A 269,265-nucleotide genomic window follows, 5' to 3' on the forward strand; every position below is an offset into this window, starting at 1 on the left:
GGAGAAACCATGACCTGAGAAAATTTTGAAACAGCGCTAGAAATATGACATACTTACACCAGTCCTGGCATCTTGGTTCAAAGCTGTTTAACTGTGAATGGCACTGTTATCTGTTTTGCTTTGATTTTCTCTCCTTCTCTTACAGCTTGTATACATTCCAGTGACAGGCAAGCTCCTATTTACACAGCCATTTCAACAATAATAGCTAGAAAGTACAGGTGTTTTAGGACTGATCATGTGAGCAAGCACTGCAGCAGTTCCAGTATTTTCCTGTATTTCACCCATGGATGGCTAGTGATGAGGTGACAGCCACGGAACAGCTTTCTGTTCTGTTATTCAGCTTCCCATTCCAATGACTTGCCAAAAGGAAGATTTGATGAATTCTGACCAGGCCTATTTGAATTTATGTCAGCTACAAACTGATATATGGAAAAGCAATGGAAACCCCCAGAAATGATAGCTCCCACTCATGGTTTTCCAAGTTATACATATGGAACTACTGTCATGTGCAACATTTGGCTTTCAACATGCACTGGGAATTGTCAGAAAAACAATATTTTTCTTTGCTTGATACAAGCTGGCTCCTGTGTGAGACTGCAGGTGCAGGCTAATGGGTAGGTTTATCTCATAACTTCATATTCTTTCAATATGTTCCTCAATATATTTTTGCTTTGATTACATCTGAAAGGAGACATAACAGGTAATTTATTTTTCCATACCTCCAACACTGCCCCATTCTGAAGAGAATCAGTCAGGAAACATACGTGGCTTTTGCACTCCTTCAATATGTGTTTTATTCTAGCAAAATCTTTATTCCTTACAACTACAAAGCTTGAGTGGTTTATATTGCCTAAGAACATTCATATTTCACCTTGAAATTGAAAAATCCCAGCATGAAAATATTAAGTACATAAATTACCTTACATTTTTAAGTTGAAGGAATGTTTCCTCAGCATGTTCAGAACTAAAACATGGAAAACATTTTAGGGAGTTATCAAAAATCTGAAAGTGATTTACGTTGAAGTTAGTGGGCTTAGAATACAGTGGCCTGGCCTGGCCTGGCCTGGCAACAAGTAGGAGACCATGGGAGCAGAGACATGGGGGGAGAATCTTCTCTATAAATTGCTGGAAATGTTTTGATTTTATCATGGGGTTTCTGGTGATTCCTAGAGAGACGTGATACCATGTCTGGTGGGTTTCCCCTAGAAATGATTACAGGTTTTTTTTTCTCCTGCTGCAGCTCAGAACAGCAGTAGGAAAGAGGAGTAAGCAGCCCTAGCTTAGAAGGGTGCAACTGTTCTGATATGCCTACAACTTTATATAAACCTGTTGACAGTCCCCAGCATCAGAGAAGCGCGGCTCAAATCAACAAGAGCCAGGGCCTTTTCCATTGCTGCCCCTAGCTGGTGGAATGAGCTGCCGGAAGAGATCAGGGCCCTGCGAGAGCTTTCACAGTTCCGCAGGGCCTGCAAAACGGCACTCTTCCATCATGCATTTTTATAATGATAACATCTGCAGCAGCGGGATTGGCCCATAGAAACATCACCGATGGTCTACCTCAGCATGGCCAATGGCTGGGGCTGATGGGAGCTGTAGGCAAAAAAACATCTGGAGAGCTACCGTTGGCCACCCCTGGTCTACCTCTTTATGTTGTTACGATCCTAGGAGCTCTTAGAATGGCTAACCACCATTCAGATCGTTGTTTGAAACCTTGATACCAGTATAAGTAAATGTTTTTAGAAACTGTCTTTATGTTTTGTGTTTTTATTGTTGTTTTATTTGGTCACACAATGTAACTGTGTGACCTCAAATTTGTGAGCCGCCCTGAGCCTGCCTCGGCGGGGAGGACAGGATATAAATTAAAAAAAAAATAACATAAATATAACATTTACCACAGATATACCACTGAAAACAGTATGGTGAGCATTCCTTGCTTGGGCCATAGGCTAACTATGAGCCTCCATGTCCCCAACAGAAGCTACTAGAAACTTCTAGGAGTGTAAAAATGTTCAACATTTGTCTATCATTATGGCTAATACAGTTACACCTAATGTAGGGATTGTTCACCACAAGAGGTTTTCTTGAGCATTCTTCTGGTAAGTATAATATACATATTGACAATATCCCATTAAGGAAAGCAGCACTAATTGATACAATATTTCTAGCAATCTAAATTTTCTAGTCCAATATTGCTACATCATTCTAGTCCAATATTGCTATCTTTTTCATTGGGGAAACCAGTTATTTATATGTTAATTTCAAAATGATATGACAGACAACCAAGTGTCTGTAGCTTGGAAGTTTTTGAAGATTAAGCTAACCTTTATTCAGTTTAAGGATTTTTTAAAGAGCTGTACACTATAATTCTCTGGTAGCCAGGGAGAGCATTCTTCTAAGAGTTCCCATTTACAGCTCCCTGTACATTTTTTCCTCCCCCCCCCCCATAGCAGCTTTCTCCATTTCTGCAAGATGTTTGTTCTCAGACACAACTAAAGTCCTAGTAAGACTTCTTTTTTGAAATGCACTTTTGTTTTAAGAATATTACATCGTTCCCCCTAAAATAGAGCATACATCATTGCGTTGGTGGAAAAGGGAGAAAAAAGCAACATTTCCAAAAATGTTAAGAGGAAAGGAATTTTGAGAACAGTTTGTCAGTCAGATTCATCATGGAGCTGTTCAATAATGCCAATGATGATAATTAAGATAGTGATACTGTTGGAGAGGCAGAGATCTGCAGAATGTAAATCCTCTGCCCATTCAACCAGATGGTTCCTCTTTATGGGAACTACTATTATTCAGGACAAGCCTATGTGTGTTTATTCAGAAGCCATAGTCAATAACAGTTACTCCCAAGTAACTGTACATAGAATTGCAGTTTGAATATTTAAGCCTATGCTAATCTCATTAAGCAGTATTAACTTCGTACTTAATACTAAGCAATAACAAGCAGTGAGATGGATCAAATGATTTGTAGTCATTAAGACTGATGTCTTCAGAATGCATAGTAGGGGCAAAATCTGCCTTGGAAAATTCCTGGAGATTTGGGAGTAGCAGGAGCCGTCTGGGAAGAGAAAATGGTCCTGGAACAAACCAAAGTGGACAGTGCCACTCATCCCTTGCTTTCTGCTTCAAGCTGATAGCCATGTGAAAGGCAGTGGGTGAGCTGACACCAGTTACTATTGCTGATGCTGAGCCAAGTGACCTCTGAGGCACTGGCCTTATTGCTGGGGCTTGCCAATGCCTCTATGTCAGCGCCCCCCTGGGAAATGGCCTGTCTGCTCCTGTGAGGGTAAGACCTGGGGAGGGGAGAGAGCTCAATGCAGATGTAATGCTATAGACCAGAGGTGACCAACGGTAGCTCTCCAGATGTTTTTGCCTACAACTCCCATCAGCCCCAGCCATCACCCATGCTGGCTGGGGCTGATGGGAGTTGTAGGCAAAAAACATCTGGAGAGCTACCATTGGCCACCCCTGCTATAGAATCTGTCCACCAGAGTTGCCATTTCCTCCAGGGGAACTAATCTCTGTCATCTGGAAATCAGTTGTAATGCCAGGTTAACTCTATGCCCTATCTTAAGGGCGGTAACCTTAACTAAACCCTATGGAAGAAAAAGACACTTATTTATTTATGTCAACTTTTGGTTTGTCTTATAAGTTACATTGAATGTGTTGTGCAGCTACCTATACTTAAGAGAACATTAAGATAACAAAAAGAAGCACTTTTCTCATAATTTAGATGTCCAATTCCAGGGAAACCTTGCCTAATTTAGCAGGGAAGAAAAGGAGTGTGGGTGTGGCTCAGTGAGCAGAAAGCATCTCCAATTAAAGGATCCATGTTGGAAAAGACCTTTCTCAGGCTGAGATCTACTGAGCTAGATGTCTTAATGGGCTGATTTGGGACTGTAAACTGGCTGTACTTTGTTCATAGAAGTGTGGTCTCAATAATCTTCCAGGCTACTTCCAACAACTGAGAAGAGGTTCTAGAGTTAAAATCTGGTAAACCATGGCTCTAATTAAGCCCTTGATGCTATCCAGCTAATCTTCATATAGACAATACAGATGGAAAAGACATTGCATTGTCCAGGCTATGATTCACTTCCAGGATAATAGAGGATTGTTTCTTACAGGACACTGCCTCATGCTTTGCCTAGCATACTATTAATAAATTCCACAAAACTGTGTTCTCTTCATGGCATTTGTGCAGCTCTTTACAGACTAGTTAATATCATGACGAGCAACATTTCTTTTTCCATGTTTTCTAGCCCAAACGTCTATAAATGAACAAGGTTGTCTTGTATACATTTTTCCAACCACTTCCAAAGGAACATAACTCATTGGTCTGTTTTAAGTCAGTGTCGTTAATAATCATGGATTAAAGAATTTAACAGTGTTGATTCTGGAGAGGACTGCAGCAGAATCGGATTGCAGAATGCCTCATTCTCATTTTAGCCAGTGGAAAGATCTTTTATTTCTGGCCAGATCATTTGCAATGTGCATATCTGATTCAGCAGTTGTGCCAGGAACCATATGGCAGTGTATTTCAGGAGATGCAATCCACCTTGTGGGTGGGAGGGTTAAACAAGATGATCGGATCTCTCTCAGGTTTCACAGTCATTAGTACAGCCTTGCCAAGGAAACTTTCCCGATACAAAGCATTTCTTCCCATTCATCGTTCCCTTTCTGCTCTGTTACAGCTGTAGAACATCCATTTCCTCAAATCAGTCTTATCAGCTCATGCCTCTTCCAGTACAGTGGCAAAGGAGGTGTTGAAAACACTTAGAGTACATTACATATTTGATGGATCAGTCCATAGGGTAGAATGGCGGTTAACTGGATTGTTCCTGATTCAATAGTTTGCCACCCTCACTGCTTCTGGGCTTTCAACAACACTTAAGAAAGATTAGGAGAATACAGAACTTCCACAGAACCCAGGAAATCTCATCCAGCCGCTCACCAAACAGACTCCCTCTGCTGCTAACCTCCATTCACTGACTATGCCAGTCCTGGGCTAAACCAACTATCTCCTGGGGGTTACAAATACATGTGTTCAGAAGTATACATTTTAAAGTCCTATGTGAAAGGAAACAAAGGGCTTACTGGGGAGGTGTAGTTTACCTGAGCTACAGTCTGTTATGTGTCCATGTGCCAACAACTGCCTGAGTTCCAACATCTTATTAGACGAAAGGTTCATCCATTCCAGTGGCATGATATATGTATAAACACACATTATAGTTTTAGCCGCTTCCTTCAGTCCGCAAACTACTTTTTAATCCCCACAGGTCACTCATATCACTTCACTGAATCACAGTTTGATTCAGACAATATAAATGGTATATGGACATGGTTTTCCACAACCTGATCAGGTGCACTGTGTTCATAAGACCTTGCTGCAAGAGCATGGGAGAATGGGGAGAACCAACTGTGCCCAAAAACTCTGTAACATATGCATGACTCCATTTCCATCATTATATGGAAGCCTATGAGCAAATATGAACACTAAGCATTGTGTAGCAACAGCAGATTGCAGGAATGTTAGTGCAGCACTGTGTTGTTCTCAGAGCAAACTAGTGATTCTCTAATAAGCTGCTGTGATTCTCTAAGAAGAGTGGTGGAGAGATTGAACTTCAACTCAGGCCCTCTCCCAGTCTGTTGCCTCTACCAAGAACTTCCTCGGTGGTCGTAGGCAAGCCAGACTCTCAGCCTCAGTCCCCTTCCCATCTGTAATAGGGAAATGGCACTGACCTACCTTACAGGAGTGTTGTGAGGATTATTAAGAAGACATCTGAAGTGCTATGAATGCTTGAATATCTGGAGTAAATGTTGGGTATGATTATTATTCTCTGGGATGAGGAAAGTATCTTTTCTTGTTCAGAATTTGTATGGTAACAGAGTTCCCATACATGAGCTCCAAAGGAAGCTATGCAACATGTTTTGACAAACTTGTCTTTCAAAGGCAGGGGGCCTAGGACACAGGGAACCTGGCAACAAAGTTACGGACAGTGGCTGGCGAGTGTATTTTACAGCCTACAGTTGTAAAAAAAAAAAAAACCTCTCAATTTATTATAAGCAATAAATATGTTGGCCAGTGTTATGCCAATGTAATTATACAAATTTTAGAAATTTAAGACTCCCAGTGAATTGTTATGACCTGTGGATTATGAGTAAAATCCAGACAGATTCTGTTTCTGATTTGGACTTGCTGATAAAAAATGAAGTAATAAAAAGAATTCAAATGAGTCACAACTTGGAGAAAGAGAAAATGAATTAGATAGGGCGCTTTTTCCCCCCCAAGAAAGGAGAATTCTAATTCATTACAAATGCTCTATCTCTCCCACATAAAAGGTTAAAATGTTCAATTATATTTTCAGCGTGATTGAAGATCTGTGCTTATGCAGATGCAATGTCTTATGAGATCACAGAATGTGATTATTCCGCTTTGAGTTTCTGCAGCCACTTCTAGTCAGCATTCTACTTCCCTGGTTCAGTTGCCATTCTGCCCCCCCCCCACTGTCTGATAACCCCCAAGCAGGGGGAGAAGCCTCAAACCAGGGGATCCCCACTCCCAGTGAGGTATTGGCAACTATTCACAGGGCATCCTCTGCTTCTTTTTTATCTTTGGGCTGAAGGCATTATCATTGCAGCAGACAATGAGTGATCTAATTAATCCTAGAGTGCAGAAACATCTGTTGAGTAATTTGCAGCTGCAGCAAATTCAGATTCTGGAGTTGTATCTTTGATTCAGTGGGAGTTATTGTGAGCCGCCCTGAGTCCTCTTGCGGAAAGGCCGGGATATAAGTCGAACGTAATAAATAAATAAATGTAAGAAAATTTTCCACTTGTACACCTCCTTCACTTAGGGCCTTTACAAGTAGAATCTCAAGGTGGTTTTAAACAGGCATTTTCTAAAATATCCTCATTTTATGGTGCTGCCAGTAGGTGACCATTCACTTTGACAGTTTATAAAGGTGGTCCAGTTTGTGATGGCATGAACTCGGGTGATTACCCAGATTTCCAGAAAGTTGTTAACATGTAGAAGATCTTCACTGAGAAATCATAAATGGTAGCTGTTACCAAAATTCTGTGTCATGACTTTTTATTTCTAAAAGATTCACCATAGTACATTTGGTTTTAATAGGTTGCCTATGATTTCAGCTAGTGGTTTGAGGTATATCAAAGTTTTGGTGTGCAAAATGGTGTGTGCAACTTTTGTAGATTCTGTCTTCACAGATTCTACTAAACTATTTTTGGATAGATAACATGGTGTAGAAGAAACATGTTCCATCCATTCCATTAGTAGTTAGGAACTCTTCGCTGGTGACTGAATTCATAGGGTTTGCTTGGCACAATGATATGCTGGAGTCTGTGGATGCGTAATAAGTTATAGGCTCTTGGATTTTATAACATCAAACCCCTTGTGCTTCTCTCTGGCCACTGCAGAAACTTTCCTCCACTGTGGTGTTCTCTTCCTTTTCCTCTAGCACTTCTGTGTGTGTAAAAGCTCCATGAAAAGCATTGGTCTTGCACACAGACAGAAATGTGAGGGGAATAGGATCCAAATCAATATCTCTGTGGTAGTATCTTTTTTTCAGTTTAGCAAATAGCCTCAACAAGTATTTATGAACTATTAGAATGGATAGCCTTAAATGTATTGCTGGAATTTCTTTATATTAAACTTGATGACTAATTACTGTAGTCTCCGCATACACAAATTAGTCAGGTTCCAGTGCAAAAAGAGAACCCATATGCAAGTAAGCATTTAGGCATGAATTAATTATACCTTTGGACAAATCTTTAGGGCAGCAGTTAAATAATGAGCTATGGATCAGATTATAGCCTTTTCTTTGTTAGATAGCAAGTATAATAAATGGTAATCGCATACACAAATTAACCTATCCAACAATCCATTGTTTCCCAAGGGGTACAACTGGAGCAGTCCATTTGGAAGAGGTGTGAGGATATGCCATATAATACTAGATTGTTCCAATCACTTCAATTCAGCATTAGCTTTGGAATGCAGAGTGAGAAGAACCACTTGTGTGCAGCTCCATCCTCTTCCGAGCTTGCGATGGGCCAAACTGTTGCTGAAGGGGTGGCTGACACCAGACCTGGCTGGTGAGCCAACATCTCATTTGCCAGCACTCCCGCACTGAGCCCCAATTGGTTTTCCCCAGCCTTGTGCTTCCTTTGAAGAGGGGGGAGGCTGGCAAATGCCGCCACCTGCTTCAGAAGAGGTATGAGGATATGCCATATAATACTAGATAGTTTCAATCACTCCAATTCAGCGTTAGCTTTGGATTGCAGAGTGAGAAGAACCACTTGTGTGTTTGCAAAACAGGTGTACAGGATCATGCTGGATGATTACCTTCTGTCCCACAATTCTCCAGAGCTTATGTAGGATACTAGTTTGTGTCATTTCATACAGGATGACAGGTAGAGTGCCTCCTTGTATTTTGTTAATAGGCTACAGGATGACAAACAAGATCATTCTGAAGTCCTGAAAACAGTCCTTATCCAATGGACTTGGCCACTGGCCCTGAGTTACTGGGAAGGGATTCTGGCTGCTTGATAACATATGTAGTATCTTACACTGAACTGAAAACTGCACTTTTGTTACCTGTGTATATCCTAAGAGCTGCTGCAGGTTTCAATAGGATGCTTCATCCTACTTTTGCTAGTCTTTTTCTGTACCAGTGGGGGATTGCCCTCTTGACAACTTACCATGGTATTTTTCTTCATAGTAATAATAGCCATGATTGGATCCAGTTATGACCTTCATACATGATAGTCATCTATTTCAACCTGACTGGTCTTAACTAGTAGACGGTGAGCTCTGAAATCACAATGTTTCTATGATATGCTCACTTCCTTCCTTTACTGTGATAAACCTTCTGTGATTGAACCTTTATTCTTGTGGTGGTAGCATTCATCATTAGTAAACCTACCATCTGTAGTTTGAGTATGGCATTCTTCTGGATTGGTTGACTGGTATGGGTACTTCAATGACTCTGATCCCACCTGGATGACCATTTTCAGATGACCATTATAGGGTTGGCAGAAACATTTTTGTCTCTTGTTGATTGTTCCATGGAGTTCCAGAGGGTTCAGTTCTCTCCCCCATGGCTGTTTAACTTCTACAGAAAGCCACTGGAGAATCTGACAAAGGGAGAGTAGACTCTCAAAAATTCACACCTTAAAAAATTTGTTGCTCACTCAAATCTAGCTCTTCCATTTGGAGAAGTCATTCAGCATTATGGAAAATGTCATCATTATGAAAATGATGCACAGCTCTGTCTCTTTTCCTGTGTGAATCAGGTGAAGGATAGGGGCCCCAAACCATTGGCAGGAGGCAGTAAAGTGATAGATGAAGATCAATAAACTTGAATCTCCATTTGATAAGAATGAAGTACTTTTGGCTGGTGATAGTGCTGAACATAGTTACAGTGTACCAGTGGATGGAGTTATACCTTTCTGAAGGAACAGGTTTGCAGCTTTGGATTGCACTGCTGTTAGTCTCAGATCTGCAGTTGAATGCCAAGATTTCAGCTGTAATACATTGCATTCTTAACCAGCTTTAGCTGGTTTACCAGCTGTAGCCCTTCTTCAGAAAGTGAGATTGCCACATTGATCCATGCAATTGTCACCTCCAGAACAGGTTACTGTAATGTGTTCTCAGAGGCAAGCAATGGCAAATCACCTCTCTTTATCTCTTGCCTTGAAAACCCTATGGTGTCACCTTAAGTCATAAGAACATAAGTACCTGATGTATCAGACCAGTGGTTTTTACTTTTAAAGTCCTGCACAAAGTCCAGAGTGTTTGAAGCACAGACTAGTGGACATTAAATTCATGCCGCTTCATCTTTCCATGTCTTCTGAATGAGGCAACAAACCACAAAGAATAGAGTCTTTTCAAAAGTGATCTCTCAGTTCTGGAATATATCTATCCCCATTTCCTTTTCTTGCTCTCTTCCCACAGTATGCCATTATTTGCAGTATGTCCTTTGAATATGTGTGTGCGTGTGTAAGAGAGAGATGTGCACTGAAGCTGGAAAGTACGTGTGCTACCAAGTTGACATAAAATAATGGCCAAGGACATTGAGATGATTGTGTATAACATGTTCTCCCGTTATGCAAGGTAGAAAAAGCCAAAATCATCATGACTGAAAAGAGCTTTCCTCCCAAAGTAATTCATAAGTATTGCTCCCAGTCAAGCCAAACCCTACCTACTTAAGTCCTTAAACAATAATTGCACTTTTTGCTCTAACAACTGTAACAAATACTGACTATTTATATTTAGTTGAGAAATACAGAGTGGTTGCTTCTTTTTTGTTTCTAGATACTAGGGAAAGAATCATTTAAAAATTTCCAAAATTCTCATCAACTGATGCAGTTTTTTATGTTGCTTGATCACCTCCTACACTATGAAATATTTTCCCATACAAAGCAAAAGGAATTGTCACTCATGTTGATTAGGGTTACAAAGAATTTAGGTGGCACTGGCAGAAAGGGCATTTAGAAAGGGCTATCTGAACAGAGGTCTCTTTCTGGTAAATAGTCATGTTTATCAATACAATGATGATTATTTATAACTACGTGTTGCTGGCACCTCTTTTGAATTATATAGAAAAGCTTTTGCTGAATGTGCATGTAAGGAATTGGGATTCTGGAGTAAGAGATCACTTTCTATATTATAATGGAGAATTTGCATTGTAACACAATCAACATTATGCTTTTTAAAATATATCAGATTGCTCAGGGGATTACCTGAGGGGGGACGGGGGGGGTGAACACTGACAACACAAAACTTTGTAATCAGGCATTTCTCACCATAAAACTGGGAGTTCAGATCTGGGGGGGTGAGAATTGCAGAAAAAGTTAATTTGGAAAATGCGGGGTAACAGGTCACTAAATTTGGATCTACTTTGGGGGAGGCAAAAAGTTATGTGGAAAGTTTTACAAACTATGATTACTTAAGAACGTCGATGTAGAGGTTTGCGCTTGTGCAGAAATGGTTTGAGGCACCTTAAAGTAGAGAAAAGCAAGATATATAAATGAACTCTTCTTCTGTATTGTACTACCAAAAAGACAGTTCAAGGTTAAAGTTGAAATCATGATAATTGAGGGTGAGAGGCAAAATAGTATTAACAAGTCTTTAACTCCCTTAGTGCCAGTGTGTGTGTTTAAACATGGATCAGTCCCAGCCATGCAGAAAGAGGAAGGTGAAGGATCCGGAAAAAAAGAAATGTAGATTAGGGACCTAAATCTATTTAGTCCCTCTCCTGTACCCTCAGCCACAGTCATTCCCTGCATTAAAATCCCAGCTGGGAGGAAAATTCCATGGTTAGAAAAATTTCGATACTCCCTCCCTGCACTGTCTGGGGCAGTGATGCTCTATATTCTTGGTGCTTGGGGGGAGGCAAAGTGGAAGGGCTTCTAGACCCACTTGTGAACCTTCTGATGGCACTTGGAGTTTGTTTGTTTTTTGCCGCTGTGTGACACAGAGTGTTGGGGTGGATGGGCCATTGGCTTGATCCAACATGGATTCTCTTATGTTCTTATGTCCCTTCTAAATTTAAAACTACACCCCTTCTCTCTTTCTGTGTGACTTGATTGGGACAGCTCCATGTTTCCACACAGAGGAAACTGTCTCGATCACATCCGTGTGTGACAAGTGCTGTCAAGTCACAGTCAATGTATGACAATCCCAGCAAGGGATTTCAAGCCAAGTGAGATTTAGAGGTGGTTTGCAATGCCTTTCTCTGCAGAGTCTTCTTTGGTGACCTCCAGTCCAAGTACTGACTCTGTTTAGCTTCTGAAATCTGATGAGATTGGGCACTAACCATGGTGCCTCCCCTCCCCTATTGCATCTAGTTAAGCTTTTATCACTCAGAGCTCCAGCCATTTCCTTTGAAGCAGATGTAAGACAGTGCATTGTTTGAAATTATCATCTCTAGGTGTGTGTAAAAAAATATCAACTTGTTTTAGAAAAAAAAAAATTGCTGCTGAAAAGAGTTCTTGTGACCAGAATGCAAGCTCCTTTGTTGAGGTTGCTGCAACCTATGTTTTGCCGAGAAGAACTGAGACAAAAGCTCACTTCATAAGAGATGAATGGGAAATGCTACACACTCTCTGAAAAAGGTGATAAAACTTGGGAACTACTGAAGTCAGTCCAGTACGTTTTCTCACCTAGGTGTTATTTCAGCCAGTGTACACAGACTTCCAGCAGCAAGACCCGTAATTCCTCACCATCGCATCAGAAATGCCAGTGCCTTTACTCTCCTGTTGCTGGCCAGACTGACTGAGGGATGTGGTGGTTCAAAGCTTAGTTTAGAGTACATAGGGCATGCAGTCATTCCAGTTCCTTCTTCAAATCTTCTTCCCTGTGTGAGCTTCATGAAGGCAGCCCAGAACTCATGCTGGGATCAGGCATCAATACATGTCCTCTTGTTGATTTGTAGTGGTCCAAATATTATTTGGGGGAACTATCTTCCACAGTTTCTGAATCTACATTCATGCTAGTAGCACCCCAATTTGAAGAAGTTAGCACAAAAAATGGGCTTTGGCTCAGGAAACAACATAGGTCCACATGCAGGGTAGAGACTCCTAAATATGAGGGTGCATTTGGCCAAGTCCTGCTCACAACCTGAGTTCAATCCAACGGAAGCTGAGTTCAGGTAGCTGGCTCAAGGTTCACTCAGCCTTCCATCCTTCCGAGGTAGGTAAAGTGGGGGATAAAATGTAGATGAGGGGGGTAAAGTGTAGATGACTGGGGAAGGCAATTGCAAACCACCCTGTAAAAAGTCTGCCAAGAAATGTCATGATGTGATGTCACCCCATGGGTCAGTAACAACTTGGTGCTTGCACAGGGGACTACCTTTACCTTTAGCTCTTTTCTTTTTTGAGATTTGGTAGCCCAAAGCTTATTTTGGGGTTCAGAGTAAGTATCCTCAGTTTTAGATGTTGGATTTGTGAAAAAGGAACTGGGAATCAATTTCAGCTTGGTTTAGAAGTGGCTCAGGTCCTCAGTCTTAGTACTCTCTCCCAATAATATTCTGGGAAAGGCTGCAGGTTTGTTGTTGGGCTATGAGTTGATAGGCTTGTGTGTTTGTTTATGTACTGGACTGTACCATCACCTTTCTGTAAATATGCTCCAGTTGATATATCACCAAAAATTATATTAGAACTAAATTAAAAGATGGCAGCTCTGCACTGGGATCCTTTGTTTATTTTCTTTCTTGCTTACTTATTTGCATGTATGTTGGTTTATATTTTCTTCATTTGCACCCCACCTTTCTTCCCACTGGAGACTCAGAGCTGCTTACATCATTCTCCTCTTCTCCACAAGGCATGTGAGATGAGTGCATTTTTTAAAAAAAACAATGAGAAGAATAAGATTAAAAGAAGCAGAAAATGAAGTCAGATACTGCCTTTCTTTGTTTCATATTTCATTCTGTCTTCTTTCCTTCCAGAGAGAAAAAGCTCTAGTGTGTGCTCACAGACTGCAGGGTGATACATTAACTGCTTGTGTAGTGGGGACAAAAAAGGTTAAAATTAACCCTGCTTGTCTACTTAGTATGGGATAGTTTCTTCCCCTGGGGCTGCTGAGCTTGACATCTCCAAGTTCCCACTATTAATAGCCCAGAGTAGCACAATCTCATCAGAGTTTGAAAGCTCAGCATGATTGGTACTTGGGTTGGAGACCACCAAGGAAGACTGGGGCTGCTATGAAGAGGAAGGGAAAGGCAAACCATCTCTGCTCATCTCTTACCTTGAAAACTCCATGAGGCAGAACTTCCAGGGTTTGCCATGAGCTGGTTACAACTCAATGACACTCTATACTGTTTTATACTAGAAGCTGAATAATTCCACCTCAGTGTCACTTTTCTGTTGTTTGAATTCTGACAATTTCTATAAATTAAGCACAGGCTTCTTTATCTTCCTTCAGTAGGTAATGCTGGTAGTGTCTCTTGTTCAGTAGGCTCTAGAATGTGACCACAGTCCTACACTAAATAATTCCATCACATAATACTTGCTGTAATCAATCCAAGATATTTTCTTTTATCAACAGGAACAGTATCAGTCCTTTGTATATGCTGCAGAAACTTGGTTTACAGCTGAACAATACAGTTAAAATGACCACAGAAATATGTGTGTTACAAGCCCCAGTAACAGATCCAAGAAGTATCAGTAGAACTGCTGTTATTAAAGCTAATCTGTGGCGTGGTGGGGGAGGAGTCATTTTAGGACATCCTGTTTGCTCCATTCCATCTGGAATTCTTTCCTTCACTCTAGGAAATGAACAAGAAATGTTAGTAGTAGGGGTGTGTCCTCCACTAAAGCAACACATTCTTTGAAACACTGCTCCAAGAATCTGGAAGCAGTCAAATCACCACCATATTCAGCCAGAGCCTGAAAAACAGAATCGCACAGGAGAGCATATCACTTTGGTTGTACACGTTTTTGCTTCTCATCACCCCACACTTGTGTGAAATTCCTTACTGCCTTATATGAAGCATTCACACTTCCCTGAAGTGCTACTGAGATGTTCCAGGGTTGTGATGCTTTCTCATATATATATATATATATATATATATATATATATATATATATATATATATATATATATATATATATATATATATGCATTAACCAGCTTTGAGAGTTACTCAGAGAATATCCTATTTCTCAAATACCTATCTGGGCTGAAAAAACATAAATAGAAGTGGTGTGCAAGCTGGAGTCATTATCCCAGTTGTCAGTGGCAGAATATTCCCTTCATCCCATTCAGTCATCATTCTGCTAGGGTTTAGGATCAAAGGCTACAAAAAAGCACAATCAGTCAGTCAGTTTGTATTAATCACAGGTGGGCAGGTTGGTCTGAAGCAATAGAACAAAGTTGCAGTCCAGTAGCACCTTTAAGACCAACAAAGTTTAATTGAGAATATAAGCTTACATTCTTAATAAAATTTTGTTAGTCTTAAAGGTGCTGCTGGACTCCAACTTTGTATTAATAACAGTAACCACAAAAAAATCCAAAGACAGCCATTTTGTAAATAAAAGATAATTTCTGTGAAAAATCCCCAAACAGGAAGTGTTAACAGTGAAAGATAAATCTATAAACAATATAAGTGGCTAGACAATATAAAACAATAGAACAGTCCAAAACGGTCAATGTATGAACAATATAAGCAGTGACGGTTTACTGGCTGATTGTCTCATTTTGATATCTTCTTCAGAACTGTTTTTCTAGGTCGTGTATGACCTTGTTAATTGTTTTTGTCAAGCATTGTACAAGGAATTACAGTGCATAAAACTCAAATAGTATGTTTCCAAAACACCACAGATTCAGATTAGAATATGAAGTCTTGACCTATTCAGATAGTTTCACTGTTAATACTTTAAGTTTTGGGCTTTTTCACAGAAGTTATCTTTTGTTTACAAACTATTTTTGGATTTTTTGGTAGTAACTTATTAATACAAATGGCTTTCTGCCTTTTTGTAACCCTCGGTACTGTGAACCTCTTCTTTCCCAAATTTTGTTGTTTGCCTCTGGAAGTGATTACATTTGTGCTATAAGGTAAAATAGCAGCCTGTTTCCCATAAGGCTTCTTATTACTTCTAATATTTGACAGAGAAAAATAGATATACTTGCTTTACATTGCACAAACAAAGGGATGTTGATATGGCAGGGAACAAGCCAAACCGCAAGTGAACAGTTCCTTGGGCTCCAATCACATGCCCTGCAAGAGAACATTTGAAATATTTGAACACTGGAAAGATGGATTTAGGGTTGCCAGTCTCCAGTTGGGTTCAAACAAAGGGAACTCAGCATGAGATAAGGCACAAAAGAAATCCACTAAGCAATCACTATCACTAAATTCACATATAGCAGTTCCTATTTCATTTCATACTTTCTACCAAGAAATGTATTAAAGTCAATGGGGAGGCAACCAATTGCAATTGCAAATCAAACTCAGTCTATATACACAACTATGCTCATACTACAAAAACCTGAGTACAAAAGTAAATGCATTTCCAGTTGCCCTCTATGAATTTTGTTCATAAATAGAAAGTCCTCTATATTCTCAAAATATGAGATAGAGGGATACTTGACAAATTCCTTCAGCCACAATACACACATTCTAGATAATTTCCAAAGGCATTTCAATGAATCTTCTTCAGTCTGTTGGCTGTATCCAATTGGAACCCAGTTTCAAAGACATTAAATTCAAACACGGAGTTAGAATCATAGAATTACAGAGTTGGAAGGGACCTCCAGGGTCATAGCATAAAGATGAATCAAGGATTCTCAAACTCCTGACTCCAAAAGGTTTGGTATTTAAAGGCACAGTATACAAAACCAATGCGGGAAGCAGGTGGGGGATGTTTGCTGGGCATTCCATTATACTATATGGAGATCAATTCCCATAGAGTATAATGGAGAACTGATTTGTGGGTATCTGGTGCTTGCAGGGGGGCTGTTTTTTGAGATAGAGGCACCATAATTTCAGCATAGTATCTGATGCTTCTCCTCAAAACACTCCCCAAGTTTCAAAAAGATTGGACTAGGGAGTCCAATTCTATAAGCCCCCAAAGAAGATATCCCTATCCTTCATTATTTCCAATGGAGGGAAGGCATTTAAAGGGTGTGTGGTCCCTTTAAATGTGATTGCCAGAACTCCCTTCAGAGTTCAATCATGCTTGTCATACCCTTTCTTCTGGCTTCACTCCCAAAGTCCCCAGATATTTCTTGAGTCAGACCTGGCAACTCTAGATGGATTCCTCTAGCAGGGGTGTCAAACTCATTTGTTATGAGCTGGTTTGGTGTAGTGGTTAAGTGTGCGGACTCTTATCTGGGAAAACTGGATTTGATTCCCCACTCCTCCACTTGTACCTGCTAGCATGGCCTTGGGTCAGCCATACCTCTGGCAGAGGTTGTCCTTGAAAGGGCAGCTGCTGTGAGAGCCCTCTCCAGCCCCACCCACCTCACAGGGTGACTGTTGTGGGGGAGGAAGGTAAAGGAGATTGTGAGCCGCTCTGAGACTCTTCGGAGTGGAGGGTGGGATATAAATCCAATATCTTCTTCTTCTTTTATTTATTTATTTATTTATTTATTTATTTATTTATTTATTTATTTATTTATTTATATTTTGACTTATATCCCACCCTTCCCACTGAAGCGGCTCAGGGTGGCTTCTTATGATCTGACATAAATGAGACCTTGTTGGGCTGAGCCATATCAGGCCAGGCTATGTGGGTACCTAATTTAGAAGAAGATGAAGAAGAAGATATTGGATTTATATCCTGCCCTCCACTCCGAAGAGTCTCAGAGCGGCTCACAATCTCCTTTACCTTCCTCCCCCACAACAGACACCCTGTGAGGTGGGTGGGGCTGGAAAGGGCTCTCACAGCAGCTGCCCTTTCAAGGACAACCTCTGCCAGAGCTCTGGCTGACCCAAGGCCATGCTAGCAGATGCAAGTGTGTGGACTCATCTGGTTCTCCCAGATGAGTCCACACACTTAACCACTACACCAAACTGGCTCTCCTAATTTAAAATTAGGTAAGAGATTTAAACAGTATAAAGGACACAAAGAAACACAAGGGTTTTTTTTTAAAAAAAAAAACTTAAAACATCCTTAAAACATTAGTGGCCTTAAAGGTGCTTTCTTTGTATCTCTTCCATGGGATCCAGGGACAAAGGACAAGGAAGCTCTGACTCTTTCCTTGCTTCCCCAAGGGGCCAGGAGGGAGAGGAGCCTCAGCCAATAGAAGGAAGAGCGGCTTGGCTTAGTAGCTCTGCTGTACAATTGAGAGACCCTGGCAAAGCAAGCTCTCCCTCTCCACCTTCCTCCCCAAGGAAGGAGCCTCAGCCAATGGAGAAGATAGAAGAAGATAAAAGAAGGCTTTGCTTTGTAGCTCCTGTGCAGTTGAGCAAGTCTGGCAAACAAAGTTGTGATGCAGAAGGAAGCAAGAAAGAGGGAGAAGGAAGCAGATGACAGCCACTTGCTTGGGGGCCTGATACGAGTCATCTGAGGGCCTGATTTGGACCCCGGGCTGCATGTTTGACACCCCTGCTCTACAGTTCAGAAAATGCATTTCACTATTTAGATGGCCTAAGAGGAACATTTTTAATGTCACCCTAACATCCACTTCTAAGACATCAACATTTTTAGAACAGATGCAGGTCCCAAGTGAGATGTGCTTGCTCTGGGTAACTCTTCGATGTTGGAAAGGCCCTCTGATCTTCTATAAATGTGGAAGGAATGTGGGAGGAAACAGCAAATTTGTGTCAGGGGAAGGGGTTCAAGTGTAGAGTGTCTGCTTGGTATGCAGAAGGTCCCACATTCAGTCCCTCACAACTCCAGTTAAAAGAATCAAGTAGTAGATAATAAGACTTTCCAAAGTGCTGAAGAGCCACTGGCAGCCAGACTAGATGCTGCTGATAAATAAAAAGGGGTAAAGTGTGGCATGAGAGAATAGAGGGAATAAAAAGACATTTAAGAGCAAAACATGCTTTTGAGATGATTTCCCTATACATGTTCAATGGATACTGCTCCTTCTGATCCAAGTAAGGCCTAATTTATCTATGAAGCTGGCAAGGCAAAAGTACTTGCCCATGTGACTTTGTATTGTATTTACATGGGAACCTTCCTGTACTTCACTAGCATGCCTGCACAGCATCCACTGGGCTGCAGATCTTGGGTGTGCTAACTAAAGTCCATGTAGCTGCTTTTCATGGGTACAACTAAGTCTGACAGGGGAGCACTTCGCCCAATCAATATTACTTTTAAATCAGACTTCAACTTAAATTGTTTCTAGATCTTCAAGAATAAATTCTGTTAGGCTGTGGCTATGGCTGCAGTCATTCTGTTTTATGTTGTACTGCTGCACCATCTGTGTACCTGGCACTTCAACAACATCAGCAAAAACAGAAATCCAGACATGTCCCAAGGAGCCTACAGTATGACATTTGAGAACTGAAAGATGGGAGTAACCAGAGAGGGACATGAGCCAATGCAGTTACATAGACTTGTGGTTGAGGACCAAAACCAGAGGGATGAATTGAGCTTCTCTTCCAAGCAGGAGGCTTAGGAGGACAGCTTTAAGCAGAGAAATGCAGACAATCCCTATTTTGCTAGCAGCTTTCTCTCTAGCTAGGATGTTTTCAAAGTTTTCTGCAAGGCATCAAAGGGTGGGTCTTCAAATGGAAGCCAAGCATAAAAATGGCATTGATTTTATTTTATGTAAAGTGATTCCAAGTGCAGAGAAGTCAAGTGAAGCCAGCTAAGTAAGTCAATGTTGACATGTTAAAAAAAAAAAAGGCAACTCCAGTTTGAAGGTCAGACAGGAATGAATGGCCTGAAAGATGTTTTGTGACTGAAATGAATGTCGCATTCCTCAATCTGAAGAACAGGGAAAGGAAAGGAGGAGGCCTCAATAAGCTCTCCACGTCACCCCTTTCATGGGGCTGCTGTAGTCACCCTTCCTTTGGCTCAGGCTTTCTGCTGTGTTCCAGTAGACACCAAGCACCTGGGAACACTCTGCCGAAAGGCCTTGATTCTTTGACAGCTTTGGATGATGGCCTATATAAGCGAGGAGGGAAGAAAGGGGGGCATTGTCTTCCTCTCAGCTACAGTGCTGCTTTTCAGATCACCTCCAGAAGCTAAAATTTATTACAGTTATGGAATCTTTTTTTTCTGGACAGTAAATGTAAAAAGTTTCTTTTTAAAAAAAACACAACATGTTTGGGGATTTTCAGCATTCACTGCTACAGAATAAATTGATTGCATGTTTGGCGGTTCGGATAGATTGTTTCCCAGATATGAACAGTTTGTCTCTTGTGTATAACTGTAGGCCATCACAATACAAAATTTATCCAGATAGAAAGGTATAGTCAAATATCCTTCATCCCTGCTAATGCCCTGGTTGCCACTGTTCCCTTCTTACAAGCAGCAGGAGAATTCAGAAATCATTGGCAGTGATGGATATTGGATAGTTTAGTAAGAAAGTCAGGATCTTCTCAAATGACAGAAAACTTTGAATTTTTCCCCTAAGTGCTACATTTGCACTAGTCATGATCCAGCACTAGTAACACTTTGAATTGAATTCTGTGACTTGCTTTTGTGGAACCTGCTTCTTGCACTGGAGGTAGAGGCCTCCATGAGTAGAATGGAAACATAAGCTCAAAACCCACCATCTTCACAGTCAATGACTAAGCAGGAAATGTGCATTCATGATGATGATGATATTGGATTTATATCCCACCCTCCACTCCAAACCTCAGAATCTCAGAGTGGCTCAAAATCTCCTTTATCTTCCTTCCCCACAACAGACACCCTGTGAGGTGGGTGGGGCTGAGAGAGCTCTCACAGCAGCTGCCCTTTCAAGGACAACCTCTGCCAGAGCTATGGCTGACCCAAAGCCATTCCAGCTGGTGCAAGTGGAGGAGTGGGGACTCAAACCCGGTTCTCCCAGACAAGAGTCCACACACTTAACTACTACACCAAACTGTCTCCCTTCAGAGGCTGGAGGAACTTTAATGAGATGCATATAAAAACTGGAAAGAAGAAAAAGCAGCTTATAAAATTCCAGGATAGTCCTGGGACAAGTAATGCACTATCATGTACCTATGGCTGATGCTTGGACCGATGTGTGTACTAAGGGTATTACTCTTTTCCATATATATCACCAACCCAGGCAAGAGCTTTTGGATGCCCATCATAACCAAGAATGGCCCTCCTCCTGCGATGATCCTTCTTGTGATAAAGAAAGTAGTGGAGGGTGTAACATTGTATTAAAGTACAACCTGTTCAAAAGCAAGATACCTCCTCTAAGTAAATCTCCGTGAGAATACCTACTGTGCATGCAAAACACCCAACCCCAAATCAAGGAAAGGTTTCACACATGGAGTGGGAGAAATTTAACAAGGCAAAGTGCATAAGAGGATGTAACAGTGCCCCCATTCCCCCTCCTGTTTCCCCCCCCAAAAGTCAACTGTTTGTTAAAAAGAAGAAGAAGAAAACCTCCCAGGATCACTATTACACACATCTGCAAAACTGTTGTCAGTTCCAGGTTCCCAGTCTGGTCTTGGACCAAATTGGCTGGAGCTTTCCTAGCAAGGGGCTTAGCCTTGCCAAACCAACTGAGGTGACCTCACATTCATGGGATTTCATAGAGCAAGAAATGGCACATGTATTCATTTTCAATAACTGCTTAAATGACATTGTGGAGGGAATATTTTAGGATGTTGGTTGTAAATTGAACTTGGTTGAATAAATTGGGACAAGAATTAAAGATGTTAAAATGAAGCACAGATACATTCCACAATATCCACCACAAGGAATATTTTGGACAGGAGATTTCCTCATCAGTAGGTCTCAATTGTATCTTCCTTGTCAGACACTCTTTAAGATTTTGGACTTCATCAGAAAAGAAGCATTAAAACTTAGGAACAAACACTTTCTAAAAAATATGACTTTAAAGTGAAGTGGCTGGAAGAGGAAGTGATATGTAATAGGAAACTGATTTTTAAATAAACTTTAAAATAAAATGAGACAATCACTACAAAATTATGAAGGTCTACTCTTCTTTAGGTCCGTAATATACCCTCATGCCCCCACCCAATCTATTACATGCAAGGTTAAAACCTAAGATTCGGAATAATTGCAAAGACCAAGAAAATCCCAGCTGAGCTCTCATTAGCCAACACAGAACTTCAACTCTGAATTGAACTAGGAGGTATTTGAAGAAACTAAGGCCACCACAAAACTGAGAAAGCACCTGCCTAGCATCCAAGAAAAGTGTGGAAATATAAAATAAGGAAGGGCAAATACTGTAACTGACATTAAAAACGTATAACTTTGAAACCAGGATTGTTAAATGTTGCATCCAGTGGATCTATTTTTCATCGAATGGTGTGTGAAACAGTAGCAATTGAAGTGCTGCAAAGAAAAATTGTAGGTGTTTTCAGCTAATCTGGAGAGATAAACAATTCCCAAAGAAAATAAGCTATTTTTGTAGCACAATCCGGGGGGGGGGGGAGTCTTTTGGGAGCAGATGAGCCACTATGTGGGCGCAGGAAGGGTTTGTGCCGATGTATGACACAGTGGAGTGTGGATGGGAGTTACAGTGGATGTACCACAGTGGAGGGGAGTTACGTGGGCGGGGGCCCGCCCAAGCGCTGCTCTGCCCAAGGGCAGCAACGCCTGAGGGCTGTGCCCGAGCATGGGCGGAAGTGAGGCTGAGCGTGGCATTCAGGCGGAGTTGGGGGTGCGGCAAGGCTTAGGCAGCGTCCTGAGCAGTTTGGGCCATGATGCGCACCCCCGAGAGGTGCAACGTTGCGCCTGCAAAAACAGCGGCGTGTCCCATAGGCACTCATTGAAACCACAAACAAAGGTCAACTCCGCCGCTGCGGAAGCTCTCAAACCCTTTAGGGAGCGGCGTGATTGCCTCACCAATCCCCTCGTGCCTCAACCTGGTGATTCCTCTTCCCAATTGCGGTCCCCTCCTTTCTAGAAATACTTCTGCTCTGCCTCGCACAACTCAGTTGTTAGGGAGAAGAGCGCGTGGCGGGAAGTTCTGCTGGCAAGCTCCAGCCATAGGGACTTAGAGTGAGGGATAGGCAGGGACGTTGATGACAGGTTTTGCACTGCACCGTAGCTTTGACAGTATCTTTGATGCACAGGGGAGAGCGAGGAGAGCGCAGGGGCTAACTGCTCTTGTTTCCAGGTCTCCACAGGTTCTGGGCTCGCGGAGGCTCTGCATGTGAGGACTGTCGCTCATGGCTGGGTAGGTTTCACTGTGCACCCCCACTATCCTCCCCCTCCCCTCGCTCTTAGCTGCTTGGTGCGCGAGTGTCCCTGGCATGTGAACCAGGCAGGAGCCTCTGGCAGGGGGCATTTGCTGAGTCCGCTCCCCTGTGCTGCTGCCTGCCCCCTTCCCTTGGTCTGCTCTCTGCCACATTCCCAACCCCTGGAAGGCCACGGGGGGGAGGGGATGTGTGGCAGCTGCCCTGATGCAGGGAGGTGGGACAGAGACTGCCCCTTTAAGAGAGAGCCTGGCTGAAACGCAGACTGCTCTTCCAGCTGTCGCCCCTGCATGTGCTCTTGATCTTTGTCTCTGTTTTGCAGGTGGGACTCCAACACAGAGGCTTTCACATATGTTGCTCCACTGTCCCCCCCCCCCCACTCCCTCAGCTGCTTCTGCCTGCTGCTCGGAATGGAGCCCTGCCCACGGCGAGACTGCCCAGCACGCACCAGGGAAACTGTTGCACTCTGTTCCGAAAAAATAAAGTCTGAGCTGTGCTCTCTGTTGTCTCTCCTGCTTGGCATCTGCTGCATGTTCCCAGAGCAACCCTCCCCCCTTTTTCAGTTGCCTCTCCGAGGGAATGCCTGAGAGGGTGAACAGACTTGGTTCTTGCGGGGGGGGGATGGACTATGAGCCGCCACACTACCCCCCATGTGGCTGGACAGGGGGGGGCTGCCGTCCCTCAGCCTGCCCTGGCTGACGGCCTACCCGACCGCACAGGGCTGTTGTGCGCTATGCACTTTGGGGGGGGGGGGTGCTGCTGAAGTGGATGCATGCACAGCAGCTCGCACTCTGAGTTCTGTGGCCCCCGGGTGGTGGTGGTGGTGGTGTCTTTGGAGTGGTGGTGGTATCTTTGGCCGCTCCCAGACACACATTCCAGCCGCTATCTAGGACAGCGAACTCCTTCACTTGGGACTTCCTCCTTGTCCGCGCATGCCTCTGCCCACCTGCCTGCCATTGGCAGAGTCTCTGACAGCGGGAGGGAGTGGGGGGATTGATGGCCTCTCAGGCGCAGACTTTCTGCCCCCTTGCCCGGTCACATGCAACGGGCTTGCCAATCCCATGCTCCCGCACGAGCCTGTGCCTCCCCCACCCCTGCCTCGGCAGCGGGCCAATGGCGTGCGCCTGGGCAGAATCAGCATGGCAACGGGTTCTCTCTCACTCGTCGAGCCGCTCTTCCCCCTCCAAGTGTGGCGTAACATCTCCCCTTTGGAAGCCAACTGTGGCCACCAATGCTAGCTCTGCACTCAAGCACAGCTACATGGCGGTTCTCTGGATTGGGCTGTTGATGACATCCCGGGACTGCTGTTATACATAGCTACAAATCTGTCTACTTTACAATAATAATAATAATAATAATAATAATATAATAATAATAATAATAATAATAATAATAATAATAATAATAATAATAATAATAATAATAATAATAATAATAGATTTTATTTATATCCCGCCCTCTCCGCCTAGGCGGCTCAGGGCAGCTAACAACATTTCACACAATTAACATAAATAGATAAAACTTTAAATTTAACAATTAAAAAGAAATTAAACATAAAAACCAGTTAATTAAGTTAAAATACATAATTCAAATTACATTAAATATATCTGGCAGCAATAAAATTGTTTGGCGCTGGTTCTGCCAGTTTAGATAGTTCCGTGATCGTATTATAGATGGCGGTTCTTTATTCTTAGCAACTCAGCAGTCGATATCGGCATAGGCTTGTCTGAAAAGGGCGGTCTTGCAGGCCCTGCGGAACTGGTCAAGGTTCCGCAGGGCCCGCACTTCCTCCGGAAGTTGGTTCCACAGTGCCGGAGCCACGGCTGAAAAGGCAGATTAGTTAGGGTTACCAATCCCCTGGTTTGGAAGCCCTCCCCCTGCTTCGAGGTCATCAGAAAGCAGGGAGGGGGAAGGGAAATGTCTGCTGGGAACTCTATTATTCCCTATGGAGACTTATTCCCATAGGAAATAATGGAGAATAGATCCATGGGTATCTGGGGCTCGGGGGGGGGCTGTTTTTTGAGGTAGAGGCACCAAATGTTCAGTATAGTATTCAGTGCCTCTCCCCAAAATACCCACTAAGTTTCAAAAAGATTGGACCCAGGGGGTCCAATTCTATGAGCCCCCCAAAAGGTGCCCCTATCCATTATTTCCTGTGGAAGGAGGCATTTAAAAAGGTGTGCAGTCCTTTTAAATGTGATGGCCAGAACTCCCTTTGGAGTTCAATTATGCTTGTTACACCCTTGCTCCTGGCTCCACCCCAATGTCTTCTGGCTCCACCCCCAAAATCCCCAGAGATTTCTTTAATTGGACTTGGCAACCCTTTAGTTGTGAGAATTGCAGAGTTGAGTATCTTGTTTTATTTTGCAGTTTCCTGGGTGCACAATGTTATGAAGTTGGTAGCACAAGTGTTCCAGATACCTCTGTTTGTTCATCATTAGTTAACTCTGTGGCCTGATAATATCCTCCTCCTCTTATTCAGTTGCAACAAGAATGACAATGTCCAGAGTTGATGTAGCTGAAGGCTTATCTTCATCAAGGGAAATGTATGTCAGTTTAACATCACTGTATAAAAGTATATCAGTTTAATGTCAATTTAATCATAATGGCTTCTCTGAAAGAATCTAGGGAATTCTACTTAGAAGAGATGATAATAATTATCAGTTAGAGATTTCCAAAACCTCCTGCATCACCCCTTCACTGAACTACAACTTGTTGGCAAAAGGAGCAGCTGCAAAAACCAATTTATGGGTTGCATCCAGACTAAATCAGTACTTACCACTCATTTCCCCTTTCTGTTGCAGGCCCACCCCCTCCCGTCAACTGATTCCTCAGGGTCCCGTGTCCTTCAAGAGCAGCATTTTGTTCAGATCAGTGGGCTATAGTAGGAGGGAAGAAGCTAAAAAATTCCATTTTGCTGATGGAAAATTTAGTCTGGTTCCATCCCTACATCTAGAGTGTAGACATTCTCTTCAGTGAGGCCAGACCATGCAGTTCTGTTCCACTTGCTCACCTAATCTCTTTAGTATGTCTCTGACTAAGTCTTATATGACCTTTATGTACCCAAGTACATATCCAGGTATTTGAATCAGACATTCAACATTTTCCTTCCTTTGCTCATAATGAAATTCCTGAAAGTTTTAACTAATGACTTCAGTGGAAAACAGAGGTAGACCAGTCCTGAATGCTCTTCTAAACTCCCTCATGGTAATATTTCAGCAGCCTGGTTATTTTTACTCCCCTTTCCTCATCTCCAGATTAGCATCCGCATTACACAGATGACCTGCTGTTGTTTGTCTCTTAACATAATAGGAAGAATCATAGACACAAATTATAGATAATCCTTTTTCATATGCTAACTGGATGCAGAAAAGCGTATTAGGTCCATAGAACTTTTAACTAAGTCCCAATATGGTTTTTGTAGATTTCTATTGCTGACACCAAAACAGGTTATCACAAATTTGCAATGCAGAACCAGGTGGGGGCAGAGTTTGCTGTTGTCACTCAGCCTGTCCCAGTCATGGGTGGTTCCAGATTTTAGGGAGCCTTGGGTAAACAGTAACTAGGGCCCCCCTCTCTTGCTCTGACCTCTGCCAGGAACCCCACTCATGCTTTCCTTCTAGCTCATCCCTTGCCAGGGTGTCCTTTTCTTCTCTTACCTGTTCACTGATAGTATGTTGCTTCTCCAGTGGTGCTGGGTGGTATGGGCAGATAGGGACATCACCACAGTGCCCACTAGAAATGCCACCATTGTATGCCCTTGCAGGTCCTTCTCTGGCAGAATGTGGGTGAGGGGCTCTGTGGTTGTGGGCCCCGGCAGCTGCCCTACCTCAGGGTATGCTGACATCAGGCCTGGGTCCAGTCTTCTTAACCCCTGGCTTCTCGTATTGATGGAGCTCAGGGACTGACCTTTCTCTGCTGGAGACCCTGGTTAGCTGCTGCCAGTCAGAACAGGTAATACCAAGTTAAAGGGATCAGTGGTCTAGCTCAGTATTAAGCACCTTCATATATCCATATCATTATGTACTAACAGCAACTGCAGTCCTGTCTTCAAATACATAACCTGAGGACTGGCACCATGGAGAAAGAAGATAGATTTTCCTGCAAACTTGGGGGATCCCTTTGTTTGCAGACAAAAAGGGGGAAAAATTTTAAATGGAGGTGGGGGTTAAATCCTGGTTCTTCCTAAGCTTGGCTAAAGTTGCTGCTGGTGTAATGACATAACCTCTACTAAGCTTGAAAGAATGAATTTGTTTCCCTACAGTTGGGCAATTGGCAGCCTTGCCTGAACACTGGACCTTCCATTTAGAACAGTTTTGAAGTATGCTGTGATTATCAGATGCTGACACAAGTCGAATTTGTTCTAATATCTCTGCCAGTCCAGTTGCTAACTACGGCAGTTGCCATTGTGCTGTTTTTCCTTTGAGCAGTTCATGTACATTTGCTTCAAATAGGGCAGAAGGGGGGGGGGGGGAAACCTCAGCTCTAATGTTTCAAACATTCTTTCAGCTATTTATCCTGAGTTCTGTGCAACTCTTTCAGAGTTAAGCACCCTGGCAGACTGTTGAAAGTGGGGATTGCTTAATTCCTCATAAAGAAGAGGTGTTGTTGTTTAAATAAAGTGGCTACTGTAATAGATTTGCTGATATGTTAAGAGCATTACGGGATCTAGAGTTAGCTTTGGGAAACAAACCTTGTAAAACACAGGGAACTGCAGAAATGCTGAAAACATCAAAAAGTGATGCAACCTTTATAGAGAAACAGAAACAAGATTGTGTGATTAAAATGTTCACTGAAGGCACACTGAACTGAATTAAAATGTTTTGTAATGTAGATAATTTCTGTATGTGCCCCAAATATCCTTTCTGTGGGCGTGATTATTCACTTTTAATTAATTTTCACTTTGGAGTTTATTAGAAGAAATCAGGCATACCTTTACAATTTTTGTGCCAGGGCATAAGTAGACTTGCTGGGGAGGGAATGCTAGCCATTTCCTACCCTACCTTCCAGCAGTTGTTCCCATTTTTCCTGGACCCCAAACCATTCCCTCCTCTCCCTATTTAATCCCTCTTGTCTTTTGCTCTATTTGCTTTCTCTGGGCCCCTCCATTAGTGCTTTTCCCTTTAGGCTAGACAACCCCAGAATGCTATCTGTGATCTCACAAGGGCAATGAACCCTTATAGTCTATTATAAAAATCTCGTTTATACATGGCCAATTTTGCAGATTTTTATTCTGTGTTCTTTGTGCCATATTCAGAATTAAATATAACAAGTGGGGACCCACAAAAAACAGGGAAATTCCCTCACTTTCCCCTAATTCCTCCTCTAGCTTCTTACAACCCCCAGCCAATTTTCTCCACTACTCTCACCACTTTCTTTTTGCACCCTCCTTCTTTTCCCCTCTTACCCCAACACTTGTTCCCACCTTTCCCTTGGTCTCCTGCTGCTTCCTCTTTCCTCTGTCCCCACTCTTTGCCACCTCTTCCTCCTCTTCCTTCTCGCCACTAGGAGGAAAAAAGACAGTGACCACAGGGCAGATTTGCTAACCTTTAGGTATGGCTGGAGTTCTCCCAGAATTACAACTAGTCTCCAGACAGGATCGTTCTGTTCCTAGGGTTGCCAGCCTACAGGTGGGGCCTGGAGAACTTCTGCTTTTACAACTGATCTCCAGCTGGCAGAGATAATGGCTGCTTTGGAGGGTGAAATTGTACCATGCTGAGGCTCCTCCCTTCCCCAAACCCCACCCTCACCTGGATCCACCCCCAAAGTCTTTAGGTATTTTCCATCACAGACCTGGCAACCCTGTCCATCCCCCTGGAGAAAATGGCTTTGGAAGGTGGACTGACTGGCATTATACCTGCTGAAGTCCCTCCCCTCCCCAAACCCCGCCTTCCTCAGACTCCACCCCCAAGATCTGCAGGTATTTCCCAACCCAGAGCAGGCAGTTCTACCAGTGGAGGTAGCACTGAGTGCCCTGTTTGGCCTGGGAAGGAGCCTGCAGGTTCCCTCCCAGTCCAAATATGGTCAACATTCAGTGCCTTTGCCAGTTATTGCCTTCTCTGCCCCCATTGATTTGGCGGGCTGCTAAGTGATGGATTAGCTGAAGACTCCCTCCCAGTCCCCATATATCTGGTGCTCAGTGCCAACCCCTTCCCTCAGCTACCTTCTTTCCCTCCCAGCAGCATTCCTACCCCTGTCAGTGCATCTTGGGGGTTGTTAGGAAACTCGCAAGATGTTGGCTGATCTTGTGACATGCTGTAGCAATCTTATTTTTTTCTTTCTGTTTTCGAATTTGTAAATCCCTGTCCTTTTTTTTTCTTCTTTGTTTAGATTCTTCTGTAAACCAGATTTGTAAAAAAACAAAAACAAAACCCAAAACATTCTCTTTAGCTGTACATGGCCCTGTGCTTCTGATCTTCTTTGTCTGCATGTTTGGGCTATGTTCAGAATTAGATCTAAGAAATGGGGAACCTGCAAGGACTTGTGGAATCACTTCATTTCCCTCATACCCCCTCTCCCATACTATTTCTCTCTTTTCCTGCCATATCATCTCTCCTTTGCCTGCCTCTGTGTCTCCTTCCCATACACCAACCAACCAACCATTCTTTTATCTCCCCCATCTTTATTTTTATTTATTTTATTTATATCCCACCTTTGGGGACCCAAAGCAGTTTACACAGTTTTCCTCTTTTCCATTTTATCCTCACAACAGCCCTGTAAGGTAGATTAGGGGGAGAGAGAGAGAATGAATGAATGAATGAATGAATGAATGAATGAATGAATGTGACTGTCCAAGGTCACCCACAACCAGAGAGGATTTGAAGCTGTGCCTACAGCTTTTGATCTAAGGGATGCCAGTTAAATTCCCATGATGTAGGAATAGAAACACTGACATAAGGGCCCATTGTTGTTTTCATAATCCCTAGTACACAAAGTCTGCCTACTAAACTGAAATGCAGGCTGCCTCCCACTGGCTGAATATTGGGGTTGCCTCAGGAAAGCTTCATGCCCAATATATTTGGCAGAGGTCTGACCAGATGAGTTTTATATGATGGATTGTTACAGGAATTTAGTTCAAAATTCTACATAGTGGCCAATCTATACATGCAGCCACTAACTATTCAACATTTTTGCCGTGTAAGTCATAAACACAAAATCAGCCCTTATGCAGCTCAAGGAACTATTTTTAAAATTATAAGATTTCCACAAACTTTCTTCTCTAAAAATACACATAAAATATGCATTGATTCCTGTGTCAAGACAGGAATTTAGTCCTATAGGATAGATTCTTCAGCTTGAGACTTAGGAGGCAGCCTGAGAACAGACAAGGACAGTGGATCAGGCTCCTTGTATATACCAGGTTCAGCCAATCCAAGCCTTCATATGGGTTGCCACCTACTGGAGCTGATGTCAGTCATTCTATTTCCTTTTGTGCCAGAAAAAGACTCTGACATCTCAGCATTAGGTTTGCCAGTCCCCAAGTCCTGGTGGGGCTCCCCCAGTTTTGCAGGTTCTTCCCCATCGCCAGCCTGCTGGCTGGTGGGGGGAAGTCCCACCCCAACAGCCACAATGAACCTTTCCAGCTTGGAAGGCTTAAAAGAAATTTGGAAGCTTGCAAATTTGGAAGATGTGTGTGCCTTTAAATCTCTGTAGTAGGAGCAAGGCTGAATGAGGGCAGGGTGAACTGGCAGAGCCACATGGTTGTTCCCAGTGAGTCTGTGAAGCTGTGAGAGAAGAAGAAAAGCCAGCACAATCCCTCAGTTTGTTTTACATTCCTTTCAGAAGTCATCTGCATAGTAAAGAGTAAATAGAACCTTTTGTTTCCTGTGTTAGTCTGGAGAAATTGGTGGAAAACAGCAGATGGTTACATTCAGCAACTGCTGTGAGTAGATTACCCCAGTGAGATCACAAAAGTGTGTGCTTGTAAACTGGATTTATTTTGGCTGCTTGGAGTGTGTGTGGGTGTGTTCACTTTCATTTAGTGGAAGTGCAGCCAACTGCTGAGGGATGAGGAAATGAAGACTGTATTCAGAGGAACTGCACTGATATATTTTTATTTATTTTAGAGAATGGGAACATTTCCTGGCTCCACCTTAAAATCCCCAGGTATTTTCTGAGTTGGACCTGGCAACCCTACTCAGCAAACACTCTTCCAAAGCAAGAGTCCAGGATTTCAGCTTCAAGCCCTGACAGACAGTGTTAATACCTGACAAAATCCACCTGTTACAACCACAACTGCAGTTGAAACAGCACATTATTCTTGTTGCTGCTGTCCACATTTGGAGTGAATGTAATTTTACATCCCACTGAAAATTTTGCCACTAGATTGCAAGTAAACCATTCTATACTTCTTTAAAAATGTCCATTGTGTAGTCTGTGTGCCACAGACATCATTTGCATAGAATAGGATACCGTACACTCAGTTTGGTTTCTAAGAATGTGGGAGCATTGTGGCCGAGTAGCTTAGGACAGATTTCTATTCACTTAGGACCTCTGTAAGTTATCATGATGGCAGGTGACAGGTTGTTGATAAGGAGTGGGCTGTATGTTAGCTAACTATCACTCTCAAGATTTAACAAACCAACACAGTCTGGTGAGTGCAATATCCTCTCCAATGCCAGAATGTAACATGAACAAGCCCTCAGCAGGCTGCTGCTTCCCCACTTCTCAGTTTCCATATGTCAACAAACCACAGTGAATCTTGGCTGTACAGCCATTTGTATAAACCAGCGTGCTATAATGGGAAGGGCGGTCTCAGTATAAGGGTGGGATCCATTCCTGGGCTACCACAGCTCAGTGATTTTAAGTGAAGAACGCTTCAGTTTCCTGTTCCCTACCTGCAGGCTGTCTGACTGATACATTCTTGGCAGGCGTTGTGCACATCTATTCTTGAAGACTAAAATTCCATAAAGCAAAGTATCAGGCTTATGCATATGTCTCACCCATCTCTAGAAGATCAAATTCAGAGCAAGGCATGTGCGCAGCCTCAAATGAGGTACTCTCCTTTAGTCTCAGGAGTATAACACTAATCTGGAAGAAAGGGCAACCAGTAAGCAAGTGCTGCTCTCCTGTTATTCCACTTCCCTGCTAAGTACAGATTCTAATCTTTTCCCAAGATTTTGGCAACAGTTATTATTAGATGGCTAAGTATACAGAGATCCTCCAAAATGGGATCTTTATGTGAAGACTGAAAAACTACTATGGAGTATGTATTTTATATGGCAATATAAAAAATAATAAAAAGTTTATTATGTAGAATATAATTTTATAACCCGTGGAAGATTTCCCCCACTGGATTTCCAACAGAGAAGAAAACCATATTATAAATAATCAAACTGTTTAATGGATTATATAGTCAGAGATCTATAGACTTCGTTAACCTGAGAGATAGAATACAGTGCAATTATCTTGGTTTCCAAGACAGCATGAGCATCCAGGACTGTGTGGTTAGCGACCTGTTATTATTCCCATATCTGTATTCATACTTGGAAGAGAGAACAGAGTGGTGATTGGTTGGAACAGTGGGAAAGCAATTTTATACTTACAGTTAAATTAGCTTTGTTGGGAAAAAACTTTGAACAGGGAAAAAGGCCTTAGGATTGCTCTCTGATTTTTTTTTATTTTTGTACCCTGATTTTCTTTTTAGAAAGCTTAGAACAGTTTTACATGGGTTCTAGTGCTAAACTAAAATGTGTGTGTGTTTTTCACAAACACTTTTGCCCTGTGAGAAACATGCCCTCTTTTAAAAGATTTCACAAGGAGTCCTCATTACTGAGGAAACCAGGCTGTTTCTGTCTCTTTTGACAGTGCCACACAGTTGCCACAGTGATGAGGACATTCCTTTCTCTTGGCAGCACATATCAATTTAAAGTGAGGTCTGATTGGATATAGCACTCCATGATGTTATCACATTCCTAATTGGTTGGAGAAAGCCCAGGGAAAGAATGGCATTGAAACAGCAGAGAAGACAATAAACTGTGAACAGCTGTGCAAATTTTTCCCCTAAAGATTTGGGGAAGAATTTTGCACTTCAAAAACCTGTACCCCTAAATAAATGACATTTCATTGTGGGCCTCCTTGATCATTCACTGGCCTTGACTCTTGTCTTATGGTGTGCCCCTTTACAGTGGCCATGATAGAAAAACTCAAGACTTGTAAGACAGTTAAGAAAAAAGAAGGCTGTATATTTTGCTGGGGGGAGAACAGAAGAATTAATTAGACAATGATGCCAGTATTTCTGATCCTATATATACTATACTTTTAAGAAAGCATAACAATCAATTTAGGCAATTCAAAAATTGAAGCAGGTAATCAAAATTAATTATCCCCCCCCCCCTCTTGAGATGATTATGGGTAGCATTTCCAGTAGAAAGTAAACATGACTGAATCTGATGACTGATACATTTGTTAAACTGAAGCAATGGAGTGGGTTTGTCTGGGCTTACATAAAAATGAAGTGCCCATGAGCGTAAGTTCTTTTCGCATAGTTGGTAAATAAAATAAGAAACTATTCCAGAGAAAGGAACAAATGGTGTATTAGCTGGCTGTAAAATGGAATGTGTTCGTCATGGATTAGTTCATTAGACTTTTCAGAAAGTTACTTTATATTCTACTTCACTAAAGGTCAGTTGTGTGCACACTTCCCTAAAAGTAAGCCTCAGTGAAAATAATAGGATTTGTTTATAAGTATATGTGTATAGACTTGATATAGACAGTGATTAATTGGCTGAAAATTAAACAGATGATGACTGGAGCAAGAATCCATTCTCAGTTTGCAGGTCTAACTAGTAACTCCCCATCAATTTATACATTGGGAAACTAAGTACACAAACAGCATAAAGAGATGGTCTGGTAATTTTCCAGCCTGGGTCTCTCAGATTCTAGCCCAGCGAGGGTTGCTAACCTCTAGGAGGGCCTGGAGATCTCCAGGAATTACAACTGATTTCCAAACCCCAGAGATTCATTCTCTGGAGAAAATGACTGCTTTAGAGGGTGGACTGTTTGGTGTCTTGCTGAAGTCCCTCTCTAGCTTCCACACCCAAATCACCAAGAATTTCCCAAGATGGAGTTGACAACCCTACAATACACTGGCTGTGTAGATCTATTTACATTATATTACATTTACATTATGTTTATATTCTTTGTTATATACTAAAGGCAGACACACCCACAATGGTATGTCTAAAAAAGATCCAAGTAGTTTTTTGCTTCTGGAACTCTCTAGCTCCTGGTCATCACAAATACTGTTTTATTGCTAAAGTTCACACTGATTTGTAATCAAATAAGAGAAACCCACTGGTGCCTTCTGTCTGTCTGCTAGTTCATGAGCTGTAAAACTGGGGTCGGAAGACTCAGCAGTGTTCTTACAACATGTAAGAGGTAATCTATCAAACCAGAATCTTGAATTATCATCCAGGGAATTTTCTGGGAAATAGCTCCCCCAGGCTTCTACACAGACATTGCATCGGCTTATTGAGAACAACATCAATGCAAAACAATTCCCTCTAGACAGCAAAGATACTTTTTCAGAATCTTGGCTGCAGTTCTTCTATTTAAAAGTTTGCTTTAGCTGATTTTCTTCAGGCTACCAGACTGTCAGCTCTTACAGAAATCTAATATAAAGCTGAAAAACAAAGAATGCAATCTGGATCTGTTTAAAACTTATATCTGGTGTAAACTTGCAAAGGAAAGTTCTGTTCTTGTGAGGCATTTTTATCTCCATGGTTAATCAAAGGCTGTGTGATGGTTTATTATGCTGTAGACTGTATAAGATGATGCCATGAAAGGCTACAGAGTGGGACAAACAGCCTTTATTTAACACTTTGTACAGGTAGTGACCTCTAAATGGAGCTGCTGCTCTGCATTTCAGTGCTCTGCTAGTGTTCCCTAAAAGTGTTTCCCTACAATTCGCATTCTTGAACTTTCTGGAAAGATCTGTGTGCAGGAAAAGCAGTTGCAGAAAATTGGCAAATTCAAACTACACTCGGTCCCCAATAGAGTTAATGGCAACAGGTGGATAGCGTTTCACAGTTCAGATTGAGTACCTTACCCAATTAATCTTGTAGTTCAGTTTTTTGGAAACCATACAGTGCATTGTGGTCTGCAGTAACTAGCAGTGTACTCTGTTTTACTCATTTCTCTAAAGAGATTTCCAGTAATCAAGGAATCAGGCCATGTACCATAGGGCATACAAATCAGATGAGAAAGTGTATGTTCAGTGCAGGTTTCTGAAGGCAGTAATAGACTTGGTGAAAGTCAATAAACAGAAGCTCAGTGCAGACAAGACTGAAGTCTGCTGGTGGCTGATTTAGTATGACTATTCTGGGAATGAGGTGAGAAGTCAGCTAGTTCTCCTCAGGACCAAACTTCCTCTTAGGAACAGAAACACACTTTAGGGAGGTGTTATTAGATCCAAATCTCTGGGTAGATGCTAGGGTGACATCTGTAGCATATGTCACCTGTACACAGTTACAGGTGGTGTACCAGCCATGGCCTTTCTTTGAAAAGTGAGATCTGGCCACAGTTACACACATGCTTTGATCAAGTACATGTGCTTGATATGGGACTGCCTTTACAGACCATCCAGAAACTTCAGTTAGTATAAATAATTAGTGGCTACATTGCCAGTGGGTGTTAGAGTTCCCAGACCCACTGGTGGAGGGGAAGTCCCCCACCAACAGGCCCCGACCCCCAGCTACCAACCAGCTGTCTGATCAGCTAGGCAGCAAGGTGACTGGAGAAAGATAGAAGAAAGAGAAACCCACTGGTGCCTTCTGGTGCCCACTCGTGACTTCTGGCTGGCATTGTACAGGAAGTAACATCAAACCAGTGATATCCAGATTGCACTCTGGTATTTGAGCAATTGAGCAAATCATAGAGTTTTTGTCCAAATATCAGAGTGCCACCTGGATGTTGCTGGTATGATGGTGATGCTTCCTGTGCAATGCTGGTGAGAAGGCCTGGGCCTTTCTCTTTTTCCAGGTAGTTCTTCCCATCCTTCACCAGTTCACAGGAGGGACCTAGGGAGTATAGATTGTAGGGAACACATAGTATCAGAGAAACACTGGCTCCCAGTTCATTTCTGAATACAGTTCAAAGTGCTGGTCTTTACCTTAAAAACCCTAAATTAGAGATTTCCAGTCTTTCTGAGTCGGTAAGCAGGGATAGGCATGAACTGGAAAAATGCATTCATACTGATTCTTAATTTATGGCACACTCAGTTTGTGAACCATGAACCATCGCAAACTTGTAAGAGCTAAATGACTTTGTGATCCAGTAGAACCCCCCAGGTGTGCCAGAGACACCAACTTGTATGGGGATCTCCAGCTGACTCTCCTCTACCTGTTCTCCAAGCTTGGTGAGGACTGGATTTATGGGGTCCAAGTTATGGCTTCCCAAAGAAGCTGCCCCCATTCTTCATTGTTTCCAATGGAGGGGAAAATGCACAAAACTCCCCAAGGACAATAGAAGCCCAGCAGAACAGAATCAAAAGTCCCAGAGAATCTCTGCAGTAAAAACTGAAGGTGGGTGGCATTTTTGCAAGCCCAGGAAAACCAGTGCAATATGCCCAGCAGAACTAGTGCCACTGTGGCAGCATAAACCCAACAGGACTAAGATCAAAATGGAGAATCCCAGAAGAACCAGTGCAATGTACTGGTGCCCAGTAGAACCCAGTGCCAATGTGCAAATACCAGCTCAATCACAATCCAAGCAGGGGGGGGGGCATTTTGCAAGCCCAGCAGAACCAGTACAGTGTACGGAGTGCCCAGAAGTACCAGTGCAATCACAGAATGTCCAGTCTGGAAATGTGTCCATTCACAAACTGGCATGAACCTCCATAAACTTCTTGAAAGTTTGTGGAGAATTCATACTGGTTGACCTCTCATGAACTTCAGTTCATGAATAACAAATCAGCCAAAATTATTCACAAAGTTTAGTTTGTAAATCGGTTCATGCCCATCCCTACCTGTGAGCATAGAATCATAGAGTTGAAAGGGACCTCCAGAGTCATCTAGTCCAACCCCTTGCACAATGTAGGAAACTCACAAATATCTCCCCCTAAATTCATAGGATCTTCATTGCTGTCAGATGGCCTTCTAGCCTCTGTTTAAAAACCTCCAAGGAAGGAGAGCCCACCTGTTCCACTGAAAAACCACTCTAATGGTCAGGAAGTTCTTCCTAATGTTGAACTTTATTTGATTTAATTTCAACCCATTGATTCTGGTCCTACCTTCCGGGGCCAAAGAAAACAATTCCACATCATTCTCTAGATGACAGCCCTTCAAGTACTTGAAGATGGTGATCATATCACCTCTCAGCCGCCTCCTTTCCAGGCTAAATATCCCCAGTTCCTTCAACCTTTCTTCATAGGACTCAGTCTCCAGACCACTCACCATCTTTGTTGCCCTCCTCTGGACCCATTCCAGCTTGTCTATTTCCTTCTTAAAATGTGGTGCCCAAAACTGAACACAATACTCCAGGTGAGGTCTTACCAGAGCAGAGTAAAGCAATGCCATCACTTCACATGATCTGGACACTATACTTCTATTGATACAGTCCAAAATTGCATTTGCCTTTTTAGCCACCAAATCACACTGTTGACTCATGCTCAGCATATGAGCCAATAAGACCCCTAGATCCTTTTTGCACATACTACTGCTGAGACAAGTCTCCCCCATTCTGTAACCGTGCATTGGATTTTTCCTACCTAAATGCAGAACTTTACATTTATCCCTGTTAAAATTCATTTTATTGGCTTTAGCTCAGTTTTCCAGCCTGTCAAGGTCATCCTGTATCCTGTTTCTGTCTTCTACTGTATTTGCAACCCCTCCCAATTTAGTATCATCAGCAAATTTAATAAGCATTCCCTCTATTCCTTCATCCAAATCATTTATAAAGATGTTGAATAAAACAGGTTCCAGGACAGATCCTTGAAACACTTCTCTTGTCACTCCTCTCCAAGAGGATGAGGAACCATTCACAAGCACTCTTTGGGTGTGATCTGTCAACCAGTTACAGATCCACCTAATGGTAACATGATCCAAACCATATTTTACCAACTTGTCAACAAGGATAGTATGCGGAACCTTATCAAAAGCCTCACTGAAATCAAGATAAACGATGTCTACAGCATTCCCCTGATCCAGCAAGGTAGTCAGTTTTCTCAAAAAAAGAAATCAGGTTATTCTGACATGACTTGTCCTTGAGAAACCCATGCTGGCTCTTAGTAATCACAGCAATCCTTTGTAAATGTTCCAGGACCGACTGTTTGATGATTTGTTCTAAAACTTTTCCAGGTATAGACGTCAAGCTGATGGGTCGGTAGTTACCCGGATTGTCTTTTTTCCCCTTCTTGAAGATGGGGACAACATTCGCCTGCCTCCAATCTTCCGGCATCTCTCCTGTTCTCCAAGAATTCTCAAAAATAAACTTTTGGAATTTTGAGAACAAGGAGTGGAAACTACAACAAAATGGTTGCTACAAAGGCCATCCCAAAATGACAGTTATATGGTGCTGGGACCAGTCACAAAATTTTGGGAGCGTCTAAGCTAAGTTTCTGCTTATGATAAAGGTAGATCTTTCCATGTTTCCTGCAGACACACAAAAAAATCATTCTGAAATACCTCCTGATCAAATGAAGAAAGCCAGAATTGATTCCTCCCTTCAGGGAAGACATGCTTTGTCAAATTATTCCTAAATAGGCATCAGGAAACCCACAGCTAAGTGTGATGGCACACAAGGGCACCATGACCTAAATGTCCTAGTACTGGCATTCTCCCAAATAAGCCTGCTCATCAGTTCAGAGCCTGGTTCAGTGCTTAAAGAGGGCATCAAATAGCAAGGGTCAGATGAATCAATCCAAGGCTCAACTCATGAGTAGCTTAGAAGAGTTGAACAAGGTATGTTTGCTGACAAGCATGTTCTCCCCCTGATGCCAAATGTAACATTTTTTCTGATCCTCTGATACCAATTCTTTTCCTGCTTGTAGTTGTTGCAGTTATCACTGCTTTGATTTTTGCAGTGGCTTTTCACAGTTCATTTATGTTATTGATTTTGTTATGCTGGATGTAAAGAGAGAGTTTGTTTGCTGCACAGATATATGGGGAAATCTCTCAAGTGCAATCATCACACATTTTTAATCTACATACAGGTATCGTTAATTCTTACCTGGAAATGCTTTCTGTGTGGAACTTTTGATGATATATGACCCTAAGTGTTAACTGTATTATTTGCATTTTTCTTGGCTGTTCAATCAAGTGGCATTTATTTTATTAAGCAGTAGGTACTTATACATTTACACACTTTTGTACCTTAACTCTTTTTTTAAAAAAAAAGCATGTTATGTGAATGCATGGGGTTAAGTGGCATAGTTGCATTCTGTTGCAACCTCCACACATTCTGAAGTTGTACATAGAGCCCCGCATGAGTACAGGTGGACATGCATAACTTTTCTCCCTACAAGTGGTGAGTCTGCTTAAACTGTATATCTGTGTAAGGTTCTAAGCACATATTGTACTGAACACATGCTATTTAGGGGCTCAGGTGGTGGATATGACTCTGCTCAATCCAGGGCATGTTCACTGATCATATGAAGAGGTCTCTTAAGGAATGACTAGAAACACTTCAAGGGCCAAAGTAGAAATATGTCAGCTGCTAGTCCCCATGGAGATTGGGGAAGACCATGGAGAACATGGTGCAGACAAGGAGGGGCTTCTGCCTCCCCCACATCATTTCCCTATCCTGAAATGGTTGTATTATTTACTCTATTGTGTGACTGTATGGGTGACCCATGGAGCTTTTAGAAGAAATTCTCCACAGGGACAGGCAGCTGATGTAAGACTGCCAGTCCCCATGGAGAACACATGACAACCATCACAACTTAGTTCAGCCCTAAGACTGAATTCAAAACCTGCTGTTTATAGTAGATTCAGGCATTTTCCTTGTGAATCAGCATTTGCACCAGGAAATATTTTGTAGAATTGTCTGTTGAGCATTGCACACTTCTGCTAGCTCTTTACAGCCTGAATGGCCCCCAAAATGGTCTGCTTGTTGTGATCCCATGCAAACATACTTTCAGTTCCTAGGCTGTCTATGCAACTTCAAATTAGACAAAGAAGCTATTGTACTCTGCTGCATCAGAGCTGTCTCTCTCTTGGTAAATATTTGGGAAGTCCCTAAATGCTTCACTTGGAGACATTTACTAACATTCTCCTTTTTCCAGACTATTTTATTAATTGCATACATGGCCAATATAATTTGTGTATTTTATTACCAAATAATGGACTATAACTATGCCTATAATGCATATAATTGTAGAACATCTATCGCAACAGAAGTTCTTTTTTGAATCTGTTCGCCCTGCGACGTAGCATTTTAAGTATATATCAATTAGAGCGACTGAAAAGATGGGAGTTTCCATTAACTGTCTGGAAAAGATGTTAATATGCCCATATATACTTCAATCCTGTGTGGAACCATCAGATTACTAGTTTTTGAAATAACCTGAAATTTAGCACAATGCTATTATTATTACTACCATAATATTTTCCAACTGCAAGATACTTCTGTGATATTTTTGTTTCATTTTGATCACCATTCAGACTTACCTTGCAAGCAATCTAAAGTTTTATATACTTTAAATTTTAACTTTTTTTCTTTCTTTTTTAAATTTTTATTCAACGCCACAGAAAGGCAAACATAAAATAAAATTGTATACATACAAAATAGTCAAAAAAATCATTCTTAAATATATGTGTACATATATCCTCAGAAACCGATAGACAAATTATAACCAGATATTTCAAATTAAAACCAAAAGGCCTGCCCAAAGCTAACCATATTTACAATAGTAACAGAAATTTATAACTCTCACATTTCAAGAGCGAATTTACATAGCAAGGATCGTTGTCTAACTTTTCAATTATCGGAAACCATTTTGCAATAAACTTTTCATGGGCCATGTAGGGATCTATAGAATTACGGTAAGACCTGATGCTATTTTTTTCCATGGCCATATGGTCCCAAATTTTGGAAAACCATTGATCAACACTTAAATAATTAAGGCTTTTCTGTGTGGTAGCTATGACAGATTTCGCTGCTGTCAGCAGAGTTACCAACAATAAGCGATGCCTAGATGGAATTTTCGAGCCTAACCAGTTATACAATAATATGAAATCTGGAGTATATGGAATGCGCACACCCGTAATTTCTGACACCTTTTGGATAATACATTTCCAGAAGCTTACAACTTTCTCACATTCCCACCAACAATGGAAAAAAGAAGCTTTCTGGCCACACCCTCTCCAACACAAAGGGGAACAGTCTGGTACAATACGTGCTAAACGTATAGGAGTATAATACCACCTTAAAAGTATTTTATAATTTAACTGCAGAGTATTAAGCGAATTGGTGTTAAAAGCTTCTGATGATCATGTAGTATCCCAATGGTCCGCATCAAGAATCATATCACAATCTCTATGCCAACGTACAACATAGGAAGGTGGCTGTCTAAAATGATCATGATACAATTTAGAGATAGTATGTTTACTGTTTTGGTTAAAATTCATCACCAATCTTTCAAGTCAGTTTTAGGACGTAATTTAGCTGCTAACAACATTGGGGAATTTAAAAGATGTGTTAGCTGAATGTACTCAAACCAAGGAGGAAGGCAATTCAGTTTCTTTCCCAGTTCAACCATCAAATTTTAACTTTGAAGATACAGTGTGGTGGTGTCATGTCAGACTAGAAGATCCTGTGAATTTAGGGGGAGGTGTTTGTGAGTTTCCTGCATTGTGCACGGGGTTGGACTAGATGACCCTGGAGGTCCCTTACAACTCTATGATTCTAGAATCTGGGAGACTCAGGGTTGAATCCCCAGTTTGCCATGGAGCCTTTCTGGGTCACCCTAGAACAGTCACTGTCCATCATCCTGATCTACCTCACAGAGTTGTTCTCATGAGGAGAATGATACTGTAAGCTGTTTTGGGTCTCCAAATTTTCTTTTGTTCGGCAATGAAAATTCTACAGCAAGAGGAGTCCAGGAATTGAACAGCTGGGAAGGTGATCAGGTGGTCTTGCCTGTCATGAGAGGGTCTAGCACTAAAGCAGCTGGCCTTCCTTACTCTACTTTAAATGTGTTCACTCAGACTACCAACAGGCTATCTGGAGAAAAGCATGGTTGCTTTTTTAGATTAACATTAAAATCTGTGTCAAATACCTTTGGTCTTCTTTTCAAAAAGCCTTAGTGGGCAGTGAAGCATCATTTATGGCTGACCATTTCTGTTGCTTGTACATATGCTGGGGCTGACCACAGAAATCACTTCTGTTCTTACAGAATGTCTTCAAAGGCTGCTATGGTATTAAGAGAAGGGCTTATTAAGTAAAGCATTGGTGAAGATTGATAGAAATTATTGCTTTCGTTTAGAATACAGCTGCCTGATAGCCTTCTTATTAGCTTTTAAATTCTAGTCTAAGCTGATCCACACATGTCTCACTCAGTGCAATCTTAAACAGATATACATTCTTTTATACCCATTGACTTCAGTGAATTTAGAAAGGTGTAACTCAGTTTAGTATTGCACAGCTGATCACTTGATGAAATGCTTGTATTGAAAAACAATAGACTGGATCTAAACCAAAGACTTCCTACTGTGAGCAGAAGAACACCTTCCGCAAACAGCATCTGACCTCATAATATGACCTTCTTTGTTGTGTTTGAGATAATGACAAGTAGAAATCTGTTTGTGGCATGTGATCTGTGATCTCTGTTTCCCACATACAGGTTATTACCATATGAATACAAATTACACTTTGCCCTATTTTAGGCCAGGATATAGTACAATTTTTAAAGAAATGTATACAAAGGAATTTAAACATACTAGGAAGTTAATGTTATTTATTTTAGAAGGACTTACTACTGAGGAGAGTTATATTTAGGATTAGTTTGTAAGAATTTTAAAGCAAGTGCTTTGTCACCACTGGATTGTCGATCAGGGCTTAATAAATGTCATGTCCATCTAGGTATTTAGCAACTGGCAGCTTGTGCAATAATACTAAATCTTTTTGTTGGATGCTTACAGAGGCCAACGGCCTCCAGGAAATGTAGTATCTATGTCTGTATGTCAGCAAGTCAAAGCAATCAGGGCCTTGCCAAGATTGCTGCTGGTTTTCCCAGCTGCTTTGTTGTCTAGAAGAATTAAGACCCTGGAAATGCAATGAAATAAAATGTAGTTTTTAAAAACAGGCCTTAAAATACCGAAATACTGCCTTAATTGCCCAAGAATACAAGAAAAATCTGAGAAAATCTGAGACACTAAGAAAATGAGAAAATTATACAAACCAATGGATGAAGAGGAAGGAACGCCTTGCTGTCTCTGGCTTAAACTAAGAGTTTTACACCAAGTTCGGCCTATATTGGGCAGGTTTCTGATAATTTAAATCAGTAATGCTTACATGTCTCTGACCACCCATTCAGTTCTGAAATGTTAATCCTTAATCGTCTTCATTGCTTTAGCATACGTTTTGTGGCCAATTCACATGTTAAAGTTCCTTTGTATATATACTGGTCTAAAATAGGGCAAAGTGTAATTACAGCCTTATGTTCTCATCTCCCCTTTAGAAGAGGCCTTTCTAAAGGAGATCCATCTGGAAACGACGTCTCTTTCATATCCTCCCTGAATATAATATAGTTCACAACTCTGTCCAAATTGCATGGACAGTTTCCACCACAATACCAGTTGCCATGAGGAGTGTGCAGTTCTGGTGGTCTATGGACTGCAGAAGAACTATGTAAGACACACAACATTACAGCAGAGGCAGAGAGATCCAGAGGGCGAAAATCTGGGCAGCTGGTTGCTTTTGAGGACTGGCTTTCAAGTTGCTGAGTTCTAGAGATTTGGGAAATCTGGGACAATTAGGGATGCCAACTTTGGGTTGGGAAATAGCTGAAGTTTTTGGGGGGTGGAGCCTGGAGAAGGCAGGGTTTGGGGAGGGGAGAGACCTCAGCATAGGGTTGTCAAGTCCCTCAGGGCCTCTGGCGGGGGAGTTACCTCACACACGCTTTGCGTGCATGGCACAATGACATCATCTGAGAGTGATGTCATTGCGTTGGTGATGTCGCGCGACAGCCACTCTAGGCGTTTCTGAGGGAACTCTATGGTTTTCCCGAATGCTCTAGCCATTTGGGAGGAAAAAACTCTATGGTACCTATTGTATCATAGAGTTTTCCCTCCCAAATGGCTAGAGCATCTGGGAAAACCAGAGTTTTCCTGGAAACACTTAGAGTGGCCACCATGTGATGCTGCCAGTGCAATGATGTCACTTCTGGGTAACATCATCATGCTGGTGACATCAGGGGACGTTCTCCCCGCCAGCCCAATGTGGGCCAGCAGGTTGGGAACCTCCCAGGCGGGAGATTCCCTGCCTGGACCGGGGACTTGGCAGCCCTACCTCAGCACGGTATAATGCCATAAAGTCCTTCCTCCAAAGTAGCCATTTTCTCACAGGGAAGAGATCTTGGCCATCTGGAGATCAAGTGTAATATCAGGATATATACAGGTGCCGCCTGGAGGTTGCAGCCATAGGTGCAATGATGCTGCAAGGAATAATGGTATACTTCATCTCATTCAGGAGCAAGACCCAAGCACCATTTCTTTGGGTCTAGTACAAACCTGTAAAATGCCTTCCAGTCCCATATGTACAGTCTCTGTCATTTCTATTTTCCCCTCTGAAATATCATAAACATACTCTTTCATTGTCATGGGCTTGCAGCTTAGGCCAGGTCTCCTAGACCTTCCAGGTTTTGTGAAGTCCTTCCATCTTCAGTCCTTGCCAGGAAGTAATTGCAATCAGAAGTCACACAATAGAGGAAGAATTCCTAACTCAGAGAGTGTCCAAGACAGAAACATTCAGGAGGTAAATGCATTGCTTTTTTCTTTAAGTGCTAGTACACATATTTAAGGCTGCTCTAATTTCCACCAGTTCCCCCATCCAGCTTTGGGAGAATCCTCCTCTAGATGCTGCTGCTCAGTACTGGTGAATACTGTCAAAAAAACCCCACCCTGGATAAATGATAACAACTGTGCAATATACAGTGATGTGTGGGTATAAACTTAAGGTTGGCTTGAGCCTTCAATGGGTTGGAGAGAGAGTAAGGTCAGGCACAGGGACAAAATTTGCCTCCACACTGGTACATTCAGTTCTCCTACTTCAAGAAAATCTGGGCTATCTTGCAAACTTTTGTTTTTTAAAAATTGAACTCTTAACTAGAAACAACATCAATAATCCCAATAATATTTCATGCCAGTTTGACACAGTAAGTATAAATCAGCCTTCAGATAAAGATTATGTAGGCACAGAACAATCATTTGTTGTTGGATCATAACTTAAGGAGTGCCTTCCTCCACATAAGCATGGAATTTTCATAGCCTCTCTCTTTGTTTGCCATTCTTGTACTCCTGAGCTCTTTTTGGCAGCACTGATGAAACGTCTGCTGGATTAGGGATTGAAAGGAAGGGAACAGGCTGCATTTAGGGAACAACCTTTCCCCAGATGTCCTTTCGTCACAGGAACTGCAATAGGGAGAATCACAGCAACACTGTCAGAATATGCAGACTAAAGTGTCTTTGTGACCTTAGCAAGCAACAGATAATTTCTTCCCACATTTCACATTACCTGCATGTTTAGAATACCATCACAAACTGACATGTAGCTACTAGTTTAACTGTTGCCTAGCAGTCAAGGAACCCTTACCTTGAAGGCTCTGGGCCAAAAAGCAACGGTTGTCATGTGTCTAAACCCCAGAGAGGTAATACACTCCAAACATAACAGGATTAGAAAATCATCATAGGCCTAACTTCTGTTTGGATGGCTTGGATGCACTAATTGAAATAGGCCTGACAAGGCCTGACAAGATTGAGGTACTGTTGGTTAAAGGATTATCAGGCCATGGAAGTAGCACTCTACCTCTTCCGGAGCTGTATTTACCCTGAAAGAGTAGCTGCATAGCTTGAAGGAATTTAAGGCCCAGTGTTATTGGGAGTCCAAGGGACATCCATAGATCATACTGCTCTTGTTAAGAAGAGGTGACCTGGCTACAGTTATCTTTGTATTAAGTTCTTTGAAAACTTTGAAAACTGTTCAGAAATTTCAGTTGATGCAGAATGCAGTGCCCAGATTAATTAGTATTAATGGATAATTAGCTTAACTTTCCAATATTAAAAAGTCTTCACTAGGTTCCAGTTAATTTCTGAGCTTAACTCAAAGTTATGGCTTTAAACTCCCAAACAGTCCTTGGCGTGGGTATCTAGCTGTCTGCTTTCTACCCCATGTGACAGTGCCTGTCAGTTAAAATCTACGTCTGAGGCGCTTGTGCACCTCAGTAAAGGTAGTATCACCTATCTCTGGTGATACTACTAGAAAACTTCCTCCCTGGCCATGTTTGCGTAGTGCAATTTCTGAAAATATTTACATGCCACAAACTCCATCCTGTTTTCTTGTGTTTTTCAGCTGCTTTTACAAATGTTTTTTTCTTACTGCTTGCTAGTTTTCTTTACTTGTATGGTTGGTGTTTTTCTTTGTTTTGTTTTGGGGTTTTATACATTTTGTAAGTCACCTTGAGAACTTAACGTCAAAAGACAGGATATAAACTCCCTAAATAAATGCTAAATCATTCTGTAGCCTTAGGGAAACTAACTTTTATTTTATTGGTATGTAACTACAGACCCAAGAGGCTTCACTAGCAGAAAATAAAGTTTTGCTTGATTCTTCCTCCTCAGAGCAGCCCCTGTGCCCCATGGAGTTTTTCTGTGAGGATTCCCAATCTTAGGCACCAGAATTTTGTGAGTCACAAGGAGTTTCTGGATGTAAATGGGAAAGATCCACATCCAGAAATATTTTCCATAGTTCATAGGATCGGTGTTCCCTCTAAGCTGAGTTAGCATGAGCCAACTCCCAAATTTTTAGTCTCCAGCTCACTCATTTTTGTCTTAGCTCAGGAAGGATGACCCCAGAGCACAATAATTTATGCAGTAGCTCACAGCTTTAATGCCAGTAGCTCACAAAGTAGAATTTTTGCTCACAAGACTCTGCAGCTTAGAGGGAACATTGCATAGTATCCAACCTGATAATAATGTCAATAACAGAAATATTCACAAGGAGATAGATCAAGATGGGTAGCTGTGTTAGTCTGTCTGTAGCACTAGAAAAGAGCAAGAGTCCAGTAGCACCTTAAAGACTAACAAAAATTGTCGTAAGGTATCAGCTTTCGTGAGTCGCTGCTCGCTTCTTCAGTCTTTAAGGTGCTACTGGACTCTTGCTCTTTTCTGCTGCTAGCAATACTCACAGGCTGATTCCGCACTCACCTTGGTCCAGGGCAGGCTTCCGTTTCTGCACGGAGCAAGCTGGAAATTTCGCACCAGTTGCTCCGCACCGCCATTTTGCACGGGGCAAACCCATGATTTGCTGTGCCGCAGTGTAAACCTGAAAAAAACAGATTTACACTGTGGTGCAGCAAATCGTGGGGTTGCCCCATGCAAAATGGTGGCACGGAGGAACTGGTGCGAAATCACCAGCTTGCTCCGCGCAGAAACGGAAGCCTGACCCAGACCAAGGTGAGTGTGGAATCAGCCACAGTATCTGCAGACTCTCCTCCAATATAAAGTTGCCTGTCAGCTGAAACCTTGATCATCCAGTTATGCCTGCCTTTATGAAGTTAGGTGGGTAGTTGTGGGTCATGGTGGTCGTGCCGTGTTTACAGAATTCTCTCTGAAGAAAGTTTGCTTGGCACTATCTTACCTTTTAAGAAGTGATCAGACTCTGCTTTGTTTAACCAAATCTTTTGAGGACTGCTTTATCTTGGACACTTGATACTTGACTCCAGTATCTTTTATATGTAAACTCTATCCATTTATTGCTGATTTATTTATTGTCTTTTCTGTAATTTAAACTGGAATAAACCATATATGGGTGAATAGGCTCAAAATGCATGTGATATTTCACAACAAAAAGCCAGAACGAGTGTCTAATATAATCAGATTTCAACCATAGGCTACCAAATGGATACATATGGGGTAAACATGACCAACACTTTCCTTTACAGAATATGACAAGTTTTTTCAGCTTGCTACTTCTACATCTGGGACTACTTTCAGTAATGACAATAACTGTTTCCCTGTGTTCTGCCAGTATTTGCAAACACAGTCTTTGGTGTGTTTTCTTCACGTTATGCATTTTAACGGTTGTATCATTTTTGCACCTGGAGTGATGTTTATGTTTTGTGTTCCTGCTGTGCTGAAGGTCTTGATCTGCACTGATGTCTCTTCCTCTTGCCTTCTTTTTTCCTCCTGGTTTGAAACGTAAACAAAATGCAATGTGACTCATGTCAGAAGCTGTTCTAGCTGCTTTCCTAGAATTTGCTCTATGACTACAGGGAAACTTTGCCCATTTTATAAGAAAGTGTATATGCTTTATCATAAGCAGACAGCAGACACACAAAAATATTATCTAACATTGACAGATTAATGTGTGGTATTAAAAATGTCATGGACAGTTGGGGAAACAATGGTCTGGAATAGCAATCTGGGAATGAGATAATGTTTTAACGAATTATGAATTAGCTAGAGAGAAATTGGCAAAATAATTAGGACTGCATTTTCAAATGCATTGTCCTTCTGTCCTAATTCTAGAAACAGTTTAAAAGCCTGAGATCTAAAATTTTGCATATGTTGAAAATATGTCCTTCCTCTTTACTATTAGACATAAGATTGGGTTCATCATGTGGCCAAACAGATGTCCAGAAAACTTCATTTGCTGCTGCATTCAGCAACTGGCACTGAGTGATACACAACCTCGAAACCTGATTCAGGTCCCAGTCAACCACCATGGTTTCGGGTTGGGCATTTCACCAGTTGAAAAGGATTTGGTCAATTGCCAGCTCAAATACTGCCTGGTAGCATTCACATATTTTGGAACAATAAAGATACTTTAATCATCAAGAGCAATGCTAGAATACTCTCATGTTTACCTCATGTGTTGCTCACCAGTTGCAAACAGCGGACTGTTAGTTGATCTGTTCAGGAGGCTGCTTCAGTTATTCCTTCCTTTTAGTCCAGGACAGCTCTTTTCCTGCACTGAGTTCTCACACTGCCTAATGGAGTTCAACTCTACCCACCCCAGCCTGTGCCACTGATCCGCTTAGCAGGCAATTGTTTAAATAGACAGTTAACTGAGCCACGATATTTTAAACAAACCTGAGTCCATTTGTCAGCACATCCAGGAGACTGATCACATCACACTGAACATTACTGATATATCTTTGCTACTAATCAAGAAGAATCAGGCACAGGGGGTATATGTGCAGACATAGCACATGTGTGTTAGTTTTGATCTCTGTTTATTGAACAGCTTGCATAAAAGGGGTGGGACTGACAGATGCAATGAGCTGGGCAACAAGGCACCATCCTGTTCTCCTATCATAGGTGAGTTTTACTCGAGAAAGGATTATCTGAACCAGCTATATTGCTTTGCTGAAAGAGCAATTCATGGAACTGGACCTTACATTTGGATATGCAATCTTACTTTTAGGATTTATATTTGAAAATTTTGTTCAGATTTTTGGTTTGTGGTGGTTGTTTGACAAAAAAGATGCTCTGTTTATTTTGAAAATGTGCAGTTTCCTGTGTTACAGCCCAAAGTGTAACTTTACAACTCTTTTTTCCCTCCTAGGAGCTGGCAATATAGATATATATATTTTGCTCGCCGGAAACTGATGCAGAACTCTGGCCTCTGAAAACCCTAGTGCACTGATCCACAGCTCCAACCTCCCCACAAAGTCTTAATGTAAGTGTATCCACATGGAAATCCAATTTTTCTGCCTACAAGTAATTAAGCTTGAACATAACTGATTATTAACACAGGCACTTTCAAAACAATCAAGGCTCCAGCGCTCGGTAAGTTACTTGACAGGTTGCCACATGCTTAGTACTTAAATTTCAAGCAAAAATAAAACCTAAAACTGCCCAACAGAATGATTTGCAGAAAATGTCACTATGTTTATGCTGTGCACTAAAGAAAATACCTCACAAAACCAAACCCTATTTTGGAATGGGCAAAGGGGTGGTAATTTTTACGTATCATTTAGAAACATTTATACATTTCCCTTTGTTTGTTCCAAGATTTCTGATGATGAAGCTTCAGAGCTTCTGTCACAGTATTCAGGTAGAAAGCAATTATTTGTAATGAAACAGAATTATTCTCACATCCACTTTATCTTAGTAAAACCAGTGCTTGTTGGCGGGATAGGGGTGGGCAGTGTAATGTGTCATTACTGTTATCGTGTTGGTGATATACAGAACAGAAAAATTGTATCACTGTTGGTGTTTATAGTATCTCTGTATAACCAGTATTGTGACTCTATAATGGAAATACTTCTGATGAGTAGACATTAGCTCATTGTATCCACAGTCATCCTAAGTCTATGACTATTGTCTGTTCTCAAGTGTGACTTTTGGAAGAAAAATCCATTTGCTTAGCAGGACATTTCCTGCATTCTAGTTTTATGGGTGGATAATTTTTAAACAGAGTTCTTATGTTCAGCAAATAGATTCTTTGGATTCTTGTTATAAGATTATCATATAAAAATGTTCATCATTATTGATGTGAAAAGTAATGGCTTGCAATGTTTTTCTGACAGCTTATGAAGAACTGTTCTAGATGGATACATGGCGTTTTAAATCTGCTAAGCGCTTAACAAGGGCTATATAAATGATTAGTGTAATCCTTATTCTGCATATAGGGACTTGGAGACTTTATTCAAGTTGACAAGCTTGAAGCAAGTTAATGGAAGGAACAGAACTGGGTCCTGATTTGTGGGCTCTTCCTTTGAGCAAATTGGTGGTTTCCCTTTCTGCAAGAGGTTACAGCAGATCAGAATAAACCAGAATGCCGTGACAGTCAAACTTTTGCAAATACTTTACTACAGCAACTCTGTACATACCCACTAACTTGTAACAGATGAAAAAAAAACTGGGATACTTTTCTACTGGAAACATCCTCGCCAAGTAGGGTTGTCAGTCAAGGGCTAACAACCCTTGGGAGCTTCCGGGGGGCAAGGGTTGGTGTCATGTGACACTGCAATATTACTTCCAGTCACATAAGTGGAAGTGATGTCATGTGATGACATGACACTGTGACAATCCCCTACATTTTTATGGTAAAATTGTAGAAATATCAGGGATTGCTACACCATTGTGGTGACATGTGACATCCCTTCCAGTTATGCAGCTAAAAGTCATATCGTGAAATTGCCATGACTTCATTCCCTCCCCCTTGAATATTTCTCCTGCTTTATAGGGAAGCATTGGGCTGTAGTGTCAGGGAGGCAGGTCTCCCACTATAAAGGGAGACCTGGTCTTCTACCACCAAAGGTTACAGCCTTTGAAGCCTTTGCCTGTGCTGTACATTGCATTAAAGTACTTTGTTAGCCTGTTCTATAAAGACTTTGGAAACAGAAGCAGTGTGTGCTAGGCAACTGAAGGGTATTTTATCCAATGGACAAGCTGAGGCCCCATAAGAAACTTTGAGATAAGAATAAACAGTGAGGGAATTCTCCACACACACCACCACCAACCTTCCCTCTTGGAGATATCAGGAAGTTCTTAGGGCCTTGAGCAGGATAAATCTCCTAATCTCTCTCCAGGTTTTTTCCTTTCATTTAAATGGCTCTCCACTTCTTTTGGAGGGAAATAACCATATGCAGTTCATCAGGCATTTTGTGGGGGTACTTTACAATTTAGAAACTGATTTTTTTCTAGGATGTCCCCTCAGTATGCAGGAACCATGAAGCTTGGGTCTTCTTTGTCTGTTGCAGAGGCAATCTTCCTATGTGGATCATCTTCCTCTCACAGTGGGCATATTTTGGCATCTGTCTTGCAGGAGCAGAAGTGTGTAATACCAGAGGATGGTGCTCCACCAGTGGAGGACCATGTCTGCAGTGGATGAAGAGAAGGACAAACAGAAAGAATACATAGGATCAAAGCCTGGGTATCCAGTGGTTGGGCCCCTTTTCACAACTTACTACCATGAAGTTTGCTATTAGAGAGAACAAACTAGCAATGGGGACAGGGAGGTAAATGATTTGGAAATTCACCCATCAATCCAAATTATGTCATCCAAGATTCTAAAAGCTCTCAAAGGCCTGAACAGTTCCATTTTCACATCTCCCATACAACATTCCATGCTTTCTAGGCGCTCTCAGTCCTTGTCAGGAAGGATTATTTGGTTTTATTTATTTTGGCCCTATTTTTCTGCATACTTAGTATATAGGAATCCCAGTTATGAGAAGACAACAGTTACTGGGAAAGACAATAATGCTAGGGAAAGTTGAAGGCAGCAGGAAAGAGAGGAAGACTCAGCATGAGGTGGAGTGATTCAATTAGGGTTGCCAGGTCTTACCTCACTGCCAGCAGGGGGATCCTGGAGCTGCTCTGGGATGTCATTGCATTGCTGAAGTTGTGCACAATGCTCTAGGTCATGGGTGGCCAACGGTAGCTCTCCAGATGTTTTTTTGCATACAACTCCCATCAGCCCCAGCCAGCATGGCCAATGGCTGGGGCTGATGGGAGTTGTAGGCAAAAACATCTGGAGAGCTACCATTGGCCATCCCTGCTCTAGGTTTTGGGCAAAACCTTTATGGCTCTTGGCTGCAAAACCATAGAGTTTGCCCAAAAACCAGAGCTTCATCATGCTATGGTGGCAAAACAGTTATGTCACTTCTGAGTGACATCATCACATTAGGGACATTGTGCAGTGACATCCCAGTTTGAGGGTGGGGTTTCCCCCACTGGCCAGCTGGCTGGTGGCAGATTGGAGCTCCAAAGACAGGAAGATCTCCTGGCCAGGCCAGGGGTCTGGCAATCCTAGCTTCAATAAAGGAAGCCATGGCCCTCAGTTTGCAAGACCTGAGCGAGGCTGTTAATGGTAGGACATTTTGGAGGACAGTAATTCACAGGGCCTCCATAAGTTGGAAGTGACTTGACAGCATAACACACACACACCTTGTTTATGGTTTGGCCCTTTAGTGATGGGAATGGGAAACTCACTTTACTCTAAGATACAGGATTGGATCCAGTGTAAAAGCTTGTAGCAATCCTCTTCACTCACAACCTGCTACTTCTCCCAGAAATCCTCCCTGAAGGAGCTTCTTCTACATGTGGTTTGTGCTAGTAGAGGAGGGAGAAAGAAGGTAATTCCCTTCTCCCCTCACTGCAGTCTCCCATACTTGTGGCGCATTTTGCTCAAGATTGCCCCTGCATTCTTCAAAACAGTTTGTGGGACAAGTAGCAAGTTGCTGGAAGAAACGAAAATAAGCAGGCCTTGAATTCAGCAGCTCCTGAACCTTTCTGACACCCCACTCCTCTTCGCCACTACCTTGCCCATGGAATAGTAGGTGCAGCTGCATAACAATCCCTGGATTAGGAGAGCGGGCAGCTAGCCAGTCACCAGGAGCTCTGTCACACCTCCAGCAGCCCTCATTAACCCCAGGAGAATCCTGTGCCACCCTTTCTCCACTTATGTGATGTGGGGCAGTGGGTGGCTTGCTGGTCTTTTGACTGGGGGTGGTGATGGCCAAGGAATGTCCCAGGTGAGTGAGGCCTGCTTGGGCTGGCTGGATCTCTCTTTTCTTGCTTGGGGTTGCTTTTGGCTGATGAAGGGCAGCATGTGCTAATAAGTTATGATAATGAGTTCCACCACCTATTTTTCTACAAAATGACTCCTGAAAATAGGGAAAGATCTGGTCCGCCATCTCCTTCCATGGCCTTTTCTTCTGGAGGCAACACACTGTGAGAATAAAAATAATGAAGTCATGTTGATTGCTGCCTGATTTGTTTCATGTTTACTCAGAACTATGCATAGGATTGCAGCACAGCCCCCAACAGTTCTGTTGCAGCTCAATGTTTAGAACCTCACCCCAGGGGAAAGAATTGCATTCCAGTTGCCCCAATTTTCAAGAGAAAGCACCACTTAGTTTATTTATTTTCCCTATGCATTCCAATAGCAGCTTAATATATATACTACAAAATATGCACCTGTATCCCTCTGTGGGTGTATGGGGTATGTGTGAGATTCATGTTTGATGTTGTGTTGGTTGTTGTGATGCCAGAAGCTGAAAACCGTGGATCACAGAAATTAACTGTACATATTCTTATTGAGAGAACCACAAGAAGCTGGCATAAAACGTATCTTCTTCAATGGATTTGCTGATATTTTCAGGCTGTGACTTTTCCTACTGGCAGCCTTAGCATTAAATAAGATGTCTTTGCTATTGGCTAGTTCCTGTGCTCCAAGTGTACAGCAGGGCAGGAGGCTGTGGTCATTCAGTGTCATGAGATAGATAGGCATCCTAAAGTTTCTTGGGGGGATTTCACTGTGCAAGAGCTACATGTGATGCTGGAGTTCGGTGAATTGAGCTTGAGGTGTTGTGTATTTTTTAATAATCTTCAGGGGCATGGGGGATCCATTCTGATAAGGCTTGCACCATAAGGGAATTTTAAGACTACTCCTCACACAGTGATTTCATAGTCTCAGATGGCCCAGGGATATGCCAAGAATGCTGCAGTTCCTCAGTGCAATGAGGGGAAGCACACTGCATGTTTCCAAAGATCGATCGCTCTATCTTTCTATCTATCATCTATCAATCAATCTATCTATCATCTGTCTTCTTCATCATCATCAATCTATCATCTGTCATTTGCCATCTATAATTTATTATGTATTTATCATCTATCAATCTTCCTTCCTTCCTTCCTTCCTTCCTTCCTTCCTTCCTTCCTTCCTTCCTTCCTTCCTTCCTTCCTTCCTTCCTTCCTTCCTTCCTTCCTTCCTTCCTTCCTTCCTCACATTACAGCCAATTTACGGGGGCCCTCGTTGGATTTTCAAGTCAAGAAATGTTCAGAGGTGGTTTGCCATTGCCTCCCTCTTCTTACCAACAGTGTTTCCTCTAAGTTGAGTTAGTGTGAGCTAGCTCACATATTTTTAGCCACTGGCTCACACATTTTTGTCTTAGATCAGGAAGGCTGGCCCCAGAACAAACTAATTTATGCAGCAGCCAAATCACTCACAACTTTAATGCCAGTAGCTCACAAAGTAGAATTTTTGCTCCCAAGCCTCCACAGCTTAGAGGGAGCATTGCTTACCAATGCTGGACTTCCTTGGTGGTCTCCCACCAGGGCTAACCTTGCTTATATTCCAAGATCTGTTGAGATCCGGCTAGCCTGGACTGTCCATTATTCTAGTATTATTTGTGCTCAAGTATTCTATGCTATGGAAGCTCTGACTGATCCTGAACTGGCCACTTATCCCTCAATGTTCCTTAGCTGTACACCAGTGTTTTCCAGTGGATTTAAATGTGATATACGTTTTTCATTTGCCTTGTGGTTTTATTATCTGCTGTATGCAGTTTTAGAACCTGCCTGTGGCACAGTTGAGTCTAGATTGTATTGGCTCCTCCATTGTCCATTGGCTCCTCCACACTGCTAGGTCAGCTTATTTCACCCATAGCCACATCCAAGTCTGTAAAATGTAGGCGAGTGTGTTGCAGCCTTTGGAAACACACAAGATCCTATCTCTCTTTCATCCTTGGATAACTGTTGCAGACTTACAATTGTATGCTCTCTTATTTTGGAGTCAGTCCCACTGAACTCAAATTACTCCCTCTGAAAGAAAGGAAGGCACAGGTACACAACCAGACATTGTTTCTTCGGACAAAAACTAGGGAGCTAGGACTGTCCTTGGTAAGTAAGGATAGTTGGAGCATGTATACGAAGACTAGCCTGGTGCACAAAATTAGATCATATTGTAGACAGTGGTTTACTCCACATTCAAAGCTTAACCTTATATGCCTCAAAATCTTATATAATTCTGTGAGCTTCCAAACTTAATGGCAGTTGTCAAAGACATTTGTATCCAATAGGAACTCTGGTTTTTACAACACTGTAATTGTCTCCACCAAAAACAGGAGGCCCTCTTTTGGATTTCCTGCAACTAAATCCTACCCACTTTCATTTCACTCCCAAATGGTATCATTGCAGGTTTCATTAAATGCCAAAAGGAATGCATTATTATAGGTTAAAAAAATTGTCATTTTGTTAGGGAAAAAAATTATCTTATAAAACCTTAGACACAGAGAACAGTGTCCATTGGCAGTTTTAAAAGCCAGGTTTTTTTCTAAGCATGTGCAAATAATAGTAAAATGTAAGGATTTGGATTTTCTGTTAAAGTAACAAAGTATTTTAAGAATTCACTTACAGCAGTCTCAGTGTGAGAGAAATTTTTCCTTCTATACTTCATAAACACTTTCCCAAACCACGATTCGCAAACAATATGGTGTTCCCATAGAACCAGTACATGAGACCCAATAGCAGATTTTATAAACAACTGATAAACTTTATTGTACTGCAGCTCTTCTCACAGGACAGCAGACTTATTCTATTAATAGGAAATCAAGAACAGTTAGCAAACAAATTCACAGTACACTTCCAGTTAACTCCAGTACATAATTTCTAGTTAGGATAAAGTCTTATACAGGCAATTAAAAGACTTTCCAGTTTCAGTAGTTAGCAATTTCAGTAGTTACTTACTATATCTTAATTAATATACTTCTTATGTAGCCATATACCTGCTATCTCTAAATTCTCCAAAAGCTGTAAAAATGTTCGATATCTGTTAAAGATCTTTAGCCCAGTTTTGTGGCTGACTTGCCCAGGGACACCATTTTGGTTCTCTGACTCAAGCCACGAGCTGGTGAGAAAATTCTAAACGTTATATAGTTTTCTAGCCTAAGAATCTAAATTCTTAATCCCTAATAAAATATTTTCCCATATTCTGCTACCAGCAGGACACACACAGATGGTGCTGGCTCGTGCCCATGGACCCTCTTATCTATATTTCCATCAACTCCAACTCAGCAAAAACCTATCCTGAAGTAACTTCTCTTCTACTGACCTAATTTTCTGTTTCAGCAGGTAAAATCTAGGAGCTTCTAAGCATTAGTACTTCTAAATGTTCTAAACAATTGTGAAATAAGTGAACCAATTTTAATTTTTTCCTGCAACACTCAGTTGTTCCAGTCTTTCTTGGATCTCATTCCTTTACTTGAGTGTAAAAATGGCCCAACTTTACCATCACCAAGTGGCTATATAGGGTAACCTAAGGAAGAAAATAATACACTGGGAAAAAAACCCTGATAATGAGAAAATTCCAAAAAAATGTCCCCAAGAAAGAGAGCTCTGTGTAATCAATGCCTTCATTTAAACCACAAAGTGCAGAACAAATGTATTAGGGCAACCTTAAAGTAGGGATGCTGTGAATTTCTCAACAATGCTGTTTGGCTGACAAACTTACCTGGTTCCACACTCATAAGCAGACTGTGAATTGATCAGAAGTATGTTCAGATGATATTAAACAAATCAAATTGCTGCCAAATAAGTCTGAAGCTGCCTGTTGGTCAATCACAGCTAAGCAGGGGCTTAACACCCCACTCCCTCAGCAAAATAACTACCCAGTGAAGTTGCAAAAGGGATATTTCCCCTCCTGTCCAAGGTGGGCAGGGACAGAAACAATTTATTTTAATGTCTGCATTACGAAAGAGAGGCGACAGAGAGCTCATTTCCCCCCCCCCCTTTCCTTCAAACTGGGCCAGGACATATGCAGTGCTGTGCTTTCAATCTGTGTTTTGCAAAAAGGACAGAAGAGAGAGCTTCTTTCTCTTTCCCCACAATCAGGGCTGCCAACTCTTGTCTGTGAACCAGTGGGATTGTGGGGGTGGGGGTGGGGGAGATAGAAGTGGTATAGTATCATGTGATGCCACAATGTCATTTCTGGCTGAAAAATCAGAAGCGATGTCACCATGTCATGCAATATTCTAGAAATGCCCCAATTAACCATAGTAGGCAATCATGCTATAGCACCAGGAGTATACAAGCCCCAGCAAGATTATGTTCTTTACATATCAAGACATGTGGACAATGCAGCAGGGTCACATCACCATGGCCTGATATCTACAGAGCCATGCATCTATCCATATCTATTCTCAGACTGTTTACAGGAACCCTGTGTCGGGACTGTGGACTTGACATACACCCATATGACATACACTCTACTAAGCAGCTGAGGCTTCACGGATAAAGCACCTGTGAGGGTAACTAAGGGGAAAGTCCCTGTGCTTGGGGAAGAGTATAACTCAAAGTATAAACCCTAGACATAATCCATCCCAACCCCCACAAGCACTCCAAAAGTAGGTAGAATAACTTCCTCCTTCTTTGGAATATGGAAAGATCAGATAGCCAGTCAGAGGTCTGACAATGAGGGATAGGCTTATTATGTAGAGAAGAGGGCAGAGAAATTCTGGGATAGTGGCAAGACAAGCAGGTGGGAATCCAGCATTGGATGCCAGATACTGCACGAGCAGTCAGCATCTTGTTCTGTAAGCCCCAAAGTGCAGCTGAGCCTGTAGTCATGTTGTGTTTGACCATGCCTAAGAGCCTGCTGGACATCAAAAGGGGACTTTGAAAAAATTGCAACCTTGCAGTGACCGTCTAGACAGGCACTAGCAGCAAGTGTTGCCCCTGTCCTAGATGTGAACAGCAGTCTTATTCTTCCTGGGCCTTTCACATTTTGGGAAGGTGCCATAGACTTAGAAGTGACACGTTCAAATCTGCAGCACTTAAGAGCAGTTTTCAGAATGTACTGAGACAAATTCTCCCAGACCTTCCTTTATTTGGGGAACTGTCACAGAATGACAAATAGAATGAAAGAAGAAGGGGTTGGTCTAGGAGGCCTGAGAAATGATGCCTAAGTATGCATTACCTTTAATGAACAAAGTTCACAGTGTACAGCAAAAGGTCACCAGGCATTCAGGCATTCTTGGCTTTCTCACCGTGTTGGAAGGAATGTACCAAACTTGCTGCTTGGTATTTCAAGGTCATTCCTTTCCAAAGTCATATGAAAATATATACAGGGAGGAGATTAGAGAAGGCAGAAAACATAATAGATGCTTATTGCCAGCATGGCTTTATTACTGTGATCAATCAAACAATCACAAAATTCAGCATGACATTATCAGGCAAGATAGATAGCTGTCTTTCATCAGGAGAGCATTCATTTGTTTTATTTGCATGGCACTTTTAGTGAGCTTTACAGACTGTGTCCTATTCATTCCCTCTCCCAACCCTTAAAAAGCTCAGGTCTCAGAGCACTAAGACCTTAAACTGTGTGGCTGACATCACAAGAATGGAGGCAGTGTGTGCCAGTCACATAAATGGAATCTCCTTCTGGACCCAAAAGCTCTCCAAATCACTGCTGTGGTAACTGCTGCCTTACTCTACTGACACTGTGCAGGAAGGTTGTGAATATTTATTTATTTATTTATTACTTTGCATTTATATCCCGCCCTCTCCGCAAGTGGACTCAGGGCGGCTTACAGTATCATAAAAACAATCAATTCCATAAAACATATAAAACCATAATACATTTATCAGTTTAAAACTATTACGCTATCTCAATCCAGTCTGGCGGTATTGGGTTCTGACTATGACCACCAGCTTCTGTAGGACGTCCGGTGGCCACCCATTTTCAGTCAACCAGAAAAGCCTGTCTAAACAGTTCGGTCTTGCAGGCCCTGCGGAACGTCGACAAATCCCGCAGGGCCCTTATAGCTTCTGGGAGGGTGTTCCAGAGTTCTGGTGCTGCCACCGAGAAGGCCCTAGATCTTGCTGCGCATAGCCTGGCTTCTTTTGGGCCAGGGGCAGACAGCAGATTTTTTGTCCCTGATCGCAGTGCTCTCTGGGGGATATATGGGGAAAGACGGTCCCGTAGATAGGCAGGTCCCTGACCATATTAGCTTGTGTTGAGTAGCACAAGTTACACAAGGTAAAAGATTGTCAGAATTTTTCTACCACAAACTGCAGGCATAATATGTGTGGGGGAATATTAATGAAGCTGGCTACCAGGCCCAAGAAATCCATTCATGGGACTTTGACTCAACGGCCATCATGTTTTTAATAGCCTTTGAATTGACCATTAGGGTGCCTCACACATTACAAAATTCTTAGATTCTGGCAAAGTAGATTGTTATATATGAAAGCTTATAAAGTATGGTGGGTTTTTTAAAATGTGTTTAGGATGATTAGAGTCTTTATATTTTGTTTGTTTGTCTGTCTGTCTGTTTGCTGCCTTAGATGTAGGACGAGTGGCGACCCTAGTGACATTATTGTTTCCTTTGGTAGAAAATAATGTTAATCGTATGTGTAGCTTTGTTATATGTGATGATTGCACATGATGTTTTGTAGTGGGTAATGTGTAAACTTCCTCTGGGGAGCCTGAAATCTGTTGGCTTGCTCTGTGCCAGAAATGCACCTGTTCTGGCCTGTGTGCTTCAGCCGTTTAGGTGAACTGTATGGATCAGTGGTGCCATCTAGTGGTCAGTACTCATTTCAGTTGTGAATTTTAGCAAATTAAAATACTCAAACTGTAGTTGGATTAGATTTTTCTTTTTTTAAAAAAACAGTCTTGGTCTGCACATGTTTTTGTCAGTAACCTTCAAAGTTTAAACAAATGCTCTTGTCTCTCCAGCTATGTGTTTCTACCTACATTTATAAATTGGCAGGATATGTAATTAGACAGGTATTCTTTTCCCAGCATAAATTCTGAAACTGCAAGGTATCTTTTACAAATAAAATTAGCTGTGGTCTATTTAGAATTTTTCTATGACATATGGTGTCAATCAGGTGGCCAGAAGACTGTAAATCCTTGTTATATGTGCCTGTAAAATAGCATGGCTTCTGAAACCTTGGGCTTCAATGCCATTAATTAAGAAAACCTTTTTATCACATCTCTTTCTCTTTTTTCGCTTGATTTAGCAGGAGCTTCCCTTCCAAGGAGTTTTCTTGGTCACTGGAACGTGCAAGTAATTCAATCCTATTTGCTCAAGTTACAGCTTTGCGGACTGTGGGCTCCAGTCATCCATTAGAAAGGGCTGAAATAAGAGTCACTCAGTGGCTTAGAGGATGATAACAGGTTGTGTGTCCAGCACACAAGGTAGAACACTGATGTGGTTTCTCTCTGGATGCCCTGGCCACAAATTCAGTGTTAGTGGTTTAGTCAAATATAGACTTTCCTCTGTTGCTTTTCATTGCCAAGGACTTAGTAATGGTGGCAGCTTGTGCAGTTGTTTTTGCAGAGTGTGGAGAGCCAAATATCCTTAAACATGAACATAGGAAGTAGCCCTATACTGAGTCAGACCACTGGTTTATCTCAGTTAGAACTGTCTAGCCTGACAGTAGAAAGCTTTAATATTGGATTATTTTTAAGGGAGATGCCTGGGACTGAACCTAGGCCCTTTGACATGCAAAGCAAATGCTCTGTCACTGAGCCACAGTGCCTTCTCATCCTGGACTAGTCGAGGGATGGCAGTTGCTAGCTTTGCCCTGTTCAAACACATGGCTGTTCAAGTGGCCAGCACTGGCTAGTTCAGCAACATGAACAGGACCAGTGCTAGCAAGTCGATGGGGTAGGCCACTGTCTAGAATGGCATCTGGCCATAGGGCACCCTGCAGGGTAGGAGCACTCACACCTGCCACCTCTGCTCTGGGCTGCGCTGCTTTTTCCAGCTGCACTCCTAATTTCCACCTCCCCGCCTGCCTGCCTGGCTGCTAGGAGCAGAGGTGGCAGCACCTGGCGGGTGGGGTCAGGATGGAAGTGGCAGCAATCGGGCATGCAAAGGGAGCAAGGAGTCTTTCCTCTGGGCAAGTTGACGGCCATGTCCAGAGCTGCCCACTGCCCGCTCCTGTCCCTCCCCCCTCCCCGCTTGCCACATGGATCTATCTTACAGGGTTGCTATCCTCCAGATGGGGCCTGGAGATCTCCCATTACAGCTGATCTCCAGCTGGCAGAGATCAGCTCCCCTGGAGAAAACAGCTGCTTTGAAGGACTGTACCATGCTGAGGCTTCTCACCTTCCTAAACCCCACCCTTTCCTGGATCCATCCCCAAAGTCTCCACATATTTTCCAACACAGTCCTAGACAGGACAGTAGAGTCAGGGAAGTGTCTTCCATTAGCAGAAATTATCTTGAAGCTCCAATGCCATGTTTTTATAGTCAGCAGTCATATTTTCCCTGTAGTGTTAGAAGAATCATGTGGGGATGTGGCTATGGCTTTGATGCAGCTCAGAGTTGGTTATCTGCACCTGTTTTTCTTGATGGAGATTGTGTGATGAAGCTGTCACAGACTGACTATCTGGAACATGAACACTCCAAAAGTTCTGCAGCAGGATTGTGGTTAATCTGCCAGACATACTGGAGCCTTCCCCGAAACAGACACAATGCCAGTGAAAGGGGGAGGGGCTCATTATATAACAGTCATATAAAAGTAAACTGGCTCTCCATTAAGATAGATCCAAGTGGGTAGCCGTGTTAGTCTGATCTGAAGCAATAGAACCAAGCTAGGGTCCAATGGCACCTTTAAGACCAACAAAGTTTTATTCAGAGTATAAGCTTCCATGTGTGTGCGTGCACACAAAAGCTCAAACCCTGAATAAAATTTTGTTGGTTTGAAAGATGCAATTGAAAATCTAACTTGGTTCTCCATTGGCAATGGTTCATTATAAGCAGCTGCATTAGACCCGTGATGAAAGAGCTGATAGTGTTATAACAAAAAGCTGGGTCTTAATTCATCTGCAGTGTCCTGCCCAGTGAAGGTTCCATAGTTAAGTCTCCATTGAACAAAAAGTGATATTTTTTTCAACATCTGCAGTATTTGCTCTGAGAACAATAGATTCTTTGCAAGTTCTCCTCAAGCCAAACCTTTGACATTGTATTTGTCTAACCTGTATGGCTAGGCTTTAAAGGTTTTAGTCTCCTGGCCCAATAAATGCCATTTGTCTGAAATGTTCTCCTCCCAAACAAATGTTTTTCAGGATATTATATTCTCTGGAGCTTTTGTGTTGTTGAAGAGAACTTTCAAAGGCACGTCTTTTCTACAGGAGTGACTATTTTCCACTTGGTTTGTGGTTTCATTTCAAAGTTTTTTGGAATCCAGAGGGTCTTATTTGTCTGGAAGGTTATTAACAACAGTAAAAACAAAATCTGAGAAAGGAACAAAAGGGAAAAAAAGAAGGGTTCACAAAAGGTACATCACATCAGGCTAATGGAACACACCTGTCAAATACTTGTTTTGATAAAAGGAAAACAATACATCCAATCTGTTTGGATTTTACTAAAATATTCAACCACCATGTAAGAAATCATCCTTCATTATTCAAAATGGAAGTGATGGGTTTCAAAACAGAGCCTGCATTTAGACATCATGAAGTTGCCTCGATTGGACTAATTTTGGTCACTATTTTCTAATGATATCTAATGGCTCTCCAGGGTCTCAGGATCACCTACTATGATCATTTTAGCAGTAGATGCTGGAGACTGAACATTGGAACTTCTGCATGCAACCCAGATGATCTATCGCTTGTATTTAGCATAACATCCAAATGGCTATCTTTGCCTAGTAGGAAAGCCACAAATCAGGTTTCTTAAGTACCACTGCATCCTAGTTTATGAATCTGAATGTGTCAATAGTCATTACCAGGGCTTTTTTTGAGCAGAAACATACAGGAACACAGTTCAGGCTGGCTTGGGGTCAGGGGGTGTGGCCTAATACGCATATAAGTTCATGCTGGGCTTTCTCTACAAAAAGCCCCATGTGAAACATTGATGATGTCAGAGGGTGTGGCCTAATATGCAGATTAGTTCTTGCTGGGCTTTTTCTACCAAAAAAGCCTTGGTCATTACAAATGGAGTCATCTCAGTGTTTAATTCCAGTTTGTTCAGCAGCACTCTCCCCAACATTGCATAATTGCTTTTGCAGAGCAACCAAAACACTGGGTCACACGCTCACTTGAAGCTACTTTGTTAGTTGCCACAATGACAACTTCACTGTCTACAGAAAGGAGTGGGATAAAGAACCCTTTCTGCAAACAGTGAAAGTCAATACAGGAAGATGTGAGGAAAGATGAGGTGGAGGAGAATGAAGGATTTATGCTCCATAACTAAAATCACCCACTACACTTTCAGTTAGAATAGGTTCAGAGAGCCCATTACCTGAGAGTTTTCTCTGCTTTCAAAACCTGAATTGTGCATTTTTCCTCTTGAATGTTTCCTTTAATTGAAAGGTCATTCAGTATACATATGGGGAGGGGACTGGTATAATAGTAGTATCCTTCCTCCCTGGTATGTAGAGTTGGATATATTTAAACGGTAGGTTTGCTCCCCACATTCCACAGAGAAGCAAAAATGCTTCTTCGAAGTGTCCCTCTTGCAGCCCTTTAGTGGAATGTCTCACTACTCTTTAGTGCTCACAGGTCCCAGGGTCATGCTTTAAGGTTGTTGTTCAGTTGCACAGTCAAGTCCAGCTCTTTGCAACCCCTTGGATCAAGTCACGCCAGGTCCTCCTGTCTTCCACCACATGCTTTAAGGACACTAGGACAATTCCACCAGATCTGCTTCCTCATCTGTGAAGTACATTCATAGCCTCTCAAATGAACCTGGCTTATTGACTAAGTGATCTATTAAATACATAGCACTTTACAGAGCAATATGAGCAAAACATCTGTTGCCTCATTGTGCCCTATAGTGCCCCACAGATAGGCACATTTAGTCCTGAGTTGTGTTGTATTCCTTAGCTTGCTTTAGGGTTGCCAGGTCCAATTCAAGAAATATCTGGGAATTTTGGGGGTGGAGCCAGGAGACATTGGGGGTGGAGTCAGGAGCAAGGTTGTGACAAGCATAATTGAACTCCAAAGGGAGTTCTGGCCATCACATTTAAAGGGACAGCACACCTTTTAAATGCCTTCAGTCCATTGGAAATAATGAAGGATAGGGGCACCCCTCTTTTGGGGCTCATAGAATTGGACCCCCATTCCAATCCTTTTGAAACTTAGAGGGTGTTTTGAGAAGTGGCAGCGGATACTATGCTGCAAATTCGGTGCCTCTACCTCAAAAAAGCCCCCCCCCCAGAGCCCCAGATACCCACAGCTCAATTCTCCATTATATCCTAAGGGAGTCGGTTTCCATAGGAAATAATGGAGTGCCCAGCAGACATTTCCCTTCTCCCTCCCCACTTCTAATGACTCTGAAGTGGGGGGGAGGGTCCCCAGACCAGGGGATCCCCTGCCCGCACCTGGATATTGGCAACCCTAGCCTGTTCCCTGTTGTTGTTTTTTGCCTTCTGGTACCTCAAAAAGAAGTCTCAGTTCCACCCTTTTTGACATAGCCTTTTTAGTGTATTAAGTAGCACTTCTAAGATCTAAATTTTGCAGTTTTACTTAGATATGCAACTTTTTCTTGGCTCTTTGTGCTTCTGCCTTGGTTCACCTCTGCTGTGTGCTGTGAAAAGAGCACTGGAGAGTTTTGTAAAATACCAGATGGACACGTTTGCTTTGTTTTTGTGGAGCTCAACTGCTCAGTGTCCTACATGAAACAAGCTTCATGCCAACAAGCTATCCTATGAAATTCAAGCTTAGCTTTTGGACTACTGTGGTTATTGAAATATCAGACTCCTTTCAAGGAGTTCAGCACAAAGAAAAATTAAAAACTATTGAACAGTGCCAAATTTTCTTGTACCTGGGTAAAACCCACAATATTATAGTGTATATAGCCAACGATACAACATCCTGAATCATTTTGGTTAAAATATAATATGGCCTAAGATATGGCTTATCCTAGCCATGTTCTTTGGCAAACTAAGGCTGCATTGGTTGAACCACTCAAAAATATATTAAAACCATCTGTGTCTGGTTACATTTCAACTTTATTTTCAATTACAAAATAATAATAGTGCTTGAGAAGAAAACTCAGTTAGTTTTTGCATCTACCAGAGGAATTCTGCAGCCCCATTAGTTCCTCATCAGGATGGCAGGAGAATTTCCAAACAAAAGTAATCTCAAAGATTTATAGGCTTGGTGGTAGTGTTGACACTTGGCTGACAGAGGCTCTTAGAAGGCCAAGGAGAAACAGACTGTGCTTCAGGTATGAATCAGGCTGGCTGCTGGTGGCAACTGTGCTTTGTATTGCAATGAATGATGGGAGCAGACGTTTTTCTTGACTTTCCCACTTACGAATAAATTTGAAGTCCTTTTGAAGTGTGATCGGCTGCTTGTGAGAATAAATTAAAACTGTAAGGAAATGGGACCTCTGTGTGTGTGTGCGTTTGACTTTGGCTTTCTCTGGGATCTAAGAATTAGCCAGCCCTACTTTAAATGTCAGTGCTTGACCTATTGTATGGATTCCTCATTCATAAAAGTTGATGTTAGAACAGAAAACAAAACTTTGGTGGTTTCCAAATAAATTAGATTTTAATAGATTTCAACAGGACAGATTTGACACACAGTTTTGTAAAATGCAAGTAATAGATGGGCACAATGTTTATATTCCACATCGTCTCACATGAATTAAGATTTTTAAAAATGTCATTCATGTGTATAAATTTTTGTTATGGTTAGAACACCATAGTACACTGCATGCTTCACTCTTGGTCACTTTGCAGCAGTGTTTTGTAGTCTTTATGCCTCATAGACTTGTTCATTGTCAGGTATGTTTTGCTTATGTAGTGTCTTGGTAAGAGATTACAAGAGATGGTTTGGTATACTTGAACATAGGGATTGAGAGAGCTGTCCTAAGCATCTGATTGAATGGGCTTAATTCTAGAAAAGTGTTTATTTAGGATTGCACTGATTGAAATATTGTGTCAGCCCATTGCCCCATCAAATCTAGTTGACTACTCTGATTGGCAGAGGTCTTTCCAAATTCCATTACTTAAGATCCTGGACATGTCTGGGTGTGACCCTGAAAAATATATTGCAATGATGCAGTTATTTAGTACAAAAGTATTAAAGTATTACGAGAATAATGATCGTTGGGAATTCTCAATGTTAATTGATGCACTTTTGACAATAGTTAAGACATTGGGTTGTATCCTGTCTAAAACTTCCATCTATGGAATTGTGACTTCCCCACCCATCCCCTCCCACTGCAACCTCAAATTGCCCCCCCCAGTTGCCACTCTTGGGGAATAACAGACTCTCAAGGGCAGCATGGGGGGGGAGGTGAAAGACTGATGCAGGATGGGAGAATCTGCAAAACTCCTCTCCTTTAGTGTGAATGGATTTTTTTGACAAAAGTAGGCTTGAAACTCAACACCAAAAAAACTAAAATCATGGCATCTGGCCTCATCACACCTTGGCAAATAAAAGGGGAAGACATGGAAGTATTGACAGACTTCACATTTCTAGGGTCCAAGATCACTGCAGATGGTGACTGTAGCCATGAAATTAAAAGACATTTGCTCCTTGGAAGGACAGCTATGGCGAACCTAGGCAGTAGAATAAAAAGTAGAGACATCACCCTACCAACAAAAGCCCGTATAGTCAAAACGATGGTATTCCCAGTAGTAATGTATGGCTGTGAGAGCTGGACCATAAGAAAGGCTGAGCACAGAAAAATAGATGCTTTTGAGCTGTGGTGCTGGAGAAGAATCCTGAGATTCCCTTGGACTGCAAGAAGATCAAATCAGTCAGTCCTAAGGGAAATCAATCCTGACTGTTCCCTGGAAGGTCAGATGCTGAAGCTAAAGCTCAAATACTTTGGCCACCAAATGAGAAGGAAACACTCACCGGAGAAGACCCTGATGCTGGGAAAGACAGAAGGAAAAAGAAGAAGGGGATGGCAAAAGATGAGATGGCTGGACAGCGTTACTGATGTAACTAACATGAATTTGAGCAGACTTTGGCGGATGGTGGAAGACAGGAGGGCCCGGCGTGACTTTGTCCAGGGGTCACAAAGAGTCAGACTTGATTGTGTGACGGAACAACGACACATTGTACTCCAAGTAAAACCTGCAATAGATTTATCCAAACCATTATGTATTTCAGTACAGCTACCAGAATTTTTAAAGCAGGATTTTAAAGCGCCAAATGAGCCTCCTTCCACATTTTAAGATATAGAAGAAAGCTCCTCCAACATATTTCGAGTGGTAATGGTGCCATCCTAAGCAGAGTCATACCATTCCAAGCCCATTGACTTAAGCCATTTTAGAAGGATGGTTTAGGACAGCACTGCAAACTATTTCCCCCCATCCGATCAGGATGAAATTTTAAAAAATTGCAGGACACATCCAAATGAGATATTGATATTTCCCTTGTACAGCAGGCCTAGAGGTATAAAATTCCTAGGTCATTTTTCCATTCAGGATGTATGGCTGCCTGAGGAAAGGGGTCTTCATTTAACCTCTTACACTTTAATAGGCCTCTATTAAAAGAACAGGACATTTTCCTCCATGCTGGTTGGCAACCATATGACACAGTGTAACACAAACTGTTTTGGTCTGACATTATGTTTGTTGGCCCCATATCTGGTATGTCATTCACCTTTGCTGTCCTGTTCTTATCTCTCGCCACTCCAGGGAAACAGAAATGAAAGAATAGCAAGGAGAAACTGAAGGGCAGAGTATATCCACAGCCATGGTACCACCATGAGGGGAAAATAAGTGGCTTATTCATACCTAAACACTGAAGGAAACTTCATTTGGTTCTTATCATGTGGCAGATGGAGGCAAGCCAACATTTCTCACCTTCAGTACAGGGATGGTGATAATATTGATCTATCTTATAGAAGTATTGTGAGAGAATATATGTGACCCTTGAAGTCCTTTCCAGCTCTACGCTTCTATGTGCTTTGAAGTCTCTATTGCACCATAGAAATGCCTGTTATTTATTACCCTGCTTTTTTCCCCAAATGGAGGCCCAAAGTGGTATATAGCACCTTTTCTCTTCTTTCATTTTATCTTCACAACAACCCTGTGAGGTAAATTAGGCTGAAAGAGAGAGAGTGACTGATCCAAAGTCAGCTGTTCACCCAAGATATGACTTCTAACAATTGTTCCACACTGGTAGCATCATCATAATCATATGTAAAATTTCTGCCCTCATGCATTTCTCCCAGGAAAGAAAAAGAGAATTTTCTCCTACAAATTACTGCAGATTTTTCCCCAATTTGGGTGGGTCCAGGCACTTCATTTCCATTATTGATTTGACAGACATTCTTCCAGTTTTGGAGTGAGTACATGCACAAGACCGAATTCTTGCTTTGCAATGGAAAAAAAAATCCACTTTCCAATAAAAATGGTATAAAATGGTTGGAGACTTTTTCAAGACAAATATTGTAAAGACATTTTTCATGGCTTGAATATTTCCCCTTGGACTGGGATTTGGCATTTCTAACAAGCTGTAAAATTAATACAAAGCAAAGAAAACAAGAGATCCCATTGCCCTTTTCCACTCTTGGACAGGATCATCAAAGTACAGTGCACTGAAATACTGTACATGGCACACATTCAGGAGCTAGATGCAAACGTCAAAATTGCTTTGCTTTTCTGAAGGAAGACCAGCCATAAAGCGGCATGAAAGCGAGGACTAAGAAAACACAGTGGGTGCTGCATCAAAGCAAGCAAAAAGCAGGCCAATCCCATGTTTTGCTAGTTTTAGAAAGAAGTGGGTAAGAAAGTATTTTGTGGCAGGATATCAGCCCATAAAACTGTGGGATCATAACAGACAATCACACACAAGAATAATATTAAATGGCTTTTATCTAGCAGCGTACTTAAGCATTTCAGGACTTCTTGATATATGCTGGATTTAGGAATGGAGTCCTATGGATCAAATATGGGTTGTGGTGTTTTCCTAGTGAAAGTTCTTGTATATTGAGGAAGAAACAATGAACAACAGCAACATTTGCTCTTCTGTTTGGGAATTGGTTCCTAAATACAGAATCTGTCATATATCTGAATATGGGGGAGAGAAGCAAATCTAAATGGAGAAAGGGGTCTCTGATAGCTAAAATTTGAGGACCAGTGGTATCGATTATGGTTGGCACTGATGTGGCTGCTGTAGTCCTCTGTGTTGGCAGGCAGGAAAACACCATCCTGTTATGCCATAAGACATATGGCATTGTGCTCATGTACTCATTCCTGGGATAGCTGAATGTGCTCAAGTATTCTCCATCCCGCACCTCATTGCTATATCCATCTATTACTCAGTAGCTTTATTTCATGTTTATTGCTGATGAATGTTGTTGGTACATTGGGACATGGTATTGCATTAATACAGTGCCTGGAATCAATGCATGGCACTGGCATTGTGTCAAAAGCTGTGATGCTGAGCCACTAAAATAGCCCTTTTCCTTGATGCTGATTTTACAGCAAGACTTTTTAGTACTGTGCTGTTTGTGAACTTCCTAAATCCATTTTAATTGCTAGGAGTAGCAGAAACACGAGGTAAGGAAATGAATTGTTCTAGGTGTGGAATATTATTCCTAAATGAAGAGAACTGTCCAGGGAGAAATACCACAATTAATGGGCTATTGTTGCACATGCAAAAGTCCATCCATGGTCCTATGTATAGGGTGGATAACAGAATGAATGGAGGCTGAACTGATATCTCAGTCTACTTACACATTCCTGACATAAATTAAACTGGTTCCACCCCAGCTGCAACACCCAAGCATTACATACATTTTCATATGAGTGCATTCAGCCTACAGTTTTCACTTGGCATTAGTGACTTTAACTGAACCCATAACTGGAAGCATCGGAGATGCAGCAGCTATAAAATTTATTACATGGCTATAAGTTCAGTCTTTATATGCTCATTCTCAAGGATGCTCTGTTAATCTCTGTTGGGCAGGGGAAATTATAACAGGCACTGTAAGTGCTGTGAGCAGTGCCAGCAGGAGAGACCAGGAGCTGTTGCTACTAAGTTGTAGAGTGTGTTGAGTGCCAATGTTTGTTTATTTGTGTATTTCATTCCATTTCTAGCCACCCTCCTCTGTCAGCAGGCTTAGGGTGGGTTACAGAAAGGAAGTCTGCTCTGAATAAAACAACATAAAATGGAAGTTAAAAGGTGGGCAGAGGAATCCTGAGCCATGCCAACACTATGGTGCCTGGCTATGGCACAGCAGCAGTGTTGGGGGATAGTTACATGGTGGCCAAAGAGGAGAAAAGGTTCCCCAACTTTTTTTTTTATCACTGCTGTCACAGCATCCATTGTGATTCCTCTGGACTGAAGTGATCCATTCCAACATTGTTGCCAGGCAGGAGCAGGGTGATAAAGAGAGCAGGTAGGACCAATGGGAGTCCCAAGTGGAAGAATCTCAGTGTCTGGGGGCCTGCTGATTGCCCCCATGGCTGCTGGGTTTGGGAGGCAGTGATGCCATGTCCGCTGTGGTGTGGTACCACCATGGTAGGCCCAGGGGAGGTATGGGGGTCAGGGACTTGGAGCCTTGTTTACCTGTTCATGCCCAGCTTCTCCCTGGGATCCTGGCAGAGGACCAGCTGAATCTATGTGGACCAAAAAGTGGGAAAGCTCAGCCACAAAGTGTAGACTTTGTTTTCCCCATGGTGAATTCCCTTCAGGTGCTTGCCCTGTGGTGCTAGGTGCCCTGTCTGTGTTGTGGCCACTACTGTGGTGCATCTACTCTCACACAAAATCTGCATGGCAGAGAACTGTCAAACAGCTTTCCATGACATGTACCCTATCTATGGAATTCTGGGGCATCTTTCTGAAACCATTTGTTGGGAGGGGCTGTGATTGGGTCCTGAGAGGAGGTGCAGCCAGAATTGGGGAGTAGTGTGCTGGTTGGATGCACAATTAGTCTGTACCCTGAGTTGCTTGGGGTCCTGTGGGCAAGGCTGCAAGTGTGTGTGGAGGAGTAGATGTGGAGTTAGAAAGTCTGTCAAGGGGCTACAACAACATTTTTGCTGGCACAACTTTACACCAGCTCAAGGGGGTGTTACCATGCTGAAAATGCTTTGGAGGCTACCTAACTGGTGACAAACCCAGGAATGTCTACAGCTATGCCTGTGGTGAGTTTCATACCTTTCTTCCACTGGTATGCCACTGTAGTCTTCTATTCCAGCATAAACTGCCCTTACTCTGGTGTAACTGATACTTTCATTGGTGCTGGGGGTCAGTCAGTTCCCTATACCGACCTGACCTCAGGATTTCTCTGTGAAGGTAGTGGCATATTTGAAATGATTGCCCAGATAAACCTTACTCCATTAAGCTGAAAATGCTTCTGTTGAAATGGTCAATTTTCCTTTCACATATCAAGATATTTCACTGGAATCATTCACATACTAGAAACATTGGCTCAGGAGTTAATCACCATCTTGCTGTTAGCTGTAGCTTTTGACAGGTAGCCTTAGTCAGCACTTCACAAAAACTGGAACAATCTGATTCAAACCAGACTAATTTATTTCCTGAGTAAAAAACACTGTAAATGTAAAACAGAATAGAAAAAGCATAAGGGAAACTTTGTGTTGAAGTTCCTCAAAAGTCTGCAAAGTATACCATGAGTTCTGGCTTACATGTTTCAATATCAGTATATCTAATTCTCAACATAGCCTTTTGTGTGGAGACTTAAATCCAGAGCTTAGATACATGAATAGACAAGACAGATCTTGCTACAAACCTGAGAAAAGCCTCAAGTTTGCAGAAAAATTTGAAATCTAAAAAGAAAAACAAAACAGCAACAAGACAAACATGGAGGATTAACTGCTTCCAAACTAATAGAACTTGCACCTATACCTTTAAGAAATTGATGCCTTCAGAAATTTCAGTAGCCATTGTGGTGGTTGCTAGGCAATTACAGTAATATTGCCAGCCTTCAAACCTTGCTTTCTCTCAGCAAAAATTGGAGGGAGGCTTTGTTCCAGGGCTATTTTGGCCTTCTAGTTCACTCACTCCCCTCTGTCTTAGCCGTCATTGGGCTATATGCAGTTTGCACAACCCAGGTGAAGCTATGGCTGTACTTCATGCCCATACAACTTGCTTGGGTTCAGCAGCAGCTTCCATATAACTTGTGCAACATGGCTGGGCCTGGCAGTGGGCACCACAAAATTTATCTGAGTAATTTGCTACTGCATGACTTTTACAATTTGTCCAAACTTTTCCCAAGCAGAGGTTGCCAGGGGAGAGGAAGGAGGGAGAGCCCAAGAGTCAGTGTCATATAATGTAGTAGTGAGAGTCTCAGGTTAGGAGCAGAGAGACCCAAGTTCAAATCCCCTCTCTGCAATGGAAGCATGCTGGGTGACCTTGGACCAGTCACTCCCTCAAACTAATTTAACTCACAGGGTTGTTGTGAGGATAAAATGAAGGAGAGGGAAATAATTTTAGCTGCTTTTGGTCCCTACTGAGGAGAAAGATGGAGTATAAATGAAGTAAATAAAAAGTAATTAAAGCTAAGATTTAAGGGGCAGATAAATGAAAGGTTGCTTGGTGAGTGTGAAGGAGAGAAGGAAGCAGGAAACGGAGAGAGGATATTGGGACTGCCAGGAGAATAGAAAGAGGAAATAGTATGAGGAAAAGGATACAGGGGAAATGAAGTAATTCTTGCAAGTCTTATTTTTACCTTTTATGAGTGAATTAATTCCAGTTTCCTTTCTTCCCTAGTTTTGTTTGCAGCAGTTTAGTAGCGATTTATGCAAACTGAAGAGAAACCAGAGTATGCTGAGTTTAGTAGCAGATTTTAAAGAATGTTTCAAATGGCTTCTGAGGGGAGGGAACAGTAGGGAAGACTGGGGAACCCTGCATGGACTTCACAAGGTCCTTGTCCTGGATCCACCATCTAATTTTAAATCTCTTGAACTGAGCAGGAATGTCAGTGTATAGGCCCCTAGTTTTTAAATAAATGGATTCAAAGTTAAACACAACTTAAAGCAGAAGATTTGCTTCAAACCATTAACTCTTCAGGTAGCAGCAATTCCTGCCACTTTTAATCCTTGTTGCTTAAGTACAAAGGCAGGTTTTGAAAAGCCTGTACACTATTATGCTAGATCTTAAGTTGAATCGCACGTTGTCTGGCAGGATATTATGGAAGGGTGTATAATGGAATTCAGAAGGCATTTAAACTTTAAATGAGCTCACTCACCAAGTCGTGCTGGGTGGTGGCACAGCTCTGAGTTATGCTGCCACCCTAAGAGTGCTGCTTTAAGAGTGAGTATATTACATGTGTTTTGGGAATGCTCATTGGTCATGTCATTTTGGAAACAAATTTCTGGCATCAATTAAGGAAATTATCAGTTATGAGTTACCTTTGGAATTTAAGTTTTCTGTTGGAGTATTTGAAAAATCATGTTCACTGATGTTGTAGAAGTAGGTTCAATCCTGATTACTGCAGCTAGAATGCATATTGAGAAGTTGTGGAAAACTAAAACTCCTGTAATCATTATGGAATAATGTGAAGAATATATGGATGATGGCAAGAAAAAGGAAATGGATAAACTTCAGTCTGATAGATTTGTGAGAAACTGGGTATTGTTCATTGATGGATGGAAAACAAATTTTTCCGATTCTGTCCAACCCAATCTATATATTTTTTTCTTTTATGACATGATAAAAAACAGTGGAATAATAACTGTGTATTATGCTAAGCTACTTCAAGAAAGAGCAGGAGGCATAAAAGTTTTAACTTGAAATTAAAGATACCAACAAGGCTTAGTGTGTCCTTCCATGGTGGCAAGCCTGTTCCTGATGGAAATCTGGAATCTACTGACTGAGGAATGCTGTTTTCAAATGTCAGGCTGAAACCTTCCTTGCCAAAATGCTTCAAGGACGCATGTCAACAGCACCATCCTTAGCAACCATACATTTTTAGGGTCTGTTGAAGTCAATAGGCTGAGAAGGGGTTAAGTCTGCTTAGAATTGCTCTGCAGGTTGTCATTGTGAGTAGCAGGCTAAGGTGCTTATTCATTAGCAGGTTCACTGGTCTTAGCATTGTCTGTCCATGGGAAAGCAACGGTCAGGTGAATGAGAATTTTGGTTCCTTATAATTAGTCCTTAATAGAATCCCATTGAAAATGTAGTGAAGCTTGTATAAACTTGTCCTGAAATATATGCCAGGACCATTAGATGGTGTACAACCAAACATCTTTAAACATTTCTACCCCTGATTTAAAAGTATAAATAGAACCTTTCCCACATTCATTTTAGAGCCAGTGACTGGGGACTAGAAATTAAAATCTGTTGCCCAAAGAAATTGCTATACCAGTTTTGGGCAAGATAACCTGCTGTAACAGCACTTCAGAATTTCCATTTTCACAGAACACCTGAAATGGATGTTTGCTGAAAAGAAACATTAATTTACCAGAAGAGTGCTTTCATTTTGGCTGATTTGTACCATGGACAACCTCATTTGACATATTTATTCTTGCTACACTGGTTCTTTCTTTCTTTCTTTCTTTCTTTCTTTCTTTCTTTCTTTCTTTCTTTCTTTCTTTCTTTCTTTCTTTCTTTCTTTCTTTCTTTCTTTCTTTCTTTCTTTCTTTCTTTCTTTCTTTCTTTCTTTCTTTCTTTCTCTCTTTCTCTCTTTCTTTCTTTCTCTCTTTCTCTCTTTCTCTCTTTCTTTCTTTCTTTCTTTCTTTCTTTCTTTCTTTCTTTCTTTCTTTCTTTCTTTGCAGGATATGGCTGTGCTGCTAGCACCAACTTGGCTATTGGTGATGGTTATAACCATTTACATTGGTCTACTAAGATCAACTCAAGCTGGTGCTTATTATGGGATCAAGCAGATGCCTCCCCAAGTCCCACAGTACCAAGCCCTTGGCCAACAAGGACAACAAGTACCTCACATGCCAGTGGGCAAAGATGGCATTCCACTGCAGCGCATGGGCAAGGAGGTACCACCACCCATGCCATATGGGAAAGAATATGTCCCTCAGTTTTTGAAAGAAATCCCACCACTACCTATGCTTGGCAAGGAGAGGATTTCAAAGAAACAGAAAGGTAATATTGGCAAGTGGTGCATCCTTCCTTCCCCCTCTCTCCTACTCCAGTACACATAAATCCTCCTAAAATATTTTACTAAAAACTAGATGAGCGTTGAATTGATTTCTTTTTTAAAAATGTGGACTTTGTTTTTTTATATATATATCAGACTGATAAAAGATCACATTTCTTTCTAACTGTGAGAAACTGTTTTCTCTTCCCTTCAGGACACTCTCTCCCTTTCAGATCCTTAATGGAAATTTTGTACTTCATAAATGTATTTGAATTTAATTAGCCAATCCATGGACTGGTTAATCAATTATTTTATATAGATCTACTTGAAAGACATACTGTAAAAACAAGAGGCTAATACTTTTTAATCACCAGATTTTATAAAGCCAAGACCAGTGATTGTCAAGATTAATGTAATAGATCCTAATGTAAAGAGTTCATATATCTTTACTAGGGAAGAATGCTTGATTTGATAGACAACAAATCAATAGAGAACTACATAGTTAAGTTCAAGCCATGCTCATCTACTGAGAACAACTTCATAGTGAACTGGAAATTCTATTCCTGAAAAATCTTAACATTTATTCATAGCTTGTTTTTCAAAAGCCAAGATGTTAAAAGTTTGTATAGAACCAGCATTTTGCACTATTGTTCTCAGAACAAAATAATGTCTCCAACCAGCCTCCCTATGTGTAATTTCTATGGGAGGCTGTCTGACTTTACCCATCCTGCTTTCATATCTGTTTGTAGGGAAGATGCGCAATAATAGCTCTCCCAGTGCCTTTACCACAAGTTGCTGGGCCATCTATGCAGTTTAGAGAAGGGAGTACAAATCCTTTTTATGACCTGTTCAACAGTGCCTTAAATTTGGGTGACTTTTTATAGATTTTGAAATACTTATAAACATACAGTGCAGGTCCACTCAGAGTCCTACTCAAGTCTACTCAATGGTGCTCACTCCCAGGATTACACTGTTAGATACATGAATTTTAAAGGAGACATTCTCCATATTAAGAATATGTTATAAAAATGTCATTAAACCTGTAGGAAACTGCAGTTTGTGATATGCAAAGTGAAATGAAGCTATTAAAATAGTTTGGCAGTGTTTTGGAATTATGTTGTTATTTAGCAACTCCAGTTGGCATTTTCTGCACTTCCAGCAAACCCAGTCAATATCTTGATCAATCTATTCTACTTGCAAGCACCTAAGTGATTTCAATGACATATCACACATTTCTCTCTCTTTCTCTCCTTCCTTTTTGAAACAGAAATCCCAATGGTTGGTTTGAGAGGTGAGCGTGGTCCTCCTGGGGAGCCTGGACCAAGAGGGCCTACTGGACCTCCAGGGATACCAGGACATGGCGTGCCAGGAGCCAAAGGAAAACCAGGTCCACAAGGATATCCAGGGATTGGAAAATCAGGAATGCCTGGAATGCCAGGAAAGCCAGGACCAATGGGGCCTTCTGGATCAAGAGGCGAGATGGGACCAAAAGGAGAGATTGGATCTATGGGTATTCCAGGACCCCAAGGTCCACCAGGACCCCATGGACTACCTGGAATAGGAAAACCAGGTGATCGGGGTTTGCCAGGGCAACCAGGACCAAAGGGTGAGCCCGGAATGAAAGGACAGCCTGGAATACAAGGTCCCGCTGGTCCAAAAGGAGATAAAGGCATTGGGATTCCAGGTCTGCCTGGGTTAAAAGGTCCACCCGGTTTGCCCGGTCCTCCAGGTCCTGTTGGACTTCCAGGAATAGGTAAGCCAGGATTGACTGGTTTTCCAGGCCCACAGGGACCTGCAGGAAAACCAGGGCTTCCAGGGAAGCCAGGACCTCAAGGGTTAACTGGACCCCCTGGAATTCAAGGTCCTCCTGGCCTTCCAGGTGCAGGAAAGCCAGGCCAAGATGGAATCCCTGGTCAACCAGGGTTTCCTGGTGGGAAAGGTGAGCAAGGTTTACCAGGTTTACCAGGACCTCCTGGAATACCTGGGGTTGGGAAACCAGGTTTCCCTGGACCTAAAGGTGACCGTGGCATGGGTGGTGTTCCAGGGCCACTTGGACCTAAGGGTGAAAAGGGGCACATGGGGCCACCTGGTATGGGTGGGCCACCAGGAGAACCGGGCCAACCAGGGTTGCCAGGCCTTATGGGTCCTCCAGGTGCTATGGGGTTCCCAGGCCCTAAAGGAGAATCTGGAGTTCTTGGACCTCCAGGGCCACTTGGTCCAAAAGGTGAACTTGGCTTACAGGGTTTCCCAGGGAAACCTGGCTTCCCTGGGGAAGTGGGACCTCCAGGTCTAAGAGGTTTACCAGGCCCAATGGGACCAAAAGGAGAAGCTGGTCACAAAGGCTTGCCTGGTCTGCCTGGTGCTCAGGGACCTATGGGGCCCAAAGGAGAACCTGGAATCCCAGGAGCTCAAGGACATAAAGGCCCTTCTGGAATCCCAGGCATAGCGGGACCAAGTGGCCCAATTGGACCTCCTGGACTTCCTGGGCCTAAAGGGGAACGAGGCATGCAAGGTCCCCCAGGCTTTCCAGGAATGGGGAAGCCTGGTATTGCAGGGGTACAGGGGCCACCTGGAAAACCTGGAATGATTGGTTTACCTGGCCAGCCTGGCCTCCAGGGACCTCCAGGACCTCCTGGTCCCCCTGGTCCCCCAGTAATAGTCCAACCCACACCACCAGCAATTGGACAATATTTGCCTGAGATGGGTCCAGGCATCGATGGAGTAAAGACTCCACATGGCTACATGGGGAAGAAAGGCAAAAATGGTGGTGCAGCTTATGAGATGCCAGCATTCACAGCTGAGCTCACCACTCCTTTCCCACGAGTTGGGGTGCCTGTGATGTTTGACAAGCTCCTCTATAATGGCAGGCAGAATTATAATCCACAGACTGGCATCTTCACCTGTGAAATCCCTGGGATTTACTACTTCGCCTACCACATTCACTGTAAAGGAGGGAATGTCTGGGTGGCTTTGTTCAAAAACAATGATCCATTGATGTACACCTACGATGAATACAAGAAAGGCTTCCTGGACCAAGCTTCAGGGAGTGCCGTCGTTCAGCTGATGCAGGGTGACAGAGTGTATATCCAGATGCCATCTGAACAAGCAGCAGGACTCTATGCTGGGCAATACGTCCATTCATCTTTTTCAGGATATTTGTTGTATCCCATGTAAACCAAACATTCAGTCAAAATGTTTCTTTCTCCCCCTCATGCTTCAAATCTATACCATTGAGAGATGCATTTAATGACTGTTTGGGACCATCGTGTACAATAAGTAAAATAAAATTACAGTTTTAAAAGTTATGTACAGCTTGTGATAAAAAGAAAAGGTGGTGATAAATCCAATGGGAAGCTGTTTACTGTATATAGAATGTTTTTGTATTTGCCTGCTCCGTTTCATTAAGGGTAACACCAGTAACACCATGTTAAGGTTCATGGCAGGTACTTATCTGTTCCCTCTACTGTTTGCTTTCCAGACAGATTTTTTAAAAGAAGCAAGAGAAGGTGCTACAGTACTGTTTTTCTAGAAATAATTTAAAAATGCAGACTTAGAAGTATCAACTATCTTGCAAGATAAAACAAATTTCTCCTTGCCAAAAGTCATTTTCTTTTCATGCAACATGTTGATAAAGAAGAACAGTAGAATAGTACTACAGTCGAAGGAGAACTCCCCCAAAGCTTTTTCCAACAAGCATTAGCTTGTCTTCCTAGCTTCTGGAATTTTTTTAAGTAGCCAGGTAGATGTATGGCAGCATAGAAAATCAACAATTTTTTTGATATCTTTATGCCAAAGTAATCTACAGTGCAATCCTAAATAGTGTTATACTGTTACACTGGACATAGTATAATGCAGTTTTGGATTGCACATTAAATCAGTTCTGTGAACGTAGTTAATAAATGTAGTCTAATTTGAAAGATGGTTGCTGTTGCCTCATAGATGGTCAGCCGATCTCTAGAAACAGTTACTGGGAACATTGATAAGAAATAACATTTGGATCAAATTATGGCCCAAACAAACATTAAATTGTGGACATGTTATAGCCACAGTTGTTTTAATTTATAGATTCCATTGATTTACTGGAGAGATACATGAATGGTAAGCTGCCACTGAGGTCAGTGGGGTACAAAAGTGCTTTACTTTGTCTGCATCATGTGCTGTCTCCGTGAGCGCCATTACTAGAAAGCTTGGACATCATTCTTCCGCCTCTTGAAAGAAATCATTTTCTGCTGGATTTAGAAGAAAGCACCAGTGGTTATTTGATATGCTCAAAACCAAAGCTGCTTATTCATCTAGTATCTTCTGTGTCCACATATAAAATGAATAAGATGGCTAATCTGTAATGGTGCATTTGCTTAATTTTTGTCTGCGTTGCCATGAAAATTAGCTGCATAAATCAACCTCATGCAGAGGGCTGATTTATCTATTAGGCACAGTAAGCACCTTGCCTAGGGCACACAATACTTTCTGGGGCCCATGAAAACGTTTTGATTTCTTTTAAAATCAGAAGAAGAAGAAAAATGAACTTTTAGGATCAAAGATCATTTTCTCGCACATTCAAAAAAAATGAAATGTTGAGGGCTCACAGAAATCCATTAAATTTTACCTTAAACAGAAAAAGATGAATAATTTAAAGTTATTATAATATTATAAGTTATTATAAAATTATAATAATTTTTATTATTATGGTGAGAGGGGCCCATGAAAGCAAATGTCTAGGGCCACGAATGTCATAAATCAGCCCTGCTCATACATAGCCTAAACCTATGCGTGCTTACTGAGAAGTCAGTCCCACTGAGTTCCATGAGACTTATTCCCAGGCAGGTGTGCATAGCAGTGTAGACTTATAGTGCAGTCCTGAGGTATGCCTTTCGAATCCATTGGATTTAGAATGGTGTAACTGTTTAGGATTGCACTGCTAGTGTAGCAACTGACTTCGAACACTTAGTATTTAAGTTTCATTCCTAGTTACATTTTTCTATGAGCATGTGTGGACTACAGATTATTCTATATGTGACAATTATGAAATACTACAGCCAAAATCCAACACGGTCAACTGTGTTTAAACCCATTGCTCTTAATCAGCAAGGATGCACACACCACAGTTGTGGCTGTGAAAACACAACTGTGTCCAACCAGTGACAACCTTGCAAATCAGCAATTTGGGAGAAAGCAGAGGAATTAAATTTACTTCTGTTTCCTCTTGCTAAATGGCTGATTGGCACTATCATCAGTGCTGTTACTATGGCTGTATGGCTATCCCAAAATAACAGGGAATGCTACTGGTAGTTTCTTAGGGCATCAGAATTCAAGAAGTACAGGGTTAAAGAGGAAGCCCTTAACAGGGAATGCAGGGCTCACTCCAAATCTTGCAAAAACAATGTGTGGAACAGGAATATTTCACTCTCATTATTTTCTCAAGGGCAATCCCTTCTTACGGAACACAGAGAAAGAATTATCATTGGAGAATCAATGGAGAAGGCAATATACCCACCTTCAATGCCCTCTCCTCATAAAATAAGATTAAACAGTGTTCAAGATAGCAGTGAGCTGGAGCCAGTCCTGAACATACACAGTACTTGTTTGCACAAAAGTTTTACAAGTAGTAATACCTGCACAAAATCCTGCTTCTATGTGTGTTTTCCGCCTAGTTAGACTGCAGTCAGCTGAATCAAGGGGTCGAAGCACATCCCACTGTTTGTTGGATTGTAGCCTATCTCCAACAATGGTGCTAATGACACAGGGGAAAAGGACTTACAAAGATTATTTTGAAATGAAAGTATGCTGCACATCACACTTTTTTTTTCTTAGTTTAAATACTGTTACAAGATCCAACACATTCTAAGTGTGGCTCCCATATTTAACTGAAACAAAGTCTCTTCAATGCAGCCTCAATATGGACTGAAACTTGCATTTCTTTTATTTAAATACAGAATTTAATGCAGTATAACATCTGCAGAAGACTGCAATGCCTGAGATATGGTGCTAGAAATCAAATATTTTATAGAGCATTGGGAGCAATGGGCCATTTTTATGAACCAGGGCTACCTTGGATCAGTTGCTAGGATATATATGACAGAGATGAAAAAAAATAGCAAATAATTTTGTATTTAATTTTTTGTACTGATTTTAAAAGAACTTATTAAATGTTTTTTTAAAATGTTTAAGCATATTTATTTTTTGTCATTTTATGAAAAACATCATCTGGGTAACCAAGGGTGTTTCATACAATTTCCTTCCACATTAGAAGAATGCCTCTGGTCAACCATTGGTAAAACTGCTATGATGTCACAGAATGGTCAGGGGTATTTTAACCCTTGATTAAGGGAAAGGTTTGGACATTGAATGTGACCATCACTACTTTGAAAGAAAACTGAAAAGAGTCTTGTGGCACCTTAAAGAATAAGGTTTATTGCAGAATGTGTTTTTTGTGGGCTAAAACCCTCTTTACCAAATGCAGTGATATCTAACAAGATAGGATTAAATCCACAAAAGCATGTGCTTTAATAACACTTAATTTTAAAATTGCAAGAAGGCTGTTTTTGCTGCAACAGAATAACATGGCTATCTCAGCTTCATTTGCTGTGAAAGAAGTAGTAGATTGAGCTGGGTGTGGTGCGGGAGACCAGAAGACTGTTACTCTGGGTTAAGAAAGTGCTCATACTAAACCTTCCCAGTGGTTCAAGTGAAATGATGCCACTTGGGCCCATTTCTTTGTCCACCATACTTTCTCACACAGTGGTCAACCAGTTACTCTGGAACGCCAACAACAAAGCATAGAGGCCAAGACTTTTCACTGATGTTGCTTCCCAGCACTGCTGTTCAGAAGTTTCTGGCCTCTGAATGCGGAGGCTCCATTCAGTCACCATGACTAAGTAGCCACTGCCTAGTAGACCAGTTTTCCATTAATCTCTCTGCCTGTGGCCATCTCTATATCATTTGGCAGCAAATTCCATATTTTAATCACTCATTGTGTAAAGAAGTATTTCCTTTCTGTCCATCTGTCCATCCTGAAGTCCACAGAGCATGTCTGATTCTTCTACATCCTGTTTGCACACAGAAAGTTCCACAGTGATGATGACTCATTCTCCACGGCAGCACTGGGTAGATGGAATTCAATCTTTGTTGCTTTGACTTTGAAACCATGAATAGAGCTTTTGTCAAACTCACCTTGACAAAGGGGGAAACTGTATATGTGTCATAGTTAACATCAATTACTATGTAAATGTCATTGACATCAATTGGCAACTCTTAAAATTTTGGGAGCACCTGTGGAAAATGTGCCAGAAGGCTCCTTACACAGCAGCATGTTTATTTGCTTTATTTATACACCACCTTTTCCTCACAGAGGGAGCCCAAAAAAGCTTACATCACTCTCCTCTCTTTCAATTGATTCTCACAACAACCCAGTAAAGTAGAATAGGTCGAGAGAGTTGCTGGCCCAAAACCACCCTGCAAGCTTCCAAGGCAGAGTGCAGATTCAAATCTGGGTATCCCTGATCTTACTCCAGTGCTCAAACTACTATACCATTAAAGGAGCTTTACCAGTAAATGACAGATTTTATTTATTACTTGAAACCCTGATTTTCTCCCGAGTGGGGACCCAAAGCAATTTACAGTGTCCGCTTCTCTTCCTGTTTATCCTTGCAATAACCCTGTGATATAGGCTAGGTGTGTAACTTGCCCAAAGTCACCCAGCAAGCCTCCACAGCAGAGGGGGGATTTCTGAATCCCAATCTGGCACTCTGTCCCCTACACTACACCAGTTCTCTGTATATAAACAGACAGAAGGATTTTAGCAGCAATGAATTTCCATTTTTTTTTAAAGATTGAGGAATATTGGTTATTTTTTTAAATTTTATTGCAAAAAAAAATCACACCTTCCTAGCTGCTTTCAATTATATTTCACTTTGGAGTGATAAAACAAGTTTACTTCTTAAATTGCAAAATTTAAAGGTATAGATTTATCAGCTGTCCAGCTAGCCTGATCCTGTGCCTTTAAGAGCAGCTGGTCATATATAAATTTAGTAAGGATACACAGTCACTTTGATCAATGAGAACAAAAGGTTTTTGCCAGCTAAGTGTACGTGTCAGACTGCTATTAAAAGCAAGGAAGCAAGGCCAGAAAAACTGAAGGCAACCCCTCAACTGGGGGTGGGGGGGAGAGAGATTTTAGCTAGACTTGCTTTTTTTAAACACGGCTACTTAGCTTTAATTTATTAAGGGGCAGATCCACCCTGTTAATTAGATCAATGTATCATTGTGAAGATTTTTTCAGTACCTTTTTAGTTTTAGCAACTCTTATCACCCCCACCAACCCCTCCTTGATCTCACTTTTATGTTATCATTAGTACAACAGAGAAATCCTCCCAGCAGCCTGGATGGACTTGGCAAGCATTTATAACCCTTACACAGAATTTTCCAGGCAAACTGCACCTTTTGTGGCGGAAAAGAGCAAAAATCCACTAGTACTTTAAAGAATAACAAAATTTGTGGCAGCATACGCTCACTTTTTCAGATACTTGGTAACTGAAGAAGTGAACAGTGACTCATTAAATACCCTGACACAAATTTTGCTAATCTTTAAGGTGATACTGGACTCTTGCTCTTTTCTACTGCATCTTTTGTATTAATGATTGCCATTTACAGATTATGACATGGCAGGTGTTGATTTTTAAAGACGACTAATGCTAGCAGTTGATCCAGGCAAACTGATAATAGTGAAATAATGTATATTTCCTTTTAGCTCCCATGTAACAGATAGCTTAAATTTTCACACTATTATTGATTGGCTTGTAGGTTTCATTCCAGTCTGGCTTTTTTTAAAAAAATAAAGAAAACAAAAAGGTGCTTGCACTTGGTTTTTGGGTTACTTTTGGGATGAATACTCACATGTGCTGGCCCTACATGTGATGCTAAGCAGCCTGTCCCCCATTTCAAATTAGCCACCGCCCATGAAGGTACTAATGTGCTTGGAGAGCAGGTAGCTGAGTGGGGCTGGCATTCCTTCTAAACACAAACATCATTTGCACTGTTCTCTTTTTCCCCTTTCACCTAAAGGCTGCCCACTTTCCCTTCTTTCGAGAAGAATAAAGGTGCATTTGATTCTAGCATCACCTTCTCTATTCCAGTCTGCAGGGCACTGTATATGCAAGGATGCAGATAAGAGGCCTGAACAATTCTGGAGAACTTGAAAGTTTGCATACACTTTTGTCTTCTTATGACTGGACCCAGTAAAAGGTATTACATGGCTTTTGTTTATGGATCTTTAACACTGTGTTGCCAAAACACATTAGCAGCTATGGGCAAGAGGGAAATGTCCTAAAAAGAGAGAAGGTGAAATGTCCTAGAAATCCTTGAATTTTGTATATACAGCAGCCTAAGACTGGGCAGCTGTCCCGTAGTAAGCCATTACTGGAAGGGCTGGAAAACAGCGTTTGCTCATAGAAGCTATTTTCCTACCAATCCCATCCATCGGACTGAGATATTCTGCATGTGCAGCTACAGTGGGATTCAAAAGCGGGATCAGAAGCAAGATAGTTGGCACTGAAACAATGAAACTTAGGTATTCAGCCAATCATAGATCCATCCCACCGTCTGAAACTAGCTCAAGATTAGGTGAAAGAAGTAAACCCTAACACAGTTATCCTCAGAACTCTTTCATAGAAGTAATCTCACTGAACAGACATGAGTTGGAATCAGGTAGACCTGCTTAGGATTGCACTGCAAATACAGTTTACTCTAGACACTCATTCAGGGGTAATACAGTTTACTGTTTGGTGTCCATTCAGGGATAATGTGAAAAGTTCTCCAAATGTTCTGAAGACTGAAGAGTACAGTTTATAATCTTAGTGCTCTCAAAACTATTTTTTTTCTTTCGCAAATCAACATCTTCATAGCTACCTGGAGGCTGTCTCACATGATGCAAAATGGCAGTAATGGCAATTAAAGCCAACATTTCTTTGATACCGCAACCAGTATTGCATCATGGGCCATCTAAACTACACTAGAGCACAACTGCATGTGCATGATGTTATCAAGATGGCAACAAACAGACCATTTTACATGTTTATTATAAAAAAAATAAGTCTTTATAATTTTAAACAAACATTAATAATCGGCCCTCAAATTTGGGTCCACAGACAACAAACACAAAATTGAAGTGCCACAGTTATTTACATTTATCAAGATACATTTTCCCATAAATTTACATAAAGTGTACACACACATACACTGAGCATGTTAAGCATTGAGACATCTATTGCATTAAGACATCTATTGCTCCACCCCCAGGCTTCTGCTTTCATCAGATCAAGCTATCACTTCCTCACCAGTTGCTGCGTGGCCACATTTTGACCCATGGCTCCCTCCAATTTCCCTCACTTCTACTTGATCACTAAAAAACAAGAAGATGTGAGGGAAAATGGAAGGAACCATGGATCAAAATGTGGCTGCGCAGCAACTGGCGGAGAATTGAATGCTTGATCCGACAAGCCTGGGGGCAGAGCAACAGTGGAGTTGGTCATAGTTATCATCACATGTTTTCCCCTCTCTCCAGACTAGGGCATTTTAGGTTGCAATCATGTTTGCTTGATATGCACAAATGCAATGTTAGTTCAATTCCCAATTCTGCAAATGATTCAAGACTGAAAATCTGAAATACAGGGTTTTTTCACATATTCCAGGATTCTTCTAAATTATCAAACCAATTTTGAAAACAAAAATGGCACAGATAAATCCATCTCTTAAAGCCCAAACTTAAAAACCTATGAAGGCAAATGTTACTTATTGACTTCAGTGAGAGATGGATAAGAAATAAAACCAGTTTTCATGCAATACCCCCTGGATTACACCAGGGGTTGGTGCTGCAGTTCATGAATCCTAGGAAGCACCACACTGAAACAGCGCAAAATGGGAAATTGAAGGAATCCTTTTGAAATGTTTTTGCATCTGGAGGAATGAGAAAACCTAGCAGAGTCATACTGGTTATTACTCCTGAGACTATTTGCATAATTATGGGACCCACACAGCTACCGCAGTACTGATATTAAAAGTAGAATTCAAGAGTGGCTCGGAATAGAAAACAATAACTTTGCAGTACAAGACAACTGACGGATAAGACTTGGAAATTAAATCAAGGCAGTCATCTATGAATTGACATGTCAACAATCTTTCTAAAATCAGTGCTGTATTTTAATGTAAATTTGGCTTATAATTGTATGTGCAAAGTATGAAATACAAACATTCTCACTGTTTATAGTTGTATATCAACAGTTTTGATAAAATGGGGGTCCTTTCCCTTCAGATTTCTCATTTCTGCTTTGCCCATAATCTTTCTTCTGGCTGGCAGGCATACACAAAGAGAAAAAGCAGAAGAAACAAAAGTAGATCCTTTAGGAAATCTAGATAACAAACATGGAAACAAAAAGGATTCTAAACAATAAATATGAAAAAATAACTAACAACCTTCATACAATCACATAGATCAAGGTGTGTGTGTATTCTTAGTGTTTTTGTGATTTTATATATATATAATTACAAAAACACTAAGAATACACATCAATATACAAGAACTGGAATTATACCCAAAGAGGCTGAAAGAGTTAGAAGAATTTATGGCACAACTTGGGTGGATTCCCCCCCCACTCCTTTCTCAGGATTGATGAGGCAAATTTACAATGATGCAACTATTTTTTAATCTTTATTAGATTAGATACCATTCTTGTATTAAAAACTGGGGTTTTCACCTGTGAATAAATGGGATGATCATTTGAATAAAAAGCTACCAAATCTGATTCAAGACAAGCTTTGAGCCCAGGACATTTGTGATATATAGTTCTTGTATATAGATGCATATTTGATTCTTATTTTTTTGTAATTTGATTATATTTATTATTATGGTTGTGCATTGGTTATGGCTGTGCATTGATTAATTTTATGAAGATTGTCCTTCTTAATCATTTGCTTTTTTTTCTTTTTGGGAGCACCTACCTTGTGTACCCCAATAGGTGCAATCACCATTTTGCATGAACGGGCAATATGGGTATATTTAAGTTTCCATATATGCGAAAGCAACAAAACTGGGTTTCTGGTACTACACACTAAAGCTGAAAAATAAGATGGCAATGGCATGTATTAAGGGGATCACAGTGCTCTATCTCTCAGTAGGTAATGTGTGAGTGCCAAAAATGTAGTACATGAAATGGGCTAAAACCTGTTAAGAAACTTTAAAGTATTTCATTAAAAGTGTTATATTTAATTGGAAAACTGTGATTAAAACTGAAAATAAAATTGATCCAGGAGCATCTTCCTCTGAAAGAATCACTAAGTTATTTAACTTATCCACCCTGAGGACAACTGAATGTTATAAGTGTGTACTGCAAAAGAAGTTGCATGTCTAAAGGAAGTGTTCTTAGAATGTCCATGGTACAAATTAATGGGTCAGTTCTGAGATGACTTTTAATATTTAAATAAATTCAACAAGTAAGTCTACACATGTAAGAATTCCATAATCACCTAGCTTCTCTGGATATGATTCTGTAAGGATTCTTTTTTAAACTGATGTACTCCTGAAAAAAGTTCCAGAGCCAAACAGTGATAGGGACTCCGCTTTTTAATGGCTCTGCTTCTATGCAGCACTTGGCATGCAGAAATTAAACAGGTTAAAATATGACCATAATTTTATTTTCATGAATGGAAAAAATTCACCTGCTAAATTTGGGTACATATTGTGGGTCTCAAAGGAAGGAAGTGGAAGCATGGCCTTGGCTTGTAAGTATGCCTTCTGCTTTCACTGCATCCACCTCTGCCATGGGGACAATCCTCTGCTGCAAGCTTCCATTCATGCAAGACCAGCATCTTTCAATGAGCTGAAAAGCAACATGTGCTAGGGGGAAGGCTGTGCAGTGGAGGACCACCTCCGTCATGGAGGAAGAAGGGCATAAACAGAAGCAAGGCTTAGAATCCAAGCCATGAGATACAGCACCCACTTGGATTGTCACATCCCCCACCCTCGCTGTGGCCTGTGAAACAGGCAGAAATCAGCAAGTGAAGTTTCCCCATCACTGCCATAAATCAGGGCCTCTCAGTGCCAGAAAAGCCTTTTGATTTCTGCCTGCTATCTGTTAAAACCTAAGAAGCCCTGCCATAAAGTAAACTGGCAACCAGAACCTTCCTAACACTTTCTTGAGAAATATTAATTATTCAGACACAGGGTGTCCTTTTTTTGTAATATGGTTTTACTGTCCCTTGACAATCAGCATCCAGAAACCATATGCAATGCCATAATGCTCTTGCAACTGCTTGTGCTGAGGAAAACCTGGTAAACAAAGACGGAGAAAAAAGAAAGAATAGCAGCATTTAAGGAAAGATTTGGAGCAAAGCTTTGGTGAGGATTTTGTGGTCAGGCTGGTTATTTTGGCACAATTAAGGCATCATCATTAGTTTATACACTCAGGAATATGATTTTAAAGATGACCTGAATTTCAGAGCTTTCCACTGATAGAAACAGCATAACCATGAAACATTGTAATATGGGTCAATATGTTTGAATTGTTATCACCTCTTGACTTCTGTGTAATGCTCTCACATGCACCTATCCAATTAAATACTTGTATTCACATATTCCTGGGGGTATATCCTATCAACTCCACTCAACAATGGTATCCCAACAATGCAAAAGCTTGCTTCTGATGCATGATGCTTTTCTGCCACCAGAAGAGTCTCTCTAGCATTGGCGGAAGGCTCTATTGGCCCAGAGTGGAATGGTTGGACACAACCCCTAATATGCAGACAGCATTGGAAAATATACTGCAGTTTTGCTGATCCACACAGCAGACAGACATGAATGAAAATCACATGACCTTCTGTAATACATATGGTGTGACACTGAATTGCGTCTTTTGCTCCTGGAACACTCTAAAAATTGAAGTTTGCCAATCCTCAATGCTGTAATTGCAGCTGTTTAGTTGCTTGACCTAAGACATGAACCAGATGGGACTCAGAGCAACAAAGAGAATCGCTTGTACACCACTGAAGAAGGGTGGGCCAAATTTGTTAGTTTTTCCTTGCTTTGAATCTGTTAAAATCAATGTATTAGACTATAAGGTGAAAGATCCATTTGGGGAAATCTTACAGTATCATCTTTATTAATTTTAGATCCCGATTAAAGGATCTAAAGCAGATATTGGGTAGCAACTATGAAGACAAACCATGTCAATGGTTCAACATTTAAAGAACACCTCAGCTTTTAGGACTCCTTTCCCTGACATGAATCTCAGCCTTGTGTCTAGACATTATTACAGCACAGAATTTGGGGGTGGAGTGCTTTCTTTTTAGGTACAAAGATGTATCAGATGATTATAGGTTCTCATGTTATGAACTACTAGCTGCTTGCAAGGAGCATCCTAGGTACTAGGTATCGCAGATATTGCGAACTAAAAGTGACAGGGGCCTCCAGATTATGCTTTCAGCAACTACTGCAGCCTCTTGGAGACATCTGCATTAACACACTCATGCAGAAACACAGCCATGCTTCCTACTGGGTAACCAGTCACTCTTTTGACCTAACTTACCTCAAAGGGCTATTGTGAAGATAAAATGGAGGAGAGAACCATGTACACCACCTTGAGTTAAGTGGCAGGATAAAAATGAACTGACTAATTACATGGACCTGAACCAAAATGGAGAGAAATGTATCAGGTTCAGAGCCATTATAAAGTGTTTTCAGACCATGATATCCTGATAACTCAATTGCTTTGTGGTTCCACTAATTAAAAGGAGATTTCTTTCTGTAATATAAATGTCTAATCATAGAAGATTCAGATTAACAGCATCTGGCCACAAATGTTATTCCTACATTAGCTTTAAAGCTAATTAAACATTAAAGCTAATGTTGTGAGTACATCCACTTTGTGAGTACATCCACTTTTTCTCCCTAATGGAACCTCAGGTAACTTACACTATCTTTGTTCCTGTCTCCATTTTACCATCACCACCATCACCCTGTGAAGTAGGTTAGGTTCAAAGAAACTGACTAGTTCAAGGTCATCTGGTGAACTTCAGTGGCAAAGTAGAGATTTGAATTTGGGTCTCCCAGATGATAGTCTATCTACTTCACCACTCCTGGCTTCATCCATGAATGTGCTGTCTTCTTGGAGAACTGTGTGTGTTTAGCCTTCTTCTAAACAGCATGTATGATATCCTGTCTTACAAGACTCTTTGCTTAGAGGCCCCACATGCTTTACTTTCTCTAACCCTTCTCTCTTCTAGCCATGAACAGTGGAATAGTCAGTTTTCTTAACCCACACATGTCAGTTAACCATTCTAGTTCTTGCCATTCAAATATCAATCATCAAGGCAGGGACATTCTGCTGCGTTTGTTACATCTGGGAGACATGCATAGCATGGTTTCCATATGTTTCTTCTTAAATATCTTGAGAGCTATAAACATTTTAAAAAAATAAATCTATCCAAATGAAAAAAAATCTTGGCAAAAATAGCAATTGTTTTTCCATTCTTATTCTTCTGTTAAGTTGATCACAATGTTGTGGTCTATGAGTTCCTTCAAAAGCCTTTGTTCAGCAGCAATGTCATGGTATCCATTCTGCATGAAATAAAAATCATACAGACTTTAGTGATTAAGGAAAAGAGCAAATGGGGGGGGGGGGTCCCTACTGCTGGAAAATCCTGATAAAATTAGGTGTCCTCAATCCCACTGAAAAGCATCAATTTATATTTCTCAGGCTACTTCACAGCATTTTAAAGATGCATTTGCCACAAAATTGCCTGCCACTGTGTTTCTGATATCTGAGAACGACAGAAGGCAACTGAGGACAATCCATTCAATCAGTGGTATATCTGCAGTACCAGATAGGAGTAACCTGTCATAATGATTTGTGTAGAAGTGCAGCAGGATCGCATTGTTTCTCAGTTCATCTTTCAGTTGCAAACTATATTTTGTGCTCTAATAGGCCACAAGGGCAACTAAATCCATTATGTGGGGAATGATTCAGCAAGTCTGTTTGTATGTAGCAGGAGTGTTTGTTTTCCTAAAGATCAAGGTCAGTACAGTGATATAAGAATATATATGCCCAAAAGGGTTACAGATACGAACAATGAATCAAGAAATCCCAGTGTGAATTCTGTTTCTGTCATGAGTTCACAGTCTCTTAGCCTCTAAGTCTCAGTCCCTAAACTGGCAACAGGAGGAGAATACTGACCTACCTTACAGAATTATTAATAATAATAAAGATTACAAGATGACAATGAATGCAAAGTGCTTTGAGCACTCCAAAACTCTATATAAATGCTTATTCAGTTTTTCCAAATGACAAAAAGGTGGAGCCCAGCTGCACAGGGTCACCCTTCATATTTTTCTCAAACTGTGCCAGTGGTGCCTGGTTGGTAGCAGTGCTGAAATGGAGGATATCTTAGCATTTAGAATACTGCAAAAATTCTGTTTGAAATACTGTTTGTTGAAAGCTATTTCATTCTGGGTTAGACATGTTACATGCACATTCCATAGATTTACGTGTACAATTAAAACGTCATATACTGTAATGAATAAACTGGCCTGAAGAACACAATGAATCAATTTGTCAAAAGTCAAAATAATGCAGCTGAAGTGAAAAGTGATGTAAGATTCCTAGATCAGGAACATACCATCCACTTATCTCAATGGCCCTCCCTTCTCACTAGTTTTCCAGAAAAAGACATTTTCACCTAGCCATTGGGTTGAATCCAGTGGATTTTTTCCCCTAGTCCTTTATTAATGGGTAGATAAGTAGCTGACATATTTAGGGATAAATATCTCAAAGGAAATTAAGGCTTTAATGGAATTCAACTATGATGAGTTATTAAAGGAAGTTCAAGCATTACTAGCTAAATGAAACAGAATCAACCTTAGCATGAAAGAATCATGTGTTATTCTTCCTAAATTTTTATATTTATTCCAGGTTATTCTAATAGAAATATCAGAAAAAACTTTGAATAAATGGCAATCAATTTATTTAGAATAATGCTAGGCCTAGGATAAAATTTTCAACACTGTGTAGACCCAGCAAGAAGGGGTTTCAAATACCCAATCTGAGAATCTACTATTATGCAGCTAATCTTGCCCAAACAGTTAAAATGTTTACAATAAATCCGGTAGAAGCTTGGATCAGTATCAAACAAGAATATGTTATATCTGGCCTGATAAATTGGCAAATAAAGATTAGAAATCTTTAATCTCAACAATGTTGGCGATAGCTCACATGACGATTGCTAAAAATTGGAAACCCCCACATACCCCATGATTGAAATGTGGTATGATAAATTATGGGACCAGTATGTAATGGAGAAGACAATGGATAACCCTTTCTTCAATGATGATATTGATTTGGCTATAGATTATGATTTCCTTTGGGCGCCAATTTTGGAATTCTTTGGGAAAATTTCTTTTTTGTCTAATAGAATGAATTATAGGCTATTTCACAATTCTTAATACCTAGCATATTATGTACTGTTTTTGTAAATTGTTTGTTATATGCATCCAATGGTCTAAATTGAATTTGTTAGATTTATATTTTTATTATTTATTTTTCCTATGCTCCTTTTGTATTGGATTAGATTTAATAAAATAAAATTTATTTTTAAAAAAAGAAAGAAAATTTCCACTGATGTAATGCTTGCTGATTATTCCTTCTGGCTGCAGATCTCCAACTCCCCCATGTTGTCCCATGTCTGTCAGGAGAAATATTTTGGGAGACATTTAAAACTGCAATGGGAGAACTTCTGCTCCACTGATGGAAATCCTTTTAATCAGTGGAGATTTTCTACAGGGCCCAAGCCATTACCCAGAAAAGAAAGTAGGATTACTACCTGAATCATCAGAGACATGGTGTCATTGCCATAATAGTGTAAGACGCTGTTTCGGTCACTGAAGTTGTACTTGAAGCCTGCCAGATGGACATCATTACATATATGTAATGCAAAGGTAATGGCGATCAACCCTGTTGTGGGATGCTTTGGTTTCTAAAAAAACCAACCAGAAGTACAAGTCTTATAAAAAAAGCGTTTGATTTGCAAATACTTCCAAACAAATGAAATTATTTCTCTTATGGAAAAAAAATGTGTCAAGCTGATATAAGATCAAACGGTATATTTAAAAACTCACAAACTTGGCTATATAAACACAACTAAATGCATTTGAAATTCCAATTAAACTACCATTGTGAAAAAAGGGAACATATAGTCACTCAGTTATCACTTTTACACATAACAGGATAATCTACACACATCAACAGCATTCATAATTAGAGTAATTCTCACTGGGTGGGTTGGGAACCTCATTGGTAGAAAACTGAACTCTTGGTCTGGGGAAATAATTATTCCAAAGAGAAATAGTAAAAGAAAGGTACTTTCCAGATAAAATGTGCAAGGCAGAGATGGGCCCAAACACTTAGTATGTTTCAGCTGTGCCTTATAAGAGCACCTAGGAAGCTCTCCTATATGGCTTTCCATATACTTCACATTGCGCGTGGAAGATGCCATCAAGTTGCAGTTGACCTGTGGTGATCCCATAGGGTTTTTAAGGCAAGAGATAAACAAAGGTGGTTTGCCATTGTCTGGCTCTGCTTAGCAACCCAGCATTTCTTTGCTGATCTTCCACCCAAGTGCTAACTAGGGTTGAACCTGATTAACTTCAGAGACCTGTTGAGATAAGGCTAGCCTGGATCACACAGGTCAGAGTATATCTCAAATTAGTATAACTATTAATAAAAATATCTAAATGGTGTTAACAGCAAGACACAGGAAATAGAATATATGAGACTGATCACTGGTTTATCAAGGTCAGTATTGACAAGTAGCTCTTCAGGATCTCAGGCGAAGTAAAACAAAACTCCAATGGCACCTTAAAGATTTCCCTGTTCCTCCACCCCAGTCAGTATTTCATAGACTTATTGCTGGAGAATGCCCTCACTAGCCTCCTGGCAGCTTCCTGTTGATGCCGGTATAGGATGGCCTAAGGCAACTCTGCAATCTTCCCTCTGATCCCACTGAGGCACCCTTCCCATCTCATCAGGCAGACTCAGCCACAGATCTTTCAAGTTTTCATACTGACATCTGTCATATTTAAAAAAAAATGATGTAAATCTATCATTCAATATTATCATATACTGAACTACTAAGCTACACATTTAATTACAAAGAAACTTTAATCAGTTATATTTCAATATTTTACCACAAAAAGTTTGACTACAAGGATGTTATAATAATTATAAAAAAACCCTTTCCAGTTGTTTTCAAATTCATCTTTTGGTTTTTGGTTAATATGTCAATTTTGCCATAACTGCATATTCTTTCATCTTATCAATCCAGTTCTCCAGAGTTGGGCAACACATGGTTTTCCACTTAGCTGTATTACTCTTGCTGCAGTTAACATACATCTGAGTAGTTCATGCATTGTTTTATCCACATTCTTTGATAGAATTTCTAATAGTATTGACTCTGATGACAAAAATTTGATTTTTAATTTTTTTTTAATTTCTGTATATATTTCCATCCAGTATTTTTAATTGTTTTTTGCAGGATCACCACATATGGTAAAAGGTATATTTAATTTAGAAGGGAAAGGGTGGTTACTCTAGCCCTTGAAACAGGCTGTGGTGTGCCCACTTCTAAAGAAGCATGCCCTGGACCCAGGAGATCGCAATAACTATTGACCAGTCTCAAATGTTCCATTCTTCAGCAAGGTGATTGAAAGGGTGGTGGCTAGACAAGTTCAGACTTTCCCAAATGAGGCTAACTACTTGCATCCTTTCCAATTTGATTTTAGACCTGGTTATGAAACAGACTTGGTACCAAAGAAGTGTGACTCTGTTGGTCCTCTTGGACCTCGCAGTGGCTTTTTACACCATCAATCATGGTGTCTCTTAGGGACTGCCTTTCTGGGCTAGGATTGTTAATAATAATAGTTTTGATTATACTGTGAATGCCTAGTGTAGAACCAGCCTTCAACAAGTTGTTAATTAAATTCCTGGGAAATTTGGAAAGTCTGAGCAATTCTCTCAAGTTTTCACTTCTGTAGAAACTCCAAATGCCCTTGATGTATGACTTGCTTTCCTAAGGAATCAGAAGAACTCTTTGTTCCAGGTATCTTGCTGTGTAATAAAAAAATATCCACAACCCTGCAGAAACTTGCTAACAAGAAGAAAAAAAACCTTTGCCAGGCTAGCAATATCAACAAGGTCAAATTCAAATATGTGATACTTCAATCCACTGTAGGTTTTGGCAGAGATTTCCAGGGAAGTCAGCTGTTTTTAAATGGGAATAACTGTGAAATGTCACTTTTTAAAAATAAAGTTTCAGAAAAGAAAAGGGAGCTGTAATTGGCCATCCCATCTCCTCATAGCACCAAAATAAAATACTCTAATTGATTTCCACATCTAAAACTGCTAGATGGAAACCTGACAAAAACAAACAGGTTTTTAACTATCAAATACTACTTTAAGTGTACATGTATCAGTGGAGTTAAAATGTCACATACTGGGAATTCTTTTAACACACATAAACTAGGGGTGGTCTGTGGTATGCTTTTGCTTAAACATACAGTTCCATGTAGGCAAACATCACCATATCCTTCACACAGCCAGTTTCTGTCTGGTCTTCAAAAGGCAAGATTTTTCAAGTTATTAGTAGTTGTGGGTTCTTTCAAAAGGTTCCTTGTAAAGAAACTACAAGCATTATCCTTTCCCTTCTCCCTTCAACACAGCAGCCAAAACTGAAGAACACAAGCTGGAGACCCAAAACATTCTTTTCCCCCTCTTTTCTCTTTTTTTGAGCTTCAGTTGTGCCCAGGTGTCATGATCCTGGGCCTAGTGAGTTACTGGGAAAAGCCTACATTTCCCAGGATCCTCTCTGTCCCTCTGATTGGGTGGCAAGGTTTTGGAGGGAAACTACCCCAGAGAGGGGTGGGGTCTGGGAGAAGAGAATAAAAGGGCCAAGCCCAGACTGGGTGTGTTTTTCCCTGGAGAAGCTGCAGGCAGAGAGATGCTCTGTCTAGAGAGGTTGCAGACAGAGAAGAAGAGCTCTCTGGAAGAGGCAGCAGGAAAAGATCCCTTACCCAAGAGGGTGAGTGTTGGTTATTAGAGTAGGAACTGTATAGTTAAACGCGTCAGGGCTTTTGTTTGTTTGCACCAACCTTTACTGTTTTCATATTCACTTTAGCACTAATTCTTTGTCACCCACTTACTGTTTTAGAGCACTAACGATAAACTTATTTTTGTTGTTATACTGCCTGGGTTCTCACATCTCCTTGGTCACAGTTAAGAGATATTTATTAATAAGGAAGACAAGGGTGGTTGGGTGCTCTGGGCCCTCCATACCGACCTTTACCAGAGTGGTGGCAACCAACAGAAGGCCCTGCTAGGCCCCTGCTGTGTGACACCAGGCAAGGCAAATCTTCAAAGAGCAGTCACTCTTCCTTCTCACATTTGGGAAATCTGCTCCCCAGGGAAGGTTGCCAGTCCTTCCAGAACTGCAGGGTGGGGTGGGCAGAGACAGTTCTAGCAGTGGTGTGTAACTAGGGTTGCCAAGTTCAATTCAAGAAATATCTGGGGACTTTGGGGGTGGAGCCAGGGGACTTTGGGGGTGGAGCCAGGAGACACTGGGGGCAGAGCCAGGAACAAGGGTGTGACAAGCATAATTGAACTCCAAGAGAGTTCTGGCCATCACATTTAAAGGGACAGCACACCTTTTTAAATGTCTTCCTTCCATTGGAAATAATGAAGGATAGGGGCACCTTCTTTTGGGGCTCATAGAATTGGACCCCCTGGTCCAATCGTTTTGAAACTTGGGGGGTACTTTGGGGAGAGGAACTAGATACTATATTGAAAATTTGGTGCCTCTACCTCAAAAAACAGCTCCCCCAGAGCCCCCGAAACCTCCAGAACAATTCCCCATTATACCCTATGAGAATCGATCACATAGGGAATAATGAAGACGTTTCCCTTCCCCCCCCCTTTCTGGCGAGTCTGAAGCAGCGGATCGGCCTCTCTACTCACCAGTTGCTGCCGGCTTCTTCACAGAAACACAGACGCACCATCCTAAATTGAAGTCTTTCAAGTCAAGCCTCCGGAGGTGCAAAGGCACATGGTCCTTTGCGGCGGGGCTCCCTCTCCCCCCCCCTGCCAGCCAGCTGATTGGGGTGGGAAGCAGCCTGGAAAAACTGAAGAAAGGCTGCTGCGATCGAGGCTGGGTGGGAAGGGAAGGGCAAGGGGAAGCTGCTGGGATCAGGGCTGGGTGGGAAGGGCCGCCATTCCCCCCCGCTTTCCAGATTTTTTGCAAGTGGGGGGAGAAGGCTCCAAATCGGGGGTCCCCCGGGTAGGTGGGGGATTTGGGAAGCCTATGTATAACTGCACAGGGCTGCTGGTAGTCTGTCCTCTAATCTAAAACTTTAACTAACTCGTGCAAAAGGGAATTAAGGGCACAATTGCTCTCTCTCTCTTTGAATGGTTCCATGCATTCTGGCATGTTCCTGTGATAGGGAGTTTGAAAGAAAATATTCAAAATGGCCTTTCCAGCTAAAAATGAGCAATGATATATAATTTAACAAACAAGAGTCATCTCATGTTCCATTCTGTAAGATATCTATGCAAAAGGCTTCTGCTAAGGAGAACATACAGTTAATCCTTCCATGCAAAGGCAACAGATCAACCAGTCACAATTATTGATGCACTTATGCTCACTGTTGTTTCCTTCAGTTTTTTGTGTCTTTAGTTTTAATTCACTGTTCGCTTCTTGTATGTTCTGCTTGATGAAATGTTATAGCAGAATTTTTAAAAATAAATAAACTTAATTGTTCAGCTGAAAGTTAAGCAAACCACTGAAAAATGCTCATACATTTGCTTGGGTGGACAACTATCTTAGACAAGCTTTAGTGCTTTTGTTTCTTGTTGGCTTTAGCAGTTAATCTCAACAAATGCACACTGTTATAGTGGGCAACAGCTTTAAAATGTGAGTGCAGCAGCATAAATTAAAGTTTCAGAGGCCTAGATAACAATCTGTGGTTTTAAAGATAGGGACTGAAGAATCTCTTTCTAGAATCAATCCAATCTAAAATGAAGACAGCCTTTGTGGTTAAAAGTTGATTATTTCAGACTGCTGTTGTGCTGGGGGGGAAAAAGTAGTCCCCTGTGCAAGCACCAGATGTTTCCAAGTCTGGGGTGATGTCGCATCACAACGTTTCTATGGCAGACTTTTTTACGGGGCGGTTTGCCATTGCTTTCCCCAGTTATCTGCACTCCCCCCCCCCCCAGTAAGCTGGGTACTCATTTTACCAACCTCGGATGGATGAAAGGCTGAGTCAACCTTGAGCCAGCTACATGAACCCAGCTTCCAACAGGATTGAACTCAGGTTGTGAGTAGAGAGCTTGGACTGCAGTACTGCAGCTTTACCACTCTGCACCACAGGGCTCTACAGAATGACTAATATTGGTATAGGCAGGCAGGCAGGCAGGCAGGCAAGAAGACATATACTAAGCTGCTAACTTTTGTGATCTTGTATTCAAAATGACAAGATTGTTTGAACAGCCAACTCATATTTGTACTTATGGAATCAGTGTACTATTCTCCTAACAGACCCACTGTGCATTTGTTGATTCTTATACAGGAGAGGCTCTCTTAGAAATGTCAAAAATTGTACATGTAGCAAAACAACAGAGAGAATAAAGTTGTAATTTTACACCCTGGGTGTTTTCCTTAAATCATCCTTTCACTTTAATAGGGAATTGTTGCAATTTTCAGTGCAGTAAATCTGTAAGAGGCATGTCTTTGTGAATGATTATCTTGGGAGTTACTTGTTAAGACCAATGGAAAAGAGTACTTACTTCCGGTTTTGCAAACTTTGTGGGCAAATGAAGCCATTCATGTGCTGCTCTTCTGGTAATGGCTGGATCAAGTATTCTGATCTGGTTTGCTCTGTATATCATTCTCATTGCTGGTTTCTTCCAAAAGGCATTTGTTCTCTGTTGAGTACACAGCTTTCCATTAGAATTACGAAGCTGCAATATCTTTAGGACCTACTGCTAAGTAATACAGCTGGGAGGTAAAGTCTTTCTCTCTGTTTGTCTGTCTCTCTCATACACAGAGACACACACATCCATCTATCCACTCATTGGAAGAGACTTTGCAAAGGAAAAAGCTCACAAAATAAATTGCACTGACTCAAAGTGCTTATTCTGTACTCATCTTTCATTGGGACCAGCACAGCAATAAGACTGAATTGAAACACATTCTGATGATTTTTCTCTAATGAAAATTAATCCAATTATCAATTTATTAAATGTGAAAAAGCAACAATTAATGCTTTTTAAAGGTCATGTTACAGGAAAGTAGCAGAACAAAGCTGTCTATAAAGGCAAGACAATGCCTAGAAAGAGGTGAAAACACCTCAGAACTCCACAGAAACATAAGGACTATTTTATATGCACATACCTAGAGGAAAGCTCCTTAAATCAAAATATAAATGCCTCAGAGTCAACCAAAGAAATCTTTTATTACTGTGACACAATTACAATGATCTAGCACATCTGAGGTAACTTCATCATCTATTTATCTGTGGGGGCATTATCAGAGGGCTACAATCTTGGCTGATATTGAGATAACCAAGCTGAACTATCAAGCCTGACTACTGTTACCTGACTTTTGTTTCTGTTTGCTCATTTATTTGGTTCAAAGCAGGAAGAAATCATTATGGTGAATTACTAATCAACCTATTTGTTCAGCTGATGCACACAACCCAACTTCCGCTCTTGAACGGAACATGAGAGGGCCAAATGGGTAGAGCAAGCATAACATGCCCCACTGGCTGAAGGTGTCAAGTACTCAGTGTCAAGTACTGGGATGTGGCTGGCTGAAAGTATCAGTGGCTGCTGCATCCTGTTGTAGTAGTTCATTCTCCAGCTCCTGCATCCCAACACCAGGATCAAGGCAGCCAGTGGCAGTGCCAACAGCAGGATCACTTTCCTACCCAAACAAAATGTGGAGGATGCCTTGGTGATTGCTGATACAGAATGGATTGCTATAAACTATATGGCATTCATTCCTTTGCCCAGGCTGGAATGGCAGGGCAAGGGAGATTGGCATGTTAAAACACAGGACTGCATGCCACTTGCAGTCTGCTCTGGATAACAAAGGGAAGAATTTTGATTCCTACCAGCTTCAAGTGGGCACAAGAGAATGTGTGCACGACAAGTGCTCCAGGAATTAAAGATAACATTTCACTGCAAACAGCATCTGAGGTTCAAAACACTCTGAGCAGGGATATGGGAGAACAAGAATGTATTATAACTGTGAGTGTATGCACAAGTGCATAAAGGAGCCAGATTCAGAAGAGAATAGCGTCATTTGAGACAGTGGGCATACAATGAAGATTTTGCTCCAATACTATTTGTATAGACAAGTTCTTTTCTTGCAGTAATGTCCAAGGAGGAGGGGGAAGAACAAGAGTCCAGAAGCACCTTAAAGACTTACAAAATTTGTGGCAGGGCATGAGCTTTTGTGAGCCACTGCTCACTTTTTCAGATATTTGAAGTGAGCAGTTACAAAAAATTCATACCCTGCCACAAATTTTGTTGCTCTTGCTCTTTTCTACTGCTACAGACAGACTAACACAGCTACCCAACCAGGGCTTTTTTGTAGAAAAGCCCAGCAGGAACTCATTTGTATATTATGCCACACCCCCTGAAGTCACATTGTTTCACACAGGGCTTTTTTACAAGAAAAAGTCCAGCAGGAACTCATTTGCCTATTAGTCCACATCCCCTGATGCCAAGCCAGCCAGAACTGCGTTCTTGTGTGTTCCTGCTGTAAAAAAAAGCCCTGTACCCAACTGATACTGAGACAACCAAGTTGACCTGATTTGATCTATGTCCAAGAGAGAAACTGGAGATCAACATACTGCAGAGGCTTTGATGGACTAAAAGCATCAATTCTACTACCCTGTGACATTCACAGTTTCTATTTTCTCCAAGCCTTCCAAGCCCTGCTATAAAATCATCCGGAACATGGATGTGAAAAAGGTACAGGTACATGTGCGCTCTCTTGATAGAGCTACACAAATTCACATACAAAATCACTTTCTTGAATGATACCTTCCATTACGTCATCTATTGAATCACAAAAACCAAATCACGTTCATTGCATATCAGACATTGTAACCAGGGTAACAGCTGGCAAAACTATTACAGGACAGTTCTGGCATGCCAAAGAGAAGGATGGCAAAATAGCTGACGGTACTATGGTTCTTATTGTCCATCACAGTTACCCACTATTATAAACTGCAGTTGTATTGCAAGAAAGAGAGAAGGTTGTCTGCCCAAATAAAAGGAACTGTGGGAATGGTATCTCATGTCAGTGCTAAAAACATTGGATGATGATATTTTCCTTACAAATGATGCTTAAAATAAAAACTCCATGCTAAGAAATCCGACTGGCTTCTGTAATTAGGCGAATGTGCATGGTTGTTTGGGACTATTCACTCCACTGCTAGTCATGAGGAGAGGAAAAGCAATGTAAGACAGCTTGCACAGTGGAATAACATGCTGAACTATATCCTTTGCTTTTCTTTCATTAAGAATCACTCCCCACACAGTTTTCTCACTATCTCTACCAATGCATATGACTAACATAGACTTGAAGGTTAGGTTCCCATCTCATTTGTTACATTTCATATCTCTAAATAATGCCAAGAAGTTGGTGTACAGTACTGTAGGTGACCATGGTAAGCAGAAGCAAGACAAATGAAACTGACTTACAATTAAACGCTGGCCACTTAACAGGTCCCAAAGCCATTTTAAGTCATGAGGCTTGAAGACAACTAGAACTGCGGTTGTGTTAGGATCATAGTCTACTGGATCTGAAAAAACAGACTCAGGATAAAAAAGCCGGAACGTTGTCCTTCTTCCAACATCATCTTCATAGCCGATAACAGGGCCATTATTCATTCTGGTGGGACAAAGATGTATGTTTTTAAAGAAGCTGGTTATAATAACGATAAATCTCATTGTGCTGCAGTACAACTTGATTTAACGAACTACAGCACATGCCTCTACAGGAAATTACAGGCATAAAACTAAACTGCATCAGAATTTGAACTTCAGTTGTTGATTTAAATAATGTTTACATAGTTACATAGTTACTTCCCATTCAACAAAGCACAAGTAGTAAGATTTAATTTTGATTCCACCCTCCACTTTATTAAAGGAAGGATGGCGCATATACAAGGGACTTCTGAAGAAGACAAAGCAATCATTCATTTTATATTGCATGAAAAGACACAAAAAATGAAGGACTTTCAATCTGATACTATCACTTAAATAAACAGGCCCCATATAAGAATGTATGCTTCACTCTCTTCCTACTCCTTAGCTTCCCTCAACAAGAACAGAATAGGGATTAAAGCACTGCAAGACTTGTTGAACTGAAGTTACTGCTTGGGAGATCATGATGAACAGATTATTTCATTCATTTTCATTTCATTTTATTTAGTTTATATCCCGCCCTTCCCACCAAAGCGACTCAGGGCGGCTCACAACACAAAAGTTCTAACATAGGATTAAGTTTTAAAATACATCAATTTACAACATTTAAACAATAAAACAGTTAAAACAGTAAAACAAAGCCATTTACCAAAGTACCATACTACAACCTTCAATTTGAAATTTTCAAGTACCGATCAGTTGTATGCCAACCGGAAGAGGACTGTCTTACAGGCCCTGCGGAACTGCCCAAGGTCCCGCAGGGCCCTCACCTCTTCCGGTAGCTGGTTCCACCAGCAAGGGGCTGTGATTGAAAAGGCCCTATCTCTGGTCGACTTAAGTCGGGTCTCCTTTGGCCCGGGGATTGCAAGCAGGTTTTGAGAACTCGATCTCAGCACTCTCTGGGGAACATGTGGGGAGAGACGGTCCCTAAGGTAGGCAAGTCCTAGGCCATATAGGGCTTCAAAGGTAATAACCAGCACCTTGTACCGAACTCGGTATATTATTGGCAGCCAGTACACTCCCCGGAGCCCCGGCTGGATGTGCTCCCATCTAGGAAGCCCTAATAGCAGCCGGGCAGCGGCATTCTGCACTAGCTGCAAATTCCGGGTTCGGCACAGGGGCAGCCCCATGTAGAGGGCATTACAGTAGTCCAACCTCGAGGTGACCGTTTCACGGATCACCGTTGCCAGATCGTCATGCTCCAGGAAAGGGGCCAACTGCCTCGCCCGCCTAAGATGAAAGAATGCGGACTTGGCAGTGGCTGCTATTTGAGCCTCCATTGTCAAGGAAGGCTCCAATAGTACCCCCAAGCTCCTGACCTTGTGCGCCGTTGTCAGTGGCGCACCGTCAAAGGCTGGTAAGGGGATTTCCCTTCCCGGGCCACGACGACCCAGGCAAAGGACCTCTGACTTGGCTGGGTTTAGCTTCAATCCACTCAGTCTGAGCCATTTAGCCACGGCTTGCAACGCCGGGTCCAAGTTTTCTGGGACACAGGCAGGCTGGCCGTCCATAAGTAGATAGAGCTGGGTGTCATCAGCATACTGATGGCAACCCAACCCATACCTTCGGGCAATCTGGGCAAGGGGGCGCATATAGATGTTGAACAACATCGGGGAGAGCACCGCCCCCTGAGGCACCCCACAATCAAGCGTGTGTCTCTGGGACAGTTCACCCCCAATTGCCACCCTTTGTCCCCAACCTTCAAGGAAAGAGGAAAGCCATTGTAAGGCCAGCCCCTGAATCCCCACGTTGGCAAGACAGCAAGTCAGCAACCGATGGTCGACCGTATCGAATGCTGCCGATAGGTCTAACAACATCAGTACCGCCGAGCCGCCTCGATCCAGATGCCGCTGAAGATCATCCACCAGGGCAACCAGCACTGTCTCTGTCCCATGACCTGGGGGAAAGCCGGACTGATGGGGGTCAAGAACAGAAGCATCCTCCAGGAAACTCTGTAGCTGCAACGCCACTGCCCTCTTAATGAGTTTACCCAAAAAGGGCAAATTCGAGACCGGCCGGTAGTGTGCCAATTCGGCTGGATCTAATGTTGATTTTTTCAAGAGAGGGAGAACAATCACCTCTTTGAGATACATAAAGAATAAATTAAATGGAGATGGGCAGAGTACTGAGGTACTGGTTGTGGAACAGAGATACTTGGAGAGCAGCCATGACTGCCAATTCAGCCCAATTAACACACAAACACCTCAAGTCCTACCATGACCAACTGAAAAGGATTGAGTTTTGACTTATTGCAGGTTGAACTGTGAACAAAAAGAATCATCTTGACTGTATGACCTCAGAGAGGCTGTGAATAAGGAGAAATGGAAAGGAGTGGCAAAGAAAACATGTCTCCCTTACAACTGGTAGCCTAGTTGTAATGGAAATAGGAGAAAGTTCATGTGAACGGTCAGAGAAAGAATGCTGACAATAATAGAAACAAATTGTTTCCTGCAGAAAACGGCTACTTAAAACTAGGTGAACCTGAAAAAATACAATTATTGCATCTGTGGTAAGCCACCCTGAACAACAATAAAGGGTATACAAGTCTGGAGGGCCAAGTCAGTTAACTTACTTTTCCTCAACGATCATTTCAGATGCCTTGTAACAAGGATTCTTTTCATAAGAAGCCATGTTGGATCAGGCCAATGGCCCATCTAGTCCAACACTCTGTGTCACACAGTGGCAAAACCCAGGTGCCATCAGGAGGTCCACCAGTGGGGCCAGAACTCAACCCATTTTTGTCCCCCCCCCCCCCCAAGCATCAAGAATACAGAACATCAAAGAATGAACTGAATGATGAAGGCAAGATCTTGTCTCACTAACCTTTTAGGGGTGACATGATAGAGGTTTACAAAATTATCTTTACAAGGTAAAATCTCACATATTAAATAAAGCTACAAAAGAAACGGGCAACAGTAGCAGCTTCCTGTAGTCTGATGGGCTTCTAACTTCTGTTTCTCACTAACTTCTGATAATCAACTATACAAATTATTTAGATATTGAAGACCTATGTTTGGTCTTTCTAATATATTGTATTGAATTGATGTTTAAGATGTGAGGTTTATTGCCTTGTAAAGATAAAGAAAAGGATTTGAGCGTGGAACACAGTATTGTAACAAAATCGATATGGTATAGCAACTTTGATAGCATGTATAATGGCAAAGTGATATTATATCGTGTTCTACTTTTTTCTAACATTACAGTTAGAATTTTTCTGTACACGATGCCCTGCATTTAATGGTTACAATATATTATTAAGTTCATAGACTCAGCATTGCTGTCAGACGGCCATGTAGCCTAATCCTAATGCTTAGCTGAAAGCTCTTAATTTCAACCTGTTGGTTCTGGCTTGCCCTTTTGGGCAACAGAAAACAACTCCAAACAATCCTCTATATGACAGCCCTTCAAGTAATTGAAGATGGTGTGATGGACAGCAGGCCTATGAATGACTAGAGGCTGTGCATATGAATGACAGCTAATGGAACTCACTCTGATTGGAGGACAGCTTCTAACTGTCAAAAGAGGGTGGCAGTTGGACAGTTGGAGAAAGCAGTTTACAGAGCAGGAGTTGAAGAGTGACTGAAGAAGAGAAGGGTGGTCTTTGAGATGCTCTCTAATCACGCAGGTGTCAAACGTATGACCTGTGTGCCAGATCAGGCCCCCGGAGGGCTCCTATCAGGCTATGAGCAACTCACTGTCATTTGCTTACTTCTTCCTCCCTTGCTTCCTTCTGCATCACAGTTTACTTTGCAAGGTTTGCTTAATTAAGCTACAGAGCAAAGCCTCTAGTTTCTCCATTGGTTAACCAGCACATGAAGCAACTTATGTACAAAACCTCACAATGCCCAGCCATTCCATGTTTTCCTCTGGATCTTAGGCTCAAAGCATTGACCATGAGTTTTCTGTAATGAATGTCAATAAATCAAAAGTAGGTTTGCAACTTACAGATAAACACCTGAACAACATGTTCAAGATTGCTAAAGCACAGAAATTGTCTACAGATGTTAATGCAATAATTCAGAGCAAGAGGTTTTAGTTATCAGAGACTGTTAAATAACCAAAATATTGCAAGAGAGCTAAAGTTTTAAGCGTTTCATTTAAAGTTTTTAAAAAATCTTTAATTGTGCATGCCTGTGTCTTTTATAAAGTTTATATCTCTGCTGCCTGGCATTACATTTTATGACATGTACCCAACAATATCTCATTCATGTCAGATCCAGCTCTCATAACAAATGAGTTTGACACTCCTGCTCTAGGGTAAAGAGACACAAAGCAGAGTCTGACTCAGTGGTTTTGAATACTGGAGTCTCTAGTGGGAGGCTGTTCCCAAGAGTGAAGAACAGTCTCTGTATTTGTAAACACAAAGAATCACATCTTGAGAAGGAAAATACTTTCCTGTATTAAGCTTAGTGTCCAAAGGGGGAAAAGACTGGAAGTCTGGAAGATGAGGCTTTGGCAAATGGTTTTGAGGTGGAAGTGAAAGCTCCCAAAAGGTGCTAAGATAGCAGTGATCTTGGAAGGGACCTCCAGGGTCTAGTCTAACCCCCTACACAATGCAGGAAATTCACAGATACCTCCCAAACACATACATCACCAGTTACTCCTGATCCATTCCCAGAAAAAAAAAAAACACTGATGCAGCCCTTCCTGCCCTCCCTCTCATGATCTGCCTAAGTTCACAGAATCAGCATTGCTGTCAGATGGCCATCTAGCCTCTGTTTGAAAATCTCCCAAAAAGAAATGCCACCACCTCCTGCGGAAGCCTGTTGCACTGAGGTACTGCTCTAACAGAAATTTCTTCCTATTGTTTAGCTAAAAACTATTTTGATTTCATTTCAACCCACTGGTTTCAACTCAACTTTCTGAGGCAACAGAAAACAACTCCATACCATCCTTTAACAGTTCCGGATCTACATGTTTTTTGAGGGGGGGCAAAATTAAAAAAATGGTGCCCCCTTATGGGCCCATAGAATAGAATGGACTCCATACCCAATTTGGCGCCCCCCCCGGTGGTGCCCGGGGCAAGCACCCCCCTCTGCCCTCCCCCCAATCTGGCCCTGCCTCTATATGACATCACTTCAAGTACTTGAAGATGGTTATCATATCAGTCATCTCCTCTCCAGACTGTACCCAGCTCCTTCAACGTTTCCTCATAGGACTTGGTCTCCAGTCCTCTCACCATCTTTAATGCTCTCCTCTGTACATGTTCCACCTTGTCTATATCCTTCTTAAATCATGGTGCCCAAAACTGAACACAGTGCTCTAGGTGAGGTCTGACCAGAGCAGAGTAAAATTATATCATTACTTTGCGTGACCTGGACACTATACTTCTGTTGATAAAGGTCAAAATTGTATTTGCCTTTTTAGCTACCACATCACACTGCTGACTCATGTTCAGTGTATGGCCCACTAAAATCCCTAGATCATTTTAACATATACTACTGCCAAGACAAGTCTCCCCCATCCTATAATTATGCATTGATGCAGAAGAACTTTACATTTATCCCTGATTAAAATTCATTTTATTTGTTTTAGTCCAGTTTCCCAGCCTGTCAAGGTCATGCTGTAGCCTGACTCTGTCTTCCACTGTATTTGCTACTCTTCCCAATTTGCTACCATTTGCAAATTTAATAAGTGTTCCCTCTATTCCTTCATCCAGATCATTTATGAAGATGTTAAATGAAACAGGTCCCAGGACAGATCCTTGAGGCATTCCACTTGTCACTTGTCTCCAAGAGGATGAGGAACCATTCACAAGCACTCTGAGAGCCAGTTTGGTGTACTGGTTAATTGCACAGACTCTTATCTGGGAGAACCAGGTTTGATTCCCCACTCCTCCACTTGCACCTGCTGGAATGGCCTTGGGTCAGCCATAGCTCTTGTAGGAGTTGTCCTTGAAAGGGCAGCTGCTGTAAGAGTTCTCTCAGTCCCACTTACCTCACAGGATGTCTGTTGTGGAGGGGGGAAGGTAAAGGAGATTGTGACTGCTCTGAAACTCAGAATATAGGGCAGGATATAAATCCAATTTCTTCTTCTCTTTGGGTGCGATCTGTCCACCAACTGCAGATCCACCTAACAGTGTGGGATCCAAGCCATATTTTACCAACTTGTCAACAAGAAGATTATGTGGAACCTTATCAAAAGCCTTACTGAAATCAAGATAAACTATGTCTACTGCATCTGCCTGATCCAGCAAGGTGATTTTTTGAGTAACTTTTTAAGAGACGATGTAATCCACAGTTTACTCCTGCACTACTTCCTGCATTTCACTTTCTGCCTTGCCTACCCTACTGTGAACTTGCAGGCAGCATATGCTGCGGCTAGGTTCAACTCTGACAGTCTGCTATGGTTGGGAGCTCAGCTCTGGGCACCCCCTCCTCTCCCCTGAGTTTTATGTCCCCAGTTCTCACACCAATGATATCACACCAACAGCTCTTTACACTGCTGTTGGCTGTGCTGTTCAGCTTTTCCCACTTTTCCACAAGTGCACCATAGCCCTGTTTTCCCCTTTTGCTTCCTCCTCCTTTCACAGACAGCAGCCCAAAATATGCTGCAGCAGTGAGGGATATCCTGCAGATGGTTGCTGGCCACTTTTTCCCCATTTCCAAACACTACCTGAGTAACTGGGCATATTAAAAAATCAATATAATACATTTTCATTGAAAGAGAAGCTGGTCACACTCTTTAATGCCAGCACCCAGGTCATCTCCCCAATAGAAAGCCAACCTCAACTATTCGAACTTTTCATGTAAAAAGGATGGCTTGTGGCGGTAACTGAGTGGCGGAGAAACAAAGAGTAGCAAGTTTCAAGATTTGTCTATTTAGTCCGGTCAACAAAATTACATTGTCATGGAAGCATATTTGCAGAGCTAGTGTAGGATTAAGTCTTCATTCAACTTTGCAGAGCCATGAAGTTGCTTACTTTTGGCAGCTTTCTTTATCTCATCCTCAGTTCTACCCACTTCTTTATCAATAACAGAAAGGTAATAATACCAGCATACATTAGGAGTTCCACTTACCAGAACCTTGTTATGAAATAAGAAATTGTTTACCTGATTACCACATCATAGGAATCAATTGTCCCTCCTAGACTCTTGTTTCGAAGAACACCTCCATTGCCAACAACCACACATTTTTTGCAAGGGGGACTGCTGAAACAAGGAGATAAGAATTTATTGAAGTTTTGAGTGTGGGAGCATGTTACCTTGGGAAATAAAGTAAATCTACAAATAGCATTGCTAGGATGAATGTATAAAAAACAGAGAGGCTGACAAGAGATGAAAGAGGTAAAATTTTACAGACAGAAACAACAACCAGTCTGTTGTTGGAGATAAAGACTGCTGGATACAGGCTGCATTTTTTAAGAAATTAAGTGTAAGTTTCTTTATCAGGGGTTCACTTGGGAGCCAGACTACACATTACACAAAGCCCTGCTGTGCAGGTATTTTGCTTCCATTTGCAGTTTCTGAATCTGTTTTTCAAGCTTTCAAAAAACAATAATCAGTTTAGCTGAAAAGTTCCATATATCTCGAAATTGGAGTCTCGTGTGTAAGGTTAAAAAACTGTTCTAGAACTGGCTTCAAACAATGTTTCAGTTTAGGGGCTGTGGACACACAGTTAAGAACGAAGTTATAAACTAACCCTGTGGCCCCTCATACTTTGGGCACTCCAAAATATTTGCATTTGCGCAGTGTTCCTCTCAGACAATATAGTGAGCCTTAATTTAGCTAGTCCAGACAGAATCTCTTTAATCCTTGCAGGAGGCTGTTTGTCAGCCATTTTGTCTCTCCTTTCTGAATGGACAGTAGCTATTTAATAAAATCATGCCTTCTATATAAATATATATATTCAGGATTAGATATCTCTTCCTGTGAACAACTTGTGATAAAATATCCACTTCTCCATGGCCCAATTCCACACTTGCGGGAGCCAAGTATAAACATCATAGCCACAAACTATAATTCTTTTGTGTTAGTGTTGATTGATATTTGATGTGATTTTAACATTTGTTGTTAATTGCATTAGACATCTTAGTTGAAATATTATTAAATATCTTAATAAGCAGAACAAAACAGAACCATTTGTGGACAAACACTGATGAATGGGGAGAAAGCAAACCACCACAGTCAATTAATTTAGTCAATTTATGGTTTACCCTAAGAGCCGTGTAGTAGGTGGCTTGCCCTAAAGAGCATGTGGCCATAGTAGAGCATTTGCTTTGCATAATGAAGGTCTTAGCCTTAAGATTATAGAATGACCAAATAGCCTGACTTCCTATTTGGAAACTAAGCAACTAAACAAAACTAGAAGTTAGGCTTTTAAAATACAAGAATTGCAGTTGGAAGGATGATTCAAGTGGGTAGCCGTGTTAGTCTGAAGCACAGAACAAACATAAAGTCCAGTGGCATCTTTAAGACAGAGTTTTATTCAAGGTATAAGCTTTTATACGCATGCATACTGAAGAAATCTGCATGAACGTGAAGGCTTATACCTTGAATAAAACTTTGCTGTTCTTAAGGGTGCCACTGAACTCGAACTTTGTTCAGTTGGAAGCATGATATCTATTAAGTATCAGATCTTCCTTGTACTGAATCCAAGTGTGACCTAGGTGTTAATTTGGTTTTGTCAACTTGCCAAACACTAAAAAGTCCTTCAGCTAGTTTATTGTAGGTTCAGCCATAATGAACAAAATGCATCTTCCCTCCAGTGGAAAAAGCCTGCTTCTGCAACCTTCCCAAACTGGCTGTGAAAGTAGCCATGAACTTTATCAGTGAGTCTGGATGAAAACATGGATAAGGTCAGCAGCCAAGGCTATGGCATGTCTCTAGTAAAGCCTGAGATCAGTGATGCAGAGGGTAATTAATTAAGTGCAAAATATTGGGCACATGATCCCCTAGAGTAAAATAAAGTAAAAGGGAAAACAAACATGGTAAAATTATCCCCATGCTTCTGTTCCTACCCTGAGATTAGGAGAAAAGTACAACTGGTATTGTTATAGGTATCTGGGACGGGATTCTTCAAGGTGGCCTATAAACAAAATAAATAAATTTCCTTGTTCCACGGGAACAGATCTGGGGCCAATCCCCTTCCAGTTACCTATGGAAACTGCTTCTGAGCCTATAGGGCCTAACTTTAAAGATGGTAGGCTGGTAGACTTAAGAGGGCAAAGTGCTAGAAACAGAACTGAACAGATTTTATTATTATACCTCTAGTCCCTTTGGAGGGAACTTTTTACATTTTTGCGATTCCGTCTGGTATTATGTATTATATGTACATTATCTTTAATATGTTATCTCTTACACTTATATTCAGAGAATACCTCAGTGTCCTTGTGCAGATTAACCCTTGCCTCTCTTGATATGTTAATTAATAAATCAGTCCTGATTCTATCCAAGGTCTAAACATTCCCTTACATGTTCTTAACCTTCCTCAACCCCTGCAGTGAGATCCCTTTCTCTTGTTCCTCAGCATGTATGCTGAGGTCCATTACATTCCTCCTACAACCTAGCAGCTCTCCAAAGACACCTATTGATGGGGCAAGACAAGCCTCTGAGGTTCTTTAGCGTTTCAGATTTCTGTAACCCAGTTTTATTATAAACAAAGGAATAATTCAGAGCTTACTACTCTTTTCAGAAACAGACAAATGAATAATGTTCAGTATGTTCAAATAATTTCTGTGTAAATTTCACTTGATGTTTCACTAGCCAACATAAATATACAAGATGTAACATGCATATTTGTGGTTGAAGCACAGTGTTCTTATGTTGTATTGTTGAGAAACACATTATTTGTCTGGGTACATTGTAAGTTGCAAAAAGTGTACAAGAGCAACTACTATATGGCAGCTTCTCAAAGCAAATAGTAATAGCTGGAATGCAGCATGTAACCTATCAGGGCCACAAACTACACAACGAAGATACACAACCTTCTTCATATCCATTATCTAGCAACAGTAAAACAATGCTGCACTGACTTTTGCTGTGCACAGCCCCTTTGCTTCACTCCAGAGCAGTTTTTCTCCCTGCTCCGCCAATGGAATCTGGATATACAGTATGTCACAGAAGTGAGTACACCCCCTCACATTTTGTAAATATTTAAGTATATATTTTCATGTGACAACACTGAAGAAATGACACTTGCCTACAATGTAAAGTAGTGAGTCTACAGCTTGTATAACAGTGTAAAGGTTATTACACAACAAAAAACAATGTCTAAACTGCTGGCAACAAAAGTGAGTACACTGCTAAGTGATAATGTCCAAATGGGGCCCAAGTAGCTGTTTTCCCTCCCTGGTGTCATGTGACTCGTTAGTGGTACAAGGTATCAGGTGTGAAGGGGGGGGAGCAGGTTATCACTCTCACTTCCTCATACTGGTCACTGGAAGTTCCACATGGCACCTCATGGCAATGAACTCTCTGAGGAACTGAAAAAAACAAATTGTTGCTCTACATAAAGATGGCCTAGGCTATAAGAAGACTGCCAAGACCCCGAAACTGAGCTGCAGCATGGTGGCCAAGACCATACAGAGGTTTAACAGGACAGGTTCCACTCAGAACAGGCCTTGCCATGGTCGACCAAAAAAGTTGAGTACCTGTGCTCAGTGTCATATCCAGAGGTTGGCTTTGGGAAATAAGACATATGAGTACTGCCAGCATTGGTGCAGAGGTTGAAGGGGTGGGGGGTCAGCCTGTCAGTGCTCAGACCATACGCCGCATGCTGCATCAAATTGGTCTGCAGGGCTGTCCTCCCAGAAGGAAGCCTCTTCTAAAGATGATGCACAAGAAAGTCTGCAAACAGTTTGCTGCAGACAAGCAGACTAAGGACATGGATTTCTGGAACCATGTCCCGTGGTCCGATGAGACTAAGATAAACTTATTTGGTTCAGATGGTGTCAAGCGTGTGTGGCGGCAACCAGGTGAGGAGTACAAAGACAAGTGTGTCTTGCCTAGAGTCAAGCATGGTGGTGGGAATGTCATGATCTGGGGCTGCATGAGTGCTGCCAGCACTGGGGAGCTACAGTTCATTGAGGGAACCATGAATGCCAACATGTGACATACTGAAGCAGAGCATGATCCCCTCCCTTTGGAGACTGGGCCGCAGGGCAGTATTCCAACATGATAACGACCCCAAACACACCTCCAAAATGACCACTGCTTTGCTGAAGAAGCTGAGGGTGAGGGTGATGGACTGGCTCAACCTTATTGAGCATCTGTGGGGCATCCTGAAATGGAAGGTGGAGGTGCGCAAGGTCTCTAACATCCACCAGCTACGTGAAAGTCGTCATGGAGGAGTGGAAGACAACTGCAGTGGCAACCTGTGAAGCTCTGGTGAACTCTATGCCCAAGAGGGTTAAGGCAGTGCTGGAAAATAATGGTGGCCACACAAAATATCGACAATTTGGGCCCCATTTGGATATTATCACTTAGGGGTGTACTCACTTTTGTTGCCAGCAGTTTAGATATTAATGGCTGCATGTTGCGTAATTTAGAAGAGGACAGCACATTTACACAGTTATACAAGATGTAGACTCACTACTTTACATTGTAGGCAAGTGTAATTTCTTCAGTGTTGTCACATGAAAAGATATACTTAAATATTTACAAAATGTAAGGGGGTGTACTCCTATGACATACTGTAAATTTTCCTCTGAAGTTGAATTGTGACACAAGTTAACCTTGTTCATATTATAAATTGAGACCATTTTTCACAGTAAAGTCACACAGATGCATAAATAGCTGAAACCCTCAATTTAAGGATAACGTAACAGGTTTTGTTAAAAACAAATCATTTCTTCTGCATAAAACTAACTAGTGAAGTCAGCATCAATTTGCACGTGCAATTCTGTTATCATAAACTGCATTTTATTAAAGCACTAATCCCAGCTAAAACAGTGAAAGTTGCATGAACCCCAAAGCTGCATGCCAATTCATAAAATAATAAGACAAACTGCCTCACCCATCATCTTCAAACAGCTCACAGTTCTGCAGTCTTGAAAGTGCCAATTGAAAATACCTTTCTGTAAAATACATTTAAAACCTTTAAAAAATGTTAAAATCAACCCTTTGTTCATAAAAGTCAATAAAACTTCCAAACTATAGTGACTTAAGAAGAGGTTGAAAGAAATTCAGAACCCAGGATTTTCCCTTCCTTTTCCACAATTAACAGGAAAGGCCATTTACACTCATACGGCATAGAAACAAACCCTTACTAATGTATGGTCTGGCAATAATCATTTGAACACCAGGAAAAATGCAAGGTTATAAAGCCTCACATGATTTCATATTAACTGAATTGTTAAGAAGGACTGAGAAGCAAGATGTGATTTTGTACACACCCAAGTCTGCTGATACTCTTCTCCAATGTATTTCTGAAACATATGCTCCAGGTGGCCTCCGTGGAGCCAGGTAGAGTACCAGATCAGGTTCAAATGAACACATGAACATATGAAGCTGCCTTATACTGAATCAGACCCTTGGTCCATCAAAGTCAGTATTGTCTACTCAGACTGGCAGCAGCTCTCTGGGTCTCAAGCTGAGATTTTTCACACCTATTTGCCTGGACTATTTTTTGGAGATGCCAGGGATTGAACCTGGGACCTTCTGTTTACCAAGCAGATGCTCTACCTGAGCCACCATCCCTCCCCAAAGGTGTTCAAGGTGTTGGTTTTAACCTTTAAAGCCCTACATGGACTGGGACCAACATATCTATGGGACTGTCTCTACTGGTATGTCACCCAAAGAGCCTTGTGCTCTACAGATAGCAATCATATGTCTAGTCTCAACTCAAGCCAGTGCCTTCCTGCCCTTGGCCCCAGCCTGGTGGAACACCCTCCCAAGTGCCCTGTGGGATCTGCTGTAGTTCTGAATGGCCTGCAAAACTGAAATGTTCCGCCGGGTCTATGACTGAGGCTATGACGGTTATATCTGGACTGGCCACCCCTGCCTTCCCTTGGCCACCTACTCTGTCTTTAATACCAGCTTATCATCTGCTGTCACACACAAGGGACAGTTGTCTCTTGGACAAGTGGTATCAACTTTGCTCTGACTGCCATCTGCTCAATATGAATTATATGATGAAAATTTTAATAGCTATTTTATAATAATTATAATAATCACTATTTTTATTGTTTTTACCATTGTTGTTACCCACCCTAAGCCCTGCTGTACAGGGGATGGTGGGTTATAAACAAAATAAATAAATAAATATGTTTAGGGTGAATTCTGCATTACTCTCCCTGTAGACATGCCAGGCTATTAGCCACAGGGTACAAATGGAACTCTGTCTGAGTTAGTATGCTCTGTATTATTGGTGCTTGGGGGGAGGCAACAGTGGGAAGACTTCTGGCCCTACTAGTGGACCTCTTGATGGCACCTCTGGGGTTTTTTTGTGTGACAGAGTGTTGGACTGGATAGACCATTGGCCTGATCCAACATGACTGTGGCTAATGTCTCTTATGTTCTCATGTTCACGCCTTCCATTATAACAGGAGGACTTCCGGCATCATCTCTTGCTGCCCACCAGCACCTTGGGCACCAGCAGATAGAAATGGAAGGGGAGAATGAATGTGCACTGGGTTGGGTTGCCAGACTCCATGGTGGAGGCTGGGGTTCCCCACCACCAGGCCCCACTGTCTTGTCACCAATCAGTGGGCTTGTGGGGAGGAACTTACCTGGAAAAAGAATAAGGCCCAGTCAATGAAGCAGCAATATGTCTACATCACTTTCAACTTTACCTGAAAGTGAAGTAATCACATTGGTGAGATCAGAGCGACACTCTAGTATTTGGGGTGAGATCAGAGCGACACTCTAGTATATGGTAGAAGCCAAATTTATCATAGAGTTGTTGCTCAAATACCAGGGCATTGCTCCAACATCACTGCATGATGATATTACTTCCAGGTCACATCACTGCAACACTGGCTGGACCTCCCTCCTGCTAAGTTTCCCTATCCCCCACCAGTTGCTAGGAGGAGTGCTTAAAACTGAAAGTGACACAGTGGATGCTTTAGCAGACAGTTTTTGATAAATGCTAGACTGTCCCCATGTCAGTTTTAGTTTAAATTAGAAGTGATGAAAGCAAGCCAACAATTCCTCCTGGGGGCTTGGCCTGGCTACCCTACCTTCCCACAAGATTTTAAGGGGTGGAATGTCTTTTTTTGCCTCAGGCTTTTTATGACTTCCTTTTATATTGTTTTATTATTTTATTTTACTCTTTTACTTTGTGAGCTGTCTCTAACAACTGTCAGGAAGTAACATACATTTTCTAAATTAATCAATTAATTAACCAGCAAATTCATTACGCATATGTCGGGAAGGGCACAATCAGCTGACAAACTAAAGTTCATCATGCATTTTGGATTACTATAATTTATTTATATGGCAGAGTTACACACAGGACATGTATAATAATATAAAATACATAACCAAGTTAATACAATGGGTATACAGACAGATTGAACAATCCCACTATCTAAATTTTTCATCTACTCAATCGCAGTTGGGGAAAGTTCAAAGAGCTCTGTCACATGGTGCTCACATTCTTGTCACAGATGAAAAATAGTTTGGCAGGCTGCATCACAATTGCATTCAGGTCCTGCTGTTTTGCCCCAAACTGTTCGCATTCTCTCCGTCATCTTCCATACTTTATGTGGCAAAAATTCTGTGGGCCTCTTGTTGGTATTTATAGATTATGGATACTGGGTGGAACTGAATGCACCCACGTTTGTGATCATTCATTCCTTAGATCAAAAATTTTTGATTGCAGGATTTGTGCAAATCTTATTGCGAGGTGTCAGGACTTTAGTGTGGATAGGTCCATATCAGCAATGTCTTTGTGAACAGGTAGCTCTTCATTTTTGATGATCTTTCTGTATTTACAAAGCATTTTTTCTTTGGAGATACGGGGAAACAATGTGGCACAATGTAAGTCAGAGTGGATTTAATACATCTGCTGATTGTTCTCGCTGTTGTATTGAGTTGAGAATGAAGTTTGTAGACATGGGGGCTGTTGAGCCACACTGAAGCACCATATTCTGCAGTACTATACACCAACCCTAAAGCTGGGCATCTCTAAGTGTTGTAGCCGACACAACCCAAGGTGTACCACATAATTTTTGGAGGATGTTTTGTGTGTGTATTTTTGCTGATACATTGGTAAGATGGTGTTTATAGCTAAAGGTCCTGTCCAGGATAATGCAAAGGTACTTAAGTGTATGATTGTTTGTAACTCAGTTGCCATTAAGGTAGACATTCAGTTCACAGTTGGCAAGATTGTTATTGAGATGAAACAGGAACATTCCATGGAATTAGCTGCTATTTATCAGCAGTAGTCAGCCAAAATTTTGAGGTCCCTAGTCCAGGGGTGTCGAACATTTATTATGGGGGCCAGATTTGACATAAATAAGACTTTGTCGAGCTGGGCCATGTGTGTCATAAGATGTAATGTCAGGTATCGGACGTATAAACTGTATAAAGGGGGCACAGACAAACAATTTTTTTTTAACTTAAAACATTAGCACTCTTGCAATATTTTGTTTTACAGTCTGATGTCATCTCTTGCTATGAATTATTGCATCAAAAACTGCAGACGATGTCTGTGCTGTACATAAGAACATAAGAGAAGCCATGTTGGATCAGGCCAACGGCCCATCCAGTCCAACACTCTGTGTCACACAGTGGCAAAAAATTTTATATACACACATACACTGTGGCTAATAGCCACTGATGGACCTGTGCTCCATATTTTTATCTAAACCCGTCTTGAATATGTTGTTCAAGTGTGCACATCTATAAGTTGCAAACCTACTTTTGATTTATTGACATTCATCACAAAGATCTCATAGTCAATGCTTTGAGCCTCAGACATAGAGGAAAACATGAAGCATCTGGGCATTGTGAGCTTTTGTACATAAGTTGCTTCATGTGCTGGTCAAGAGTATGTGAAGGCGCCATGGCACAGACTGAGGGCTATGTGCTTGTCTGCTAAATTATAGTCTTCTCCAGAAAAATAACTACAACTCCTATGTGGCAGTACAAGAACAGAGACAGCCGTGGGAAGTCTAAACTCAATCAAAGGAAAATTTGAAAGAAAAATCAATGGAAATTTCTTGGGTAAACCTGGGCTAGACACACATACGCTCACCTAATGCTAGCTTGTCGTTATTTCTCTTATAAACAGTTCACATACTTTCCTATTGAGAAAGATTGGAGGGCATGAATACAATGAAAAAGATGAGGGGAACCGAGCTGCACCCATAACAAGCCCAACAGATCTCCCCCACCCCCCCGCCCTGTAACAAGGCAAAAAGCTTATGCCTTCACCTCACTAGTCTTAAAAGTGCTCTTTGTATTTCTCCCGATGGTGAGAACTGGGCAAAAGAAGCTCTTTCTCTTTCCTTCCTTCCCCCAGGGCACAAGGAAAGGGAGGAGCCTCAGCCAGGAAGGGAGGCTGGGCTCAGTAGCTCTGCAGGGTGATTGAGTCTGGCAAACTTAATAATTCAGCAGAGCTATAGAGCTCTTTCATTGGCTGAGGTTCCTCCTCTTTCCTCCTCCCTTTGGGAAAAGGGAGAGGAAGAGGGAAGGAGCCAAGAAAGGCTGCTTTGCTGGCAGGCTGATAGCTGGGGAGAAACACAAAATGGCGACCAAACACAGCAGGCAAGGGAGAATGAAGCAGACAACAGCCAGTTGTTGGAGGGCCTGATTGGAGCTCTCCGCGGGCCGGCCGCATGTTTGACACCCCTTCCCTAGTCAGTATTTCTTCAGCCCTTTCAATTGATTTGTGCCTTACTGCAATTGTCATGTCATCAGCATAGGCAAACTTCCTGGATATCATTTCCAGAACATCAGAGATGTATAGACTGAAAAGAACTGGAGGGAGAACTGAGCCCTGGGGTATACTGTAATGCAGTTTCTTCTGCTTGCTAATTGACTGACCAATATTTACTTGAAAAGTTCCATAGCTCAGCATGTTATTTATGAGTGAAACAATGTTCTGTAGGGGAAAACTTGTAAAAACCTGTATAACAAGCAATCTCTCCTGACTGTGTCATATGTGATAGTCATATCAACAAAAACTGCTGTTGTCTTAAGACACTTCTGATACCCTGCCCCAATGAAAGTTGTTAGCTGAGAACCTGGTCACAACAATGATAAGCTCCAAATTCTGCTTGCTTTATAGCTGCCTTATCAGAGCTGCTGGAAAGAACAGTTAGAGTTTCATTTCCAAAGAAAAGACACACAACTGGGGGGGGGGGGGGAATTGAGCACAGGTATTTTAAACACTTTACTGCCTTTTTGTGTGTGTGTGTGTGTGTGCGCCTTAGATTGCTTATGTCATTCACTGCCGTGCCAAACATATTTAAGTATCTGGCCCTAGCCTATAAGGTTGGTTCTAACAAGAAACATCTTGCTGTGAACATGTATCTCTTCAATGAACTGCTTTTTAGATTCAAATCAAAGGGGATGAGTTGATGAGAGCTGCACAGAACCTGACACATTGTACATAACAATTACTAACCTGCTTTCTTTACTCCATAAGGTAGTTCAATCCTGTGACTTCCATGGAACTCTGACACTTCCAGAAAATTTTCAGCACACAGAAAGGGATACAGTTTATTTACACTTTCAAAAAAAAAAAGAGGAAAATAAAGTTAGTAATTATTTTTACCAAACATCGATATGACATACGTAGACAGGTATATCAGTTGGTTAACTATCACAGGGATTTAACAGACATCAGCAAGCATTGGTTTCACTGTACAGAAAGTAAAAAACAGGAATAGCCCATAGAGAAGAACAAAACTTAAACTAGCAGTGTTGTAAGTTAAAATGAATACTGCTGTGCTAATTCACAAAATGAAACCTTTCCATGATGCCTAAGAACTAAACCTGCCAAACTTATTCAAATAAAAAAAAATTGAAATTGAATAATTAGAATATGTAAGGAATTTTCAACACATAAAATGTTTCTCTCTACACTGACCATAAAATTTCTGTCCTACTTGGCCTGAAAAACCCCTTCTTGCTAAGACCCTCTTGACTTCAAAGAAGGGAATGTTCTCAAAAAGATAAGTTATAAGGCTCCTTGTGCACTCTCAGAACAACTTTTTGGTTATCAAGAGAAACGCAATCTTTATTTCATCATGATACTAAACAAGGCAAAGCTTCCCTTGGCCCCTCTTCATGAGGTCAGCTTCTCATTCAAAATAAGGACCTGCCCATGCTCAATTTCCAGCGCAGGGATCTGTGACCACTGTGGACAGGCCCGGCCCAACCCCTTCTTGCGCCCTAGGCAGGGCAGCACAGCTACGCCCCCACCCCTGAGGGAGCTGACTGCGGCAAGGAGAGCTTGGGGGCGGGAGGGAGCTGGCGGCAGGGCAAGCTTTGGCTGCAGCAGCAGGGCGAGCTTCTGGGGGTGGGCAGGAGCGTGGCTGGTGGTGTCAACAGGGCGGGGAGGGAGGCAAATTAGGCGGTTGTCTTGGGCAGGGGGGGAAGCCCAATTCAGCGACCCCTCCCAGCACCCTAGGCAACCGCCTAATTTGCCTAGTGGGGGAGCTGGCCCTGATTGTGGATAACTGTACTGGTTTGCTAAATAAGCATCCTCATTTGCTATTCAAAGACCACAGCTAGTGGTGTGTCCAAACCCCCCCCCCCTTGTATTTTTCAGATTTGGGAATACCAAACCCATAAAATATCAGTATATATTGATATTCCCAAATTCAGGGAAAATCAGTATTGCTGAAATTATTTGGCATCATACCCTCTTTTCTCCCTGAGTCACACTGTGGCGGTGGCTGCAGCATGCCTTAGTGAGGGAAAGGAATGTATGCGGTGGCCATAGCATGCTTCAGCAAGGGAAGGAAAGGTATGTCTCTTTAAATACCTTCCTTTTCCCTTGCTGAAGCATGCTGCCGCTGCAGAGTGACTCAAGGTAAGAGGATATTTATGTAACCTAAGCACTGGAAGGAAGGGCAAGTGCAAGGCTTAAGGCCTCCTTTCTTAAACCCCCCCTCCCACTCACACACCTTGACTTAAGCAAAGTACCGGTAACTATTTATTATAAGAGTAAACACAGAAGTGCTGCCTTCTTGATGAAGCTGACCCAGTCGCAGTCCCTCAGAAGCAGCAGGCCTCCAGTGGGAAGGAAAGTCCTCAGGGTCTCTCTTCTCACCATCTACATTCTCTTCTTCAACATTTACCATGACTGGAGGGTGATTAGTATCAGCATTTACATTTTCAGTGGCTGTTGAATTCTGCAGTACTGCTTGTGGCAAAAAGGGCTCAGCTTCTGGATTTAGAGGGCAGGGCACACTTGAGTTGCATCACATGGGGGCATCCTGTCCAGCAGATCTACTTGCTTAGGCCACATCTCATCCCCCAAGGCAGGTCTCTGTAACCCATCATCCTCCAATTCAGAAGTATCACCGTTCTCTCCAAACTGTAAATGCTGAGCAGGCAGGTTTCCCTGTTTTCTCAGTTTCCTGCTAGTGTTCACGGTCCTTTCAGCCTGAAGCTGGACTCTAGATAGTTCTGCTTCAGGTATACCTTGCAGCTGTCCAACTAGAAGCAAGTGATTTCTGTAAAGGGTTTTCACAGGCCCATCGCTATCTTCAGGCTTCACCCTATAGACTGGCAAAGTTCCCAACTTATCGACTACAACATATGGCAGTGCCTTCCATCTATCACCCAATTTGTGCTTTCCCGGGAGACCTAGGTTTCTGATCAGTACTCGGTCCCCTTGTAGAAGTTCATGTGCCCGCACTCGGGCATCATAGCAATGTTTGTTGCGATCAGTGCTTTTCCGGGCAGCTGCTGTGGCTAGCGATAGGCTTCCTGCAATTGTTGCTTCATCCTTTCCACATTTATTATTTTTATTTATTTATTACTTGGATAAGCTTGAGCATAGCGTGTAAAATGATCTGTCACAACCAGAATATTTCCATAATTCTGCCTATCAGATTCTACAGATAAAAAGTCAATGCACTCCAATTCTATTGGGCCAGAGGTGCTAGTGGTCTCTAGAGAAGCTGCCTTAATGGGCAGGGTTTTCCGTTGAACACAGCGTGCACAGGTCTGGCACTTCTTGGCTACATCTGTTGCCATCTGAGGCCGATAGAACCTGTCCCTAAGTAGCTCTAGTGTCCTTTCAATTCCCAAATGTCCTAAATCATCATGTAAAGCATGCACTGCAGTCCATCGATACTGTCTGGGCAAAATCAGTTGCTTGCGCTGCCCTCTTACTGGTTCAGATATGACTTGATATAATACCCCATTAATGATCTTTAACTTCTTTCTCTCCACAAGAGGGTGGCCCCAGCTGACAGGGTCACATTGTTTGGTAGATTCTGTTCATTCCTTTTCATAAGAAAGAAAATGTCTCCAATATCAGGATCTTTCTGCTGAGCCTCACTCCAATCTGCAGCATTTAAATGTGGTGACTGTTGTAGTGCAACGTAGTTCACAGACACAGAAGGTATAGTTTCAGGTGGCAAACCCAGATTCTAGGGCTTCTGTTGATTTCAGTCCATCTTCTCCACACAAAGTTTTTACGCCTTCAGCAGGAATTACTACCAGCCTGTCATCTTGCTGCCGTCAGGATAAGGCATCTGCATCCCTGTTAGCCTTTCCAACTCGATAGTGAATACTGAAGTCATAGTTGGACAGGGCAGCCACCTATCTGTGACCAGTAGCATCTAACTTGGCAGTTGTGAGCACATAGGTAACTGGGTTATTGTCAGTCCAGACCTGAAATTTAGCCCCATATAAGTAGTCTCGGAATTTCTCAGTGATAGAGCAAGAAAGTCCAGTTTGTGTATATGGTATCTGGTCTCACTATGGGTGAGTCCTCTGCTTGCAAAAGCAACCGGCTGTTTCTTCCTATCAGTCCCTTGATATAATACTGCACCCAGTCCATTTGTGCTGACATCTGTATGCAGAATGAATGGTTTACTGGGGTCTGCATATGCTAAGACTGGGGCTTCTGTCAGACATTTGATAATCTGTTTAAATGCCCTCTCACAATGTTCATCCCATCATTCCCCAAAAGGTTATAAAGGGTCGTGATAAAATTCCTCTATGGTCCCTTTCATGAACCTCTTTTTCTTGCCACTTCGAGGGGTCATCTTAGTTGACTGGTAACCTCAAGTTAAATCATTTAGGGGTTTCATAATAGCAGAGTAGTCATGGACAAACTGCCTATAATAACCAGTAAACCCTAAAAATGTCTTCAGATCTTTATAATGCCAAGGACGTGGCCATTGAGTGAGCACACTTATTTTTTCTGGATCTGTACTAACCCCCTCCTGTGACACTATATGCCCTACATATTGACAGATGTCCTAAAAAAACAACATTGCTCAAGTGACAACTTAAGTCCATAGGCTTCCAATTGGTCCAACACCTTTAAAAGCCGTTCGTCATGTTCTTCAAGTGTTTTCCCAAACACTGTGAGATCATCTAAATAAACCAATACTTGCAACAGATTCATGTCCCCCACAGCTTTTTCCAAGAGCTGCTGAAAGTTGGCAGGGGCCCCAGAGATGTCTTGAGGCATCCGTTCAAATTGATAAAACCCCAGTGGACATATGAAAGCTGTCTTTTCCTTGTCTTCCTCTGCAAGTGGAATCTGATAGTATCCACTCTGAAGGTCAAGTACTGAAAACCACTGACTTCCAATTAGACAGGACAAAGCATCTTGCACACAAGGCATAGTGTTCTGGTCAGGTTTTGTGGACTTATTTAGTGTCTGATAATCAACACACATTCTTATTTTCCCATTCTTTTTCCTTACTACCACTATAGGTGAGGCATAGCTGGGCTCTTTGGCAGAGTTTCTGTCTCAGACATTCCTTCCATGCTTCAGAAATGGGTGAATCCCCAAAATCAATTACAGCTGGGTCTAATTTTAACTCAGGATGTCTAGGTCTTCCTGTTTCCACAGAAACAGCCTCAAACAGGTCTGCCCACGGGGGGCGTGGCGTCGACGCGAATAGCGGCAGACGCGTGAGACTCAAGCTCCCGACCCAATCTTCCCACTCTCCTTCACCGACACAGGTTTCCACATCTTGTTCTTCACTGGATTGTGGGAAAATCGTCCCACAAAAGGAGTAAGTCAGTTTCAGCTAGCGCTCGGCTTCTTAAATCCTTTTTGGACTCGAGTTTACAGCCAGATCGCTCCCTGTCAGTGTCATGCGAAACGCTAAATATGGCGGAAGGCGCTGTCAGTATACCTCCCTCATCTGATCTCCTCACCACAAAAGAGTTTCATGACACCCTGACCTCTTTTCAATCGAAAATGCTTGAAAACATTGCTGCCATTCTTAAACCAATCACGGACCAAATCAGCGCTATGCAAATCACTTTGCAAAAAGTTACAGCTACAGCTAACTCGGCACTAGAAACAGGCCTTGCAAATCAAGATGGCATCCTCCATCTTCAAGCCCATGAATGATGGGCCACTGACAAAAATTTTGTCGTTAGATAATAAAGCGCAGGAAAGGCATGTCAAACTGTGCGGCTTTGATGAACACGAGGAGGGTGCTTCGGACCTTGCCAGCTTCATAGCGTCTTGGCTATCCACTGCACTTCAATTAGAGGACGGAATCGCTCCACATAAGAACATAAGAGAAGCCATGTTAGATCAGGCCAATGGCCCATCCAGTCCAACACTCTGTGTCACACAGTGGCAAAAATTTATATATATATAAACACACACACACTCACACACTGTGGCTAATAGCCACTGATGGACCTCTGCTCCATATTTTTATCTAAACCCCTCTTGAAGGTGGCTATGCTTGTGGCCGCCACCACCTCCTGTGGCAGTGAATTCCACATGTTAATCACCCTTCGGGTGAAGAAGTACTTCCTTTTATCCGTTTTAATCTATCTGCTCAGCAATTTCATCAAATGCCCATGAGTTCTTGTATTGTGAGAAAGGGAGAAAAGTACTTCTTTCTCTACTTTCTCCATCCCATGCATTATCTTGTAAACCTCTATCATGTCACCCCGCAGTCGACGTTTCTCCAAGCTAAAGTGTCCCAAGCGTTTCAACCTTTCTTCATAGGGAAAGTGTTCCAGCCCTTTAATCATTCTAGTTGCCCTTTACTGGACTTTCTCCAATGCTATAATATCCTTTTTGAGGTGCGGCGACCAGAACTGCACACAGTACTCCAAATGAGACCGCACCATCGATTTATACAGGGGCATTATGATACTGGCTGATTTGTTTTCAATTCCCTTCCTAATAATTCCCAGCATGGCATTGGCCTTTTTTATTGCAAACGCAAACTGTCTTGACATTTTCAGTGAGTTATCTACCACGACCCCAAGATCTCTCTCTTGGACAGTCTCTGTCAGTTCACACCCCATCAACTTGTATTTGTAGCTGGGATTCTTGGCCCCAATGTGCATTACTTTGCACTTGGCCACATTGAACCGCATCTGCCACGTTGACGCCCACTCACCCAGCCTCAACAGATCCCTTTGGAGTTCCTCACAATCCTCTCTGGTTCTCACCACCCTGAACAATTTAGTTTCATCCGCAAACTTGTCCACTTCACTGCTCACTCCCAACTCTAAATCATTTATGAACAAGTTAAAGAGCATGGGACCCAGTACCGAGCCCTGCGGCACCCCACTGCTTACCATCCTCCACTGCAAAGACTGCCCATTTATACTCACTCTCTGCTTCCTATTACTCAACCAGTTTTTGATCCACAAGAGGACCTGTCCTTTTACTCCATGACTCTCAAGCTTTCTAAGGAGCCTTTGATGAGGAACTTTATCAAAAGCTTTCTGGAAGTCAAGGTAAACAACATCTATCGGGTCTCCTTTCTCCACATGTTTGTTCACCCCCTCAAAGAAATGTAGCAGGTTAGTGAGGCAAGATCTTCCCTTACAGAACCCATGCTGAGTCTTCCTCAATAACCCGTGTTCATCAATGTGCCTACTCATTCTGTCCTTGATAATGGTTTCTACCAACTTTTCCGGTATTGAAGTCAGACTGACTGGCCTGTAATTTCCCGAATCTCTTCTGGAACCCTTTTTAAAGATGGGGGTGACATTTGCTACCTTCCAGTCCTCAGGAACGGAGGCAGATTTCAATGAAAGTTTACAGATTTTTGTTAGACGATCCACAAGTTCAACTTTGAGTTCCTTCAGAACTCTCGGATGTATGCCATCCAGACCTGGTGAGTTATTAGTTTTTAATTTGTCTATCAGTTGTAGGACCTTCTCTTTTGTCACCTCAATCTGACTCAGGTCTTTCAACACCCCTTCCAAAATTAGTGGTTCTGGGGCGGGCAAAAAGTTCTCATCTTCGACAGTGAGGACGGAGGCAAAAAATTCATTCAACTTCTCAGCTTCTCCACACATCATCCGTGCTTACCGGCTGGGTTCATCATTCTCCCCCCGCTCCCGTGACTCCCATGATGTCATTATAGAGCTGGCTGAAATTCGCGTCAAAAAGAAGTTCTTGGATACTGCTTGAAATTTAAATGGTCTACCATTTAAAGATAAACGAATTCTTTCCTTTCCAGACTTATCTGCAGAAACCTTATAGAACAGGCACTTTCTTAAACCAATAGCTCAAAAACTATTGCAGCAAACATCCGCTATAGATGGTCACCATCTGGCAGACTTGTCGTCCACCATTAAGGGAAGAGTTGCACTATTGAAGACCCTGATGCCGGCCTATACTTACTACAATCACTCAACCTGGTAATCCCGATGAAGTTGGATCGTAAGTCACAGAAACGGAAGTTGGCCTTCACGTCGCCGCTTAAAGATTGTAAAATCTCAGCCCGTACTCCCGAATTAGCTCGTGATCCAGATCCTTTGCAGCTTCAACAACCTGAAAACTCTTCCTAAACCTGTGTCGTGTTATCATCTTTGTCTTTAAAAATGTATTATGTTTTTATATTATCTGAGGGAGGGTAGGCGGGAGAAGGTGGAACGGGGGTTTTAAGTCTTCAGCTCCTGGTAATGACGGGGGTGTACAGTGGTAGGGTACACGTCTGGGTAGTTCTTTGGGACCCATGGTTTTCCCCCGTATGCTTGTTATTGGTTATACTGTTTGGTCCATCTGGGGAAGGGTTTGTCCCCACACTTGGGCTTTTGTCAACTACACATTGCCCTACCTTGCCCACATGGGGGACAAGGAGGGGGGGAGAGGGGAGGGAGGGGGTTGTATTCATGGGTTCATTTTTTCTTTTCACTCCATTAGACGCACCTGTTACCTTTTGAGTTGCTATCTCAGCATGCCACCTGTTGTTCAATTAGTGACATTGCATGACTGTTTGTATGCTTTTATCATGTTTTTATGTCTTTCTCCTAGTTCCTTACCGTATGATATGGTATTGTTACGATTTTGCCACTCCAAAGGAGTTTTGTACATGTCCTCAAGTCTTCTGATTAAAACTCCTAGGCTTGGAGACTTTTTACCCATGTGTTCACTATCTTCTTCCCAGAAAGGTTTGTTAGGATGGCATAAGCCATCGCACCAACCTGATTCCACTCTTGAGGCTTACGTATTTCAAGTGGTTCGTTATATCATTGCTGAACGTTTGTTTTTCCTTATCACCTTGTATTTGCCTATATACTCATCACCCCATATTATTGCCATGGGTTTTTGCATTGTAGTCTCCTACCACGGATCCCACTCCTTAACTCCTTTGCACTTCTTTCTCGTTTTTTATCCCCAGCACAGGGTTATTCTTATCAACCCTACATTCCAGTTTAATGGCTCCAGACCTAAAAATCCTCTCTTTGAACTGTCGGGGACTTAATAGCAAAATCAAATCTAGACGCATTTACTCAAGCCTGAAACAGCGGTCCTTAGATATCGTCATTTTCAAGAGACACACCTATGGAATGACACCAACCTCCTGTTTCACTCTGCATACTTTCCTACAACCTACACTGTTTCGAGTTCTTCCCATGCTAGGGGGGGTCACTATTTTGCTTTCGCACTCTATTCAGTTATCCTGTCAGGCTTTGGAAAGGGATGATCGAGGCAGATACCTTTTTGTTAAGGGTAAGCTCAACGACAAAATTATCAGCTTGGCGGCTATCTATGCCCCCAATTTGGGGCAACTAGACTTCATTCGTGAGACTATGTCCAAACTTAAAATTTTTCAAGAATGTCCCCTAATTATTGGAGCAGACTTCAATTAACTCATGGACACTCGCCTGGACAAAAAATCAAATCGCTCGCTCCTTCGCTCTCCTTCCAACTCCTCTCCCTCGCCTTCAGGCCTGCAAAAAACAATGTTAGATATGGAGCTTACAGATTCCTGGAGGTTTCTTCACCAAAATAAGCGAGACTTTACTTATTTTTCCTCACAGCATCAAACCCACACACGCATTGACTATATCTTCATTTCCAACTCTCTTTGTATAAGAACATAAGAGAAGCCATGTTGGATCCGGCCAATGGCCCATCCAGTCCAACACTCTGTGTCACACAGTGGCCAAAAAAAATTAATCACCCTTTGGGTGAAGAAGTACTTCCTTTTATCCGTTTTAACCTGTCTGCTCAGCAATTTCATCGAATGCCCACGAGTTCTTGTATTGTGAGAAAGGGAGAAAAGTACTTCTTTCTCTACTTTCTCCATCCCATGCATTATCTTGTAAACCTCTATCATGTCACCCTGCAGTCGACGTTTCTCCAAGCTAAAGAGTCCCAAGCATTTCAACCTTTCTTCATAGGGAAAGTGTTCCAGCCCTTTAATCATTCTAGTTGCCCTTTTCTGGACTTTCTCCAATGCTATAATATCCTTTTTGAGGTGCGGCGACCAGAACTGCACACAGTACTCCAAATGAGACCGCACCATCGATTTATACAGGGGCATTATGATACTGGCTGATTTGTTTTCAATTCCCTTCCTAATAATTCCCAGCATGGCATTGGCCTTTTTTATTGCAAACGCACACTGTCTTGACATTTTCAGTGAGTTATCTACCACGACCCTAAAATCTCTCTCTTGGTCAGTCTCTGCCAGTTCACATCCCATCAACTTGTATTTGTAGCTGGGATTCTTGGCCCCAATGTGCATTACTTTGCACTTGGCCACATTGAACCGCATCTGCCACGTTGACGCCCACTCACCCAGCCTCAACAGATCCCTTTGGAGTTCCTCACAATCCTCTCTGGTTCTCACCACCCTGAACAATTTAGTTTCATCCGCAAACTTGTCCACTTCACTGCTCACTCCCAACTCTAAATCATTTATGAACAAGTTAAAGAGCATGGGACCCAGTATCGAGCCCTGTGGCACCCCACTGCTTACCGTCCTCAACTGCGAAGACTGCCCATTTATACTCACTCTCTGCTTCCTATTACTCAACTAGTTTTTGATCCACAAGAGGACCTGTCCTTTTACTCCATGACTCGAGCTTTCTAAGGAGCCTTTGATGAGGAACTTTATCAAAAGCTTTCTGGAAGTCAAGGTAAACAACATCTATCGGGTCTCCTTTGTCCACATGTTTGTTCCCCCCCTCAAAGAAATGTAACAGGTTAGTGAGGCAAGATTTTCCCTTACAGAACCCATGCTGAGTCTTCCTCAATAACTTGTGTTCATCAATGTGCCTACTCATTCTGTCCTTGATAATGGTTACTACCAACTTTTCCGGTATTGACTGGCCTGTAATTTCCCGGATCTCCTCTGGAACCCTTTTTAAAGATGGGGGTGACATTTGCTACTTCCAGTCCTCAGGAACGGAGGCAGATTTCAATGAAAGATTACAGATTTTTGTTAGAAGATCCACAAGTTCAACTTTGAGTTCTTTCAGAACTCTCGGATGTATGCCATCCGGACCTGGTGAGTTATTAGTTTTTAATTTGTCTATCAGTTGTAGGACCTTCTCTTTTGTCACTTCAATCTGACTCAGGTCTTTCAACACCCCTTACAAAATTAGTGGTTCTGGGGCGAACAAAAAGTTCTCATCTTCCAAAGTGAAGATGGAGGCAAAAAATGCATTCAGCTTCTCAGCCATTTCCCTGTCCTCCTTCAGTAATCCTTTTACCCCATGGTCATCCAAGGGCCCCACTGCCTCTCTGGCTGGTTTCCTGCTTCTAATATATTTGAAGAAATTTTTATTGTTGGTCTTTATGTACCACAACCTGTGTTTGCTTTTACTAATCTCACTTGGACTGGTTTTCCACCGCTTAAAGGAGTCCTTCTTACCTTGTACAGCTTCCATTACTTTGTTCGTTAACCATGCAGGCCTTTTCTTATGCCTGTTTGTGCCTTTCCTAACTTGTGGTATCTATTTTTTGTCTGAGCTTCTAGGATTATAGTTTTAAATAATCTCCAAGCTTCCCCAAGGGTTTTGACCATATTTACCTTTCCTTTCAGTTTCCTCCTCACATGCCTCCTCATCTCAGAGAATTTACCCCTTTTAAAGTTAAACGTGGTATGGCGTCTTTTTGGGCAACTCCCTATTTATACAAACGGTAAAATCAATAACATCATGGAAACTGCTCCCAAGTGGCGCAATCACTTTTACATATTTTACCAAGTCTTGGGCATTACTTAGGACCAAATCCAGGATCGCCCCACCCCTGGTAGGTTCTGAGACCATCTGCTCCACAACACAGTCATTAAGAGCATCAAGAAACTCAATCTCTTTCTCTCGACCAGAACACATATTGACCCAATCAATCTGCAGGTAGTTAAAATCACCTATTACGAAACAGTTTTTACGATTAGCCGCTATCTTTAAGGCTTCCATCATATTATAATCGTCCTCTCTCTTTTGATTTGGTGGGCGATAACAAACTCCCATAGTTAAATTTTCTTTTGGGCCCTCTATTTCAACCCAAAGCATTTCTAAAAGGGAATCTAATTCTCTGACCTCAGTCTTACTGGACTGTATATCCTCTCTGACATACAGAGCCACCCCACCTCCAACCCTTCCCTCCCTATCCTTCCGATATAACTTAAATCAAGGAATCACCGTGTCCCACTGATTCTCCTCATTCCACCAAGTTTCTGAAATTCCCACAATGTCTATGTTTTCTCCCAACACTAAACATTCCAATTCACCAATTTTACTTAGAACACTTCTAGCATTTGCATACAAACATCTATAATTTCCCAGGCGATCTAGGCCCGCCACCTTCCTCCTGCCGCCTCGAGACTCTGGCAGACAGTCCATACTGTTTGTCACCATCACAGTGGACAACTCTGATCCGTTACCCGGTAGAAAAATAGCAGCCAACCCTTCATCTTTTTGAAACGAGTCCTCCCAAACCAGAGACATTTCATCTCCTGTCGGCTTTCCCCAAAGATTTAGTTTAAAAACTGCTCTGCCACCTTTTTGATTTTAAGCGCCAGCAGCCTGGTTCCATCCGGGGACAAGTGGAGACCGTCTCTTTTGTACAGCTCCTGCTTGTTCCAGAAAGCATCCCAGTGCCTAACAAACTTAAACCCTTCCTCCTTACACCATCGTCTCATCCACACATTGAGACTTCTAATTTGTGCCTGTCTCTCCTGCCCTGCACGTGGAACAGGTAGCACTTCTGAGAAGGCTTCCTTGGAGGTCCTGGCCTTAAGTCTCCCGCCTAGCAGCCTAAATTTTTCCTCCAAGACCTCACGACTGCATTTCCCCACATCGTTGGTGCCAACATGCACCAAGACGGGCTCCTCCCCAGCACTGTCTATCAGCCTATCTACTACACGCGTAATGTCCGCTACCTTCGCACCAGGCAGGCAAGTCACTATACGGTCAGTACGCGGTTTCACCACCCAGCTGTCTACTTGCCTAAGGATCGAATCAGCAACTACCAACCCCCCTCCCCCTGCCCAGGGATGGTTCCTTGGCGCGAAAGGATTCCCGCTCACCAACCGAAGAAGAGGTCCCTTCTGATGGCGCATTCCCCTTATCCTCAGCATGGTACCCTGTTTCCTCTCGACCCTCACGGTCTCTGGCAGCAACGGGGCTGCTACGTTCAGAGCGTGGCTCATCTAATACTCCCCCGAGAGTCATCTCTGCTTCTTCAGGGCAGTCACCTCGGCCTCAAGGGTACGAACTCGTTCCCTGAGGACCAGGAGCTCCTTGCATCGAGCACACACCCAAGACTTCTGTCCTTTGGGGAGATAGTCGTACGTGTGACACTCAGTGCAAAACACTGGAAAGCCCCCACCCCCCTGCTGGCATTCTATCTTCATGATATATATATATATATATATATATATATATATATATATATATATATATATTAAAATATACAGTCCTCTTTAAATGCTGTTTGTTTAAGTGGCTCCCCTTCTGGAAGGTCAACTTACCTTATTGGGAGAACAAGAAAATCAGGGATCTGGGTTCCTGGTCCTTAGGGAGCCCCTAGGCGAAGAGCCACAGGCCAAGAGCCCTTTAGCTCTCGCCCTTCAGCTTGCACCAAAGGCTCGCGCCTTTGGCAAGGCGCAGCTTGAAATGCAAAGCGGGTGGAGCAGTCAGCACTCCTAAGCAATCAGTAGCAATCACTCTCAATCACTTTCACCTTTAGCCCACTCAACCAAACAAACAGCAGTTCCCCAGCTATCACAACTCAGAATTTTAGGAAGCCCCACAAACCTCAGAATGAAGTCTTTCAAAACTCAGAAATTCTCAGCAACTTCTCCAGCTGTCTCAGCTATCAGAGCTGCTCTGCTCTGTTCTGCTCCTCTCAGACCTCTGCAATGCTCTTGTAGATGCATCTATTAAGCCAAAACTTTGGTCCGATCATGCACCAGTTCTTTGCTCTTTAAAAACAATTGAGCAATATGACCGTAATTTCTCATGGAGATTTGATAACCACTTACTGCTAAACAAAGATTTTTTAAAACAAATTGAACATGAAATAGATTTTTTTAGGCATAACCTTTCTGATGACATTCCTCCTCAAACGGTTTGGGATACGTGCAAAGCTGTTTTGAGGGGCAAAATCATTGTATTGGCCGTCACCCTCAAGAAGCAAAACCAGCACCTTATAAACATCTTGACCGCGAAAATCAAAGATCTAGAGCTCCAACATAAACGCACATGTAACAAAAATTTTTTTATCACCAGCTGCAAGAGGAAAGAAAAAAACTAGAAGCTCTGGAAACACAAAAAATCAAGCGCAGCCTACTATTTACTAAACAGGCATATTGCTATAGAAGTTCCAAATTTCATAGGCTCTTGGCATGGAAGGCTAAACAGCAAGCCACGAACCTAAATGTGAAAGGTCTTAGACATTGCAAAGGCAATCTATGCACTTCTTCAAAATCTATTTTAGATGTTTTTAGTCAATTTTACTCTTCTCTATACCAATCCAAAAAAGACAGGTTGCTTACCTGTAACTGTAGATCTTCGAGTGGTCATCTGTCCATTCACACTCATGGGATAGTGCGCCTGCGCCGATCCCCGAATCGGTACCTGAAAAGCCCGGGATTTTTCCGCACTCGGCGCCAATGGGCATGCGCAGGCGTCCCAGTGCGCATGCTCACCAGCGCCGGCGCAGGGATCCCGCCAGTTCCTTCCTGACCGCTGGAAGCTCCTACTGGAGGGAGACCGTCAGCAGTGGGGAAGGAGGGCGGGTAGTGTGAATGCACAGATGACCACTCGAAGATCTACAGTTACAGGTAAGCAATCTGTCTATCTTCTTCGTGGTCTCTGTGCTTCACACTCATGGGAGATTAGCAAGCAAAGCATACCTGGAGGCGGGAAGACGGTCAACCTGAAGAAACAGCTTGCAGCACCGCAGTTCCCAACCGAGTCCTCTGTTGAGCATGCACGTCCAGCGCGTAATGCTTCATGAAGGCATGCGGAGAAGACCAGGTAGCCGCCTTGCAGACATCGGAAAGGAACACACCCTTCAGGAATGCCACCGACGTGGCCATCGCCCTTGTGGAGTGTCCACGAACAGGTCCAGGTAAAGGCTTCTTTGCCAACAAATAACAAAGTTTAATCATCTCAGTAAGCCACTTCGAAAGTCTCTGAGATGAAATCTTGGACCCTAACTTGGGGGCAGAGTATGAGACAAAAAGCTGCTTGTTTTTACGAAAACCCCGTGAACGATTTAAATAAAATAACAGCGCACGCTTAACGTCCAGCGCATGCAATCTACATTCCTCATCCGAGGAAGGGCTAGGATAAAACGTAGGTAACCAAACTTCTAAATTAAGGTGGAACTGAGAAACCACCTTGGGAAGAAAAGTGATGTCCGGAGCTAGGGAAACTCCAGCTTCTCAAAAAGCAAGGTAGGGATAGTCACAATGCATCGCCGTGAGCTCCCCCACACGGCGCGCTGAAGTGATGGCAACTAAAAATGCGGTCTTCCATGACAACAGTTGTAGGGAGCACGTTGCCATGGGCTCAAAGGGACGACGAGTTAACTTGTCCAGAACCAGAGTCAAGTCCCATAACTGCGGAGGGGCCCTAGAAGGAGGGTGCAGCTGGAACAACCCTTTCATGAACCTTTTAGAATGAGGGTGGGCAAAAACGGAGTACCCCTCCACTGAATTGTGGAAAGCAGAGATAGCTGCCAGGCTGACCTTGATGGAGGAGAATACCAGCCCCTCATCCACCAAAGCCAATAAAAATTCAAAAATTGCAGAGAGCCCGACACTGTCAGGCGGTACAGGAGAGTCAGCCACAAAACCACTAAACTTCTTCCACTTCCTCTCATACGAGGTGCGGGTGGAAGGCTTTCTGCTGCTCAAGAGGACTTGCTGGACCCTGGTAGAAAAACCTAGTGGTCGATGAACCAAGCCGTCAGCTTCAGGTGTGGCACGTTGTGGTGGAGCACGTGGCCGCCCTGAGCCGACAACAGGTCCGGTTCCGCCGGAAACTGGTAAAAGACCCCCCTCGACAGTTGGAGCAGGATCGAGAACCAGCTCTGCCGGGGCCACCAAGGAGTCACCAGGATGCAACGTGGTCTCTCCTGCACTAGCTTGTGGACCACCCTCGTCAGCAGAGGTAAAGGTGGAAATATGTAAAGGAACCAGCCCCCCCCACGGAAGTAGGAGTCCGTCTCCCAACGAGGCTGGATCCGCCCCTCCCCTGGCACAGAACAAAGGACACTTCTTGTTCTCGGCTGTCGCGAAAACATCCAGTTGCGGGTACCCCCAGAGTTGGAACACAGGCTCTAGGAAACGCCATTGCATTTCCCATTCGTGTGGAGAGGCTCCGCCCCTGCTTAGAGAGTCCGCCTGTGGGTTGAGGACCCCAGGCAGATGCGTCGCCTTCACAAAAATGTCTAACTGGAGGCACTCCATCCAAAGATCCATCGCCAGCGAACATTGCCGGCGAGACACTGTCCCCCCCCCCCGCCTGTTGATATAACACAGGGCAGTGGTATTGTCCATGAGCAGTGCCACAGTCCTCCCTGCTACTAGTGGACGGAAGGAACGAAGGGCAAAGTGAACCGCCAGCAGTTCTAGGTAATTTATATGGCACCGACTCAGCCTCGGCGGCCACTGACCGCCTACACAGAGATCTTCCAGGTGGGCCCCCCACCCCCACAGGGAAGCATCGGTGGTGATAGTCACAGTAGGGGTAGGAAGATGGAAGGGAGCCCCTTGGCAGATGTTGCTCTCCGATTCCCACCATTGCAGTGATTGAAGAGCTGCAGGCGGGATGGTGAACCTCTTTCGAGGTGAGTCTATGAGAGGACAAAAATGGCGCAAGAACCATAGTTGAAGGCCCCTCATCCGAAGTCTTGCGAAACGCAGCACGCTTGTCGTCGCCGCCATCAACCCCAGCATCCGCTGGAGCTGCTGGGCTGTGCCCCACTGCCGCCTTTGGAGAAGCTGCACCAGACTGATGATGTCCTTTGCTCTCTGCGAAGGAAGAAACGCCTGGTGCTGATTTGTGTCCAGCAGAGCCCCTATAAACTGCACTGTCCTTGATGGAGTGAGATGGGATTTCTCCAAATCGACCTGCAGCCCCAGGGTGTCGAGGAGACGCAGAGTGATGGCAATATGTGTTGTTAAACTCTCCCTCGACTTCGCCACAAGGAGCCAGTCGTCGATGTATGGGAAGACAACTACTCCCTGAAGACGAAGATGGGCAGCCACCACGCTCATCAGTTTCGTGAACACCCGAGGAGCGGTAGACAGGCCGAACGGTAGGGCCCTGAACTGGAAGTGCCTAGCACCCACTGCAAACCTTAGGAAATGCCTGAACGCGGGATGAATGCTGATGTGGAAGTAAGCATCCTTGAGGTCCAGGGTCGCCATCCAGTCTCCCTGATTGATGAGGGGCAGGATTGTTTGCAGCGTGGCCATTCTGAACTTCTGGTACAGAATAAATTTGTTCAGACTCCGAAGGTCCATGATAGGCCTCAAACCCCCATCCCGTTTGGGAACCAGGAAGTAGCGAGAGTAGAAGCCTCCCGTCCTGGCCTCCAATGGAACTACCTCTATGGCTTGTTTCTGTAGGATGTTGTTCACCTCCGCCAGCAGAGGTGGGAAAGGGGGAGTGGTAATAACCACGGACTGGTTCGGGGTCTGAACAAACTCTATTTTGTAGCCCTCTTTCACGATGGACAGAGCCCACCTGTCTGTGGAGATCAACCCCCAAGCAGGCAGGAAAGGGCATAGGCGGATAGATGAAACACCAGTGGGGGCAATGACGCGTGCTTGCAGGAAGTCAAACCCCCTGCTTCTGGGGGCGAGCACCCTTGGACTTGCTAGTTGGCTGGGCCCCATAACGACTCCTATTGTTGCCGGGATAGGGAGGTCGTTCAGCCTGCGACGAACAAGGACACCAGTGTTCCGGGGAGAACTTTTGATAGGGCTTCTTGGTCCAGGGCTTAGGCCATTGTTTAGACCTGGAAGCTTTAGGAGCAGTTTGGACACCTACGTTCCTTGATTTTTTGACACTCTTGTCAAACTCTTGCAGTGCCGTGTCAGTTGTGGTGCTGAAGAGCCCGTCGCCCTCAAAGGGCAAGTCCTCTATAAAGGTTCTAGTGTCTTGATGCAAAGCCGTCGATCTAAGCCAGGAGTGGCGCCGAATACAGACAGCAGATGTGATGGCCTTGGCTGAAGCTTCCACCATATGTTTTGCTGCAGCCAGTTGCTGTCTGGCTACAGCAAGACCTTCTTTTTGTAATTTTTTTGCAGTAGCCTTTTAATCCTCACTCAATGAGGAGAGGAAGGGGGAGAGTTGTTCCCACACAGCATACTGGTATCTAGCCATGCAGGCTGCATAGTTAGATACCTTGATACCGAGTGCCCCCGCTGAATAGACCTTGCGGCCCATTCCATCAATCTTCTTCCCTTCCTTATCCGGTGGGGAAGAAGGAGGAGACGACTACAGAATTTGGTCTTGGATGGGTGAAAAGAAATTCAGCCCCCGTCTCCTGGACCCTGTACATGTGGTCCAGCCGTTTGGATGAGACCGGTGTCGATGATGGCCTCTTCCAAGGTTCCTTAACAGCCTGGAGGATCACCTTGGTGACTGGCAGGGCGACCGCAGTGGACGTGTTCTTCTGCATAATATCGAACACGTTGTCGTCCACAACGGGTTCTGGTTGAGTCACCAGCAAGTTGAGGGTGGCTGCAATCCGTCTCACAAGGTCCCCATAGGACTTCAGATCCTCCGACGGTGAAATCGGAAGATCCTCAGCCGTCGACGAAGACTCCTGGTGGGCAGAGTGCTCCGAGAGCATCGGCGTCAACTCCCTCGGGGGAGACCGGACCAGTGGCGATGGTCTTCGATGGACTTCGATCGGGACCATACGTCGTTCCGGGGGAACCGATGCCGACGCCTTTCGGGATCGATGCGAGACCCTCGACATGGAAGAGAACTCTGACTCCTGTTCCCAATCTGGGTACTCCTCTGGGTACCAGTGGTACGATTGGTACCGGGAGTATGGGGGTTGCCACCTGCGCTGCTCCCACGGTGGTATCGGGAAGCGGTGAGGTGCCTGAAAGGGTTCCATCTCTCGCCTCTCTCGGGACCTGATCTGGACAGGCGGGATGATCGGTGCCAAAACCTCCACCTCCGACATCGACTCGCTAGCGGTGCGTCGACGCGAGCCTGACGATGAGGAGCGTTGGGTCAAGTCGATCTCACGCTCCTGTTCCGAGGCCGACTGACGTGGTTGGACCGATGGGCTGCGGTGCGGGGAGGCCAAGATCTTCTTCGGCAGTACAGGAGTTGCCGATGTCGAAACATCGACCGAAGGCGAAGGAGTGCGGGGTCGCTTCCGCTTCTCCTTCGATTTTGCCTTCTTAGGAGCTCGGGTCCCCGAGTCCTCTCGGCGCTTTTTAGAGGGCGTGTCCACCGAGCCCTCACGGGAACGTTTCGTGGAGCCGCACTCTTCCGGCAACTCAGTCAGAGTCAGGGTCGGAGCAGCATCGGCCGATGCAAGCTCCTGTGCCGGGGTGTCAGTCGACTTCGGTGCCGATGATGCCATCGATCTTTGTGGTCGAAGCGCCGATTCAGTCAACGCCGCCGATAGCTGGGCCGCACGGTTCTTTCTCGTCTGCTTAGAGAAGCGAAGACAGTGCGGGCAAGCTTCCACACGATGCGCCTCTCCCAGGCACAGCAGACACAAGGAATGGCCGTCCAGGGGGGGGCGATCTTTTTTCCACAAGCACGGCAGCGCTTGAAAAAACCCCAGCGACTGTCCATAGAAGTCAGTCGCGAAAAAACCGCTCAGAGTAGTCTGAGGGGAAAATCGGGGGAAAAGGGGAACGAAATACCCCGAAGGGCAGTCCGCCAAACAAACAACTTTTTTTTTAAACACTAACTAACTAACTAACAAACTAACTGACTACACGAAGAAAACAACAAACGGGCTAAGGAAACGAGAAAAAAGGCAAAGCCAAGAATTCTCACCGACCGGGGAACCAGAAAGGTAAACCTCTCAGCACAGCGGTCAGAAAGGAACTGGCAGGATCCCCGCGCCGGCACTGGTGAGCATGCACACTGGGACGCCTGCGCATGCCCATTGGCGCCGAGCGCGGAAAAATCCCGGGCTTTTCAGGTACCGATTCAGGGATCGGCGCAGGCGCACTATCCCATGAGTGTGAAGCACAGAGACCACGAAGAAGATCCCATCATTGGATTCGATTTCCAGCTTTCTTCAATCAGAAGGTCCCAGGTTCAATCCCTGGCATCTCCAAAAAAGGGTCCAGGCAAATAGGTGTGAAAAACCTCAGCTTGAGACCCTGGAGAGCCTCTGCCAGTCTGAGAAGATAATACTGACTTTGATGGACCAAAGGTCTGATTCAGTATAAGGCAGCTTCATATGTTCATACGTTGTTCATGTTCAGTCCACCAACTCTCTTCCTACCTTGTCAGAATCTCACAAAAGGTATCTTGGTCACCCCATAGATAAATTAGAACTTGCTGAAGTACTCAAATAGTTACGAATAAATAAATCTCCGGGTCTTGATGGATTTACCTTTGAATTTTATAAAGCTTACAGCCCTTCATTGTCTTCTTATTTATTATCCCTCTTTAATCATATCCTAGATACTGGCTCTATTCCCCAGTCCTGGAGTCTTGCCAAAATTATTGTTTTGTACAAAAAAGAGAGAGATGAACTGGACCCCAAGTCTCATCGACCGATATCCCTTCTAAATACTGATTACAAGCTCTTTGCTAGCATCTTAACTAAGTGACTAAACAACTTCATAGAAAATTACATTGCCCCGGATCAGTCGGGCTTCATCCCTGGCCGGGATTTAACTGACATCACCCAGAAAATGCTAAACTTAATCCATCACTGTAAAGCCAAGGCCATTCAAGATACCTGCATCCTAGCCAAAGATATAGAGAAGGCTTTTGACTCTGTTGAGCCTCTTTACCTACACTCTGCTCGAAAAAATGAATTTTGGTCTCAAATTTCGCACTCTCAAAGACTCCTTCTATCTCTCTCCTTCAGCGCTATGGCGAATTAACAATCTCAACTCATCCATTTTCAAGCTATTTAGAGGTATGCATCAGGGGTGCCCTCTTTCACCCCTCCTATTTGCTCTCGCGATTGAGCCTCTCACCATCGAAATCAGGGATGATGTTCATATCCATGGAGTTCCTGTAGCAGCCACATCTTTCAAGATAAGTCTTTTTGCAGATGACATTACTCTATAACTCACCAATCTCTCCTCTTCGCTATCAGCAACTCATTCTCATCTTTCCGACTTTGCCAAAGCCTCAGGCCTCACTATACACTTTAATAAGTCTCTTCTATACCCCATTAACTTATCCCTTGTTTCCATCTCCTTAATCAAAAAGCATTACCAATACAAATGGGTTTAAAAATCAATACTCTTCCATCCATTAATCAGGTAGAAATCTCCAAGTCCATTAACTCTCTTTTATCCCATTCAAACACAAAATTCTTTACCCTCTTGGAATGCATATATCTAATCAAATCTCTGATTCTCCCTAAGATAGTGTTCTGTTTATGCACTGTCCCCCTTTGCATCCCAGTCCCTCTGCTACACAAGTGGCAAGTCCAGCTGAACGAATTTTTATGGCAGCACCGGAAACCGAGGCTTAACTTTGCCTCAAGCAGACGATCCATTTCAATGGGCGGTCTAGCTGTCCCAGACATCTCTAGATATCATGATGCTATTATCCTCTCCAACTTGGTGAAATATTATAGGCTTTCGTACACAGCGGACTGGAAGTTAATGGAAGATTTCTATCTCATGGCTTCCTCCTTTCAAGAAGAGCTCTGGAGAATTCCCAAATGTTTTAAATTTTCTTCTTACTCCTTTTCTGGCTTCCTTACTGCAGGTTTGGCACAAACATCATGATTCGCTAGCTCCTCTGACTTTCCCATTAACCATATTCGCTGACCAATCCTGGTTTGTCCCAGGATTGCGTAATAAATCTTTTGTAAAATGGAGACAATTAGGGCTGACTCGCTTCATCGACATCCTCTCCAAGGCGACATTAAAAGGAAAGGCAGCCCTAGAGGCTGATTCCGGTCTTCAACTCCCCTGGTTTGAATATCTTCAACTGAGTCATTTATTAGACTCGCATCCCTTTAGCCCTCCTCTGCATATTCCCCTTGGCGACTTTGAAACATTTTTATTTTGTAACTCAATCCCAATAAAGGGCTTGATTTCAAAAATCTACAAAATCTTGCTCCACCCCCTCAACGCAGAGCCACATTCTTACCAGGTTGCCTGTCATCGGGACTTACATATAGAACTAACTGATGATCAGTGGCATGCTATTTGGAGCTCTTCTATATACAAAACCAAGGTGATGAACATACAACTCCAAGTCTTCAAAGTTCTCACACATTGGTATAAAACCCCGGTACAGTTATCGCATTTATCTTCTATCTCGCCCCTTTGTTTAAAAACTGTGGCCAGAGGGGCACATTTTTCACTCTTGGTGGTTTTGTCCTACCATTCAGAATTTTTGGAGGCAAATCTATCAAGAAGTACACACACTCACATTGCACTCACCACCATTTACGCCAGAGTTTGCCCTTTTAAATCTCGTAGGCTCCTCGAGCATTCCTAAACCTACAGAGGAGCTAATTTCGCATATGTTTGTAGCCGCTAAATCGGTAATAGCTATGGTCTGGAAGCAGCAATCTTCCCCCTCACGGCAGTCCTGGTGGCTGAAACTATGGGACTATTTTGTTCTAGACAAACTTACTTATGATCTAGATCCCCACCACCCTCAGCATTTTGCTTCCTTGTTTTTCATGGAAAAGTGGCGTCCGTTTATTAAAAAAGTATTAACTGTCAACAGAAGTCCTAATGACTCATATCACACTATACTAATGTCATGTCAATTGCTGCTATAACTTGGCTTCTTTTTTCTTATGTTATTGTTGCATGCAACTATTTCCTCTATCTCGGTATTGGTACTTTGTGACGGCTTATCAGCCTATTGTTATCTATGTACCTTTCATATTACATCAATAAAATTATTTTTGAAATTTAAAAAAAAAAACAGGTCTGCCACCTTTTGGTATGGCTTTAGTTTGATGTCATGATTGGTTACATTGTCAATCCTCACCACCACTTGTGGATGGTTTCCTTTAGGTAGATCAATAAGTCCAGCCAGGACCAATAATCCAGTAGGCAACCCTGGATCTCCAGGATGGTCTAGAACAACATCCCTCTTTGTGTTTTGGAGGCAGATACATGTGCTTGAAGTTGTTTCTCAGACCCTGCAGATATCACAATAGAGCTTTGCCCCATATATTCTAAAGTCCCCACTGGCTGTTCAAATTCTCCATCACCTTGTATGAAGCACCGATAAGCTGCTGCACATAATGAATGCATTTTTAATGTGTCCAAAAACTGTTCCCCAGCTTGCTGCTGACAGCACTTTGCAAGCAGTCTGAAAAGATGGGAGTTGGTCCCAATGATCACAGGAGGAGCTGGAAACCCTCTGGGGTCTGGACAAACCAAGGCCATTGTATGCATTACCTCCTTAATTCCTACAGCTTCTTCAGGAAACTCCAACTGGGCAATGACATAGCCCAGATAAGGATAATTTGACTCACTGAGACCCCGTAGGTAGAGTCCTTCAAGAGGATGGATTGGTATCTGTGACATCATTTTGTCGTAAGTGGATTTGAAAATGATGGTAACTTTAGATCCACTGTCAAGCACAGCCTTACATTCTTGGGCCTCAAGCTTCACTTGGATCTCTGCACTTGTCCAGCAGGGAACCCTGGATAAGCAACTTTAGTGTCATCTTTCTTGCCTTCCATGTCAGGGCCACTCTTTTTCAGACTTGGCCCTTTCACCAAGCCTGTCTGTCGTTTTCCTGACTTTCCCATACACCACGAAGTTTTTGAATTACTAATGAAGGGTTCTCTTCTTCTTGACACCGAAGAGATATATGCCCATCCTTACCACACTTATAGCAGAAGAAAGGTCTTCTTCCTTTTTTTTAAGTTGTGGTAAGATGTGCTCCTGTTGGTTTCCTGGCAGCTTCATCTTGGGCTCTTCTTTGAACCTTGCTTCTGTTAGCTGCTCCCGCACCTTGAAGCATCGCTATTGGCTCATCATGGTCAGGAGGAAGCTCATCAGCTTTTGTCATATATGAAATTGTTGAAGCATGGGCCATTGATTTGGTGGTTCTTTGACCATGTTTTTTAAAGGCGTCCTTAATCATCTCCTTCTCTTCCTCCTCTCGGATTTCTTTCATTAGCTGGGAGAAAGTTGGTGGATTCTCTTGCTGCTCTCTCAAATGGATCCTCATTAGAAGTAGTTTATAGAAGTAGTTTATAGAGTCCCCTTTAGCACTTGGGCAACTCTCACTCGGTCCATCTGACTGGGGGTCAGTCCACCTTTCTGAATTACGTTTTGCAAAATTTTCTCCAGCCTCTGCAAATAGGAAGACAGTTTCTCTCCTTCCTTCTGCATGATTGTTCTGAATCTACAAAGAAAACCTTCAGCACTTTCCATATTGCCAAATGTGTGTTCCAAAGCATCAATACATTCTTGTATGCTAACCTGAGGGTTGCTGGTCATCAGACTATGGATGATATCCATTGCAGGCCCTCTCAGACTTTCAGTAAGACGTCTTCTTTTTTCAGCCTCAGGTACTTGCCAGTCCTGCATCATTGCTTTGACATGCTGGATCCATGCATCATACTTTTCTTCATCCAGCCCAGAAAAGAGTCTCAGCTTCCAGTAAGGGGTGGCATCAGGACGAATCTGCAAGGCTTTTCCAAGAATTTCTCCCATAGCTTTTATCATTTCTGTGCAATAAGTATTGTCATCTGAAGTGGCTGCTTTGGAATCTGGGGTTTGTAAAATACGCTGCATCTCAGAAATCGTCTTGCCTTCTTTTTCTAAAAATATTGAATTTTTTTTTACAAATTCCACATTTTGGGTACTGTGTCTTACAAATACCCATTCCCCAAACTTAGTTGGAATACTTCCAGGAATCTGTAACTGTCCTGCAGTTATGTGCAACTCAATTAATGCAGCATAAGCATTGTCTTCATGCCTGAAAAACAGCCCCCGTACTTTGCACTGAGCCAAAGCTTCAATGGAGCGTTCCTCTTTTTCTACCATCTCAATATCACATCCTTCAGCAATCTGAGTAACCAAAACAGCTTTCTGAGGATCAATATCCAGGTCCTTGCACCACCCTTCCAGCATTTGAATGGCCATGTTTCAGGGTACAATATATGCAGTACATAATCCAAGGTGTGTGAAAAATACAGCCCAAAATCTCCTCAGTCACAATTTACACTGTACAATAATATAGATATCCTGGACGAGCCCCGACAAATGTAACCCAGGCGCTGGAAGTAAGGGCAAGTACAAGGCTTAAGGCCTCCTTTCTTAGTTCCTTCCCCCACTCACACACCTTGACTTAAGGCAAAGTAACTATTTAAAGTAAACACAGTTTTGTACACAGGGTATGGTGCTCCCCACCCCCAAAGTACTTTCCCTTCCCAAACCAGAGATCCAGCAGTCAGTGTCCCAGAAGTGCTGCCTTCTTGATGAAGGTGCCCAGTCACAGTCCCTCAGAAGCAGTAGGCCTCCAGTGGGAAGGAAAGGCCTCAGGGCCTCTCTCCTCACCATCCAACAGAAGTCAGCTTCAGTTCATAGGCAGGTGGTCTGGGGGCTAACCTCCAGAAAAGCAGTCAGTTCCAAAAAACAGGGGGCCCACACCAGACAAAAATCTCTTCAGGTGAGGACTCAGCACTTCAGTCCTTGGAGAGCCCAAACAACTAGGCCTCTGCTCCTCCCACTACCCAGCTGTCTTTTCTTCTAGTCATTCCTACATACACACCTCCCAATATGCAAATGAAGTGCTTTCACTTCTCTCCCCAATAGCATATATCCCCAAAGCTCTACATTTAAACTTTATATACTTCCTTATTGGAGTCGCACCTGGAAAGAAGAAGATACTTAAACTTTAAATACTTCCTTATTGGAGTCACACCTGCAAAGAAGACAATATTTAAACTTTAATACCTTCTTTACTGGATTCACACCTGCAAAGGCAACACACCTCAGGGAGGGAGTGGAAGGCGTTAAATGCTATTAACCCTCCAACTGTTTTCTTCCTCCATCAAAGGGGGGGGGGGGAAGCAAAATTGAGGGGCTTAATGGCTTCCTCCCATTTAAAAGGATCAGTGCAGTTAGTCCACCTGTCAGCTAATCCTTTTAAATAGGAGAGGGGTGTTCAGCCCCTTGGTTTTTCTGTCCCCAGCTCCAGAGCAAAACCAAGGGATTTGATGATGACCCACTCTCCCTTCTGTTTCCCAGTCAGCCTGCTGTGGCTGGGCAGCTGGGAAAGGAAAGACCAATCAGGGAGGCATGTTTAAATACTCTCCTTTCCTTCCCCACCACAGCAAGGCACCTGAGGAAAGGAAGACTGATCACAGAAGGATGGCAATAGTTTCAGTCCCTTCTGCTTGGAAGCGGCATGAACTGAACTGAAACTGACCCAGGCTGGGGAAAGGAATCTGATTTGGCTTAATAAATACCCCCAAATACCAACAAAGTATTTTTGAGTATTTATTTGGTTCACCTTATGCTGAATGCCTTATGCAGAGGCCTAGTCGTTTGGGCTCTCCAAGGACTGAAGTGCTGAGGCCTCAGCTGAAGAGATTTTGTCTGGTGTGGGCCCTCTGTTTTTTGGAACTGACTGTTTTTCTGGAGGTTAGCCCCCAGACTACCTCACCTTAACCACAGTACTGTTTAAATGAGATGTTGAGGTCATGCAAAGTTGTATGGTGAAGCTCTATGTCTCATGAGTACCATCTTTAAAATTGGGCTAGTTTCCAGGATATGAGGTAGATTACTGTGTAAGAATACATGCTAAAATGTTCAAACCATATTAAGCTAAAGGAAATATATACTGAAAGTCAATGAAAACCTAACCTTGCTGAAAAACTAATGTTTAGCTATGCAATCCCACAAAGCATACCATAACATAGTAGCATATTTTTTTTCAAAGTTGCACAATTCTCCCTCAAGTCCCAGAATGGGGGAAGGAGAAAAATGATCTCCATTGAGCATAACAATGAATGTTGGCCCAAATAATTAACAGATTTATGTGCTGTGGGATGGGGGTGGGACAAGGACACCCACTCCCTCTCAAAGAGAATCATGATTTTTGGGGATATACCTTGATAGCTTTTACACAAAGAGAAAGAGAGCAAAAGAGAGGGGGGTTTTCATATTGTACAGATTTACTACAAACAACAGAAACCATTAGGCTTCCCAACCCCACCCCCTGCCCTGCCAGGGGACCCCTGGATTAGCAGCCTAATCCCCCGCTCCCTAAAAATCTGATAGCAGGGGTGGGGGGGGTGGAACGCGTCGTGTCTCTTTCCTTGCCTGGCTTCAGGATTCTCCCTTCGAGTTACAAAGACCCGCCCACCGCCGGCCTGCTATTCGCTCCAGTCTGGCCTCCCTTCGCGAGGTGCATGCTGGGACTTGTAGTCCTTGCATCCTCTCACGTCTGCTGAGCATTATGCTCTATGTGGAGATTGATTCTCATAGGGTATAATGAGGAATTGATCTGGAGGTTTCGGGGGCTCTGGGGAAGCTGTTTTTTGAGGTAGAGGCACCAAATTTTCAGTATAGTATCTAGTGACTCTCCCCAAAGTATCTCCCAAGTTTCAAAACGATTGGACCAGGGGGTCCCATTCTATGAGCCCCAAAAGAAGGTGCCCCTATCCTTCATTATTTCCTATGGAAGGAAGACATTTAAAAAGGTGTGCGGTTCCTTTAAATGTGATGGCCAGAACTCCCTTGGAGTTCAATTATGCTTGTCACACCCTTGTTCCTGGCTCCGCCCTGATGTCTCCTGGCTCCACCCCAAAGTCCCTAGATATTTCTTGAATTGGACTTGGCAACTCTAGAAACCATGTCATGTTAAATAAGTGGTTTAAAGATTATAAGCAATTTCAGTGGGATTACAGAAAAGATGTACATCTTTTAAGCCATTTTTGAAAGAAAATTAATATGTCTGAAAGTTGTTTAAAAAATTGATAAACTACTGGCAACAGAATGAAATGTTTATAGAGCATTCTACTTAGAAGCACTAGTTGTTTCCCAAACTAGTTCCTGATTACTAGGAATGTATTTGGTTAGAAATACAAAAAAGCCAGGGGTAAAGAGCAACAAATAATGTGAATGGAAAACTCAAGAGTGCTTAAAGGCGAGGGGTGGAACTGCTTCTATTCAGTTATACACTCCTTTCCCCTCTGATTTTTTCTGCTTGAAGATCAAAGTCTAATTATACCCACAATCATGAATCATAGAGTTGGAAGGGGCCATACAGACTATCTAGTCCAACCCCTTGCTCCATGCAGGATCAGCCTAAGCATCTCTGTCAAATAATCATCCAGCCTCATTTTGAAGACTGCCAGTGAAGGGGAGCTCACCACCTTCCTAGGCAGCTAGTTCCATCTCTGAACTACTCTGATTGCAAAAAAAAAATTTCCTAATATCCAGCCAGTACCTTTCTGCTTGTAATTTGAACCCATTGCTTTGGGTCCTATCCTCAGCTGCCAAGTGGAACAGCTCCTTGCCCTCTTCTAAATGACAGCCTTTCAAATATTTAAAGAGTGCAATCATGCCCCTCCTCAATCTCCTCTTCTCCAGACTGAACATTCCCAAGCCCCTCAGCCTCTCCTCAAAGGATTCTTTCTCCAGGCCCTTAGTTATCCTAGTTGCTCTCTTCTGCGCCTGCTCAATTTTGTCCATATCTTTTTTTAAGCGAGGCCTCCAGAACTGCACACAGTATTCCAGGTGTGGCCTGACCAAGGCAGTATACAGCGAAGCTATGACCTCTTGTGATTTTGATGTGATAGTCCTTTTGATACAACCCAGGATTGAATTTGCTTTTTTTGCCACAGCATCACATTGACTACTCATATTTAGTTTACAGTCCACTAGTACCTCAAGATCTCTTTTGCACACATTACTTCCCAAAAGTGCATCCCCCCCCCCATCCAGTATCTGTGCTTCACATTTTTCTGACCCAGATGTAACACTTTGCACTTACCTTTGTTGAATTGCATCCTGTTTGCAACTGTCCACTTCTCCAGATTATTCAGATCTTGTTAAATATTAACTCTATCCTCCTGGGTGTTTGCTACTCCTCCCAATTTGGTATCATCAGCAAATTTTAAGAGCAGTCCTTCCACCCCTTCATCCAGATCATTGATAAAAATGTTGAAAAATAAATGGGCCCAAAACCGAGCCCTGCAGCACCCCACTGGATACCTCTCTCCAAGCTGACAAAGTTTATCACACGAAGCTTACTTAATTTTATCCAATAAACCACACACAGTCTGCCTTCTTGGCAGTGGCCAAGATGGCTTCCAAAAACAGTAATTGAAATCATGATAAAGCAGCAATAGATACAAGATAAGCTATGCAGATTACCTAAACATGGAAGTAAAACTTAGGATGTATTGTTACAGTGTTTGAAGGTCATGGAGAGATAAACTAGATTTTCATTTTCTTTCTGTGCACCAGCAAACAGGTGCATGTATAATCCACATTAAGCAACTCTACTGGCTTAATTAGAGCCAGGACTTCCTAGGCACAGCTTTGGAATATGTACAAAATGCACCACAGCCACTTAACAACCAGAGCCTGCACACTTATATCTGGGACGAGGGTCACTGCCTGCCAAACTAGTCACCCATGGTTCCCTAATCTTCAGTTTTACTTTGTGGGTAGGTTCTGTCAATTATCTGACTGATAGAAAGAGCTAAACAATGTCTGATATATGTCTTTTCACAAGTGAAGCTAAAAACTTCCTAGAAAGTGCATTTGCAACCTCTGGAATAAATTACTGCAACCTTATTCATTATGAGTTGCATCAAGCATTCCTGATGAGTTGCAGTTGCTAGGCTGTTTTCAAGGGCAGCCCTTTTTATCTGAAGGAACACCCCATATGTTATGCCTTGAGACCAGATAGGGAGACTCTTTTACTGATGTTCTGCCAGTAGATAGCAAGTTCATGTGGAACTTTTCTAGTTGTGGAAACTCCTATCTTAAGGAGAATCCCTTTACAAAACTGACAGGTTAAGACCAGTGTTCCCTCTAAGCTGAGTTAGCATGAGTTAGCCCACAGATTATTAGCCTCCAGCTCACGTTTTTTTTTTGTCTTAGCTCAGCAAAAATGGCCCCAGAGCATACAAATTTATGCAGTGGATCACAACTTTAATACTAGTAGCTCACAAAGTAGAATTTTTGCTCACAAGACTCTGCAGCTTAGAGGAAACACTAGTTAAGACCATTTTATTTCAGAGGGCTTTTAATTTATATTGGTGGAATTTTACTCTGGAGAGTACATAAACTGTATTCAGAGGTACTTGGGTGAGCAGAAGGCACTTCCATATGCCCAAGGGTGGTGGTGGTCTGCTATTTCCTACTCAAGCTGCAGCTTGCATGCCAGTGTTCTGGCCCTAAGGAACATTTGGGTGCCGGGGAACTGTAAAGACATATTCTACAGATGAAGCTCTTCATCATTTTCTGCTGAATTCTGCATAGTTAGCCACTCAGACAGCCCAGCCCAGACAAATTCAATAAATGTTATTTTAAAAAATCAGGGTTCTTTAACATTCATGCATCAGAGTGACTGTTATACTAGGATGGGTACAGTAAATATGTAACAAGAACTACGTTCAGCATCTTTCAGTATTTATTTTATTTTACAAAACGTATATCCTGCCAAGGCAGCTAACAAATGAAAACATGTATCATTAGCATTCCTTTCAACTTCCTACTTACTTTAGTAAGGTTGAAATATTGGATCTGAAAGCACAAGTTATTAGTTCCTCCTTTCTTTCGACGTCTATATGGGGAAACCTAGGGGGAAATGAAAGAAGCATATTTTCATAATTAGACAGGGCTCCGTGAATTTCAAAAATTGCTGGAGGGTGGTTTGGTAGAAAAAACCCAGTAGGAACTCATTTGTATATTAGGCCACACCCCCTGACATCACCATTGTTTCACACAAGGCTTTTCTGCAGAAAAAGCCCAGCAGAAACTCATTTGTATGTTAGGCCATACTTCCTGATGCCAAGCCAGCCGGAACTGTGTAGCTGTGCATTCCTGATCCAAAAAAGTCCTGAAAGTTAGTAAAATCTGCTATAAAATGATGGACTTGGCATTCAGTTACCACATGTGTTCTTAGAATAGACAGATGTATGCTTAAAATATAAAGATTTTAATCTGGGGAATGTATAAACTGTATTCAGAGATACTTGGGAGAGCAGAGGGCACTTCCACTTGTCCAAGGGTGGTGGTCTGCTATCTTCCACTCAAGCTGCAGCTTGCATACCAGTGGTCTGGCCTTTAGAAACAACATTTGGGTGCTGGGGAGCTGCAAAGACATATTCTACAGGAGGAGCTCTTCATCATTCAATTACCACATGTATGCTTAGAACAGACAGATGCTTTCACTAGATATCAATTTACCATACAGAACAACTAATATTCATTTCACTCATATACCATATAAAATGAGTTTGCACTAATGACTCTATACAGGGCAAATTTAGTACTATGCGTATTTTATGACACACATTTACAATACTTAAATTTCTTGCTTTCATGTTCCTTGTTAAATAACATTAAACATATAAAATCTAAAAGAAATTTTCTAATCCTTTTCTTACCATGGACGAAACAAAACAGGAGACCAATGGCACTTTAAAGATTAACAAAATTTATTCTAGCATGAGTTTTCCTGAGTTAAAGTTGATGTCACCGCATGCATAAAGTATTAGATATACAGTATTTTTTGCACCATAAGACTCACTTTCCCCCCCAAAAAAAGTGGAGGGAAAAGTGTGTGCGTCTTAAGGAGCAAATACTGCAAAAAATTCACACAAATGCCTCTAAATTCACACAAATGGCTCTAAAAACTAGGTGCGTCTTATGCTCAGGTGCGTCTTATGGAGCCTTTATACCAAAAGCTGCAAACAATAGAAAGGTGGTGTGGGGAAAGATATTACAAAAAGACGTCAGTTTAAAACAAGATCCAGTTGAAGGAGTAATCTTCTTTCAAAGCATGCAATGATGACTCTAGACACTTGTCAGATAAGCAAAGCAAGATAAACATAAAATCTGATCTAGGAAAGTTAATGGTGAAACATAAGCAGATACAATAAGAAAGTTACATATGCATCACTGAACTAATTAACATCTGTTAAAAATAGGCTACATAAGATGTTAGGAAGCCCTCAAGACCTGAGGAGCAGATAGTATTGAACCCAAAGAACAGATGGTCTTTGAGTTGTCATTTTATTCTGCTAGCAAAGGTTAACTCAGCCACCCATCTTGAGAGTTTTAGCTGGGTAGCTTTGTTAGTATGTAGCAGTAGAACAAAATGAGTCCAATAGCACCTTCTAGACCAAAAGAATTTTCCAGCTAACTTCCTTTTGTCTCACAAAAGCTTATACTCTGAAAAATGTTCTTAGTCTCTAAGGTGCTAGTAGACTCGAATTTTGTTGGTCACATCTGGAATTACTACCATGAGCAAGCACTTTTTCCCTACAGGAATGTAAAATCACCTGAACAAAGTTTGAGTCCAGTGGCACCTTTAAGACCAACTAAGTTTTATTTAAGGTATAAGCTTTAAGGTATAAGCCTCCAGACCTGTACCAAAATGGGAGAACATTTGTATATCACTTTGAGTTGAAATGAATAATACAGCAGCAGTGGGTCTGAACCAACTTTAGTGATTCTTAAATAGTGGTCAGAAAGACTGTCATGAAAAAACATTAGCAAACTAGTACATCCTGTGTGACTCTGATCAGACCATATAATATACAAGATGACTGGACAATAGTTAACAATACACCAATATAGTCAGCCCAAATTGTTTCAGAGTGGGGTATGATGTTCTCCCTTCCTTGGAGTAGAAGGACAGCAAGCATATGACACCTAATGGAACTACAAGTGAGTGACAGCTAACAAAACTCACTCTGATCGGAGAACTGCTTCTAACAGTCAAAAGAGGGTGGCAGTTAGACAGTTGGAGAAAGCAGTTACAGAGTGGAAACAGTTGAAGAGTGACTGAAAAGAGAATAGTGGTCTTTTGTGATGCTCTTTAGTGTGTGACAAGAGACACAACAGTCTGATTCCGAACCTGTGTGGGGTGGCTTTGAATAGTGGAAACTCTAGTAGAAGGCTGTTCTCAGATATTAAGAATAGTCTCTGTATTTGTAAAACACAGAATCACATCTTGAGAAGGAAACCAATTTCCAGTATTAAGCTTAGCATCCAAGGAGGAAAAGACTGGAAGTCTGGTAGATCAGGCTTTGGCAAAAGATTTTTGAGGTGGTAATGAAAGGCCCTCAAAAGGTGCAAAGGCACAGGTTATTTATCTTAAGAGGAAGATAGTAATGATCTTGCCAGAGGAAGATGTCTAATGAAAAGACCTCAGTCTTATAATCAAAGAGACAAAGCAGGGTACACTCAAGATTGTGTGATTATAAAGTGGGAAAGTTACCAAGAAAGCTAGAACAGTTATAAAAGAGATAAACCTTTAACATCAAGGATGCCTTTAGTGAAAGTTAAACCAAGTTAAAGATAACACTGTATCTTTTAAAGTCAGTAACCTCTGACATAGTTCTGTGTTCAGTTTTAACTGTCTGCCTACATCTTCTAAATCCCAAAACCCTATTTAAATATCCCAACCCTCCCCTGCCAGTCTGTTTAAATAAAGCAGACCTAGTTTTAAATTGCTACCTGTGCCTCCTGTGCCATTTTCCGAAAGATAAATTTTGATGCCAGAAGCAACGACAGGGTGATTGTTCCAGGGGAGTGCTTAGCAGACATCATGACTGCTTTGCTCCTCTCAGCAAAATCTGCAGGTGCCACCATGGAAATGGACAAAATCAATAACTGTCCATATGCACACCTTCTCCATTGTGGTCCCCACCTTATGGAATGGCCCATCTGAAGAGGCCAGGAAGGCTCCCACTTGCCTGGCTTTCCGCAAACTATGACAAAACTGAATTATTTAAGAGAGCTTTTCTATGGTGGCAATAAAGTTGCACTGCACTAAATTATTTACAAAGTTGGATAAATTATTAGGGATGGTAGACTATACTACAGTGTTTAGCTTACTGAAACTAGGACCCTACTGTGTAATATTTGTATCATTTAATGTGCCATGTTAAGACTTATACTTTACTTCAGTTCTGTATTTTTGTTTGTTTTTGATTTATTCTACAGCCTTAATCCTATTGTATTGTTTCACTGAATACCCTAACATGTTGATTGTACTGACTCAGAGCTTTTTTTCTAGAAAAAGCCTAGCAGGACTCATTTGCATACTAGGCCACACCCCCTAATGCCAAGCCAGCCAGAACAGCGTTTCTGTGCGTTTCTGCTCAAAAAAAGCCCTGTATTGACTCATTCTGAGTAATCCATCTAGAGTCCAAATGAGAAAGGTGGACTATAAATGACATAAATAAATATATAAAGGTAAGCCCAATGTTCCTTTCTTACTCTGATGGGGAGGGCAACTTAGTATGGGATGAACAAGAACAGTTGCTTCCATCTTTGGGGGGAACTGCTGACACATTCAGATTGAACTAGTAGGAAGACTTGGAAGTCTTTCAAATGGCTTTCCATTCAGCAAGTACAGTATTGCAAAGTTGTGTGGTTTTCAAAAAATCCCTCACCCAAACAAGAACACTGGCCTCACTACCACAAAGCGATGAATTGCTGCTGCTAAGTCAGAAAAAATGGATCACGTATTCTCAAGACAGGCATAGTAACAAAATATAAAATGGATAGGGTTGAGAAAGACAAAGAACCCTGGAGAAAAACTGACTTATATTCAAAATATTTAGCTTAATTAGAACAAATGGCAGCCTGTGGGAAAACACTTGGCTGGATCACAACCATTATCTATCCTATGTTAAAAGCTTGCTGAAATTGTGTGGGTAGGCATGCCATCAAAGGCCAAATGATTCATGAGAATACCCTAGAAGGCCTCCTACATCCAAGAAAGAGTGATGCAATACATGCATTATTTAGTATACCTTTACATTACAACATTTTAAAACAGTATTTAGTAGCCAAACATATGCAGATGAGGAATCAAGATGGGGTATAAACAAAATGAATCTGTGTGTTATGTAGGAATTTTTACATAGATAATAGTTGTGTGCCATTAGTACCTCCCAAAGCAGATTATTTCAGAATCACCCTTTAAAATAACTAAACAGAGAAGCTCAAACAAATCACAGCAAAAGATTGAGATGGAACTGACAGAAGAGAGAAATTAGTCATGTCTACACTGTAAATAGTTGCATTTGCATTTGCAACTACTGCTGCCTACCCAACATACAATAAGAAAGTTTTAAAACCCACAAACTTCATTCTATGAAATATGAATGATTGAAAGCAATGGCAGCAGCCCTTTAGAGAAGGTGAACGGAAGATTGGAAGCTCTTACCGTGAAGCTTCCTTCTCGGTGGTCCTGGAGTGGGACGGTCCGAAACTGTTGGGAGTAGGCTCCTCCTCTGGAAACAGGGTCGTTGATCGTTTGATCCGGCCTGGGGGAGGGGCCGCTCCGTTGGAAACTCCAGTCCATAGAAAAGCCATGCTCCCCCATCAGCAGAAAGCTATAAAACAATCTCTGCATCATGGTAACAAACCACTCAGAGACCATAATGATGCAACGCCATTTTAATAACTGCAACAGCAGAAGTAACTAACCAAAGGAAACTTCCGCTACCAGTGCTCCAATACCTCCCACAACCAAGCACTCACAGCTACCAGCCTGGAGCAAGGTACCACACCGGGTGGGATGGACCATCCCACTCCAGGACCACCGAGAAGGAAGCTTCACGGTAAGAGCTTCCAATCTTCCGTTCTCCAGTGGTCCCTGGTAGTGGGACGGTCCGAAACTGTTGGGACATACAAAAGCAATATGTACCCCGGGCGGGAACCACTACATTCAAGCCTGCGGCCAAAAGCCGCTTCAGCAGATGCCCACCTATCCACCTTATAATGCCTGGTGAAGGAATGAGCAGAACTCCAGGTGGCTGCCCTACAAATGCCTTCCAGGGACGAGAAGGACTTGTACACTGCAGATGTAGCCGCTCCTCGTAAGGAATGAGCCGTAATTCCTCCTGGAGGCTCCAACCCTGATGCCGTGTATGCTGCAGAAATACATTGCCCCAACCACCTGCTCAGGGTTGAAGAAGTAACTGGTTTTCCCAAAGAGGGCGAATTAAAGGAAACAAACAAGGACTCTGACCTCCTAAAGTCCTTGGTTCTATTTATATAAAAACTCAAGGCACGCTTAACATCTAACCGATGCCACTCCTTTTCCTTCTCATGCTTGGGATTGGGACAAAATGAGGGTAATACCACGTCCTGAGACCGGTGAAAAAACTGAATTCACTTTAGGGATAAATGTCGGATCAGGTCTCAACACTACCCTGTTTTCATGAAAGGTACAAAGATCTTTATCCACGGACAGAGCCTGCAACTCAGATACCCTGCGGGCAGAGGTAATCCCAACTAAAAACAGCGTTTTAAGGGTAAGATCCTTCAGGCTACAAGTAGCCATGGGCTCAAAAGGTGCATGACATAACGCCTTCAGCACCACATTTAACTTGCATGTAGGAAACCTATGTGCAGTAGGGGGATTCAACAGGGACACCCCCCTCAAAAACCGCTTAACATGCGGGTGCAACGTCAAGGAACCCCCTTTTTTAACTCCATGAACAGCAGAAATAGCTGCCACCTGCCTAGGAAGGGTGTTAGTAGCCAATCCCTTATCCAGGCCCTCTTGTAAGAACAGCAGCAGCTTCCGAACTGGTAACTTTAAGGGATCCCAACCCCTTTCCACACACCAGCTGGAAAAGACATGCCAAGTGTCATTATACACCCGAGTGGTAGAACATTTTCTGGATGCCAACATAGTGTCAATCACAGATTTGTCAAACCCCAACTTAACTAACTGCGACCGCTCAACCTCCACACAGTTAACTGTAACATGCCCGGCTGAGGATGGCAAACTGTCCCTTGTCTCAGCAATGTCTCGGATGCTGGGAGACACCAAAGCTTCTCCGTCGACAGTCGCATGAGGTCTTGAAACCACCCCCGTCTTGGCCAGAAGGGAGCAACCAGGACCAGCTCGGCTGTTTGCTGAAGAATCTTGTGAACCAACTGGGGAATCAGCTGCAGTGGTGGGAAGGCGTACAGAAGACCGTCCAGCCAGTCGCAGTTGAGAGCATCTATGCCCTCCACCTGATCGTCCTTCTGTTTGGCCAAAAATGGTCGCACTTGACAATTGTCCGCAGTTGCAAACAAATCCATAGTCACTCTGCCATATCTGCGCTGAAGAGACTGGAACACCGCCTTGTCCAGCGACCATTCCGTCTGATCCAGCCGCTGTCTGTTGAGCCAGTCTGCCAGCCCGTTGTCCTTCCCCGCTACATGAATTGCCTTTATGGATAACAGATACTTCTCTGCCCAATCCAGTAAGCTGTTGGCCTCGCTGCACAGTTTCCCGATTCTGGTCCCGCCTTGCCGGTTGACATAAGCTTTGGCTGTCATGTTGTCTGTCTTCACTAACACGTGACTCCCCTGCAGCGTCGTCTGAAAACATAACAACCCCAGATGAATTGCCCTCAGCTCCAGCAGGTTGATGCTCTGTTGGGACTCCATCGGGGACCACTGACCTTGAATCATCATCCCTTGAGAATGCAGTCCCCAGCCAGAGAGGCTGGAGTCTGTAGTTACCACTATCCTCTGTGGCTCCTTCATTGACACTCCTTGCTGAAAACGGGATGGTTCCAGCCACCACTGAAGTTGCGTCCGCAGCTCCGGTGGAAGAAACACTAGCTTGTGCAGCTTGCGAGCTATCACATGCTGATAAGGGATCAGGAAGCAATGTAAGGGCCGTAGATGGAAACGCGCCCAAGACAGTACATCCTGGCATGACACCAGAACCCCTAAAAGCTTTGCTAGAGTCATCACAGGCACCCGATTCAGGGACAATACCTCTTCCAACAAGGATCTGAGGTTCACCTGTCGTACTTCTGACAAAAACACTTTGTGCCTCTGAGTATTGATCAGGACACCCAGATGCACTATCTCTTGCGTTGGAGTAAGGCTGCTCTTTGTCCTGTTGACCACGAAACCATGGTCCTGCAGTATCAGAATAGTCCGATTGGTGTCCTCCAGGCTCTGCTGGAAGGAAGGGGCCCTGACCAAGCGATCGTCCAGATACGGATGAAGAGCCATGCCCCCCCATCCTTAAATGAGCAACCAACGCCACCAGGATCTTTGTAAACACTCGCAGGGAAGACTTGAGCTCAAATGGCAAAGCCTGGTACTGGAAGTGCTTCCTGTCGTACGCAAACCTGAGGAACCGTCTGTGACTTCGTCAAATGGGAACATGCAAATATGCCTCGGACAGATCGATGGACGTCAGGTATTCTCGTTCCTGAACTGCCAATAGAATGAAACGCAACGTCTCCATCCAAAACTTTTTGGTTTTCACAAATCGATTCACCCATTTTAAGTCTAGAATGGCTCGGACATCGCCATTCTTCTTTGGCACCAGGAATAAAATGGAATACACCCCTTGACCCCTCTGAGTCACAGGTACGGGTTCTATAGCCCTGATGTCCAGTAGATGTTGGATGGCGCACAACATCCCCTGGTGTGTGGTCGGGTCTCGTTTTCTTGGGACTGAATGAAACCTCTGATGTGGGAAAGTTTCCAGTTCTAATGCATAGCCCTTGGATACCATGTCGATCACCCATTGGTCTGCAACCGACACCCTCCATTGGTCTGCAAAAAACTGTAGCCGCCCCCTGATAGGAAGCAGCTCTGGACTTATGGCATAGTCATTGTGACCCTCCCTTTTTGGAGTCACTTTTGCTTCCCTTGTCGCTTCAGCTAGAAAAGGATTTAGCATCCTGACTGCGAGACTGCCACTTCCCTCGGAAAGGCTTAAAAGCCGAAGGCCGGGAGAATTTTTTGGAGTCCCGAAAGGGCTGGAAGGGTTTTTTAGACTTAAAATCCTTCCTCTTAGAAGGCAAGACTTTCTTCTTGTCCTTCCCCTCAATCAGGAAGCGTTCCAGTTCGTCCCCAAAGGGACTAACACCTTTGAATGGTACAGCTGCCAGTCTAGCCTGTGCAGCTGCATCCGCATCCCAAGTCTGGAGCCAAACGTTCCTGCGCGCTGCCACACTGCAAGCCACTAACCTTGCGGACAACTGCATTGTGTCTAGGGTCGCATCTGCAATATATGCTGTGCCCAAGGCTATTTTCTTAAGCTCATCCTTGAATTCCTTTGGCGCATCACTATCTGCTGAGGCCAAATTGGATGCCCAGATATATACTGTGTGTGCAAACAGTGACCCCACTGAAGACGCCAGGATGAACCAAGTCAAGACTTCAAAGTTCTTTCGTAATGCCTGTTCCATCCGTCTATCACAGGCATCCTTGGGTAACCCATCTGCATCCATGGGAAGCACAGATGTGGATAATAAACTATTTACAGGATCGTCCACTACAGGCAATTTGAGCCGTTTAGTAGCCTATGGACTCAACCCATACAGTTTGGAAAACAGATGTGGGTTAGATTTTGGCTTAGCCGGGTGTTCCCACTCTGCCTTAATAAGACTAAAAAAGGGGGCAGGCAAGGGCATCCCGGTCTGAGAAACCCCCACTTTGGGCATCATCTTCCCTGAGCCTGCAGGCAGGTCAGGGTCCAATTCTGCCTTCTCTCTGGGTGTGGCAGTAAAGTCCAGTTCCCTGAGGACCTTAGGGAGGAGTTTAGAATAATATTCTACTGGAAAAACCCTAGATTGCACTAAAGGAGTAGCATCCTCCTCCTCAGAGAGTTCCCCTTCCTCCTTTGCAGAGGAGTCTACTGAAGAGTCAGCCTCCTCTTCCTCCTGAGAACTCTCACAGGGAGAGTCCAAGCTCATACCCAATTTTGCTTTCTTTGGGTCTGTAGGAGCTGTGGCAATATCTAGAACTGTTTGTCTCTTCCTTTTCTGGGGGTGAGAAGGCACAGTAGAGCCTCGGGCAGGGGCAAACTCCTTGCTCAATTCTCTTTTTAACCAAGTGAGTAAATTAAGCTTGGCATCCTCTCCAGTTAAATCCGGTTCAGAATCCTCTCGATCTTTTTCGGAAGCGGATCCTGAGTACTTTGGGATGGAGAAATCACTGGTTGAACCTGTCTCACTAGTCTGTCCCTGTCCGTCAGCCATCTCAGCTACAGCAGAAGGCTGAAACGAAAGTGAAAGGGGAGAGGGAGAAGCCTCTGTTACCAGGCAGACTGCCTGAAATGGCGACCCCTTCTGCGTAGTAACCCCCCCCCCCAGGCCACGCTAACCGCACCTGAGTTGGAGAGGCCTGCTATGGCATAAGCCTTTCCCCACCCCTTTCAGGAAGGGTCCTGGGAAACTGCTGTAAGCTACCGGGTGGGCTTCCCTCATCCCAGCGGAGCCCGTCCCAAGTAAAAACAGTCCGCGCATCACAAAGAGCTTCCCACTCTCCCTCAGGCAGCTTACCACCTCCTCTCGAGTAGACACGCTGTCTGAGTGAAGCACCAAGAGTTTTCTGCTCTCAGCCGCGCTGGGCCTCGGTCGTCTGCACTACGCCCGCTGGTGCTGTGTGGGACCACAAAGGTGAACTAGCTGCTCTCCCCACCCCCGCCTCTGCAGGCTTAGGAGGGGCGACCTCGCTCTCCGCGGCAGTCCCCGGTTGTGCCGCCTTTGCTGAGTAAAACCCAACGCTGGCGGTAAAATGCTCTGCCCGCCACTGTTGTGGCTGAAGAACCAGGTGGCAGAGACTTTCTCACAAGGAGACCTTGTTCTGTGGATCACTGTGCGCCAACGCACGACGAACACGTCCTGTCTCGTAAAAGGGCCGTTTGGACTGGAGAGTTTCCAACGGAGCGGCCCCTCCCCCAGGCCGGATCAAACGATCAACGACCCTGTTTCCAGAGGAGGAGCCTACTCCCAACTGTTTTGGACCGTCCCACTACCAGGGACCACCGGAGAACAGAGCAGACCTTGAAAAAATTATCTTTTATCGTATCCAAAAATGGGCCCCATATTAGCATGAGACACAGTTATTAATCTATTAGTTTGATTCACACTCTTAGATCTAATTAATTATCATTCAACCAATGACTTCACACCATGAAAACCATACAATTAAAATGATTATGGTATTACAAAACCAGAAGAACCCATAAACGGAATGTAGAACAGATTTCTTTCAAAAATGTGGTCTGGCCAAAGCTTGTAGATTAAACCTTGCCATCTATCCAGAGGAGAACCCTTACCTATGCTGTAAAATCATGACTGCACTGAGGCAGTGGGACTCAGCTACAACAGTGCCAGCTGTTCTTTGTTTTCCTTTCACCATATGCTTACTCAAACTACATGATTTCTGTTTCACAATAATTTTAAAATGCTTTTTGCAAATGGAAGTTGACAGAACTGCTTGCTCAAAGTGGGGAGATCAGCATGGGGAAATTCCTCTCTAACTGTTTCTTGCTGAAAAGGCCATCCTTTGTAGGGGGGTGTGTGTGCATCAAAACATCTTGGGCGTGACCTATGGCAGAAAAAAGGAATTAAAGTGCTTCTTTCTCTCTTCACACTTCTCTCCTATGTGAAAAAGGGGCCCCACTGACTACATTCCAAAAGGAAAACTCTCCTTTTAAAAATGAATGCAAAAGAAAACATAAGGTTTTGTTTGACAGCATGTGCTTCCTAACTCTGAAATACAACACACAATTACAGACATATTTCACACAAACATATTTCTAGCAAAACTCTGCAGTGACAATAGGTAGTTTTAAAAGTAAGTGCTGAAATTACCAGTTGCCGTTTGTCCTCCATAGATTGCCGTGCAGAATAACATACATTACACCAGCAGCCAGGATAATTACTAGTAAGAGTCGTCTCATGGCTGACAGGCCTGAAATTCAAGTTCAAAATAAAACATTGATTTAGTTATGCTTGATTTGGATACATGCACAGTGGAAGAGATCCACAGCATTTTTCAAATTGCCAGGCCATTTCTGGATTTTCAGTATACAAACTAGTTAACTCAATTTTATTTGCCTTATTTTTGCAGTTAATAGTGATTACCATTCATATAATATGAATCACTCTTTTTGTTATTTTAATGGTTTCACTTTTCATATTGTATTTGAGTAACTTTGAGGTCTTTAAAGAAATTGTATATAAATTTTCAATGTAATTTTTTCCCTAAGTAAACGAGAAGTAAAAAGTGAGTAGTCAAAAGGATTTTTTTTAAAAAGAGAAGGACTTAAAGTGCTTCCATAAACAAGCCATTGTAACTAAAGAAAGTTTTATCAAGACAGCATTCAAATATAATCATAAATCATGGCTTGTCACAACATCCAAATTACAGTCTATGACCTTCTTGCCTATAAACCATGGTTCCTATCAAGTTGGTTCAGAACACTTATTTCCAAGCAAGAAAGAAACCAGCTTGTAGCTGTGATGTGACATAAAAATGTGGAGGCCTTCATTTCTCAAGTTGCACATGGCAGGGAAGAAAGGAGAGGATTCCTGTTCACATATCATTGCCAATGTTGCATCTCCAGGCAGCCTGTTTTTCTTGCTATTGACCTGGACAAATCCTTCATGACAGTTTGATTTTAGATTGCCAATTCAGGGTTACGAGATTCCTGGAGATTAGGGGATGAAGCTTGCGGAAAGCAGGTTTTGGGGAGGAGAGAGACCTCAGCTGGGTACAATGCCATTGGGACCAGCCTACAAAGCAGCCATTTGTTCAAAGGGAACTGATCTCTGTAGCCCGGTCAGTTGTAATTCTGAGAGTTCTTCAGGCACCACCTGGAGGTTGGCAACCATGCTTGACTATATAAATCAAATACTGGAATAAAATATCCCATATAGAAGGGCCTATAACTTTGGAGAACCTGTTTCTCAATTTAGTATCTGGCACATTTTTCACTGCCCCCACCCTGGTCCAGGTAGCCTGTTAAACACAACTCAACACATCCCCCCTTAGAGTGTTGTCTATTTTCCCACACTATGCACTTGATTGTAGATCACATGTATAATGTGAACCTACTTGAGCTGAATAAAAGAGATTTGGAACCTCCTAACAAGTATGGAATTCAGATTTGTTGCAGAAGTGAACTTGACTAAATGGATAGCCGAAATCAAATTAAATGCCAGAAAACAAAGACAAGGCAAAAAACAACATTTCTTTCCTCAGAGGTTAAAATGGCAATCAGTTATTATGACTTGGCAGTATGCAGGGCTTTTTTGCAAAAAAAGCCCAGCAGGAACTCATTTGCATATTAGGCCACACCCCCTGATGCCAAGCCAGCCAGAACTGCATTCCTATGTGTTCCTGCTCAAAAAAAGCCCTGGAAGTATGCATGTTTCAGCCTTTCCCAAATATGAATTGCATATAACTAAACTTAGTTAGGTACCCTTCTGCACATTTCTCACACTTGTTCAATCAACATACATTCTTAAATCCAATCAAAATTGTTTAAAAGTTCAAACCATTTTAGAAAGATATTCAGGCACTGAATAATAGTAACAACTAGCATTTTATAGCACTGTTGAGTGTTCAGATCTTTCTTGTGTCAGTAACTGAAGAAACAAACAGGAAGCCCTGCAAAACGAGATGGTTTCTTTAACCACAAGAGAAGGGTCTCTGAATTTGAAAGGTCATTGACTTGGACACAGCCAAGACTATTCAAACTAGAAAACTATTCACTCTTGGCAAAGTCTTAAGAGGATATTAATTATATTCTAATCTAAATTCATTTTACAGCAGGTCAGTTTTTTCCTGTTCCCACCCTGCTGCTGGCCACTTTTCACCAAACAAGAACCCTGTGGCAGCATCTTGTGATATTTGCTTGAGCTCATTTCGTTAGCTACAATATAAGTTGTCTGCCCATATAATAACACCATCATGTATCTGATGAAGTGGCCTAGAGTAGCGGTCTTTCCAAATCTAAGGTTTACTGACCCTTCTAGGCTTTTCATGACATGCTGAAAGCGAATTTAAACTGTAGCTCCACACATGACAATACAATTTCTTTTATTTTTATTCCATCCCTTTCCAAAGCTTCCACTTCCTCAGCATTTAAAATACAGACCCTTAAAGACAACAGTTCTGAGAGGGCTTAAAAGAGGTTCAGGTAGACAACCCAAGGGGAGCTTTCTTCTCATTCTATAAAAAATGCCTATGCACCAATTCAGCAAACAAATAACACTGTCATGCAAGTGAGCTCTATAGGTGGTTCTAAACCTATTGCGGTATTTGAAATGGCAGGAATTCTGGCTAATGATTTAGTGGAGGAGAAACTTACATACTTTTTGAGAATTACTATGATTACGCCTGAGGAGAAAAACAGAAACAACACAATCCGGTTCAGAGGCCAACTGGGAAGCACTATTTCTTTTTAAAACACCTTTTTTTCCAAGAGAATCCCAGTTAATTAGAAGGCAAAACTCTTACACTGAATAAGTGTTCCACTGACATGATGAGTCACATGTTGAGGCACAGGAGTAAATCATATGGATGTACACGGTACTTTCAACTAATTTCTTTCAGCTTTTAAAAAAGATGATATTCATTTCATTTTAAAAATTTCAGTATAGTTTCATGCTAGAATTTAAAAGAAACTATGGCTATAAAACCTATCTCACTGGTTTGTTACAAGGATAAAATGAAGGGTGCTTTGGGTTCCTGCTGGGGAAAATGGCAAGGTATAAATAAAGTAAATACTTTCATAAGTAGGTACAGTTTGTGCATACTTACTTGGCAGTAAGGCCAATTGAACACAGTGGGACTAACTTTGGAGTAGACATGCATTTCACTGTGCTGTTTAATAGCTATGTCTTGATCCAACAAATGCAATTTGAGCATGTAGGCTGTTCTCTTTGCCCATACTATTTTTAGCAAAAATATTTCCTAAGGGTCTACTCATTAGATTGGAACAGGCACTTGTCTATGCCATTTTTCATCGGAACTCTTTTGATACTACTTTTTGAAAGGATAAAATCACAAAGTATTTCTTTACTCAGTTAATAAGTAGCACCTTTAAGACCAACAAAGTTTTATTCAAGGTATGAGCTTTTGCGTGCAAGCACACTTCTTCTAACTTTATTCTATTGCTTCGGACCAAGGGTGGCCAAACTTGCTTAATAAGAGCCACATAGAATAAATGTCAGATGTTTAAGAGCCGCAAGACATGAATGTCAGATGTTTGAGAGAAGAAGGAAGGAAGGAAGGAAGGAGGTGGGAGAAAAGAGGAAGAAAGAAAGTAGCTTTAACTTTAAATGCATTCTACAAGTTGCTGATTGGCTTGGAGAAGTGATTTAAAGGAGTCCTGTTCCGGCTTCAGCTCAGCAAGGCAAGGGGAATTGCAGCTCTTGTGAACTCCCCAAATTGAGCAGATTGAGGGGGTCTGGGAAGCCCAGATACCGGAGGGGGCCCCTGGAGGGGGAGCCCTGACAGCATGGGAAACGACATTCCCAGGGATTTCGTTGGCAGGCGAAGCGTGGTTCTTTGTCTATCCTGAAGCCTCACTGCAACAATTGCCTTTTTGTATGGCACTAGCTGTGTCTACTGGTAACAAAATACTTTCTTCTAATCATCTTTCTATTTCAACTAATGAACTATACCTTACAAGTAAGTTCACTCTGGAATGTAACCTATCAACTAAAGTCCTATTATAAAACCAAATTTGACTGTTCAAAAGAGGGGCAGGAGGCTAAAAGACCACCCCCCACACACAAGAGAGGCTTCTAAAATTAAAAGAACAAGCTTATAACAATTGTCTTTATTTCAAGTAAAAGGAATTGGACTGAGTATATAGTTGTGGATAGATCTGGTTTAAAATTAAATAAGTGACAATTGGACTACCAACATACTATACAAAGCTTGATCAAAGGTGGAATGTGACTTTATATGAGAAAAGCTGGATTTCTGGATTTTCAACCTGGCACTCAACTTATTCTCTGATTTCTACTATCATACTGATTATAACAGCAGGGAAGAGATGAATAATTCAAAAGATTTTATGGCTACTATACTCTCCATAAGGCAGGGATTTGTTATTTTAGCAGAATTGGTAAAGGAACAGATGGGAAAATTCCTGGAGAATTGTAAAGAAATGGAAAATATACAAGAACAGAGGTATCAAGGAGCACAAAATCTGCCTGAGAAGCAGGCAAAAGTGAAACGACAATTGCCTGAGATTGCCTTGCCTGATTTTAAAATTAATGCAGTTTATGCACTTATGCAGGAGAAACGAAACCTACAGTTCACTGAGACAAAGAAAGGGGGGAATAACATCAATTCGACTCCAAAGCTTTTTGTAAAAATGCTCAGCAATGAAAGGGAAAAATCAGCCGACTCAATTAAAATCTACAGCCTCAGAGCAAGTCCAACAACAAGGATTATGACTTGGAAGGCTTTCAGGAAGAAGAGAATATAAACTCTTACCATACAGTGGCTTGACATGAGCATAAAATTATGGATCTGAAACATCTTGGAATGGATATTCTGATTTTCGAACTAGGGGATCTTCATTTTTATTCAAACTATAAGAAGAGATTATAAAACAATTATCTAACAGGCACAATATTATGGGACTTAATTTTGAAAAAAAAACCCTTTTTTTTTTAGGGATTCTTCATACCTAAAGCAGGATTATATGGTTTTTTATTTTTCAAATTGAATGAGCAGCTTGTTCTGGTTTGGTGTGATTTTCTGCAAAGCTCAAAATCATAATGAAGTTTAACAATCTGTTGCTAAAAAAGAGGGGTTTTAATGACTCTAACAACTTGTAAAGCTTTTGAAAATTTAAATATACGCTAATGTAAGGCTAAAAAGTTAATCTGTTTAATTAGAATTTGGACTATTGTAGCTAGAATTACATACACACATACATATATATAAGGAAAGTGTGTACATACCTTTAATATTTTTGCTTTTTCTTGAATGGTTGGTAAGGAGGTGCCCTTTGTTCATTCCCATGCATGGAGATGTATGCCAATGAATTAATCCTCTAAGAGCTTTTTTCTTTGCTTTTTAGAGAAATAAATGAGTACAATTTGATGGGAGTGAGATGAATCTTCCCTATAGATCAAGGTTCTCTTTTCTGTTTAGTGTGAAGTTGTGGGAGCAATTGGGAATGGCTAGTGCCTTCTGAGATGAGGGCTGCTGTAAAAACAGCATTCCATGGGTTTGGTTTTTTTTCTTCTCTTCCCTTGTTTACATTTTCTCTTTTCTTTTTGAAAACCCATCCTTTTTGTTTATTAAAGTAGAGCTAATTGTTCAAGTGGATGCCTAAAGTTATCAACATTTGTCAATAAGACATGAGTATCATAACTGTACCCATCTAACGCAGAAGCCTTTCATGGTTAATGAGAAGCTTGTTTTATTTTTGCTTAGCCTTGAGATTCCTTTGTAAATTAGATAGAGATGCAGCTGCTGTTGCTACATATTGAAACCTCTTGGTTAATAAGCAAGTACTGAAGACCAGAATTTGAACCTTTCTTTCTCTTCTTTTTTTCTTCCTTCTGTTGTTTTACGTAGATTAAAGATACATAGATTTGGTTTTGCATGATCACAGATATGATAGATAAGAATCTGGAATCTGCCACTAAACAGGAGGATTTTACAGTAATATCAAACAGGAGGATTTTACAGTAATATCAAAAGATCATAAAATATTTGTAGACTTTAAAGGTAATATCTATGTATTAATTTTGAGTGCTTGCAGGTATAATGAATTATACTTTTTTTGTTCTTCTTGATGTAGTAATAACTGTAATCTATTCTTTTATTTTCTATATCCTATCCCTGATCCTTTCCCCAATTCCGTAATTTTCTTTGATAAATTTAATAAAACTTGTTATACCATGAGAAGTGATTTAAAGACAGAAATACCTTCTCCAAGCTTGGCTGATGGGGGGGCCTTCAAGAGCCACACAATATGTGTGAAAGAGCCGCATGTAGCTCCCAAGCCACAGTTTGGCCACCCCTGTTTCAGACCAACACAACTACCCACCTGGATCTACCAGTCAATAAGCACTGCACACACTCATTTGAAATAGTCTATATCCATCTGGTGAAGGGAGCTTTGACTCTCAGAACTTCATAACTCCAAAAAACCTTGTTGATCTCTAAGGTGCTACTAGACTAGAATCTAATTGTGGCATAAGTTTCTTATGAGGAACCAATTTCATCAGCTGCACACAATATATCCTTACTTATTATATAAATAAACAGAGGTGGGGGAGAGAAAACAGACTACCTACTGAAGATATAAATCATTTGTTAACTAAAGCAGGCTCTAATTCAGCCAGGACTATGATATAAGGATTCTAATAATATTTAAGGTACAACAAGGATAGGGTTCCCAGATCTGTGTTAGGAAACACCCGATGATTTGTGGGAATAGACCCTGGGGAGGATGGAGCTTGGGGAGGGGAGGGATCTCAGCAGGGAATAATGCCATAGCATCCACCCTCCAAAGCGGTAATTTTTTCCAGGGAAACTGATCTCAGTTAGCTAGAAATCAACTGTAATAGTAGGAGATCTCCAGGTGCTACTTGGAGGGTGACAGCCTTGCACAAGGATCATTTTTGGCTTATAGCAATTTCCAAAATCTTGTGCAGCAGACTGACCTGAGGGGCAACTGCATTATCTTTTCTTTCAGCCTATTTTATAGAGAACTCCCATAATCTTAGTCCTGTTTGATACTTCCTTGCTTTCCAGAGTTGATAATAACTTCTTCTCTACCTTGTTCCAATGACAGCTACTACCCATCCAATCTCCCTTTGATCTCATGGTTCAGAACAACAAACAGAACTGTTAAGTTCTTACATGCACATTTCTATGCACGACTGAGACATGGGAAAGGGGGAGGAGTGACAATTTAGACAATTTTTTAACAGCTGAATCTGTGGTCAGACCCAACTGAAAGGATTCTGTTCATGACTGCGTGAAATATGTCTGGAAAGCTTCAGGACTTCAAGCCTTTCTGAATAACAAAAAAGTTCTTAACACCTGGTCATTGTATTGCTTTACATACCTTGTTGTTATAGTGTCATGGCTCTTCATAATCTTGTACAGCTCTACCATAAACTTTTTTGAAATTGAGAGGACCATAACTGCCCAGAGTACCATAACATTTCACATCTGGCAATCCTCTTACACCCAAGCACTGCAACCATCTCATTTCCCTAGGTCCTACGCTGTTGTGTATTGCAACTGTCTCCAGAGGTAAGAAGAATGGTAGTCACCAACAAAAGGAAAAGCAAAGGAAGTGGGCTTCCACAAGCAGAGACGGAGCAAGTGATGTTTTTCCTGTCATGGGGATTAAAAACAAGATGGGTAGTCAGGTTAGTCTGTTTGTAGCAGTAGAAAAGAGCCAGAGTCCCATAGCGCCTTAAAGACTAACAGAATTTGTGGCAGGGTATGAGCTTTCATGAGTCACTGCTCAATTCTTCAGATAAGGAGATTAAATGATGAGTCAAACTAAATGTCCTAAAAATACAAACCTAAGGAGCGTTATATTCTGTTGAACTCAGCGGGGTTAGAAGGGTATAACAGTGCAACAGTGTAAACAGAGTTTTACCCTTACAATTCTACTGACATAAAGTAAATTCTGCTTAGGACTGCACTATTAAGTAACAACTATCAGTGCTACTTGTTTATCATAGATCCGTGCCAGTCCAGCTTCCGCCCGGGCCACGGGACGGAGACAGTCTTGGTCGCCCTCATGGATGACCTCCGGCGACATCTGGATCGAGGCGGTTCAGCGGTGTTGCTGCTGCTAGACCTATCGGCCGCGTTCGATAAAGTCGATCATCGGCTGCTGACCCGCCGCCTCGCTGACGCAGAAATTAGGGGGCTTGCCTTACAATGGCTCTCCTCCTTCTTTGAAGGTCGGGGACAAAGGGTGGCAATTGGAGGGGAGCTGTCCCAGAGACACCTACTTAATTGTGGGGTGCCTCAGGGGGCAGTTCTCTCTCCGATGTTGTTTAACATCTATATGCGCCCCCTTGCCCAGATTGCCCGGGAGTATGGGCTGGGTTGTCACCAGTACGCTATCTATTGATGGACGGCCGGACTGACGATGTCCCTATGAATCTGGACCGGGCATTGCAAGCCGTGGCGGGCTGGCTCAGGCTGAGTGGACTGAAGCTGAATCAAGCGAAGACTGAGGTCCTTTGCGTGGGTCGCGGCGGGCCAGGAGGGGAGATCCCCCTACCAACTTTTGACGGTGCGCCGCTGACACCAGTGCGCAGGGTCAAAAGTTTGGGAGTACTATTGGAGTCTTCCTTGTCAATGGAAGCCCAGATAGCTGCCACTGCTAAATCCGCCTTTTTCCACCTTAGGAGGGCAAGGCAGTTGGCCCCCTTCCTGGAACGCAGCGACCTGGCAGCTGTGATCCATGCAACGGTCACCTCGAGGCTGGACTACTGTAATGCCCTCTACATGGGGCTGCCCTTATACCGAACCCGAAAACTGCAGTTAGTGCAGAACGCGGCGGCCAGGCTGCTGGTGGGACTACCTCAGTGGGAACATGTGTGGCCTAGGCTGCGGGAGCTGCACTGACTGCCAATTGTATATCGAGTTCGTTATAAGGTGCTGGTTATTACCTTTAAAGCCCTATATGGCCGAGGACCTGCCTACCTTAGGGACCGCCTCTCCCCTTATGTTCCTCAGAGAGCACTGAGATCTAGTTCCCAAAATCTTTTAAAAATCTCTGGGCCAAGAGAGGCTAGATTGAAAACAACGAGGGAGCAAGCCTTCTCAGTAATGGCTCCCCGATGGTGGAATCAACTATCAGAAGAGGTGCGAGCCCTGCGAGACCTGAATCAGTTTCGCAGGGCCTGTAAACTGCCCTCTTTCAGCTCGCTTTTGAGACAGAACCCAGCTAAAATGACATCTAGCCATGTTGTATGTATTCTGAACGATAGCACCTTAATTGTTAACAATTGTTTATTTAACTTTTAACTTAATTTATATATGAAAGTCAATTATATTTTAACTATTTTATATGATTGTATTTTACTGTAAACATCGTATTCACCATACTCTGTGAGCCGCTCTGAGCCTGCCTGTGGCAGGGGAGGGCGGGATATAAAAATAAACTTATTATTATTATTATTTTAACTATAATGGCAAAATATTTTATTTATTTATTAAAACATTTATATCCTGCCTTTCCTCTTGGTTTAAGCAGGACAGTGGATTGTGCAAATAACAAAAGCAAAAAAATTCCAAACGGGGGTATCTTGACACTTGCTTTCTCTGCAAGTTTGCTGAAATAAGTTTGACTGGCCTCTGATGACCACCAGTGAGGGGATGGGGTAGGGGTACCAGTTCCATCTTGAGAAACTCCTGGAAATGTAGGGGTGGAACATGTGGAAGACAGGGACCTCCGTGGGGTACAGTGCCATAGAAGTATCCATTTTCTCCAGGGGAGATGAGCTGTAATTCTGAGGGATTCCCCAGTCCTACCTCTGAAGGCTGGAATCCCTATGTTGAAAAAATGTTTATGAGAAGTATGGCACTATGGAATGCAGAAGGAAGAAAAGAGCAGAGAGAGAAATTGCACTTTTCAACCTGCTGGGAGGGAAATATTTAGGCTGATGTGAGGTGGGGGATAGATCTAAGTGAGCAGCCATGTTGGTCTGAAGCAATAGAGCAAAGCAATAGACAAGTTGCACCTTTAAAACCAACTAAGTTTTATTCAGGATGTAAGCTTTTGTATGCTCTAAGCAGACTTCATCAGACAAAACTGGAATGGCAAGCAGTCCTAAATATAGAGAAAGTGGGCAGTGAGTTGGCATGTAGAGTCATAGAAATGTTTTTAGCAGATTAAAAGAATCAAAAATTGGGGTCTGTGTTTGTTAGTGTTGTTAACTGGCCTGAAACAACAGTGAAGGGTGATAAAAAGCAGATTGCTGTCATAGGTGTGAAGTGCTATAAATCTGGTATCATACTGGCTTTGTTAGTTCTGGGTTTAAATGCCGCAAGCATAGCCACCTTCAAAAGGGGTTTAGATAAAAATATGGAGCAGAGGTCCATCAGTGGCAATTAGCCACGGGGTGTGTGTGTGTGTGTATATAATTTGCCACTGTGTGACACAGTGTTGGACTGGATGGGCCATTGGCCTGATCTAACATGGCTTCTCTTATGTTCTTATGTTCTTAAATTCTCCTCCCTGCAGTCACAACCCATTCCCTGACCCCAGAATGATTTTGCAGAGATTTCTTATCTCACTCTGTGCATGGCTTGAATAAGTGATGGGTCATCAATTTACAATTATTTTGTCAAAACTGGCCAACTGAGACAGACATCTTCCTTCCTTTCTAATCTGGAGACAAAAAAAATAGACAAAATGTCATCTGTGATGACAGAATTTACTAACAATATTCCTGAAATTAGGTTGCAGGCCCTTCACTCCTTTTCTATGTGGCCTTGCAGAAAATGGGTACAAGTCTGTGGGTGAAAGGATGCTGGCAAGAATAGTCCACATGGCACCACTGGCTAGGGTTGCCAAGTCCAATTCAAGAAATATCTGGGGACTTTGGGCGTGGAGCCAGGAACAAGGGTGTGACAAGCATAATTGAACTCCAAGGGAGTTCTGGCCATCACATTTAAAGGGACAGCACACCTTTTTAAATGTCTTCCTTCCATAGGAAATAATGAAGGATAGGGGTACCTTCTTTTGGGGCTCATAGAATTGGACCCCCTGGTCCAATCATTTTGAAACTTGGGGGGGTACTTTGGGGAGAGGCACTAAATACTATACTGAAAATTTTGTGTCTCTACCTCAAAAATAGCTCCCCCAGAGCCCCCAAAACCTCCAGGTCAATTCCCCATTATACCCTATGAGAATCGATCTCCACATAGGGAATAATGAAGTGCTCAACAGAGTTTCCCTCCCCTGCCCAGTTCTGGCACCTCTGAAGCGAGGGATTGGCCTCTCTACTCACAAGTTGCTGCCAACTTCTTCAAAGTAACACAGACACACCATCCCAAGAGGAAGCCTTTCAATTGGAGACTGAAGCCTCCGGAGGTGGAAAAGCACATGGTCCTCTGGGGGCGGGGCTTCCCCCCACCGGCCAGCTGACTGGGGGCGGGAAGAAGCCTGGGAAAGCGGAAGAACCCCCGCTGGGCCCTGGGGATTGGCAAGCCTACCACTGATGGCCAAAGCTGGTTCTGAAGGGGGGGGGGTCAACATTTATTCCATGCCCAATATGAACTAACAAAACATGGTATTACATGGATTAAAACTCAACCATGAATCTTTAACTCCACAGCATCTCCCACTATTTTTCCTGTTCCTCAAACTACTATGATTTGTTTTTATGGCTTTATATTATTTAGAATGCTTATGCTGTTGCTTTTACAATTTAACTGTACCATTTTTAATTTATTAGCTATGCTAATAAATTAAAAGAGCCAGCAGATAAATTTGCTAAAGAAAATAATTTCAGCTGTCACAATATTTCACCGGTGTCAAGTTGCTTCCTTCTTATGATGATTCTGTGAATTAATGACCTCCACAGTACCCTATTGTTAACAGCCTGGCTCAGGTTTTGCAGACTGAGGGCCCGGGTTGCCTTTATTGAATCAATGCATTTCATGTTAGGTCTTCCTCTTTCACTGCCTTCAACTTTTCCTAGTATAACTCTTCCCTCTTTACAAATATGCTAAATGAAAGTTCAAGGTAAGTACAGACTGCTGTTCTCTCCCCCCCTCCAGGAATGATTGAGAAATATGTCTAAAATATCCCAGCTGTCTAAAATGGGCAGCTAAAGAGAAGCTAATTTGCACTCAGGGAACCATATGCATATTTTTGGTTCTTTCTGTAACTAAAAACACAGACATGTGATAAGCCCATATCTGACATTCTTGGTGTCAGTTGTGTCTTGCCTATTCTTAAATAAGTTTTTGCAGCTGGCATTTGTAAACAGAGAACCATGGGAACACTTATCAGGTGTATATTCCCATTTACTTCTGATAGTATATAAAGCTGTTAAGCAAACTCTAATAAAGAACTACAACAGCCATAATTGCAAAGTGGAGAAATTGCAAATTGGAGAAACGTTGACTGCGGGGTGACATGATAGAGGTTTACAAGATTATGCATGGGATGGAGAAAGTTGAGAAAGAAGTTCTTTTCTCCCTTTCTCACAATACAAGAACTTCGATGAAATTGCTGAGCACTCAGGTAAAAACAGAAAAAAGGAAGTACTTCTTCACCCAAAGGGTGATTAACATGTGGAATTCATTGCCACAGGAGGTAGTGGCGGCTACAAGCATAGACAGCTTCAAGAGGGGGTTAGATAAAAATGTGGAGCAGAGGTCCATCAGTGGCTATTAGCCCCAGTGTGTATATATATGTGTGTGTGTGTGTATATATATATGTAATTTTTTTGGCCATTGTGTGACACAGAGTATTGGACTGGATGGGCCATTGGCCTGATCCAACATGGCTTCTCTTATGTTCTTATGTTCAAAGTGAAGAAGGCAAATGTGGCATTTTAAAAGTCAAAATACAAAGAACTGATGCATCACTTTGAAGCCAGGAGATGTTTTTGCACCAACATACAATGTTTGGAATAGAAAATCTAAAAGGTACCTAAAAGTCAACTAACAAAGCAAGTAGCCAATAGTCTTTTTACCACCTAAAGTTCAGGGGGGAGGTGGGGTTGTGCTCAGTTTGAAGGAACCCAAGTTTGGCAATACCTAACTTCTGCACGTAATATCATTGACAATGTTATGCCATTAAATCGCTTAGCTGGGTTCGGTTTGGGTGGCACACTTTTGCAGATGCCCCATTCCATCCTGGAGAGCAGGAAAGGCAGTGTTTCAAAACCAGTGCCTTACCCTATGAGTTATGAATTACTACAAGGTTCCATCTCATCCTCCACACTATGTTTGAAATCACTGGCTAAGGTCCTCCAGAGATTTGGATTATGTTGTCATCACTGTGCATATGACACTCAGCTCTTTTCCATCGAATGCTGCAGAGAAAGTGAAAATCTGAACCAGCATTTGGGAACTGTGATGGACTAGACTGTGGCAAACGAGCTGAAACTTAATTTGCAAACTACATAGGCACTCTTGATTGGAAGCATGAATACCACAGAAACTGTATTTTCATTGGACGTAGTTGCTATCTTTTTCAAAGGCCAGTTGCAACTTTGGGGTGTTCCTCAATCTGCTACTGCTCCTAGGCAGCCAGTTGTTGGCTGTATTTTTAACTTTTGAAGCTGCACCCCTATGTAGGTCACAGGGATCTGGCAACAACTATTCATGCATTAGTCTTATCTAGACTTAAAAGCTCTACAAGTGGCTTCCTGAAGAGTATTAATAAACTACAACTAGTTCAGAGAACAGCAGGCAGAGATTTGACGGAAGAAGGCTCCAAGGGGCTCATTTCACCTATTTTCATTTGTTTCCAGTCCTAATTGAAAGCTCTAGGTACTATCTTGACAGAGCAATGTTAAGAACACTTTCCTGGGAGTTATCCAGGAGTCTCAGTAGACCTTAAGATAGTACAGCTAAAGCTCAAATGGTCTGAAGAAACAGCATCTCAAGAATTTTCTTTTCTCATTCAAATATCCCCAGGTATGAAGGTAATTTTCAAAGATCTTCATCCATATACCTCCATTATCCAAAGCATGAGAGGTTGAGTCTTCTTGGCAGCCGTCTCACAATTATGAAATGCTTTTTTGTCATGAAGTTCATCTCACCTTTTCCTTGCCAGTACTTCATCACCATCTGAAGATAGCCCTTTTTTTTTTAAAGGGCCTTTGGTTTAATACAGTTGGAGAATTTGTTACTGATTATGGTCTGCAACTGTTACTTGAAGCAGTAGCTTGTGAGACCTGTAAACAGCTTTTAATGTATTAGTTTAGCTGGCTTTCTGTAACTGGATGATTTATTTAGGGGGTATAGTATTTTACTGTGCATTATGTGATTTTATAGAGATTTAAATTAACTCAGCTTGAGGGACTAGTTTCATATAGAACGATAAACCATAAATGTTTTCAATAAATCAAAATCCTACCGAAGCTAGTGTACAGCTTTCGGGATTGAACTGAAAATGGTCTTGAGGGGAAATGCAAGGAGTTGTGAAGATGTTCACACTAGCCTAAGGTTACCAACCTCCAAGTGGGGCCTGGCATTCTCCCAAAGTTGAACTTAGAACTAATGCAGATGCCAGGTCATCCGAATGTTTCATTCCTTCCCTCCTCAGAGTTACGATTTAAGTAGTCTCTCTTCAATAATTTCTATACTGGAGCTGATAAGGCATAAAAACTTAGTTTAACCAAGTACACCAATACATAACATATAAGACAATACAATTACAAAAGGTGTAACATTTCTATTGCTGCTCACCTTATCCATATATACCAAAGCATCTAAGACAGGGGTGGGGAACCTTTTTTTTTCTGCCAAGGGCCATATGGATATTTATAACATCATTCGTGGGCCATAAAAAATTATCAACTAAAAAAACAGTGCTCTGCTGAGGGAGAATGATTCAGGCCAGCAAAATTAATGCAAATAATTGTTTCTTTTATTTGAAGTCATGTGGGGAGAGCCTAATTTGGCACACACCACACCTGGCCCGCCACCCTAGGCAAATGTCTAGGTCCAAAGCTTTTTTGTAGAAAAAGCCCAGCAGAAACCCAGTAGCATATTAGACCACATCCCCTAATATTAGGTCACACACTCATTAGCATATTAGGCCACACTATCTGGGATAAACAAGTGCACACTGAACGGTGACAGTAACTTTTCCAGGCCCTGCAGCAATTCTGGCCGGTCAGCCAGGCCCCAGGGAGGCTGCCACACAGTACATCTGGGCCCTGTGAAGGCTGCTGCACAGCACAGCTGGGCCCCACAATCCTCGCTGGCCAGCCAGGCCCCAGGGAGGCTGCCACACAGTACATCTGGGCCCTGTGAAGGCTGCTGCACAGCGCAGCTGGGCCCCACAATCCTCGCTGGCCAGCCAGGCCCCAGGGAGGCTGCCACATGTCTCAGTTTGGCCCAGCAATCCCTGATGGCCACCCCTGATCTAAGATAAGCAGGATTGAATTGTTTGGCAAGTTGCATCAAGATCATTCTTGATTTATAGCAGATGTTCTAATGCTTGGGCACCCTGATGAATCAAATCTCTTAACAGACATTGAATGTTGTTCACAGAATCTAACTACATTGACTCACGGTGGCCTTTGTTTTCTTGTATTTACAACTGTGTCCATCTGGATGATGTACATATACAGGGCTTTTTGTTTTAAAGCCCAGCATGAGCTCATTTGCATATTAGGCCACACACCCCAACACCAAGCCAGCTGGAACTGCATTCTTGTGTGTTCCTGCTCAAAACAAGCCCTGTACATATAGATACCCAATATTGGTTATCCATGGTTTTTTGATTTGGGATTGATTGTGTTTGACTTATTGGTGTTTATATGTCTGAAATTGGTTATCTATAGACATAAAACTGGTTTAATGTTGGCAAATCCCAGCTCCCACATTGATTGGGACTGGGTGGGACTGCACTGCATCAACTATTGGATAATGAAGCCTCTGTCACTAGTTTGGCTTTCCTATTGGCTCTACTCAGTGTCACCCGCCCGTTGTAGACTGCAAGACGCTCCCCCAAATGCCAAAACAAATGTGCCTCAGACAGAGACACATCTCTGCTGCTTCTCTGGCATCTTCTATGTCCAACTGTGGCAAAAATCTGGCCCTTTCAACTTCACAGCAAAAAAGGCACAAAGCCTCTCTGAAGCTTGAGTTTGATGCCTTCAGCTCCTGTAGCCTATCTTTGACGCGGTTGCCAGCAATGGCCCTCTGCCCTAAGCTTACCCAAGCCCATGGGAACCGGCACTTCTCTGTGGTAAAAATCTGGACCCTTCCACTTCACATCAAATGCTCTTCAACATCCTGCAGCCTATCTTTTCAACTAATCCCCAATGCTGCTGCCCTTCCAAGCACCAATCGAAGCTTGGAAGGGTGCTGCCACCCTTCCAAGCCCCAAACAAGGCTTGGAATGCAGGAGACAGCAGCTCCCACTTTCTCAGAGAGAGTGGGCACCAGGCGCTGCCACCCTTCCAAACCCCGATCGAGACTCGGATGGCAGGAGCCAATGGCTCCCGCTCTCTCTGAAAGAGTGAGTGCCAGGCGCTGCCGTCCATCCAAGCCCCAATCGAGGCTCTGAGAGACAGGGTGCTGGGTGTACTTGCCGCACAAGCCACACACTCATGGCTGGGTGGGTAGGAGCACCTGAGCCCACGGGACTACCAAAGACAGCTGGCTTGGAGTGGGAAGGAGCCTCACATAATCAAATAATCAGATCCCCCACACTGACTGGAAGGCTGGCAGCCTTAGGCTGCTAATGCCTACAATTGGAGGGGTAGGTAGACATCAAGGGTTGCGGAGGAAGAAAGCTGTGGGGAGGGGCATTCATGACAAGCCTTTGTGGGTAGGGAGACAAGGTTGGAAGGGAAATGCCAGGGCTGAGATGAGAGTGCAAACATGTTAACAGTGTGTGTGTATGTGGGTTAATTCCAAGTGCGGGAGCGGGTTCAAGAAAAGACAGATTGTGGGACAAGGGATCCCAAGACATGCATTGGAAGATGGCAAGATGGGGCGGGTTGAATGTCAACCCTATGGGGGGGTGCAAATGACAACAATATGGGGCAGGTTACTGATTCACCATTCTACCCTGTATCAGGAACTCCTTAGGCGTTGCCCCCCTGATGTAGCCAATCCTCCAAGCGCTTACAGTTCTCTTAGTACAGAGCTTACTGTAAGCTCCAAGAGGATTGGCTCATCAGGGATGTGTGGCCTACTATGCAAAGGAGTTCCTGTTACAAAAAAAAAAGCCCTGGCAGAGCCTATCCTATCTTACTTTTCTTCATATCTGCAGACTTAATCCACTCCCACCTACGGCCACCTCTCCTGACCATTTTTAAACAAACATCTTCTCCATATACCGCAGTCCTGCTCACATCCTGCCAGGCTCCTGAGGTAAGGAAGCACTCAACTTTCTTCTCGCCTTCTCCTCTAGTATTCATGAAGTTCACTCCCGCCATTCCTTTCCATTGCAGAAACCTTCCTATCATTGCCCCAATTGTGATTCCATTTCACATGCCCTCAGCCTTCTATACTCATGCAATAGGACACACCTGCCTCCACCTACCTCACACAATATCTGATGTGTAGATAGGAAGCAAAACAAAACTGTAAGGCACTCTGTAACTCCTTCGGGAAAGCACTATTTTCTTCTTTATTTTTACATGCTCCATCTGCTGCCATCAAACAACACGTGGTGCGCTACTGCATACTACCAACATCTACTCCAAGTTCACCACATTCCAGCCTTCCCTGCTACCAACCTTTTGAGACATGATACCAACATCTACAGAACACTCTTGCTGCACTCCTTAACCAGCGAGTCCACATGTCAACAATCATTGCTTTGCACTTTGAGCAATTCTCTGAAGCTGCTTATTGCAATGAGGCCCCTGGGAGGGAGACTACATATGACGTTTTTTTAGCTAAGAGTGCCATACATCAGGGACTTGCAGATCATTCCATCATGTCACAGCACAGGTCACTCCTAGAGGTCTCTTTGGGTCACTTCTATTGGTTCCCACAACTACCCTTTCAAACTGTTCAACTGTTCACACTATGTTGCCAAAGCAAGCATCACTCCTAAGTGGTCCCTTTGCTTAGCTTCCTTGCATATGATGAAAAGCCCTTTCAACTCCTTTGGTATCTTTCTCTCTACCACCCAACCCAACCCTCCCCTCCCCTAGTGCTTCTTCCTCTCCTACCTGCCATTTCACGTCTGTCCATTTTCACTCCCTATTATTGAATGTTTCCCTGACAACACCCAGCACAGCTAACACTGCACAGCTAACAGTGCTCCACTCATCACTACTACAAATATTTTCCCCATTGCTGTTCTGCACTGCCCTTCTGATCCTTTCAGACCATTGCTTCAACTTTCACTTAAGAGCTAACAGTGCTTCACTCATTACCACTACAAATATTTCCCACATTGCTGCTCTTCACTGCCTTTCTGATCTTCTGAGGACATTGCTGCAATAGTTTGCCAACACAAAAACCTACCAGGCCAGAAGAGAGAACTCAGTGCTAAGGAACATGCTAACACCAAACACAAGAAAGCAGCATATGACAAAACCACTCTGCGCCACAGGGACAACATGTCCTACCCCACTACAAAATATTGCCTCTTTGAATGTACAACAAAAGACTGCTTATGATACTTTTCTCAAAGAAGCAATGAATGACACTATCCCTAGCAGATGCTACTTCTTAGATGGCCCTGGGGGTGCTGGGAAAACTTACCTTTACAAGACCCTCAAGCCAGCTATTGCCAAACAAAACGGCACTGTTTTACCTGTGGCTTCTGGCATTGCAGCCAATCTTTTCAGCAGATGCAAGATGTACTATAATCTCTTTAAATTAATACCACCTCTAAATGAAACTTCCACCTCTAACCTTAAAACTACTTTCTGCTGATGCAGCAGTCATTCACTCTGCCAAAGCCATTATTTGGGATGAGGCCACTATGGCACCTGCAGCTGCTTTCACCACTGTTGACCATATCCTCAAAGACATCATGCAAAATCAGAAGCCTTTTGGGGGCACACTCTTTATACCTGGATGTGACTTCTGCCAGACACTTCCAGTTGTGAAGCATGGAGATAGAATATCCACAGTCGAGGCTACCATCAAATTCAACCCACGGTGGAACACATAGATGGACGGCCAGTCCAGCTGTGCCCTAGAAGATCTGGACCTGACACTGTAAGCCATAGTGAAATGGCTCAGGCAGAGTTGACTGAAATTGAATCCAGCGAAGACAGAGGTCCTATGTCTAAGTTGCAGAGGCCTGGATAGAGAGATCCTTCTGCCGGCCTTTGATGGGATGCCATTGGTGCCAGCTCCAAAGGTCAAGAGCTTGGAGCCTTCGCTGACAATGGAGGCCCAGTTAGCAGCCACTGCCAAATCTGCATTTCACCACCTTAGGCGGATAAGACAGTTGGTTCCGTACCTGGCGTGCAACGACTTAGCAACAGTGATCCATGCGATGGTCACCTCAAGACTAGACTACTGTAATGCCCTCTACATGGAGCTGTCCTTGACTCAAATTCAGAGGCCGCAACTGGTGCAAAACGCAACACCCAGATTGTTAACCTATACAGGAGCACATTCATCCTGTGCTGGAAACATTACACTGGTTGCCTGTGGTGTTCCGGATTTGCTTCAAGGTGCTGGTCATAACCTTTAAAGCCCTATATGCCTAGGACCTGCCTATCTTTGGGACCACCTCTCCCCATACGTGCCCCAGAAAGCACTACGTTCGGTGTCCTAAAATCTTCTTAAGACGCTAGATTGTCCACAACCAGAGCCAGAGCATTCTCAGTAATAGCCCCTGCTCTGTGGAATGCCCTCCCCGAAAACAGCAGGGGCTGTGGGACCTGCCACAGTTCCGCAGGGCCTGTAAGGCCAAACTGTTCAAACTTGCTTTCAGTGGTTAAGGGGAGGTGGCTATTATTCCACAGCACTGACAATCTCACTGAACCAATAGAATCGAAACCAGAACATCAGAATAACCAGAACATCAATGTGCATCTTGGACTTTTAATGACTGTAAAATGTATGGAAATTATTTTATTGCATATTCTGTTTTTTAATATTTTATGTTGTTTTTAACTGTTTTTAGCCATCCTGAGCCCGTCAGGGGAAGGCGGGATATAAACTTGATAAAATAAAATAAATAAACAAACATCCACATCCTCAGACTCACAACTAATGTTTGATCAGTTGACCCCTCTTTCAGTGAGTGGCTCCTGCAGCTTGGCAATGGGGATCATGAGACAAGTGATGGCCTGCCACCTGAGATGATACAAATACCAAACAAAATTGTACACTAGTTGTAGATTTTATGGGCTGTATGGCTGTGGTCCTGGCATAGTAGTACCTGATGTTTTGCCAGCAGCGGTGACTGGCATCCTCAGAGGTATAACACAGAAAGATAAGAATTCTTTCTGTGTCAAAGTGAGAGGAAATAAAGAAAATGGTAGAAATTTGTATCTACTCAGGAAGGTGGGGTAGGACTGAGTCATTATCTTGTAGGAATTTCCTAGGCTGTGATGTGTTAATGGAGCTTTCCTGAGGAGGTTGTTTTGTATATGGAACTTACCTGAGGAGGTTCTTTGCATATGGAATGGCTGTTGGAATTCTAATCTTATCTGTAGTGCTGTTGTAAGCTGTAGAGCATTTTGTGTTTTTCAGAACCGGAAACCATGCCCTATTCATTTTTAAACTCTCTGATTTCCTGCTGGAATTGTAATTAAGTTTGTGCATTTCAATGGCTTCCCTGTGTAATCTGACATGGTAATTGGATGTGTTGTCCAGCATTACAGTGTCTTGGAATAAGATACTATGTCCTGTTTGAGTTAGGCTGTGTTCAGCAACTGCTGATTTTTTAGGTTGGCCTAGTCTGTGTCTTTCATCTACACAAAGGCAACCTTACACAACAAATATCTGGAGACATTTTACAGCCCTCAGATGCAGCAAGCTTTGCTAACAGGGCCATTCTGTGTCCTACAAACTCATATGTGGAACTGCTGAATGAATGTGTGAACAGCCTTCTTCAGGGAACACCAACAACTTACTTGGGTTCTGATTCTATTGACTCAGATGGCGCTGACACTCATGACCACTACTACACAGATGAGTTCTTACATGCACAAACTCTTTATTCTTTGAAACTAAAGGTTCGTGCACTGATCATGCTTCTCAGGAACCTCAACACAGAGAGAGGCCTATTCAATGGCATGAGAGTTATTGTCATGGAGCTGAAACCTAACTTGATCATTGCAAGAATGCTGACTGGCTCTGCAACTGGAGAGATCCTGTTCATACCTCACATAGATATTGCTCCAAACGATGTTGACCTACCATTCGCTTTATGAAGACAACAGTTCCCAGTTAAACTTGCATTTGCAATGACTATAAACAAGTCTCAGGGCCAAACACTAGAGAAGGTGGGTGTATATCTGTGAGAGCCTGTGTTTGCATATAGACAACTGTATGTTGCTTTCTTGAGGGTGCAGTTGGCCGGGAAAATAACGGGGTAGGACATTTCCTTCCACTTGGGGTGGTTGCATAGCCGTCTGCCTTCCACCCTCATGGCGGGAAACCGGACTAGGCGCCACGGTCACATTTTTGATCCAGCTCTCTCTGCCCCGGTGGGAGAAGGTGTCTGGTTCGCCAACCAAGATCCTGCGCCTGGTTGAACCGACGTATCCAAGGAATCGGAAGATCTTCAGGATTGTATGAACTGTCTGGGAATTCTTACTTCCTTTCCTTAAGAGAGAAGAAGGGTCTGATCACTCCTTAAGCTCTGTCTGTTAGGCTCCGCTTTGGAGCTGAAGCACAGAAGCTAGGATCTGGAAGGATTTCTGTGGTGTGCGTATGTGAATGAGAGGAGGTGAAACCTCTAAGCAAGAGGGATTTTCTCTTGTGCAGTTCCCAGTAGGGCGACCTCACTGGGTCATGAGAGAGAGGACGTGAAAACCCCCAGGGCTCCCTGGCTGCCAGACCCCTTTTCTGTTTTCCCTAGAAGTGTCTTGTCTAAATGTCTGGTGCCATGAGGAACTTAAAAGCCAGAATTCTGGGGGATGTCAGAGAATGGTAGTTCCACATGGGCAGGCAAGGCTCCTTTGTCCCTAAACCTCCCCCCGCCCCAAGAAAAATCTAACTTTTAAATTTGAATGTCTCTTAGAATAGAGAAACATGGCTTTGTAAGGTAACAAAGACCTCTCTCCCCTTAACAAAATAAAGAAACAGAAAAGCAATGATTTGGACTAAAATTAAATGAGGCCAGTTCTCAAGGGTGAGGCTTGGAGATCTCCTAGAATCACAGCACAAAATTCCAAGCTGCAGACTCAGTTTTCTCTGCAGGGTAATGGAAGTCTGGTGTGAGTGAGAGCTCAGGGCCTGGTTCCCTTGGGATCTAATCTTTTTTTAGACTTCCATTCTAGATCTCTAGCAATCTGTCCTGCCTGGATATGGCAACCCCATTCAGGAAATAAAACTAACTGCAGAGAATGTGGCCTTGCCCAAAAGATCAGGTTTCTCTTAGTGTGACAAAGTCTGCCACCTGTCTGGCCAAGGTGGGTCAGCAGACTTGCCAACTGATAGTCCAACACAGGTCCAAAGTCTGGTATTTCCCCCAGAAACACCAGGAAGTTAGGTTGCCACCAGACTGGATAAATCCTTTCGCACAGAGGCTCCAGTCAAGCCTCTGCCTATTAGGAATACTCTAGAGAAAACCAAGCCACACCACTACAGCAAGGGGTTCCCCAAGTCAGTTTTCACAAATTGGTAGTAGGCACTTCCAAAGGCTAGTGGGTAAGTTTGGCTCAGATTGTCGTGGCCCTGAAAGCAAATAACCGCAAAAATAAACTTAAAGAAAGTTTATTTTACAAAATAGGCATGAAAGCATTGGTTTTAGTGAGCCATACAAAATAACGTTGTTCAATATAACTAGCTAACTGGGTATAAATTCAGAGAGCTAGATATTATCATACAGAGTCCAAATGTCCGGATGGAATCAAAGGGTTTCCCCGAATGGAATCACGTCAGGAGGCTGTTCAGCAGAATAGGCTCTAGTCTTGGTTAGGCTAGGCAAAGTAATGCACTCATGATGTTATTTTTATGCCTCCCAGACCCTCGTGGTGTAGCCAATTAAGGCTATTCAGTTATCTCAGCACTAAAATTCAGTTGGTACATGGCTACTGCATTACAGTTAGCCCAAAAAAATTTAGGTTCAGCCCTTTTAAAATGCAGCCAGGATGCAAACTAAACAAATACAATTTATTGCCATGATTGACAGAGAGATTCAGAGAGTTGTACCTTTATTTTCACTTTTAAAATGCCAGAACCAAATACCTCTGAGAAAGAGAGATTAAACTAGTTTTGTTAAATATTTACTGCTTCAGTTCTATAAATTTCAGGCTCAAGGAAAGGCCTCTGAGCATGTACAGAGTGCCTAAGATCAGCCCAACTTGGAGCCTGGACTAGAGAAGTTAAAGATGGCAAATTTGCAGTCCTCCTGCCCTTCCCCCATTAGGGAAGGAATGCTAGTCCAGTCTCCTTAAGAGAAGTAAATTGCCAACATCTTTGCAAAGAGTCAAAGTTTTCTCTTTTGCAAAGAACTTTTGTCCTAGCATCTTTCACTGGATTTTGGCTAGGAAAACTTTTGCAGACCCTCTTTAGCTGTTTTAGGAAAGAAAAGACACTTAGTCAAATTTAGTCTTAATGGTAGAAATAAGAACTGTAAAATCTGAGCCCCCCACCAGGCAGATATCTCATCACCTTCCCCATCTTGTGTTTAAAAGTTGCTTAACCTGAAGAAAAAAAAACATGTATCCTGGAAAATTTATCAAGATCAGATAAGAGAATACTGGGATTAACTGCCCAGCAAGGTTTATTATCTTCTCTTTCTATCTTTTATTAAACCAATTTTCTCTCTCCCAGCCTCAGAGAGAGAAGAATCTTTGATATATATGCACCATGGTATCTAACAGGGGGGGGGGGGGCACAATTGAGATATTTTTCTGAATTCTCATCTTCTCCTGATTTTGGGTCTAAAGACACAAATTCAAACTTTTGAAATTATGCAAGAATGTCTCCACAAACAAAATGTGTAGTTCTAGAAAACCACTCCCAGCCAGGAAGATGCCTGGAGGGAAGATGTGCATATGTTGAAAGAAGCAAGCCAGTCTGAAAGCTCCTTAGCTTGCTCAAAACACTACTTTGTTTTGCAAGGGTGCCAGTCTCCAGGTGGAACCTGGAGATCACTCCCAAAAATATAATGTAATGCCCAGACCATTAAGGCCAGTGTCTCTGGGAGAGAAAGTGTCCAAGAAAATGGACTGCATGCCTCGTAATCTTCAAATTTAATCCAAATATTAAATCTCCAGCCTGGAGCTGGCATCCCAAAGTTCCACTTACAGCTAATCCTTCTCTACTAGAGAAAAAACCCTGCCTGTAAACTGCCCTGAGGCTAAATTCTCCTAGATTAGAAACTTTTCCTCTGATAATTTTTTTTTTTTTGCTTTACCTTTTGAATCTGAAAATATTTTTCTAGTGGTTAGTTTCCCCTGTACTTAGATTTTATAGCTTTAATTTTAAGGGGAACACTTTTAAGATATTCATTTTGTGATCTCCTTTGTTTTAAAGAAATGGTGCACCTAACAGAAGATCTTTTGTTAAGTTTTTTTTAAATCTGAGACAATGGGTTAAGTTTCCAATTCTGGGTTTACGTGGAACATCTATTCTGCTAAAGCAATACAGTATCAAACCTTTTGGAAATTTTATTTCTCTTGTGATTTCTGTTAAGAACATCTCATACCAGGAGCATGTGGTCTTCAAGTGTTACATCAGTTTTTTAATCTTACTTTGAACTGTTTCCCCATTTTTCATTCATTTAAATCTGAAAATTCCTTCTGTTGTTGGTACTGAATTTTTATTTTCTGAAAAGAACAGTGTTTTAAAATTCTACCTCACAAATTTTGGTTCCTACAAGACCTTTTTTCATTTGAAGTTATAGCATGTGTTATAGAAGAACATTTGTACCCTTCCTTGGGTAAAACTACCCTCTCACTCTGCATCTTCTCTCTTAAGTCTTGAGAAACTAATACTTTGTTTCACCAGTGACCCAGCTATTCTCAGTGTCGTGTTTCCCATAGAAATACCTTTTCTAATTTGTTGGTAATTCACTAGGCAGAATTCCTGAAAACACTTGGTCTTCATTAGAAATCTGGACTTTAATAATGTTCTGCATTCCTCAAATGTATAGTTGCTCTCTAAATGTCATTTATAGTTATGTCCATCTATGAACTGTGCATATCAATCTTCCTATTTAGCTATTTGGTGAACCTCTTACATGTGGAAAGAGGCATCTACATGCTTATCTATCTTATTTTATGCCTCCATCTATAGTATCTTGTTAGAGCTTGACCGATTCTGAGTGTTTTGTTTAGAAAATCCTTTCTATGTTTCATGTTCTTACCATGGTAGGACTCCAATTCTGCTTGATATTGTGTTTCAATCCAGTCTCCAGTCCTGACCAGGCTTGCTACTGGATAACACATCTCCATTTGCTTGTTTTAAGTTCCTGCCTGTCCGTTATTTCAACCTTCTTTGTCAAGGTGTATTGACCAGAATTTATTTTCCAGGATTATTTTGTTATATATCAAGGAAACCCAGACCTGCAATTCAAGTTTAGTGCAGGCTCATCATTATATAGTAGTTTTAAGAATTGCTGGTATGTCTGTTAAGAATTGTTTGTTTAAGGATTAACTATTATTTGCTTTTAGGATTTTGTTGTTAAAGTTTGTTGAAACTCTCACATCTATGTGAGACCCACAGAACAAATTTTGGCTGAGCTGGCTGAGTTTTTCTTATTTTTGACAATTTCATATGTTCCAAAACTATAGCAAAAGTTTTTCTTCCCTTTTTGTGACCATTTTCATAATCCAGGGGTAACCCCAACTCTGGTAATCTCTTCTCGGAGCTCCAATCTTGTGTACAATTTAATGTTTTCTTTTTTAAAATTCATATCTGTTGCAACAAAGTTAAAAGCCTCTCATGAACCTCTAGGTGCACGCTTTCTATATGGATGTGCACTAGCCTGAATCATGAGAAGTGATCAATAGGTTTATATTGTGGATTTGTGTTCTGCATAATGTATGGTGTATGAAATCTGCCCTTTAACATTGGAAGGGTAGAGACCTTATCAAACTGAAACTCCATGTGAGGAGGAGAAAGTCTCCAGCCCAAAGCAAGTGTGGTAATTTAGCTAATGTGTGCAACCCTATCTCAACAGGGTTGGACTCAAGTTATGGCAATTTGTGGACAGCCAAGGAAAGCTTTAAAGGGGAAAAGCACCTACCATTGTTTGTTTCTCCAAGTATGTTTTCTAGGCACTTCCATATCTACCCAGAGGTCCTGAAATTTGCCTGGCCATGTCTCATTGATGTTGGAAAGAAGCAGGGGCGTAGCTACGGCTTTGGGGGCCCGGGGCCCAAGATTTATGTGGGCCCCCCTACGTGTGCGCACACCACCGGAAACAGGAAGTGACGTCACTTCCGGTGACATCATGCCACCACCGGAAACAGGAAGTGACATCACTTCCTGTGACATCATTTCCCCCCGCGCCACCTGCCAGAAGCAGGAAGTGACATCACTTCCTGTGGCATCACTTCCCCCAAATGACATCATTTCCCCCAAATGCCACTGCCGGAAACAGGAAGTGACTTCACAGCACTTCCTGTGACGTCCCCCAAAATCCCCCAAATATCACCGCCGGAAACAATTTTGTTCTCAATTCCTGTATATACTTCATCAGTATATGGGGTAAGGCACTTTCTCAACTGTGCTGCATAATGCAGCCTATTTATTTTGTCCTGTTTGCTCTGTTGGCTCTATCTGCGCCACCCTCATCACTTTCGGGGTGTGGATCCCCCAGTGGGGTGGGCTCCCGACTCCCTCCGCCGGCTGTTTCTGATAGCCCTGCGCCCCCTCTTTCATTTGATATGTGTCCCGTGCGGGTGCCACCCTCCCGCCGGGAGATGCCGCAAAATGAGCCCCCTTGAGGCTTATGGCGGCAGGGCTCGGGGGAAGCGAGCTAGACTGCTGTTCTTTTGAGGGGTTATAGAGTGTTTCGAGCCCGTCCCTGTGGCATCGGTCCCATTGTTGTGGGACCCAGGGGGGCGGCGCAGCGGCCCACCGAAGCAGCCTGTCACTAATAACACAGGTCGAGATGCAGGACAGGAACCCGGAAGTGACCGACAGGCTGCTTCAGCGTGCCGCTGCGCCGGCCCCCTGGGCCCCACAACGATGGGACCGATGCCACAGGGACGGGCTCGAAACACTCTATAACCCCTCAAAAGAACAGCAGTCTAGCTCGCTTCCCCCGAGCCCTGCAGCCATAAGCCTCAAGGGGGCTCATTTTGCGGCATCTCCCGGCGGGAGGGTGGCACCCGCACGGGACACATATCAAATGAAAGAGGGGGCGCAGGGCTATCAGAAACAGCCGGCGGAGGGAGTCGTGAGACCACCCCACTGGGGGATCCACACCCCGAAAGTGATGAAGGTGGCGCAGATAGAGCCAACAGAGCCAACAGGACAAAATAAATAGGCTGCATTATGCAGCACAGTTGAGAAAGTGCCTTATCCCATATACTGATGAAGTAAATACAGGATCTGAGAACAAAATTGCACCAGAAGACACAAACACAAAGCTCCCTTACACTGAATCAGTGCTTGGGTCCACCAAAGTCAGTATTGTCTAATCCAGTCACAAACACAAAGCTCCCTTACACTGAATCAGTGCTTGGGTCCTGTCAAGGAAGAAACCTCATGATTTGGCAAGAGCCTGAAGATGGAAAGCAAAGGAGAAAAAAGAGGCAAAGATGAAGCCAAGGCCTCATGCTCATTCTACACAGATCATTGTGGGTGATGTCAGGGAACGAAGGGAGGAGGAAACGAGGCCTGTGTGCTGGCCTCATTTATTATTAATTGAATTTCTGCACATGAGCAAATTCTTTGCCTTCAGGGCTTCTTTTGTAGCAGGAGCTCCTTTGCATATTAGGCCACACCTCCATGATGTATCCAGTCCTCCAAGAGCTTATAGGGCCTACTGTAAGCTCTTGAAGTTTTGGCTACATCAGGGGAGTTTGGCCTAATGTGCAAAGGAGCTCCTGCTACAAAAGAAGCCGTGCTTGCCTTGATGCTCCAAGGAGGCTGTTCCATCCCACACTTCTTTCTTTTTTTGTTTTCAAGTCATCGCTGATGGCAACCGCACAGAGTTGTCAGGCAAGGGATGTACAGAGGTGGCTTGCCATTGCCTGCCTCTCTGTAGCAACACTGGACTTCCTTGGTGGTCTCCCATCTAAGAGCCAGATGGTGTAGCTTCTGAGATATGATGAGAGGGAGATAGCCTGGGCTGTCCAGGTCATGGCCCTCCCCCCACTAAAAAAAGCAAAGGTAGTCCCCTGTGCAAGCAAGCACCAGTAGTCGCTGACTCTGGGGTGATGCCGCTTTCACAACATTTTCTTGGCAGACTTTTTACATTGTACTTTTCACAATGCTTGCCATTGCCTTCCCCAATCATCTACACTTCTCCCCAGCAAGCTGAGTACTCATTTTGCCGACCTCGGAAGGATGGAAGGCTGAGTCAACCTCGAGCTGGCTACCTGAACCAGCTTTCGCTGGGATTGAACTCAGGTCCTGAGCAGAGAGCTTGAACTGCAGGACTGCAGCTTACCACTCTGTGCCACGCCCCCCACCCCACTACTGGAGGAGTTTAAAAAAAATTGCTAACAGCTAGATCAAAATAGTTTTATGTATTAAAATATCACTGCTATCTATAGCTGCAATATATTAATATCCAGAATTCATTAAAAAAAACTTTAGTCCTTCCCCCCCCCCCCCCAGTTATGAACAATGTGCAGCCAATACAGCTTCCGTTATATGTCTGCAATGAAAACTATCAGAGACTTACTCAAAAAGAAGTTAGTCATTGCCACAGCAGATCAACATAATGGCACATCAGCATTTTTTAAAAAACTACTGCTGAGCAGTGTTCCCTCAACTTAGAGTGAACTAACTAACTCAGCTTAGTGCCAGCTAGCTCACAGATTTTTAGCCTTCAGCTCCCACATTTTTCTCTTAGCTCAGGAAGAATGACCCCAGAGCACACTAATTTATGCAATGGCTCACAACTTCAATGCCAGTAGCTTGCGAAGTAGAATTTTTGCTCACAAGACTGCAAGTTGACACATCGGTTTTTCATAAAGCTGTGTAAACCTCGCTTCAGTTCAGCTCGTCCCCCCCCCCTCCAGACTTCGAGAAGGAGGAGTGGGCCGGAGACGACCGTTTCCTTTAAACACACAGTTCCATACATTGTTCTCCCCTCCTCCATGTGCGCACCAGCCTCCTTCTCCCGCGGCGGGGGGAGGGGAGTGGACGGCAACCGCCAACCGCAGGAGAAGCCCGAGAAGGAGGCTGGTGCGCACGCGCGCCTTCTGAGGCGAGGGAGCGAAAGAGAGGAGAAGCGACAAGCCTTTCCCGCGCTTTGCTTTCATTCAGCTCGTCGATTGTGTGAGAGAGTGAGGAGGAAAAAAGGGGGGGAAGGGAAGGGAACGAGGAGCCCCGACGTGCGTGCACGCGCCCCTCCCCACCCCCCTTTTTTTGCCATGTGCGCGCGCTCCCCCTCGCTGTCGGGCGCCGCGGGCGCCTCCATTCTTTTTCTCCCCCCCCCCCTTTCAGCGCAGCAACGTCACGTCGTCACGGCCATTGTTTGGGGGGCCCCCTTGCCAACGCGTGGACCCCCAGACCTGGGGCGGACCGCCCTTGCCGCCCCCCCCTCCCTACGCGTCTGGAAAGAAGGCCTCCCCCAGATCCCCACCCAAACTGAGTTGTGGAGAAAACTCATTTCCAGGGAAATTCCTCTGCCTAGCAAAAGGCTAGTTGCCCCAGCTGATCACAACAGCAGCCCCATTGCTACTTCCAAGCTGTGTTTCCAGAAAAATAATTACTTTTGGATGCAATAAAAACAGATTTCCCTGTGAAAAGATTGTCATGCATAGAGCACGCAAACTTTCCATGAACTCAAGAAAGAAGACCTTTTGTTACACTAAGGGAGGGGGGGAACAAGGAATTAGTCAGGAAATGGTTTTTCTATTGTAAATAATGTGGCCAAATGTGGACTGCCCGCAACTGGCAATGTTTTCAAGTATGTCTGAATATGTGTATCTTAAACACCCAGACTACAACAAGGTGTTTGCCATAAAGGCACATGAGTTGATCCAGATTAGCATGTCACTTGCATACGTCCCTTATTATTGCTTATGTGTTTTAGAAATTGAGATGAATTCTTGTATCCTTGCATCATAGCTAGTAATGTTTCATTGATAAAGAAATAAGTTCCCTAGGATCCTTCCAAGATTTATGTTCACAAATCTACTTTGTGAGCTGCTGGCATTAAAGTTGTGAGCGAGTGATTTGGCCACTGTATACATTGTTTTGCTTTGGGGCCATCCTTTCTGAGCTAAGACAAAAATGTGTGAGCTGGACGCTAAAGAACTGAACTAGCTCACACTAATTCAGCTTAGAGGGAACACTATTGGCAGCCTAATTTACCCGCCTCATGTTCATGACTCCATTCCTGATATTGTTCAATAAACAGATGTACTCTCGCACAGCTATGTCTCTATTTTAATGGAGTTAGGTAAACAAGAGTCTATACTCACCATCTTGTTACTAACTTCAGTGGTCTTATGTACTGGTCTCACACACTGGGAGGAGACTAAATGGATCTTCCAAAATCTGCATAGTTGTGCTCTAGCAAGTCTCTGCTGGGTTCACAACCTCTCGGATTACTGCTGCGTGGTAAATCATGCATGATGGAGAGAGGCGATAGTGAATGAGAGTTTCCAGAATAAATAGCAGAAAGGACATGATTTTGTGGCATTGTTGTTTTGGCTGCTGTGGAGGTGGTCTGTGTGGAGTGTTCCACCTAATAAAAAGTACATGTGGATTCAAACCTCCATAACAGAGTTATGAGGAGGGTGGTAGTTACAGGACTCCTGTTGAACAAACACAGTCCTCCATATAGTGAAAGGTGCTGTCTTGCTACTGTTCCTTCTGGTGCTGTGTTTTATGGGTGGGTGATGATGGCATAAAGACATCAGGGAGATATGCTAGCATCACCATGCATCGACTGGTTGCTTCCTCATATAGCTAACATGGGGGTGTTAATACTGACATGCTGCTCTATGATTGGTGGATACTGGCAGTATTGCTATGAGCTGCTTTGCAGTTGTTAGGTTTTCAGCTCTTTGGAACTAGTTGGGTCTTTGAGGGCATTTTACTTCTCTGCTGAGGTTGCTGTGGGAACACCACACCAGCATCAGTGACACACTAGTACCTAGAGCTCACCATACAGCTGTTAACTACTTATAATAAACACTGTAGAAAATAACAGCACAATAGAATACCTAATATAGATCCAGCTTGATAAGACAATCACACAAGTTATTTCTTGTCTGAGATAATAAAAGTTTAATACCATGCCCCATATCCCAATTAATAGTATTTTATCAATGCATAATAACTGATAAACCAAACTGTGCACACCATACTTCCAACTAATGGAACATTAGACATGGATCTCAGCTCAGCCCTGGCCTTTACTGATAAGCTTACACATGCTCATTGATTTGTTACCTAGTTTTAAAAATAGAGGAAAAAAGGACTTCCTTCAGAGTTGTAATGAAATGAGATATAAATTCTGTAATGTAATTGCTGACCCTCCCCAAATTGCTATATGAATAGAATTCCAGCAGTATACTGTGACTGAAGTTTTACGAAGCCACTACCTCATTTTTACATAATATTTCCACTTCACTGAAAATATAATGAGCAGCACAGTCAATGCCTGAATAGTATGAATTCTGCACTGAATTCTTTTAACTGCAATTAGTTTCCTTTATAATGAACACACCCATATTTCTGACTCTTTTGCTTTTGGTTTTCTGAGTAGTTTTCTTGCCCAACCACTTGAACCAACTTTGAAAAGCCACATTCACCACTCAGCTCTTGTAAATAAAATTTAAAAATTATGGATGACACTTTGGACTATTTTCTAGATAGAGGTTTAATGCTAAAGGTGTATTCTGCTGTACAAAAGAAGAGTTGTTTTTATATCCTGCTTTTCTCTATCAAAGGAGTGGAGAACCAAACCTGGTTCCCTGGATTACAGTCCGACACTTTTAACCACTATGTCACGCTGGTTCTCAAAAGAGATACCCTGTGTCTGGGGAAGCCTTATAACCAGAGACTCAATAAGAGATGCAACATTTAAATGTGAATGCACGATTTTAAAACAATTCAGCTTTCCTTACAGGTGCCACTGTGGGAACAACTGGGGACACGAAGAGCTGGTGTTGGTGTAGTATGGTGGCCAGAGAGGCAGACAAAGATCAGAGAGACCCAGTTTGAAATCTCCAGTTCTTGGAAGCTCACTGGGTGATCTTGGGCCAGTAATTCTCTCTCAAGACTAACCTACGTCATAAGGTAGTTGTTGTGAAGGTAAAATTTAGGAGAGGATATTGAGCTGTAAGCTATTTCAGTTCCCACTGAGAAACATGGGATTATAAAGATCTAAATAAATACCACACACTGACTGAAATTTGATTGTACAGCCAGGGCTTAACTAAAATTACTTTGTAGGCTGCAACCAATCTATGATCTACCAATTGTCCATACTTTATTTTGAAGTTTAACAAAGGCAGGACATCATAACACCATGGAACACTACTATATGGGGTATAAGGTGCCCCTTTTGAAAAAGATCAAGCAATGTAATGGAAAATGCATTAAAAGATTACTACAAAGGCCAATATCAAACAAAGCACAATAAGTAGGCAAGTCAGCTGCCTTTTCAAAAAGGTCATGACATGTAGAAGGATGAACAAGCCAAAAAATACCTTTGCTTTTAAGGTGAGTGAAGCAGTGAGGCCTTGTGTGCCCTTGTATAAAACTTCCTTTGTGGCCTGCTTATTCTCATTTGTTCTTGTTTACTCTGGAACCTCATGACAGCAGTCACACTCCACATCATTTAATAAATCCAGGGTTCATTTATCTATATACAGTGATGCATCCTGATTTTTAAGCAGATCATGTGTTACGAAGTTCCAGCAACCCCTTATAATGTGTGGCTTGCTTGCAGATGTTCCATTCTGTAGACAAGATATGAAACAGTGGCCACAGGTTTCCAGAACAGCTGCATACTATTAGGCAACTACTGCATTTAGTTTGAACAGGCTTGGGATATTTTTCTCGGAAAAGCAACAATGAAAAAAACGTTGATTCTGCTGCTTCCCCATCCAAACAAAAAAAGTTCTGTATTTTTTTGAAGGGCAAGCAGCTGTTCTCAACAGCATATCAATGGCATATTTATTCCTAAAACCTTTATCAATTTCACAAAGAACCTACTTTTAAGTCTTGGACATTTTTAAAGGGAAAAAAACACAGTCCTGAAAAAAGAGTCCTGTGGCACAGAATGGTAAAGCTGCAGTATTGCAGTCAGAGGCTCTCTGCTCACAACTTGAGTTCAATCCCGGCAGAAGCTGGGTTCAGGTAGCTGGCTCAAGTTGACTCAGCCTTCCATCCTTCCGAGGTCGGTAAAATGAGTCCCCAGCTTGCTGGGGGGAAAGTGTAGATGACTGGGGAAGGCAATGGCAAACCACCCCGTAAAAAAGTCTGCCGTGAAAACGCTGTGAAAGAAACGTCACCCCAGAATCAGAAACGAATGGTGCTTGCACAGGGGACTTGAAAAAAAAAAAGTCTGCAAGTCAGTTATACCAAAACAACTGTTTTTCCTTATACCAAGGTAAGTGTTTTTCAAGTCTTCTCAGATATGACAGCTCTTCCTTCTAACCTTTATATCCTGGTACAAAAGGAACTGGTAGCCGAGAGCTGGTTTTGTGTCGTGGTTATGTGTGTGGACTGTAATCTGGGAGAACTGGATTTGATTCCCCACTCCTTCACGTAGATCAGCTGAGTGACCTTGAGTCAGTCACAGTCTCAAGAGCAGCCCCACCTACCTCAAGGGTGTCTGCTGGGGGAAAAGGAAGGGAAAGGAGATTGTAAGCCGCTCTGAGACTTCAAGTGAAGGAACACTGTAAACCACTCTGAGACTTCAAGTGAAGGGCAGGGTATAAATTCAGTCTCTTCTTCTCTTCTAAATGCTAGATGGAGGGGGTAGCTTCTTTCCCTTCCAAATAATGAAGACTATCTGTTCCAGGACAACTAACAGAATACCATCCCTGGGGCCTACAAGCTTCCCTGGATCCAGAAATATAATGGGGCAACTTGTGGGTAGAGATGGGCACAAACTGGATATAGTTTGTGATGAATTCTGGCTGGTTCATGGTTCACAAGCTGAAGTGTGTGGCAGGTCAACCGGCATGAACTTTCAAGCAATTCCTGGAGGTTCATGAATGGATACATTTCCAGAGAGACTATCTACACTTAATCAAAATGTTTACTAAACTTCAAAGCAATAGGGGGCAGAATTCTCCAGCCTTGGAAACATCAATAGGGGCCCTCCAAAGCTGGCTGCAGTAACAGAGTTCCTGTTCTGTTCTATGGGATCAGAATGCTATATATACACCCTCACAGCTCAGCTTCAGACCCTCTCCACTGTTGGGTGTTGGCAGTTAGAGAGGCTGGAAACTTGTTAAAAACTGAACACATTCATTTATTCCTGACTGTGAATACTTCTCCCCTGCTAGGGTTTGAGTATTAGGTGGACTCAGGGCTCTGAGCCGTCCTGTCTGTCTGCTCAAGCTGAACAGAAGGGCTTAGCCACTGGATGCCTCAGCTGAGGACCCTCATTTTAGAACTAGTTTTAAAATTCTTACAAGGCAGACTTCTCAAAGAGGCTTAAACTTTCCAGATTTGGCTACATGCTACAAAGCTACAATAATAGCAATGATAATTAAACTTCTTCAGAAATCAGAACAGGAAGATTGGACTACCTCGTTGTCAATGTATACAGCTCCAGCATCTATTAAAGAAATCATTTGGTCAACAGCAAAATCACGTCCTCCCTCTGTAAGGAATAACACCTTTCTAAAACCTTTTCTTGGAATATGGGACATTCTCAGGAAAAAATTACTTCCATTTCCAGATTCTCATCATTTTCATTCCAAAGCTGGTTTCCTCCAGGCAATGAAACAAAGGTTGCAGAAATCTGGAGACAAGCAGGACTAACAAGACTAGTAGATATAGCTAATAATTCTGGATTATTACCTAAAAATATATTGGAAAGAAAACTGCAACAGATTCCTTGGTATTTTTATTTGCAGCTTCAACATATCTCTTCTACTCTCAACTTGAAAAAAGTAATGTCATCTCCTCACTCTGATTTTGAACTACTTCTTAAACAACTGGACTATAATCACAAAGGCATAATTTCTAAAACTTATGCTATATTGATTTCTCTGGATAGTGTTCAACGTTTACCATGCCAGTCAAAATGGCAACATGACTGTGGGATAGCTCTCAGCAATGACCAATGGGACAAGATCTGGTTCTCTAATTTGTTCTGCAGCAAACTGGTTCAAAATTAATATCTTACAAAATTATAACACAGTGGTACCTTACACCTAAAAGACTATCCTTAATATCATCTAACCCTCTCCATTATGCTGGAAAAACTGTGGTGAAGTTGGTGATTTTGCCCACTGCTGGTGGAAGTGTCCTCGTATTACTTCATTCTGGCATGAGATTTTACAACAAATCAAAATTATAATGGGATATGAAATTTCATTACTTCCTCAACTGATCTTCCTGGACATCTGGAAAATTCCAACAGTACCTCAATTTAGGCGAGCACTGATAGCTAACATGCTGATAGCAGCAAAAACCCTAACTGCTTCAAAATGGAAATCACCTCAAGTTCCATCAGTCTCCAGCTGGTTATCCAAGGTTTGGGGCATTCTTATACTAGAAGAAATTACAGTTCATATCTAACATTCAAACTCAGACAATGATAACTCGAAATTCACAGAGAAATGGTTTCCTTTTATTGAGTTCATTACAGCAAATGACATTCAACCACACAAACCAGAATATCTTGATCTTCTCTACTTATAAGTTTTTAATATTTTCCTTCAGTTGTGTTTTTTTTTTGTTTCTTTTCTATTTACTAAAACTTTTATTTCTCTCTTTTTCTACCTTCCTTTTCTTTTATTGTGCTAGTCGTGGATCGCACTTAATTATAATTACCAGATAGTAAATTTTGGGATAACCTGTAATAGTTTGCATAGAGAATATTTAGGCAGTTAAGAATTCATAGCAATGCATAATTAATAGTTTAATGATAATATGGGTTCAATTAGATTAACTGTGTTTTGATACAGGAATTATTGTCTTAATCTTTTGTTTTCATCTTGACCTCTCTCCTTGGATAGAAAATGGTCTATATATCTAGATACATCTTTATAATTTAAAATCCTTACTCGATATTTTGTTGTATGCATGTAAGTATTTATGCTTGTTTACAGTTTAATTAACTGTATATAAATATTGATATTAACTTGTATATTTTTTAAAAAATCAATAAAAAATATAAAGAGGACCCTCATTTATACCCTCCCACACCATCTGATTGTGAACATCTCTGTGTTCTATGAGGGTAAAAGTGGGTGCAAATAGTGCTTGTTGGGAGGGGGGGATTCTCCACCTCCTGTATACCATAGTCCCTAGTCCCTGGACACCAAACCCATCCTGCCATTCCACATGCAGAGTGTCATCAGGGGTCACATGCAGGGTGTCATCAGGGGTCTTGGGGCCTCCTTCCCCTGATCTGTTCTTGAGGCTCTCCACAGAGGCAAAAGAGCTGGTAGCACATACCAGACACTAATAATGGCTAACACTCTTTGGACAGAGGGACTCTGACAGCAGTAATTCAGAGGGTGGGGGGAAGCATCCTCCCCTTCCATGTCCCAGTTCCCTGCTGCTGCTCCCATCTTGAGTATATCCCTCTGTGGCCTCTCCCAGCCCAGTGTCAGAAAGGAGATATGGGCCCCATTTCCGCAAAACATCACCCTCATGATACAGAGTAGACTAAGCGGGGAGGTGGAAAACAGCAACATCATCTGTAGCTACATGGTCCTGGATGCCAGCATGCTGCCAGCAGTGAAAGCTGTGCACCTCAAGGGTATCATCTGCCTGGCACACTGCCTAGGTGAAGGATGCTCTGGGATGGGGAGCCCTGTCAAGGCTACCTGGGATGCTAGCCCCTCAAGATATAATCCTTGCTCAAAACCTGCCAACACCTGGCCACCCACAACTTGCACAGCATCAAGTCTGCCCATCTGTGCAGAAGAGGCAGGGGAAGGAGGATGAGCCTGAACACTGACTGATTCTGGACTTACCTACTTGCTGGAACTTCACCTACTCCATGATTGCACATTTGGTAAAGCACAAGAGTGTAGTGAAGGATGTCATCTTCTCCATGACCATCCTGCATGGGAAGGAGAAGCCCATGATCAGCTCCAATGATTGGACTTGCTTCCAATGTCTGGTTGGGGGTGCAGCCTGAGATGAAGTTTCCCTGTGAGTTTGATGTCACTGGCTTGTTCCTGAACTGTTCTATGGACTCCTGTAACTGCAGCTGTCTTTTCTAGAGAGAGCACCGGGGAGACCTTGCCAGGGGTGGGGTGTGTGTCTGTAAATGTCCACCCCAGCTTGGAGAGACTGTAGAAGAGCAGGCAGCAGGTTGAGGTTCCCTTTGTGTTTAGAGTGTGTGTAGCTTACAGGGGATCCATTCTATACACTTTGGAACTTGCATCTGACATTTCTTCCAAAAGCACTTTCCTGGGGGCATCTTCTTTGGGGGGCATAACTCACACCTCCTAAGTCCAATCTGCACATAACTTGAGAGATCATGTAGAAGAGCATCAAGGAGAGGTCTCCTGTCAGTTTGATATCTCTAGCATGCACAAAGTCTATTCTATACAATCCTGAACCTGTGCCTGCCATTTCTTCTTTGGGAACCATAACTCAGACCCCTTAAATCCAATCTTCACTGTTAACTACTGAGTACAACACATAGGAATTCAACCAGAAACATGCTTTTTTAGCAACTACACACTAAGACAACATAGTGGGGTCAATTCATGCAATAGAAACACACACCCCCGATTCCCATATCAAATCACAGCAGTCAGGTTTCGCGCCAAGACCACTAATTGGTTGCTGTTCTAAATTCAAATATATCAGAGTCCATAGCATTTCCTGCGGTTGCCTGGATGCCCGTGAAAGCTACTGCGAAGCAGTACATTTATTATATAATGCCGCTCCCCCGCTGGTTCCAAAGTACTTAACGCATATAGTCCTCTAGGTACTCTGTTCGGCGGTGTTTCCTCTATGAGCATCGAGGCTTGGCCAGAGGAGGAGGTGTCGTAAGAGCTGAGCCTTGTGTGGCTGTGACGTGGAAACAGGAATGCTTGGTGGAGACTGGGAATCTGGAACCCCGCCAGGAACTCCAGCAGCTAGAGGCAGAGGGTCTGCTTCTCTGGGTGCTGACTTGTCCCCCATCTGTGGCAACACTGGCTCCTCTCAGTCGCTGTCCCCCTCGGTAGTTTCCAGGCTCTTGGGCTCCTCTGGAAGCAGCCTATGGCGCAGCTAGTCATTGTGCTGGCAGAGCAGTTGGCCCCCTTTGGTTGAAACTTCATATGAACAGGGGCCAATAACCAATGACATGGATCACCCTGGCCTGACCCATTCTGGCCTGCTGGTGTAGTTCCAGGTATATACGGGGTCACCTGGGTGCTTCTTGACTCACTGGGTTTGGGTGCTGTTCCAGAGCCCGGTTGGAGTGGTCCAAATGTGTTGTGAGGTGCCACCCCATGAGGAACTCTTCTGGGCTGTAGCCGGTGGCCGTACTCTGAGTTATTTGATGGGCGAACAAAAATACAGCAAGCCTGTGGGCCCAGTCCCCATAGATGATCCTGCTTAGGTACTCCTTGGTTGTGCGCACCATTCTCTCAAACTGCTTGTTAAGTGGTGGGGTGGAAAGGAGCGGACTGAATGTGGTTAATTAGATAGTGTCCCAAGAACTCCTGGAACTCCCCAGATGTAAAAGCAGTTCCATTATCTGTGATGATCATGTCGGGCAGACCGTGAGTGCTAAAGACTTGTCTAAGGACCCAGATGTTGGCTCGTGCTGAAGTGCAGGCAGCAGGTATCACCTCCAACCATTTGGTGTAGGAGACCACCAATATGAAAAATATCTGGCCGTGGAAGGGGCCGGCAAAGTCTAAGTGCAGTCTCACCCAAGGTGTGTGTGTGGACTCCCACCTGTGTACTGGGGCGCTCGGGGGATCCAATCTCGTAACCTGGCAGGCCTGGCACCTCTTTACCCATGCCTTGATCTCTTTGTCCATTCCTGGGCCACCGAACATAACTCCTGGCGAGGGTCTTCATGCGCATGATCCCCACTTGCAACTCATGTAGGCCCTTGAGTACTTGTTTCCGCAGCGGTGGTGGGACCATACACGGCTTCCCCTTGTGGGCCAACAGTTTGTCCTTGTGGGAAGCGGAAGCTTTAAACTGCAGGCACGCCCAGCTGGTGGGCCATTCCCTCTGTGCCTAGTCCAGAACATGGGAGAGGATGCGGTCCCAGGCTGTGTGTTTGGCGACATCCACAGAGTGCAGGCAGTGTCTCAATCAACAAGATCTGGTGTACTGGGGCCAGGTCGTTGGAGCTGAGCGACAGGCAGCTGAAAGCATCCGCGCGACCCATAGACTTCCCAGAGTGGTAAACTAGGTTGTACCGGTAGGTGCCCAGAAAAATATCCCAGTGGAGGACCTGTGGTGACAGCATCTGCAGGGTCTGCCAGTCCAGGGCAAGCAGTCCAAGCAGCGGATTGTGGTTCATAGCAATGGTGAAGGGCCACCCATATAAGTAGTCGTGGAACTTCCATACCCCCACCATAATGGCGAGCGCTCCTTTGTCGATTTGGGAGTAGTTGCACTCTGCCAGTGACAAAGTGCATGAGTAGTAGGCCATGGGTACCTCCCGGCCATCTGGCAACTGATGTCCCAGCACAGCCCCAATGCCATAGGGAGATGCGTCATAGACAGGGGCCATGGGCAAGTTCTCGTCAAAATGGTGTAGGACTTCGTTTGAAAGCAGAATGTCCTTGACAGCCTGGAACGTGGCCGCCTGTTTCTTTCCCTAGACTCATGGAGCCTCGTGCGGGTCTCCACAGCTGCCGCAGGAAGCTGAGGCTAGCTTGTCCAAAGGGCATGTCGTGGTCGCCGGGCCTTTAGAGGCAGAGGATGCAGTGGCCTGATGCACTGCTGTCACTGAGCGGTTGCTGAGGACTGCTTGAATGCAGTGGCGTGTTGGGAGTGCTTTTGTCAGGATGAGGTCATCCTGCATGAGGAGCTTGCAGTGCAATTTGTCGGCCCAGATCTCCACCAAAAAACCGTCCAGGAGGGTCTCATCCAGGTTCGGGAACCTGCAGTACAGGGTGAGGCCTTACCTTGCAGCAAGGTAGACAGCTGCAAACTCAGCAGAGTTCTGTTGCCAGGTGTAGAACTTGTGCAAGCGTGCCAATCGGGTTGGCTGGGGTGCCTAATGGTTAATGACTGCCCAGATCAGACCCTCGTACAAGGTGACTTTGAGAGTGGTTGGAGCAATGAGGCATTTTACCAGCTGCACGCTGAGCAGGAGTGATTTCTTGTCCGCCTCATAAGAACATAAAAACATGAGAAGCCATGTTGGATCAGGCCAATGGCTCATCCAGTCCAACACTCTGTGTCACACAGTGGCCAAAAAACCTCAAGTGCCATCAGGAAGTTCACAAGTGGGGCTAGAAGCCCTTCCACTTTGCCCCCCCTAAGCACCAAGAATACAGAGCATCACTGCCCCAGACAGTTCCAACAATATGCTGTGGCTAATAACCACTTTAGAACCTCTGCTCCATATTTTTATCCAATCCCTTCTTGAAGCTGGCTATGCTTGTAGCTACCACCACTTCCTGTGGCAGTGCATTCTCATCCTCAATCTTGTGGGAAACTATGCAGTACTTCAGCCGATCCATCCAGGTTTCCCACAGGTCTGAGCAAGCGGGGTCGAACTCCAGCAGATGTTGTCCTGGAGCAACAGTCATGAAGCCAGCTCCGATGCATTGCTAGTAGAGTGGGGGGCACTGGAGCTCGGTGCATGTTGTGTGACTGAGCGATAGGCTGACTCAACAGGATCCCACCTTTGTTGCCAGTGTTAAATACTGGATTCAACACATAGGAGTTCAACCAGGTACATGCTTTATTAGCAACTACACATTAAGACATGGTGGGGACCCCGCTTATATTCATGCAATAGAAACACCCCCCTGATTCCCATACCAAATCATGGCTGTCAAGTTTCTTGCCAAGACCACTCATTGGTTGCTGTTCCGAGTTCAAATGTATCAAAGTCCATAGTGTTTCCTGCAGTTGCCCGGATGCTCACAAAAGCTACTGCAAAGCAGTAAATCTGTTTCTAGTATTTAAGATTATCTTCCAGGAATATCTATATTTGGCTCACAGAATGCTAGGTTTCTTAAGCCAGTGCTCAAAGTTTAATTTTGAAATGCTGAAATACTAAGTGCTAGAGAAATCTAGGTAGCACACAATTTTAAAAAACCCATAAAATATAAATCTGGATCTGTGGCAAAACTTAATATATTACTTGAAAGCAACATTTTAAACCAGGGGTGTCAAACATGCGGCCTATGAGATAGACTGGCCCACTCAGCTCTCACTGATTGAGCACACACACACACACACACAATCCTCTTTCCCCTGTTAAAGATTTACTGCCAATGCTGTTGAGGTCAGCAGTTGGTTGGCAGCTCCACATGACTGGCTTTTTCCAGCAGCTGTGATCAACTATTTACTTCCTCTTTTCCCGTGCAAATCCCATCCCCCCAATGCTTGGGTCTGCCTCCCCTTTGCCTTGTGTGTGTGAAGCAAAGTTTGAGTCCAGCAGCACTTTAAGACCAACAAAGTTTTCTTCAAGGTATGAGCTTTCCTGTGCCTTGTATATGTGTTCTGATGAGCTTGTTATGCTGCAGTTCTCCCGGGTGCAACTGGATCCACCTCCACCTCCACCTCCTCTTCCTCTTGCCTTTTTACCACACATTTGTTTGCAAAGCTAGTCAGTGAAGTGGATTAGGCTGAGAGTGTGTGTCCAGACCATGACAACCCTGCACACTTCTTTTTATAGACTTGGGTTTTTTAATCTAATCCTCCCAGATAGTAGGCTCATACTGACCACTGTACATTGCTGTTGCTCTATTGTTGCACTACCTCACAGGAGTTGTAGTGGTTTTTCTGGAAAGACCATAGTTTTGTAAACAAACAGTTCAGTTTAGTTTTGTAGACTCCACACTCCAGGCAGCACAGGGAACATCAGAAACAAAATATTGCAAGTGTGTTAATGTTTTAAGCATGTTTGTATTTTAAGTTTAAAAAATAATATAATTGTATTTGATTGTGTCCTTTATAAAGTTTATACCTCCCTTACCTGGCACTACATTTTATGACACACATGGCCCAACCCAACAATTTATGTCAGATCCAGCCCTCATAACAAATAAGTTCAACACCCGCTAAGCTGTTTAGTATGCCATCCTCTGAACTTTAAAGAAGTCATTGTTCCATGCTGCTGGTTCCATACAGACTATAGGACGCTAGAGGGCTGCATGTTAAAGAAGTCACAATCTATTTTCAACTGGCAAACACAGATATTTTTGTAGAATTGTAAGAGATTGCAGAACAACTGAATTGAGAGGAGGAAATGCAAAAATTCATGGTGTAATGTTAGCAATGCAGCTCATATTTTGGTGTCCATACAAAAGGGACAAAAACAGAAGTGGAACTACTATAAATATGAGAAGCACATGAAAAATACAGCTGATTAAGCAGCAGCACTGGCACACCACTGTGCAATTATATTAAGTGCTAAATGATCTTCTGCTACATTAAGCAGTGTACTTATTTGATACATGATCAGTTTGTAAAAAAAAAGGAATAATTGAAAACCTGCCAAATTGGGTTTTTTGCAATAGCTTTTCTTTCCTACTCATATGCTCTCTCTCACACTTTCTGCTAAAAAAGGCTTCCATATGCAAATGCTGCTCAAAACAAATAGTCACAACAATCCCCTCATACACTATTCATCTCACACTATTTCCCACCACTAAGAGCAGTCAGAGTATTTAGTTTAAGAAGATGATGCAACAGTACCCTGCAACAATGGGTAGAAGCCAAGAGCATAGATCAAGACGCTCAGGGCATCACATCTACATCAATAGTTGCAAGTTCTGACTTGGCATCAAAATGCCCAGCACTGCCAAATACGCAGAATATTTTTTTTTTTTGGGGGGGGGGGGTTAACTAAAGAACCCTTCCCCACCCCCTCAAAATGACTACATGTAGCAGGCTGTGCATTCAGCAACTGCAGCAACTGTAGTCTATATAGATTATTCAAACACATTCTGTCTTAACCCCACAATCTCAAAATCAGGAAACGGTTCTTATGCAGGCTCAGTTAATTATGCTTTCCTTTTAATAACAGGTTTAGCATCTCACAAAGAATCTATTGAGAAGCTAGGTCCATTATGCTAGTATTGCATAAACACAGGTCTCCACCCTGAACGGAAAGGCATGTATAGAAATAGAGATGTCTTTGAAAGAAGCTGAACTGCAAGGTTTTGAGGTTAAATTGAATGCAGCAGGAGGATTCATCTAGCACACAGAAGGTTTAATATATATCAAGGTTATATGATAGTATTAAGGTCAGAAATCTTACCAAGTAAGCAAAACAGAGTAATCCTGATATACAAGTGCTGTGGTATGCTCAGGAAACAAGAGCTACCCTAAAATAGCAGCAGAATTTGGTTTGTGGTTAGGCCAAGTTCCAGATACTATCTTGCCTGAGCCTTGAGGAGGCATTCAAAACCTTTTGTTACAAAAGGAGATCTGTGGCAAAATTGCATGTGATCATCTCCTCCTGTCCAACCCCCCCCCCCCCCCCAGCTTGATTGAGATCTGAACAGTCTCACCATTTGGAAATCGCTTTGATTGAAAATTGCTTTGGTTAAAGGGCAGTTCACACCACTCATGACACACATGCCCTTTAGGTTTCATGAAAGAAGCCATGTTAAAAGGTATGAATTTAGCAGAATGGGGTAGAGATGGTTCTGTGGTCACCCCAAGTCCTGGAATGTTCTTGTCTGCCAGCTTCCTGTATACAGATATGCAGTCAAAGGCATCCACATCAATAGAAACCTCAATAATTCAAATAATTTAGATAATGAAAAGTTACTTATAGTCAAAGAACATATATAAAGTGCAAGTAGGAACCACCCCCATACAGAGTTCAATTACTCACTGCTGATAGTTCATTCTTTCAATTTCAAAGTCCAGGATGTGGTATAAAAAACCGTAGAGTAGAATAGAGTCCAATGCTCCAAATCCTCTTCTAGCCAGTGGAAAAGATGGAAGCAGCAAGGCAAAAGTACGCAACAGGGATGTGCTTAATGCCCTGTTTCACATGAGGCTTCTACGAGCTTCAAACAACAATTAACAATTCATAAGGGAGACCAACGCTCCAACCATTCTGCAGATAAGAAATGGCTGTTTCTTATCTGCAGAATGGTTATTTATTTATTTATTGCACTTATATCGCGCCCTCCCCAACGAGCTCAGGGCGGCTAACAACAGTCACAATTTGGTGACAATTCACATTGTAACAATAAAACATTGTTAAAACATTCAAATATTAAAACAATTTAAGTACAGCTCAATTTCAACTCCAATGGCGTTCTGTCTATGTCGAATTTAATTTGTCATGATACTATGGGGCAGATGATAGACCCCCATAGATGTTAAAAGTACCTCTTTTTAGGTCTTAAAAGCCTGCCTGAACAAATATGTCTTACAGGCCCTGAAAAATTGTGACAAATCCCGCAGGGCCCTAGTCTCCTCCAGGGGGGCATTCCAGAGGGCAGGCACAGCCACGGAAAAGGCTCTTGCCCTTGTCAGACAGGCATCCTTTAGCCCGGGGACCTTTAGCAGATTTAACGAGCTTGATCGTAGTGCTCTCTGGGGCTCATGCGGGGAAAAGCGGTCACGAAAGTAGACAGGTCCCAAGCCATATAGGGCTTTAAAGGTCATAACCAGCACTTTGAACTGGGCTCGGAACACTACAGGCAACCAGTGCAGCATCTCCAGTGCAGTTTCTCCAGTGCATTCTCCAATGCAGTACAGTGCACCAGCTGCAGTTTCTGGTTCTGGGTCAAGGGCAGCCCCATGTAGAGGGTGTTACAGTAGTCTATTCTCGAGGTGACCGTTGCATGGATTACTGTAGCCAAGTCATTACGTTCCAGGTATGGAGCCAACTGCCTTATCTGCCTAAGATGATAAAATGCAGATCTGGCAGTGGCTGCCACCTGGGCCTCCATAGTTAATGAAGGCTCCAGGAGAACCCCTAAACTCTTGACCCTCGAAGCTGGTGCTAAAAGCGCCCCATTGAAGGTTGGTAAAGGGATCCCTCTTCCCAGGCCGCCCCGGCTTAGGCACAGAACCTCCGTCTTTGCTGGATTCAATTTCAGTCAGCTTTGTCTGAGCCATTTCACAGCAGCTTGTAATGCCCACTCCAGATTTTCTGGGACGCAGTCGGCCTGGCCGCCCATCAGGAGATAGAGCTGGATGTTGTCCGCATATCGGTGACATCCCAACCCATAGTTCCCAACAATCTGGGCGAAGGGGCGCATGTAGATGTTAAATAATGTTGGGGAGAGAACCGCCCCAAGGCACCCCACACACTAGTGGGTGTCTTTGAGACGACCCCTTCCCCACTGCCACTTTCTCCCCCCGACCTTGGAGAAAGGAGATAAGCCATTGTAGGGCAGACCCTTGAATCCCCATGTTGGCAAGGCTGAGAGACAGCAGCTGGTGGTCGACTGTATGAAAGGCAGCCGACAGGTCTAATAACAGCAACACTACTGATCCGCCTTGGTCCAGATGTCTTAGGAGATCATCCAAGAGGGCGACCAGTACCGTCTCCGTCCCATGCCCCGGGCAAAAGCCGAACTGAAATGGGTCTAATGGTTGGAGTGTTGGTCTCCCTTATGAATTGTTAATTGTTGTTTGAAGCTCGTAGAAGCCTCGTGTGAAACAGGGCATTAAGCGCATCCCTGTTGCGTATTTTTGCCTTGCTGCTTCCATCTTTTCCACTGGTTAGAAGAGAATTTGGAGCGTTGGACTCTATTTTACTCTACGGCTTATTATACCACATCCCGGACTTTGAAATTGAAAGAATAAACTATCAGCAGTGAGTAATTGAACTGTGTATGGGGTGGTTCCTACTTGCACTTTGTATACCATATTTTTCGGACCATAAGACGCACTTCCCCCCCCCAAAAAAAAGTGGGGGGGAAAGAGTGTGCATCTTATGGAGTGAAGAGTGTACGCCAGCGAGGCTGAGGGGGGCGCTGCGGTGGGAGGCGAGGGGGATGGGTGGCGCCGGTTCCCGTTGGCTGCCTCTCCCTCCGCCGGTGGGCCGAGGCGGGGAGACGGAGCCTGGCCTGCCTTTTTGCCTGCCAGGTCTGCAGGAGGGCCGCTGCCGCTATCGTCGCAGGGGTGCCCGGTGGAATCTGCCGGTGCAGGCAGGGAGACGGAGCCTGGCCTGCCTTTTTGCCTGCCTTTTTGCCTGCCAGGTCTGCAGGAGGGCCACCGCTGCCGCTATCGTCATCATGAAGAACTGCGAGTACCGGCAGATTCCACCGGGCACCCAGGCTGTGCCTCCTTCTTCAGCGAAGCCTCCTGGGGCAGTCTCCGTGGAACACCATGGCATTTCACAGCAAACGTGCACGACCACCCAGAGCAGCCCCCCGTCGGACGTGCAGGGCTCTATAGGGGAAAGCAGAAGAGCAAAGCACTCTCCCTCCACCACCGCAATCTCAATTCATAACAATCATGTCTGAAAGGGGAGAGTCCCAGTCCTCCCCCCAAGCACCCCCGGTAAGAAATTCATGGAGCATTACGCTTACAGAGGAGAGCACATGGGCACTTCCAAATTGGAGCTGTCTCGGTCTTCAGGGAAAACTCCCACCTACAGTGATCTCCGAGAGAACTGAGTTTAAAAAATGTTTTAAAAGGGAGGGGGGAGAGAAATAGCGGGGGGTTTGGGGGGAGGGGGAATAATCAAAAGCTATGGGCCTGCCAGAAGAACCGCACTGGACCCAAGGCGTTCACATGGTGAACATGCCCGAGGTTCTCGCAGGTCTCAGCAGCCACTGTGGGGCCACACAGGTACGGTAGTTCCAGCGGCTCTGGCTGGGCTCAGCTGCTGCTGCTGCCGCCCTGCATTCGCATCTTCATGCAAGCTCTGGGGAAGGCAGCACCTTCAAGCAGAGGATCTCACCACACACCCCCTCCCTCCCGCTCGTCTGGTCTGTACCCTCCCTTTGGGGGAGAAAAAGGGGCTTGTGCTAATGATGCCGGGGCTGATCAAAGCCTTGCAAAGAGCTGCCTCCCCCCCCCCGCCTTTTTCCTGGCGTGCCGGGCTTTTGCGCCTGTTCTCCACGCTGCCTGCCTGAAGGCTGCCACTTCTTGCAGCCGTGGCTGCTTCTCCTCTCCAAGTCCCTGTTCTCTCTCTCACTCCCTCGGCTCCTGGGCTCAGTTTTCCCCCGCCTCGCCTCCACTCCCCCCCCTCGGTTTCCCACGCTGGCTGAATGTGACTTGACAGTTTCAAAAAAGTTTGACATAGAGCTTGAACATTTCCACATTCCACCGGGTACCCCCGTGACGATAGCGGCGGCGGCGGCCCTCCTGCAGACCTGGCAAGCAAAAAGGCAGGCCAGGCTCCGTCTCCCTGCCTGTACCGGCAGATTCCACCGGGCACCCCGGCTGCGCCGCCCTCTTCGGCGGAGCCTCCCGGGGCAGTCTCTGTTGCGTTCTCCAGGAACTTCCTGAGCTGGAGTTGGCTTTGGCTGCCCTAGTAGAGCCAGGTCCTGCCTGCTGCCCTGGGTTTGGTCTTTGTTTGGAGTCTGGAATGGAGGACTCAGACTGGGTACTGGGGCCATTCGGGGTGTGACATTCCTGGGTCTGATAGTGGCGAGGGAGACAGATGCGAGCCCGGCAGAGAGAGTGCGAAGCTGGTTAGTGGCGGGGACTCGTTCCAAGCAGGGTGGCAGGGTGCATGCAAACGCTTGCATTGCTTCAGTTACCCAGGAAGAGCGGAACTGGGTCTGATAGTGGCGAGGGAGACAGATGAGGCCTTTTGCTGCCATCCAGGGGCTACCTGGCCCGGTCAGGGCCCATGCATTGAACTCTGGGTTGCCCTGAGCATGGAGCGACTGCATGGCCCGAAGAATAGGGAGAGGCCAGGCAGGGTGTGGTGACTGGGCTGGGCGGAGGCTTCGAAGCAGGAAGCGGAGGCTGCAGAAGTTGCTCCCAGTGCTGGGTTTGCAGTGCTGAGAGGCTCCCGGCAGCGGTTTAACTGGCGAGATTGGAGGGTTTTTTTGTTGTTTTGCCAGGATTGAGAGGGGGAAGGTGCCCACATCTGGGTGCACAGCTTCAAATATTTTTTCCCTGTTTTCCTCCTCTAAAAACTAGATGCGTCTTATGGTCCGGTGCGTCTAATGGTCTGAAAAATACAGTATATTCTTTATATACATTCTTTGACTATAAGTAACTTTTCATTATATAAATTATTTGAATTATTGAGGTTTCTATTGACATGGATGCCTTTGGCTGTATATCTGTGTTCCATTTCACGTTACTCTCTTTGGGTTGCTACAGCTTCCTGTATACAGCATGAGGCAATCAAAAAGTAAAATGTTATTACTATGAAGATCATATTTATTTATATCCATTACTGCAAAATGTCTCTTGTTAGTCTTGCCAATTTTTATATTTTTTATTTTAGATGGATTTATGTTTTTAGTATTGAGCCCCTTCTTGAACACTGGAAGGAATGTCTGGAAAATGACAAATTCAGCATCCTGAAGTGGTCAGTCTGCCATGAAGCTAACTGGGTGACCCTGAGGGAGAGTCACTCTTCTTCAGCCTAACCTGCCTTGCAGTGTCCTTCTGAGAAAATGGAGGGAGAACAACGTATGCCACCATGAGATCTGTGGAGGAAGGCAGGGAAGGAGGGTGAGTATGTACTAAATGAATCAATAAAATTAGTCCATGATAGTTTTTGCTGAAGAAAAGTTTCTCCAGGAAAGACTTCAAAGAGAAGGAGGTGAAACAGTGGTAGAAGGTGCATAGGGTTAGGGTTAGAAAAACAAAACATGCTGAAAACTGTCAACACACTTAACAATGCCCAAAGAACTGTACAAGATACGCTGTAGATGTGGCCATTAACTAATCTATTTCAATAAAATTTAACTTTCTTCCATGGAGGTCACTGGAGCTTCACAGTTTTACTGTCACTCTACCAAACATCATTTGATTTACTTGTTCCATATCAGATTATTTCACTTTGTGAAATAAGAGATATATAAATAAGGATTTTAATCTTTGCAGGTCAAACCAAAACTAGTCAAGTAGTCTGGGAACTACACAGAAAAACTGCACATTGTTGAATGCTACCTAAAAGCTTTAACTGGATCTCACCATAAAATGTACAATGGCAACACAGAGGCTCCTTTCATATTACCATTCTAAACCAGATGTTATCCATTGTTGTCCTGATTCTGAGTAAAGCGATATTGGAGAGGGGGTCATACAATGAATTTTATTCCGTCAATGATCCATCTCTGAAGCACTACGATCATTTCAAATAGTGCCACTTCTCCCTCACACACAACTTTTTTGTGGCGCAATCTTTGAACTTTGTTAACATTCTCAGTACAGTGCTTTAGACCAATATAGTATCTCAGTGTTACAGCAGCACCATTAGCGCCACTGAGATACACTAAGATCATAGCTGTTGTTATATGAATACAGGAGGAGTGGAGAAAGCAAGAATGAGTGAACATCAGGACATTTACTACAGACAGTTAGCAATTTCTGTAATGCCAATCACTGATATGCTGAGCACTTACTGCCCAATGATTTACTTCTCTCCTCCTGTATCCATGTAACAACAGCAGCGATCTCAATGTATCTCAGTGGTGCTGCTGTAACGCTAAAATGCTATATTGGTCTAGTGCTATAGCACTCAATTTAGAACATTAAAAATGGTTTGAGGAAGATTGCATAGTAAAAAGGGGCTGAGGGGAAAGCAGCACTATTGGAAGCATTGCAGACCAGTTGCTAGAACAGTTGTCTGAAATGACACAAAATATCCATTAACAACCAGCTACTAAAGCAGATTATAAAGGCTGTTTGAAAGGGGCCAAATTTAAGCATACTTAAGACTACATATTTGTGGGTTTGTATACTTAAATCCTGGGGACTACCTTTACCTTTATACTTAAGTCCATGTTTAATTATGACAAGTACACACACACACCTATATATGCATATAGACACATACACTTTTTTCTTGCCAATCTGCCTATTCAGACACATTAATAGGTTTTGTACTTAGAGAGTCTCAAACAAACAAAACACTTCCTGCTGTTCAAATATTTTTGTTTACATTTCACGCCTTCTGAATAAAACTCCTCTCTGGTGCAGTTGCAATAAAGCTACCTGAGAAGTTAATACATTTTCAAAAATTCCCAGTGGGGCAGCTGAGCTAGTTTATTGCAGCAAAAATAAAATGCATAAGCTTCCAGTGCCTCAAGTCCAAATTTAAAGTTCCACAGGCTTTGTATTTTGTTGTCAGCTGCTGCCCTCTCTAATAGCAGACTGATGAGCAGATGTTAGCAAGTGATATTGATCATAAGAATGCTTATCTGCCTACAAAGTAAAGCTTTAAGTACAGACTCATCTATGCCAATCTACTGTTATCAGCACACAAGCAGGCCCTGGTAGGTTTTTAAAAATTTCCTTAATCAGATGGCAACCCTTCTCTCAGTTCCAAACTGAAACATGGAGAAGCTGTGGTTAAACAGAATTCTCAAATTGGACCTCTGTCAAGGGTGGCACTCTGAATAACGAGCATTCTAGCGAGCATTAAGTTTTGACAGATTAGTTATTGGACACCTCAGTGCTTAATGCAAAATAATTTAGCAAATACCATTTATAGGATTAGCCTCTAGTGTTGAAAGAACATGCAATTTTTTGGATGATGCAAAGCTTGACATAATAAAATTACCAATATAATTTGAAAATTTACTGCTTTTTAGCTTGGTGAGAAAATGGGTTATTTGTTCTAACCTTAATCTACAGCCAGCAGGACAAAACTCTCAGTTCCACAGTACTTCAAACATAGACATGTGATCTATAAATGTCAGTTTCTGAGAAGTAGGAAAGCCTGAGCTTCCTTGCTACAATGCCAGCAGTACAAGATTTCTCTTATCTCTTGGTGGTAGAAATAACCATCAGAAAGAGTATTACACTACACTGCTTTGCATTTAGGACAGAACTGGGTGTATGCTGAAGAAATCAGGATTCTGCACTAAAATAATCCAGATTTCATAATGTATTTAAGGATTTCATGGTCAGGTAGCCTCTTTCAAAAGCTACAAAGACAAGCAAGGAGCTGTGCAAAGATTAGATGCCTGGCTCTTAACCACTGGAAACCTTACTCTGACTTCAGAGATGTTATAAGACATTGGCAAACTGAAAGACCCATCTTCATTCTCAAGAAGGCTAGAATCTTGGGTTTTAACAATGCAAACTTAAATTCTCAGACTGTGCATGTGTGTTGTGTGTATTTGGAAATTTTGCTTACTCTTCCATAGATGCACTGTTTCTGAATGATTACCTGTATCTGTAATTATAGTGAGAGTGCTGTATGTTGGATCAGGTATTTGGATTACTTAATGTATGATTTTGTGTGTGAAAACATGTGCTTTTGGTGTCATTTTATCTATGAATGGATTTTCAGATTTCAGGGAATTCAGTGTAGACTGAGTAGAACAGGCTGTAGCCTGGGGGCATTTGGGGGCAATGCCCCTCATGGATGGGCACCGCCCCTGCAGGAAAAATGTTAAAAAATAAAAAATTTAAACTATGTAAGATGCACATGGGTTTTCCAAAATGACTCTGGGCACAGTCAGGGAAGCTTCAGTCTCATTTTCTTTTTTTCTGAGCAGGAAATAAATAGGGTTTTAAATAAAAATAAAATTGCAAAATGCAAGAGAGTTGGAGATTTCCCCCAACTCATGTAGATGAAGAAGCCTGTAGAGTTACAAGGGCTCCCTCCCGACTCCCCTGCCCACAGGCTTTCCCAATGCCATGCCTCCCAAAATTTTCTGGTGACACCCCTCTGAAGACATGCAGTCAGTATGCTATTTAATTTCAATGAATTTAACTTTAGGGTTTTCTAAAAAAAAATCTTCGTATCTTTGTAAATTTGTTTGTATTTGTTTTTTTCAGGAGGTAGACCAAAGTGCTTTATCTGATAACCAAGATACATGTGTTTATATGGTTATTTTATATGATTGTACACAGTACCAGATTAAACCCTGTGGAGGCCGCTAGGCAGTCAAAATCTTGGGGGGGCCCTTACATATTGTCTCAGAGTCTGAATGCCCATCCCACCATCCACAGCCCCCCACTGCAACCTTCTCAAAAGCTCCTTTGACAAAGTTGTGGGGGAGAGGCAGAGAGGGGCAAGCTTGCCCACTATACCAGCAGCAGCCACACCAGACAAGTTGGGCAAAGAGTGACTCCGTTGCTGGCTGTGTGGACAGGCTAAGAGGGCTGCAAGCAGGGGGGAAACTGGGGGGGGGGGAGCTGGCCCAGGGGGCTCCTAAAGACATGGGGGCCCATTGGCCTAATTGTTAACCCAGCTGTGATTGTACAAGCAAAGTTTCTTTATAGAGCAATGGTTACTCGTCCTGATAAGTAGTACTATGTATCAGGTTTTACTATGTTGTCACCTTGTTTATATTTTGTAATCCTAATTTTACTAATTTTACTCTGTAGGCACTTCTGTACTGTCCTAATCTGTAACCTGCTCAACCCTCTGCTTTATATTTTTATATATGCCAATAAAGGCTTGTCTTGTGTGTATATGCCAGGGAGGCAGTGGGGCCCTTGGATGACCAAGGGGTCAAATGATCACTGAAGGAGGATAGGGAAATGGCTGAGAAGCTGAATGCATTTTTTGCCTCCGTCTTCACTGTGGAAGACGAGAAGTGTTTGCCTGCTCCAGAACCACTAATTTTGGAAGGGGTGTTGAAAGACCTGAGTCAGACTGAGGTGACAAGAGAGGAGGTCCTACAACTGATAGACGAATTAAAAACTAATAAGTCACCAGGTCCGGATAGCAAACATCCAAGTTGAACTTGTAGATCTCCTGACAAAAATATGTAATCTTTCATTGAAATCTGCCTCCGTTCTTAAGGACTGGAAGGTAGCAAATGTCACCCCCATCTTTTAAAAGGGCTCCAGGGGAGATCCGGGAAATTACAGGCCAGTCAGTCTGACTTCAATAGTGGGAAAGTTGGTAGAAACCATTACCAAGGACAGAATGAGTAGGCACATTGATGAACACGGGTTACTGAGGAACTCAACATGGGTTCTGTAAGGGAATATCTTGCCTCACTAACCTGTTGCATTTCTTTGAGGGGGTGAACAAACATGTGGACAAAGGAGACCCAATAGATGTTATTTACCTTGACTTCCAGAAAGCTTTTGATAAAGTTCCTCATCAAAGGCTCCTTAGAAAGCTCGAGAGTCATGGAGTAAAAGGACAGGTCCTCTTGTGGATCAAAAACTGGCTAATTAATAGGAAGCAGAGAATGAAATGGGCAGTCTTCGCAGTGGAGGACGGTAAGCAGTGGAGTGCTGCAGGGCTTGGTACTGGGTCCCATGCTCTTTAACTTGTTCATAAATGATTTGGAGTTGGGAGTGAGCAGTGAAGTGGCCAAGTTTGCAGATGACACTAAATTGTTCAGGGTAGTGAGAACCAGAGAGGATTGTGAGGCACTCCAAAGGGATCTGTTGAGGCTGGGTGAGTGGGCGTCAATGTGGCAGATGAGGTTCAATGTGGTCAAGTGCAAAGTAATGCACATTGGGGTCAAGAATCCCAGCTACAAATACAAGTTGATGGGGTGTGAACTGGCAGAGACTGACCAAGAGGGAGATCTTGGGGTCGTGGTAGATAACTCACTGAAAATGTCAAGACAGTGTGTGATTGCAATAAAAAAGGCCAACGCCATGCTGGGAATTATTAGGAAGGGAATTGAAAACAAATCAGCCGGTATCATAATGCCCCTGTATAAATCGATGGTGCAGTCTCATTTGGAGTACTGTGTGCAATTCTGGTCACCGCACCTCAAAAAGGATTTTATAGCATTGGAGAAAGTCCAGAAAAGGGCAACTAGAATGATTAAAGGGTTGGAACTCTTTCCCTATGAAGAAAGGTTAAAACACTTGGGGCTCTTTAGCTTGGAGAAACGCTGACTGCGGGGTGACATGATAGAGGTTTACAAGATAATGCATGGGATGGAGGAAGTAGAGAAAGAAGTACTTTTCTCCCTTTCTCACAATACAAGAACTCATGGGCATTCGATGAAATTGCTGAGCAGTCAGGTTAAAACAGATAAAAGGAAGTACTTCTTCACCCAAAGGGTGATTAACATGTGGAATTCACTGCCACAGGAGGTGCTGGCGGTGACAAGCATAGACAGCATCAAGAGGGGGTTAGATAAAAATATGGAGCAGACGTCCATCAGTGGGTATTAGTCACAGTGTGTATATATGTGTGTGTGTGTGTGTGTATATATATATATAAAAAAAATTTTGGCCACTGTGTGACACTGGATGGGCCACTGGCCTGATCCAACACGGCTTCTCTTATGTTCTTATGATTGTACACATAGTACTCTTGAGGAATTTTCCCCCAAAAAAATTTTGGTGGTCAGTTGTATGTTGATTTAGGGTGCTATTATCTTAACTAGTTAGGGAGGTTTTGTTAATGTATTATAGTTCAGGTGCTTTATGGAATTTCTAGTGGCAATGATGAAATTTATATTCTTTCACTGGTTTATTACCTGGCCAGTATTTATGAAGTAGATTTTTATCTCACCCTTCCACCAAAGGTGATGTACATCATTCTTCCCTCTTTCACTGCAACATATTCTGTGCTCACAAACAAGTGCAGCAAACACACTGTTTGCAAAAACTATCTAGTCTGTCCCTCTTTATTTCTTTATCAGTCTACTTTCAGTATTCAGTATTTCTAATATGTCATTCATAACGTAGACAAAGGTCATGCCTCTGTTGCTCTTATTGTATTTATCTGAAGCCTTTCATAACAGTAGATCATACCATCTTGTTGAAATCTTAGAGGCAGAAGTAAGCATCTGGGGATGTGTCTTTAACTGGTTCAAATAATTCTTCACAGATTGGATTCAGAAAGTTGCTACTGGAAACCAGTTGTTATGGGTGCGGGAACTATCTTGTGGGGATCTACAGGTCACAGTTCTATCCACCATGTTTTTTACTTTCTATGTCAACCTTTCATGACAAATCATTCACAATTTTGGAAGTACGGTAGTTGTTATCAATATGCTAACGATACTCAGCTCTGTGTATCATCCAAATCTCCTGGTGATGCACTAGAGGTCCTAAATCACTGCCCAGCTGCTGTGATAAATTGGTTAAGAGCAAACAAACTGAAACTAAACCCTGAAAATACAGAGGTGATGTTGGTTGGGAAGGTGGAGATCTCGAGAGACATTGTGCTCCGCACTTTTGAGTTCAGTTGACTCTTTGCTGACCTGATTGAAAGCCTTGGGGTTATACTGGACCCATCATTGTTGCTGGAGAAGCAAGCTAATGTAGCTGCAAAAAAGGCTTTCTTCCAATTCAGCCTAGCCTGTAAAATAGCCCCTTACCTTGATACAGCTGATCTGGCCACCTGGATCCCCACTGGGTGACATCCAGCCCAGACTACTGTAATGCAGTGTGCATTTGTCTCACCTCAGAATGAACTTAGAAATTCCAGTTAGTCCAGAATGCTGCACAGAGCAGAGTATCAGGAGCTAGATGGAGCCATACATATTACTTCCATTCTACAGATGCTCCATTGGCTGCCCATTTGTCACCAGGCTCCATTTAAGGTATTGGCTGTCACATAAAAAAGCCTTCATGGCTTAGGTCCCTCTTATTCATAAGACCACCTCTCCACCTACACTCCACCACAACAGCTTCACTTATCTGAACAAGATCTTCTGCAGGTACCATCCTACAAATGGGCAAAATCAGCAACTGCCTATACACAAATTTTCTCTGTTGTGGCTCCTATCTTATGGAATTGCCTGCTGGAGAAGACTCCTGGCTTTTTGCAAACTATGCAAAACTGAACTATTCAATAGGTCCTTTCTGCTCAGGAAACAGGTCTGCACTATACAAAACCGTTTATTAGCTTACTTGGATAAATTACTTGGGACTGGGGGTCTATACTGCTATGTATAACTTACTGTAAGTAGGATCCTATTATGTAATTTCTGCACCACTTCATGTGTCATGTGAATACTCTGCTTCAGATCTATCTTTTAGATTTCTGGTTGGTTCCAGACTTCTGTAATCCTAGTGCATTGTTTATTGAATGCCGTGTTGTTCATTGTACTGACTCACTATGTGTAATCGACTTGTGTCCCTGTGAGAAAGGCAGGCTATGAATAATATAAATTAATATTCTGTTCTTATGTTGACACTTCACTATAGATACCTACAAGAAGAAAGTATTTCCCATTGTAGTGGAAGATGCAATAGAACACTGAGGAGGGGAAAAATTCTTCCCAACATAGGGATTGCTATTAGCACAAAATGATAAGGTTTGAGCAGCTGTGAGTACACTTGCAATACAACCTTGCTGCTAGCCACTTGCTGGACATGAGCAACAACTCCTACCAGCAAAGCAGCTTACCAGGGCCATTATTTGCATTGCCCATATAAAATCATGCAATATCTTCTAGGGGTATATCTTACAAAAACAAACAGGAGTCTAGAAGCAAGCTGTATTTTCCTTGATTAGTTATGAATTTTTGCATAATTGCGTTTCATCCAGTACCTCCTGGATTTCATGGCCCCATGACCCTGCTGTTTATTTTGTTTATGCCTCCTACATAAAAAGCACTGCCTAGTGTGAAGCCAGCTGATTGCATCTGAAAAGTCCTTTGGAACCTAAAGCAGCAATGCACTTTTGGATTTGCTGACAAGCATCTATATGTCCATTCTGCCACTGCTCTATCAAGCTTGCTGACTTTACCTCCACAGGTTACCATAGCCCAGGGGTGGCCAAACTGTGGCCCTTTCACACATATTGTGTGTCTCCCAAAGTCCCCGCCACCTTGTTGGCCACTTTGGAGAAGTATTTATCTCTTTAAATTATTCTCCAAGCCAGCCAGCAGCTGGGAGAATGCATTTAAAGTTAAAGTTGCTTTCTTTCCACCTCTCCCTCCCCCCATTTGCCTCTCTCCCTCGCACCTCTCAAATATCTGACGTTCATGTCTTGTGGCTCTCAAAAACCTGACATTTATTCTATGTGACTCTTACGTTAAGCAAGTTTGGCCACCCCTGCCATAGCCTGTGTCAATATATAGAACATCAGGCTTCAGCTCTAGATTGGTGGGCTACTCAAGGCTCACTCTCAGGGGGATGTCAAGTTTGACATGGACAGGCGGTACAGAAGCAAAGTCCTCACATGGGAAAGGGCAGGTTCTGCTTCTGCCCCTTTTGAGAAAGCTATAGCCCCGAACCTGGAACTTTGACAGTGTCACTTGTCCCTCATTGATTTCAGCAGATTTAACAATCACACAGAAAGCCAATCAACATGTCCTAACAAACTCTTGTTCATGTAGCTGTCAAGCAACTTAAGGTTAATTTCTCACCATCAGTCATATTTGTTATGGAGTAAAAATTGCAGCTAAGACCTGCACAGTATTATAAAAGATGACAGTCCAACAGCATACCTATAAGCATCTGTGCCATGTAAGTGCTTTTCACTGGCCCTTTACTTTCAGGGTTAAATCAGATATTCTAAGGAATTCTGTGCATTTTTTTCCTTGTGTGTTTTTAACAGCTTGGACAGGCTGTAAATAGGTACAGGGAAAGGACAAAGAAAGAGTGCTGAACTCTTTCCACTCTGATCACGTTTACAGTTCAAAATCACCCCTCCTATATGGCTTTTCTTCCAGTGCTTCAAAAGATGAGAATCTTTGATAATTTCTTCTACAAGTGGAAAAAATAGTTTGAGAATGATTTTGTACTGAAAAAAGTGTCAAAAACACAGGGGGAAAGACATTTAGAAGCACAAACAGGCAGTTTGCACAAGCCTACAGTAAGGAACACGTTTCCAAAGCTGCATTTTTCCATATGGTCAGCTCATATCCAAAGCCATTGTTCCCTCGGTGCACCTCTGAACTCACCAAATGCTGGCTTCCCATTCCCTGAATCTATTAAGATTATTTCCAAACAGCTTTGCTTTGTGCTTACCAAGGAAATCAAAGCCTGGGGTAGCCACTAAATAATGCAGTTAAAACCTTGCTTTGAAAAAGTAGGAGACATTTTGCCTCTATTCAGATTATTTCTTTGACATTCTAACCGTATGATGTACACTACACTGCCATACATCCTTACACATATACACACACTGGCAGGAGCGGAATTCTAGCAGGAGCTCCTTTGCATATTTGGCCACACCCCTGGATGTAGCCAATCCTCCAAGAGCTTTCAAAAAAAGCCTTGTAAACTCATGGAGGATTGGCTACATCAGGGGTGTGTGGCCTAATATGCAAAGGAGCTCCTGCTAGAATTCCACCCCTGCACACTGGTACAGTGTTGCTCTGAAGACATGCACTCATAATACAAAACATTGTAGTGTTTAAAAATTTTAGAACCAGTAACCACAGAATCATAAGAGACAAAAGGGACCTCCAGAGTAATTTAGTTCAACCATGGCACAATTCAGGAAATTCACAAATACCTTCCCCAAACACACACACAGTGGCCCCTGCCCCATGCCCAAAAGATGGCAAAAGCCCCCCAGCATACCTGGCCAAATTGGCCTGGAGAAAAATTGATCTGATCCCAAAGTGGCGATCAGCAATTCCCTGGACATGTAAGAAAGGGCCATGAGAACTAAGCACTGATGCAAGCCTTCCTGCCGTCCCTCCAATGACATGCCTAAGTTCCCAGGCTCAGCACTGCTGTCAGATGGCCATCTTGCCTCTGTCCGAAAACCTCCAAGGAAGGAGAGCCCATCACCTCCCAAGGAAGTCTGTTCCAGTGAGGAGCCACTCTGTCAGGAAGTTCTTCCTAGTGTGTAGTCGAAAACTCTTTTGATCTAATTAACCCATTAAATTTCTGAGAAAGGAAGCAAATAAACGACTAAATTTTTAAAGCTTCCTGCACAATTTACTCATCAGCTCAGTGCTTTTTGGCTATATAAAATGTCAGTGTTAATTTTTGCAAGTTGTATAGATTATAGACTAAACTTCTGTTCAGGTCCTATAATTACAAAAAGCCAAATTGAAACAGCACAGAAAACCTTCTGAGGAAGTGATCTGCTGGACAGTCTCCTCCCACTTTTTATTTATGAGTACAGAGTTCTTCCATTTTACTCAGTACACACACATTGTTCTGCCAATTCATGTGTTTGGCTGTTTCAAACAATACAGGTTTTTTTTTTCTTTTAAAGTAACCTACACATCCAACAAGTGGAAGTTCTTTTTGCTTTCATCAAGAATACATAAAGCAACTGTGTATCAGGTTGAAAAAGACCACTATGACATGGGGGTCGAACTCATTTGTTATGAGGGCCGGATTTGACATAAATAAGACCTTGTTGGGCCTGGCCATGTGTGTCATAAGATGTAATGCCAGGTAGCGGACGTATAAACTGTATAAAGGAGGTGCAGACAAACAATTTTTTTTTACTTAAAACATTAGCACTCTTGCAATATTTTGTTTTACAGCCTGATAAATGTCATCTCTTGCTATGAATTATTGCATCAAAAACTGCAGACAGTGTCTGTGCTGTACGAATCTTGAATATGTTGTTCAAGTGTGCACATCTATAAGTTGCAAACCTACTTTTGATTTATTGACATTCATTACAAAGATCTCATAATCAATGCTTTGAGCCTCAGACATAGAGGAAAACATGAAGCATCTGGCCAATGTGAGCTTTTGTACATAAGTTGCTTCATGTGCTGGTCAAGAGTATATGAAGGCACCATGGCACAGACTGAGGGCTATGTGCCTGTCTGCAAAACGATAGTCTTCTCCAGAAAAATAACTACAACTCCTATGTGGCAGTACAAGAACAGACAGCCATGTACAATTATTAGTATCAGCCTACTATCTGGGAAGTCTAAACTCAAGATCCCCAATCAAAGGAAAATGTGAAAGAAAAATCAATGGAAATGTCTTGGGTAAACCTGGGTTAGACACGCATACACTCACCTAATGCTAGCTTGTTGTTATTTCTCTTCTAAATAGTTCACATACTTTCCTATTGAGAAAGACTGGAGGATGTGAATACAATGAAAAAGATGAAGGGAACCGAGCTGCACCCATAACAAGCCCAACAAATCTCTCCCCCCCACCTCTCTCTCTGTAACAAGGCAAAAAGCTCATACCGTCAATAAAATCTTACTAGTCTTAAAAGTGCTCTTTGTATTTCTCTCGATGGTGAGAACTGGGCAAAAAAAAGCTCTCTCTTTCATTCCTTCCCCCAGGGCACAAGGAGAGGGAGGAGCCTCAGCCAGGAAGGAAGAGAGGCTGGGCTCAGTAGCTCTGCAGGGTGATTAATTGAATCTGGCAAACTTTACTGGCAGTCTGATCACTGTGGAGAAACACAAAATGGTGACCAAACACAGCAGCCAAGGGAGAATGAAGCAGACAACAGCCAGTTGCTGGAAGGCCTGATTGGAGCCCTCTGTGGGCTGGATCCGGCCCGCGGGCCGAATGTTTGACACCCCTGTACTGTGACAATAGGAAAGCCTTATAGTGCCATCTAAGCAGAGTTATCCCCTTCTAAATCTATTAAAACTGAATGGATTTAAAAGAATCCCACTCTTCCTAAGCACAGAAAACTTGCACAGCCCACAGATATGGAGTATGAGTCTCATGTGTTTTGACTCTAAGGAATTCTACAACCCTCACCTGGATAGCCTAATCTTGTCAGCTCTTGGAAGCTAGGCAAGGCCAGCTCAGGCTAGTATTTGGATCTGCGGCCTCCAAGAAATACGTAGAGACAGGCAATAGAAAACCTACAAGGTTGCCATGTCAGCTGTGACTTGATGGCAGTGTGTGTGGAATTTTACAGGAAAACCTTTTAAAAAGTCACCAATAATGTCAGCAGCAACATTTACATTTGGTTTTTCTCAGATGGGTGTTGACACATAAACACAGCTTGCCATAGGTGAGGATGCATACTGCAGACATTTACACAACCTACTTTAATACTTCTCTAGTACAGCTTGCTTTGTACTGAGGAAAACTGAGGGAAATTTCATCAGTTTACAAGAAAAGAAAAAGGGACTTGCAGTAAGCAACCTCGGTTCGCAGCTCGATAGTCAGAACAGCCGGCATCCCTGCATCAAAATCGGGCAAGTGTGGGCTTCCTCCCTTTCTGGCTGGCCTTCTCAACCTTTTCCGGGGCAGTAAAGGGGCTACCCGGGCAGGTCGGCCTTTCTCCTTCAACGTCTAGAAGGGAAAAGTCAGGCCTCGGCTGGATCCCGTTTCGCTCCGAGGCCTTTTTCAGTCGGTCCTGATACAGCGTACTACACGAATTTTGTTCTTAAAGCTTTAGCCCTTTTTGTAAATTCAAAAAATAATACAGGGGTGGGGGGGGGGAGAATGAAGAGGGAGGGAGGGAAAGGAAGGAGAGATGTAAGAACGAGGAGAGATTTTTCTTCCCTAGCTTATAGTATGGGACAGATGAGAAAAAACACCGAGGTCTGCGATTCCTGTCCGCATGACTGCCTTCACTTACAGAAAAGAGCGAGCAGACTGTAGCGAAGCGTGGTGAAGTTAGAAGCCCAGAAAGAGCTGGCGCTGGCCGGCTGTCTCTCTTTCCCTCTCCCCTCAGCAGGGACTCGCCAGACAAAGGCATAGCCGTGCAGAAATCAATGTCCTTCTAATTCCTCTGCTTTCAGCTCCAAACAAACAAGATAAAGAGACCGGGACACTGGGTCTCTTTCCTTTCCTTTTTGCCCAAACCAGCTGGTCCAACTCAGCCTCCTTTCCAAACGCTCCCCATTTAAGAGCCTTCCACCACTGCAATCTTAAAACAGAGTTAATACAGCTCTAAGCCTACTGACCCTACTACGGATTGCGCTATGGAACCCTCTGAACAGCGTTAACTTTGTGTACGTCTGAACAGTTCCCCGGTATCTGTTGACCAAGGGTTTCTGATCCCTCCAAAGAAGAAGACACAACAGGCTTCAAATGAAGGGGGGGGGGGGTGCTGAGCCTGTGGTCTAGGGCGGCTGTAGCGGACTAAACAGGCTCACCCACTTCCTTTGAAAACATCTCCCGAGGGCTAGCCTCACGCTTTGCCCCCCATAATCTATAGCGCCACCTACCGATCGCATCTAGAAGCCAAGCCAAGCAACTAGAAGCCTTCGAAGCTGCCTGGTGAGACTTGGGAAGGTCTCTGAATCGAATGCAGCGTCAAAGCGCAGGCAGGATCAACAGCCGCCCTCGGCCTCCCTGGGCTTTCGTCCCCCTTACCGTGCACGGTGGGCTGCTGGTCTTTTGCGGACCTCCGGCGTGGCTGCAGCCGCCTGTGCGGCTGCGCCGGGGCTTTCCCTCGCTGTATTCTCAGCAGCGCCCGTTTCCCCCCCTCCAGCGCTTCAGTCAGGTCTGCAAGGGAAGGAAGCAGAGGCGCGGCGGGGGAGGGGGGAGAGAGGTGGGCTTCCCGAAGCCGCTCTGAGCCGAGGCTGTAGCCGAGTGGCCAGAGAGGTTGTGGGAGAGTGCGAAAGCCGGAGGCTCCGCCTGTTGCAGCCGCCAGAGCCTTCCCAGTAGGTAAAAGGGAATCCCTCCAACTTGTGACGAGCACCCCCTCCCTCGACCATGCTGCCAGGGCAGGCTTTTTACAAACTCAGCTACTTCAGCACTTACAGGCAGGAGCCGTGTTAATCCAAAATGAGAAAGAGGGCCGCCGCGTGACTCTCCCGAGCCATTTTGCGCCCGGATTCTCCTTGGAGCTTTGCGCCGTCCACTCGCTCCGGACTGCCTCTACGAGGCACCAAAGCCTTCAGCTGGGGATATCTCAGAGTGCTCCTCTGAAGCATGGCACCAGCTTGGGCAGTGGCGGCGCCTTCAAAACTCGGTCTCTGTCAAGGAGAATCCATGCCTCTCGCTTCCTTTGGCGTCTTAATTAGCGAGGGCGCGACAGGCAGGGACGTGCCTCGAGTATCTGTTGGACTCCCATCACTGGTGGGGGCAGTGTTTTTGATGCAAGCAAAGCGGCATGAAAAGAGAACCGAGTCAGTCGTCTGCTTCAGATGAGACGATTAAGTACAACATTCATCGCTCAGCAGCACCCTACTTCTGCCCCTCCCCCTCCTGGAGCAGCCGCAGGGTAAATTTACCACTTGAATCCACATTAGGGTGAGGGAGCTCGAACCTTGAAGAAAAATCAGTGTGATCCAGGAGTTTTGTCTTCCTTTTAGCTCACAAAACTTCAGTAAACGAAATCAAATTGTTGCTTCATCTAGGGCCAAAGTTATCTTCCCTAACTAGTAGTATTTTCCAGCCCTACCTCTTTGCAAACTGAAGGTTCTGGGAATGGAGCCGGGAATCTTCATGCAAACATGCTCTGAGCTATAGACTTTCCCTAAAGGAAAAGTACAGTCTGAAAGACATCACCCATATCCCTGGGCAAGTAGTGTAAATCTCTCGGGTTTTAATTCAAAGCAGCTGGAAGGGTTGGCTAGGTCTGACTTGGCAGGATTGTGCTGTTTTCCCAGCTGAAACTTCTTTGCCCTTTGGGAGAAAAAGAAAATACAAGACAGTTCAGGGTCCAATTAAGGTTGCTGGCCTCCAGGTGGGGCCTGGAGATCTGCTTTTACAACTAATCTCCATCTGGCAGAGATTCTGCCACTAGAGCAGCAGTCCCCAACCTTTTTGGCACCAGGGACCAGTTTCATGGAAGACAATTTTTCCAAGGACCAGGGGGTGGGGAGATGGCTTTGGGATGATTGGACTGATTCAGCCCAATATTTACCAGAAATTATATAGGACTTGTCTGTAACTTTATTGGTATTATCTGTGATTGAGCCTGAAAGATGCAGCATGTTAGAAATTAAACCACAGTGGTGATGGTGGTTTAACTATGTCGTTTATGCAGACAGCTTGCTGTCATTCCAGAAGTTGCCCAAATGTCAGAATGAGAGTGTAGAGGCTGAGAGACTCTTGGAGATTTTGATCAAAGATTACCTATTCCAGGTTGGGAAATTCCTGGAGATATGTAGGTAGAGTTCCCTCCTGAGGAACTTATCTCTGTAGTATGGCATTTTTTCTTCCAGCAAATTCCTTGGCCAGCACTCTGCCATGCCAAAATGTTAACCACCAGGTTGAAGAATGAAATTGCTCCTCAGATAACCATATATCATGGGTGGCTAATGGTAGCGCTCCAGATGTTTTTTGCCTACAACTCCCAGCAGCCCCAGCCAGCATGGCCAATGGCTGGGGCTGATGGGAGTTGTAGGCAAAAATCTTCTGGAGAGCTACCGTTGGCCACCCTTGCATATATCATGGGCCCAAACCAGGGGTAGAATTCAGCAGGTAAATGGGGAATGCAGTTCCAAAACCTTTTTGGCATGGAGGGGAGGGGACTCAGGAGAGTGCCAGGGGAAAGGCAGGGGCTGAGGAAGTTGCAAGAGAGGCTGCACCAGGACTGAATCTGGGGGAGACAGAGGAGGCAGCTGCTCAGTTTAATTTCTCTCTTTCAATTTTTCTTCCTTCCTAAGGAGGGGTGGGGGGTGGGAGAATAACCTCTGCAACCCCCTTCACATTTCCTGTGGGGCTTCATCTTTAGAGTTTTTTTGTGCAGAGAATATGTATAACTGTTTCCATAAACTGGGGGGAGAGAGAGATGGGAAAAAAATGGAAAGAAACAGAGAGGAAGATTTTCTTCCTCCCACACACCCATCACTGGTGGTGGTGGTGGTGGGGCGGCAGGGCTCCTGGTAGTGGGGGCGGGCTTGCTGCGATGGGCAGCTGAGAGTTCCACCACATTTTTTTTTACAAAATGACCCCTGGCCCAAACACTTGAACATGCATTCTGAACACTGAAGCACAGATCAGATATGGGGAGAAGCACCACGCCCACACAGTTTCTCCACTTCAAATTAAAACCAACTTTAAAAACTCTCTCCAGAATGGTCTTATCTTGGAATCAAGCCTCTGAGAGCCCCTCCACAGCATGCTAGTAAGGCCCAGCCAACTCTCCCTTTCCCACCTCTCCCTTCTCCCCTTTGAGCCACAAGGGTGAAGTTTATTCCTGTTCTGGCTTCCTCATTCTCCGGCGGCTTCCAGTCTTGCACATTGTTGATACCAAACACTCGGTACCCCCCAAATATGCTTCAGGATCACACCCAAAGCAATGCACACACACACACCCTGATTCTGGAGCCAGATCACACATACCCAATCTTGCCTCGCCCTCCTCCAGCCAGCTGCCTCCCTTATCTGGCTGGCTTCACTCCCAAGGCCCTGAAGCAAGGCAAGTGAGGTGAGCACTCACCCCTCTCCTGGTGGCACTTACCAAAAAGCAGCAGCACTGTGACCGGCACGTTCTCTCTCATTCTGCTCTGCTCGTGTGATTGCTGCTGCCATATGCCCATGCAATGGACAACACCATAGGGGGCGGGGGCATCCTCCTTGTGTATGCATAGGACAGCTCAGCAGCTCCAACCCCTGGCTGTGGGTTGTGGAATCATTGTGTAAGCCAAATTGCCGTCAAATGAGGTTTGGGAATTAGTCTGGTACGCAAAATGACCAATTAAAAGGGGTCAAAACCTTTGGATACAGGAGGTGGACTCCCAAGAATTTCCCTTGAAATAATGAGATTTTTGGTAAACTAAAATAGGTTTTATTTAGAAAATCAGTTCAAGCAGAAATAAAGTCACTCATTAATCACACAGTTCCTGAGAAAGTAGATAACAGAATTAATAGCAAAACATGAAGGGGAAACATACAGAGTGATACTTTATCTATCAACGTCTTCAGAGAGGATGACTCCAAAAGCTATAATAGAGAATAAGGGAAGGGGAGCAAGACATGGCCAGCGTGTCTTACTATAGGGACCTGGAACTGTTCAGTTCAATTCGAGGAGAGACTTTACCCAACACTACTGAAAGTTTATAGACAGAATTCTCTGAATAAAAGCAATAGGAAGGTTCCAAGAGACATATTAGTCTCCTTTGCTGATATTAGACAACCCAAGATGATTCTAAACAAAGCCAGAGAACTGGGCTATTTGATGTTTCAGAATACAAGGATTCAAGTTTACCTGAATTACCTCCAGTAGACTTACAAATCAGACAACTGAAATCTACAACTCTTAAGCTAAGGGAACCGTAAATCCCTTACAGATGGATCACTCTTGGGAAGATCATGGTGTACAGAAATGGCAAAAATATTTTGCAGGTGATGGATTACAACTCTTGAAGGCCCTAAAGCTAGACACAACAGTGGACTCCACAAGAAAATCAACAAAATGCAAGCTTTCACTTACTGAGACGTGAAAAAGACAAATAATTCTGCTATGAACTACATTAAGCTATGCAATTCCATTAGAGGATGGAGACTACTTGTGTACAGTCATTTGATTCAAAACGGTGTATACTTTATATCATATGGTGTATCACAATATTCTACACCTGAACTGGTCAATGGGTGGGGGGGGGGGAGGTTGGGAACAACAAGTAAGGGTGGGGCCTAGTTCACAGTTTGGTTCTTACTAAATTAGCATAGTTTTGTTCATGGACTAAAGGGTTGGAGAAGTGGCATAGTGGGTTGGGTTTTTAAAAACTGATTCTTCATACCAGGTGATTTAGTTTAGTTGCTGGCTAAGAGGTCTGAAAGTGTTTTTATTGTATTTGTTTGGTAATAGTTCAGAGATTTCATTTGTTAATTTACTCTAGTTAGATTAGACGAAGATACCCATAACGGTACTATGTGTTCATTCTGGTCTTGGAACATAAGAGGCTTAAACAATTTCATTAAGAAAAAGAGAGTAACTAAATTCTTGCACAAAATCAAATCCCAAATTCTGCTGCTACAAGAAACACATCATAAAAACCACTCTATTCCTTTGCTATCTTGGTTTTCAAAACAATACTCTTCTCCTGACTCCTCTAAAGCCAGGGGAACAGCAATACTAATTGCTAATTTGGTTAAATTCGAACTCATTGTGGAACTGAAGGACAAAGATGGGGGATTCATTTTTATTAAAGGGAAATTAGATGGTAATTTAATCACAATTGGCTCTGTATATGCTCCTAATACCAATCAAGTTAAATTTATCAAGGCAACTCTAGAACAGGGGTGTCAAACTAATTTGTTATGAGGGCCAGATCTGACATAAATGAGACCTTGTGGGGCCAGGCCATGTGTGTCATAAAATGTAATGCCACATAGCAGAAATATAAACTTTATAAAAGACACAAACACAATTAAATATTTTTTAAAAAAAAAACTTAAAATAAAACATGCTTAAAACATTAGTACTCTTAAAGGTGCTTTCTTTGTATCTCTCTTGTGCGATCCAGGGAACTGGGCAAAGGAAGCTCTGGCTCTTTTCTTCCTTCCCCAGGGGACCAGGAGGGGGAGGACTCTCAGCCAAGAGAATGAAGAAAGGCTTGGCTCAGTATCTCTGGCAAATCAATCTCTCCCTCTGCCCTTCCTCCTCAAAGTTGGAGCCTCAGCCAGTGGAGAAGATAGAGGTTTTGCTCCATAGCTCCTGTACGATTGAGCAAGCCCTCCAAAGCAAGCTGTGATGCAGAAGGAAGCAAGAGAGAGGGAGAAGGAAGCAGACAACAGCCAGTTGCTCGGGGGCTTGATAGGAGCCCCCCAAGGACCTGATTCATCCCCTGGGCTGCATGTTTGACACTCCTGCTTTGGAACTTTGTAGTCTTTTCAGGAAGGAGAAATACTAACTGGAGGTGACTTTAACTACATATTAGATTCATTTTAGGATAAATCAAAATATAAAACCAAATTACAAGACAGTGGAGCCTTAACAGACTTATCACATGTAACTCTAAATTTAACTTACATGATGTCTGGAGGCTGAAACATTTTAAAGAACATGATTGCACTTATTTTTCACCCCATTTTAACTCATTCACTAGAATAGACTACTTTCTTGTTTCTTCAACTTTAATCAATCAAATTAAGGAGACCTACTGAAACCAAATCTTGATCAGACCATTTTCCTATTTCTTGCACCTTACAAAGCTCAGATCAGGTAAGAAGAGACTCAAAATGGATGCTCAACAAATCTCTTTTATTGAGAAGATGTAAGGGACATGATAGCATGTAATATCACACAATATTTTCAAGAAAATAAACATGAAGACACATCTATACAAAACACATAGGATGCAATGAAGGCAGTGATTAGAGGTCATTTAATAGCCATCGCTTCTTCCCTAAAGAAGGGAAAAACACAAAAAAATCAGCACTTTGGGGGCGATTAAAAACTTAGAACAACCACACAAAGAAACTGGAAGCAAAATATATATATATAAGAAACTTAGCAGAAAGAAAAAAATTACAGTCTTTACTAACCACACAGAAACAAAAAGATTTATTATTTATGAAACAAACTATTGGATTAATCTTCCAAATCTATGAAATCTTCCAAAATCTATAAAACTAGCTTGGAAAGTAAAACAAAAACACTCAACTAGACTAATACACTCTATAAAAAATAAATCAGGGAAACTGTTAATAAACAATCTCATCCTTAATGAGCTTAGCAGGTATTTTAAAAATTTATATCAACATAATATTCCAAAAAACACAATTTTAGAATATTTTCAGGAAAACAAAATCATAGGGAACAAAGTCATAGGGAAGAGATAGACAAACCAATTTCACCCAAAAAAAATTCCATAGGTGATATCTACTTTAAAATCAAATATGATGCCCCCCCCAGGATTTTTTAAGGTCTTCAAGAAAGAACTGATCCAGCCTTTTGAAGTTTTATGTAATAACATTTTAGAAGCAAGTGGGATTCCCACAACCTGGCTACAGTCAGAATTAATACTTATTCCCAAACCTGGACAGGACCCACAACTGGCAGCTTCATATAGGCCCATTGCTTTTCTGAATGCTGACCATAATTTTTTTAACTAAAATACTGGCCAACTGACTGAAACAGGTGTTACCTGATTATATAAAACAAGATCAATCCAGCTTCCTTCCTAGCAGAAACTTGGTGGATAATGTCAGATGCACCTTGAGTCTAATTTCACACTGTGAACGTAATAAAAAAGAAGCGATGATTTTGGCTTTACATGTTAATAAAGCCTTTGACATTATCAGTATATCTTGCCTGCAAACAGTGATTGACCAGATGGGTTTTGGAGCAAACTTCCAAAGGGCCATTAAGCGCATTTACACTAACTCAGTTGCTAGACTGAAAGTAAATAATATATGTTCAGTAAATCCCTTTACTTAAGGGGACAAGCAAAGTTGCCCTTTGTCCCCTCTACTGTTTATCACAGCTTTGGAACCCTTAGCTGAATTAATTCCTCAGAGGGAAACTATTAAAGGAATTAAAATACGGCACAGAGAACATATTGGCTTTATATGCAGACAATGTCATGCTGTATATCTCAAATCTAATGGAAACCTTAGATGCTTTTGCTCAAACAATGAAAAGTTTTAGTGAAATCCTGGCCTTTCATTTAAAGAACAGAAATCAATATTACTTCCGATAAATCTAACCTCCCAAACATTAAATAACATTAAAATATAAGTACATTCACCCTCAGAAACCATGGTGTTACCTTGGGGTGCACACTCTGAAAAACATGACTAATTTATTTCCCGCAAATTTTTTAAAGCTACAAAAATCTGTAAAATCCACACTTAACAGATGGTTCGCTAATTTAAATATCTGGGCAGACAGAATTTCCATTTTGAAGTCTTTTATCCATAAAACAATGGCAACATTCATGCCATCTTTTGGGGGGGCCTATAAAAAGCCAGAATCAATTCCAAAACCATTATTAAAAAAGACATTTGCTCCTTGGGAGGACAGCTAGGGCAAATTTAGGCAGTATAATGAAAAGTAGAGACATCACCCTGCCAACAAAAGTCCGTATAGTCAAAGCGATGGTATTCCTAGTAGTAATGTATTGCTGTGAGAGTTGCACCATAAGGAAGGCTGAGCACAGAAGAATAGATGCTTTTGAACTGTGGTGCTGGAGAAGAATCTTGAGAGTCCCTTGGACTGCAAGAAGATCAAATCAGTCAGTCCTAAGGGAAATCAACCCTGACTGTTCCCTGGAAGGTCAGATGCTGAAGCTGAAGCTCAAATACTTTGGCCACCAAATGAGAAGGGAGCACTCACTGGAGAAGACCTTGATGCTGGGAAGGCAAAAGAAGAAAGGGACGGCAAAAGATGAGATGGATGGACTGCGTTACTGATGTAAGTAACACGAATTTGAGCAGACTTCGGAGGATGGTGGAAGACTGGTGGGCTTGGTGTGACTTTGTCCATGGGATCGCATAAGTTGGACTCGACTGTGCTACTGAACAACAGCAATATCTCTACTATAAAGCAGTCCATCTAGGGAGCTTGATAAAAGGAGAAACTGCAGATAGGCCTCCGGATTGGGTATCTACACCCCCCTTCACCCTGATACCTTATATGATGTTTTATGGAACCCTGAGCTTAGGAAACACATCTTAGATAGAGGTGCTACCTTTTTAGATCAGTCCTTTAAAATCTGGTACAGGAGAAAAGGAAATTTGGCTCCTGACATTTCTCCTCAATCTTCCTCAAACCAGGCCAAGATGTAACAGCATTTAAAATCTAGAAAGAGGCAGCTTTAACATGTATCATTCAATTTTGGGACAAACAGGTTTTTATAGATAAACCCACTCTTGAAAAGAAATTGCAAATTTTAAAAAAAACATGGTATAACTATCTACAAATCTGACATTGCTTAGAATCTGATACTATATAGAAGGCAATTTTGAGAACAATGACTCCCTTTTGAACAGATGCTACATGATAAAAAAGAACAAGAATCTGGTTTGATAACATTATTTTATAAACTGTTAAACTCTATAGAAGATGGGAAAAGGCTAATGTATCAAAAGCAATGGTATTCTGACTTATGATGGTGTCTCGCGGCTGATGAGTGGAAAGGGATATGGTTATTACCCAGTAATACTTCTAATATTTTCTCAGTTAAGCTCCAGTTTGCCAAGCTACTTTCTAGATGGTACCTAACCTCTGCTAGAGTTCATAGATTTCTTCCAACAGTTTCACCTTGTTGTGTCAAACAGTATGGGCAGTTAAGCCACTTACTATCATTCTTGGTGAACATGCCCTAAGGTTGAAAATTCTTGGAAATTACGTAATACTTACCAACTTAAACTTGTTTCTTCAGACAGATGTTCCCTATGATCCACAGGCTGTCCTATTAGACAATTGGCAACGCTCTGAAATTGAAATACAGAAAAGAGAAATAATATCAGTGTTATTTTCAATAGCAAAAACCTTGCTAGCAAACAAATGGAAAGACAAAAATGTTCCAACTATTCAGTCTTGAAAGTGCAGGATCTGGGACTATTTCATACTCTCAAAATTAGCATATTCAAGAAATTTTAATTCTCCACAACTGTATGAAAAAAGGGTATTCTGTAGTTTCCAGGAATTTCTTACTTGATGCAAGAAGACATTCTTCCTCAGAATCCTTTGTATAATTTGATGACTTACTTATAACTTTATAAATTGTCTGGCATTTTAGAGATTTTCTTTGTCTAATCTACATTGTGTTGGCTGATTTGTTTTAATTTGTTTGTTAATTTAATTTATATTAATAAAAGTTCAAATTATTTTTTTAAAAAGAAAAAGAATGAGGGCATAGAATCAAATAATTTAGAAAACTTAAGGAAATTAACTCCCCAACTGAAGCTAATGGGTGGAAATACTGGGCCCTAAGGGTTACTTAAAAGTAGAAGTGTACTATCGTCCACCTGATACAACCCTTGAGGCTGATCTCAAGATGGAAAAGGAAATAAGGGAGGTGACTGAAGGAGACAATGGCATTATACTGGGAAACTTCAGCTATTCTCATGTTGACTGAGTAAATGTGCTCCGGTCATGCTGTAAAAGTGAGATTCCTATATATCACAAATGACTATGCACTGGAACAGCTGGTTACATAACCAACTAGATGGATAGTGATCTTGGACTTGGTTCTGAGCAGGGATATGTGCTTTTGGCAGCCAGAGTAAATTGAAAACGGAAGAATATCCAGCTAGAGAGACTTGGAAAGACAAAGTAGCTGAGTATGCCATAATGACAAAATTAACAAGCTATGTAAACAGAAAACCAACTAAAAAATTCCAAGATAATTCCAAGATAAATGGAAAGCTTACTATTTATATTATATTATGGACATAATTAAGGAGAAAGACATAATTAATGAAAACGTTATGCTAGGGTTGCCAGGTCCAACTCAGGAAATAACTGGGGGCTTTGGGGATGGATCCTGGAGACTTTGCGGTGGAACCAGGAGCAAGGTTGTGAGAAGCACAAATAAACTGCAAAAGCAGTTCTGCCCACTCTCCTTTTAAATGCCTTCCTCCCATTGGAAATAATGAAGAATAGGGCATCTTCTTTTGGGGCTCATAGAATTGGACCCTCTTTTTTAGACTTGGAGGGTGTTTTGAGGAGAGGCACCAGATGCTATGCTAAAAATGTGATGCTTCTACCTCAAAAAACAGCCTCTCCAGGGCCCAAGATACCTATGGATCAATTCTCCATATACCCTATGGAGACTGGTCTCACAAGGAATATTGGAGCGCCCAGCAGACATTTCCCTCCCGCCACTCCACTTTCTGATAACTCTGAAGTGGGGGAGGGCCTCCAAACCAGGGGATCCCCTGCCCCCAACTGGGGATTGGCAACCCTAAAGGCCTGAATGATTTGATGCAGTTAAACAGTTGGGGAAATGTGGGAGAACGTACTTATTTCTTAGTACATATTCAATATTTTTTTGAGTAAAAATTTCTTTAAATGTCAAAATAGTCTGTATGACCTAGACCTATTATTTTTCATTTCTGGAATATAACACAGAGCAAGGTTATGCCAAAATTAAATTTAGTTTTTGGAAATTATTGTAATATTAAAATTGGGAGTGTTATAAGTTTTAATCTATAACATTTTTTAAAAAAAATACATGTTATTTTAAACTTTTTGAAGGAAAACAGAATAAAGAAAAAGTGGGGGGAAGAATAAAAGATAAAGTTACCAAAACACAATACAGAGGGAAATTTTTACAAATATAAAGGACAATCCTTGATCAAAATATGTGTATTTATAGGAAAAATACATGACCTGTATTTATAGGAAACATATATATCATGGTAGCTTAAGAAACCACTATAACAACCTACTCAACTTATTCTACCATTTTCTCCTAATATATTTTCATTTTTATCCTATCTTATAAATGTTATCAATTATATGATAAAACATGAATAAAACATAAAAATGTGTATATAATTTTAACATAGTAGTTTGTTGTGATAGAAGTCATACAAGAGTCCTTAATATTTCATATTGAGACTGTCATATAATGTAAACCATTCAATTGCATGAATACAAAGATTTGTTATAGTAATCATAGAAAACTCAAATTCATCTTTTGATCTCTGATTAATGTAGTATGTCATTTTGCCATAACTGCATATACTTGCATTTTGTCTATCCAATTCTCAAGAGTTGGACAATCCTTGATTTTCCACTTTGCTGCAACTACTATGCTCTATAACAATCTTTTACACATATAATGTACAACGTTTGCGGAAGTTGGAATAGATTCAAAGTATTCTTATTTTTATTTAATAGTTCCTCTCTTAAAAAAGATCCTGCAAGTGATGTTGAAATTTTAATTATGTTAAAATTATAAAAGCGGAGTTGAGAAAAGTATCTTGGAATAGACTTTTTTTTCTGTAAAATGCATTATATATAATATGAATGTCCTTGATTGATGTATGTATTCCTATTATTTTCATTTCAATTCCCTATTATTCCTTTCTTATTCTTTACCATATATATATATATATATATATATATATAGAGAGAGAGAGAGAGAGAGAGAGAGAGAGAGAGAGAGAGAGAGAGAGAGAGAGAGTTAATTCTTTATCACACACACACACACCAGGGGTGGCCAACGTTAACTGTTCAGATGTTTTTTGCCTACAACTCCCATCAGCCCCAGCCAGGATGGCCAATGGCTGGGGCTGATGGGAGTTGTAGGCAAAAAACATTTGGAGAGCTACCGTTGGCCACCCCTGATATACAGTTAGTTAGTTAGTTAACTCTCCAGGTCCTTATGACATACATCTGAGAGTACTCAAGGAACTCAGATGTGAGATCATTGATCTGCTAACCTTTATATGTAACCTGTCACTAAATTCAGTCTGCTGTACCATAAGACTGGAGAGTAGCAAATGTGACACCGAATTTTTAAAAAAGGGATCCAGAAGGGAGCCAGGAAATTACAGGCTTGTCGGCATAACTTCTGTCCCAGGCAAATTAGTAGAAACTGTAATCAAAGATAGAATTGTTAGGCACATTGAGGGACAAAGCCTGCTGAGGGAAAATCAGCATGGCTTCTGCAAAGAGAAATCATGACTCACCAGCCTTTTGGAATTCTTACAGTGGAATGCTGAGAGTAATTAACGAAGTCCCTGCTATCACGCTCCATCTGTCTCCTCTCAAGTGTGAAGGCAACAATACAGCATCCTCTTCTTTGATGTGGTACAATTAGCTATGCAGCGTGTCTCCTCTGTCCCCAGACCAGAGAAGTATGTTCCAATCTATCATTCCAAATTACATCATATTCTTCTATTCATTACATTGCGTATGTTTTGTTCTGTACTTCTGATAGCCTTAATGTTAGATATATTTTTTATGATACTACAACTTCCATCAAGAATATACTCAAGGATATGACTCTTAGATGGTGTCCTTTCCTGCAGTCATTTCCTTAACTTGTGTGCTAAATGGTTCTTATCCAGCAACCTGAACAATGCTGTTAACATTGAAGCAGATGGTCTGACAAGTTCACCAGAAACTTAGGGGGGAAAACCTGCAAAATCATCTGTTCAGTTTATAAAACACTGATGTTAATGCTTTACATTAGAAGACCAGCACTGGTACACTTAGATATTTGTGCAAATCTTAAACATTTACATAGCCCTAAGATAAGAAGGAAGTATGAAACTTACAGTTAGTGAGAACCTGCAAATCTAGTGAGAATCTGGTTCTCACAGGGTAGTGAGAACCAGAGAGGATTGTGAGGAACTCCAAAGGGACCTGTTGAGGCTGGGTGAGTGAGCCTCAACGTGGCAGATGCAGTTCAGTATGGCCAAGTGCAAAGTAATGCACATTAGGGCCAAGAATCCCAGCTACAAATACAAGTTGATGGGGTGTGAACTGGCAGAGACTGACCAAGAGAGAGATCTTGAGGTCGTGGTAGATAACTCACTGAAAATGTCAAGACAGTGTGCGTTTGCAATAAAAAAGGCCAACGCCATGCTGGGAATTATTAGGAAGGGAACTGAAAACAAATCAGCCAGTATCATAATGCCCCTGTATAAACAGATGGTGCAGTCTCATTTGGAGTACTGTGTGCAGTTCTGGTCGCCACTCCTCAAAAAGGATATTATAGCATTGGAGGATATTATAGCATTGGAGAAAGTCCAGAAAAGGGCAACTAGAATGATTAAAGGGCTGGAACACTTTCCCTATGAAGAAAGGTTGAAACGCTTGGGACTCTTTAGCTTGGAGAAACGTTGACTGCGAGGTGACATGATAGAGGTTTACAAGATAATGCATGGGATGGAGAAAGTAGAGAAAGAAGTACTTTTCTCCCTTTCTCACAATACAAGAACTCGTGGGCATTCGATGAAATTGCTGAGCAGACAGGTTAAAACGGATAAAAGGAAGTACTTCTTCACCCAAAGGGTGATTAACATGTGGAATTCACTGCCACAGGAGGTGGTGGCGGCCACAAGCATGGCCACCTTCAAGAGGGGTTTAGATAAAAATATGAAGCAGAGGTCCATCAGTGGCTATTAGCCACAGTGTGTGTGTGTGTGTGTGTGTGTGTGTATATATATATATATAAAAATTTTGGCCACTGTGTGACACAGCGGGTTGTACTAGATGGGTCATTGGCCTGATCCAACATGGCTTCTCTTATGTTCTTACAGTTAGTGTGTAACTAAGGATCAGAATCCAGACACAATGACAGATTTTCGAAGGTCAAGCAACAAAGTTTTTAGTATACTGCAAACTTGTTTTGCTTTGTCTGCAGCTATCTTTGGTTATGTCACTGACCACTTAACTGGATATTTTAAAATTCCAGAAATTTTGAAGCCCTGGGAAAATTTTTTTTTAAAAAAAAAAACCCTAAAAAACTAGAGGAGGTGACATATCAATACATATTTTCTTATAACAACTGAAGTTATTTAGCCCTAACCTTGATAGCCCAGGCAAGCCTGATCTCAGAGCCGGAGGCAGGGGCAGGCTTTAGTCAGCCATCGACCTGAATATCCTCCAAGCCCCCAGTAGAGGTTAGTTCCACAAGTCAGCATGACTTCCAGGTGCAGACACACACACACACACACAAAAGAAAATACAAAAATACAAAAAAGAGACTGAACTTGCTTAGCTACTTTTTAAAAAACTTAAAATGCTTCATTTACAACTTGCTTCATGTTTATATACTATTTAGCATATTAACATAATGCCTTCCTTTTTTGGAACAAAAATGCAAATACACCTAATGCCAAAGTGCTGTGCCCTGTCTGATGCTGTGTGCTGCTTGTAAACTAAAGCTCACACCTTGAATAAAACTTCGTTGGTCTTAAAGGTGCTACTGGATTCTAACTTTGTTCTATTGCTATGCCCTGTGCTACTTTTGCACACATATTTTAAGACAAAACTACCCATCATAACACATATAAACCCACCATGGAGATTCCCTATTGCAGCTGCAAGTTCCTGATTAGAACTCCATTTGAAAGTGCTATGGGGCCCAATTGAGACTGGTCCTGGTGGAGGAGGGACTCCTCCCTCCCTACCCCACACTGTTTTCCTGAGATGGTACAAAGGGATGTTATTTGCCCCATTGGGCGGGGAGCTTCATATGCACTGAATACTTGCACATGAAGCCTCCCCAGCAGGACAAACAACAAACAAACTCCAGCCCTGTTTTGGCTCAGGAAAACAGTGCAGGTGGGAGAGAGGAGTCCCTCTTTCCACCCTGCACAACATTCCCAATCTGAATTAGGCCCCCAAAACACCTTCAATTCAAGTTTTACACTCTGCACATTTCCCTTTTTTAAAAAATGGAGGTTTTCCACAGTGCTTTCCAATTCTTCTGCTGGAATTAGTTGAAAACAGTATTTAGGAACTTCCACTCCTATCATTTTTCTGGATTTTTTCCTAGCTTTTCATATCTCTTTATGTCTAACTCTGATCACAGTTTCATTGTCTGTTCTTTACCTCCTGTGCTGCTTGCTCCCTTGCTAAAACAGCTTCCTGACCAGTTGAGAACCACAATTTTGGCAGGAGTATAAATTATTAATGTATGTAATTTATTCCAGATATATAATCTGCATTTTCTAAGCACAACTCTGTGCAACATGTAGAATCCAGCAACCTCTTAGTATGCAGAATCTTAAACTCGCTTCTACCACATAATTCCTTGAAAGGGCTGGGGGAGAGCAACCTGCCAAAATCTACTAATTGTTTTAACTCAGTATACCAAGCAAGCTGAAATTCCAATACTGGGTAATGGGCTGTGCCACCTGATCACCTTATTTGTGTTCTTACTTGTACAGGTATTGTTTCTCATGGAAACCTGATCTTGCCAAGTCATACATCTGTTCTGTTTCTCATTAATACCTAAACTTTTCCAAAGAGGGCGGGTTGTTAATCCTTGGCTCACTCTTCAGTGTACTTTTACCGGCAAAATGCCCGTCGGCCTGACAAGAAATAAGCGGAAGGAACACTTTGCTTCGCTGCCATGTCTGTTCTGCTCAAAAGCCTTCCAGGTGGCTACAGTACATTTAAACTATTTAAAAGCAAATACTTAAATAAAGAGTGACCATTAAAAGAGAGGTGACAACAGCCACGAAAAAAGCAAACTGACTAAAAGATGAAAAACTGCAAAATCTTTGCAGCGTTAAAGCAACTGTAAAATAAAAATATCTTTGCTTCAGAGGAGTTGCTGTGCTAGTCTCTTGCAGCAAAAAAGAAAAAAGGACACTTTCCGATACAACAAACACCTCATTGGGCAGACCTTTTTGTGTGGGTAGAATACAGAAATAAACAGCTGGGATAAAGGGCCATGAAATGCAGGAGTGAAATGTAATTATATTATACAATCCAAATATAATTAAGAAAAGATAGGAAAGACAGAGTCAAGAAAAAGATAGGTCTCTGAGTTTTCTTGGTTGTAATTGAATGTTACAGAATCACATTTCACCTTGTACTTGTAGATTTCAGTGGGTAGCTGTGTTGATCTGAGGAAGGGGAGGCCAAACTGTGGCTCCCAGAGGTCAGGGAGGAACTTAATTCAGGCTTATTCTCAAGCATCCTTACCATCTGCTCCAATCCTACAGATATTCTCACACAAAAGAATTACAACAAATCTTTTTTGAACTAAGGTATCCATCTGATGAAGTCAAGAAAGGGGTTAACAAAGCCAGAATGGTACCCAAAGAAAACCTATTGCAAAACGCCTCAAAGAGACAATAACAGAACACCACCAGTGGTCATATACTGCTCTCAGCTCAAAACAGTTCAACACATCAGTGACTTACAACCTCTACTAGACAATGACAGTTCTCCTTCATAAGTATTGGAGAGACAAACCTTTTCTTGTGTACAGACAGCAACCCAAACTCAAACAACTCCTCAACAGTAATACAACATCTAATTTAAACATGGACACTGGCATCAGAGTTTGCAATAAAACCAAATGCCAACTTTGCTGCCATATACATCCAGACAACACAAGCCCTGGACCTAACAACAACTATAGTACCATATCAGGTTTATTCACATGCTCATCTTCTAACTTTGTATATGCCATTTAATGCCAACAATGCCCTTCAGTTCCATAGGGTAAACAGGTCACACCCTATGCCAGATGATAAATGAACACAAATCTGAAATCAAGAATCACAAGACTGAGAAATCTGTAGGAGAACACTTCAACCTTCCAAGGCATTCAATGGGTGACCTCAAAGTAGCTGTTTTATTGCAAAGGAACTTCAGAAACAGACTATTAAGGGAAATTGTTGAGTTGCAAGTTATTACAACATTCAGAACAATGGAATCTCCAGGACTTATCAAGGACATTTGTTTCTTATCTCGCTACACAGTAGAATGTAATGTAATTTGGAATGGAAAATTTGAATGTATTTCTCTGGCCTGGGGACAGGGGAGATAAATCTACTCAGCCAATCACCCCACTTCAGAGAAGAAAATGCTGTAAGGATGCCTCCATGTTTGAAAGGAGACAGATGGAGTGTAATGGCGGGGTCTCAATTACTTTCAGCATTCCACAATTAAGGATGCATCTGCCCATCAATCTCCAATTTTGACATATTTATTTCCTTCACTATGTTTCCCCCCTGAATTAAACCTAAACAAATTGTAACCATATAAGCTAAGCTTGTTGTTCCTGTTTGGTCCTTGAATTTATTAAACATCTTCATTATGCTATAAGCTAATTTACTACTCATTCTCTACCTATATGTATGGACTGGTAATTTCCATTTCATTATATCTGAAGAAGCGTTCAGGCACACAAAAGCTTATACATGAAAAAAAACGTTGTGGGCCTTAAAAGTGCTACTGGACTCAAACTTTGTTTTGCTGTTTCAGACTAATACAACTGCCCAGCTGAATCATTCCACAATCAAGCCAAATTAATTTTGTCAAGAGGCCAAACAATTCTTTCCTTCCCCCATCAAGGCTTTATGAGAGAACCTGCTTACTGATGTATGGAACATGTGCTTTCCAGTGTATGACATCCATCCTCAGCCTTTCTAGTAAATTGTCAAAACTATTAGAATCCCCACCCCCAAATAGACACAAACTCATCCTCCCACCCACTGCCTTCCTTCTGGCTGTGATTATCTGTATCAACTCTTTCTCTCCTTGACCCAAGAGATACTATTACCAGCCAATCCTACCTGTAATCTACCTGAAACATTTAGCACTCTTTAACTAGCAATAAGATAGCAGTTGGTCAGGAATGGGAGATGGGGCCTAGAGATGCTCCCCCCCTTCCCCCCCCCTTGTTAAAAGCCAGCTTGAGTTGAAAATGATTCAAAGAGGAAAAGAATGTTGTAAGCTTTTACCTTTACTTGAATTTATGTCTGGCAATATGCAGAGTAGAATTTTTTTTGTTTGTTCTTCCAGCTTTATATTTTTGCCAAATTTAAGCACCCTTCTGCAATGACTCTGCAAAATCATACTGATTTTAATTTGGATTTTTAAAATACTTGGGTCAGGTCCCAGAATATTTTTTACAGGAAAACAGACTCTTAAAGGGGTGGCCTATAAATCATCACAGTAAAATAACACAACTGGGGAGCCAGTTTGGTGTAGTGGTTAAGTGTGTGGACTCTTATCTGGGAGAACCGGGTTTGATTCCCCACTCCTCCACTTGCACCTGCTGAGATGGCCTTGGGTCAGCCATAGCTCTGGCAGAGGTTGTCCTTGAAAGGGCAGCTGCTGTGAGAGCCCTCTCCAGCCCCACCCACCTCACAGGATGTTTGTTGTGGGAGAGGAAGGTAAAGGAGATTGTGAGCTGCTCTGAGACTCTTCGGAGTGGAGGGCGGGATATAAATCCAATATCATCTTCTTCTTCTTCAATAAAAAATTTTAAAGCCTCCATTCCAATACATTAAAATACAAAGTAACCCCATGTTCAGCTGGTAAAATGTTCCTGAATCAGTTTTTCCACAGGCAGCAAGGAGGGATTTTGGAGCCTGCATTCATGGCTAGTAACAGTTATGAAAATAGAGGAATTTCCCAGCTCAGAGCAACATCCTAGTCTGTATCATATTAATTGCAGATCTGCTGGAACACCCTGCCTTCAGTGTTGGCACAGGAACAGTGAGTACTTAGTTGTAGTTAGGTTTTACAAGCCACGCTAACTACATTATAGAAAAACTATAAAATATAGGTTGTAATCTCTATCATAAAGCAATTGCATCTAAGAACACATAGGTAAACCACCACCACCACCACCACCACAACAACAATAATAATATATAAATAAATAAACATTATACCAAGATGTCTGTTTTTTAAGTTTGGGAAAGTGTAATGTACTGAGAACTGAGACGGTTTGAAGGCAACATAGTAGTTTAATCAGAGTACGTCACAAGAGAGAGAGCACACGGGCCAGGCCCCGCTTATATACATTGCCCGGTACAGCCCCCCCATCCGACCAGGCCAATCCTGGTCGGTCAAACTTCCCACCACAGATCTTGATGGGCGGGGCCTCAGGCGAGCTCCATCCGGGGACCCCAGGGTCTCCTTTCGTCGCCATCGCCATGAGGTCTGGTTACTTATGTTCAATACATAACACTCCACCCCCCTGGCTCAGGACACATAGTCCCGCAAGTAAACGGGGGCCGTGTGCTCCCGGTTAGACCTCCTCGGAATAGCTGGTGAGGTCGGAGCAGTCACCGGTGCCTCCGGGGCACCAGCCTCCGTCGCGGGCAGGGTTGCGGACTCCCCGCGTGGGGAAGCCACTGGCCCGGGGTTGTCAGCGCCTTGCGGTTCCTCAGGTGCCCCTGCTCCCTGGGGCAGGGGCTCGCTACAGTTGGGCTCTACCCCCCCGGTTCGCCTGAGTGGTTGGTTGAGTTGGGTTGGATCTTGGTGGAGCCACGGTCGTGAGCTCTTCCTCGCCCAGTGTCTTGGCCGGTTCCTCCGGCAGGGTGCGCGACGTATCTGGTTGATGTGCCTCCGCAATATCCTGCCGCCCCCATGGACACATCGTAATGGCGGGACTCTAATACTCAACCCACTTGGGGCCGTTCGCATAGTTCTTTGCATACTTCGGGTCCCCTAGGAAGAATCCCCTGGCCGCTTCTCTGGGCTTGGGGGAGCTGCGTATGTCCGAGGCCCGGTCGGGGTGCAGCCTATCTAATCTTGTGATTAGCTTCCGCCCCATTAACAGCTCGGCTGGGCTGACCCCCGTGACTGGGTTGGGAGTTATCCTATTATCGAATAGGAAGGCGGCTAGGCAGTGGTCCCAGTCCCCCTGTACTATACGGTCCAGTGCTTCCTTCGTGGTGCGCACCATCCGCTCAGCTTGGCCGTATGGAAAGGGGCGGACTGGATGTGCTGGATCATGTATCGCTGCATGAACTCCCAGAATTCCCCGGATGTGAAGGCAGTCCCGTTGTCTGAGATGATGGTGTCCGGGATCCCTTGTGTGCATAGGACCCTGTGTAACGCCCGGATTGCCGCCGCTGTTGAGGTTGAAGCTACCGGAATCACTTCCAACCACTTGGTGTACGCGTCCACCAAGATAAAAAATATTTGGCCCTGGAAGGGCCCTGCGAAGACAATGTGTAGTCTGGACCACGGCTTCCTGTGTGGTTCCCAGCGTTGTACGGGGGCGCTGGGCGGATCGGGTCAGGACTCCTGGCAAGCTTTGCACCCTCGGACCCAACCCTCTATTTCTTCATCCATCCCCGGCCACCAGACATAGCTGCGTGTAGGAAGCAACCACACAAGACACATGTCCTGGGAGAATTGCTCAGCTTGCAAGCCAGCAGTCTTTATTTTTATAGGATTTTGGTCTTAGATTTTGTCATCACAATCACAAAACTCGCACAAGGGACATGCAAAACATTTACCGAAATACTGAAATCTACCATGACAATTATCCAGAAATAACTTGTCTCAAGGTGACAGACGTAAGAACATCTCTGTTTCCCCACATTTGAGAAAGTCCCTGCTGACCTTTGTCTGGGTAGCTAGACTCGTGATCTTCCCACCCATCTAGTGGTTGCTGGGTCCAAAAGTCATGTAACTGCTCTCTGTAACTGGGGCAGTGTTAAGTCTTTACTGCATGATGGGTAAGTGCTATGTGTTACTGATTCAGGGGTCCCTGGTCATGTTGAATGGTACCACAGCTGCGTGCTAGGGCCTTCATTCGTACAATCCCTGGGTGTGTTTCATGAAGGGCGCCCAACATTTGTTTCCGCAGTGGGGGAGGAACCACCACCCTGCTCCCCCATAACAGGCATCCCTTGTGGGCGGATAGTTCGTCCCTGCATGTTGTGTATGCCCTGAATTCTTCGCCCTGTTTTCCCTCTGGCCAGCCCCTCACCACCCAGTCGAGAACCCGTGCAAGAATTTTGTCTCGCCCCGTTGCTTTTGCTACCTCGGCTGCGTGTAGGGGTCTTTCAGGCAGCGTTTCAATGAGCATCACATGGTGGGCTGGGGCTGGGTTGGGGTCCGTGGAGGGCAGCAGGAGGTGACTGAGAGTGTCTGCATGGCCCATCACCTTCCCTGGCTGGTGGACCAGGGCATACGTATAGGAATTAAGAAACTGATTCCACCGCAAAACGCGCTGCGATAGGATCTGTGATGTTTGGCGGTCTGGCGCTAAGAGGCCCAGGAGCGGTTTGTGGTCCGTGGCAATGGTGAAACGCCTCCCGTACAGGTAGTCGTTAAACTTATGCACCCCTGCCACGATCGCTAATGCCTCCTTATCAATCTGGGCATAGTTTCACTCTGCGGGGGTCAGAGTCCTCGAGTAGTAGGCTACCGGGACCTCCCTCCCGTACGGTGACGCATCGCATGCTAAGATCACCGGTAGGCTCTCATCAAAATGGTGTAGCACATTGTTTGATACGAGCAGCCCTTTTACTGCTTGGAACGCTGCGTCCTGCTTCTTCCCCATAGACCCACGGGGCATTTTTGTCTAGGAGTCTGTGGAGGGGCTCAGCAATGGCGGCTTTGTGGGGCAAGAACAAATGGTAGAAATTTAATAACCCCAAGAAACTTTGTAGCTCCACCTTGCTCGTGGAATGGGGGCTTCCACTATGGCCTTGGTTTTGTCGTGTGTGGGGTGGATTCCCGCTGCGTCGACTGCAAACCCCAAGAACTCTACCCTCGGTACCCCCAGGGTGTCGCTTGTATTTGACAGAGTTGACAGTTTATAGCACATGCTGGGAAAGTGAAACTGATCTGCTAAGCTAGATCATCTAAGTGACAGTAGGTGCCTGGGTGCCAGGTTGCATCAGCCCAGAAGCACAGTCAGCATGACTCAGCAGGATGCTGATTGGTTACTTGATGTATAAATGTCCAAAGACACTTTGCTATGAGTGGGTTATGGAAGTTGGAGAGCAGCAGAGCATTCTGTCGGATTGGAGAGTGAGAGGTGTAAATAAACTGTATATAGTGGTTTTACAACTACTGTGTGCAACCTTCATTCTTGCGTCACTAAAGACCACCCTCTTAAGCTCTAGGCGCATCAACACAGGTAACACTTTCCCCGCTTTACTTTCAGACATGCCTCTTGGAAACAGCGGAGGACTTCTTGCAGCCGGTTGCTGAATTCCTCTGCGTTCAGTGCGGCGATCAAAACGTCGTTGAAAAAGGTTGCACCCTGGGAATCCCTTTAAGGAAAGAATCCATCAGGCTCTGAAACACCCCTGGGGCCAGGCTCACCCCAAATTGCAACCGCCGCACCTTAAACACCCCCCTGTGGGTGACTATGGTCTGTGCTTCGGCCGTTGCGGCATCCACGGGCAGCTGCTGGTACGCCTGAGCCAGATCTAGTTTGCCGAAGATTTTGGATCCCGCTAATTCCGCCAGAACATGGCTTATTACTGGCACGGGGTAGGGGTTATCCTGTAGTGCCTTGTTAATTGTGCACTTATAATCCGCGCATATGCGCACCTCTCCATTCAGCTTCACCGGGGTAACTATTGGGGTTTCCCATGTGGCATAGGCCACAGATTCAAGCACCCCCTGGGCTGTGAGGCGGTCTAGCTCCGCTTCGATTTTCGGCTTCAGAGCGAAGTGAACCCACCTTGCCTTTAGCCTTACGGATCGCACATGGGAATCGAGGGGTAAGGATATGGGAGGCCCCTTGTAGCACCCCAGGGCCCCATCAAACACCTCCGGGAACTCCTGGCATACTTTTTCGAATCCCCCCGTCCCCAGCTGTTGCACCCCCACGATCTTTATTCCCAGCGGCAGAAACCAGGCCAGGCCCAACAAGGTGGTGAGCTGCCTCTTGACCACCATTATGTCAAGTTTGTCCTGAAACCCGTTGTATTCCACCCCCACCGTTGCCCACCCTAAGACTTCAACGGGGTTCTTTTGAAAGTCCCGTAGCACAAAGTGTGCTGGTTGCAGTCTGGGCAGGCCACGTGGGCACAGTTTTCTCAAGGTTTCCTCCGCGACTATAGATATGGAGGAACCCGAGTCCAGTTCCATCAGGCAGGGCTTGCCCTCGATCCTGACCGAAACCTTGACCTTCTTGGGGGTCTCGTCAGGCAAGTTCATTACCTGCATGCTGGTTGAGGCGATCGCGTAGTCCCCGGTTGCTTCCTGGTTGATCGACTGGCAGGGGCGGGTGGCCTTGGCCCGGCAGGCCCTCGCAATGTGGCCCATCTTTCCGCAGCTCCTACAGATCACGTGGCGGTAGGGGCAGTCCCGTCGCTCGTGTGGGTCTCCGCAGCTGGCGCACTTGGTGGCGGTGGGTCTCTCGGCCGCTCGGGTTCACTGGGCCGCTCGTGGGCCCGTCCCTGCTGGGCGGTGTAGCTGGAGTGCCTCTTCTTCGTCCGGTGGGCTGGGGTCCCTTCCCGATGGACAGCTTCGGCCTTAGTCTTGGGGAAGGTTCTCGTGGTCCGCTCGAACAAGACGGCCTCATTGAAGGCGCTCTGGAGGGTGAGCTCTTCCCTCGCCAAGAGCTTTTGTTGCAGCCTCTCGTCCCTCAGGCCCCACGTGAACGGGTCCTGCAGAGTCTCCTCCAGCTTTTCGAAGCTGCAGTTGCCTGCGATTTGGCGGAGAGCAGCCAGGTAGTCCGCTGCCGTCTCTCCCGCCTCTTGGTCTCTCCTGTGGAAGAGGAGCCAGCGGGCAACAAGTGAGGGTTGGGGCAGGAAATGCCTCGTGAGGAGTCTGATTATCTCCTTGTAGGTCTTTTCTGTGATCCTCGCGGGGGCCGAGAGACCCTTGGCGATCTCGAACGTGGCCTCTCCGCAGACGCTCAGGAGGACGTCTCTCTTTAGGCTATCCTCCGTTATCCTGTTCGCTCGCAGGTAGCACGCGACTCGCTCCGTGTAGGTCTCCCACCTCTCCAGAGTAGCGGGGTTGAACTCTTCGAGACGGCCGGTGGATCCACTCTGGTTAGCCATGGTGGCTGTGGCAGCGGCCCGTCGGTCAACCTTGCTTTGCCTTTGTCGTCTCTCACCGGATCCACCAGCCCTATGGGGTGGGCTGGCTAGGATCCTATCCTTGTCGCCACTGTAATGTACTGAGAACCCAGACGGTTTGAAGGCAACATAGTAGTTTAATCAGAGTACATCACAAGAGAGAGAGCACGTAGGCCGGGCCTCACTTATATACATTGCCCGGTACAGCCCCCCCGTCCTACCAGGCCCATCCTGGTCGGTCAAACTTCCCGCCACAGATCTTGATGGGCAGGGCCTCAGGTGAGCTCCATCCGGGGACCCCAGGGTCTCTTTTACTCGCCATCACCATGAGGTCTGGTTACTTATGTTCAATACATAACAGAAAGTAAACATCATACTCCACCGGAACAAAATAATGGAAAGCACACAGCCCTTTACTAGCCACTATAACCTGTTGCAGCTTGTACAAACTCTACAAAGAGGAAAGGAATTCCCTGTTAGGCACTCTGTTCAACGTTCCCTTTTCTTCATGCTGATGTTCATGTTCTCTGACCCTCAGGCTCTTGAAATAATCTTTGTGGTTTATCAGATATTAGAGAGACTCTACAAATCCTTAAACCTTACATAATGAGTTAATTTTGTCATTAAATTTCCCCAAAAACTTTCTGGTAGCAGTGACTGTCCATAATTAAGGGGAGACTTTTCTTCTTCCAGTTAGCTGCAATATATAATTTTGCTGATGCGAGTAGATTAAAATCATCTTAGAATCAGACTTCTCAACCAACCCTTTCACATATGAGGGTAAAATTATTTAATGGTCTGTAATGGACTGACTTCTCATGATCTCATTTGCTTTTCGTCTAAGAAAAATAGAAAATATAGACACCATGTAGGTATTCACTTTTCAGATGGTCAAAATTGAATGAACATGTGGGGGGGGGGGCGTTACTGGTGGCAGCAAACTTTGACCTACCTGGATTGTTTTATTTAACTGTATGCAAAGGTCATATAAGCGTACAATGTGCATGAGTGCAGCTCTCACCATATGATGTTTTGTGTGTGTGTGCATAGGCTCAATACAGACACTCAAATGAACACCTGTAGGTTAGGGTGCAACTTCACTACTATATTGCTCTCATCTTCTATGCATTAATTCTACTCGTTCAGATGCCCAAATTGACTGTATATATAAATAAATGTAAAAAGTGACAATATGTGATTAAGAAAGAAAAAATGTTTTAAAAGATAAATATGTATATAACAGAAATTATAGCCTTGAGAAAAATGTGGCTGAATATTGTCTAGAAAATTATTTTCCCAAACAAAAATAACCAAATCTGTCTCATGCAAAATACAACAAAACTGCCTGAAGCACAGCAAAGATTCACCTCCGCAGAAGTTTGTGGTGCAGGAGGTGGGGGAGGCAGGAAGAAGATTTGTCTGGCTATATGGTGCCCTCAGAGCTATGTGGGACAGGGTGAACTGGGTCCCCACACAACATGCCATGTCAAGTGGGACATCAGGAGGTGGGTACAGGTGGTGGGAACCTAAAGGCTACTTAAACAGGCCTGCATGTGTTGCTCACTCTTTGTTCTCGGCTCACTGGCTTCCCTACCCTCCCACCCTTATATGTTGGTTATGATTCATGTTTACTTAATTATGCTTTAATGTTGCAGCCTGGCGGTTTGGGCATTGGGATGGATTCTTTTGGAGGAAACAATGCCTGTGCACCTGCCTCCTCCATTCTGGGGGCTCCCATAAGGAGCCTTGGGGTGTGGAGCCACTCAGCCACATGCCCAGGTGGGGGCTGCCAGCTGGCTTACACCACCAGGTGGCAAGGGAATCGGGTAGAGGCTAGCACCTGCATGTGTCCCAGTACCTTACCACTCCGTGGTTTAACCCCCAGCAGGTGAACTAGAGAAGAGGTTCATTGGGTCAGCATGTGGGCCACCCAGTGCTTGGATCTGTCCCTATGCTGCGCCATTGTTCTTTTTGCCTGTATTCAAATAAACAGGTTGCGGCCATGTTGTTTACCAAAAGATGTTGTTTGTGTGCTTATTCCTTCCAATGCTTCCCCCCCTTCCTTGAACCCGCAAGCGAAATACAACAAAACTGCCCTATTGTTTTGAGAACTTCTAAACATTCATCTGCAGCCTAAGAAAAGAAATTCAGATATGAATAGCATATGTTGAAGACCTGGGAAGCCAAGCAGACAAGCTGTGTGGTTATCTGGAAGAGCTACAAGAGGCAGAAATTTAAGAACAAGAAACTAAGAAGAAAATGAAAAAAAGAGAGAGGATACAAGAAGATTTAACTGTAATGTAAAAAAAAGCTTTGCTTCAGAAAGCTATTTTTTGCAAGTGAAAATTTTAATTTAACATTTAATAGGCTGGGGTTAAAAAGCACCCCAAAGTCAAAATCAAATATTTCCAGGGTTGTTTTATATTCCAAGTACCCTTTTGTGTATAGAAAGAAAACTGTACGTGGCTGTACTTTGGAGACAATGTCCTAGGAAGTAAAAGTTGTAAAGCCACTTCTCTGTGCATTCTGCCCCCCGCAAGTGCAAATGAGGTCAGACTCTATCCCAGACAACAAAGCCAAATGAACATGAAACATTTGAGACAGCAGCATTTGAGGACTACCAAGGCTAGATTAAAGATATGATTGATTTCTCAGGGTAGACTGTGGAGAAACACCACAGTGTTTCTAAATTGTTAGTTTTATATACACCTACTAACCTCTAAAACGGGCAAAAAGATTTTTGCATTTATATTAGCTCAACACTTAAAGAGAGTACGTGCGGAAATTATACATCCAGATCAAGCAGGTTTCCTTCCCAAAAGACATTTGAGCGATAATGTGAGAGCAATATGCAACATTTTGGAGTATTATGAAACCCACCCAGTTAAACAAATGGCATTAATTTTCCTAGACGCAGAGAAGGCCTTTGATAATCTTAATTGGCAGTTTATGCTGCAACAATTAAAGTTTATGAACTGTGAAACAGATTTCTTCAAGAATATTCGAGCCTTCTACTTCCAGAAAACAGTAAAAGTTGTAATAAATGGAGATTTAACAGACTCTATTGAGATTCAAAAAGGTACAAGACAAGGCTGCCCTTTGTCTCCCTTACTATTTATTCTTACGCTGGAAACACTGAACAATCAGATTAGAGAAGATTCTAACATCAAGGGACTTTCGTTTAGAGATGAACATTTTAAGTTGAGAGCATTTGATGATGATATGATCTTTATTTTAGAACAACCTACCAATTTCATTAAACATCTGGTATTGAATATTAAGCAATTTGGAGAAGTGACAGGTATGAAGATTAAATACCAGAAAACGAATTTTCTATCAAAAAATATTACTATCGATCAAAGTAAAAATTTTTAACAGGAATCAAGATTTGCATATGAGAAGAAAGTCAAATATTTGAGTATTCAACTTACTAATAAAGTAAGCACCCTATATAAAGAGAATTATGAAAAACTAATTAAAGAAATAAAAAAAGATTTGGAAACATGGAAAGACTTGAGCATTTCACTGATGGGAAGAATACCAACAATAAAAATGAACATACTACCAGGGATACTTTTTTCCCCCCCAGACTATTCCTATAGTGTTACCGAAGGTGTTCTTTCAAGAGCTAAAGAAACTAACTACTAGTTTTATTTGGCAGAACAAGAAACCAAGAATAAAGCTGAAAGTGCTTCAAGATTCCAAAGAAAGGGCAGGATTTGCCTTTCCTGACTGGCAATTATATTCTAAAACCTGTGCTTTAGCTTGGGTGAGAGACTGGATACTATTAAAAATTAGGAGACTGTTAATATTAGAGAGACATGATCTTGTCAAAGGATGGCACTCATATTTGTAGTACCAGAAAACAGATAATCAAAAATGTTTCAACACTCATTTAATAAGAAGGTCTCTTAACCAGGTGTGGTCATGGTTAAAACCAAAAATTTACAACAAAGTTCCTAAGTGGGTCTCACCAACTGAAACCTTTATTCAACTAATACTATTGTCACCAAATATGATACTTACCTATGAAGAATTGTTAAAGACTAATGATGAACTGAAAACACAAGAAGAGTTACTGACCTACAATGTTACCTTCGACTGGTGGACTAGGCTTCAGCTAGTGTCAAGATATGCTAGAGACAAAGTAACAGGATTTACTACTGATCAACAAGGTTTTGATAAAATCATTTTGGGTCCACACCAATATCTAATAAAAAGAATCTATTCAATGCTTCTCCAAATGAAGTTACAAGACGAAGAAGTGAAAGATACTATGATAAAGTGGGTGCAAAATTTGGGTTATAATATTGAAATAGGGGTGTGGGAAACATTATGGAAATCGCATATAAAATTATCAGAGCTATTACTTTTAAAGAAAATATGTATAAAATGTTTTATAGATGGTATATATCACCTGATAAACTGTCTAAAATGTACTCTACTGTCTCTAACAAGTGTTGGAAATGTTTTTCATGTAGGCATGTTTTATCATGTGTGGTGGTCATGTGGGATGATGAAAAAGTACTGGATTATGGTACATGATATGTTTCAAAAGATATTGAAAACTCATATAATATATATTTTAAACTGGAACTTTTCTTATTGGGCGTTTTCGCACTGACCTTTTACTGGCGCGACCACCCTCCTCACGCCGGCGGATCTGCAGGGATTTCGCACCAGAAGCGCCGGCGCAGCCAAAAGAGCCGGCTACTTCCGTCGCGAAACCCGCTCAAACGTTTTCCTGCTTCTTGGCGGTTTCCGTTTGAGCTGGTTTCGCAACGGAAGTTGCCGGCTCTTTTGGCTGCGCTGGCGCTTCTGGTGCGAAATCCCTGCAGATCCGCCGGCGTGAGGAGGGTGGTCGCGCCAGTAAAAGGTCAGTGCGAAATCAGCCATTGAGTATTCTACCGATGGATCTTTTGAGACAGGATAAACACTTGATGATACATATTATTACTGCAGCAAGACTTTTGATAGCACAAAACTGGAAACATCCTGAAACTCTGAAGAAGCAGGACTTGATTGATAAAATACTAGAGGCCGCTGAAACAGATGCCCTTGTGCTTCGTCTTAAGGGTAGATTAACACGAGATGAAGAGAACCCTTGGAAACCCTTTTATGAATTGCTGAAGAAACAAATTTGACTTTTATATGACATACTTTTAATTCCTCAATTCTGATATTTTAGTGTTGATATTGGCAAATTATTAGTTATAATCTAAAGACTGTAAATCTTTATAGACTATGAGAAACATTTGTAAACGAATGATGTAGAGTTTATGTTGAAATAATGTTATTTCCCTTTTCCCTCCCCTACACTGTACTTCCTTATCCTGTTTCTTAAAATTTAAATAAAAATATATATAATAAAATGGGCAAGAAGAGAAAATAAACAACAGGCGCTGGTGAAAGATCTGCTGTACTAGGCAAGCATTATCATGGATTCCATGTGTTGCCATAAATGCATCTTCTTCTCTCTCCCTTCCAGGCATTGTGCACTCATAATTCCCTGGACACATGGAACATCCTGTCTCTTTGAAATAGCTGGTCTGGTTTCTAAAGAAGTGAGCAGTGACTCATAAAAGCTCATACCCTACCACAAATCTTGTTAGTATTTAAGGTGTATTTAAGGCTCTTGCTGTTTTTTACTCCTACAGACAGACTGCACAGCTACTCATCTTGTTCAAACAATATATTGTATACAAATCTCTGGGTACATTACATGACCTTAGAAAAAACATTATTGCTAGATTTTTAAAAGTTATGGTCAGCGGTGGTGTAAAGGTAGGGTTACCAAGTCCAATTCAAAAAATATCTGGGAACTTTGGGGTGGACCCAGGAGACTTTGGGGGTGGAGCCAAGAGCAAGGGTGTGGCAACCATAATTGAACTCCAAAGGGAGTTCTGGCCATCACATTTAAAAGGGACTGCACACCTTTTAAATGTCTTCCTTCCATAGGAATTAATGAAGGATAGGGGCACCTTCTTTTGGGGCTCATAGAATTGGACCCCCAAATCCAATCTTTTAGTAACTTGGGGGGCACTTTGGGGAGAGGCACTGGATGCTATGCTGCAAATTTGGTGCCTCTACCTCAAAATACAGCCTCCCCCAGATCCCCAGATACCCGCAGATCAATTCTCCATTATTTTCTATGGGAATAAGTCTCCATAGGGAATAATAGAATTCCCAGCAAACATTTCCTTCCCCTCCCCCCGCTTTCTGATGACCCTGAAGCGGGGGAGGGCCTCCGAACTGGGGAATCCCCTGCCCCCACCTGGGGATTGGCAACCTTATATAAAGGAGATTTTGTAGGATGATCTCAAAGGTGAAGGAAATTCCCTCATTTTCATGGAAACTTAGCTGTACTGAAAGTGGCTTGCATTCTGGCTTGGCCTGCCAGGAAAACAAATGCTTGTACTGCAATGAACCAGCTGCTTTGTTCACATACATACACTGTTCCACATTGACTTGAATGCTATTAAGCTTTTATTTCCCTTATTCCAAATATTGGCCAGGCTATGGCTCTTTGGGGGTGGAGCCAGGAAACATTGGGGGCGGAGCCAGGAGACTTTGGAGGTGGAGCCAGGAGCAAGGGTGTGACAAGCATAATTGAACTCCAAAGCCAGTTCTGGCCATCACTAAATGTTGAAAACTCATCCCTACACACCCATCCTTCCAAGGCAACAAGATTGATTGCAGTAGCAAGACACCATGACTCCATGCAACCTGTTCATACCTGAACTGGCTTTGGGAAAGAGCCCTTCCTTCTGCAAACTTTGTCCAGCAAACAGGGTTAACTCACTAGACAGCAGTTAAAGATAGATTGTCGCTTTAACTATATAGGAAATTACCTGGCAGGCAGTTGTCCAATCCCTTGCAAAGAGAACTGTTTCATCTTCTTCCCTACCACCAACAACTACTACTCTGCACACACATGGGCTACTGTCTTCACAGTGGGGGAATAGGATTTTCTGTCACAACTTCTTTGCCTCAACAACTTCAGCTTCAGCATCACCACAATGGCTGAGAATTACAAAGCCAAGCTGGAATTAATGTAGGATGAGAAGTGGCATGGGTATTTTTCCAGAGCCATTTTAAGTACTTAACCCCACACCACTAAAGGGGATGCAGACTCAGGGATCCATTAATCAAAGAATAAGAGAGGCAAAAGGAAAAGGACGTTAATTGTGCCTGTGCTGTTAGATGCATATTTTTGAAGTGATAATAGATTGCAAGATTAGTTAATCTTGGTCTGGCCTTAGGTGGGACAGCAGTATCTGTGAAAAGGCAGTCTGATCATACAAACAGACATAGCTGGATTTGTTTGAATGCATTCAAAATGCTTGGCAAACAATCAGAGACCTGATCACTACCAGTGAGCAGGATGTGAGCTGAACTGGAGGATATTTGTTTATATTTGAGCATTCATACTAGGAATGGGCATAATTAGCTACCTAGTCTAGACAGCTGCTGATCTCAGCGATACATACTTCCTACCGATCTTCTACCAGACAATTCTCTTAAAAGAGGAAATCTCTGTGGCCTTGAGACAACCTGAGATAATAAAGATGAAGAAATCCTTCCTTCCTTCTTTGTAAGCTACATTTAAAAAAAACAGTTTAAATATTTACAGTAAACATGGGCAATTTAAGTCCTGAAGTTTAGCTTTCACTTTATTTATCATCCTTTCTTGCTTGTGGGGAAAAATTGTAATATTTAATAAAAAATCATGAAGCCAAAACGAAAGCAATCATATATGTTTAAATTTTATTTTTTATTATTGATTTAGAGTTAGTGAGCCCATTTAGCATATCTTCAGAGTTATATTCCCCATCTCCTTTCATGTTGTATAGAATTATTTGGTTTTCTGTTCTATGTATCCTGTAGCCATTCTTGCCAAATATATAACTTGTCCAAATGTTAATTGCTAGTCCAGTCTGTATTGCACTAAAATATTTATTATAAAATTGAAGCCATTTGTGGGAAAGTTTCTTAGTTTCCATGATTTTCCTATGCAAAAGATTTAGCAGAGTTGCTATACAAAACAATTTGCCTATGAGGTGTTCTCTAGTGACTTTGTCTATAATAACAAGAGTTTCCAGGAATGTAGCACTTTTAATATTTGTATACCATATGGTTTATACATGTAATGAGTGCAGAAATGTAGCAATTGAATGACACACTTTAGAAATAGGTAGGCAATGGTCAGCTAAATGCTGGCAGTGAACAGACTTTTTGTGATGGAGCTGGGGGACTGTCATACAGCAGGGCCCAGTTTGGCTAAAGTGCCTTCCTTTCGCCTCTGGCAGAGAGGGGTGGGGATTTATTATTTATTAGACTTATATCCCACCCTCCTCGCTGAAGCAGGTTGAGGGTGGCTTACATACCAATAAAACATTACACAAAACCAATTTAAAAAGTTATAGACAATACTACATTAAAACATTAAGATAATACAGGTGCTATGACAATTTTTAAAATTATGGTATCTTTACAGCACAATCCGGGGGGGGGGGGCGGAAAGCCTTTTGGGAGCAGACGAGCCGCTACATGGGCGCAGGAAGGGTGTGTGCCAACGTACAACTGGTGCTGCCACAGTGGAGGGGAGTTACGTGGGTGGGGGGCCGCCTGAGCGCTGCTCTGCCCGAGGGCAGCGGTGCCTGAGGGCTGTGCCCAAGTGCAGGCGGAAGTGAGGCGGAGCGCGGTGTTCAGGCAGAGGAGGGTGTGGAGTTGGGGGTGTGGCCGAGCTTAGGTGGCTTCCTGAGCAGTTTGGCCCATGACACGTCCTCCCCGAGAGGCGCAACGTCATGCCTGCAAAAATAGCAGCGTGTCCCATAGGCACTCATTGAAACCAAAAACAAAGGTCGCCTCCACTGCTGCAGAAGCTCGCAAACCCCTTAGGGAGCGGCGTGATTGCCTCACCAATCCCCTCGTGCCTCGGCCTGGCAAGCCCCTTCCCCAGTGCCCAATTGTGGCCCCCCTCCTAGAAATACTTCCACTCTGCCTCGCACAACTCAGTTGTTAGGGACAGGTTTGCGTAGCGGGAAGTTCTGCTGGCGAACTCCCAGCCATACAGACTTAGAGTGAGGGACAGGTAGGCACGTTGGTGACAGGTTTTGCACCATGCGGTTGCTTTGACAGTATCTTTGACTTCCGAGGGGAAGAGAGAGGTCTCTCACCTGGGGCTAACTGCTCTTGTTCCAGGTCTCCACAGGTTCTGGGCTCCTGGAGGCTCTGCATGTGAGGACTGTCGCCCATGGCTGGGTAAGTTCCACTGTCCCCACCGTCCTCCCCCTCCCCTCGCTCTCGACCGCTCAGTGTGCGAGTGTCTCTGGCACTTGAACCTGGCAGTGGCATTTGCTGAGCCCACTCCCCTGTGCTGCTGCCTGCTCCCTTCCCTTGGTCTGCCCTCTGCCACATTCCCAACCCCTGGAAGGGCGGGGAGGGGTGTGTGGCAGCTGCCACAATGTGGGGAGGTGGGACAGAGACTGTCCCTTTAAGAGAGCGCCCGGGTGAAATGCAGCCTGCTCTTACAGCTGCCGCCCTTGCAGGTGCTCTTGATCTCTGTCTCCGTTTTGCAGGTGGGACTCCAACACAGAGGCTTCCGCATGTGTTGCTCCACCACTCCCCCCACTCCCTCAGCTGCTTCTGCCTGTCGCTCGAAATGGAGTCCCGCCCATGGTGAGGCTTCCCAGAGCGCTCCAGGGAGACTGTTGCACTCTGTTCCGGAAAAATAAAGTCTGAGCTGTGCCCTCTGGAAGCCACTACCTACCTGTAGATCTCCAGCAGCTTTAGAAACCTGCAAATAGGTTCCGTTTTAAAATGTGTGCATGTGCCTTTAAATAAGAGCAGGAATCAGGAAGTACTTCATTGGAAAGTGTCAGAAGGGTCAAAAGCAGTTCGTTTTGTCAAAGCAGAGCCCCTCCGTTTGTTTTGCTTTCGTCTCAGAACAAGTAAGTGTGTGTTAGGGTTGCCAATCCCCAGGTGGGGGCAGGGGATCCCCAGTTTGGAGGCCCTCCCCTCACTTCAGGGTCATCAGAAACGAGAGAGGGGGGAGGGAAATGTCTGCTGGGCACTTCATTATTCCCTATGGAGACTTATTTCCATAGGAAATAATGGAAAATTGATCCCCGGGTATCTGGGGCTGTGGGGGGGGGGGCTGTCTTTTGAGGTAGAGGCACCAAATTTTCAGTAGGGTATCCAGTGCCTCTCCCCAAAATACCTCCCAAGTTTCTAAAAGATTGGATCTGGGGGACCAATTCTATGAGCCCCAAAAGAAGGTGCCCCTATCCTTCATTATTTCCTATGGAAGGAAGGCATTTAAAAAGGTGTGCGGTCCTTTTAAAAGTGAGGGCCAGAACTCCCTTGGAGTTCAATTATGTTTTTCACACCCTTGCTCCTGGCTTCACCCCCAATGTCTCCTGGCTCCACCCCCAAAGTCCCCAGATATTTCTTGAATTGGACTTGGCAACCCTACAGACCACCCACCCACCAATAGACAGAAATGGGTGTCATCTGCATACTAATGGCATGCCATCCCATACCTCCAGGCATTCTGGACAAGGGGGTGCATGTAGATGTTAAACAATATCAGGGAGAGTACATGCCAGTTTGGTAAAGTGGCTAAAAGCAGAGGATTCAAATCTGGAGAACAGTGTTTGATTCCCCACTCCTTCACATGCAACCAGCTGGGTCACCTTGGGTCAGTCACAGTTCTCAAATTGCTGTTCTGCTCAAGAGCAGTTCCCTCAGAGCTCTCTCAGCCCCACCTACCTCACAGGGTGTCTCTTATGGGGAAAGAAAGCAGGACCGGATCGACATGTTTTTTGAGGGGGGACAAAATTAAAAAATGACACCCCCTTAAGGGCCATTCTATTTTATGGTCCCATAGAATACAAAGAACTCCATACCCAATTTGGCGTCCCCCCCTCCATCAGCGCCCAGGGTAAGCACCCCCCTCTGCCCCCCCTAGATCCGGCCCTGAGAGGAAGGGTAGGAGATTGTAAGCTGCTCTGAGACTTCAAGTCTTTGTCTCCTCCTCCTCCTCCTCTTCCCAGGCTTTATTCTGTCAGTACAAGTCAGAGGAAAGAGGCAGGACCCTTTCTAGGCCTATTTTGGCATTTGAGAGGAGGACTAATTGGGGCCAGGCCTGGCTAGGGTTGCTATCTCCAGTTTGGGAAATTCCTAGAGATTTTGTGGTGGAAACTGTGGAGGAAAAGGTTTGGAGAGGGAAGAGGCCTCAGCTGGATGTAATATCATAGTGCCCACCCACCAAAACACCCAATTTCTCCAGGGGGACAGATCTGTGTCAACTGGAGTTCAGTTGAATTCTAGGAGACCTTCAGATCCCATCTGGAGGTTGGCAACCCTAGATCTGACAGCAACCTCTGAGTCACTTGATATCACCCAACCTGCATGACTCAAGGAGTCCTGGCTGCTTGATACTGTTCAACAGCCACCTCATGAAAGCCAGTCGGGTATAGTGGTTAGCACTTCAGAGCAGAGTCTGGAAGACCCAGGTTCAAATCCCCACCTTGTTGTGGAAGCTCACTGTGTAATTATGGACCAACCACATACTTTCAGTCTAAACTACCTCACCAGTTGCTGTGCAAATCAAAGGAAGAAGAAGATAAAAATGTAAGGTGTATTGGTCCCCACTGTGGAGAAAGGTGAAGTATAAATAAAGAAATAAAAATTTAGCTGAAGACTAGGGTTCCCAAATCCCCCGCTAGGCCTGGAGACCCCCGATTTGGAGCCTCCTCCCCACTCTGGCCATAAAAGGGAAAGCGGGGGGAGGGGGAGAACGGCAGCCCTTCCCACCCAGCCCCGATCGCAGCAGCCAGAGCTCTTCCGTTTTCTCAGGCTGCTTCCCACCCCCAGTCAGCTGGCCGGTGAAGGGAGGGGAGCCCAGCCACGCCCCCAAAGGACCATGTGCCTTTGCACCTCCGGAGGTGAGTGAGTTCTGCCAGCTTCCTATTCCATGCCATAAAGTGCCCAGCTGGTGTGCCCGTGTTGCTGTGAGAAGCTGGCAGCAACTCGTGAGTACAGAGTCCCCTGCATCAGATTTGCCAGAAACGGGGGGGGGGGGCGGGGTGGAGGGGGGTGGAGAGGGAAACGTCTTCTCATAGGGTATAATGGGGAATTGATCTGGAGGTTTCGGGGGCTCTGGGGGAGCTGTTTTTTGAGGTAGAGGCACCAAATTTTCAATATAGTATCTAGTGCCTCTCTCCAAAGTATCCCCCAAATTTCAAAACGATTGGACCAGGGGGTCCAATTCTATGAGCCCCAAAAGAAGGTGCCCTTATCCTTCATTATTTCCTATGGAAGGAAGACATTTAAAAAGGTGTGCTGTCCCTTTAAATGTGATGGCCAGAACTCTCTTGGAGTTCAATTATGCTTGTCACACTCTTGTTCCTGGCTCCACCCCAATGTCTCCTGGCTCCACCCCCAAAGTCTCCTGGCTTCACCCCCAAAGTCCCCAGATATTTCTTGAATTGGACTTGGCAACCCTACTGAAGACTGGAAGCATAAAAAAGATAGGTTGATGAATGGAGAGAATGAGGCAGGGAAAGGGGAGAGGATATGGAGATTGCCAGGAGGGAAAGAGGAAACAGTGTGGAGAGGGGGATACAGGTTTAAGTTCTTGAGGGTTTCCTGTCATGCAAATGTGTCTGGCCCACTGGCCAACACCACAAAACTGGGCAATAGGTAGAGGCTGATGATGGAGGGGCATGAAGACAAGTAGGAAGATAAATGTAGTTTGGCTGTTGGATGGGAATGGGAGAAAGGAGCTGGAAAGAGGAGATGCTATGGGGGCTTTTAGGAAAGGAAAAGAGGAAATAGAGGAGGGAAAAATGAGATGCCTCCCACAAGTCCTTGCTGGTTCCCACTTGTTCTTCTCTATTCCTTTCTTCTCCCTTTTTTTAAATACACATTTTTATTAATTTTCTGAATTTTCTTATTTCAATAACAACACAAATAATTCAAATAAAAACATACAAAAGAAAACCTAACTTTACAAATTCTTGCTGACTACTTATTTCCAATAATATGTCCATTGGAGATTTAAGTAACCAACTGGCTTTCAAAAAATAGGAAAATTGAAAGTTTAAAGGTTTGCAGTTTTTCAATAGTTCATCAATGTTCTCGAGTAGAACCACCGAGTATGGTAATCCGAATGTCGAGTTAAGACTTCTGTGATTTTGATATTGTCTGCTATTTTGTCCATTTATAGATGAGTCCAAATTTTCGTGAACCAGTCTTTAAGTGTGGGGTGGTCTTGTTTATTCCAGTACAATGCGATTGATGTTTTCACAGCAGATAATAATAAAGCGATAAGGTCCCTTCTAATTGGTGGAATTGAGCTTTCTTTTCAGAAATTCAGGAGAATAGTCTCTGGTTTCCCATGGACTGTATATCCAGTAATGTATTTAATTTTGGAGATTACTTGTTGCCAAAAAAGTGTGTATAATCTTAGAGTCCCACCAACAGTGAATAAATTACCCCACCTTCCCACATCCCTTCCACCATAAAGGTGATATTGTTTTAGTAATATGATGTAGTTTAATAGGAGTTAAGTACCACCTGGTTAATATTTTAACACCTTGTTGACATATATTTATAGAGTTACCAGAGAGCATATAAGAAGACCATACCTCTTCCCATTGTGTTTCTGACAAGAAAACCCCAGGTCTTTGTGCCAAGGATCTACATATGAAGATAAGGGAATAGTTTATGTCTTTAATAATAAATCATAAATATTAGAAATAATCCCTTTCTTCCTAGGTTCCTGAACCAGTAAAAGTTTTTTTAAAGCTGTTGGCATTTGATGCAAAGAGCTTTGTACTTCTGGAGTGGAAAACAGGTGTTGGATTTGGAGATACTCAAACCAAGGCAAAGGAGCTTGGGCTAAGGCATCAAGTTTTGATTTTTCTAATAGTTTATCTTTTTTGGTTAGATCTGCTAGTCTGGTTAGTGAAGCCTGCTTCCATATTCTGACTGAGTCCCTATGTTGAGCCAGTTTAAACCAATCTTGACCAGTAAATGTAGAGGCCAGAGAGATGCCGGGAGCCAGGCATTTTCTTTAAGTATGCCAGATTTTCAATAAGGCTTCTAGGAAAATGTTTCCCTTTCCCAGCCCTTTATAATTGGTTTTGTTCATCCAAATAACTTCAGCATATGATTTTGATTTCAGATATACTTCTCTTGATTTCCAGTCCAAATTCAGTTCAGGGTTCAGTAACTTGATAACTGGAGAAAAAACAGTGACCTCGTGGTATAAAGTAATATCTGGTACTGCAAGGCCTCCTAATTTTGTGGGACTTCTCATTGTTCAAAAGACAAATCCTAGATTTTTGAGTATTCCAAATAAAATAGGACCAGTCCTGTTGCCATTTTAAAAGAATGTACCTTGGGATTTGTATAGGGAGAGCTCGAAAAAGATATAAAAATCTGGGGAAAATAAATGATTTAATAGTGTCAAGTTTTTCTAACCAGGTGAGATTTTTTAAGTTCCACTGTTTTAACATGTTATTGGACTCTTGTGCCATATCAAGAAAATTAACTTTAAAGAGACAGTCTAAGTTAACAGGAATTTTGACCCTCAAGTAGTGTCAAATTTTGTTTACCCATTGATACTTATAATGGGTTTTAATATAGTTGTGGGATTGTACTGAGAGTTTTATGGGGTATAACAATGTTTTATTAGCATTAACTGAGAGTACAGAGTGACATCTAAATTCAGCTAAGATTGATTCTAAGACTGGAAAGGGTTGTAAGGGATTAGATAAGTATAATACTATGTCATCTGCAAATAATGTGAACTTAAGCTCCTGTTGGTTAATAGTGATACCTTGTATACTCCTGGAATTTCGTATTAGGTTAGCTAATGGTTCAATGGATATTGCAAAAAGTAGGGGAGACAGGGGGCAGCCCTGTCTTGTGCCCCTAGATAATCTGAAGTCTTGTGAACAAGAGTTATTAATTGTAATTTGTGCCTTAGGAGATGCATAAAGTGAAGCAATAACATTTAGGAATTTGGTGCCAAAATTCATTAGACTAATAACAGATTTCAAAAAGATAGGTTCCACCTGGTTGAAGACTTTGTAAGCCTAAATGCCCTCCAAACGAGGTTGGGGAATTAGTTAGGTGGGCACCTGGCTCACTAGGAATCTTTTACCAATGTATACAAGAATACACGTCCAGAAAAGTGATGCTTAAATATTTGGGACTCTAATTTAGTGAAATCAATTATAATTTATTGGAAAAATATATAGACTTCCATACAAGATAAAAATACACATACAATCACACATTCACACAGTCCTAGGAAATATAGATAGATGGATAGGGAAACATATAAGGGTAGACACACAGGGTGATATTACCTATTGTAGTCTTCGAGGAGGGCTCCAATGGCGACATAAGAGGACAGGGGAAATGGACCCAAAACTGTGGCCAGAATTGGGGATGGATCTAGACAGCGGAACTGGGATACTGTTAGATGCACACATGAGTGGAGTTGGGTCAGAGGTTATAAGGACTCCCTTGAGCCCTCAGGGGCTGGGAGGGAGGAGAAAGGGGAGGCTCTGCAATGACCAGGAGGGTTGGACTATTGCAGAGCCAATAGCAAGTCCCTTGGTGGCACCTAATTGGGTACCTGTCTTGACCAATGAGCTTGCCTGGATCCTGGGTACCTGAAAGAATCTTCCTGATTAGAACAGGCCATGGGGTGGCTCCAAAGTGACAGAATAGAAGTGATTACTGGGTGGGGAACACTTAAGATAAGATGGACTTATCTGAAAAGGTGACAATAGGGAATCAAATATTGACCTAGGTATCCCCCGGTTTAGACAAAAGACTTGGCTCTGGCCGGAGATGGTCTTCCTCTTTTTCTATCTTCTTCCTGGCACCAGTCTTTGTTCTGGGTTTCATTAGACAAAGGGTGGAGTGCTCTGGCAGGATCCATGCCTGGATAAGCTTGATTGCCTTATGCAAAAGCTGAAGCAGATGCTGGAGATGGAATCAGGAAAACAAGATGGATTCTGGTGGTGTTAGCCTTTGGTTCATGGAAACAGGCTGGGAACTGTTTGCTTGTACAGTTCATGGTGGCATGGCTTCCTTTACTGCAGCGGCCAAGACTGGGCACACAAGGAGCAGAGTTCTGGCTAACAACCATCAGAGATGTAGAATGCAGCTGTAAAGCTGAGGCTTATAGTATCCACATAAGCCTTAGAAACTGTAAGCAAAGTCCACTTCTTAGAGCAGATGTGTGAGAGTCAAAACTCCAGGCACCCTGGCAACCATACTGGTGATCACGATGTCCATATGTATGAAAAGTAGGGGGCTTTCCTTACAACTTTTTCTATGTCTAAAGCCATAAGGAGATTGTTATTCAAATATTGCTTGCTGTATTGTATAACATCTAAAGTTGTTCATATGTTATCTGTTATATCACGACCAGGTATGAATCCAGACTGATTAGTATGGATATAAAAGCCTATTATCTGGTTATGTCTGGTTGCAATTATAGTAGTAAAAATTTTGTAGTCACAATTTAAGAGGGAGATCGGGCGGTAAGATTTGGGGCAGGTTATATCTCTACCTTGTTTAGGTATCACTGTAATTTTATCCTCATCCCAAATTGGGGGTTTAGTTCCATTGCTTAAAACTGAGTTACAAATGTCCAATAAAATGAAGTACTGGAGTGTCCATAAATGTTTTATAAAATTCAGACGGAAGTCCGTCTCTTCCAGGAACTTTGCTACTTTTTAAATGTTTAATGGCATCCCTTACCTCCTGCAGAGATATCGGGGAGTCCATAAACAGTTTATGGTCCTCTGTCAGTTTTTTAACTAGATTATTCTACCTTAAGTATTCATCTATACAGAATTTATTTGGATCACTACTTGTATACAAGATTTGATAAAATTGCTTAAAAGCGTGGAGAATTTTTTCTAATGTAACTTCCAAGTTACCATCCGTGTCCTTAATTGATGTCATGGTTCTATTAATTTGTTCCCTTTTGAGTTTCCATGCTAACAATTTCAAGGATCTGGGGTGCTGAAACCAGTATTTCTGCTTCAGGTAGAGCAGTTTTTTCTGAACCTGAGTTACCTCTTAAGGCTTCCAGTTTTTTCCTTTCTATCAACAGTTTCTTATAGGTTTTTTTTTTTTAGATCCACTATGTTTATGAATGTCTTCTAATTTTTTTATTGTAGCCATAATGTCTTGTCTAACTAAATTTGTTTTTTTCCTCCAGGCTGAAATGATGAAAATAAATTTGCCACATACCACCGGTTTCATGGCATCCCACACAGTTTCTTTGCGGACTCCACAAGATAAATTCACCTTAAAGTATTCTCATTCTTCTCCTTCTACTTCCTTCTGAGTTGTCCTCACTGGCCTCTACTCCTTCTTCATGCCTTAAAAAACCCCAACCAGACATGAGCATTGCAAATCCTAACAGTTAGGAGTATGTGCAAGTAGTTTCAAAATATAGTCCACATTACATTTATGCCAATGACAGTTAAGAAATTGTAAGCCCATTGGTCAGCTGATGTTTGTTGTACTGCTTCTAAAGGGTTTTTAAAGGCATTTCACCATTTATTATAGATGCTTACATGGCTACACAAATAGGTTAAAGAATAGCTCTGTATAGGGTTGCCAAGTCCAATTTAAGAAATATCTGGGGACTTTGGGGGTGGAGCCAGGAGACTTTGGGGGTGGAGCCAAGATCAAGTCTGTGACAAGCATAATTGAACTCCAAAGGGAGTTCTGGCCATCACATTTAAAGGTACGGCACACCTTTTCAATGCCTTCCTTCCGTAGGAAATAATGAAGGATAGGGGCACCTTCTTTTGGGGCTCACAGAATTGGACCCCGTGGTCCAATCGTTTTGAAACTTGGGGGATATTTTGGGGAGGGGCACTAGATGCTGCACTGAAAATTTGGTGTCTTTACCTCAAAAAACAGCCCCCCCCCAGAGCCCCAGATACCCACGGATCAATTCTCCATGATTTTCTATGGGAATAAATTTCCACAGGGAATAACAGAGTTCCCAGCAGACATTTCCCTCCCCTCCCCCCGCTTTCTGACGACCCTGAAGTGGGGAGAGGGCCTCCAAACCGGGGGATCCCCTGCCCCCACCTGGGGATTGGCAACCCTAGCTCTGTATGAACACCCAGAATGATCTCAATTCACAGTGTGCTAGTCATAATAGATACGCCAACAGCTGTTCTGCAGGCACAGGCTTGAATTTCATATGCTACAGAAGTGAAAGCTCCATTAGAAGTTCTTTCAAGTCCATTGTATTTTTAGACAGCTAACCTGGACATAATTACAAAAGCATATTCATATGCGTAAAACATATTGGAAACTGATATCTAATTATCCATCCTTGTTTCTCTCCTTTTTAAAAATTTCCCAAGAGACTCAATCTGGTTGCTTTCTATAATTTCTACTAATAAAATTAAGACATTGCAGGCTTTTTTTGTAGCAGGAACTCCTTTGCATATTAAGCCACACTCCTGATGTAGCCAGTCCTCCAAGAGCTAATTGCCAGCATTGCACAGGAAGTGATGTCATCACATGAGCAACAGCTGGGTGATGCTTTGGTATTTAGGCAAAAACTCTATGGTAAAACTAGCTTCTGCCATAGAGATTTTACCATTATTTCATAATAGGTTTATATATCCTCCCTCAAAGTATGCTTAAGTAAACCTCTCTTATAAGCGTATTTTGTATTATTTTCCTGTTGATATTTTAAATGCACATGAAAGCTTATTTTAGCACATGAAAGCTTACGTTCTGAATAAAACTTAGGTGGTCTCAGGGATCATTTTGTAGAAAAATAGGTGGTGGAGCTCATCAAGGGATTGTTATGCAGCTGCACATACTATTCAATGGACAAGGAGGTGGAACCCTCAGGAGGAGGAGGAGGAACTCTCAGAAAGGTTCAGGAGCTGTGTTCCTGTGAGCTCCCACAGAATCCAAGGCCTAGTGGGTCTTAAAGGTGCAACTTGACTCCTGCTTTGTTCAACCATAAAATCTAAATCGAGTTGAGTACCGAGTCAGATTCAAGGATTTGGTTATGACTTTTTTTTTCAAAATATGTTTTATTTATTTTAACCAGCATTATAATTATTGCCATAACAATAGCAGTAGTCTTTCAAGAGTACAGAAATACAAAAATATAATAAACAAACTAAACAAACAACCCCCTCAAAAAACAATTATAAACAAACAAAACGAACAAAAAAACCCCAAAACAATTGAGAGTACTTGCAGAATTTACAATTGCTGAGTCGTTTCTGAACAAATTTAAGCTTCTATAAGTGTCAATAAACAACATCAGTGAATATAGCAATTCCTATGCTAAAGAGAATATAGATTCAAGGTAATATGATAACATTTATATACTTACAGCTTTGTTGAGGTACTATAACTCTCTCCTTATCCAAAATAATAGCTAGTATTTCTTGGTCTATCTACAAAATACATACTTAGAAAGTATAGTTAGTATTTAAGCATAACAAAAACTACAATATTAGCTGTTACCAATTCAGATAACTTTTGATCTATATTTACCAGAGTTGCATATCTGTTACCATTTTAGGAATTTCATTTTGATTTTGCAGATATTCAAGTATCGGGTTCCATACTGTGAAAAAATCAGTGTACTCAAGTTGTGGTTGAGATTGGGTTTTGATGTTGTCTGTATGTATAGCCATTATGTATAAGGGCCATAACTTTGAGTGCCATAAGTTTACATCTGGTGGTTTTTCTGACTTTCATCTTTTTGCTATTGATAATTTTGCTGCATGTGATAAAAATGCAATCCCTTTGTTTATCTGGGGGGATAATTTAAGTCTGTTTCTGAAATTTAATAAGGTATGGTCAAATGTGAGAGGTATGAGTGTTCCTGTTATTTTTGTTGAATTCTTTTTAAGGTTATGACTTTTAAGGCCTCGAGCAGTCTGGGACTGACGTATCTACTATGCCTTCTCCACTATGTCCCTCGAAGAGCTTTACGCTCTGCAAGTAGAAATCTGCTGGCCCTAAAGAAGTCCAGCTGTCCTCAACAAGGGCCAGGACTTTTTCAGTCCTTACCCCGACCTGGTGGAATGCTCTGCCGGAAGACACTAGGGCCCTGCAGGATCTTTTACAGTTTCGCAGGGCCTGTAAGGCAGAGATGTTCAGCAAGGCCTTTGTTTGAGGATAGCTATGGTTGCTGGGCTGGCATCCCTCTCCCTCCCCCCACAACGGGGGCTCCTTGCCCCAATGAAGCATCTAGAAAACGGGAATTTGAAGGCACTTCATAATTCATCATCAGGCATCATCAGGCTTGTAACCTGTTTTTAGAAATTGATTTTAATGATAGTTGTATGTTTTTATTGTTGTACATTGGCCTAGAGCCCGGCTTCAGCAAGAATGGAATGATTAACCAAATTGAATCAATAATAATAATAATAATATATGTATCTCTTCCCTCCTTGCATTTGGCTACATAATTTGATTTCCTTATCCTACATGTTGATATATCTTGTCCTTGGAAAGCAATAATGAGACTAGTGTGCTTCTCAGATATTGTGTGTGTGTTGTGCCATCAAGCTGCTTCCAATTTATGGTGACCCTAGGAATTAACAATCTCCTAAATGTCCTATCCTTGCTAACTGAGAGCAGTGGCTTCCTTCACTGAGTCTATCCATCTCTTGTTGAGTCTTCCTCTCTCCCTGCTACCTTCAACATTTCCTAGCATCACTGTTATTTCCCATGATTCTAGTCATCTCATAACATGAACAAAATATGATAGCTGCAGTGTAGTCATTTTAACTTCTAGGGAGAGTTTGGGCTTGATTTGACATAATAAGGTAAAGGTAGTCCCCTGTGCAAGCACTAGTCGTTTCCCACTCTGGGGTGACGTTGCATCATGTTTTCTTGGCACACTTTTTATGGGGTGGTTTGCCATTGCCTTCCCCAGTCATCTAAAATTTACCTCCAGCAAGATGAGTACTCATTTTACCAACCTCGGAAGGATGGAAGGCTGAGTCAACCTTGAGCCAGCTACCTGAACCCAGCTTCCACCAAGATCAAGCTCAGGTTGTGAGCAGAGCTTGGACTGCAATACTGCAGCTTACCACCCTGTGCCATTTATTTGTCATTTTTGGCAGTCCATGATATCCATAAAACTCTCACATCAACA

General features: G+C 42.9%; 2 protein-coding genes across 3 annotated transcripts; one reads left to right on the forward strand and one right to left on the reverse strand.

Annotated features, from left to right (window-relative positions):
* The first annotated feature begins 49,526 nt into the window (after positions 1–49,526).
* Positions 49,527–78,976, forward strand: COL8A1 (collagen type VIII alpha 1 chain). The gene is made up of 3 exons (XM_060234604.1): positions 49,527–49,640; positions 75,355–75,676; positions 76,939–78,976. The coding sequence occupies exons 2-3, from the start codon at positions 75,358–75,360 to the stop codon at positions 78,843–78,845; spliced, it is 2,226 nt and encodes a 741-aa protein (XP_060090587.1). The 5' UTR covers positions 49,527–49,640; positions 75,355–75,357; the 3' UTR covers positions 78,846–78,976.
* A 6,752-nt stretch (positions 78,977–85,728) lies between these two features.
* ST3GAL6 (ST3 beta-galactoside alpha-2,3-sialyltransferase 6) lies at positions 85,729–224,361 on the reverse strand. 2 transcript variants are annotated; one of them, XM_060234606.1, is made up of 10 exons: positions 224,097–224,361; positions 161,462–161,561; positions 150,369–150,446; positions 120,209–120,312; positions 114,650–114,710; positions 109,747–109,845; positions 102,470–102,659; positions 99,542–99,679; positions 93,534–93,686; positions 85,729–91,275 (listed from the first exon to the last, which is right to left on the reverse strand). In XM_060234606.1, exons 2-10 carry the CDS (start codon positions 161,548–161,550, stop codon positions 91,189–91,191), a joined length of 999 nt encoding a protein of 332 aa, XP_060090589.1. In that variant the 5' UTR covers positions 161,551–161,561; positions 224,097–224,361; the 3' UTR covers positions 85,729–91,188. The 2 variants fall into 2 exon arrangements, with proteins under 2 accessions (XP_060090589.1, XP_060090588.1); XM_060234605.1 differs by lacking the exon at positions 224,097–224,361 and adding an exon at positions 192,908–192,928.
* Between the last annotated feature and the right edge of the window lie 44,904 nt (positions 224,362–269,265).

Source organism: Heteronotia binoei, chromosome 3, assembly GCF_032191835.1.
Source record: "Heteronotia binoei isolate CCM8104 ecotype False Entrance Well chromosome 3, APGP_CSIRO_Hbin_v1, whole genome shotgun sequence".
Lineage (NCBI taxonomy): Eukaryota > Metazoa > Chordata > Lepidosauria > Squamata > Gekkonidae > Heteronotia > Heteronotia binoei.

Excerpts from the sequence above, each read along its gene's own strand:
- COL8A1 (XM_060234604.1), top strand. The coding sequence starts at position 75,358 with ATGGCTGTGCTGCTAGCACCAACTTGGCTATTGGTGATGGTTATAACC. Across the intron at positions 75,677-76,938 it reads GATTTCAAAGAAACAGAAAG|AAATCCCAATGGTTGGTTTG; the intron begins GTAATATTGGCA and ends TTTTTGAAACAG.
- ST3GAL6 (XM_060234606.1), bottom strand. The coding sequence starts at position 161,550 with ATGAGACGACTCTTACTAGTAATTATCCTGGCTGCTGGTGTAATGTAT. Across the intron at positions 150,447-161,461 it reads TGGAGGACAAACGGCAACTG|GTTTCCCCATATAGACGTCG; the intron begins GTAATTTCAGCA and ends ATTTCCCCCTAG. Across the intron at positions 99,680-102,469 it reads TAAGTGGCCAGCGTTTAATT|AGAACAAATGCCTTTTGGAA; the intron begins GTAAGTCAGTTT and ends TGTACTCAACAG.